This window comes from Vanacampus margaritifer, chromosome 13 (genome assembly GCF_051991255.1).
Source record: "Vanacampus margaritifer isolate UIUO_Vmar chromosome 13, RoL_Vmar_1.0, whole genome shotgun sequence".
Classification (NCBI taxonomy): domain Eukaryota; kingdom Metazoa; phylum Chordata; class Actinopteri; order Syngnathiformes; family Syngnathidae; genus Vanacampus; species Vanacampus margaritifer.
Genome location: NC_135444.1, coordinates 16895947 through 17177431, shown reverse-complemented (window position 1 = coordinate 17177431; position 281485 = coordinate 16895947). Strand labels below are relative to the sequence as shown.

At 40.1% G+C, this 281485-nt stretch overlaps 24 protein-coding genes and 2 non-coding genes across 51 annotated transcripts; 14 read left to right on the top strand and 12 right to left on the bottom strand.

The window, feature by feature from the left end:
- The first annotated feature begins 677 nt into the window (after positions 1–677).
- LOC144062878 (uncharacterized) lies at positions 678–4102 on the top strand. Of its 2 annotated transcripts, XM_077584661.1 has the most exons (6): positions 678–810; positions 1012–1052; positions 1128–1202; positions 1272–1464; positions 2087–2331; positions 3897–4102. In XM_077584661.1, the coding sequence occupies exons 1-6, from the start codon at positions 744–746 to the stop codon at positions 3918–3920; spliced, it is 645 nt and encodes a 214-aa protein (XP_077440787.1). In that variant the 5' UTR covers positions 678–743; the 3' UTR covers positions 3921–4102. The 2 variants fall into 2 exon arrangements, with proteins under 2 accessions (XP_077440787.1, XP_077440786.1); XM_077584660.1 differs by lacking the exon at positions 3897–4102 and having other exon boundaries at positions 2087–3489.
- Positions 4103–4735: 633 nt separating this feature from the next.
- faslg (Fas ligand (TNF superfamily, member 6)) lies at positions 4736–8040 on the top strand. Its single transcript, XM_077584658.1, has 4 exons — positions 4736–5279; positions 6330–6384; positions 6461–6532; positions 6866–8040. Exons 1-4 carry the CDS (start codon positions 5028–5030, stop codon positions 7294–7296), a joined length of 810 nt encoding a protein of 269 aa, XP_077440784.1. The 5' UTR covers positions 4736–5027; the 3' UTR covers positions 7297–8040.
- A 1062-nt stretch (positions 8041–9102) lies between these two features.
- On the bottom strand, positions 9103–9174 carry trnae-uuc (transfer RNA glutamic acid (anticodon UUC)). The gene has a single exon. It is a non-coding gene; the product is annotated as a tRNA-Glu (tRNA).
- A 685-nt stretch (positions 9175–9859) lies between these two features.
- Positions 9860–12515, bottom strand: LOC144062880 (uncharacterized). Its single transcript, XM_077584663.1, has 3 exons — positions 12197–12515; positions 10615–10669; positions 9860–10531 (listed from the first exon to the last, which is right to left on the bottom strand). The coding sequence occupies exons 1-3, from the start codon at positions 12419–12421 to the stop codon at positions 10230–10232; spliced, it is 582 nt and encodes a 193-aa protein (XP_077440789.1). The 5' UTR covers positions 12422–12515; the 3' UTR covers positions 9860–10229.
- Positions 12516–19202: 6687 nt separating this feature from the next.
- LOC144062879 (uncharacterized) lies at positions 19203–21912 on the bottom strand. The gene is made up of 3 exons (XM_077584662.1): positions 21728–21912; positions 20561–20606; positions 19203–19988 (listed from the first exon to the last, which is right to left on the bottom strand). Exons 1-3 carry the CDS (start codon positions 21893–21895, stop codon positions 19618–19620), a joined length of 585 nt encoding a protein of 194 aa, XP_077440788.1. The 5' UTR covers positions 21896–21912; the 3' UTR covers positions 19203–19617.
- A 720-nt stretch (positions 21913–22632) lies between these two features.
- Positions 22633–27714, bottom strand: fam20b (FAM20B glycosaminoglycan xylosylkinase). Of its 4 annotated transcripts, none has more exons than XR_013296495.1 (9): positions 27470–27714; positions 26161–26374; positions 25839–26086; positions 25611–25697; positions 25266–25547; positions 23561–23752; positions 23417–23476; positions 22943–23332; positions 22633–22741 (listed from the first exon to the last, which is right to left on the bottom strand). XR_013296495.1 is itself a non-coding variant. In XM_077585059.1 (8 exons), the coding sequence occupies exons 2-8, from the start codon at positions 26287–26289 to the stop codon at positions 23101–23103; spliced, it is 1230 nt and encodes a 409-aa protein (XP_077441185.1). In that variant the 5' UTR covers positions 26290–26456; positions 27470–27714; the 3' UTR covers positions 22633–23100. The 4 variants fall into 4 exon arrangements, 2 of the variants coding, with proteins under 2 accessions (XP_077441185.1, XP_077441184.1); XR_013296496.1 differs by having other exon boundaries at positions 22633–22735; XM_077585059.1 differs by having other exon boundaries at positions 22633–23332; positions 26161–26456.
- Positions 27715–28631: 917 nt separating this feature from the next.
- On the bottom strand, positions 28632–83324 carry ralgps2 (Ral GEF with PH domain and SH3 binding motif 2). Of its 3 annotated transcripts, none has more exons than XM_077584720.1 (21): positions 83132–83324; positions 69687–69789; positions 68838–68970; positions 68156–68263; positions 66974–67024; positions 60084–60167; positions 56722–56811; positions 56532–56624; positions 56110–56236; positions 38269–38406; positions 36959–37049; positions 36813–36880; positions 36596–36734; positions 36374–36525; positions 36178–36232; positions 35661–35738; positions 34177–34282; positions 33650–33742; positions 32156–32261; positions 31945–32036; positions 28632–31691 (listed from the first exon to the last, which is right to left on the bottom strand). In XM_077584720.1, exons 3-21 carry the CDS (start codon positions 68892–68894, stop codon positions 31662–31664), a joined length of 1758 nt encoding a protein of 585 aa, XP_077440846.1. In that variant the 5' UTR covers positions 68895–68970; positions 69687–69789; positions 83132–83324; the 3' UTR covers positions 28632–31661. The 3 variants fall into 3 exon arrangements, with proteins under 3 accessions (XP_077440846.1, XP_077440847.1, XP_077440848.1); XM_077584721.1 differs by having other exon boundaries at positions 68838–68965; XM_077584722.1 differs by lacking the exon at positions 35661–35738.
- Positions 40273–54915, top strand: angptl1a (angiopoietin-like 1a). Its single transcript, XM_077584132.1, has 6 exons — positions 40273–40472; positions 48622–48866; positions 48958–49578; positions 51981–52174; positions 53044–53314; positions 53966–54915. Exons 2-6 carry the CDS (start codon positions 48686–48688, stop codon positions 54151–54153), a joined length of 1455 nt encoding a protein of 484 aa, XP_077440258.1. The 5' UTR covers positions 40273–40472; positions 48622–48685; the 3' UTR covers positions 54154–54915.
- A 1252-nt stretch (positions 83325–84576) lies between the features above and the next one.
- coa7 (cytochrome c oxidase assembly factor 7) lies at positions 84577–86870 on the bottom strand. The gene is made up of 2 exons (XM_077584727.1): positions 85898–86870; positions 84577–85162 (listed from the first exon to the last, which is right to left on the bottom strand). The coding sequence occupies exons 1-2, from the start codon at positions 86139–86141 to the stop codon at positions 84717–84719; spliced, it is 690 nt and encodes a 229-aa protein (XP_077440853.1). The 5' UTR covers positions 86142–86870; the 3' UTR covers positions 84577–84716.
- zyg11 (zyg-11 family member, cell cycle regulator) lies at positions 86813–96944 on the top strand. Of its 2 annotated transcripts, none has more exons than XM_077584718.1 (18): positions 86813–87027; positions 87282–87447; positions 87700–87911; positions 88771–89088; positions 89170–89283; positions 89492–89608; positions 90005–90145; positions 90205–90381; positions 91509–91573; positions 91648–91747; positions 91815–91865; positions 91942–92103; positions 92304–92351; positions 92574–92771; positions 92862–92914; positions 94228–94325; positions 94432–94624; positions 94725–96944. In XM_077584718.1, exons 1-17 carry the CDS (start codon positions 86962–86964, stop codon positions 94611–94613), a joined length of 2268 nt encoding a protein of 755 aa, XP_077440844.1. In that variant the 5' UTR covers positions 86813–86961; the 3' UTR covers positions 94614–94624; positions 94725–96944. The 2 variants fall into 2 exon arrangements, with proteins under 2 accessions (XP_077440844.1, XP_077440845.1); XM_077584719.1 differs by having other exon boundaries at positions 86895–87200.
- echdc2 (enoyl CoA hydratase domain containing 2) lies at positions 96934–101906 on the bottom strand. 2 transcript variants are annotated; one of them, XM_077584725.1, is made up of 11 exons: positions 101619–101889; positions 100704–100771; positions 100535–100622; positions 100039–100125; positions 99873–99965; positions 99088–99144; positions 98946–99008; positions 98702–98826; positions 97352–97402; positions 97230–97277; positions 96934–97137 (listed from the first exon to the last, which is right to left on the bottom strand). In XM_077584725.1, exons 1-11 carry the CDS (start codon positions 101791–101793, stop codon positions 97060–97062), a joined length of 933 nt encoding a protein of 310 aa, XP_077440851.1. In that variant the 5' UTR covers positions 101794–101889; the 3' UTR covers positions 96934–97059. The 2 variants fall into 2 exon arrangements, with proteins under 2 accessions (XP_077440851.1, XP_077440852.1); XM_077584726.1 differs by lacking the exons at positions 96934–97137; positions 97230–97277; positions 97352–97402 and adding an exon at positions 98015–98579 and having other exon boundaries at positions 101619–101906.
- Positions 101907–109746: 7840 nt separating this feature from the next.
- Positions 109747–122083, top strand: lrrc52 (leucine rich repeat containing 52). The gene is made up of 3 exons (XM_077584724.1): positions 109747–110255; positions 110424–110962; positions 116947–122083. Exons 1-3 carry the CDS (start codon positions 110146–110148, stop codon positions 117246–117248), a joined length of 951 nt encoding a protein of 316 aa, XP_077440850.1. The 5' UTR covers positions 109747–110145; the 3' UTR covers positions 117249–122083.
- An 8700-nt stretch (positions 122084–130783) lies between these two features.
- Positions 130784–133075, bottom strand: mmachc (metabolism of cobalamin associated C). 2 transcript variants are annotated; one of them, XM_077583502.1, is made up of 5 exons: positions 132950–133075; positions 132655–132852; positions 131997–132149; positions 131620–131796; positions 130784–131544 (listed from the first exon to the last, which is right to left on the bottom strand). In XM_077583502.1, exons 1-5 carry the CDS (start codon positions 133037–133039, stop codon positions 131362–131364), a joined length of 801 nt encoding a protein of 266 aa, XP_077439628.1. In that variant the 5' UTR covers positions 133040–133075; the 3' UTR covers positions 130784–131361. The 2 variants fall into 2 exon arrangements, with proteins under 2 accessions (XP_077439628.1, XP_077439629.1); XM_077583503.1 differs by having other exon boundaries at positions 131620–131793.
- On the top strand, positions 132640–141211 carry LOC144062804 (uncharacterized). Its single transcript, XM_077584522.1, has 13 exons — positions 132640–132882; positions 133756–133833; positions 134080–134122; positions 134221–134375; positions 134669–134750; positions 134829–134934; positions 135000–135073; positions 135190–135266; positions 136021–136115; positions 136193–136260; positions 136498–136635; positions 137121–137261; positions 141064–141211. Exons 1-12 carry the CDS (start codon positions 132640–132642, stop codon positions 137258–137260), a joined length of 1299 nt encoding a protein of 432 aa, XP_077440648.1. The 3' UTR covers position 137261; positions 141064–141211.
- Positions 138631–150430, bottom strand: LOC144062287 (uncharacterized). Its single transcript, XM_077583501.1, has 5 exons — positions 150110–150430; positions 144981–145145; positions 143635–144126; positions 141054–141211; positions 138631–139861 (listed from the first exon to the last, which is right to left on the bottom strand). Exons 1-5 carry the CDS (start codon positions 150180–150182, stop codon positions 139817–139819), a joined length of 933 nt encoding a protein of 310 aa, XP_077439627.1. The 5' UTR covers positions 150183–150430; the 3' UTR covers positions 138631–139816.
- Positions 141201–175725, top strand: LOC144062286 (importin-13-like). 3 transcript variants are annotated; one of them, XM_077583500.1, is made up of 23 exons: positions 141201–141268; positions 151649–151763; positions 156420–156545; positions 156612–156968; positions 157726–157979; positions 160149–160289; positions 161121–161262; positions 161367–161533; positions 161607–161727; positions 162515–162662; positions 162905–163086; positions 163171–163197; positions 163746–163880; positions 165115–165267; positions 166707–166787; positions 166878–167015; positions 167414–167510; positions 170278–170330; positions 171893–171959; positions 172796–172854; positions 172922–173011; positions 173467–173648; positions 173764–175725. In XM_077583500.1, the coding sequence occupies exons 2-23, from the start codon at positions 151692–151694 to the stop codon at positions 173858–173860; spliced, it is 2889 nt and encodes a 962-aa protein (XP_077439626.1). In that variant the 5' UTR covers positions 141201–141268; positions 151649–151691; the 3' UTR covers positions 173861–175725. The 3 variants fall into 3 exon arrangements, 2 of the variants coding, with proteins under 2 accessions (XP_077439626.1, XP_077439624.1); XM_077583498.1 differs by lacking the exon at positions 141201–141268 and adding an exon at positions 151155–151320; XR_013296374.1 differs by lacking the exons at positions 141201–141268; positions 170278–170330; positions 173467–173648; positions 173764–175725 and adding an exon at positions 151131–151320 and having other exon boundaries at positions 172922–173010.
- An 869-nt stretch (positions 175726–176594) lies between these two features.
- pfas (phosphoribosylformylglycinamidine synthase) lies at positions 176595–189179 on the top strand. 2 transcript variants are annotated; one of them, XM_077585143.1, is made up of 26 exons: positions 176595–176866; positions 177551–177670; positions 177911–178046; positions 178417–178522; positions 178899–179097; positions 180310–180556; positions 180631–180755; positions 181637–181765; positions 181847–181984; positions 182057–182185; positions 182279–182352; positions 182431–182587; positions 182649–182710; positions 182924–183085; positions 183254–183490; positions 183846–184076; positions 184163–184343; positions 184411–184494; positions 184557–184712; positions 185722–185844; positions 186221–186366; positions 186440–186647; positions 187839–187927; positions 188067–188331; positions 188513–188653; positions 188728–189179. In XM_077585143.1, the coding sequence occupies exons 2-26, from the start codon at positions 177553–177555 to the stop codon at positions 189030–189032; spliced, it is 3948 nt and encodes a 1315-aa protein (XP_077441269.1). In that variant the 5' UTR covers positions 176595–176866; positions 177551–177552; the 3' UTR covers positions 189033–189179. The 2 variants fall into 2 exon arrangements, with proteins under 2 accessions (XP_077441269.1, XP_077441268.1); XM_077585142.1 differs by having other exon boundaries at positions 176598–176866; positions 187836–187927.
- Positions 189180–189867: 688 nt separating this feature from the next.
- Positions 189868–193912, bottom strand: LOC144063021 (E3 ubiquitin-protein ligase RNF170). Its single transcript, XM_077584916.1, has 6 exons — positions 193652–193912; positions 193169–193256; positions 192797–192893; positions 191435–191508; positions 190827–190937; positions 189868–190164 (listed from the first exon to the last, which is right to left on the bottom strand). Exons 1-6 carry the CDS (start codon positions 193768–193770, stop codon positions 189868–189870), a joined length of 786 nt encoding a protein of 261 aa, XP_077441042.1. The 5' UTR covers positions 193771–193912.
- Positions 190003–208393, top strand: hook1 (hook microtubule-tethering protein 1). 3 transcript variants are annotated; one of them, XM_077584908.1, is made up of 22 exons: positions 190003–190152; positions 197040–197125; positions 198059–198131; positions 198445–198495; positions 198725–198857; positions 199146–199213; positions 199300–199362; positions 200323–200406; positions 201312–201475; positions 201555–201695; positions 202868–203069; positions 203271–203381; positions 203457–203544; positions 205093–205159; positions 205238–205378; positions 205529–205616; positions 205697–205728; positions 206902–206984; positions 207053–207153; positions 207234–207335; positions 207517–207585; positions 207660–208393. In XM_077584908.1, the coding sequence occupies exons 4-22, from the start codon at positions 198472–198474 to the stop codon at positions 207816–207818; spliced, it is 1920 nt and encodes a 639-aa protein (XP_077441034.1). In that variant the 5' UTR covers positions 190003–190152; positions 197040–197125; positions 198059–198131; positions 198445–198471; the 3' UTR covers positions 207819–208393. The 3 variants fall into 3 exon arrangements, with proteins under 3 accessions (XP_077441034.1, XP_077441033.1, XP_077441035.1); XM_077584907.1 differs by lacking the exon at positions 190003–190152 and adding an exon at positions 195694–195875; XM_077584909.1 differs by lacking the exons at positions 190003–190152; positions 197040–197125; positions 198059–198131 and adding an exon at positions 200615–200664.
- Positions 208394–209490: 1097 nt separating this feature from the next.
- LOC144063016 (choline transporter-like protein 5) lies at positions 209491–229017 on the bottom strand. 2 transcript variants are annotated; one of them, XM_077584904.1, is made up of 22 exons: positions 228886–229017; positions 224938–224986; positions 222654–222727; positions 222098–222176; positions 221934–222015; positions 221683–221793; positions 220498–220537; positions 220282–220402; positions 220072–220155; positions 217990–218102; positions 217786–217917; positions 217609–217708; positions 216634–216726; positions 215886–215976; positions 215540–215802; positions 213864–213958; positions 213656–213759; positions 213510–213583; positions 212638–212708; positions 212449–212522; positions 211367–211451; positions 209491–210873 (listed from the first exon to the last, which is right to left on the bottom strand). In XM_077584904.1, the coding sequence occupies exons 1-22, from the start codon at positions 228920–228922 to the stop codon at positions 210680–210682; spliced, it is 2166 nt and encodes a 721-aa protein (XP_077441030.1). In that variant the 5' UTR covers positions 228923–229017; the 3' UTR covers positions 209491–210679. The 2 variants fall into 2 exon arrangements, with proteins under 2 accessions (XP_077441030.1, XP_077441031.1); XM_077584905.1 differs by having other exon boundaries at positions 210725–210873; positions 212449–212493.
- Positions 220901–233084, top strand: LOC144063019 (alpha-N-acetylgalactosaminide alpha-2,6-sialyltransferase 5-like). Of its 3 annotated transcripts, none has more exons than XM_077584914.1 (7): positions 220901–221117; positions 222119–222232; positions 223794–225487; positions 230373–230576; positions 230650–231059; positions 231972–232079; positions 232457–233084. In XM_077584914.1, exons 3-7 carry the CDS (start codon positions 225485–225487, stop codon positions 232659–232661), a joined length of 930 nt encoding a protein of 309 aa, XP_077441040.1. In that variant the 5' UTR covers positions 220901–221117; positions 222119–222232; positions 223794–225484; the 3' UTR covers positions 232662–233084. The 3 variants fall into 3 exon arrangements, with proteins under 3 accessions (XP_077441040.1, XP_077441041.1, XP_077441039.1); XM_077584915.1 differs by having other exon boundaries at positions 220922–220947; XM_077584913.1 differs by lacking the exons at positions 220901–221117; positions 222119–222232; positions 223794–225487 and adding an exon at positions 229314–230224 and having other exon boundaries at positions 232457–233082.
- A 2596-nt stretch (positions 233085–235680) lies between these two features.
- Positions 235681–241132, top strand: ptgfr (prostaglandin F receptor (FP)). Of its 3 annotated transcripts, XM_077584911.1 has the most exons (5): positions 235681–235686; positions 237785–237883; positions 238757–239565; positions 240420–240485; positions 240590–241132. In XM_077584911.1, exons 2-5 carry the CDS (start codon positions 237844–237846, stop codon positions 240920–240922), a joined length of 1248 nt encoding a protein of 415 aa, XP_077441037.1. In that variant the 5' UTR covers positions 235681–235686; positions 237785–237843; the 3' UTR covers positions 240923–241132. The 3 variants fall into 3 exon arrangements, with proteins under 3 accessions (XP_077441037.1, XP_077441036.1, XP_077441038.1); XM_077584910.1 differs by lacking the exon at positions 235681–235686 and having other exon boundaries at positions 235695–237883; XM_077584912.1 differs by lacking the exon at positions 235681–235686 and having other exon boundaries at positions 235695–237883; positions 240420–240918.
- Positions 241133–241406: 274 nt separating this feature from the next.
- Positions 241407–243564, top strand: btf3l4 (basic transcription factor 3-like 4). Its single transcript, XM_077584074.1, has 6 exons — positions 241407–241552; positions 241770–241831; positions 241951–242064; positions 242163–242364; positions 242865–242930; positions 243257–243564. Exons 2-6 carry the CDS (start codon positions 241778–241780, stop codon positions 243301–243303), a joined length of 483 nt encoding a protein of 160 aa, XP_077440200.1. The 5' UTR covers positions 241407–241552; positions 241770–241777; the 3' UTR covers positions 243304–243564.
- Positions 243565–244978: 1414 nt separating this feature from the next.
- Positions 244979–256395, top strand: zfyve9b (zinc finger, FYVE domain containing 9b). The gene is made up of 16 exons (XM_077584234.1): positions 244979–245123; positions 247206–247786; positions 247875–247974; positions 248071–248273; positions 249538–249649; positions 249940–250062; positions 250156–250311; positions 251088–251312; positions 251387–251469; positions 252238–252342; positions 252410–252560; positions 253477–253557; positions 253725–253887; positions 254266–254371; positions 254448–254627; positions 255866–256395. Exons 1-16 carry the CDS (start codon positions 245060–245062, stop codon positions 256025–256027), a joined length of 2595 nt encoding a protein of 864 aa, XP_077440360.1. The 5' UTR covers positions 244979–245059; the 3' UTR covers positions 256028–256395.
- trnap-cgg (transfer RNA proline (anticodon CGG)) lies at positions 250486–250557 on the top strand. The gene has a single exon. It is a non-coding gene; the product is annotated as a tRNA-Pro (tRNA).
- A 941-nt stretch (positions 256396–257336) lies between the features above and the next one.
- Positions 257337–277603, bottom strand: elovl1b (ELOVL fatty acid elongase 1b). Of its 7 annotated transcripts, XM_077584284.1 has the most exons (10): positions 267116–267272; positions 266871–266978; positions 264377–264488; positions 261700–261793; positions 261254–261444; positions 261095–261175; positions 260248–260304; positions 260056–260161; positions 258935–259071; positions 257337–258118 (listed from the first exon to the last, which is right to left on the bottom strand). In XM_077584284.1, the coding sequence occupies exons 4-10, from the start codon at positions 261767–261769 to the stop codon at positions 257783–257785; spliced, it is 978 nt and encodes a 325-aa protein (XP_077440410.1). In that variant the 5' UTR covers positions 261770–261793; positions 264377–264488; positions 266871–266978; positions 267116–267272; the 3' UTR covers positions 257337–257782. The 7 variants fall into 7 exon arrangements, with proteins under 7 accessions (XP_077440410.1, XP_077440407.1, XP_077440406.1 ...); XM_077584281.1 differs by lacking the exons at positions 264377–264488; positions 267116–267272 and adding an exon at positions 277450–277602; XM_077584280.1 differs by lacking the exon at positions 264377–264488 and having other exon boundaries at positions 267116–267271.
- Positions 277604–281485: the final 3882 nt, after the last annotated feature.

Below are 281485 nucleotides of genomic sequence, written 5' to 3'. Positions count from 1 at the left end.
GCCCACATTTCAACGTTTTTTTTCTTATCTGGCTGCCTAATTATTATCCTGATCCGATTGCTGAAACGTGGGACTAGATGACATCATTCCGGAAAACGGTGTCCTTGCCTTACCATATATGGTGAGGGGTCGCTCGGAAGATGGACGTCACGACAAAGAGGGCGTGTTTTACGAGAAGTGACTCCTCTCGAGTAATCTCCTCTGGATACGGTAAATCCCGAGACGTATGTCAAAGGAGTAGATTCATAACAAAACATGTAAATTTAAGGAACGCAACCCCCCACCAAGTCTCAAAAGACACAATCATCTTTTTTCCAACGAACAGATATTGTATTTTCTCACGTCGTGCGTATTTGTTTTGATTGTATGGCATTCATTGTCGCATTGAATTGTATGCAATAATTTAACAAAAACAATTAATGTTGACGTTAAAATGTCTCAGTTACCAAAACTTTGTCAGAAGTAGACAAGTTACTAATCGACAACATGGCACTTTTGCCAAATAATTATGCACAGATTAATCTTTTAAAATTATATTAAATGTAGTTGTATTATTACATGTGTCAGATGTATTAATGATACATTTTACGCACGTAAAATATCAGAAAATTGACACTTCGTGACTAGTACGGCAGTTCTCGCGATAGTACAGCGAGAGGACGGCGTCACATGACGTCCACATCACGTGCCATTGTTTACTTCCGCATTGCGTCCTCATTGATTTCACACGTCTGTTATCGAAAATGGCTCGAAACGAAGAGAAACAACAAGGACGATTAAACAGACTTTGGCTACAGAAAGAGAGAGAAGGTAACACAGTTAGTAACTTAACAAAATATAGAGAGCCTGTAATTTACTTGACATTTGGCGGCCCGCTAGCTTCACCTGTTTGGTGCGCTACGTTCGATCGGCCAACTTCAATGAGAAAAATGACCCACAATCACCTTTTGGCTTAATATCTTGTTGGCTCTATAACAAATTTGGACTTAAATCCCGCCATTTTCATTACAGAGGGTCGACTAAAAGATGTGCAGGAGCGCAGACCCAAGCTGGTAATGAACCGTTGTTTTGAGAGTTTGACTTAATAATGTTGATGCTAATTTTTTCCCCAAAATGTCCCTCCCTAGTGTACACTTAACTCGGCATCGTCCATAAAAAAGTGGATCCCCAGCATCAAAAAAGACATGGAGTATTATTTGCAGGTACAGTAATTACTTGTTGATATTTTCAATGTAAGAATATCTGCCATTTTGTTTGTTTCCCCCTCTAAGCAATCCCAACTTGCACATTACCCTGAGAGGAAGATAGCAGAGTTCCAGCTGAAGATGGAGGCCTTGGAACGGGAGTACAATTCTTTTTTGACCAAGATACGAGTGCTTGACCCCACCTGCAAGCACAAACCTTGGACTCCGAGGGCTTATTGTAAAAGGAGAGGAGACATGCAAGAGTCTACGATGAGCATTGGTCAGTGCACACATTCAAAACAATGTTGTTAGTTCAGTGAACCCACACAATTTGCAGGGTGCAGGATCAAGCCCTGACTTTTGCAACGCTTTTTAGACTTGCCTTCATTAATTTGAACCCAACTATATCCCCCAAAACACTTACCTTACATTATTCTTAAAAAGTGAGCCCTGTGATTAGTAAAACAAATAGCAAAAAGACTAATTGAGCCCCTTTATTATTGTTTATAGATGTGTCTTTAAATATCGTCTCTTTAAAAGACTTTTGGCGCCATCTTGTGGCAGTAGTAGCCATAAAGACAGTTCTTTTTCACTGGGATTTGTGCTAAATTGGTCCGTACCTTGAAACGTTTTAGAACATGTTTAGATTACATAAATCAACATTTTAGTCACTGCTAGCCTTTTTTTTTTTAAAGCAGAGTTATATATTGGCAGCCATTTTAGAGCATTTTGATGGATATTTCAAGACCCACAGAATATTGTGTTCTTTGACAACGTAAGCAACAAAACAATCAAAAAAGCGACTATAGTTTCAGGGTGTGTTAATTCCTTTTAGATTGCAGCAGGGTTGGGTCCCCATTTTGGATTACTGTCGTTGAGCTTCTTTTTGTTCCTTTCCGCAGTGAAGAAGTCAAAAGCCTCAAGTGCAGGGTTCAGCCACCCGGAGAGCATTTTGCCCATTTCCATTCCGACGACAGACGTGGCCTCCAAAGACCAAGATCAGCCCCTCGCTTTCGATCATACGCGCCTGGCGATGGTCACCGCGGCGTTCAGAGGAGCGTCCGATCACCAGAGTGTCTCTCAAACGCAGAACCTAGCGAGGATGCTTCAGCGTTCCTTGCCCAACCTTGGTAACATGGCGCCACAGGTGAGTTCTGTCGTCGGACAAAAAGAAGCCGCGGAAGCGTCGGATCAAAGGACAGCTGGGAAATCCTCCCCGGGTCATGTGCTTGGTCTGGAATGTTACTCTTCTTCTGGGGAGGAGTCAGACACATGATTTTACAGCCAATTACCTAAGCAGAGATGTTTGCTTTTTCCTTTTCTTCCTTTTTTTTTTTGATAGGTGGAAGAACACAAAAAACACTTTATTATTACCCATCTTTGGACTGATTAACAGCTTGTAAATTTTGGACATTTGTATGCGTTTGTTGAGACTGCATTTCAAATCTTACTGTAATTGCGTATAGTGGACTCCCCCACGTATTCATGGTTCGGCATTCATATGCCTATTTAGATATCAAGAGAGATACTTTTAATGTCCTGTTGTAAAGTAAAAAAAAAAAAAACTAAGCGTCTAAGTGGTGTACTAAAGGCCTTTATTCAGTTATCTTTATTTGACTTTACTTGAAATGTATACATTTCACAAGATCTTGGTGAGGGTCTGCACACTATTATGTCCCATTTGCATAATTTTCCATACACTGTTTTTTTGATCAGCGTGGGGGGGAAAAAACATGTCAGAAGCTTTTCCGCGTCAGAGTTTTCTTGCGAACGTGACCACAAGCGTCTGTAATTTGCAATGATTCATTGGCTCCCATCTACTCATGAAGCCACACAGCACTTCTCAGCGCTCGCAGGGGTTCGAATGGCTAACCATAGCCTCTCACCTGAGCGAGTAGCGAGCCACGCATGTAGGGATGTACAATGCAAAGACTGTGTGAGAAAACTGCAGGGAGTCCCAGGAAACAAGTTGACAAGGGGGCTCGAAGACCACAATGTGCAGAGGAAGTCTAGAGTTTTCTTGAAAGTAGGGCTTTGTCAGCATTCTCACGGTCCTTGCATGCCGCTTGAATGCTTGTCAACTTTTCAGCGTGCCACCTTTTTTGTAATACGATGCAATGATTTTGTTATGATTTGCACACAAGTTAAAGTACAAATAATTGAATAATTGTTTCATGTTATAAAGAAACGTCACATTAAAAAAAATAAAAAGTAAAAAAATAATAATAATTACGTGTTTTTTATAAAAAACATTTTTGGACAAAAAGTACCGTATTTATATTTACTTTTTAATAGGAATGCACGATAGTAATTATAATTAACAACCTATATATATATATATATATATATATATATATATATATATTATTATTATTATTATTATTTTGTATTTTTTCATGATTATTAATTTCTTTGAAATGTATGGAACTGGCTGGCCTGCGGGCTTCTCGTGGTCCTTGGCTGGTGCACTTCATTCCATCCTAAAACATGTTGTTAGTCAGTGGTTGAATTGCACTGTATTTGTTTAAAGAGTGGACTTTTTTTTCCCTTAGCTAATATTCTTTATATTTGTACCTGGTACGCCTCTGTACTATACCAAAAAAAAAAAAAAGGATTGAAAACATGAAAAATGTAAAATATATATATATTTTTAAAAGGTGACTCTAGTATTTCCGTATGTCCCACACCAAGTCTTCCATTTTTGTCTCACAGGCTGCCTCTCTACAAAAGACATGAAACCCTTTCATGTGGGTGCAGCATTTGATTTTGCAAGTCATCAACTTGCCATCAATCAGCTGTTATACCAACAAGCTGCAATGTGAACCTTTGAAAAAATATTCAAAATAATAGCTGTCAATTAAAAAATAATTTGTTTTTCCTATATTTTGTACATTTTTCACCTGTCACTTTTCCCCCCTCATTTTGTGTAAAAATATGTTAAAATTTTGTGTGTATATATATATATATATATATATATATTGTTGCAAAGCCTCACATTTTATGATTTGCCTTTTTTATGTTACTTTTTGTATAAGTCAATATTTTTCAAATTATTATAAATTTTGTCAAATTGGCCATTTACTTTTTCACATTTTGTGGAATTGTTTCACATTATGGTAAATTGTTTCATATTTTGCAATTCATTTGACTTAAAAAAAAATGGGTATTTAGAAATACTGTGTTATATAAAAGCAAATTATTTGACATTTAGGGAAAAATATTTTGAATAATTATTCAGATTTGATCAATTATTTAGATGCACATTTTGGATTTTTTGGGGGGGTAAAAATTGTATTGATTTTTGAGTTTAAAAACCAAAATCGCATTTTTACTTGGGGTATTTTTTCCCGCTTCCTTCGGTTTTGCTTTTTAATCTGAAAAATCCAGGCGCCAATTTGGTGAACTGTCAGGCTTCCATTCCATTTTATAATATTGTTTCATATTTCACAATTTTATTGACATTTCATTTAGGAAAAAAACAACACGTTGTGTACTTTTGGTCGCATTTTGTAGTTCATATCACAGAAAAAATTGTAAAAATGTCAACTTTTTAATTTTTTTTTAATTTTTTTTTTACATTTTTGGCATTTTGTACTCCCCCCGCATTTAGAAAATATTTTTTAACTTTTATCATTGCTTTTCACCCCACTTCTTGACCACAAACCTGGATAAAAAGTCTTTAGAAGTAGGCCGGTGACTCATGCCTTGAGGTTCAAAACGCGAGGTGATAAAGCAGTGATGACATGCTTATAACTTACAAGGGGGAGGACTTTGTGGGTGGTGGTGTTGCTTGTAAGACGACATATATTTACTATACATAAGTCTTGCGTTCGCAGCAGCATCATGAGCTGTGACCAGAGTTATCCCTTCCAACAAGTGTTCTTCGTGGATGGAGTTGACCAGCGGCAGCACCCGGCACTGCAACCCAACTGGCCCCAAAGGGGTCGTAGGGTGGGCGGAAGTGGCGGCTGCACCGGTTTCATCCCCACGCTCACCACCGTGGTCCTGGTCCTGTTCCTGCTGGTGTTTACGGCACTCGGCTTTGGCGGCTACCTGATGTACAACATGCAGACGGAGCTGAGGGACGTAAGGAAGGTAAGGAGCATTTTAGTATTTTCTCCACAACTTGAAGTGCAAAATTCACAGCAGGTTTCATTCTCAATACCACAAATGTTATGTGAGGAAACGAGTAATTTTGTCCCTGGTCGTATTGACATTTTTCTCTGTGGAAGCTATGCTCAGCTATTTGTTGAAAAAGTAACTCGTTCACAGTTTAGGTGCTCTCTGAAATGCACGAGATAGTGCCAAATCCCTGGCTAATAGGAGGAAAGCAATTGGTGTCAAGGAAGTACAGCTGTTCAATTTGTTCCGTGACCACGCTTGTATCTTGTAAATACTTGTATAGCAAATTATCTGAATGTTTTTTTTTTGTTAAAAAAAAGAAGAAAAAGAACACTCTTTGTGATTCTTTTTTCACATTTCATGTTTTTTGTACATTTTACAAATTTATTTAAAAAAATTAACTTGGCAGTTTTAACACTTTTTTAAAAAACATTTTCCCCATTGTAAAAAAAAAAAAAAAAAATGTTTGAAATTTTGTATTTTTTGTTTCAATTTCTTACTGTTAACTCGTGACCACAACGGCACTTCACATTCTGTAATTTATTCAGAATTTTGTTCAATTTGTCATGTTCTGTACTTTTTTTTTGGTTCGTCTTTTTTAGCCATTTTGACTTTTTCACATTGCAATTCCATTTTTTAAATTTTTGGGTGGGCTCTGTACATCTGCACCGAAATGTCCCCCAGAGGCCTGAGACCCCTCGACCCACCTACATGTGCAAGTATTCTAGTCACTGTTGCACATCTCTTACAGGAACATAATTTGGGGCTGTTTTTCCCCCTCCCCCTTTCTTATGTTTCTCCTTTTTTATCAGAGAAATCGGGGCACCGTTTTGGTGACCCGTCAGGCTTTCTCACCCTTCATTGATCCACTCACTTTTAAATGAAACAAATATATTTTGCTTTCCTGTGACCTTAAAGCTGTGATGTTGAACGTGTGGTCAGTTCGCCAGACAGACAGGATGTTCTGTCCCTTTAATTCAAAGAAAATGACTTTGTGGTATTCATCACGTTTATTTCTCTCAGATGGCACGTGAGCTCAAGCAAGGGCAGGTGTTGAGCAGAACTGAGAAGCAAATCGGTAAGTAGTGATGTCAAAGCATTCACCGCAATGTTCCCACATCTGTGAAGTGATGATGCAATGTGGCGCTTTCAAGGGTTGGAGGAAGTTGGAAGGAAAAGAGAGGACAAAAGTGAGAGGGAAGAAAAGACTGCAGCACATGTCATAGGTAAACATTTTATTCCGATTTCAGAATATAGTATTTGAAAAAAACATTTTGTAATTTAAAGAAAAAAATTCAGAAGTGTAAAAAAAATGTTTTTATTTAATTTTATTTTTTTCACATTTTTTTTAATAAATGATTTTACATTTTACAAAAATTTTATTTCCGATAATTCAAATTTTGTACAATTCTTTCACATTTTGTAAAAAAGTGGTGCAAATGTGTTTTCCATTAATGAATGACATATATATTTATTCATATTATTTTATATACTGTAAGTATATAGATAGATAGATGTGTATCAAACATGATAGTCATATCAGGCTAATTTTGTCACAGGACGAATTGAAAAGCACATTGTCGTCCACAAAACGCTACGCTGGGAGCCACGCGTCGGTGCGGCGTTCACTGGCGGCGGCGTGACCTACCAGGTGGAGGACGGGGCCTTGCGCGTCAACCGGAGCGGACTCTACCACATCTACTCGCGGGTGGAGCTCATCTTCAAGCAATGCTCACCCACGTCCTCCTTCATCCACACGGTGTTCGTGAGGTCGCCGTCGGCCCCGGACACGGCCCTGATGGAGGCCCACCGGGCCGGGTTCTGCTCTTGGCGGAGCGAGCTGAAGGAGCGTCACGCCTGGACCGCCGATAGTTACCTGGCGTCGGCCCTGAGGCTCCACCGGAACGACAGGGTCCTGGTCAATGTGTCGCACCCCCAATATCTCAGTCACTCCAATCACGGCAACTTCTTCGGTCTCTACAAGATCTGATTGGGTCGCTTCAAGGACACGATATGAGTGATGTCATCATGTGTCACAGTGGAGAAAGATCCCCCCCATTGATGCCAAAGAGACCATTAACACTAATGTGATCTGAGTAGCATTATATTTATTAAACGCGTTTAGCCCTTGAACACAACTTTTTCCAGACTGTGTACTATTTTTCATGTCTTAAAGCAAGGGGGGTGGGTGGGGGGGAGCATTTTTCCTCCCAGGCTTCATTCCAGTTTTGACATAAATTATTGTTAAAAATATTTAAGTGATATGCTACAGCATGCCACCGTATAATAAAGTACAATATTTCCACTTTTTAGAAAATCTTCTTTGAAACTTTTGAAAAACTTTTTTGGAATGATGACACAAATGTTTATTAATCCACATTGTTGTTTTTCATTTAGTTTGCATTGCAGGCTAAAGCGAGGCGAAGAAGACGAAGGCACTTCCTTCCTGTGCTAATATCGTCATGAGGGTCTTGAGCGTGCGGTGGAAGCAAGTTAAGCCACAGCAGCAGCGTTCTTTGCACTCTGCCCGCAAAACTCTGCAGTCCCTTTTAACATCAGAATCAGTCAAGCAACTCATCTGTTGCCATTGTAAAACCTTATTATGAAAAAAAAGGTTCGCTTTTTCCTATGTTTAATTTTTGTTTTAAATATTTTTTCCTAACCATTTCAAAAAGTGGTTTTACATGTTGTACAATACTCTCACACATAAATAAAGCCCTCTATAAAAATTTAACAGAGTAAAACTATCTACTCTTTTAGATGCATGACATACATTAATGAAGAGGGAACAACTATAAAAAGCTTCACTTTTTTAAACACGTAAGTAATTTTTGCAGATTTATTTTTCACATTTTGTAAACAAACCTTTATAATCCATAATTCTCACAACTCAAATACTTTTAAAATAAATTACGTTTTTTTTTAATTGAATTCCCCCTACAATTTTTAAAAATAAATAATCATATTGATTATAACAATAATAATAAACGTTGAAAATGTATATTTTCTAAATTGATTTCACATGAGAAATTGTTTCTCATTTTATATTTTTTTCCATACTTTGTAGATTATTTTTTTAACTGATTTTGAAACAAAATCAAAATACCTAACTGTCACACAAATGCGAAGATAAATGAAGCAGTGTAATAACAAAAGTGAAACTTCTACTCAGACGTGATTGTAATGTACAGGAAGTAGTTTTCAGAGCAATACCGCCACCTCGTGGCGTGTCTTTAGAACTGCAAAAACGTTTCACATTTTATAAAATTGTATCCATTTTCCCTTTTGTTTTTTAAATTGGATTTACATTTTTACTTTTTCGCATTTTGCAAACAAATAGCATTTTAACCCCCGCACCCCCTCACACAATTTATATTGTTTTCACAGTTTGTATTTGAGATCTTGTAAAAAGCGTTTTTGTCACACATGTTCCTTTTTTTAATTTTGTAAAAGAAAAGATTATTCAGATTAATTATATTGTTTGAAAAAATATATATTTTAATTTAATTTCTTTCTTTTCTTTTTTCAAGCTCGGGACCCTATTGAGGATGAGCAGTTCAGAAAATTGATGAATGGAAAAACAATGACAAACCCAATAGATGGAGTTTTATTTGAATTTCTTCCTTCACTTTAAAAATATTTTATGTGCTTTATACATTAAAAGTGGTCAACATATCCATAATGACCACACGTGTTTCTGTCAACCACTCAGCCTTGTGCTGTTGAATTGATTACGTAGCTGTATTGAGAAAACAGATTAGCGACAGATCAGTTCACTTTCCTGTTCCAAAACGGCTTCCCATACCGGGAGTCGAACCCGGGCCGCCTGGGTGAAAACCAGGAATCCTAACCGCTAGACCATATGGGACTGGCAATGCTACACCTTTTGCAACATTTACCAAAGATATAATTAATAAATATAGTCACGTTTTTGATACGTTACAAAAACCCGCTTGTCCAATAGAGGGCGCCAATGGGGTACCGCAACGTACACGTCACCACACTTAATTAATATTCACGAGTCTAGCGAGGGGTTCAAACTCCGCGGGCCAGTCATGCTAGACGCATGTAAAGTAATTATGTCCGAGTATAATATCTGCCACTGTCTACGGCAAATTTATTATTGTTATATTTTACCAGCTCACATGACGACAAACGGTGTAGAAAACAGGAGTTTAAAAGTGGACTTCAACACATTAAAAATGGCGACCGTACTAAGCCACTTGTTAGCTGCCTTTACATCAGGTTATTCTTCGTTTGTCAACAAACGGTGAGTTGGAGCTCGTCATTCGTCATCTCAGCACTTTGTGGGTCGCAAACATGCTAGAATGATAAAGGAATTAAAATTTTAAAAAATAAGTAAGGTGGTGGTGGTGGGGGGTAACACGAATCTGTAGGGCTCAATTAGTTACTACTAGACTATAATCCCTTGGGTGATGTCAAAATGGACGCTAATGTCAATTAATTGTCATTTTACGTTATTGCACACGCAATACACAGTATTACACTAGTATTTGTACTTTTACTGGGAACATGTCAACACTAGCCACACGTTATCACTTGTGAAAAGTGCCATTTATTTATTAATTTTTTTCAACATAAATGCATTACATTACATACATTTACAGTTTTGAATTGTATGGAGTAGATTTATTATAGGCTGTACTAATACTGTAAATGTCAATGATGATTCCATGGTTTCCTATGAGAAGTGTCTAGTGAAGTAAAAACTTATCAAACAAATTATCATTGTTCGGACCAAAAATAGATTAAAAGAGCTTTTTGTTGAACATTGACAAGCAGTACAGTAGGAGGAAATGAGTTGCTGGCAACGTGAAAAATAAAAGTGAAACCACTTGAGAAAGTTGTCAGTGTTAAAAAAAAGAAAGAATTAAAAAGGACTAATCGATTTTTAATTTTCTGTCAAATTTCATAGATATGGAAGCAGCTGTCAACGTGCTGGCCGCTGAAGTGGACGCTCACCATGCTGTGGTCCACCATCTTCATCTTCTCGAAAAAAAAGACTTCAGACGCTCTGGGTTTGGTTTGAATGTCCATCTCGCTCCGGTTTAACGTCTGCTTGAGGACCACCACCTCCGCTTCATCCTCCTTCGCGTGCCCACGCCTGCTGGCGCTGTCCGGTGAGAACGCCAGCCAGCCGTAGATCAAGTAAGTGGCCGCTCTGTCCACGGTGAATATATGATGTCTTCCTTGTCCATCACTCTCTAGGGAGATTTTTTTTTAAAAAAAATGGCGTGTCAGCGCTCGCCACTCTGCGGAATGCTCAAAATGGAAGCAGAAGGCTTACTTTGAATCGAACGTGTTACGTTTACTTTGACTCTGCTGATTTCAGCTTCGGCATCCTGCAGACAGACATTGGCAAGATAATGCTATTTAATGTTCTTCCTATTAACTAGATGATAATTGTCATAATAGCTCCCTTGTGAACTTTCTCAATAATTAGTCAGCACAATGACAGTTTGACGTGTGAGTGATGTGTGCTGGCATATCTAAACTCTTTTAATGCCAATCGTAGGAGGGAGGACGAGAGAGAGAGACATAATGACATACACAGAAACTAACAAATTAATTATTCATCTTTTTTTTTTTGTAATGAACATGGGTTGGTTTCAACAAAATCGGCAAAAACACAGAAAACAAGCTTTTTTTTGTAAACAAAATAAAATATGCCCAACACTGACTTTTATGCTAATAATTTTTGCTTTAGTGACACATTTACCCACTGGAACAGCCATTTTCTTCTTTAAAATAACAACCAATGGAAATGTGCTTTTGATGGTAAAGTAATGAATTAACAAATAATCAGAACTGTAACAATTTTAAGTTTGACAAACTTTACACTATTTGCACACTGTTTAGCTAGCAGCAGTAGGACTGTAGTAGTATTTAATGTGTGCGTGCGTGCGTGTGTGTGTGTGTCCAATTAAGTATATTACGTATTCACTTCTGCTTCTAAATTTAAATAAATATCCATCTTTTCTCTCTTTTCCGACACTTATTGTATTGGATTTAACGTGACAAACACTTTGATCAACAATAAACTGCTTGAAGAAGAAAAAGAATATAAAAATCAGTCAATCCAATTTAGACAAATCAAATTAAAAAAAATACTTTTTTAAGTATCTCCAAGATGTATTTTTTTCTAAATAATTCTGCATGGATCGTAATTATCAAATTACATTTCTTATTTGTTACAAATTTAAGAGAATTAAAGTAATTTTGCTTTTGAATCAAAAACAATTTGAATAAAGGTTTCAATTTTAAAATTGTACACTTATGGATATATAATTTTCCCAATGAAACATACACGTTAACCAAAGATGACCAACAATACCGCCATCTGCTGGCCATATGCCACATTTACTGTGTGTGTGTTTTTTGTTTTTACTTTCCCAGTTTAATCATCAAACATGACCTTTCCTGTTATATAATATAATGTTTTTTTTCTTTAATATTATTAATCAGTGAATCTAAAAAAAATAATAATTGAGGGATTAATTGATTATGGAAATAACCACTTTTGACCAGATCTTAAATTGAAAAACATGCATCTAATCCATATGATTTTATTTTATTTAAAAAAAAAAAAAATCTGAATTGGTTTCGGTTAATCTCATTCATAGATGATCGGAATTACAGCATGAAACCCTGATTGGAACACCGTTCCATACTACCTACATTACGTTACCTGCTACCTTACCTACCTATTTTTTAAACGTATTCTTAACTAGTCAACCTTCCTTACAACCTACTCACCTAACTCTTTTACCTACATACTCTTACCAACCTACCTTTCCATCCATCCATCCATAGGCTAGTTTGCCAATATACAGTAACTGGTCACAACATTAGTGCGTCAGTGCACTCACCTGGTTGCGCACGTTGAAGCTCAACAGAAGCACGGCGGCCGTTACTACAGCCCCGAGCAGCAGCGCTCCAATCAGGGCAGCCGCGCGTCTGATGCGCGCCCGCAGCTTAAACGCGCCGGGATGGCCGCCGGCCGCCTCGCCCAGTTTGGGCTCGTTCATGGGCTGCTGTTCTTCCACCTGTTGCTTCTCCATTTGCACTTGTGTTGACACTCGTGCAGGTCGCATGCGCTTATAAAGGGTGTGACAGCCAGTCAGACGGTCGCCCACACCAAAATAACAACACGGTACACCCCATGCTTCTCCAGTCTGAGAAACTCGCTACTGTTGGGCAATAAAAAGTAAGAGGGAAACCTGTCCACCCACGCCAAAGTGCACCATAAAAATATTCTCGCACCAGCACATGCATTGGCTACGAGGCTTTCATGACTTAATTTGTGGTTTGATGATGCAAAGCTCGTTTCAAACTGCTTTCATTTATCCAATTATCCAGCCTCTGCCTTTTTGCACCTGCCTTTTTCATCATACAACATACCTGGGAAATGACCTGCATTCATTCACCTGTCAGTGACAATTGCTTTTTACATAAATAGGGTGTAGAGTACACAGTGTAATTGGAACAGCAAGGCCAATTCCTTTGTTTTTGGGTGGTTTGAATATGAGACAAAAAGTTCCAGTTGTTTCTTCTTATTTACATCAAACAACTCAGGACCGAGCACCTTTTATTTGAAGCCAGCCACAATAACTTTTTAATAATGGGCAGCACAGTGGTTGACTGGTTAGCACGTCCGCCTCCCAGTGCAGAGGACGTGAGATCGAGTCCGGGCTTCGGCTTTCCTGGGTGGAGTTTGCATGCTCTCCCCGTGCTTGCGTGGGTTTTCACCGGGTACTCCCGTTTCCTCCCACGTTCCAAAAACATGCATGGCAGGTTGATTGGACACTCCAAATTGTCTAATGGTGTGATTGTGAGTATGATTGTTTGTCTCTGTGTCCCCTGCAATTGACTGGCAACCCGTAGCCAGCTGGGATAGGCTCCAGCACCCCTGCGACCCTTGTGAGGAAAATGGATGGATGGAACTTTTTAATATCTGGCGGCATAACCCTAACTTGACTTCACCAAATTGTTGTATTCTTTATTTGAAATGTTTTTCCAAGCCTTTACTGCAGCCTCTCTCAGTTCTTGATGGTAGTAGCAGCAGAATGAATTCTTCTTTGCCTGGCAATTTACAGAACAATGCATCCAAACTAATTAGGAAACGCTTCATCTTGCAACACGAAAACACAAAACACACTGGCAACACAAAAAGGACTTCAGGGGGGAAAAGTGCAGCTTTTTCAATCACCGGACCTTAACCCAAGAGCATGCATTTTACTTCTTGAAGATGCGACTTACGGGAGAACCCCCAGAAACAAACATTTTTGGTGAAATTAGAATCAACTTCTCACGCTGCCCTCTGTGAGTTGCTTCTCTTCCCAAGATGATGGACTTTATTGAATAGCGACATCGTCATACCTGTTTGACTGGTTTGCAGCTGACAGGTGGCGGATGTGAATCACTGGTGCTGAGTACTGAGCCCTGTGTCACACCATTCCTCATTTTCCTCTACTCACATTGCTTAATGCTTATATGTATTTTGAAGAGGCTATGACGACGCTCGCCATCTTCTTCGGTCCGGATCGTATATTTAAAAAAAAAATATATATATATATATATATATAGATAAATAGATAATTCAAAGCTCCCAGTCTGGATTTTGAAAATGTCATCATTATTATTCATATTTATGAATAGGAAGTTGAGTTTTCTTGCTGCAGCCTAAACATGGATACTACCAATTAGTACAGAATGACGTTGCGTAACAAATATAATAACTAATTGACACCCTTTCATAAAGCACCACGAGACGTTCCTGCAGTATCACTCAAACGCAGCTTGACTGAAACAAAAACAAGCGCACATCACGTTCTCGGCAAACTTTCCCTCCCAGATCTGCGTTTCAGTAAAACGTGTTTGCTGAAGACGATATCGCTGCGCGTTCTCAGGGGAAACTTCTTACCGGCTCAAGCTTTCATGTCCCTCTTTTTTTTTATGACTTGTCCCGCCCACGCACACTTTACGCTTATTCCAGACATTGCATCACCGGCCACAGCTACTAAACTTCCTTTCAAGACACGGTCAAGAAGACGCGTCATGGATTTTCCTCACTTTTTGCAGTCGGGCACTCCGTTGTCAGCTCTTCAATGTGCGTTGATAACAGCAATGCACCCGGCTACTGTCTGTCAACTTGGAAGATCTTCTCTAAGGTTAAACAGTGTAGAGAAAAAGTCACATTGCAGTGATAGTTGTTGCAATCTGCAGCATGCACGACTAGACTAGATTGAGGCAGTTGACGGCGAACGTGACATTTTTTTTCTTCGCATGGGCACCTCCAAAAATGATTCAGTCGATTGCGTAAATGACAAATTAAGCTTTGCATGTGTGGATGAGGGGCTGGAGGGGATTCATTTTAACAACGTTAAGTGCTTTTGATTGCATTTTATTGTATGTGAAGTACTTTTGTAAATAAAGTTTGAGACCCACATGTATCAACTGAGCGTGTTTTTGAATAAAAAGAAACACTTAGCATGCTAGCTATGTGGCAACCTTTGAGCTGGCCTTGTCGGCACTTAATTATTTTATGACGTAAATGTGGGCGTGTGTTTGTGGTGGAGTTGCACATTACTCTCCCGTTTTTTCCCATACAATCTACTTAAAAAAAAAACATCATAAACTCGGTCATAGTTCTTTCAAAGATAATGTAAACAGATCTGCAGGACCAACTGGAAAACGGATGACAAGTTTGCACATACTGATAGGATGTGTCTATCTATCCATCTATTTATCTTTGTCTACGTATCTGTTCACACTTGTAGCTTATATAATTTAGCCAAGCCAGCTAACTAGTTTCTGTCTATTCAGCTGTCTATCTATTGATTTGTTTGTCTGCTAAGTTCACTAGTTAGCTATTTTAGCCTTGTTTACGCTAGGTTCACTAGTTAGCTATTTTAGCCTTGTTTACGCTAGGTTCACTAGTTAGCTATTTTAGCCTTGTTTACACTAGGGGAGGGGGGTTCAAGGTTTCAAGATAGTATAAGAATGCTGTGAGTCCGCTGAAATAACACACTTGCGAGAGGACTGCAGCCATTTGTCTGTAAACTTGCTTGTGTCCAGAATATTCTGTAAAAATAAATCCTTCGAAGGACCTGTTCACCGATCTCCAGTCTGTATTCAAAAAATCAACAATCTCTCTACCCGAACAACAACGAACACGCGGAAGACAAAGATAAGTCTTCTAACACAATTTTAGCCTTGTTTACGCTAGGTTCACTAGTTAGCTATTTTAGCCTTGTTTAAGCTAGGTTCGCTAGTTAGCTATTTTAGCCCTGTTTACGCTAGGTTCACTAGTTAGCTATTTTAGCCTTGTTTACACTAGGGGCGGGGGTAGTCACTATTTTTTCACACGTAAAAAAATTTTTTTTTTTAAAGATTTGTGCTGCTTTCAACACCCCCTTTTTCTTGTATCACTCAGTTCCTTAGACCCCAATATTAGATTTGGTATCTTTTGTTGAATTACAGGTATAATTCTTAATAAATAAATAAAAATACAGGTTTCCTCCTGTAAACATTATTAAACATATAATTTATACATGTATTTAAGGAAAGTTGTAACATGTTCAAATTTCTCTTGTTTATGTTTAACAAATTTAAAACATCATAAATCATGCTGTTTCTACTAATCACTGTCTCAAATGTTCTCCAATTTCGATACTGAAAATATATGGAAACGTATGCCGAGAAACGTTTCTTGGGAGGAGCAATATGGCGGCATCGCGGCTTCAAAACTTCGTGGCCTATCAGCTAACCAGTAATATATTCAAATCAGTGGTTGGTCTTCTTTTTCACTGATTCTTCTTCTACGCTTTCCATTAACTCCCTGTGGCTACGCTACAGCGCCACTCCAGACTTGGCCTATACATTACAGCCGTTAAACGTCCTCTGTGTCTTCTTTTGGACACACGCATGTCTTGACACAATTTTGTGTGTGGGGGATTTTTTTGCTTCCGTGTGAACAGGGCCTTTGCTATTTTTTGAGACTTGCTCACTAAAGATTCAAGACTTATTAATTATATAATTAAGTAATTATACTAAATATTGTCATCTCGCTATCTGTCTGTCTATCTGCTTATTGTTCCCGCATCATTGTAGTGCAAACTAACACTAGAGAAATTGTTTTGATATAATAATGTTTCCTGAAGAACCTGCTTATCTCATTTACTCGTAAAAGCTAGGCCTTTTTGTTGTCCTTTGCGAGTTGCGGTATCGTCGCATTTGAAACTATTCTTTCCCTTCGGTGCGTGGTGCGGTTCGTCCAATCGTTTCGACCTGCATTTCAAAAAGGATTTCCTGTATACCGATACTTGGACAGGAGGAGTTGCAGTGGAATTTTTGCAGCTAATGTGTAGGCTGTGGCACCACACAGATTCCCATCTCAGATTCCCATCGAAAAGCAGGCCGTGTGTTATTATTGGCCTGGTGCCCAAAATGATTGGTAACAGTGACAAACATGTAATAACATCCCCGCTAAGGTCAGAACAGTATCAAAAGTTTACAGAAAAATATCTCTACTGTTTGTTTATTACCAGTACAGGTATGTATGTACTATGTAGTGTATACAGTATGTGTATATTTGTGGAGAGGTCAAGAATGGGCCGTGTGAAAAGCCATCATAGAGCAGGAATTTGCTTGGCCAGATAAAGTAGTTTGTTCAGAAACAACTTCATGTTTTGAGTTAGCTCAAAGGCTAAGTGGTTTGGCATCCAGGCCAAATACATTTTTTTGTGCAAACCTGGCTAAAAACATACAAGCTAACAATTATGCATTACTGTAATCATGTTTTTAGGTAGCACAAAGGCTAAATCATTGAAAGACAGGAATGGAAATGGGCCAAGGGAGACATTACAGACATTACAGTGCAGGCAGCACTCAAAAGTATTTTTCATCCAAATTTGGAGATATACAAGCTAATAATTTGATAAACAAATTCAACAATTGATACAAGTTAGCGCAAAGTGTATAATGTTTTATTTTCACTAGACCTTGTGGAGAGATTTGGTTTGAGATTTGGTTTGCGCTCATCATCTTAAACCCGTTTAGCAAGAGACAAAGTAATTGCGATATAAATACTGTAATCATGTTACATGAGCCGAGGAAAAAGCCATCAGGACAAACTAATCATTTGACATTGTTATGATATTAGGTAGCGCAAAGGTTAAATCGCGGAGATGTTAGGCATGGACCAACTAGAAAAACTGAGCTTGGGCAGCTAAAAAAATACGCTCCGTGGTCCAAACCTGTTGAGAAACATACAAACTAAGCATCTGATACAATATGGTCATGTTATAGTATAAGCTAGCTCAACAGCTAAGATGCCATTTTCACAAGACATTGTCCTTAGGTTTGAGCGTAGGAAAAAGCCGCTACATGTCAGTGCAGGCCTGCGCTTTGGCAGCTAAAGTATTTTCCATCCAAACCTGTTAAGACGCAGACAAGCTAATAATTAACATATTATTGTCATCGTGTGGCTAGCAGAAAGGCTAAAGCATTTTATTTTCTTAAGACTTCCTGGAGAGATTGTGTTAATGAAAATGCCGCTGCAGTGCAGGTCTGCGCTTTGACAGCTAAATATTTTCCATCCAAACCTGCTAAGACGCAGACAAGCTAATAATTAACATATTATTGTCATTGTGTGGCTAGCAGAAAGGCTAGAGCATTTTATTTTCTTAAGACTTCCTGGAGAGATTGTGTTAATGAAAATGCCATTGCAGTGCAGGTCAGCGCTTGGGAAGCTAAAACAGTTTTTGTGCAAGCCTGTTCACATCTACAGACAGTCAAGATGGTAATCGTGTCAGGTGCAAGCGAGTGTGACGTTAGTGTGGGTGACACAACCATGAGCACTTTCACTATTGCTTCTAATCTAGTATAATGTTTAATGTATAACTTCAGCAGGAAATGAAACCAGAGCGTGAGTCTCGGAAGCGAGACAATTATGCAATACTGTACGTGCTACGTCACTAGACGACAAAGATAGAAACGCTAATTAGCGTGCTTTCTTTGGCGTGTTATGCTAACACATAGCGATAAATGAGCATAGATCGTATGCATATTAGCTAAACGGCTAACACAGGTAGATGAATGTTATCCATACCATAGAATGGCAAGCTGAAATAGAGCGCAGAGATGAATAGATCATGAACAGACAAGAAAAGATCGATATGCTAACTGACTAGCTGCTAACACAGATGTTCCCGCTTCCTCGAGCTTTGCCTTGACTGACCTCCTCCAAGTGTTTGTTGGCCGTGCTGGCTTTCTTTTACCCCGGGGGTTCATGGATGAGACCTGCCTGGTCATGTTTGAGGCAAGTTCCTTGTTGCAAATGTGTTTTCGTTTGGTAAATTTCCACAGCTCGCTTGTGCAAGTTGGTATGTTTAAAAAGCTCTGGATTCCATTGGCTGTTGTTTTGGTGGTGGGTTTCTGTTGTGCTCTTAAAGACTGACTTGATGTTTGAGATAAAGCAGCAGAGATTGTTCGTGGTGGATGTGTTTTGAATAACATACTGTATATGCTTAGTTTTAGAAAAGCTGTCATTGTAGAATATTACTTGAGTAAAGTTTTTTTAAAAACCTTACATTTATGTTGATTAATTTTGACAAAATGTTTTAAATCTATGTTATACTTAGGTGGCACAGTGGCCAAAGGTCAGCACAACCTACACCCCCCCCCCCCCTACACACACACACACACACACACACACACACACACACACACACACACACACGCACACACACACACACACACAAAACATGCTTCTTAAAGGGGAACTAAACACAAGATGTTTAAATGATCACATCCTAGTTATTTGAGGGTGTGCACACTTGTGCAACCACATTTCAGTTGAGTATTTTTACATTTTCTGTCTAAAAGATTATTATTATTATTTTTAACAATTAAGTTATACAGGTTATAGGACACATTAAAAGTTTTTAAATGATTCATCTTGTTTTTATTAATATCACAAAAGGTGAACAGGGGTGTGTAGACTTTCTATATCCACTGTACATTTTATTTAGGAAATGTAGTGGAGTAAAAGAGAAAGCTGCCAGAAATAAATAACGACTCAAAGTATGCAAAAAATTCTACTTAAGTACGGTGACAATATTTTTTTTTCCTCCGTTACATTACAAGACTCGCTGCTGTTTTGGTTAGCAACAGGGTTCCCGCTCGTTTATTTGAGGGAGGCATTTATTTTTAGTGGATGATTTTTAGTAGCCGGCCACTATTTGAGGAAATAGGGAGGAGCAAAAGTCTATTGGTTTGTCCATAGTCTTCAGAACTCGCAGCGTCCCCCCAGCAGGTAGCTGAGGCCCACCGTCACATTTTTGATCTTAAAGCGTCCCGTGACGCGCAGATTCAGCTCAGCCTTCTCTCCGGTCCGCAGGTAGGCGACGGCGTGGAGCGCCTCGCAGGCATCGCGCCGGCCCGCCAGGCGGGAGGCCCACAGTGGGGCCCGCCTGCCCGCCGCATGCAACCTCAACGTGCCGGCGGCGTTCTTCTCCAGGCTTCGGTAGCACACGTCGGCGTAGAGGACGTAGGGCCCGGTGCAGCGCACCGCGATTTTGCTGTGCCGTTCGTCCGCCAGGTGCATCAGGTGGCTGCTGCGGACGTGGTCGAAGCGTAGCGTGGCGTTACCTGAAATGTCTGCCACAGTGTCACAGTGAGAGCCTCAACTAAGTAACAATTAGAAGTGACATTTTGGGGACAACATGAAAAAAAGGAAAGTAGTAATTTTTGTGTGGTACTTTCCAGGTTATTGTGAAATATGGGGTTGGTAATTAGCGTCAATGCATTTTAGAATAGGTCAGTTATGTGTAGCGTTTTTTGTGTGCGTGTGTGTGTGTGTGTGTGTGTGTGTGTGGGGGGGGTTATAGTGACAGAAGTTGAGAAGAGAAAAGCAGAAGAGAAGAAGAAGTTGAGTCACTTTTATTAGGACAGACGCTAATTTTTTTTAATTTTTTTTATTTGAATACACTTATTAAGAACAATACCAACATTGCTAGTACTGTAAATGTAATTTGTCTCTTTTTAACCCCTGGGCGTTATTTGACCATTTTTTGGCTTTTTGTTGGTTCTGACCAAGCCATTTCGAAATAAAATAACGCCCAGGGGTTAAATGACTTCCAATAGGTGAAAAATGATAGCAAATTGTAAATGATAGTCCAATATAGCTCTACAATCCTAAACGTAGTGACAAATAGCATCTGGTGACTCACCTGAGATCACGTCAAACTGGATGTGCACGTCATCTCGTGAGGCGGCCTGCGGAGAGAAAAAAAAAGGAAGGAAGTTTTATTTTGGGACGTAACGTAATAGAGTTTAGTCGGGTTCATACAACCCGGTCAAATAACGGTCAAATAAAGACATACCCAACTGAATTTCCATTTTCAATTCATTTCACTGATGAACATTTGAATTACTGGCATTTGTTCTCATTCAAGTTCATTCGTTGCTCCTAAGACAAAACTTTTTTTTTTTAAACAAAATGTCTTCATTGTAATGTGTCTCAAATGAAGTTAAATGATTTGCAGCATAATTTCTGAAGATGCAAAGTTTGAAAATTTTCCTTTTCATTCAAGCTGTCTTTACCACTGTTGGGAGCCTCATTGTTGTTGCAGCCATTTTACATTCTTAAAATTATTATTATTATTATTATTTTTTTTTTTACGAAGATGTCTTTACCGCTAAGTGTATTTCAGTGTTCCACCACGATTTGCTCTGTCAGTCACTTAAAAAACAAAACAAAACAAAAAAGTTTTAATTTTGGCTGTACGGGAGATAATTACTAATGTAAAACCAAGGCAGCATTTAAATAAAAATCTAATAATACGAACACGACCCATATGTATGTTCCATTGCACCCGTGGCCATCACCGTCCCGCCCACATGTTCAATGAAAAAAAGCGCTTTTGTGGAAACATCTGCGTGTGTTTGTCATTCGAAAGGTCACGCCACCACCAAAACAAAAAAAAAAAAAAATGTCCGAAGGTCCTAGTGAGCTGATTCAAAACCAAAGAGATGGCGGGACACGCCCCCACACATTTTGAGTCATCCAGGTCAGTTGTGCATTCTGACTTCTACTGTACTGCTGATGGCTGCCAAATACAGTGAAAATCTCTGGTGATAATTTGGCTGTAAATCCAGACCCCCAATCACACCCACCTCCCTTTAAAAAAAAAAAAAAGGTACCAACATAACATTTTCTAACACATTTGAACAAGTTGTTTGGACATTTTATAGCCACTTGATAAGTCAGTACATTTCCGTCTACATTTGTTTACAGTACCGGCGAAATCACCTTTTTTGGTTGACGCCCACTTCTGCTTACATTTGCACTTATAATAAAATAATACATTTCTGAAGTGATGGTTTGTGTGACTCACCAGTTGCCGCAGGTCCCAGTAAGCGTAGAGTGTGAGTGCCAGGCAGGCGGCCACGAGAACGCTTTGCGCCGCTAACAGCACTTTCGTCAGCTGCTTGCCGCGCGCCCCCACCTGCTTGTCGGGAGACCCTCGTTCAGCGCGCATCCTTCTCCACTTCCTCGTCTGCATCCGAGTTTAGAAATGAGTTGAGGTGGCTTTTATGGCCGCCAGTAGGGGATGACAGGAAATATATGTGGTGTGTGTGTGTGTGTGTGTAGGATCCCTCCTCCACTTCCACAGAGAGCAGATTGGCCCTTTTATTTTAATACTCTTGTTAACATAAAAGTGGAAGAAAAATGTTTAGTGGAAATATGGCTACATATTTTAGTCATTGATTACAGTAATTTCACAATTCATAAAATTGATGGGAAAATAAAAATAACAAAACACACACATATACTATACATATAGCGCAGTGTATACACTTATAAATATGAAAGTGCATTCTATGAAAATGGATTTTGGAGTACAAACGAGTGTTCTATATGAACAGCGCTGGTTTTTAAAAAAACAACACGACTAAAATGCTAGATTTATAGTCAACTAAAAATAGACTAAATAAAAACGGGATGAGGTCGACTATGAAAAAGTGTGATTGAAACTAGACTAAAACTGAGACTACATTTTAAAATGGCGGATAAAATGAACACTAGAGTGGACGCCATTATTTGAGGCAATGTGTTTTTCCATGAATAATTATGCTTGAATTCATGTTTGTTGGTATTTTGGAAAAGTGATCAGGTACAAAAAAACAAAAAACCTTCAAAAATCTACTTGGAAGTCTATTATTGTATTTTGTTGTTATGAAAGCACAGGAATAAGTAAACATAATAATAATAAAGAAACAAAAAAGTAAAGACACCAAGTGAAATGAAGGTTTTTGTTTAATATTGAAGATGAAGCTCCTCCCCTTCCTCCCCTGTTCAAGTCTGCATGTCAGTAGCTGAACGGCACAGTATGGCGACTTTCCTTTCACTCTCACACAAACGCATTCACACACACACACACACACACACACACACACACACACACACACACACACACACACACACACACACACACACACACACACACACACACACAATTATGCAATATTATTATAATTAACACATGAAGTGTGTCTATGGTACTTCATTTAAATACAGTATTTACATTTGGCTTTTTTTTTTTTATTACCCCTGACAGCAATCAAGATGGCGGCTGGTTGGCGCGCTTCCGCCATCCTCGAACCTTCTCCTTAAGAAGTCCATTATGTCCACGGGGAGGAAAAAATCCCTGCAAAAAGTCTGCTTATCTTCTTCTTCTTCTTCTTCTTTTTTTTTTTTTTTTTTAAATCACGGGTGCGGCAGGTTCATGCGGTCCTCCACCAGGGTGTTGTCGGGGCCGTGGGCGTCGATGCACTGCTTGACGGTGGCCGTCACGCCGGCCAGGCGTCGGTCCAGGGCGGCCAGGTGCGGTTCGGCCAGGACGGGTCGGATGGGGTCGAACGCCAGCGCCTGCCGCATGGCCGCGCTCAGGGCGCCGCCCCGGAGCAGGTTGAGCCGGTTCCAGGTGGACACGCGGATCCTGAACAAAGACGTGGAGGTAGACTTTTTTTCTTTTTGCTTTTGCTCGACAAATATGAAAAAAACGTGAAAGGTGCGCACTCACATGCAGCACTGGTAGAGCGGCGCCAGGATGCTGCGCTCGTCCAGGGCGGCGTTCCCAAAGCTGAAACGATACAGTTGAGGGAGGGGTTATGAGTCTCGTGCTAATCATCCGGAGCTAACGGCGACGCTTCCCACAGAACGGAACCTCTTGGCGTTGTCCAGCAGTATGAGCATGCTGGCGCCGCCGTCGTCCTGGAAACTCTCGTAGTGATGGCGGTCGGCGTTCCCGATCAGATAATCGAAGACGGCCGTGTCGATGACGTCCAGCAGGCGCGGGCCCGCGTCGTACGGCGCCATCTTCTTCACCGCCGAGCAGTAGCTCTCATCGTACTCCCACCTTAGGACAGCAACAAATACGTGACAGTTTTTAGGACAATGGAACAGTGTTTAAATTTTTTTTTTTAACTTTCATCCCCTTTTCATTGTTCCCTCGTATTCCGCTGGGGTAAAAATACCCGCAATAAATGAAATCTGCGAAGTAGTTAGCTTTATGTTTTACATTTATTCTAAATGTTTAAAACCCCTCACCACAGTTTATACACTTTTCTCATTGAGGCATTTACATTTTCTCACATTTCTCTCTTGTTTAAACAATGTTCAAACCTTCATACATTTTTATTAAATAGGTACATAACTGTAAAAAAAAACAAAAAAAACAAGGAATGTGAGGGAACACTGTAGATATTTCATAATGTGAAAATACTTTGGCAGTTTCTTTATATTTTTCTTGCAAAAAATGTGTATTTACAGTAACTATATTTGTATTTTATTTTTTATTAGTATAATTTTTTTTAAATTTAATTTCATTGTAATTATGTTTTATTCTTATTAAAATTTGGTTGATTTAAAGAAAAGAAAAAGACCAAACATTTTATTTGGATGTTTTTTTTTTAAATGTAATAGTAATAACATTTTTTTTTGTTACATTTCAATTTTAATATTACAAATATATTATTATATGTATATTTTTAAATCTCAGAAGACAGCTTATATTTAGTATATTTAATATAATCACTTCCTAATTTTAATATTATAAAAGTTTGGTTTTCTTAACAATGCACTACAGTATTGATGTACTTTATTATTTTTCATATAATAAAACATTATATATATATATATACAAACTGAGTCTATTTGGTCCCACTCTAAATAAAGTAAAATTTAAACTTGGAAGAGAGTAAAAAAAAAGTCACTCAAGGGTTGAGGAACAAACCCACTTCAGGTTGGGTGACTGCCAATCTACTCCCTGAGCCACGCAGCTCCTGCTGTGTGTTAGTATATCGCTCGCATCAGCTGGTATCTTCGCAAAATTTTTTTTTTGCTCTCCTCTTGGATATAAGCAAACAGTAGGCGTGGCATAAGATCAAGTGGCAGTCTCCCAAGCTGAAGGTCTTGAGTTCGTTCCTCAACCCTTGAATGACTTTTTTTTTCTTTAACTCTCTTCCAAGTGTAATTTTTACTCAACTCAGACCCCTGAGTGACTCTTCTTCTTTTTTTCTTTAACTCTCTTCCAAATGTAAATTTGACTCTTTTTAGAGTGGGACCAAATAGACTCTGTTAAGAGTAAAATTTACTGTACAGAATTTACTGTGTAGTTTTTAATATAGATTTTTATTTAATATTACAAAGTATAATTTATTTCATTTGTATTGACCCCCCCCCCCCCCAATTGAATTATTACATGTAAAAGGCACAATGATTGTTGACAGTATTCTATTGATGTTAATTTGCAATTTACTTTGTCTTTCTTCCTCAATTGGCCAAGAGTGAGATGGCAGGATTCTAGAAATCGCCTTCCCACAAATTGTCCTTTTTGTTTGATTTTGTTCTCCCTCGCGCCGAAGCCCCACCTGGCGAGCTTGCCCTCCCGGTACGTCCGTCCCCAGGGATGCCGGTGCTTCTGCAGCGGCCACACGTCGGGCAGCCACAGCGTCACGGATCCCTCCATGACGTCACCCTGGCCGCACGCCGGCTCGCTCTCCCGGCAGTAGTAGCACTTGCCGTAGAAGCACGTGTTGTTCCCCTGCGTCAGGAAGGTGCTGAGCAGCTGCTCGCTGGCCACCGGCTTGATCTCCGTGCGCAGGTTCACGTGCCTTCCCACCACTAGGGGCGCTCTCCGAAAGCCCAGGATCCTGCAGCGGAGCGACGTGACGTGACCACGCTAGTTGCCGCGACAATGAGTTGGCGTGACGCACCTGTCCAGGTGAAAAGCGGCCACCTCGGCGTTGTGTCGGTCGTAACCGGCGTACGGCTCCCCTTCGACCACGTGGTCGCGACTGTACCTGCCAGACGACAACGTCACAGCTGTGTGAGCAACTAGCGTACACACACACGATGCCCTACATGAGGTGCACCTGCGCTCAAAAACATAAACCGCTGGTTATAAAAAGCCAAGAAAAAACTGCTCGGGTGTTGGCGCTGACCTCTTAGGTTTGAAGACCACCTTCTGCCCCCCGTCCAGTACCAGCAGGGCCTTGAGCTGGGTGCCCTTGTAGCCCACGTCGGCGCGCTCGATGCGGCCTTGGCTGAGTGCGCCGAGTACGGCGGCCAGCTCGGGCGCCTCCTCGGGGTACACCTCTCGGGGGCCCACCCACTGGCTGGCGATCTCCCACGGGGACTGCAGGGTGTGGGCCAGGCGGGCGCCCCGCGCCAACGACAGGCCGGCCTCCATCTAATAAACAAACGCCACATCGTGAACGGGCTGCAAGATGACGGGTTGACCGAGCGAGCGGGTGAGTGACCGACCTTTCGGAAGGCCTTGAGGTCCCGCCTGCTGGCCGCCGATCCCTCGCCGCCATCCAGCAGGAAGATCTTGGCCAGGCCCAGGAGGAGGAGCACGGCGCACAGCACAACCACGCGCTGCTTCAGCTTCATCACCGCACCCGCCGCCTCGCCTCGCCTCGTTCACAGCCTCACCCTTGCCGCCCCGCCCCCCCGCCGCCGGCAAAATGGCCGCCGCCTACGGGGACAGAGGGGAAAATTCAGGACGCCATCGATTTTCCTCGCCGCCCCGGGACATCCGCTCGAACAGACGCCATGCCCTAATTAAAACAAGCACACCACTGACAGCTGAGCACGTCGGCTGTACCGTTTGAATAGTGATCAAGGAAAGGAATGAAGGTTTGAAAAAAAAAAGTTTTAATGAGCGTAAGGTCTAACGATGATCCCAAAAATTATAAATTCAATCGTTTTCCTAAAACACTGAATTGAATGAACATGGACCTCAAGCTCGGTATAAAGGATATCAAACACATTCTCAAACGGCTTTAACTAGTGGCATTACGACATTTTACTAGTTAACATCTGGTGATTCCCTAGTAGTAATAGTACCATACATCAACTAGTGCACATGCACTACTAGTATGTCTAATTCTCATACAGTACTAGTGGGCAATAAAATATTGCCACAAGCATGACAGTCGTTCTATAAAGCAGTTATCCTTGCACTTGTACACTGTTTGTCCTCACTAGTAAGATGACGTCTAGTGAACTGTTTTGTCTCACTAGTACCATATTGGTGTCTTATTAGTTATCCTACTAAAGTGCAAAAATGCTGCACAGTAGCGGAAAATCTACTTGGCAAAAAGTTGTACTAGTTTAAATCTTGTACTTCCCAAGTCGTACTAGTAGTAACATTTTAGTAAGCCAAAGTTGTCCTACTAGTGTACATAAATATCATACAGTAGTGAAAAACATACTAGTGAGAGTACGGACAAAAGATTACTGTACTACTACTGTGTAGTAATGAACGCTCAGACGGCTTTCCATACATTTGAACGTATTAAGGTGAGTGAGTGATGAAGCCACGCATGCAAAAGCTCACATACGACACACAATCGTTCTTTGATTACTCCAATGCTGTTTCTATGCATGTGAATGGGCTCATACTTTTCATAGCCAAGTGCTAAATAGTTGCCTGTATGTTTAGCAGCTGTCCCGTTCGTAGCCTACTATGCCGTTTAAACCAATCTGTGTTATTATGTATGGATGCACCTGGCCGTGGAAGCTAAAGCTAAGCTAGTTAGCGAGCTAACGTCTTCGTTCGTGTTCTCACCTCGCGGCCATACGCGGTCCACCTTTTTAAGGAGGGCGAAATGAACAATTAAAGAGGCGAATTGAGATATTCTCCTTCCCGGAGATGATGTCTCGGTCAGTCAATCCCTCGCGGTAGCCCTTTTCGGTGGTTCCGGTTTGCTTCTTCAGCTCCAGTCCGTTCGGCGACGCTCGGTGCAGTCCACTTGTGAAACATTTGCTGCTGCTGCTGTTGTTGCTCACCTTACTGCCTCCAGGGGGAGCTGTCTGACAAGAGTATTGGGAATTCCACACGGTGCGTTTAAAAGTATCGGATTTTTTAGTTAATCTAGTGCTGTACATATATTTTGTAAATATTAAAAACACATGTAAAAGTGTTTACCAATGCTAATTGTGGTTTGTAGTGATGTAATCCTGTTCTGCAGCATACTGACTTGACAAGTACAGTATTTAAAAAAATACTTGAACATTAATAGTAATAATAATTTTTTTTTGTGTGTGTTTGTAGTTTCCAGTGGTATAAAACTGCCATTTCAGACAGCATTTTAAAAAAAATTATTTTTGAAATATACTAAGATATTTTTTTCCAAAACTAAATAAACAAAAAAATATAGGGATTAATTAGTTCTTGTAGATTGCAGCTGTGTCAAATCTGCAATGCAGTATACTTACAATTTGTAATCCAAGAATCTATCTTTTAAGTGTACTTTTTGTTCTAAAATATATATTTTAAAGCGTATCAATCTAATATTTTTGTTATTGTAGTTTGCAGTGGTGGACTGCATCATACTGACATTCTATTCTAACGTTAAAAAACCTACAAAATTAATTGCTTTCCATTTTTTTAAAGGTTTAGAAAATACTTATTTAATAAAAAAAAGTCTAAAATATAAATAACTATAAGCATTATTTAAGTCGTAGTTTTCAGTGGTGTAAATCTGCTGCATCATATCACGAGGTGGTTATTATTTTTAAATATAGAATTATAAAATATTTCACCTTCAATAGCCAAAGCATAAAGTACAAAACTCACAATCTGGATTATTGTGATTGTATCTTGCACTCGTCAAAACAGTCTAACGTATTCAGGAAAAAAAAAAAAGTTAAATGTTTTATTCTGAAAAATATGCCACTAGGCAAAACATGAACAGTATAACATTGAGACAAAGAGTTGCAGGTGGATGTGTGGAGTAAAAATAGGGCAGAGTGTTTATTGGTTCTCAATGTTCACACCGGCGAGCGCATCACTCAACAGTGAGGTCACAGCGCTCCGCTCACGCACCCGCTCACGCACTCGCACATGCACACAAAACACAAACAAACACAGATGGGAGCATGTACACATCAGCGTTGCCACCTTTTTTTTTTGTCAAGTTGTGGACGGCAAACTCTCGCTCAGAAGGCAGGATTCATTCACAGCATGGAAACACATTGACCACATCATGGATTGAAACATCAATCCATGGCGTGCGAGTGTGTGGAGGCGGAAAGGGGGCAGGGGGTCCACTTGAAACGAAAAGAGCGTGAAGGGAATTTTCAAGCAAACTTAATGACTCAAAAGTGACGGGAGCGGCTAGGGGGATTTAACATTTAAGTGCCCCCCACCCACGTGAACAGTCATTTGTTACTTATGATTGGCAAGTGGACTAAATGAAAGACGTGTGACCATACACTGTGCATAAATGGTAAACAAAACTCACAATAACCGCTTTTTGGAATTTGAAAAGTCCTATGGTTAAAAAAAAAACAACAAAAAATCCCCCTGCCCTCCATGTATACAAATAAAACAACTTCTGCATCCTTTCTGAACCTTCAACATTAGTCAGTCCCAAAGCACCACTTCAATGCATTTGAAACGTTTTTTTTTTTTCATGTCTATTTATCCAATCTATGGACATTTTACAGTTTCCAAACCTTCACAAGCAGTGATTGGAACCCCAAACCTTTTGAATGAGGCGCATCTATTAACCACTTTGTAATTTCAAATGCATTGTGATGTCGCAAAGGCAAAAAAAAAACAAAACAAAAGGATCCCTGCGTCTATGATTGAAGTGGTGTCCTAATGTCCCTCAATTCCATTCACAGCCTTTTTCTTTTGTTGTCCCAAATAATCAGAGGCCATTTTTTTGCGCTCGGCCTTCAAGTCACAACGCAGATGATTGTTTTACAGCTGCTATAGTGGCTCAAGTTAGGACCTTTAAAAATATATATTTAGATATATATCTATATATATATGTATACATGTACGTACAGGCGTGCAGGAAACTGCAGAGCCTGGCTTTGGTTTCCTCATTCATTCCTCCACAGGATGGTCCGACGGTCTGACTCGTGCGAGCGCGTCTGCTGATTTTGTTTGGGTCTGATCAATTCAGCCGGCGGGTTTGTTGGGTTCGCTTGTTGGGCTCTGTGAAGTGCATTCGTGGGAGCTCACCGTGTGTAGATAGATGATGTAAACGCGCGCATGTAAACAGCCGTCTTCGAGAGCACTCGACACCCGAACGCGCCCTTCCTTGGCGCTCAACATTGGCAATGGTGGCGGATGCAAAATGCTAAAATTGTGATGAGGTGGGGGGGCACGACCTTAAAAGGCGCCTAAAACACAGAGGAAAAGAACATGCGGAATTAGATCGGTGCCGTCAGAGTTGCAATTGAATTTAGAGGTTTCTGACTTTGTTTTGTTTTTTTAACCATTAAAATATTCGCCTTTTTCTTTTTTTTTGATGTAGAAAAAAAATCCCCAAAAATTCAGTGTAAAAAATACTGTCTAAATTCAGCGAATATTTTTACTGAGTTTTTGACATTTTGGAGATTTAAAAAAAAAAAAAATCATCACAGAGAATTCAGTGCAAAATTTTTTTTTAATAAAAAAAAAGTCCTTTCCTCAGTTTTTTTTTTTTTTTTTTACATGTTGAATTTTTACTCGTTGAATCAGAATTTATATTTACAAGATAGATATCAATCCAAAATTAAACATTGGAAAACATTCAATATAGATATACAAAATCATTTTACAATCTTTTAATTTTTTTTTTTTTAGTACAGATTTCTTTTTTACACTGAATTTTTGAGACGGTTAAAGTTTTTCAGATGTAATTTTTTTTTTTTAGATATTTCATTTTTTTAAATATTTTGATGGTATTTTTTTTTTTTAAGTGTTAGAACCTCATGGAATTTCTTAAATCATTGTAGATATATTTTTTACACTAAAAACATCTAAATTAGTTCATCGAGTGTATTTTTTTTTTTTTAGATGTTAAATGATTTAACTTTTTAATATATAATTTTTTTTTGCCCTTGTCAAATATTTTAAATCGGGTATTTCAATTGTAATTCAGATGGCACAGATTTACTTCCATAAGAACAACAACAAATGTAACAGTTTCAATGTAACAGACACACAATGTGCAATCAATCTACTGCGTGGTAATACTGTGTCAACTGCACCGACTCTCCCAAAAAAGGATAAACATAACACTACATACGTTTTTTTTTTTCTTTGCAAAAAAAAAAAAATTCTGCACAGCTCCATGTAGCTTTAAAGTCCACATCACAGACGATCTACTTCACAGTCTGCTAGTTGTTCTGTTGCCAACCCAAAACTGTTAAAAAGAAGGAAACATCCAAGCGGAGTGTTGTAGCTTAGATTCTGGGAATATCGTACCTGGGTGGGATGACAGATGTGCCTCCCCGCAAACACATTTTATGTACAAAACACTTGACAAAAACATAGGAAGATGGGGGGGCTTGTAATAATAATAATTAAAAAAAATCAGGAAGCGACCAATTAGTGGAGCCCTTATATTTGATCCGACTTTCTCCCAAACTGTGAGCCAGGGCCCCGAAATGTTTTGAATGGCCCCAAAATGAGTCCTCTCAAAGTCTCCTCGTCCACTCAACACGGCGAGAAAGAGAACAAAAGAAAACAATACGACAAACGGAAACAAATCAAACTAAAAAAAGGAGAGGATGAGCTCCGTCTGATTGGTGAGCACGAGTCCAATCAGCCAATCAGACACGAGAGCAGTGGTGCGCTTCCTTGTTCAGTAGTTGGAGACCGTTAAGTCCATATACACGCAACACCCACAAATAGGGTTCTCTATTAAGGCAGTGGTGGCAGGTGAGGCCAGCAGGGGGCAGCAATGAGTTCATTGGGCAGTGAAAGCTCCAAGTGGTGCGCCAAAAAAGCTCCACCGCCTCCTCGTCGATCGGGCCGCTCACTCGAATGACATCAGATTGGCCGGCACCTGCACGAGTAGAAATTTAGGTAAACTCAGATGAATAGTCAAATATTAGGAGATGGGGGGTTATTTCCTGCATTATCAAATGCTGCATTTTTAATTTTATTTATTATTTATTTATGCATTACATTTAAAAAAAAAAAATATATATATATATATATATATATATATATATTTTTTTTTATATTGCCAATTGTCTTTTCAATGTCAACACAGAACTAAGCTGAAGTGTGAATTTAACGTAGCATGTAAATGGGACCTGTTGCCTGTTGCTCTGGCACGCAGCACTCAGATGTTTGAACCACAACAAGGCGTTCATCCTGTTGCCCGCTTGGTACTTGTAGGTGTTACCTGGCCAACACAGACACAAATCATCCCATTAAAAAAAAAGAAAAAAAAAGAAAAAGACACTTAATTATTCTAATAGGATTTGAATTAAAATCTTTGTTGTGAATGCATGTGCGAGTCACCATGCTCCGAGTCGGTCAGCATGAAGACATCCGGATGCTCGGGATCGTCCGCCATCATGGCCATCAAACCCACCACGCACACGCTTTTGCTGGACTTTGACTTGAACTGGCAGGACGAGACCAGGAAACATTGTTCACGTATGTTCATGTGTGTGTCCTCCACGTGGTTCTCATTAGCCCGTGAGTGACGCGCAGGATGGGAGTGATGTCATTGTTCTCATTAGTCAATGAGTGCTACCATCTGCCCGCACACGCACACACAGCACGGCTCCTGCACAGTTTCACTTCACACCGCCGTTCAACTTGACTTCTTTGCGTGTTCTTTGGCTTTTTGTCTGAAAGCGCACTTACATGCATTTTCACTATCGGACCAAATTGGAGCAGTTTCCCTTCCTTCATTTGCATGTACAGCACAATTCATGTACCAAATTCCTCATGATCGTTCCACAGTCTATTAGCACCCTCTATTGGAGGAATGTTGATACTGCAGTCAAATAAGCCAGTCGGTTTTAGTGGCTGGGAATTCTATGGGCGTATCTCGCCAATTTGAAATTACCAATTTGATGAAATTGGTAGAGAATAGAGATAGACCGATATTTATTTTTTTTTCAGGGCCGATACCGATTATTAGTAGTCAATGAGGCCGATAACTGATATAAATTTTTTGTTAAAAGGGGGGGGGGGGGGTGGGATATTGGCGTCAAATACAAATGCCAATCTTGACTTTGTTGTAATGCCTTAAAGCATTAATGCTTATTGAACAATTTTTTTTAGACTTTTCAAAATGCAGATTAAAAAAAAAAATCTTAAGACAATATACTTCATTATAAATTAAAACAAAACATTTTTTTCAGGGAGCTCCCAAGGTTATCAGTACATCTTGGACACTTAAAGAAATAAATACCATAGCTCTGTTTTTTCCTAAGATCCGGAAATCTTAAACTTTTACGTTTCTTTGCTTTAATGTCAAACAAAAACAAAAGGTTCAGAAGGTTCACAGGGTCCGAAGTATCTCTTATAAAGTTAACTGAAAATGTAAATAAGTTCCCTGAGATTAAAATGGTTTTATCTTTAATTTTTTTGGCCGTCAGATTTTGAAAAAAGACCGATAACGCTATTCGTCAAAATGCCCAATAATAGCGCCTATCGGCTATCCCTAGAAATCGGGCCCCGATTATCAGTATGTGCGTACTCATCCTTAAGTGTCAGTCTTCGCCGCAATCAGGCAGTCTAAAAACAAAACAACCCCCCCATCTGCCGCATACCAAGAGGAATGTTCCTCCTTGACATCATTGTGTACCAGGAGAGTAAATAATGGCTATCAGATGTCTCAGCAAATGGATGATGATGTGTTGTGTGCGTGTAGACGTTCTTGCGCTGCGTGTTAAACATTTAATAGGTATCACCTGCGCCGGCAAACAAGCGCCGGCAAACCAGCAGTCTCTCATCATCGGACATGAACACGCTGTTCAAGTGTGTGCATGCGTGTCTTACATGTTTCCTCTCTGTCGCCTTCAGGGACTTGACAGGATAGTAGTAAAGGTGGGTACTGCAAAGAGCCACCCAGTATTTGGTCCAGGACGCCACCTGCAGGCACAAAGCAATTATGTTGATGGTTCTATCACCATTTGCATTTGATGAAAATCTGCCATACAAAGAGATTAAAAAAAAAAGAGAAAAAAAAAAAAAAAAAAAGAAATACTACTTGAAATAGTTGAGGACCTTTTCTTCTAATTACGCCGCATCTCTTTCAGTGGACCCTCATTTATGTTTGTGTACTTTTCAAGTGGACACCAAGGAATGCGAGGGAGAAAAAGACGTCACGCTAATTAATATTTCTGATGTGCGTTGGCCGGATTAACAATGGAGACTTTGTTGCTCCACCTCATTAATCAAGCACGCTACCGGGAGCCAGATTGTAAACATCCCAGGGAGCGGCAGATTTGTTATGATAATCTCAAAGTGTTTTACGTCCTACAAGAAAAACAATGACCTGGAAGTCAAGATCATGAAATTCGCACCGTTGGTTTCTTGCCCTCCTTGAGTACGGTTTTCCGCCTCAGCACCCCCTGCACCGTCACGGCTCCGGGATACAGGTGGACCGCCAGCTCCTCGGACTCCGCCGAGCTACAAAACATAAAAAAAGGAGGCGTCACTCCAGACGCGTATGACAAAACTTGGCGCGAAATAACACGAGCGTGACCGCGTTGCGCGGCGGCTGCAAGTGGAGATGAGCTAAGTAGCGAGGAGACGCAATCTGCAAAGCCACCTTCAAACTCCGCTTGGAGGTTTTGTCGGCAGAGGATGTTTGCAAGGTAATGTGCAGATTGTGACTGGAGATGGAAACCTTTTCAAAAAAAATAATAAAAATGATCAGAGTGTACTTAAAGTACAAGCGAACTTCAGGTTGCAAAGCGCCATACTTACTCTTTTTTTCATTGCAGGTTCTATATTGATGTTATAAAATGTATTTGTGTAAAAAGGCTCTTGCTCCAATCTGATGAGAATAAAGTCGATGAGTTGAATTTTTTGAAATAGGTTTGATGAAAAGACTTAATCTTGTGAAAATGTTTTCAATATGTGTAAATTTAAGAGAAATTAAGTCATAATGTTATCGGAATAAAGCTCTATATTTGGGGGAGGGGGGGGGGACTATATGAAGTGGTACGTAGACTTTAAATTATGCTGTGATCAAACCCGTGGCTCAATTCATTTTCCCCATTGGAATAGAAACGCAATTATGTCAATATTATTATTAGCTATTCTTTTTCTTACTCATTTTTTGTACTGTTAATAACTGTCAACCCATTCTCTGAACCACTTGTCTACTTCGGTCTAAATTTTGTGCTTTATAACGTGTAATTCCAATATCAACCACTAGATGGCAGCACACACATTTAGTTTTGAGACGGTGTAAATTTGTAAGAATGAAACAATACTGTATTTCGGCACAGCCTAGATTTAGTTATGAATACAAAAAAGAAAAAGAAAAAGAAAAACAATTAAGATATTTTGTTGAATATAAGATATGGTTACAAAGTAGTGTTTATTTTAATTCAACGATATTGTGTTTTTGTCCTAAAAATGATTGAATGTGACTTTCTAAAAATAAAAAAAAATACAGGTGCATCCTTGGTTTACAACATTAAAGACATACCGTACTCTGATTTTCACATTAGCAATGGTACACAATTAACTAATTTACTGCATGTATGTGTTAGTGTTTGCGTGTGTGAAACACATGCAAGAAAGAAAGCAAAAGTCAATTACACACAAAGAATCACTTCCTCCCCTTCACCTGATTTGTGCCGTCACCCCAATCCACCAAAAGAAGAGCCCAGCATAAAAGACAAAACACACAAAACACAGACACGCACGCACATACTGGAAGCTAGCCCACAGCGGCCGGCCGGCCCCCTGGCAGGGGCTGAAAGGGGGCATCAAGTGAGGACAAAAGCGGGGTTTGAGTTGAGGTGGGGTTGGTATTCTGCTCGGGTGTGTATACCTGCTGGGCCTCAGGACTCCTCGGTAGGGGATGCGGGCCACGCGGGTCACTGGGCCCAGAGAGTGATAGAACCGAGTCCTGTTCAGAATAGGATAAGATAGGATAGGGTAGGCGGCACGGAACACACTTCTTTTTTTTTTTTTTATTATTATTATTTTTTAATGTTTTTGTGTTTTCCCTTCATAGCACTTTAAAGGGATTTACATTGAGGTGGAATTAAAGGGCTTTCTCTTTTGGATGGTGATTTTCAGTTCATCTGAGAGTCGCAGAACAACAATTTTGGGCTGACAAGATTTCAAGACATTCCTAAGTCTTAAAATCTCAGGATGTCTTGAGTTTTTAAATCTCAGGAGCGTTGCGGGGGATGAGGCGCAGCGGCCTTGGAAAAAAAGCAGGATGCATTGTGTAAACGTGTTATCACGTCAAGGATGAAGAATTTCATATTCAGCATCTTGATCATGACTACGATGGACCAAAACGGCGCCGACAGGGATGAGGACCATCACACGGTTCTCACCTCTCGAAAGCCGGCCACGACACTTCCTCGCTGAGTTCTGAGCCTTCGCTGCTTCCTGCGTAAAAAAATGTAAAAAATTTAATGCAGCACAAAAACTTGTTTTGGATAATGTTAGTCAAGTGTTAAAAAATATATATATATATATATAAATATGAGTTTTTATTTTACGGTCATATTGTCCATTTGTAGTGCTCACCAATGGAAATCCCGCTTGACAGCGTGGAGCTCTCAGCTTGTCCCCGGGTGGGACTGTTGCTCTCCATCACGCTGTCGTCCAGCAGGTGGCGCGAGCCGGCGTTGGGGAAGGTGGCACTCTTGAACTCCACTGTATTCATCTTGTGGATGAAACTACGAGGACGCAGCGAAATATCAGTACCGGCTGACAAAACCGATACGCAAAATGTGTGAAAAGACTGACTTGTAGCCCAGACTGTGACACTTGCGGTGCCCGTACGGCAGCAGGTTCCTTGGTGAGGGGGGCGTGGCCGGGACTTTGGCGCCGTCGGCCGCCATTGAACACTTGCGGCCGCACAGAGGAGACGCAGACGCCTCTTGACCTGCGGGATGGAACGGCCATAAGTTGAAAGTCTAGAATGTTAACGTGAGAATTCCCGCATTAACAAATTCAAGCTTACCAGCAAGATCCTCTTTGGAGGCGTTGGCACGCGGCGTGCTGGTTCCAGGCTCGATCCTCTGCGACAACCTGAACCAAAAGCACGTTGAGAAAATAAGCTTTGCTGGTAGTTTGAATCTGCGTGCTGCCGACTGAGCGGCCACTTACTTGTAGTTGTCGTCCTCTACAAACTTCTGCAGCTCCTCGATGTACCTGACTGAGTTGAGATACTTTTGTATGTGAGGCAAGAGTGGGATATCTGAAAGATACATGGAGAGAGTCTGTGTGAGAAATCGGTGGGTTAAGGAGTGACGTTTGGATCTATGCTGGGGGCACTTTCACACGAAAATCGCATCCAAGGCAACAAGGGCGGTACCAGCGACTTTAATGTGAATTCACAATCTTGTCGCAATGATGCAGAATTATTGATCGATTTCCCCAATCGCATTTTGTGCCAGTGCAGAATATAATTATCATGGGAAAAAAGGCATCAATAGCAGAATACTGTTCCAAAATGTAGGGCTGGGTAAAAAAAACAAAAACAAATTCATAAAACCATAAATCAATTATTTAACTATCTCCTTTTTTTTCCCCTATAAATTCTTAAGAAAATAGAATTTTAAGGACCAATTTTATTTTGTATCTTACAGTTTTCTTGAAATTTACTGTATTTTCTTACATTTATGAAAGGCCCGACTTATTGCACTTTAAGGCAATTCAGAATCTTTTAAGTTTATATTTACAATTATTAAATTAGAATTATGAAAATATTTGCATCTCATCCTTGCTGACGTCATATGCTTGTGTAACACTTTAGTGATTATAACATGTTACTTTCATTAATACACTTAAACATTTGACCAGTTACTGCCTGCGCAAAATTTACTTTGGAATGCAATATTTGTGGATTTTTTTTTATCATGTCCTTGACATTTAAGAATAACTGATTTTCCATAATTAATTGATTGAATTGAAACGGAAAAAAAATAACCAAACTCGATTCAATATGTCAGAGGGTGGATAACTGCTGGGTCAACTTTGTCCGCCACATTATAATGTCAGGGTTGTTGATACAAAAAGCAGGGAAAAACGGCAAAAACTTGCAAAACACCCTTTACACGGGCAATCTGCTACCTTTGGTTAGGGTCTACTACTACCTCCAAAAAGCAGAAAATTGCATCGTGGGAGGGCTAAAACTATTTGAAAAATGTTTTTCATGTGATCTCAATAAATCGCCAATTTTCTGCTTTTGCTAGCAGGTCTGGAATGTATGAACTAGGCAGTATCCTGCCTCTGAAACTATAATTGATAGGTGGAAAAGTCTCAGGTCAACTACGTCACCCCCATACGGTGCTAAAGTTGTTTACAGTAGTAGTGACAGTAGTCACAAAACTGTCAGAATTATCAGTGCCGTTTATACAGAACAGTTTTGTATGATAGCGCATTATTTCCACAACTGTGTTCAATTTTTAGCTCACCGTAAGTACAGGATCTCTGCAGGTCCGATATGATTCTGAGAATGTTATTCATCAGGTTGGAGCGCTGCTCGTTCTCCAGGATGCTGCCCGTGGACGGGTAGGCAGAGTCCACGTAGGTCAGGTCGGACAGGTACATCCCTGAGAGAGAGAGAGAGAGACAGGAAGGGAGTCGGGTTAAGCTTCATCGCATCGGGTTTGAACGCCTCGCTGCGGAGCCAAATGGGGACGAGAGCCATCTGTTGGCGGTGTAACAAAAACACATATTTTCCTGGGAGCTCAGCCCGTTACAAAGCAAAGACAAATACACAAACAAGACTGGGAGCACTAACGGGGTTCGCATGCCAGGTTCGAGGGGTGCGTGCGGACAGTCGACAAGTAACACTGAGCAAACTCTCTGTGGAGTTGAAAATATTCCTTCAACTTATCATTGCCCCCATTTTGCCTTGGACAATTTGTCCGCATAACAAGACACAATCATGTGTATCCAGTCAATTTTCCATAATATCTCCTCTTTAACAACGAAATTGAGAGCAGATGGAAGGCAACTCTTCGCATATCTGACATGTCAGCTTGCACCTTGGGCTTGCTTCATTCTAGCAGACCCACATTGTTTGGATCCTATAAGAAAAGCGACAGTTGGTGTAAAATGAGGTGAAAGAGTAAAAACATGGACGGAGGTGCGATCTCACAGGCTCAACCAAGCACGTCGAGAATATCAACAGTATTTTCAACCTGAATGCAAGTGACAAAACATGCATAAAGTATGAATGAGGTCATGGAATATCTTCGTCTGAATCTCTGAGACAGAAAGAAAACGTTGCCGTCTGCGGTTTTGTTCCAAGCAGATGATGGTGACGATAAGAGGAGAGTAGGCAGGGTAAGACAACACACCCCGGAGCAAGGATCGGTCCAATAAAACCACCAATCAGCCTGTGGTATTGCCAGCAGCAGTTTGTAATAATGAGCATCTACCCGTCACAGGAGGAAAAAATGGGCAATCAGGAGGCTGGAAGACGCGAGGCAAGACGCGTCTGAAAGAGCAGCAATCAGGTCAATTAGGGTAAACGCATAACGGTAATTAGGCCAAATTTGGTGGGTGGACTCTGGGGGGAGGGGGGGGGTGTTCTCAGTCCTGCTCCTTGCGTCTCCTCTGATCTCATGATCCACAAATGACGGCGAAAAAGATTTTTTTGTTTTGGTTTATTTGGCCTGAAATAGCTCTTTTGACAGGATAGGTTACTGACTCCTGTACTAGTAGAAGTTTTGGAAGTGACTGAAATGCCCTAAAAAAACGACGCTGACCTCACACAAGGATTTGAGATTGGAAATATTGAAACAGGTTTAGCATTCAGAATTGTCGACCATTTTCTGAGCATATCAAGGAGGAAGAAACATAATTTGCGCATCCAATATTTCAGATTCATTTTATTACCTTTTGTCTTCTTCTTTTTTTTTTTTTTAATTATTATTATTATTTAAATATTTTATCTAAAAAAAATAAAAATGTAAAAAAATAAAAATAAATTCTACTTCCGGTATTTTATATATATATATTTTTTAAGAGAGACACAGGGAGTTACAGGAGAGAGACTCAGGTTCCAGACCACTGTACTAGTATAGAGAATATTTCTCCTATTCCTAGTTAGTTTGTTTAAGTTCATGAATGCACCGCGATAAACCTACTGTATTCTGTTGCATGCTAAAATGCTAGCTGTAGTTCAAGAGCAATTGCGCCCCCTGCTGCTTTGGAATGAGCCTGAGAGATTTATGACTTTTTTTGGGAGTGAGTTAAAAAATGTTATTCCTTTTTCTCCAATCAGTGGCATCAGAAGTAGGCCGGGCCACTCCAAAGAAAACAGAGGGGTAAAAAAGACGGAGGGTGGGGGGACAATCTGAAACTCCCACACTCCTCCTCCTCCTCCCCTTCCCTCCCTTCCTTAAATCACCCCCATCCTTTTGTGGAAAAACTGGAGGCATCCGTTGTCAAGAGTTCAGTCTGTGCGAGAGGCCGGCTCATGAACCTTGGCCCGGGCGCACATCGTTGGGAAGCGGGCCTCAGCACGTCTATTTTGCCAGCAACAGGGCAAAAGAGAAGAAGAGAGATGAATCCTGGACGCTGCTGCTCGGTGAAATCACAACACAGCGCACACGGCAAACCCTAACTGCAGGACGTGCAACTTCATTGCTCTAAAAAAAAAAAAAAGGTACGAGTACGTTCTCTTTGAACGCATGAGTGTGAGTGTGTGTGTGTGTGTGTGTGTGTGTGCAGGCTGCAGATATTTGCCTAGAAGCTTGAGACAGAACTATTTAGCAGGTCTAATGTTTGTCCGGTAAACGGTGACCGGCGCAGGAACACACGTGACTCTAGCATGACATCTGTGTGAATGCAGACGGGGATTCACTCAACTCAAGAATCATGAAGTGGCATTTAATTTGTGACTTGCCTAGCAGCAACAAGGAGAGAGAGCACAAGAGGAAGGAAGCAGCATTCCTGCCTAAACACTTGAGGAAGGTTGACCCGATCAGATGGGGGAGATTGTAAGATCCGGTTTGTTTTTTTCTTAAAGTCACAGAACCACCTGAGGCAGGCTGGTTCAACTCCAGGTGGAATCAATGACGTTACAGCAATATACACAGTGTACCCTTGGCATTCAATGAGGTTGGGGGATCAAGCCCCGAGGCCGATTATGGATTATTGGTGGAAAACATTCCACGCGACAGCACATCTGTGATTGTTGTCAACTACCAGGACAGGCTTTTGGAATATGCGTAAAACGGTAATAAGGAGAAAAGACCTTGCGTTCCGAAAGTAGAGAGTAAATCATAATATTTATCCATAGCTCCAATAAGTCTGGAAAATGAGAGGGTAAGGCAAGACGCAGATATAAAAAGAGGGAGCAGATGCTTGACCAACATCCAGGACATTCCAGCTCTCACCTGAGACTGCGGGTCACTTTGCTACGCTAACCACAAAGCTCTTGACTCTCGGGTCGTTTCTAAGACATTCGGCAAGTGTGCGACTGGCTCTCAAGCACAGGTTAGCAAGTTCGGACGCAGATTGATAGCACTCTCAGACAGAGCCGGCTGAATGATTTCAACGTTCCGACCTCAGGCCACGTGCGAGAACCTTCTCACGGATGCAGATATCCAAGATCTCTAACAGATGTCTCGGTTGATCAACTAACAGACAAAGCAATAAAGCCTCGTTTCCGCCAAGCGGCAAACGTACATTTAATTCTTGTGAACCAACCAGTCCAGGATGTACCTCGTCTCTTGCTCAAAGTCAGCTGGGAAGAAAGTCCACAATGAGGACAAGTGCTAGAGAAAATGGACATATTTTCTGTTGTGAATTTTTTTGTGACATGTATAGCAACTGGATTAATGGATGAATTTGATCTATGCAACAGATCAACACGAGAAGGTTTACCAATCCAAACTGTACACTTTGGTGGAAACCATCTAAATCTAATATATATTGGATATCTGCCCAATTGGAGTGCATGTGAATGGGCACTTGGACCTACAGTGTAAATCCAGTCTTGTTAATAATAGCTGCTTGCTGGTAATGAGAAGCCTGGACACAGTTGACAGGACAGGTCATCGCAGGATTAGGAGGAGGAATCTAACAAAGTATGTGAGGGGTAGTTATGGAAACTTTGAATTCAACACTAACATTATCATTCATTCTGGGACGAATGTGCAGTGGGGAGAAACAATACCAGATGTGAATCCTTACAATTAAGGGCTTTAATTCACTCCTGGTTCTCCACTCAACCCCGGATCCCCGGGCGGCTCGAGCCTCACCTTCCCAGCGTCACTCGCTAGATTACGTCTAGAGGGGTGGGGGGTGGGGGGGGAACCCACCAGAAGGGGCTCCTACAGAGGGAATTTCCACTATTTAACGGGATTTGATACAATGCCCGTGTGTGTTCAAGGCGAGCACACAGGAGGTTGTGTGCGTCCTGCAGTGATGGGAGCAGGGGTGTCGGGAGATTGGGGGGGGGGGGGTGTCCTTATCTTGACCCAGTGTGACAGACCGTCAACTACTCTGAACTCTAGAAGTTGAACAGAGGCAACGGAACTCCTTTTGTCTCCTTTCAAACTTTTAAAAATAATACATCTGTAATTGCAATACCCTGACACGCTGAAAACAAAGTATTTTTTTTGTCAGAATCTGACACTGGCCAATGCCTGTTGCTTAAATGAACTTGTATGGAGGCAAATGGATGACAGAACCGCCCCACAAAGAGCAATTGATTGAAGCAGCAGATGGATGTTGGGGGGGCGAGAAAGGAGTTAGCTGGAGGAAGGGTGGGGCTGCACCCTAATCCAGCGTAAAGACCTCTGACCTGACCATCAACCAACATGTTTAGGGTTTCACTACAAGAAGAAGGAAAACAGATGGGGGTGCCGGGGGGCCTCTTTTGGGGGCGACTACCCAAGGTGAGATAGATAGAACTCAGTAGCCAACTAGTGAGACGTCTCCTCCAAAATGAGCTACTTAATCTGGGAAAACATCTCCATTCTACCTCCCCTCCGCCATCTTTCACCTTTTAATCCCAAGGGAAGACCCCGACAACTGCTGGCTTGAGTCCCGTTTTGTGAAGAAAAACCTTCACAGCTCCTTTTTTTTTTTAAACATGTCCCACATGTGGCGTTTAACAGTGAGACGTAAAACACTGCCGCTCATAAGGCAACACAAAAGCATTTTCCATCCCACGCTGGTGACGACGGCTAATTTCTTGGAAGGTATTTTTCATTTTAGTGGGCTGCATATTTGGGTCTGAAAAGGTCAGCCGGCATGCTGTGCTCACCCTCACATCCTGGATTTTGTCTGCTTACCGACACTTTCTCTCTCCCACTCCTCCAACACTATTTGGAAGTTAGAGCTGTAACATCTGTGTCAGCAAGTTGAGGGATGGAGGGAGTCCGTTTGTGCATCACACAAACAGTGGCTGGTGACATGATGTCATAATCAAAGGCTTGGACGACAGCTCAACAATGAGTCCGTGTGTAAAGGGGTGACTTTTTTCTTTTCTTTTTTTATCTAAAAAATTGCTCATTTGTTGTTGATTTCCGGGACCTTTAGGACAAATGGGAGAGTCAAAATTCCAGATGGGGGATCCTTTTTTTTTTGCTGGGAAAAAAAACAGTAAATGGGCTATAAAAAATATACATTTTTCCCAGGTTACAGCTTTGGTAAATCAATGCAGACAGTAAGGATTGGTGCATGGAACAATCCACATCATTTGATGAGTGGAAAATGCATCAGGACTTGAAAAATGAACTCTTGTTGGTCATAAAACATATAATGAATGAGTTTGAAACAAGTATGGATGTACCCTATATCATAAGGAATCAAACTCGAGGCCTGGGCGGCCAGATTGGGCTCACTACTACATTTTTTGTGGTCCAAAACTAAACAAGACTATAGAAAATCAAGTGTCTACTTCAAGTTCATTGGTTGAAAAGATGTGCAGTAGTTCCATAATTTAATATTTCACAATTTCATGACTTCCAATTTAAAATTCTATATGGTTTTAACAATATACGTGCTAAAAAATTTCAGAGGCAATTATGTACACTCAATATTATGATGAAGTGATTATATATTGACATGACTAGCCATAACTATTGTGTGGCCCACGATTTAACAACCGTGCAGACACAATAATACTTTTCTCCCGCATGGTCCCATCCGAGAAGTCGTCAAAATGCATAGAACTGCATATCCTAAGACCCGAATGAAGCCTCTAACCAAATGTAATAGAAGGCTATCTGCCCTTGTAATTGACCGAAACAGACATCGGATGTACAATGTTATCATCATTATTCATGACATCATCAAAATATGTTGAACAATTGTGTACACACACACACCAATATAATTGTAAACCAAATAGGAGATTTTCCCTCTGGTAAAAACGCAAGCGGTTTCATTTCTTCCCCCCACTCTTCCAAACATACGTAAACCATTATTTCCAACGTTATAAGCCCAAAAAATTCTCCTCAGCTGTGCGGCAACCGGCAACACATGGAAGAATTTACATTTGTACCAATATACGTATATGCGGGCAGGAAAACAACTTCAACCATCGGGTAGTACAATAAGCTGCTACCGAACGCTTTAATTATTAAAGGATGGATGCGGGGGAAAAAAAAAAAAAACTCAGCTCCTGTATATATGCTGTCAGAGACAAAGAGTTTCTTTCATTGTGGACAAGTAGGGTGAAAAACCTTTAAATGAGTCCATAAATCTCAGGAACTAGCAGGACTCGTACAGCGCACACCTTCGCCAAGGCCAATATAACGCCATTTTTCACTCTGTCAAATTGATTAAATGAGTCCCCCCCCCCCCCTTGGTACTTAAGCAAACTGGCAGTTTTTAGTTTTTTTTTCACCCCACCCCCACAAAAACGGTCTTGGAAAAAAGGTCTAAAGATTATTAAAAGAATCAATTTTAAAAAGTCATTTATAGACGACACCTGGTAATCATAGCGTTGTGTTAAACAATGGGTGGGGAATTCTATTTTTGATAATAATAATAAATCCTGATAATAATCATTTTAAACCTCATTGACAAATGACCTGGAGGACCTGGTCTTAATGTTTTATTTAAAAATTAATAAGCAAAAGTTAGCCCACCCATGTTCAACTGAAAATGATTGAAAATCCCCGTAGGTCGAAAGAGCGTGTGATCAAAGTACAAAGCAAGTAGGTGACATTACAAAATACAGTTGTTCCTTTCATGGCAATGCCAAAAACAGCAAGGTAGCTGAATTAAGCCACAGTGCAGAAATAGCGAGCCGGGAGGAGAGGCCTGTTAATAACTGTTAGAAGGTTGAGGACCCGGCTGTGCACTTAGAAAGACTTATGGCGCTGGTCCTGTAGCCAAAATATATTGTAAAGCGGGCGGGGTTGGAGTCTTGCGGCGGCTCTTTTGTTGCATGCTGATTTTTGCTGCTTTCACAGCTCTGTTATTGAACAAGCGCATCTGTCGAGAGTGACGAACAAGACAGGAGATGGAATTAATCCTGTTGCCATTTGGGGAGAGAAATCAGTATCAAGTTTCCCTTTTGTGTGCCAAATCGCTTTCAGTCAAAGTGATTTAGCTAAAACCGCAAAGAGGAAGAGTGGGAAGAGGGCAGAAAGTGTGATTACATGAGAGGAGACTGACTGCAAAACGAGTGCAAATATGAACAGGGTAAAAAGGAAAAATATATATTTTCTTTTTAATCAATGAGCCAATCCAGGTACCCTGGCTCTCCCAACAGTCCAAAAACATGTGTCATTGTCTTATAATGTGCTTATAACCTACAAGTGTTTTTCCATGTAAATAATGACTGTAATTATGACGTTTCTACTGTGTTATTATATTTATAGACTAAGGCACATTCTCACTTATACACAAATTCTATTTACGTCATTGCTGTAGGAAATTGATGGAGAATCTTCACCACATGCATGAAAAAGTGCACTTGCGGGTGCATGTTTTTCAAAATAAATAAAAAATCATGTAAACCATTTATTTATTTTATTTTATTTTTTTAAAGAGTAGGCCTAAAGCTGAAATTGAAGCTTTACTAAAAATGTTTTGGGATCATAATTGGCAATTATCATCATTTTGGGGGCTGTCAATTACTCCGATTTTTTCTTTCTTTGTGGCAGGGCTCTGTCCGTATCCCCTGCAAGTAGTGTTGGTTTACTGTATTGCTGCTGCCTAAGTCATTACTGGCTGTCGTCTAGCCTTTTGGGAAGATTTGTAACACATCCGGATAGTCACTCACACGCAACTGATCGCCATAATCCGGTTCCTTCTGAACATAGATCCAAGGGAGAGGGGGGGGGGAAGAGTTGTCAGAATCCCTCAAGAACCACAATGACGTCTTAAGGGGAGACACAGAAGGGTTTCGTGGTCTTTGCCATGAGTCAGGACAGACTGTCAGGAGTGATGCAGCCGGATTAGAAGAAGGCAAGAGCAAGGCCAGGGAGCTAAGTGGACTGGCGTCATCGTTGCTGTGCCAGTCGTTGATGGGAAACAGAACCAGAATTAACACTAGATGAGGATAAAGAGTAATTTGTTGAAAGATATATGGCCTTCTGAGTTCTGACTCCATCTTAACATGGATTTACATTGCAACGTTCAAGTGGCACACTTCAAATTTTTTTCCTCTCAAGTGGCATAATTGAATACACATCATCATATAGAAATGGGCATGAATGTAAATCCAGCGGTCACTCAGCTACACTAAATCATAGTGTGTGATTGTCGCTACAACCCCCCCCATCCCATCGCTTTTATAAAAGCATGAGAACGGGACAGCATGTTCACACACACACTGCCAATTCAGGTCTCAGCTCTTGCACCTTCCCTGTGAGCATTTGCTGCTTACTTGAAGGTCTCTCACTTGCTTTGAGCTGTGCGAGAGTCATGTTAGGTCACAGCAGTTTCCTCAATTTTAACTGTTTAACTACAAAAATGTTGACACAGCAATGTAGTGGTGGATGTGCAGAATTGTATAGGAAATTAATGTTTATGCTGTGATTACCCAGCAGTGTATGTGGTTGTCTTTAGAAAAACTAGACATTAATTAGCCAGAGTGTAGTTGAGAATGAATGGGAATGAAAAGGCCAAATGAACTAAGATGATGTAGTCAAAAAAACATGGTGGACAATTGGGTTAGATTTAAAGAATGTGGGGCTTGAACCCCTTTTTAAGAGCCTCTGGGTACACGATTACACACCAGAGTAAAACAGAAATCATGTTTGACATTTTATGGATGAAATTGCAATGACGAGGCAATTTGAAAAGCTTAAAATGCTGCTGGCAAATTTATTATTGATCCCGAAGAAGTGGTGCTACACTTTCATGTTTAAAAAGGTGAACGTCATAATACGCACTCCCACCTGTTTAAAATGGACACAAATGAGAAGTTTGTTTTAAATACAGAGCCGTGGAGGAAAGAGTTGTGATGATTGCCAAGGTTCCAGGAATAAAAGATTGCACAAACATTCCTGCTGTCAAAGATGTAATTAGTTTTGCATTCCACTATAATAGTGATTTCTAACCAATTAATCACTCCTAAAATTGTTAACTGTGTCAGCTACATATAGTGACCGGCACAACAATTAAATTATCTTCCACTAGTGGGAAGAAGGTACCATTAACCTGTGTATCAACCACTTGCCAAGCTGCAATTTTCCGTGATATTACCAACCATGGCAGACATTTTTATTTTGTGGTGCGCTGTGAGATTTCTCGAATGTAAAATACGTGCCTTGGCTCAAAAAAAAAACTCACTGTACAACACATGAAGTTTGCTAAGAAAGCAAAGTGTGAGAATAGGTAGCAAAGATAAAGCTCAGTCATCAGTCACCGCACATTGGTTCTTAACCTCCATGCCCTCAGATAAACAGGGTGTCTAAGTGCGGGAACCAACGGACAGAAAACAGACCTCCAGTTGGCAGGCCATCCAAATGTGTTCTTTCAGGTCTTTTCATGCAAACAAAAACAGAATGCTACTGACACACTTCTTTTAACAGCCACTCACTGAAAAGCGTCAAACGCCTTCACTTTAATAGCTTAAGGTCGTCACCAACTCTGGTGTGCACGCGATACCACGGCGGTTTCACTTTGTCGGTCAGAGGCTAATTCGAGAGCCAATGTTGCAGTGGTTCTCAAATACTTTTTGGATCCAACTATCGCAAATACAACTATGCCTTACAAAGGAGGCATTTGTCTAAGGACCCTCTTGACAATCCTAGCACCAATCAAACATGACTAACACAAGAAAAAAGAATAAAGTTTTAATTTATATTGTAATATTTAATATGAATGAGGGGGAAAATATATTTTAAGTGAATTTCAAATATACAACTTGATTCTCCTAATATTGGGCTTTTTATTATGGAAAAGACACCTTAAGTCCAAAAAAAAAAGAAGCTAAATATAACTGAAAAAAATTATGCCTTTTGTTATAAAAAAGGACTTTATTCCTGCAATTATACGCCTCCATCCATTCATTTTTTTAACTGCTTAACCTTACTAGGGTCGTGGGTGAGCAGGAGCTTATTCCAGCTGACTTTTGCCTTTTGTCCGAAAATAAAAATGCCGATCCACACTTGGATGTCATATTTAGATTATGTTACAATTAAATCAGAGCTTATCATTGGGTCAAAGCTGAGGTAGGGAAGAATAACAGGTTTATCGTTCATGTTTTATTGGTCACCAGTCCCTGCATGAAGTTGCTGTATGTGCATTTTATTGCAAATTTTTTTGCTGACCCCCTAGTTACGGCTCACGGACCCGAACTGGAAGAAACTATAGACTTTAAAGGTCTGGTCTTCATGCAGGTGGGCCAAGGGGCCTTGGAGGAGGGGAGCACAAGTAGCTGTCCATCAACCCACCAAAAGAGCAATGCCGGGGCTGATGTGGAGCCTGTGCGCCCTCCTCTGCCTCTCCCTGTGGGAGGGAAGTTCCTGCAGGAACTCCAGGGAAACCCGGAGGACGTCTCTTCACAGAAGTAAAAGAGCTCCTGCAGATCCCGATGCCAAAAAGTGTTCCTACACCTTCCTAGTGCCTGAGCAGAAAATTACAGGTTTGAACCCTTGACGTTTCTGCCTGTTCCTTAAAGATGCCTGTGAATATTGACTTCTCACTGCCTGCCTGCATACGTCATGTGTTATCAGGTCCAATCTGTGCCAGCTCCACAGGCCCCGAGCCAGACAAGGACAGAGTGACCCGCATGGACCTCGCGGACGTGCGGGAGGTGCTGAGCAAACAGCGGCGTGAGATCGACACACTGCAGCTGGTGGTGGACGTGGACGGCAACCTGGTGAACGAGATGAAGCTGCTGAGGAAAGAGAGCAGGAACATGAACTCAAGGGTGACCCAGCTTTACATGCAGCTGTTGCATGAGATCATCAGGAAGCGGGACAACTCCCTGGAGCTGGCCCAGCTGGAGAACCGTGTCCTCAACGTGACCTCCGAAATGATGCGGCTGAACTCCAGGTACAGGGAGCTGGAGGCCCGCTTCGCCAACATGGCCGCGGTGGTCAACAACCAGTCCGTGCTCATCTCGGCCCTGGAAGAGCAATGCCTGAGGCCGGCGGGGCGCAGTGATCTGCCGGCGGTGCCGCCGCTGGTTCAGGTGGTGCCGCAGACGATACCAGTAAACAACCGCTTCACCAACGAAATACAACGGGACCACAACAACAGGGCGTTTTCGCGAGGATCACGCACAAACTCGCCCACTCCGAGCCCCTTTGGAATTGACCCTCCACCGCCGCAGGGAACACTCACTTCTGACGGTGGGTACTAGTCAAACACGCCGGTCTTCAGTTTACAGTGGTCCAGAGTCCCGACATCCAAAATAAAAAAAGAAAAAAAGTTAATTTGGCATGTAATGAAAGGTTTTAGAATGGCCAAGTCAGTTTCCAGATTGAAACCTTATAGTGCATGCATTTTACTTGCTGAAGGAGATACTTGAAGGGAGTAAGTCCAGCAAAACCATATGAAGACGTTATGATAAATTGGCCACTACCAGCCACTGGCGCTTTTGACAGCGATCTAAAGAACAACAACATGACGTCACCGACGGGAAGTTGACCTGTCCAAGGATACTTCCGTTAACTCCCCTGGGCAACATCATTCTGCTCAATATGCATTTGGCAAAGAAAGCGCAGTTCAGAACAATCAGACAGAGACGGAGAGTACTGACATACTAACTGATTGGCAATTTAGCCTATAGTTGTTCTATCGATCATGACTCTCCCTCGTTTTGCTTGAATAACTGTTGACAGGCTACCATCTAGAATATTCTTTTAGCGTGCAGACAAAAATATATTTGATGCATCCTTGGCATGTCATTGAGACAGTGAAATCATCCAGTCCTCTATTGGCCGCCCTTCAGTGAGCATATGTACCCAATTACTCTAGATTTTGGGTCCAACAAGGAGAAGGAACTAGATCTAGCCAGACAAATCCTTACTAGAGTTTGAACATGCAGGTTACAAGAGCGTGTTGTGTATAATAAAAACACAAGGAGTGCACAAAACCAAAGCATCCAAATTCTATAATATTTGCCCCTTGTAACCCCCCTGTACTTAACTTGTCTCATCCATACTGTAGGTTTAAATTTTTAACAGCTTTTAACAGCAGCGCTGACAGATTCCTTGTTTTATGTGCATATGGTTGAACAAACAAACAAGGGGGTTTTGGTGAAGATTATTCACAAAGAATAGTTTATGACTAAAATAATCCTTTCATTTCATTGTCATTACAGTGTACAGTGGTTGAAACAAATATCCTCAGCATACTGAACTGACAGTTAGGATGGGAATGAAAAAGGTATTATTTCACCGCCACCCCCCCCAAGATTCAACATTGACCACTAATAGAGTAAGGTCTACGTATGCTCACCATTACTATAAATACACATTAGCAGACCACAGTTTGGACTACTTAAGCCCTTTTTGAAACCGCTGTGGCTTTGTGGGTTGATTTTGTTTGAAATCTCAACATTTCAGTGCTTGTGTTTGCACAACGTGACATGACATTGACAGAAATGAAGAATAGGGGAATGGATAGGAGACCCATCAGTAGAAAAATAGAAGCTTGTGTAAGGAAGGTATAAATACCGAGGGCCTGATGTCGGGTTGTGGAGTGATCCCACACTCAGCTGAGAAAACCATCTTCCATAGGCCTTTAGGCCCCTCACGCAACACCGACGTTCATGCTGGTTTATTAACACTCACACAAGGGTAAACGGAGGAAACGCTGTGGGATGATTCAGCTGTTTCTGCTTTAGGGCCATGCGCTTGTGAATATTCATTCACACAACAATCAAAAGCGTGTTTGGATGGCTTTAGACGGCAGGATGTTTGGAGGGTTGCGGCTGAAAGGAGATGTTTTGCAACCCTTCCAGACATGGACACTTTATTTCCCATTATTTTTGTATTTTTTTTTAATTGTAAATATTATATTTTATTATTTTTAGAATAATTGTAGCCCCTTCAGACCGTGACGGTCTGAGACCCGCATTTTTTCTGCTGGGCAAAATTCCTTTCTTTCTTTTGTTGTTGTTGTTGCTGATTTTGACTGTTTATCCACATAAGAACAACATTGAAATATTTTATTGGTGTTATCTCATGTTTTTAGTTGCTATAGTGGACGCCAGGATGATGTGGCTGTAATGTGTTGTAAACTTACCAAGCTTATATGCAACATTTTTAACATGAACTTCTGCAAATTAACTGCTTGGCTAGTTAAGATCCAATCATGAACCAGGAGTGTTGACATCATCAAAATTATGCGTTTTATTGGTTTAGACGTGCGGATATGTCATGTGCACTGGAACGATCTACGGGTCAAAAGGGGTTAACAATAGGTAATTTTAACTGTTAACTGAGTACTTTTTATTACATTACAATAAGCTTCAATGTTATATTTTCTTATCTTTAAATATTAGATTATATATAATTTATTGCATTTATTTCTACATTATTTTGCCCTTCACTTTAGATTTATGTGCATTCTATTTATGTTTTGATTATTTTGTATTTAATTTTTGTTTAGTCTTATTCTGTATTTTATTAGGTTTGTCTTGGTTTTAATTTGTTTTGCGTATTTTACTTTTTAGTTAGTTTTGCAGGTTCATTAATATTTGGGGAATTTTATTTCAATAAGATTTATCTTTTTTGTTAAACTTCAGGTCCATTCAAGGATTGTTTCCAGGTGCGCAATGCTGGTCACACCACCAGTGGGATGTACCTGCTGAAGACTGACGGCAGTGAGCGGCTAATACAAGTTTGGTGCGAACACGGCCTCGACAACGGCGGCTGGACCGTGTTGCAGAGGAGGCGAGACGGCTCGGTTAATTTCTTTCGCAACTGGGAGAACTACAAGGTATGAAATACAAACTAATTGCACACAACTTTGAAAATGCACATTTTCAAATGTAAACAGGTACGATTTGTTAAGTTATGTTGCTTAAGCGTATGTCAAATCACGTCTTTCCCGAATTTTAGTCACAAATCAGGCCCGATTCGACTCATGTGAATCAAATCCCTTGTCTCTAATATATTTGTCAAACTCGTAACAAAAACATCAAATGCAAGCTGGATTTTGTATTTGGGGTTCATTTAGAGCTGTGACTAACTGGCGACCAGTTCAGTGTGTAACCCACCTCTCGCCTAAAGTCAGCTAGGGTTGGCGCCAGCTGACCCGTGACCCCAATGAGGCCATGCGCTTCAGAAAATTGATGGTTGGAGGGTTCGTTTCGGGGCCACTAAATGAAGGCGTTCCGTGACTGTAAACGGTTTAGTTGCATATTTTCAAACAAAGTGCAGTCGTGGCCAGGGACCGTAACGCAAATATACAGAATTAGCAAAGTGCTGGTAGGTTGAGATGGAAATGCAGCATGTGTTTATCCTTCCCATGCGTCAGCCTTTTGCTTCACGACATCATTGTGATACACAACCAATTCCGCCGTTGGGCAACACAAGCAAAGCATCTTTTGCAGCTGTGAATTTGCTTAAGATGAGCCACGGTGACATTGTGACAAATCAGCTACAGCTTTAATGCAAATTATCCTCTCCATAAGCAAGGCACCCATTTCTGTTTTACTTGATTACAGACCTCAGCCACGTTTGAGAAGTCTTTGATGAGATTGCATTGCATTAGTAGCATCATTTTTTCTCTTCACTTTTACAAAAATTATTATCAAAAATTAATCACCCAGCTCTCCCTATTATGAAAATCCCTTTCCCTCGCAGAGAGGTTTTGGCAACATTGACGGCGAACACTGGCTCGGGCTGGAGAACATCTACAACCTGGGCAAGCAGGGCGACTACAAACTGATGGTGGAGTTGGAGGACTGGAACGGCAAGAAGGTGTATGCCGAGTACAGCAGCTTCCGCCTGGAGCCGGAGAGCGAGGGCTACCGTCTGAGGCTGGGCGCCTACCAGGGCAACGCCGGGGACTCTTTCACCAGCCACAATGGCAAACAGTTCACCACGCTGGACCGAGACAAGGATGCCTTCTCAGGTACATGACTGTCAGATGTGGCAAAAATACTCGCACACTGTACTTTAGTAGAAGTACAGATACTTGTGTAAAAATAGAGCTTTAAAAGTACAAGTGTAGCGAAAACCATATCTTTGCTATCGCTGTGAACTAATTAACAAAACTATGCAAAATGAGCTGTTTATTTTCTCTGAAAAAATAGCATTACATATGTTGACCACCAGCTGGTGGTTTTAGGCTGGCAAAAGACAAGTCATTCGCAACAAATCAATCTTAGAGCAAACAACATCAAACAATTTTCTTCCTGTAAGGCTAAGGATGGGGAATATTTTGAATCTACTGCATCATCATCATTAATGGGCCATGATTCACGTCCCCAACCATTTCAATCAACACTTCAAACCACTGCCTTTTTTATGTTGTATCGTCATCCGCAACAGTTGAAAAAAAAGCAGCATAGCAATTATACACAAGGACTAGAAAGAACAGTTGTTTCAAACATAGGGAGTAAAAGTGAAAAATAGAAAAAATAAATATTAAATATAGATAGATACTTGCACTGTATTGTGATTTTTCAAGTTTCTTTGCTATCAATAATGAAGTATTTGTTGTTGTCAGTGATCTATCAGCTTCACTTGCTCTTGATTGCTACTATTGTGTTTCCTCCTTAAGGCAACTGCGCCCACTTCCACAAGGGCGGCTGGTGGTACAACGCATGTGGCCAGACCAACCTGAATGGCGTGTGGTACAGCGGCGGAGTTTACCGCAGCAAGTTTCAAGATGGCACCTTCTGGGCCGAATACGGAGGGGGGTTCTACTCGCTCAAGTCTGTGCGCCTGATGATCCGACCCATTGACTAGATCCTCGCCAGTGGCTCACTAAATCGCCTGCCTTATTTCACACAAAAAAGATTCCTGTACACACACACACTGTACAGGTACAAGGAGAAAGACTGCCATTAAAGAAGAGGAGGCGGAATAAACGACGGCATATGTTTTTGCACGGAATGATGGACTCCAAGCAACTCTAATGCCGAAAATAATACAAACAGTCCTGAACCTCAAGTCAAGAAAATAATTCTGAATTGTTTCACTTGAGTCATACAGTCTGAATTGAGCCAAAGGCTCCTGGGACAATCAGTATTACTCCCAAGTGTCCCAGCTGACTCCTGGTGGAAAAAGGGAATTGTCTTTTTTCCCCCTTTTTGTTTTTTAATACTTAATATTCTTCAGGAGCAACTTACATTGAATGTAATTATGTTCATATGGAGGGCTAAAGAATAAACTTGGATATTACTTTTTGATAATCACAATAATTGTTTAGGAATTCCTGGCACTGAAATGCACAGGCGTGTAAATACCTTAGACCTTTGCTTGTGATAGTTTAACTTAAGGTGTGTTTCTACTCAGGCCACAATGTTCACAATGCCACTTTTGCAACTGGCTGTTTTCTCCCCCTATTATATCAGCGCGTATTTATGGTCAGCTCAGCCTTCTCCGTTGATATTCTGCCCTGTTATGTCATGTGTTAGCCAATTTTCAAACTGCCTGTGATGACTAGGGTTGCAGCAGAAAATAGATGCCAGCAAATTCTCATTGTAATTAAAGCAAACATTTATCCTCTCCCTCCATTTTCATTCCTTTTAAGTTTGTAGCAAGTGAAAATATTTATGCATACTGCCACGAAAGCCTTATTGTAAAAACCACTGCAGCCCTGTTTCGGAAATGCAAAATTAAGACGTTGCATACGATGCCAGAGTTAAAGGGTATACTTGTATGAAGGAAAGGAAAACAGTGACACAGTGCCAGGTGTCATTCATTCTGTCCAATTAAAATTATTTTGTAAAACTTTTGTGTGTCCTCTTCTGCTCAGCTTCAGCAACGGGCGTGCAAAATGAAAGAATGGTGCACAAGGCACACTAAGTGAATGACTGATTATTACTCCATGTACAGCACTTTGTATGCAGCCATGAGCCAACAAGAACAGATAGCAAAAATAAATAAACAAATGATCGCTGTGGTAAATTTACTTAAAACCCAAAGAGCAACGCAATTACTGCTAATACAGACAAGGAGTGGCTAAACAACAAATTAGGGAAGCCTTTTCAAGAAGGTGTGTTATATCACGGCGTCTCTGTGGTCTCTTTGTGTACCCATGATTGACTTGTGTGAACAGGAATGAGTTAATCAGAACAGAACAGAGTGGTACTGTGAAAAGCACAGACAAGGAGGCGGTCTGTGTCTACCGGGCCTAATGACAGGTCGGCTTTGGAGTCACTCACTCGTCGCTTTAGTACAAATGTGTCTCTGTAGAAAAGCTAGGTGAGCTTTCTTCAGCCTTGTGATCGGCAGAGCTCAGCTTCACACACAGAAACGATGACTGAATTTCAGTAGCTATGATATTGAACTAGATAATCTGCCAAACAAACAGCAAAGCCGAAAACACACACGGATTTTCCTCGCTTGAAACCGTGCATGATTTCATCTTGGCGTCTGAGCAAGGAAAGAGTGTAAATATTACAGGAAGGACAAGTTATTCCTCAATTTGTTGCTGATTTATACATTTGTTCTCGCTGAAAGGAAAACTGGTGTCTTAAAACATCCGCTAGCCAAATGAATGTTGAACAGAGGGAAGAGAAAACCGATGTTACGATTTTGTATTGCCAACACGTCACTCCTGCTTTCGTGTGTTTTTTTAGTCACCCCTCTGAACGGGAAATTCCTTGTACATGCAGCACACAGACCCCATTTGAGGCCTCGGTGATGTTCATGGGCTGATGGTGGTTAATATAAGGAGGATGTGTGTGTGCGCGTTACCTAGGTATGGTATACAGGACACCATGCTCTGGCTGCTTATGTAGTCCCGCAGACGCTTGTAATTGTCCTCTTTGGACATCAGGAAGTCCAGCCGGTCAAAGGTGGCCTTGTCCTTGCGACTCAGTAACTGGAAGGATATAGCGATGTGATTGTTATGCCATGGAAAGACAATCTGCAATATGTAAGATTTTTAATGTTTTCCAACTTAACTGCATAGAGTTTTTAACTATTAGTTCTTGTCAGGATAATATATTTCAACGTAATCTTTTGATATGTTAATTTTGCCACAACTAGTCATCCATCTTGTTTTGTTACACGTGTTACGTTTCATTAGCGTTTTGTTTGTGTGTTCTTTAAGAAACTCCCCAATTGCCAACTAAATAAACTAGGCTCGGCTTCAAAGTGGGGACAAACATACTCACCGCCCACGTTTTGGTGAGCCTAAAGATGGGAGCGCTCTGCAGGCCCGACACCACCGCCATGACGGCGTGGAGGTTGTTCATTTCGCACAATTTCTACAATAAAGACACGAGACATTAGCAATGTGTTTTCAATGCAAACAACCGCCAGGGGTTAAGGTCGTGTTATGCAGAGGTGGGGTGGCGTGTGTACCTTGGCGGTGCGAATGTATAGACTCAGCACCTCGGCTCTGATCTTCAGCGTCTGCGCGTGGAGGATCTCCCGAACCACCCAGAAACTGGTCTGGATTTTTAAAAACACACACACACACACACACACACAGGTAGAGATGTTAAGAAATACAAGTAGAGGTGAGCAAAAGCAGCCTCCATATATAAAACCCAGACAGAAAAGTCTTCAAAGTACTTATTTAGAGTTGTTACTTTAAAATACCCCCCCCTCCCCCGAGTAAGTTGATGCAATTTAATGATGGGGAACTTTCGCCACTGATGACATAATCAGCACAGACTCAAACACTTTCATGCAGAAAACAGCCACATCTCCCATGAATCCCCCATGACACGGCGGCAGGGTTTGTGTTTGGTAATGTAGCCATGCATCTACAAGGCTTTTTTCCCCTTACTCTGGACTCCACACTTTGAAATGAGAGGCAGCCTGCGAAGCTTCTATCGTCTCAAAGCTCATACTCTTAGCCTGGTTGTCATGGTAACGAATGCCAGCCTCGCCAATTTATTGGACGCAATGAGGGCTGGCTCACGAGCATGCATGAAGATGGAATATTGTGACAAAAGCATGTCACAGAGGTGTTAAGACACCTGGGAACAGTTTGATTTGTAAAAATAAAAAGGCAGAAGAAAAATCCAAAGGGTTGACATGATTTATAAACATAAATCCAAGTAGGGATGAGCATGAGACTGTGGAGTGGTTCCGCATACAAACAAGTCATTGATTTAATCAAGCTGAAATGGAAAGAAGACTGAGAAAGACAAGGTAATTGGTCAGGGGGTGTGGGTGGAAGGGGTCAGTGTTGGCCTCAACGTCACTGCGCTCAGGGGGTTTACGAGGGAACCATGTGCACCATGTGTTCTTAATAACACTCAGAACATCTGGACTTCTGTCCAAATGCAGACAAAATGTCATCTCATTTAAATTCTGTACTGTTACTCATTCTTCTCTCCTTCCACAGTGTAACTGGATAGACTCACGCAGCATAGCAACACAGGTGTGTTGAGCAGAGTCCCGGTGCGCTGTGTGGGACGTGCACACATTCGGACCCCACAGCTGGTTTTGCCTACTCTTTCCTGGAAAGAGTACCGTGGGTTGTTTTTCTTTCGAGGTAGAAGCAAGGAGCTGTGGAGTGATAAGTTTATCCACCTACTCCTGTCACATTCTCTTTCCGCTCCCAACTTTCATCTATGCAGGTATTGTAGCAGCAAAAAATCTGCATATACACTTTTTCCATTAAGTAATGTTACATACACACACTGTGGTTGTTAGGGTTTTCATCCCACATTCCAAAAGAATGCTTGAAAATTGTGGCTGTTCACCCAGTTTAGCTGTTGGATCATGGTCGGAGAGACAGTGTGGACATTAACTGCTTAAAGTAGCTCATTGCCACAATTTGGCAAAATTCAGGAGGGTTCACTTCGCATTTTGGGAACTAGTCAACTTGCCAAAGACTGACATACATACTTGTGTAAAAACTTGGTGGGTGGGCAGACAGTTGAAAGACCAACACATTTGTATACAAAGGGCCCTAGATTTACGATGGTCCGGACATGGGACAGAACTCCGTTGTAAACCTTCCTTAGTCTTGTAATTTCACACTTGGTGAAAATTATGGTGGGCGGGCACTTCAGAGAGCCAACTATTTGTACGCAAGCCATTAAAAAGCCAATTCTATGTATGTCCCCAATAAGGGTGCTTCCACACATACTGATGTTTGCAATGCTAACTCAGTCCGGTTCTGCTTCATAGATACCAAGACTTTTATTGGCCAAGAAAGTAAGGAGTAAATGACAAACTGTCAACATACAGCACACTTTTATATTTGTGTTTCTGTGTAGAATGCAAAGATGGATCAATTAGACATATCTGTGCAAAAAGGGAGCAGTTAATTGCCACATTCACAGCATGTGGAGTCAGTCTACCAAACTGAACTGAACCGCACATTCAAGTGGGTTGGGTACTGCCAAATAAATCAAGGCCAGCGGATTTGGACACACAATGAACACATTTAATGGTCTGAAGGTGACTAAAGATTAATATTTGTAATAACCTGGAACCAACGATGGAATACAGAAAATGTGATTATATCTGGTGGGGATTTGACAGTCTGCTATCTCTGCATGTTCATTAATCTGTGGAACGCTGGCATTTACATCTGGTATTACAGGATGTAAGTCATTACTACATCAGCGTTTGTGACAAAACTCATAAAGTCAGATCACTGTGCATTCGTCAACACGGGCTGTGGATTATTATCTGTGCCTCTTGTTTAATTGCCTGGCTGGGCTCCACTCCTGGCGTATGCCGGTGCCAACAAAGCTACGAGTGAAGGACGAGGATTATTGCTGCTCGGCAGGAGTCCGGCAGCCCAATCCCATTATCCAACCAGCTAATTTTCCTTGGCTAGCGTTTGAGCGGCCGACATCTTGAATCGCCGTTTGGGAACTGCCGCGCAAAGAATGGTTTCTTCAGCAACACATTCTTGCGTTATGGTCTCATCCGTTTACACTTGGTAGGCGCTGAAGGAGGGTTTAAAGGAGCCCAATGAACGAGATTAAAAAGGCGACCCTTTGTTCCAATGCTCACAACTTTCTGAAAAAACAACATTCCAGATAACTATTTATGCCAGGGATGGGCAAAGGATAGTCAGCAGGCAACATTCGGCACAGTCGGTTCTTCAAACTGGCTCACCGAATATTTACATTCACATAAATTGTGCAGTATGTGATTAGCCTAATAGCATAATTGCATAAGACATTTTTTACCTTAATGTCACAATAGCAATACACCAATGTGAGTGTCTATAATGTTAGCCATTGTGGAGATAGTAAACCACAAAAGGTTGAACCTGTAACAGTTTTCCCCCTAAAAACTCCTCAGTGGTAGAGTGGTTGTTTCCCAACCCTGAGGTTGTCAGTTCGATCCCAGGCAATTGGGACCGCGTCATATTATTCTTGATTCTTCAAGATACTGAGCCCCGAGTTGCTTCTGATGCTTTGTCATCAGTAGGTGAATGAGTAGTCAAAATGTATAGCGCTTTGAGGGCCTTGTAAGGTGGAAAAGCGCTTAATAAAAGTACCGCCATTTACCATTTACATATATTATTAATTAACCATTTTACACATTTTACATAGACCATTTAGACTGATTTATGAGTGGAATGGAGATGGCGTGGACAAATTATTATGCAAAGTTCATAAGCCAAGAAAAAAAAAGAATGATTTGCTAAGTGAATGAACACAAAAGGAGGACAAGGGTTGAAGAATGAGGCGTAATCTTTGAATTGCGGATGACTTTCCAATGCGATTATGACTCAGCATGCTCACCTGGTTGAACCTGCGAGTGAAGGCCACAACATTGGGAGCCGAGCTGTGCTTCTCCTTCTTGTTCCAACCGCAGCTTGACAGCTCCTGAGAACAGACAATCAGGAGAATTGACATCTGGAGTCGGAGCACAGCTAGCATTTTTACTTTTTGTAACAAATGTCTGCTCGCAGGTCACTGAGAGGGAGCAAGCAGATAAATGGTTGTAAAATAAAAATATATTGAGTAGAGTGCATGATTCCACTGAGGGACAACAATCTCAACGTCATGTCTTGTACACTTACATAGCAAAATGTCACACAAAAGCTACGCAAACATTTAGTGGAAAACAAGATTTCCTTAGATGTCCGTGTATGAACGATAGAGACTGTAATACACAATCAATCCTAAAAAGAAGTAGCAGCTGTGAAGGGAGTGATAGTGACAATAGGTTGACCATTTCATTAGGAATGAGTCAACTTTTGAGAAGTTTGTACTCTGCCACCAAGGCCATGAGTTAAAGACCACTACAGAGGCAAAATCTTCCATCAGACTAAAAGCATAACATGACCAGGACTGCACACAATAACCCCGTGTGAACGCCTTTATTGCAACAGATCTGGACAGAGGTAGGCCCCATTTGAACCTCTGCATTTGTAATATCCGATGTCAAATGGTAAAAGCAGACAACGGTGAGCTGAGACCTGGGTCCAAAACAGTGGTAGGGTCCAGACAAGGATGTGGAGACCTTTGCAGGATGATCATCACTGGCCTACATGGAGCTCGGATGTGGCTGCGGCGTAAAACAGGAGCACGGCTCATTGAGGTGAGTCAACTGTTTATTTAATAAATTGTGCTTCCCCTCTGTAGACCACGTCAATCATCATTCTCTCTAATATCCACGCCATTGCACGTCTATTTCGGAACAACGGCGCTCTATGGTTTTGACAGCTCTTGACCACCGATCTGGTAGCACAGGCAGGTGGTCGAAAACCCTTTAACACCAAAAGGCCTCAGCAAATTATGCTGATCTTTCAATCCGGGGCCACCTGGACTTAATTTCAGTGAACCGTACAATATAAATATGATGTTTAAATGTGGACGTTCCACAGTGGTGTCTGCTTGATTTGTGAGAGCTGCAGTAAAAAGGCTAAACCGGCAAGCCACAAACAGTGGAAGATACCTAAACGCTGCCCATGGTAACACAGCTGGGCACATAAAAGTCAAAATTTTGGTTATTAAAGAGCAAAATGACACCTAGAAAAGATGACGTCAACTTGTTTTAGTGGCAAATGATCGATTAACGACTACAGACACACTTCAGTCCAGTAGGACTTAAATGCACGTCAGGAGAAGTATCGTATAAACAGCCAGTCGGCGCGGAATAAGATAACCAGCTGCAGCAGAACCGCAGATGCGGATGACCTCATGAGTGATACCGCAGCGGTTACTTTTCCCATTGTCTACATTGTAAATGAAACCTGCAGCGTCGGGTACCCTGGGAGATCTGAGAATGTGCAGCGTGCCAAGACAAGAGCGGAGGTATGATGGAAAAATTGATTAAACAAGTTGCGCATGCGGCAAGAGACCAGAGATGTGAGGGGGGATTCGCTCGAACAGGAAGGAAAACAGGGATTGTTGATTATGTGAACATCAGCTTGCGGCGAGACCAAGCAGAACCTTTGACTGATTGTGAGACGTTGCCAAGTTTAGTGGCGCAGGTCAACAGGCGTACTTGTTCCCTCTTGTTTTGATAAAAAACAACAACAAGGGTAAGAGAGAATTACGATAGGGATAAGGGCAGCCATATAACGCACCGCTGCCTCCAAAGTGTAGACTCTGGCTAGGATCGGCTCTATGTTCCAGCCAACATTACTACCTTTTCCTGTGCACACCATCAAGGGCGATGACTTTACCAGGCGCTCTTTTGCTACAGGCCACTGGACTGATCGTTTGTCAGGAGCAGTAAAATTATACCGAGCGTGTTATCACGTCAAGTATGCGGCGCGACCTTTGCCACAGTCTGTCTCGATCCGTGATTCCCAACTAGTGTGCCGTGAAAGCTCATTAGGCTCTTGATACCACCAGGGTTTCTTTTACACTGCCTGTAAAAGTTTGTTATTCTAAAGAAGTCACTGGCCTGTATGAATGGCAATGACATGGAATTTGTTTTAATTTACTGATGTGAATTTATTGAATGTTTAAAATACATAATTAACTTGTATTAAGGATTGTGTTTTAAGAGAAGTTTCTTCTTTACAATGCAACTTTATTTTGACATTATCTGTAAAGAAGCTATTTCATATTTCTTCTGTGGAAGTGAATACATGCTACTGCTGGGAAAATATTATTTTAAAAAAAATGCACAGGTGCAAAAATAGGCAAACGCAAATCTTCATACGACCGTAAGGATAAGCAGTATAGAGGACAGATAGATTTTGTGGAGGAAATCAAAAATTTTATTTTAGGGACTTATTGCCAGCCCTTGGTTACCTCCAAACTATGCATGGTTTGCTAGTCACAATTGCACTTACAGTATGTGTTTTGTTTGTGGAACAGTCTCAGCAATTCAGTGAAAAACTCCCTGACTTTTTTGCCTTTCCATATCGCCATAAAATATGCCACAAGATGCTACCAAAGTCATTGGTGCTAGTTATTAGTGAAAATAGGATACTGCATTTATTTTAAGGGTAACGGAGTCTGAAATGATCTGTGACTTTACTGCGTACTATGAATGCAATCATGGAGAAAAAAAAACATTGGATGGCCGTTTTACCACTATTCATGGCAGGACTTTTCACCCACGAGTAGCGAGTGTATGGCATCTGTAAAGATGAGGTTTACAGTTGAGATTAAAAACAAAAGTTCTGATGTATGCAAAGTGGAGGCATACTCGCCACTACTGTACATGAGGAAATACAGTATTTTTCTCTTCTCCAACCCCGTACACCACCTCTCTATTTGTGGTGTAATTGGAGACTTCAAAAGACCGATGCCCCCTCAGCAGGGGATGTTTACTCCTCTGTATCCTAACTATTATTGAATAGCCAGTGGCTACCAATGGCTTAAAAAGTCCTAGCACTTATTGTGATACATATTCCAACTGTCAGCAATGAAGCCACACTTGGATACCGTACGACATCTAAACCTTTATACTGTAAATGACACAAGACTCAGTTTGTGTCTCACGTACAGCACTGGTAGCCATTAAGACTACATGAGGCCATGTCTAGAAACACAACCTTCCGTCAACCAGCCTGACACAGCCACGGATTTCCACAGTGTGAATGTGTGAGAAATACACACATGCTGACACACACCGGGGACATAAAATGCAATCCGATAGCCATGTTGAAAAACTGATACTTGGCAGACAGTGGGGACACCACATAACTCACTTGGCTGATGTCGTCATGAGTGACTTCGAGGCAAACGTTCTCTGTCACTTAATATTTCATCGACTCCCAGCTTGATATGATTAAGTTTCAAACATGTGAAAGGCAAAGACATTGTAAAGACTGTCTGCAGTCAAGTCTCCTGGTATAGAAGAATGACGAATAGTTCCCAAAGAGCTTTTTAAGACAAGCCAGTCAACCATTTCAATTCCAAGTGGCAGTGAATTTAAAGGCAACATATTACAGTATGCGCCCTGCAATTGGCTGGCAAACACTTCGGTGTGTACCCTGCCTCTCGCCCAAAGTCAGCTGGGATAGGCTTCGGCACACCAAGCGACCCGAATGAGAGTAAGTGGTACAAAGAATGGATGGAGGATGGATAGTATGGGAAAATGACGGTTTAACGGCTTGTATACAAATAGTTGAGTTTCTGGAGTCGTAAACCTTCAGTGTGGGTATCCTGGGAGAACTCAGAATGCGCCGTATGATGCCAGGACAAGAGCGGTGGCATGAAGGAAAAATTGATGGGTGGGTAGTTACATGTGGGTGTTCCAAAGTCTGCTAAAAATCATCTGAACACAAGCCTGAAATTATTACAGTCTGTTTTAGGGGGATTTTTTCTTTCTGCAGGCATCACAACCTCCGGCTGAGATTTGAACTCCAAACCTCGGAAGTCTGAGAGCAACATCAGAAGATCTGCCAAAATTGGCAATCACTCATCCTGTCAAAATGATGAGTCTGGTAGGACCAATATTTATTTATAGACTATAGAAAACCTGGTCCCCCCAAAATAACTTCCAAATTAGAGTAAAACAGCATAATTTAACTATTTCTCAATCTCAACATACCTCCTCGACTCTTTCCTTTCATCTGCCACTTGGGTAACCTCCTTCTGCAGAAGTTTCAGTTCAAAATATCCTCCAACAAGCTTGTACAGGATGAAATTCAGACAGGTTCTCCACGTCAACATCGTTCACTTGCCTACAAACACGGCTTAATACCTCAAATGGAACTTTATTTATGAGAAGAGTGTGCGCAGTAGAATAAGTCACGTTCTTTACTAACCAATCATTTTTTGTGAATTTGTTCTTGAGGATTTTAGAAGCGTTTGAAGCACTCATTCCATGAATATTCCACAAAGATGGAGGCCACTTATGTTGCTACTCAACCACTGGGTGTCAATGTGCTTACCACTCGACCACCATGCCTTTCAGTGAACAAAATTGATTTAAAACAATAAGGTCAAACGAAGGTTAGCTTTCATTACAGACTCTTTTTTTTTTTTTTTTTTTTTTTTAATAAACTCAAGCACTTCAAATTAATCTTGTGGAGGATGGACTAGAGCTGTTGTGTTGACGTTCATGCAAGAGCATCATATAAAAACGTCTTATCTGATATCATGTGAAGAGCAAATACAGACGGGTGGGAGCACTGCAAAGCGTGAAATTTAATTTACAACATCCAAACAAAGAGAGCCTCTCATCTCGTCTTGGACGAGATTCTTTCCCGTGTTCCCATTTTGCAACCTTAATCCAAAAGAAAACGACACTGCACAACGATAAGATACCTTTTAAATCCGTTCTAATTGCACATTTGCAAGCTAGTCCGTGTAAATGGGAACATTTTGGAATTCAACCAACATTTTTGGGGGGAAAATACACCTCAAAAGTCAACCAAAAAAAAAATCTTGTGAGAAACTTAAGACAAGCTGGTCATGTGAGGACGACCGAGCAGGGTCATGATAATCAAAGAACAGGAAATGGGAGTTGTTGCGCATCTTAATTTTTTTTCACAGTGCTTAAAATGTTCCCACATTTTGTTGGAACAGCTTTATCCCTAAATTGATTGTTTTATTTGTTCCCCTCATAATTAATAATAAATTATAAATAATTCCCTATTTTTACACACCCATCCTCTATACAACACCCCGTAATGGTGTTTTTTTCCCTTTTCTCTCAATATATTTATTTTGAATAAAATTAGAAAAAAATACAAGAATAAGAGCTATTAATACTTCACATATATCAATATAATTTCATTTCATTGAAGGCCACTTTACATTAATAAAAGAACAATTATAAAAAATAAATCTAAAATAGAGCAAGTAAGGATCAAGTCAAGAACCAAAATACAAAAAAAAAAGAAGAAAAGATTATGCTCATAAAATACACTTTCTTATAATACTGCTGATACCGGTGTTGTCTCTTTATTACAAGAGTAAGTAGTTTTACTTTATGTTAGGTTTATTATATAATGGCAAACTTTTCTTCTCAGTTTGTATGACAGTTTATAATGTTAAAATGGAATAGAACACATTAATTCACTTACATTATGCGTTATGTGGCAAAGCTCTCCGGTACAAAACTTAGAAAGTGCCAAGTTAAAAGAGTATTACACAACCAGTTATTTAATACTTTCTTACTCGGCCAGGAAACACAATTGAGATGGCAGACAGGCGCGCGCGCACACACACACACACCTGCTTTTTGCATTATATGACCACGAGGAGGACAAGGAAGTGGAAAATAAGATTTTCAATCAAGTGTACTCTTCTCCCTCTTCCTCCTTTGAGCTACATGCAAGCTTCGTCTCTGTAACAGCCCGGCACTCACTTCCAGATTCTGCCAATAAGCGAGGGCTTGTAAACCACACCCGGTGGGTCGATTTAAAGGAGACATATTATGGCACTTTTTTCACAATTTGAAGCAGTTTCAAGTTGTCTGGATCAAAGGTCTCCAAGATCCTTCAAAAGGGTCAAATTACACACACTTTAACAAGCACTTGCAAAATTCTGGTTCAAATCACTTAGGGTAGTGGTTCTGCAAGTTTTTGTTACCATGGCGACCAGTGGCAGAACTAAGGTGTTCGGTTGAAGCGAGCGGGACCGAGCGGAAGCCGTTGGAGAATTTATTCGATATCCATCTTAAGACGCATGTACAGGTATTATGGCAAGCCCTTTTGACATTTAACCGCCCTAGTGAATAAATCACACAACAGCATTCTATCCACATTTGTCATTTCAAATATCTGCAACACCGTTTTGAAAAGGACAAATAATGGTAGTTTTGTTATTCTTGTGCATGGGATCTTTCATTATAGATATCTACTAAATTACATGCAGACATCAGCTATGTGAATTACAGAGTTGTCCAGTTTGAGATATGTACAATTTGATACTGAAGTCTTAAATTCAGTTCAAGATATCTTTAAATAACCTTAATTCAAGACAATCGACACGTCCCTTTTCAGATATCCTAATTTACATTTTGATTAGGCAAACAAACGTTCCTTCTCTCACGATTGTGTTACTAATATCTATCGTTAATGAAAACTGTGACTATTCAAAATGTAATAGAAAGATGTTGTTGCTATCTACAATGCTAATAATCCCAGATAGACCAAATTAACTTTTAGCCATCATGAGCATTTATTCACAGCACACAAGTGGGTTACTGAATAAAAGCTCAATCCATTTTTATTATGATAGCTGTCTTATTATGTATTCATAACTTGTCTCACCTCGGGCTGGATGGCTTGGAATACAGGCGCGTCCATGAGTGTAATCTGGCCCTGGAGGAGATAATTTAAACAAATGTTAGAACATTTCACAATTATAACGATTGCTTTTCAGACCATAAAGATCAGAAGGAGAAACCAGAGTGCCCTCCTCTGGTCGGAAAAAAAAAAGCACGCTCTCACATTGCAGCACTCTTTTAGCAAGGTCAATCTGGCTAAAGCTGGATTTTACACTGCAGGTACAATTACCCAATTAAATGCATTTCATTTGATTTCCATGTACATTTCTAGTGACACATATCACATATGACCGTGCTTACACTAAGGGAAAATGAAACAATATATGAAAAGACACCTGAAGTGCACATAAATAAATCCACTAACGTCAACACTTGCAACTGGAAAAAAACACAGGTATATTAAAAATATTAAAACTTGCATAAAGTTTTGTTAGCCTAGCCCTAGGCAGTCTCTTCCCCCACCGATTTTAATCAGCGTAACCTCTACATTATTTTGCCTTTTTTATTGAACGCCAGTATGCCACACCTCCTAATGTAGCATATATAAAATATACACACATCATAATGAATGGTCTATGCCAGTGGTTCTCAGTTTTATACCAAGTATCACCACGAACAAATTATTAAGACAGAAAAACAGATATAAAAGATTATATGAAAATGCATAGTACTTCAAAATAACGGATCTGTACCTAAATACTTAACTGGCACTGGAATTTTTATTTATTTATTTTTAGTTAAAGCCACTGTACCTATGCCATTTAGTTCAGTGATTCAATGTGTACCACCAGAGGGAGCCAATGCACAAAATTTGGAAAAACACTGGGCTATGTTTTTACTGTACTCAGACTTAAAAAGGTTGTGTTGCAGTGTTTATTTGCATTGTTTGTGCAAAGGTGGGTGTGTATATGTTAGACACATTACACTGCATTCGCATTGGTAGATAGATATCCCATGTTTGGACGTGGCACGTTTCTATATATCCCGATTGTGTCACTTGAACCATGCAGTGTAAATCCAGCCTTCCTTTTTTTTTTTTTTTTTTTTTTAGTTCTCAATACAACATCAGTCATGATTTCACCTTAGCTCAGCACATCAGGGATGTGCTTGCGCTTCAAAAACACATACAGGTTAGACGGGCAACGACAGCCAGAAACACACTTACAGCATATTCTTCCGGTGTGACCTTCAGCACGTCAAAGACAACTGCATCAAAGCTCTTCTTCAGCTCGGAGGAACCCTTGTCACTGAGCGACTCTGAGCTGCTGCTCCTCTGGAACACACACATGCACATAGTTTCATCATAATGGCAGAATTATGGAGAAAGAGGGAATTGGGCGGTGGAAATGGGAGGCATGAAAGGCTTCATTGTGCAAAATGGTAGAAGAATTTTCAGTAAATATATATATCAATCTAAAATTAACTAATAACCAAGCCTCTGGTCTAATTAATTATAAGGGGTAATGTTTTATTAGAGCCCAACAACCACTACTTAATGTACTAGATGACTGTTGTCTTAGTTACTTTAAATTGCATTTCCTGGGCTCTTGAATACATGAAAATTCATTGTGGTTGTGTTTTTTTTCTTTTCTTCATTCAGTGATATAATAATAATAATAATAATAACAATTATGATAATTTCTTGTCATGCTAATTGTGATATGACTAGTCCATAGTTTTTATTATTTTTATTTATTTTTATTTTTTTAGCTCTACTAGTCTACTTGCCACATAAATGTGTTTCTCCCCATATTGTTGAAAGTTGAGAACTGTCTGAAAATGTTATGTCAAACGCCAAATGATTGGTAGGGAAGGTGCCAGGGGGTGTTGGTGATACGCGGCCTCACCTCTGAGACGGTGGCAGCAGTCGTGGCGAGGCTTGATTGGCCATTGGGGAAGTCCATCTTTCCCACAGCATGCAGCTCTAGCGCAGGAGGCCGTCGTTCATCATGCTCCGCTGCAGCAAAAGCCCGCCCTGCCCTGACAAAAAAATAAATAAAATTTTTAAAAAATCACAACACACACACACAGTAATGAATACCATAAAGCAGACAGTGTAGAGCAGCACCACCACCTGGTGGCTACCCTCATTTCCACATCAACAAATCTGAATTCAACCATTGTTTAGTTGACTGACATTGTGGAGAGAGTTGACAAACTGAGATTAGGATTTAAGGAGATCAGTGCACACCATATGGACACTTTCACAGCCGTTTAACTTGAGCAGGTAAGGACAGAACGAGAGGAGCTTAAGGGAGAAGATCTGCACTAAACAGCTTACAGTACAACCGACGTGTCCCAATATGACACCCTTGAAATATATGTTGCAAAATTCGTTGATTTTATCAAATTGGGAAACAAGTTTACACACCTTGGTAGAATTTGTGAACTATTGGAACATTTAAAAATAGCACTGTGAAGACTGAACATCTTACCATCATATTTTGTGTAATGATTGTGCTATTCTGGAATGCCTTATAGTTTGATTTGAAAATAAATGTGCTTTGCCTGATCACTCATGTTTTCCTTGTAAATTTGCCATGGTAGGTTGTTTACCCGCATGAGGAGAATACATCGGGGCTGACAGCTGGTTTAAATGCAAACATAATTTTACGCTGGCTGATCAGTCGACGTGCAACGGCTGCTTACAAACCCCGCGGGCAAACTGACACGCAAAGAGCAATTCCTCGGCTCACCGGTTGAGTGTCAGATGAGCATGGTTCCCGCGGTGAGCCCAGCCTCTCGCTGCGTGTCACTGTCTTCACTTGTCAAGTCGTGTCCCGCAGACGCACGTTGAAACTTGAAAAGAAAGAGAAAGAATAAGTCACTGTTTCTGTGTAAATGTTGCCATGTGATTTATTCAATTTAACAGTTTCTATACACTATGGGATATTGAGCTTTTAGTAAAATTCACTCCTATCAGTAAACAGTGCGGATTCCTAACCCAAAGCGAACTACTGTAGAATTTACTGGCCAGTGGCCACTAGGTGTCTCAGCAATCAAAGAAATCCAACACGTTGGCCTGACATGCACCAGGAGTGAGTTGGTGGGGGTTAAAAGGGGAAGCAGCTGCAGACAAATGCTGCATGCTGGCAGGCCTTTGGACATCAGTTGGGGGTTTAGATTCCCTCATCGCCTTCAGGTTGTTATCAAAGAGGGAGATGAGGGATGGAGGGGGATACAGAGCTCATGAGCAAGACAAACATGGGATTAAGATTTCTAATATTAAACCGCCGCTGACATTCTATAAAATGGTAATACCATAGGAAATGGACTTGTCAATAGATTGTATACAAATGCATGAGTCCCTGCGGTGTCTGACCCACCCATCGTGTATCAATTAAACGTAAATGTTGTCAGTCGCACGGTTCTGAAAATATTTTCCTGAAACACAAAGCAAAACATCAATCAATTTAACTGTATATAAATAAATAAATAAAAAATAATAACACCAAACTAGTTTGGTGATGTGCCCATGCTCCGCATACACACAGTGTAGTGAACAAAGTACTGCATCCATGAGCTAAATTGTTTTTAGTGTCTTTATGGGCACTCAATGTCCGTCCACTCTCTGGGCTCTGCCCCTACAAATAGTCACAGCGCAAGGGCTCGGGCCCTAGTCAACACGGTTACAGAAGCCGGTCTTGCCATTAGGCCAGCTGTATATGGGTGGGGTATCAACTATCAAGTCTCATAGAACTAATTACCGCGAGACAAGAAATAGGGTGTGTAAATATCTTGAGGTATTTTAACAAATTGATAGAGTACCACCACAGTAGTAACACAGGGGAACTGTTGTGAATTAGAATGCTAGGATGAGGGTATCATTGTCAGATACAGATTGGCCAACATCTAATGAAGCTTGTTTGTTGCTCGTCACCAACCATCCCGGACCACTTTGCGTCCGACACATCAGCTCCCACACTAAGCAGACGCCGCCTCCTCCTCCTTCTGAGTCAATCTCAACTTCCAGAGAATATTAAACTATTGGTGACAAACGGTGGAAGGCGTGCCAAGGCTTGTCGAGGAGCTTTTGAGCCAGACTGCTAAATGACAGTCACACACTTGCAGACTGGCTGGAAGTTGTCACACACAGAGCGGGCCTACTCGCGCACGTGATTACTCATTCCATGACCAAGCCTTTGCATTCCTATTGCCCGAAAAATGCACATCTTTTGTCAACAGCTATACGTCTCATTTCCGAAGCAAGGTTGAATTCTTGATTTGATCATCCCAATTTATAATCCGGTTACATTGGATGAATAACACGGGCTACGTTCACACTGCAGGTTGTTAATGGATAAGTTTTGTTGTAAAACATGTGTACTGTTTATACTGTATGTTTATGACCACAAGATTATAACCACTTGCAGTCAACTGAAAACCAATACAAGATTCTGTATCATCGATTGTGCCTTAACAAAATTAACAAAGTAAATGTATGAAAAAAACTAGGTGTAACCGGTAGCTAATGATTACTCTAGCGTTGTTTTATGGTATTATTATTCTAAGGTAGCTATAAAAGTATGTCAATAAACCCCAGATGGATTTCACACAGCCCTTAATCCCATTTACTCCTATGCATATTTTATGTGTCCCAAGTCCAAGCACACAAACATGAGATTAAGGCATTGTGAAAGGTCACAGAGTGCGAGAGGGAATGGGCTTGGTCGTCACTGTAGGCGTCATTCACATCTCCAGGCCCCTGCGAGCGTCACCTATCAATTTGCCTGCGACTGCATGGCGGTGTATCCGTAAAATGTCACTCACGCTGGCCATTTTGTCGCAGTGTTAAATGGAACGCGCCGTAGGAAACTACACTCTTCCTACTGATGCATATCAATCAACTGTAAACTTGGCCCCAACCTGAAATTCAAAACCCAAACCTCATAACTATGAGGCAGATTTACTAACATGTCTAGATAGGTCTCCATCTTATCCGCACCCTGAGGATCGATGCTATAGAAGATAAATGGACATACAGACGTTACAACTAAGAACCAGTCAAAGCTTCAGAAAAGGATAAGAAAAGCCTTCTAATGTTGCAACACACATCCTTCATTGGGTGTGTGTGTGTAAAGTAAACCTGCTACGCAATACGCATGCATGCACTCATTGTTCAGTCTCGCCGCAGCGGGACGTGATGCGTCCGAGAAGCGCGTAGCCGATGATGCGTCAAAGTCGGGCGGGTAAAAAAGTGGGTCAGTGTGTTGCGGAGAGCATGTGACAGTCCGTTAAAAGCTTTGCCCTCCTCTTCTTTTGCTTCCCGAGCACGGTGCCGCCTGTGACGTCGCTGATTACTACCTCCAGCGGGGTTTCTTTGTTTAACAACAGAGCCTCTTTATCAGCCGTGCTTCATTAACGGCAGTCCTCCTGAAAAGAGCGCTATTGATCTAAGTCGGCAGGCCGGGTCACCAACATTTATGAAACGGAGCTACTTCTTGAGTATGGATTAATGCAAAGGGATACCATTTGGATGCAGAATTTTGAAAAAAAAAACACATTTGTTTAAATAAACGTTATATGACATGATATGAGACACTGATCGTGCTTACGATTTCTCGCAATAATTAAACAGATGAATGTCGCATGCAACACTATTTCTAAAAACCTCTGCCATCAATTCACACCTATGGGCAATTTTGTCAATAATAGAGGCAGGCCGAAAGGACACATTTGCTAACATTTTAATTCAACATTTTACTTCTAGAGTGGGTCCTCCGTTTATGACGGAGTTCCATTCCTATGGCGGTTTTGTAATTTGAATTTGTCGTCAACGTGCCATAGCTTATCACCAACCGAGGCTGACTTAGTAGTAAAGTCAGAATTACCACAAATATGTTTGCCAAAAATAGAAAAGCATTACGCTAACTGAGAGTGCCGTATTCTTGCGCAGGCCGGAAAAGTAGTTTATCCAGCATGTTGGTCAAATTCTGCTGGTTCTAAATCCGTATTCTGGCAGCCGCTTGCACCGTGGGGTGTGATTATGCTTTTTTTAGACGTGAGTCTCCCCCTCTTCCTCCTCCTGCCTCCGTTTCTTACAGATCTCTGCGTTTGATAATTAGAACCTTAGCAAAACGGTTGAGGCCTGCCTCGGTCATTGGAGGACGTGCCAAGAGTAAATGCTCGAGGGGCTAGATTAAAGAATGAACCGGAGCAGGCTTTGCCTGGCCCTTGTTCAATGGTGATGCGAAATTTTGTGGCAAAAATAAAACAAGTCGAGTACGTCCTAAAGTTCAAGCAGGTCGATACAACTCATTACTTGAGTTAACCAAGTCATAAAATCTCGTTCAGTCACAACATATCCCATTTAAATTGGCGACTCGACTCTCCTCCGAGCGCTGCTTCACCGTAAATAACACATGCCGACACTGTGCCAATCTTGTAAGAGGTGGCATGTGGTCGGGCGGTGCTGTGTGATTTGTTGCCTGGGCAGGCGGGCAGCGTGCCCAAGTTCAAGTCCACTTGCGCCCGATGAGAGCAACGCTGACAGATGAATGGGGGAAAGGGGGAAAGGACGAGGCGGGAGGAGGGGAAGGAAACAGTGGAAGTGCACGGACTGTTAACAAGGAAAGGGCAGCGGAACAATGCGGGGCTGCAAATCGGTCAGAGGAAACAAGATAGCATCTCAATGTCTTCCTCGATGAGTCTCCAAGGATTGGCTAATGTCAACACTGCTGCACTAGTACAAATAAAGAGCTTTGTTTACAAAAGATAATTTGAATGGCACTCAGTAGAGACCTCCGCCAAGGCAGAACAAGCCTAAATGTGGCCGCTCGGCTTGTCAAACAAAGCGGAATGCCCTGTTGCACAGTGGCTACTAATAATTGCCACACACTGCAGGCCCCCCCCCCACAGTCCAAACTGGTCCCAAACGTACATGGACTTAGGGCTTTCTCAAAAATGCATTTTCAGAAATGGGCAGCTCAAAAAACATTTATTTTGTTGTTTAATTTCACACTTGATGTGTGGGCAGTTAATTCAAAGAACCAAGTATTTATATACAATCAATAAAAAAGTCAATTTTACAAACTGTCCTCTTTAAGAACAGTTTGATGCAGTACAGTTCTACAGCACACCAAACTACAATCGTATCTAACAAGACTATTGTGATGCAGCTCTTGTATTGGACCTAATTAGAGGTTCAGTGACTTTATAAAGTGCATACAGCTGGTTGCTTAAAAAGGAACAAAAATCTGTGGACGTTTCTCATATCGAGGAAGCCGACTGGAGGTGTTTATTCTTGCACCATCCCAGTTATTGGAACCCGAGACGGACGCTCGGCTTTTCCCAGGACGAGGTCCTGGGTGGGCCCTCGGGGCTCTTGTGTAAGACACAGATTTAAAAGCGGCACGGCGTGTTTCAACCTGACAGACCTTATAATTATGTTCAGGGTTCAACAAACAAACAAAGGCATCAGATAGGACAAAGCCTTCTTTTCAGAGCCTTGCTATTGCTAATTAAAGCCAAAGATGGACACTTGACAAACACCCAAAACAAACACCTATCGATGGTGTCGGGTGGAATCCTAATAGTTCCCATTGTTTTTTTTGCTTTTGTCTATAAACATCCTTTGAACTCCGGTTTCGTATAAATTTTAGTCATTCAGGGCACAGATATTCTCCAATATTTAACAGTCAAACCTGCAGGGTGTCTTGCAGTGAGGAGCTGGCCTCATTTAAGGCGGCCTACTCAGCTCAATTCCTTCAATAAATAATGCACAAGTCAAAAACTGCCTGTTTGGTTGCAATGCTACTGCAGGGTTCATACCGTCAGTCTCAATCTTGAGCATTTCAACAAGAACAGCTTGGAATATGTGTAATGCGGTTTGATGTATAACTCAATCAATTGCAATAATAGCATATTGCAGTATTGGTACGGCTTGGGGACTAAGAACCCAACTGTATTGTAGAAAGGTCCGTGGAAAAGAACTTGTGCTGTGGACACTTTTGAAATGAATTTCTTCCCTGAAGGTTATTTTGATCTCAGATCACTTTGAAGCTGCTTAATAGAGCAATACAGAGATCACAAGCCTCCTGAATCTGCACGGCCACACGCGTGCACAGTACAACATGCATGACTTCCTCTAACATGGCATCGCCCCGTCTCTAGGCTCCAATAAAACACACTATTACAACTTGCAACACAAAGGGCTGCCACACCACTGCTGGGAGTGCGCAGCCTTGTCACGAGCAAGAGACCAACCAGGGTCTTTTAATATTTAAAAATAAATACAAATCTCAAATAAAATACAATAAAAAATAAAATAGTAAGGTTTCTTGAATATAAAAAAAATTATATCAGTTAAGATGGGGAAAATCAGTTTCTGTTTACCCCCATTATTTTGCACAGACTAATCGGGAAATATATACTATATAGTATCAACTGTATTATCCTTATAACCTCCAACTTCGAGTCCATATTTAACACAAAACTCATGGCACTTTGACCTACAAGTTTTTATTTGACTTCCTGCAGCTGGTTGAACTCCAGACTGCACCACTTGCAGGACATTTGACTTCACAGAGATGTGGCAATGATCTAAAAAGGAAGTAAAACTACAATCTAGGTCTTACCGAGACGCACAGTCGCGAGCGAAAAAGAGGAAGACAAGACGATGAGAAGAAGATCATTCTCCTAATGTGGACGTGTTTGTGAGTGTTCCTGAGCGTCTGAGGGGAGATCCTTTCTTGTCCCATCAGATAGCAGCTAAGAAAGGTTGATTTCGTTGTGCGTCTGTCGTGTGCGAGTGCGTGTTTGTCTGTGAGGTGTACGTCTGTGTGTGTGTTCGTGCATGTCTGCGCGCGTGGACGAAATGGAAGAGGCGCAACAGCTGAGACTTGCGGGGAAGCAGCTGTATCGCTTGTACTTCTTCGAGCCCCCCAAAATGAGCCCCTTGCCAACCCCTCCTTTCCCACCGAGCAGCTCAGCAAGGGGCAACACACACTCAAATACACACACACAAAAACACAATCCTACACACAGACACACACACAGGAGACACCGTTGTTCTGCACAAGACACACTGTTCTGGCCACGCACACACGCGCACTAAAATAGGATAGACATTGCGCCTCATTCACTAATTGTGGCCGTGCACCAAACATGCGCACAAATCTGTTCACCGTATAAAACAATTACACATAGCTTCCAGACTATTATCTTTCTTCCTGTAAACTTAACTCATTTGCTCCCAAAACATTAAAACATTCTATTTTAAATATTGCCATAATCCCAAAAACCCATTTATGTTTTTTTTAATGTTTTTTTTTTAATGCTAGAGCATACAGAAGTCTTTGATGCAGCCTCTGACCTGAAGAGGACGCTTAACAATGGTCATTATAACAAAAAACAGCCAGCAGGTAGCAGTATAAGTAGAGTATAAGAGATCAACCAGAGCCATGTTGCAACAAGCTCTTTTGCCCAGTGTTTTCAACAGGTTTGTGACTAATGATTAAACTTAGCTATATTCTAACGTTAATTGCTGTAAAACGGTTGGAAACAGATACAAATATACTTATTTTTCCTGATGAAAGAAGAGACTCTAATCTTTCTTTTGGTATGTTCCATGTTTTTATAGCAATAGAACACAATATTCTGTGGGCCTTGCAAAATCAGTCAAAATCCAGTAAAATAGCCGGGAGCGAAGGAAGGGGCTTGCTTCAGTAAATATGGCTGGGGGTGAATGAGTTCATTACGGTGACAGTGTTTGTGGTGCAATGTCTTGCCAAGTTGCCACCAACAAAAGCGCTTGATCACATCCTGAAAACGAACACTCAGCGATTTCTACACACCCTGCAGATGTTTAGTTTGTCTGGGGTTCCTCATTAACAACCTTGCTTGGCTGAGCTCACATGGCCAAGTAAGTGTCAAAAATATTATTTTTTAAAAATGTGCACTGATGTGTCAAATTCAAATAAAAGGCAGGGACGTATTGAAGTAGCACTACTGGTGAGATAAAGAAGTTTGTCTGTCACCGGGCCGCGTTTTAGCTGCTGTATAAACAAAACAAAAAGACAACCGTGGTGTTTTCTGTTTAACGCCAACTTATAAGCAGGTGGCAGCTGTGTTTGTCAATTAACTGAGGTCACAGTGCCAGACTAAAGAGGAAAGGGTGAAAAGACAACCGTTAGGCATTTGAAATCGGAACGGGCCCCTTGGATCTGCAGCGCCGATCCCGCCTTAAGCGTATTGTAAGCATGCAAGTACAAGCGTCCGCTCACATGTAAAAGCACAAACGTTTGCCAAAACTAGTAAAACGGTTTGTTTTAGTCACACACAGCTAAATGGAGTCTTTGGATGACATGGAGATTTATCTAATGTAAATGATCTGGAAAAGCACAATTGGAAGAAGACAAGGATGGAGTGCGGGATAAAAGCTTGGCTGGGTGAAGCGTCGTCGTCGTCTTGACAGTTTACTTAAGCCAAACGGGAATAAAAGAGGCCCCAGACATTGCTTTAAAATGATGTTTGTCTCCATCGGATCTATCCTCTTTAGTGGAAGCCAAGTCGCAAGTTTCCATTCCCATTCCTGCGCTCTCGCTTTAGCTCGCCAAGCTGGGACACTCGGGATTTCAGATAGTTGAAGCTGCGCGTTACGAGCGCCTGATACCGCATACAGCGTGCGCAGGAAGTTGGCGGGAGCGGCGCTTGTCGGGACGGGGGGTGGGGCTTCACTTATGAACGTGAGCTTGAGATTTGACTTCCCAGACTAGGGAGGGAAACGTATGTCGACAATATTCAAGCTTTCGTGTGACTTGTCCGCAAAAGGAGCTCATCCAGTGGTTAGGGGCAGATCTGGCCCTGACCTAACATCTGGAAAACTGTATGGATTTGTTGCTTTTTAGTGTGTGTGTAAAAGGTTCACTAATGGAGTACAAGCACTTGTTAAATGTAGTGTATTTCTCTTGCTACCTCTAAAAACGGCCACACACGTTACACTCAATACAGGAGTAACAATCAACATTTGAAACCGTTCGGCTACGACATCCCCCCACCCACCAACACTTTACCAGTAATCAATTTCATCTCCAGCCCAAACACAATCCACACTGACATGCGGAGCACCTATAAAACTTCCGCCTCTCTCATTCCAGATACGCCGCATGGCCTGTCAGCTCAAAAGGTGTCAAGTGGAATGGAACGCTCACAGCTGACATTCCGCGTGCCGTAAAAGGCTTACAGGGCCCCGAGCCCTCAACTCACCTTTCACCTGATGACCAGGACACCAAGAACCTGACCAACCAAATGGAAGGATGATTTGCCTTAGCTTTGAGATTTTTAGATAGTGTAACGTACCCGACCTGTAATGTCAGTTTTCTGTATGGAACAGGACTACAAACATTTGGAACAGGACACCGTTTGTGTTTTTACAGCAGAATTATTCACAGTTTAAACTGTTAGACTTGTCCGCACAAACTACAAAAAGACATATGTTGCAAAAAAAAAAAGAACATATTTAAGACTTGGTATTTGATTGAACATTTTTTATTTAATTGTAACTCAGTTCATTTGAGAATTTTTCATTCAATGGAGAAGTCGGTGCCAACAGTTTCAGGTTTCATTTTAAAATGACACTACATGTGTTCCTGTTTACATATAAGAAAATATTCACACTTTGTTAGTAACAGTGTCCCGAAAGCCTAGACAACATTTAATTTTCAACATTTCAATCAATGGGAATCTTATCAAGTGAGTAACATCTTCAAAATGACTTTAAAGTTGTTAAATTCGCTGCAAAGGTGGAACTTGATGCAATTCCTAAATTTTCACATAATTGCACGTGTGTCAAAATATAGCACATTACAAAACTGTGAATGTTTGCAAATCTTTCATTCATCGGAGTATATACGCTGCTAGAAATTTGCAGCTTGTGTTATTTAAATCGTATTAAATGTGTTCCTGTTTACACAGAGCACTTTCACGTTCTGCATTTTGTTCCCTTACTGCAACCAGTGTGAACTGAACTGAGAACCAAAAAATAAATATTTTTGCTGTACCCTCCCTTGCACCCCTTCAACCCATTCTAAATCACCTGCGAAATTATTCTGCTTCGTGTCGCCAAGTTACTTTACAAACATGGCCTGGGAAAAAAATGAGTGGGAGAGGGAAAAGGAACAAGACAAGTGTGCTGCGCCTCATGTGCAACCTACTCAACTAATAAAAAATGGCTTCAGCAGGCACCGCGTGAAAAATGCACTGACACAGCTCGTCTTTTAATGCTAGCAAAAAGATAGATGGTGAAACTCGGTGCCAGCCTCTGAGACTCGCCTCAAGAGAAAGCTAGAGCGTGCATGCATTACATCGGACCTCCTTCTCACACATACGCAAAATAAAAACAAATCTAAGCATCTACGACACCCGCTTCGAGCGACGGCCAGCAACACCTCACGTCAGCAAGGCACGCCGACTTAATAGAAATAATGACACGGATACGCCGTGTGACTTTGCACCTCCGTTTATGCAGAACCAACGTGCCAGATGAATGTTGAACGTTACCCTGGCAACAGGGCAGACACATTTTAAGTCGGGATGGGGCGGGGGCGCCAGGGAGGTCATAATATGGATATGGAACCAAAAAAGCCTTTAGGATGGGACATGGATGGCGTCCTGGGGGATGCTCAGGGCAATCTCTGAGAGAAGATTTCTGGTCAACATTTTTAATCCAGCAATAACATTTTCTGGTACACTTTGGGGGAAAATCTGGTACACTCTGAGGACATTATTTTTTCATCGAAAAGAATTTTCAGGCCCATTTTAGGAATATTCTGATACATTTTTAGGACTATTCCAATCCAATAAGAGGAACATTCTTGTCCACTTTTTGATACCTTTTTATGTTGTTCAGTGTATTGAATGACAATTAAGCAAGAGTTTGTTTAAGACTTAGAGTTTAACGACATTCTAGTCCACCTTGAGGAAATTATTCTGCTTCGTTTCCAAGTCATTGTGGTCCACTCGGGACAAAAGTCAACAAGAATGTTCTCTAGGTGAACCAGAATGTCACATTTGGGGCCACTGGTCCACTTTGGTGATGTTCTGGTCCACAACGGGGAACATTCTAGTCTACTGATGAATGTAATAGTCTGATGAGGGCATTCTGGTTCATTGAGGACATTATGGTCCAATCTGAGGGACATTCTTGTGCACCTTGAAGTCATTTGTCACTATTGTTAGGTAATTCTGGTCCATTTAGTGGACAAAAGTAAACCAGGATGTTCTCAAAGTGGACCTGTTTGTCCAAAGCCGGCCCTAAAAAATTTAGCAGAATGTCACATTTTCTTCACTACTGAGGACATTCTGGCACACTTTGGAAATACTCCACAATGTTCTTGTAGGATACCATAGATGAGCCGCCATGGGGAGTACTGATAAAGTTGAGAAAGCGCAAGGGTTGAAATTTTTGTGTTTGATCCTTTCTCTTATATACACATGGCTCTGGTTCCGAGTTTCATTTCACACTCACACAAACTCCCACAGATGTAATCTCCTACTAATCACATTTGCAGGCCTTGGGCTGAGCAGTTACACGACAGCGCTCAACAGATGGACCTACGCGCGGCGGGCAATGGCGAGGAGGATTAGTGGCATCCAGAAGGTGCGGTAGGGTTTGTAAAGTCGCAGCGAGATTGTCTTGTTTTGGTTAACACGAGCAGGTGTAATGACAAGATGGCATGGAATCAAGGGGGATGAACCTTTGGGCTTGTAGACTGCTTCAATACAGTACAGTATGTATTTGTGTGGTCGGGTGCCTCATTTTGCAAACTAGAACACTCAAAACTGCACCAGAGGAAACTTGCAGTGTTCCATTTTGGAACAGTCCCACTGTATTACTGCATCTAACCACATAATCAAACAATGCCTTTTGGAAGCTGTCGTGACGGAGCATTGTGCCATGAATAAATACGCTATTCCTGTGTGCAGGAGGAGGAGGTGGTGGAGGAGGAGCAAGGAGGCTAAAGCCGAATAAGATTGATTTCAACCTTTCAGCATTACCGCGACACGCAGCAGCAACAAGCATTCCGGTCACGAGTCTGAACTCTTGACCACTGTGTCATATGTTAAGTGTGGCAGAGCGTCCTGCACTCTGGAATCTTGAGCAGGTTAGGGAAAATGTTTTTGTTTGTTTTTTACAGTGGAAAAGGTTTATATATTCAGCCTAAAATTACATATACAGTAGAGGTGTGAATTCCATATTACCTGGCGATTCGATTTTTATCACAATTTATAGGTCACGATTCGATTCGATACCGATTAATCCCGATGCGAATCTATAAATTGATTATTGGGATTTTTTAACTCAAATTTAGAAAATACTCATCAGTAAAGATTTGTAGGAAAATGTATTTATTTATCTGAAAATGAGCCACTGCATTTAACAGGTTGCAGTCTGTTTCATGTTTGAACAGCGCAGAAATAAAATATCAAGGTTTAATGTTCCATTAATATAACATTCTTCCGTGCTTAATGTGTGAATCCTAACCCTAAATAAGACGTTTTGTTGAATATTCGCATAAAAAAATAGTTTAAAAATCGATTCGGCCTCATATAGAATCGATTCAAGAATTCCGCGCTGTAATATCGCGATATATTGCCGAATCGATTTTTTCCTAACACCCCTAATATACAGTATACGACAGCAAACAGTTAGCATATCACATTATTCATACATGCAAGTTGTCTTGCAGCAAATGAATACGCCATTAAAAGACAATAACTCTTGATGCTTTCATTATTGATTGACAGCAATACGCATTACATTAATGTGTGTTGAGACTTCAAAAGCGCTCGCACTCAAAACAGCTTGCAAGTCAAGAATGGCCGCTTCATTCAAGACACTCAGTCATGTGAAAATAGTGAATCTTTGCCAGTTTGCAGTATATTTTTTCCCAAAAATCCAATCATCTGTAAGCCGTTTATTTTTGAACATTAACACTGTAAGATACTTAAGTGTTTTGGGGATCATAGGTTCAACCTTTAAAAGATAGGCAACTCTAAACAATTTCTTGGTCTCTAACCTGTGTTTTAGTGAGGGTTCACTTCACTGTAATGCACTGTACTGTATTGGCATTACGCCAGAAAAAACATCATACACCAGTCAGTGACTCCCAATCAATGTGCAGGAAATGGTCCAATTTTACTGGTCAGAAAATTAATACTAATTGACAAATAAACTATAGTTGTGCCTCTATCTATGCCAGTGACATATTGAGACTGGTACATAATTGACCTGTTTATCCACTTTTTGTTGTTTGTACATTTTTGTTTGGTGGTGTGCCATGAGATTTTACTCATGCAAATACGTGCTCTAGTTTAATAAATGTTGGGGAAACACTGCCATACTAATGATAAAAAACAACACATGACTAGCATGCTACCTCATTTTAAAGACCTTCACAAGTGGCCAGTCGTATCTAGATCGTTGATTTAAAAAAAACACACACAAAAAAACGCTTGAGGGACAAGACATGAGGATGGATGCACACGCAGCATCGTTAGTGGCAGAATCTTCGCCACACCCAAAGCACTCCCCCGAGGGTTAACCGTGCATGGGGGTTCCACCTCCACAACCACCACCCGCCGGAACAAACTGCTGTCGCCCCCGGGCTAACGACACCAAGTGGTCGTCTTGAAAGTCCACAAATTGACCCCATTGCTTCCAAACAAACGCAGTTAACCAAAATGTAACTAAAGTGGCGCCATAAGGAGAGCAAGCGAGGGCTTTTTGACCGAGATTAGCATGTGGCTAACTGGACGAGGGGGAGCGCACGATATATTGTCCGCATTATCGCAACCACACTTCCGCGGTCGTACCTCACGCTGTGTGTTTGTGTTTTAATGTGTGGCCTCCATGTACTGTCTTCACGTGGGTTGACATTAAAAAATACTGTCGCTGATTTGCTCCACGCAGATATCAAAGCACATTTTTACTTAAACAAAAACACATCACTTATCCACAAATCAACGTCATTACACGCTTCATGCACACGGATTTCGCTTTGATGAAAGGACGACGCCGCATATTAAAACAAACATACCCTCCAAAAAAATAAAGCAGCGCATAACATTGCTGTGTTAGCGTAGCGAAGCCAACTCGGCGTTGGGAAGTGAAATAGCAAAAGAATAACAAAAAAACACTCACCGGAGCACCGAATGTCTTTGTTATTCTATGCGTGTGATATTCCAGCGGGTTCATGAGACAGTTTTAAGGGGGTTGGTAGTAGGCAATGGCCGAGAGAAGAGCGGACGGGTGGGCAGTGCGCCCTCAACAGCTGTGTTCTGTTTTGAATGAGGACCAAGGGGATGAGCGGCAATGGGGCGGTACTTGTGTTGGTTCCTCTTCTTCTTCTTTGGTATCTATGGAGGGGGAATTATTCTTCTTCGGATGTGACGTCACATGTCCACATGTTACATTCTAGCTAACAAACGATGTCGAATGAAATAGTTAAAATGTTCAAAATCCACAATAGTTCACATTGATAAGAAGTGTTATTGATAACAAACTCATTTAAGTGAAAGCGATTGTGTCACTTATTGTACGGTTAAGTTGAACAAGGTCGCCTAATAGGCTTACAAAAGCCTGCCTTTTACTCTAGCTCTCTCTGGTGGTCAAAATGCCACACTGCAGTCATTTAAGACCAATTTCATGGATTAAAATATACTAAATTGTACCAGATACCATTTCTTATATTTCATGTATTTTGATCGTAAATTACAAGAAAAAACAGATTAAAATAGCGCAAAAATAATTGTTGTTGCTTTTATTTTTTTCAAGTCGACTCTTGCACTTTATTTTACAAATATCTTTCCATCTATCCATTCGCTGCGCCACTTATCCTACTGCTAAAATCTTTTTTATACTTAATTTTTAACTTCCTTTTGTAAATGCACATCTTGCATTTATGCTGTTACTTTTTCTTATTATTCTGCAACTTTTGCCCCCTTTTTTTTCATTTTACTTGTGTTTTAAGTTACAATACAACTTCTTTATTAAATTGCTACTTTTGCATGTAATACTGTATTAGCTTTTCTCTTCTAGCATTAAAACCTTTCTTGTAATATTGCAGCATTATATAATACAACTTTTTTTTTTATCATAACATCGCACATTTGTATGTAATTCTACTATTTTATTTTCTTGTAATATTTCAACTTTTTCACATACTACAACTTTTAGATGATTTTTCTTGTAACATTTTTTTTCGTTAGAATTTGTCTCTTTCCTGGAATATTTATATGTAATGTTTAGAATTTATTGAGGCCCTTGTACTCCTTTGTCATTTTTACAGCACTCCTGCTGTGCGAGGAACCCCTTTCTCGCGGGGATACATTCCAGAATATGTGAATATCTGCTACATAGCAAAACCATAAGATTACAAAAAAACATTTTTGATACTCCTTACCTCCCCCACACAAAAAAACACCTTTAAACACATTGTTAAATGTATTGACCTAATTTTTTTTATTGTAGTGCAGTGTCTGTGTTAGATGTGTTTTTAAAAGGAGTCTGGTGCGGCAGGGTGATGTTGGTGAGGCCGCATGAGTGTGTGTCTGCATGGGTGTTATAACTCGAAACAATACTTCTAATTTTGAGATTTTTCTTTCTCTTTATCACAATAATTAGACATCATTGTTGCAATTAAATCATATTTTATACAATGACTTTCACATCACAACTGAGTCTATGAGAACCACACAGACACAAGCACACGGGTTTTTTGTTCTCACTACCCAAGTTTGAGCTGCTGCTCATTTTGCAAAGTGTGCAGTTCCCTGGCCCGTTTCTTCAGTTCTTCCGCCTTCTTGTCATCCTTCTCGGTGCCGTCTCCCAGCTTGTACATGCGGCTGGCGTTGGCGCAGCCCCACAAGTGTCCCAGGTCACAGGCCCGTGTAGCGTACTTCAGCGCCAAGGTCATGTCTGGCTTGACACCTCGGGGGTTTTCCACCATGTACAAGGTGCTGAGGTTGAAGCAGGATGGGGCAAAGCCGCCAGCGCATGCCTTCTCGTAGTAGCAGCGGGCAGCGTCCGGGTCGGGGGCAGCGCCCTCGATGGCCTGCCCATTGTGAGCCAGCAGACCCACGTTGTGGCAGGCGTCGATGGACAACTTCCCACCGGCGTTGCAAGCTCGCATAAAGCACGAGTAGGCGCTTTTCAGGCATTTGCTCACGCCACCTAGTGGGAACATTTGCCATTCTGAATAATGTGAGGTTTTCATTTTATTGCAATTACGATTTTTATTTATCTCAATGTATGATAATAAAGCTACATTATTTATTAAATTAGTAAAATTGGAGAGAATTATTTGTAAATGCTAATGAGAAGAAAATATATATTTTTGATAGTTCTAAAGAAGTAGATGCCAAAAATAAAAAAGACACTTAGGGAAATTACCACAATATCCATCCATCCATTTAAATCTATTTATGAGAATAAGCTTTAGTGGAAATATGACATGAAAAGACTTACAAATGTGAGTAAGAAATTAAGCATAATTTACATGGTTAAATTTATATTTTTCTAATTCCAAGTACAGTACTTGATACATAACTAAATTTACAAGAATATTTTTTTTCTTAAAAAAAAAGTAGACAAATATCAATGAAAAACATTCTATTTTAGACATTTGGATATTGGGAACATGAAAAAAATAATACATTAACAAATGGCAACAATTTCTGAGGATGTTTTTGGGGGGAAAGTAGTAATATTGGAGAACATTTCGTAATTTTAGATGAAAACAAACATATAAATAATGAAAAAAAATCTATTGAAAAAAATGTAGGTACTGTATGGCTGTTTGGCTTCATTTCTTGGAATATTTTCTGAGAATAAAAAGTTTTCTCATAATTTTTTCTTTTAGATAAATCGACAGACAGATAGACAGATAGATAGATAGATAGATAGTACCTTTGCCTGTGACATGGTAATTTCCCAGTTTGTAGCAGCTTCCTGCATGGGTATGTTTGTCACAGTTGTGTTTGAGCACCTGTGCAGTAGCCTCGTAGTTCCGTTTCACTGATTCCATGTATTCTGCTAACCTCTGGCATCCTTCGGGGTCGTTCTCCTTATAGCAATGGTAGCTGTACTCCACACCCAACATATCCAGAAACTGCTTGACTTCTTTCTCATCTTCAAAGTTAATGCCCGCCATTTAGATGTTCAAAATGTAGTTTTGATGTCCAAAGATGTAATGAACTTCTCGCTAAGTTACTCGTTATGACCTTGCTGTGTTATATATGGCCTGATTTTCAACAACGCCAATTTTAAGATATCTTCCGCATCAAGAGATTGTTACCTTACCACTGATTAAATTACAGAACGGTATAACAATAACTGACTTTAAAATCGTAAAAAGAAAGGAGGTAACTCAATGTACCACTTAGCATGTGCTGTAAGCCAACCCATTACAGCGTAACTTCCGTAGACCCGCCTCCTCACTTACTACTTCCTGTAGTGAGTTACTACTTCCTGTAATAAGTGAGTAGGCTTTCGTAGATTTTCCGTTAAATATAACAATACCTCTACTATAGTTATTAAAGATTAATATTTTTCTGTTGAAAAAAACCTTAAGGAAGTCAGTTCTGCAAAATTTAAAATTGTATTTTTTAATTTTTAAAAGAGGCAAATTACAGTTTTCACCTCACAGGCTTCCGTATACCAATCGCAGAGTCCCACCTCGTAGTTATACAGTTAACGAAAAAGAGACAAACATAATATGCTATCAAATATAGTATGTGTTTTGGTTGTGCCAAATAATAATTAAGGGTTTTATTTCGTAACAGTGGCTCACAGGTTTTAGTAGACCCGCCTCCTCGCCTCTAATCTACTTCCGGAGTTGCGACCTTTTGTTTACGGTCTGTCACGTCAAAAATAGCCCTGACTACTTTCCCCCCCACACACACATAAAGGCGTAATACACGCTTACGCTTCACCTAATGACATAATATCCTAACTGTAAGCAAGCCATAAACATGATTTGCAACAAAGTGGACAGTCGTCGGCGCTTTGGTTCGGAGAGCAACCGGAGGCGACAACAAGTGAGCTAGCTAGTTAGCGTAGTTAGCTTCCCCGGTCGTCTTAGCAGTTGGCCCGGTGTTGGGGCAAGAGGACCGGCCAAGCTGGAGCCATTACACAACCTGTGAGGATAACACTTGCTTGTCGCATAGGTTAGAATAGTTCCATAGCAATGGCCTCTGTCTTTCTCAATGCGGTAGGTTTTGCTTTCTCTCTGTCTCGGCTTCACGTTCGACTGGTTTCTGTGCTCGACGAGGTGCTGCTGTGTGTTCCGCAGGACGAGGCATCCCCGGCGAGCCTGACGGACCTGTGTCTCACCTTTGTGAGCCAGAACCTGGAATGCTTGTGCATGAAGCGCGCCGACGGGTCTCTGTGCTTCCGGGAGGCCGTGCTCTTCCCTCAGGAGCTTGCAGACCAGCTGCTGGCCAAAATGGCAACCGAAGGTAAACACACGGACAGAGCAGAGGAGGCAAAATAGCTCATACTCGCTTCCGTTAAAAATATTCTGGGGAAATTACTATAGATGTTGTGATTCATCTCCTTCAGTAAAAGTAAAAAAATACATAGTTTGACCTCCACTTGCCTGTATGCACTCCCTCCAACAGCGTGAGTGCAACGACAGAGATGATGGTTGGTTGTCATCTCTAATCAAACATGGCAATGTAGTACAACACTATTGTACATATCCTTGGCAGGTCTACTGAACGACAGCACGGTGGGCGTGTTCCGGAACTGCGAGTACCTTCGGCTGAGAAGAGCATGCGTCCGCACGGCGCGCATATCAGCCGAGGCATTCCAGCGAGCCCTCTGTCCTCACAGGCTGTTAGAGCTGGACGCTGCTCGAGTCAACGCCGACCTCACAATCCCAGACATTCTGCACGGGCTGGCCACAAATAAATGTTGTCAGGTAAGAAAGTATGCTGGTGGAAAATGCCTGCTATTCAGTTTAACCTCTTTTGTTTTCTATTGGGGCCTTGGAAATGTATGGAATCCCTACAACACGTTTAAGCAATAATGTATGATTGTCCAGTATGTATTCGTATAATTGTACTGTAAGTTTTTACTAAATAATCTTCAAATTGCTTGGCAAGTTCTTACATTTATCTAAGACAATTTGCCTGTATGCTCTCCCTACAACATCAGGAGCGCAACAGACAGACAAATCCATCAAAACTAGCAATCATATGAAACTCTCAGGTAAATATAGTGGCACACATGGTTTCCAATTGCTTGTATGCACTCCCTACATCATGAGCACAACAGCAGATAGGTCATCCTTTTATGTCATCTCCCGTCTAAAACTGCAACAATATGAGACTTAAAACTATCCAATTTGGGTCTAGATATGGTTTTACAGTAGTGTGTACGGGCTTCACTTGTCTGCATATGCACTCCCTACAATATCTTGAGAGCAAATCCGACAGATGAACCTTTTGTCAGACATAGCCATGATGTGAGATAAGTCATATGTATGGCCTCCATTTACTTGTATACATTCCTTCAAACATTGTGAGAGCAAGATGAACAGATGACAATTTGGTCATTTCCTGCCAAATGTAACCATGGTATCAGACTCCGAAATATTGTGGCCTGTATACACTCCCTACAAGTATAAATGGATGAAACCTGTACTTTTATATATCATCCCCAAAAAAATAGCAATGACACAAGATTTCCAAAGGTACAATTTGTGGCTGGACATGGTGGCCTGTATGCACTCCTCACAAGAACAGACATCTGAAACCCACGCGCCTCCCGCAATACAGGAGTCTCTCCAGCGACTGGTGCTGACGGGCCTCACCATGTCCTCCCTGGAGGAGCCGAGCCGCCACGGCTTCGGCGCTCTGCAGGGCCTGCGCTCGCTCTCCCTGGCCAACGTGGACTTCTACGACTCGGGTCTGGCCGACGTGTGCTCCTTGCCGCGGCTGGAGAGCCTGGACCTGTCCAACACGTCTGTCACCAACTTGAATCCGCTGCTGGGCCTGAGGGAGAGGCTGCGCTCGCTCACGCTGCACCAACTGAAGAGGCTGGAGATGAGCACGGCGCAGCTGCTGGGCGTCATCGGCCAGCTAGATTTGTTGCAGGTGAGCGGACCGGGAGGTTCCAGGGCGAGGGCCCGCCAATGTATTTTTTAAAAAATTTTGTATGCACCTGTTTGTTTGCAGCACCTGGATATCAGCGATGACAAACAGTTCACCTCCGACGTCGCTCGTCAGCTGCTCGGACAACCGGGTATACTTCCCGCTCTCGTTTCCCTGGACGTGTCGGGAAGGAAACAGGTAACCAACCCAAAAGTTAATTGTTATTGAAAAGTAAAAAAACAACTTTGTCCAGGGAAAATTATTTAACTACAAATTCATCCGTCCGTTTTCCATTTTTTCCCAAATCTTTGTTAGGCCAAGGCACACGCAGTGCAAACAAGCAATTAGAAAAAACCTTTTACAAAAAACATTTGAACTATGTTGATAATCAGATGTCTTTTTCCAGGTGACAGACGCGGCCGTGAAGGCGTTTGTGGAAGAGAGACCACAAATGACTTTTGTTGGACTTCTGGCCACGGATGCCGGGTTTTCTGAATTCCTCTCTGGAGACGGAAACCTGAAAGTAGGATTTATTTGTATAATTGATTATAGTAAATTAATTAGAAATAATAAAATAAAAATGGCAATTTATAGTCAATAAATCATTTAAATAAAAGAAAAATAGTAAATACAAAAATGGACACATTTTTATGGTATTTTATAATTGCTAATTCATTTTATTTTAAATAAAATAAGTTTGCATTATTTTATATCAAAACAAACCAATGAACAGGAATAAAAATATATTAATCAAATAAAACATTTCACTTTTTACTTAGCTTGTTTTTTTTCTTCTTCTATTACGTCATGTGCAACTTGCCAATCTGTCTGTTTAAAAATATCTATATATTTAGCAGACAAGTTTACCCACCCGTGAAATTGCTAGAACCGACATGAAGATTTGTGTGTGTTTAAACAGGTGACAGGGGAAGCCAACGAAACGCAGATCTGCGAGGCGCTTCGCCGCTACAGCGAGCGAGAGGGTTTCGTGCGAGAGGCGCTCTTCCACCTCTTCAGCCTCACGCACGTCATGGAGAAGCCTCGGCCCGACATTTTAAAGGTGCGGACGCACACGGTGCAGTCAACCTCAGTTTCACTGACTGCAAAATGTCTTTCCAGCTGGTGGTCCTCGGCATGAAGAACCACCAGGCCACGCTCAATGTCCAGCTGGCGGCGAGCGCATGCGTCTTCAACCTGACCAAGCAGGACCTGGCGGCCGGGATGCCGGTCCGCCTGCTCAGTACCGTCACTCAGCTCCTGCTAGAGGCCATGAGGACGTTCCCCAACCACCAGCAGGTAGAGACTCGTTCTACTTGGTGCTGTTGTTTTGCAACCCGGATCAAATGAGCTCAGCTCACTTGGGTATGTGAACAATAGTGCCAAATGTATGAAATAACCCTGGAGAACCCAAGAACCCTTTTCTTCTTTGGAAAATTATGAATTGTACATTAAATGACTGCTATAAGTTCACTGAACACCAAAATATATGTTTTTTTCAATTTTAACCCTTGTTTTTTTAACTACCTCAGAGTTGCTAATTTATCAAAATATATATATATAAAACATACTCCTAGGCATTCTGCAACATCATATGAAATAGATTAACAAAAAAAACAAACACAATTTTACCATCTGATGGTTTGCTGAGAAGATGGTTTTGTTTGGATTGATTTCCAACTCAACAAAACAGCATGTTGCCAGCAGCCATCTTGTCACCACCACTCTGGCTCATGTAAGTGCAATATTCATCCACTAGATGGCCCCATGCAGGGGTCAGAAGTGGCACTCTGGACTTTTGAAGTTAAATTTGTAAAAAAAGAAAAGAAAAAAAAGGTCTTTGTTATTTGAGTAGCAGAATTTATAGGGGCCAAATTTGACCCCGTGGGTTCTCCAGGGTTAAATAAGTTAAAATATCGCTGAACATGTTGGTGCATTAGTATGTATTGCCCCCAGTTGTCTGTTTGCACTCCCTACAAAGACAGACAGACAAACATTATACCCATGAAAATTTTGAAATAGTATAAGACTCAAAACCATCCATGTACCTTATCCCATCACAAATATAAATGAAATGGGACACTGTCCTATTTGATACTAGACCAAATGGGTGCACAAATGAATGGATGAACCATATACATTAAATGTGATAATGACGCGAGTCTTGGCATGGTTGCTTAGTGTGTATACACTCCCTAAAAAGACAAACAAATGAACCTGGTGTGTGTATGGCCTCCACTTGCCTGTATGCTTTCCCTACAACATCAAGAGTGCAAACAACATAGATGAGTCTTGCGTGTCATCTTGCCCCAAAAATAGCAACGACTCAATACATTGAATTTGGGGCTAGACTTGGCACCTCAATACCGTGTATGCACTCCCTACAATGACAGCCACATACACCATGTTCCTCTCTCTTTTTCCAGTTACAAAAGAACTGCCTGCTGTCCCTCTGTAGTGACCGCATTTTACAAGAGGTTCCGTTTAATAGGTAGGAAGTGAATGCTTAACTGGCCAAAACGGCAGCATTTAAAAACAGACATTTTTTTGGTGCTCATTTTCAAGGTTTGAGGCAGCAAAATTGGTAATGCAGTGGCTCTGCAATCACGAGGATCAAAATATGCAGAGGATGGCGGTGGCCATCATTTCCATACTGGCTGCCAAGGTATGTTAGCGTGCACGTATGCATGTGTGTGTGTGTGTGTACATGAACCTCTGAATGTCTTTCCCAGTTGTCCACAGAGCAAACGGCTCAGCTGGGAGCAGAGTTGTTCATAGTGAAGGTAACGATCCAAATTTGACTTCAGAGTGATCACCTTTTTGTGGTTTAAATACTCTCCGCCGTCTGCTTTGCCGCAGCAACTGCTCCACATCGTACGTCAGAAGGCCACGCAGGGCATGGCCGACGCCACCCTTAAATTCACCCTGAGCGCACTGTGGAACCTCACAGACGAGTCGCCGACAACTTGCCGCCATTTTATCGAGAACCAAGGACTCGACCTGTTCATCAAGGTTCTAGAGGTACACGGCCATTTTCAATTGTTAGGGCTGGTTTTGTCTCATGATGTCAGAATGTGACTCTGAATTCAATTCTAACGGAACCAGCAAATGTATTGGGCCATTCGTGGTTCAAACACCTTTTGTGACTTTTGCCATTCAGCTCGTTGTATTAATTAGCTGTAATAATGTATTGACTCACTTGCTTTGCCCTTTCTTCACAGTCCTTCCCTAACGAGTCGTCCATTCAGCAAAAGGTTCTGGGCCTGTTGGTGAGCAATTTGTATTATTGGACACTGAAAAGATAAGCATCATCATGAAAAGTTGCAAAAAGCTAAAGAATTAAACATTGTCCCAGGTGTAGAATGGGTTAAAATATAGATGGAAATTAGCATAAATTAGCATAGCTGTTACGTAGAATTATAAACAACTGCCACTTTAACACGCACAGAGTGATATAGCGCATGTTCACTGTGTACCTTCTTGTGTGCTAGAACAACATAGCGGAGGTAGGCGAGCTGCATTGCGAACTGATGGTCCACACCTTCCTGGACCACATCAGGACTCTGCTGCACAGCTCCGAGGTGGAGGTGAGCTACTTCGCCGCCGGCATCCTGGCGCACCTGACGTCGCGGGGAAAGGACGCCTGGACGCTCAGCCCCGAACTCAGGTCCTCCCTGCTGGAGCAGCTGGTGAGAGCCATTACTGGGAAAGTGTGATTTAAAAAAGAAAAAAAAAAAAAAAAAAGTCAGACTGAGCTTTACATGTTCCTCTTCTGCTAGCACGATGTCATCATGAAGTGGCCTGCACCTGACTGTGAGATGGTGGCCTACAGGTATGAAATTAAGGAAAGCTATTTATTCAATATCATCGACATCCAATTTGAGGACTATGTACTAGGATGTGCTTTGGTCGCACCAAGGTTATTATAGATAACAAAAAATAATGAAATAAGTCAAACTAAAATGTAAGTCATCGACAAAATAGAATAAAAACGCGAGTGTGTTTAGAAGGTGATAACTAAAACTACATTGTATGTTCATAAAACTATAATTAAAGCAAATATGTCCTTCCTAAATTGCATACAGTACGTGATCTTTCGGGGTTTATTTTAAATGGATTTATTTCTGCATAACTCTACGGCCATCCAGGAGAAGGTCATTTGAGAATTGTACTTTATATAATTAGTAATCTTTTACATATATGACTTTTATATCTTTTGGTCCAAAAATAAGGCAAAAAAAAAAAAAGAATTAAAACTAACACTAATAAAAACTCATTAATTGAACTAATTTAAAACTTGCAACACATAAATAACTCTAGGCAAAAGTGTAGATTGTACAAAAAAAAAAAAAATATATGACAATTACAAATAATAAAAATAAATAAAGTACTATGCAATGCAACTGTTTAGTGCAATTAATTTGTGCTAACTGACATAAACAACAAAATGTTTTCAAACTATGTACAATATATTTGAAAAAAAAAGTAATACAAAAATAAATATATAAACACAGAGGTGGGCATTCCGTCAATAACTGACGCCCATTTTGTTGACAATTGACGGGAAACTTCGAAAATTGACGAACTTGACGGAAGGGGGTTCTCATCCGTCAATCTGTCAATAAATTTTGGTGACGGATTGACAATGACAGAACATTGACGGATGCCCACTTCAAATGGCAAAAAACATCGACACGGACGCTGATTTTGCTGAGCAATCGACGAATGACGGATTGATGGTTTATTGCGGGTATTTTTTTGGAAAACGAGGAAACACTGTATAACATATTTTATTTTAGGAAACATGAGGAGGGGGGAAATATTTTTTATCTTTTTTTTTGCCCTGCAATTTGGTGCCCCCTCCACTAGGTGGTGCCCTAGGCGACCACCTAGTTTGCCTATGCCCTGCCCTATATATAGGCCTACTGTATATATTTCTCTCTAGCCAGAAATTTCAGTTCACTGTTAAGGTTTAACTTCTCACGTCGTAGTCGTTCTACTCGAGCACTGAATTGTCTTACAAGTGAGGACAAAGAACATACTAGATGGATATTGAACAAATGCACAAACAGCTTTTTGTAGGACTTACAAAGACATCAAAATGCTATAAAAATACTGCTGACGTACATGCATGTCGTCCTTTAGGTCATTTAATCCCTTCTTTCCCCTGCTGGAGTGTTTCCACACGCCAGGAGTCCAGCTGTGGGCTGCGTGGGCCATGCAACATGTCTGCAGCAAGAACGGTGAGTGAGACAAGTCGTTTCGTTTTTCAGCAAAAAAGACATTTGCAAATAGGCGGGATTTGCAGTTTTATGAATATTTGTGACAGTTGAGTGTGTTTGTACTCAGCCGGGCGCTATTGCAGTATGCTGTTGGAGGAAGGAGGCCTGCTGCAGCTGGAGCGGGTGCACGCCAACCCACAAACACACCCGGACGTCGGGCATCTTACCGAGAGCATATTGGAAAGCCTGGAACGCCACCGGGTGCGCATGGGTCACTCCAGCGCCGTCTGCCCGCCACCACGTCCATAAACTCCACCAGGGTAATAAAAATAAACAATTAAGTCTTAAATCATACAAAATAAAAATACAGTCCCCCTTCAAATTGTATATGCAAGAGAACTAATTATGTTTCTCTTTCAGGTAAGCAAGCCTGCAAGACCCGAGTGAGTGTCTCCAGTGAATGGGCAGAGAGTACGCAGTTGTTTGCACACAAACCTTATTTATATTACATACGAATGTTACTAGCACGCTTCAAAGTCGATGAGATTTCGTTCTTGTTTGACGAGCCGGAGCATGCCGCAATGATACTTTAGGTGCTGTCAAATGACAACATAACGAATATGAAACAGAGGTCAATAATGTCATTTAGGATAAGATAGAGAGGATGGCGATGGAGTGACATCGTAACTTTGGTTGCAGTGTCAAGTCCTAATACTACAGAGAATAATGTGTCATTTTACGAGAAAAACAGTCGACAAAGAAATGTAATCTCAGGATAAAGTTGTCATTTTACAAATAATTTAGCAAATCTCTCTTTTGTTTAAATTACATTTTCTCGCAAAATGTATAACTCATGATGTTATTATATTATATTACATGCCGTCGAAGTACTGCGAAAATAATTGGTAGTTTTACATGAAATGAAGTCTAATATTAGATGGAAGTCTTCATTTCAACAAAAATAAAGTTGTAATATTAGGGGGGGGGGTAGAACTATATACAGTAAAATGTTCATAATTTATCTGTCAAAAAATTAGAGCTGTCAAACGCTTAAATTTGTAAATCAGATTAATCACATTTTAGAGTCATGATTAATCACTTCATTAAAAAGGTGTTTATCAACATTTTTTTGCCCACCAAATTTGAAGTGTGTTAATTCTTGTGATTAACTCTTTGACTGCCAAAAACGTTAAATAACGTTTAGTAAAATCCTATGGAGGAGTGCCAAAGACGTTAAAAGACGTTTGTTTCAAAACAGAGGTGAAACTAACCATTTTCTATTGTTGATTACTGAAAAACGGAATAAGGTAGAAACAAACTTTTTTTTCTGATGAAAGATGAGAGTCCAATCTTTCATTTGGTAGTATGTGTGTTTCCATAGTCCAAACACATAATTTTCTATGGACCTTGAAAGATCAGTCAAACTGCTTAAAATCGGCTGGCACCCACGGCATCCCTTTTCTGAAAACGTCTGGCAGTCAAAGAGTTAATTTGCGTTCATACATGATTAATGCAATATTTTTTTTGTGATGAATCAATGAGTTAATACTTTACCTTTGACAGCAGTACTGGTAACATAACTTTATTTTTGTAACACATTCTCATAACTCAACTACATTTTGTTCTCATAATACGGACTTTAATCTTAATTAGTGCTGTCAAAGTTAAAGCGTTAACTGATTAATTAATCACAAAAAAATTATCGCATTAATCATGAATTAACGCAGATCAATTAATTTTGACTAGATTATCCTTTAGCGTGACAGCGGGTAGCTACGTTTAAAGGTAGCACATTAATAATAATAAAATAATAATAATGAATGTTTGCATATCACATTTAGAACATTTGTTCATGTCAAAATATTGGGGTCATTCTTTTCCTCATTTTAAATTATGCAAGTAATTAACTGATTAGATGAGCGTGTGCAGTGGATCAAAAAATGCGGAAGACGTCCTCATAACATTAAATGTCAAAAGAATTAAAACATAACCGATGCTCTTCAAATTTGGCGGGGAACATTTTTTGTTAAAAAAGCAATTATTAAGCATTATTAAGCGATTAATTGTGATTAATCAAAATTCTAAAATGATCGTGATTAATCTGATTTAAAAAAATAATTGTTTGACAGCTCTAATCTTAATCTTCTTTATTCTTCTGTACTTACTAACTTGATTCCTGCCACATAATGACACTCATGTTAAGACTATTCTTGTGACTTCACGACTATTTTCATAAACATCATGACTTTATTCTAAATATTTTGATTTTATTCTCTTTTACAACTTCATTTTCGCAACATCGTGACTTTATTCCTGTATAGTGATTTTCTTTTATTCACATAGCCACAAAATGCGTCCATTTTTTACGACTTTTTTTTTTCTCGTAACATGATTTTATCCCTGTAAGATGAGTCGACATGTTTGTTAGCTTCAAAGCAGTTAAGGAATGTGTAAATATGCTCGAAAGGAGAAACCGTATTAGCTTGTTAAGAGTTGCATCATATTTTATTGTATGCTGTTATTTTGTTCTTAATTATTTGAGTCATTGTAATAAAAAAAAAAAAGGAGGAGGTGCAAGTATCCACTTTGATATTACTGGTCATGAGTTCTAATGAGGAAATAAAGAAGATACCATTTAAAGTTTTATTTAGCTGACTCGTACCATACTTGACATTTTTTTGACTGATTCCTTATGAGTTAGTGTCATTGATGAAGGAGAAAAAAAAAGTGATTCATTCCAAAAAGTAAAAACAGCTTATTCGCCAATGTATCGCGGAGGTCTCTTCTCTATGAAGGCCGCCATCCCCTCCCGTCTGTCCCGTGTCGGGATGACCTGAAATGGTCGACACACCCGCCATCTTTATTATGTTGGCAAGCTACCGAGAGCCAACGCAAAAGCTGAACACAACCGGAGTCATCGTTTACCCGAGCGTAACACATCCTCTCGATGGCCATCGCTGAGGTGATGTCAACCTTAGAAATAGTCAAATGTCAGTCATGGCATCCAATTGGTGTCAAATGTCGACAATGCTAATCAACTTGTATACCTCCATGCCTCTGTTCATCGCCTCTTTGGCCATACGCACAGCGATGGGAGCCTGGTGGAAAGTTTGGTCATTTGACTCAAGTCAAACAAAACTTTGATTCAATCGTTCTCATCTGAACTTTGCAGGGAAACAATTCAACAATTCATGACAATTATTTCAAATGCAGGCATCCTTAACTTCTGCAGGAAATGCTAACACCTGGATGGAAGTACTTGAGTTGACAAAAAAAAAGTCCTTTAAAAGCTGAAATATAGCCAAATTTAATAGGATTTTGGTAAAATTTGCCTTACGGGTCAAACAGATTGAATTTTAACTTTGAACTTTACAAAAGTCAAACAATTAGAATTTCAAATCAAATTTTTCTGGAAAAATATGCATCAAAAGACCAATCATTTCAATTAAATCCGATCATTAGAATTTTCAAAAATTCATGAAAAATATGGCTCAAAAGTCATAAATTTGAATTTTGAAGCACAATTTTTTGAGGAAATAGAATTCAAAAGTTAAACAATTTGAATTGCAAACCTATTTAAAATAAAATAAATAATAATGAATTAAATAAAAAATTAATATTTTGAAAAAAAATAAAATTCTGGAAAATTATTCCTGATCAAACAAAAATTTGAATTTGACAAATCAAAAGTAATCCTACGTAGCCCTCTTGCAGCATCAACAGGCATCTATCTACAAATCTTTTTGAGGGCTCAATTATTTGAGGCAGGGCACAGTCTCTAGAACCTGGCAATAGCCAGATTGAAATTGTGATTCACTCAAAGGAGTTCTCCACAATGTCAATCTGGGACTTGCTCGGGAAAGGCCGGACATTCGGTACAATTCTTCGAGCTGATTGGACGATGCTGCAATTGTGCACGTTTGTTTTGACCAATCACGGCCACGGATGAAAATGTCGCCTTTATTCTTGTCAAAGGGTGGAAAAATACACAAACATCTTTACCAGCAAAAATTTCACAAAGCGCCTCTCGCTGTTCAACATTCAACAATTAATTCTGCAAGAACAGAATTAATTGCAGCGTCCATTGGTAAATGTTCATTTTGTCTCTATCCCTTCACTGTATTCCAATTGAGAAACATTCTGTAAAAGATTAGTATTTTGTAAACATTTTTAACTTCACACTAGCTTATTGTGCTACGCTTTGTGTGTACGCCATGGTTGGCCCATTTCTCCACTTTGCCGCCACCGTGGCCTTGCTAACTGCAGGCGTCTGAGCTGGAGTAGAAGAAATACAGAACGACAGAAGCCCGCAGAGGAAAATGTGAGGAGGGGGGGGGGGGGGTGTGAAGATAAATTGAAGGAAGATTTAATGGTCTGAGGAGAAGATGGAGGCAGACCTGGGGCAGGATCTCTCTGGCCAGGCCGAGCGCTTCCGTGTACGCCGCCTCTCCTGTCTGGTCCTGCTGCACCGCTCTGTTCACCAGACCCATCTCGGCGGCAGCCTGCCCCCCCACGCACCTCCCTGCATAATAAATCACAATCGCAATGAGGGGAAAAAATTTAGATTTTTTTTTTCTCAAAATCATTCCGCTCAACCCTCTATTGCAAATTTGATCTTTTTTTTGCGGGTTCATATACCACCTGTGAAGACGAGCTCCTTTGCCAGTGCCAGTCCCACGGTGCGAGGCAGCCTCTGACTGCCCCCTGTGCCGAGAAAAAAAAACAACCTCAAAGTCAAGGATTTCTTTGCCCCCGGTAAGGATTTTGGAGCGTGACGTTTTACCGGCCCCCGGGAGCAGCCCCCGTGTCGTCTCAATCAGGCCCATCTGTGCAGAACATGCTAGGGGGAAAACACAAGAGGACGAGTAAAGGTTGAAGATGATGAGCATCATTAAGGCCTAAGCAGTTAGAATGTTGAATGAAAATGTTCTGGATGAATGCGTGTCAAAACTCAAAACAGTACAAATTTTAAACCTACGTCTTTTAAAAAGGTGCTTTGTGGAGTTTAAAATGTTGATGTTAAAACTATTTCAATTTTAAATTGAGAATTTTCAAAAGTCCAAAGATTTGAATTTGAAACTGAAGAAAATCTTGGAAAAATATGCCTTGAAGGTCAAACAATTTTTCACCAAAATGTTCTAGAATAACGTGCTTAAAAACAAAACAAATTCATTTTCTACTAAATTAAAAATGTGCTTCAATGGGCCAAGAATAAATAAATAACAAAAAATAGATAAATAACTGCAAAAACTATTATAGGTTAAAGAATTATTATTATTATTATTATTTTTATTTTTATTTTTTTTAGAAAACGATGTACTTTAAAGGTTTAAAGTTTCTGGGTGAAAATATGCCTCAAAATTTAAATAATGTGAATCCAATTTTTTCCTGGAAAAATACCTCAAATTTGTAATGAAAATTTCCTGCAAATTTAGAGCTCAAAAGTGCAGCATTTAATTAAAATTAAAATTTTGGAAAAATATCCCTTTAAAAGTTTTAACAATTACTATTTTCAATCAGGCCTCATTCAAACAAAATCCCTCGAAAGAATTTGAAAATGCCGCTCACCAGCGGTGCGGAGATCACAGGCCAAAGCAAGCTCCAGTCCACCTCCCACGGCCACACCGTCGATGGCCGCTATGGTGGGCATTGGCAACAAGGCTGACACAGAAGAAGCAAATCAAGTTTTTTTTACATTCAAAATGGGAAAGCTTCAAATTTGTTCCTTTCTTACCAATCTGAGTCATGAGGGATCGCAGTCCGTGAACAAACAGATCGGACTCCTTGTTGTTCATCAAAGCCCTTTCCTTTAGGTCTGCTCCTGCAAGGATCAGCAAAAACGACCTTTAACAATTTGAATTTCATACCACATTTGTGAAAACATATATGCCACATGGTTCAAACAATTTGACTTTCAATTGAGCATTTTCTTTAAAAAAAAAAAAATGCTTTAAAAGTCAAGCAATTTTCATCTAAACCAATTTTTTTCCCAAAATATATACGCCTCATAGTTCAAGTGGTTTGAATTTTTAACCTAATTTCCTGGAGGAAAAAATCTCAAAATGTTAAATAAATCCAAAGCAACATTTTCTAAAAACAAACCAATAATGTAAAAAAATCATAAAATTTAATTGTAAACCATTTTTTTTCTTTTAAGCAAGCCATATGAGTAGTTTTTTTTTTTTTTAAATATATATATATTTTTAGCTTTACTAGAAGTCAGCGCTCACCTGCACAGAAAACTCCAGGAACTAAACTCCTGAAGACAAGCACGTGCACTGTCGAGTCACTGGACACCATAGACACCAGCTCCCTCATCTGCTCACACAATACTTTACTTTACTTGACTCAAGTCGTCATGTGTGTGCGTGTGCATGATGTGCGACCATGTGTGCGCACCTGTGACACAAATGCATGGCCCAAAGCGTTCCGCGCCTTATGTCTGCACATGAGCACCTCCACAATGCCTAAAAGAAGAGAACGAATACAATTTAGTACAAGTATAAAGCGGCATGAAATCGGAATTATTCTAGTACAGAACTTCAAAAAGCGTAGAATAAATTGAGTCAATGATTAGTTGTGAACTTGCTGCATGCTGCAAATGGTTGACGAGGGCCAAAAGTTGGTAACACACAAGGCAGTATTTGCTCCACAATGCTGCAGCCCGAGTGCTGCCGAGATCTTGGAGACGTTAGAAGGTTCTTAATCCTTTGTGAAATAGTAAAGTAACATTGTGAGTAGGCCTCAAAGAAGTTTGTCAAAATAAGCCTCCAACAGGTGTAAAATACTGCAGCCCGAGTACCGACTAGAATTATAAGTGTAATGTTCCCCCAATTTTTTAGACAAGCATGATGAGCATTCCACAACATTTGCATATTGTTTATGTTTACCTCAATAAAGTCTCTGAAAGAACTAAAGCAAAAATAATAATAATAATAATAATAATAATACAACGCCTCTGCTCAATCTGAAATGCTGCTGCTCAAGTGCTGACTAGAATCAGGTGTGATTTACTATACTTTTGGAAGAAGAACAATGATGAGTCACCTACCAAATCCACACAATGTTTACCTCAAAAAAGTTATCAAAGAAATGAAAAAGTCATCAAAGACCAGTCTCCAACCACTCCAAAATGCTGAACTAGAAGAGTTATTTTATGTATTTATTTTTATGAAGCATCCAATCAAATTGTACAAAGCTCATCAAAGTACACCTTTCACAACCACTATTAATAATAATAATAATAAAATAATTTGCATTTGTTATGTTTAGCATGAATATGACGTGTATCAAACTGTGAGACTTGTGTTCCACCTTCGTCCTTCCCGGGGAGTCTCTTGAGTTCCACCTCCGGGGCGCTACTTCCGGCCTCCGTGTGTTGCTGCTTGCCGCCCCGAGTGCCACAGAAGCCGGCTACGGCCGTCAGCACTCGTGCCCCATGGGAACCAGCGAGCGAGGACGACAAGCCGCGGAGCAGTAACGACGACATGCTCGCTTTTGTGGAGGATGACGCACATCCGCAGCGTTGCAGGAAGTTTGCCGTGAGTTTCTTCCTGGTTGACAATGCGGAGGAGGCGCTTTAAGAGTTTACAGCTGGGAATCATCAGCTACCTTTTCCACCGTAGCGATCACGTTTCCCATATAGAAGGCTTATTTTTTTACTTATTCGAGGTGTGTTGTCATTTGTCTGACGTTTCGAGTGGTCTTTGAACGCAGCTGTACGGTTGTTGTTGGCGAGGAATTGTTGGCTCAGACATTTTAAACTTCAAATTTTCTATGTGTCTGTTGCAACAAGTGGTCAGGGCCGCTTTGTTATTTAATATGACAAAATTGGATATATATTCTTAAAATGTATTTTTCTTCCCCTAACTATATGTTCATAATAATCTATCACACAAAATGCTTAAGGTTTTCTTTTGGGGGGCGGGGCGGGGCGGGGCTACACAACGTCTACGTTTTTACACATTATTATAATTTTTTTTTTTATAACAATCGTGAAAAACATGTATGCTTATTTTTCACAAATAAAAACCAGCACAATGTTTCCTTCTTTGGACAATGTCATGTGTCCCATTACTTTTGTCTGCACGCATAAGGTCAAAAAATACTGAATTGGACAATATGGCAACTTTGGACTGACATATTAAAAAAAAAATCGCTTGGTTGTTATTGTAACCACAGAGCACAAACACACATAGACACACACGGTAAGGTTTTCCACCAGGCTGCCACGACTACTTTAACCATGCATTATTGAGCAGGTCTTTGCAGGTTATGCAATTACAGCCAGACGGTGATATGAATGACTGAGCAGACGTGTGTATGTCCAGACATGAGGTGTAATATCAAGACGTAAAAGAATAGGTCTGACGCTCAGGTCTGTCTGCGGCTTCTGTTGCAGTCGAGCGAAACGCTACCCGACGGATTGCCAAGATTCTGGTTCCGGAGGGGCAACAGGTCACCTCCTTTGCCCTTCTCGAGTGTATGTGTACGTAATGAGACGGAAAACTGGAGGTAGGCGATGCCCGCTGCGGGATCGCCAGAGTGTGTGTGAGACAACGTGAGCCTGATGGACAGTGATGACACCGATGCTTTGTGGTCAAGGACACAGACGTAGATATCAGACTTATGACCTCCACGGTGAACAGCGGTCGCTTTTAATAACAACCTGCAGCCTAAACGCTAGAGGATAAAGTTATTTTATGTAGCATGCTTCACTGAGCTTATTGGTCCAAAGGGTTGCTGCCTGAGTACCTACTAGAACTATAAGAAGTGTAAAGATTCATGATCCTTTTTAGAGGACGACAGCCATGTCACCCTCTACTAAATCTACACTTTGTTTACCTCAAGGAGGTCTTTAAATACGGATCTACTGTGTTCCAAAATTGCTGCTGCTCGAGTATTGACTAGAACTAGTAGAAATAGAAATATTGACTGAATCCTTTCTGAAAAACAAACGTCCCAAGTTTCCGACTAACACTAACTCTACACATTGTTTACCTCTAGGCAGTCTCTAAAATGCCGATGCCCGAGTGCTGACTAGAACTAAAAAAAAAAAAAGTGGCAAGATCCTTCAAAGAGAACAAACATCATAAGTCTCTGACTAAACATAATACATTATCTACCTCAAGAAAGTCTCTAAAGACAAAAGTGAAACTTGTCTAATATATTGCTGTCCGAGTAGTGACTAGAAGACGGGACATTGACGAGGGGGAAAATTCCGTCATTTTTGGAAGACAAGGGTAAAACTGGCCCAACACTCTGCTGTCCGAGTACTGATTAGAACAAGGCAAAATAGAAAGATTCACAATGTGTTTCAGAGAACAACCATTACAGGTCTCCACCTAAATCAGAACATTGTTTATCTCAACAGAATTCTCAGTCTCCAACTGATCTGAAATGCTGCTGCCCTGAGTACCGACTAGAACTAAGAGAAGTGAAAACATCCACAATCCTTTTTTAGAGGGGGGAAAAAACAACAAAACGCAACATCTCCAACAAAATTACATATTCTTTACCTCAAGCAAGTTTCTGAAAGCAAGTCTCTAATTGCTCAAAAAAATGCTGCTGCCTAAGTATTGACTAGAACTAGGAAGAATGGAAAATGTCACAATTATTTTTGGAGAACAAACATGAACAGTGCCTCACTAAATTTCAACACTGTCTACCTCAAGCAAGTGTCTAAAGACAAATCTTCAACTGGTCCGAAATGCACTTGCTCGAGAAATAACTAGAACTAGGATGATAGATCAAATTTCCTGACTATCGACCAGTTCTAGGAAATGTGGAAAAAGTCACAATCTTTTACGATTCACAATCCGCACATTGCTTACCCCAAGTCCCACAAGACACGCTGGCCCAAGTACAGACTAGAACTAGCAAAAGAGATAATTTCTCACTTCCGAACATCACTCCTTGTATAAATTTGGAGTGAAAATTCAAATCCAAATCCTTGTCTTTGCCTACTTAAGTGGTCACGAAAACGATCCCGACAGCCATCCAGCATCTGGTCAAAGCGAGGCCTGTTGGTGACAGCCCACATGAGTCATATTAGGGAGTGATCCTGTTCCTGCTCCTCTCTCCTTATTCTTGCTTGTGTCTGCCAGGGAGCGAGACGACGATGCAGCGATGCAGCGATGCACCGCGGGCGCACACATTGTGTTTGACCTTAGCGTCGGACATCTTGTCACGTTTTGAACATTTCCTTTGCTCAGCGGAAGCGAGGCAGGATCGACTGGTAACAGTCAGTTCAAAAATGATGTTTCCAAAAGGGAAGATCTCGATTAGTGTCTTCCCTTTGCTCTTGATTATTTTTCCAAAAACAACAGAAATGATCATTTAGATTGAGTGTAATGCGGATGCTCAGACGGATAACGAGAAATAATTGAGGAAAATATGTCGCCGGGCAATTTATGGGCTTAATGCACGGAGACAGCATTTTCTTCCACCTACACTCGTTGGACAAACATATTGGGACACTTCACAAGTGTCCAAATGGTTTCAAAATGGCTGATGCTCGAGTACCGACCAGAACTAGTAGAAGTGGAAATATTCACAACCCTTTCTGAGTGGAAAAACAACAATAAATCCCTACATTATTTGGCTCAAATCTCTTAAAATAAGTCTGCAACTGGTGCGAAATACTACTGCTCAAGTGTCACCTAGAACCAGGAAAAGAGAAAATATTCACAATCTTTTTTTTTTTAAAATAAAATAAAAACATCATAGTGTACTGTAAAGCCAATGAATGTGTGAATTTAGTCATGTGTGTTGCCCCGTAAAAGATTGTGAATCTTTCCACTTCTTCGAGTTCTCGTCAGTACTAGAGCAGCAGCACGTTGCCCAAAAGTCTCCAAAAATAATTCTTCAACTGGTCCACAATGCTGCTGCATGAGTACTAACTACTTGGCAAAGCATAAAAAGTCATAATCCTTTTTTTTTTAGGAAACAAACTTCACAAGTATCTTACAATAAGTCTTCACTTGGACCAAATTGCTGCTGCTTGAGTATCGACTAGAACTATGAAATGCAGAACGCTTCACAATCCTTTTGGAGTAACAATCGTCATAGATCTCCAATTGAATCTGTTTGGGGCCAAATATTTAAAAGGCAAGTCTCCAACTGGTTCGAGATGCTTCTGCCCGAGTACTGACTAGAAATAAGAAGAAGGGAAAGTGTAAGAAAATGCCAGGTGTCACATTACTTTTTGTCCACACAGATAAGGTCAATTAAGTTAAATCCTGAATTGGATAATGTGGCAACTTTGGATTCAGTAAACAGTCGCACGTACACACACGCGCACACAAAAGCACGTACACACACACACACACACACACGCCAAAAGCTATAAACCTAATCACTGTAACTGAGGGATGATCTTGCCCTTTACTTCAATTACATTACCTGTAGTGTGATGGAGGTGGACGTGTTCCGGAGGGGAATAAAGAAGCCCAATAATCTGAAGGAAAAGTGCACAGAGGCAAGATGGTCTCGTTGAACTATTATAACGAGAGGAAAGAGTTATAGCCAAAGGTACGAGTTATAGCTTCACGCATGAGGACACAGACATTAAAACAAAGACGTGAGAAGTCAGAATGTACGTGCGGCTCTGCACTGGTTGATGATGACAAGAATAATGGCATATGCATTGTCGGGGAATTGTGCTTTTTTTCAGTGGAAATGTTGATATTTAATACAGAATACTTGCTAACACTGGTGAAAAAAGCTTGTAATCACTCCATAAATAAATGAATGGTCCAAAATGCTGCTAATTGAGTATGGACTAAAACAAGGAGAAGTGGAAAGATTCACAATCCTATGAGGAGAAAAAAACATCTCCCACAAAATCAAAAGCAAGTCTAAAAAAAAAAAAGCCTCTCCAATCTCCAACTGCTCCAAACTGCTTCTGCACGAGCGCTGACGAGAACTACAATGATTGAAATGTGTTTGAATATTGTTCACCTCAACCAAGTCCTCTGTAAAATCTCTTCAACTGATCCAAAAATGCTTCTGACTTAGTGCATACTCGAACTAGAAGAAGTTGAAAAGAGTCACAATACTATTTTGATTTTTTTTTTTTTTTGGAAGCCTCTATCTGAATTTGAACACTGTTCACCTCAAGTAAGTCTCTATGAAGACTCTTCAACTGGTCCTTAATGCTTCTGACCGAGTGTTGACTAGAACTAGGGGGGTTGAAAAGTCACAATCTTATTTCTGTCTAAATTTCAACCATGTTTACCTCAAGCGGGTCTCAATAAAGTATCTCCAACAGGTGGAAATGCTGCTGCCTGAGTACAGAATAAATGTTCGGATTCACAATTTTTATTTTATTTATTTATTTATTTTTAATTTATTTTTATTTTTTTTGTTTTGTTTCAGGAGAGCTCAGTATTGTTCATTCGATTTGACATCATCATTGCTCTCCTTTTTTTTTTAAAACAAATAAATTAAAAAAAATAAAATAAAAATGTTGTTGGTTTTTTTTTAAATATATATACATATACACACATATTTATATATATATTTTTTTTGTATGTGGGTGAGCATGTGCATGTGCGTGCGTGCGTGTGTGCGTGTGTGTATTCATCAGTTCACCTAAAGCCCATTAAAAAAAAATCCCATACTAATAATATAATATAATAATAAATTGCCAAATGCAGAAACATCAATGTAAGTTATCATATTTTATTTTTTTAAAGAACAGATGATGGGCCATGTTTGCTCTCCCACTAAATTTGCACAGACCTCAACCAAGTCTATGAAGACACACCTCCATCTGTCCCAAAAGACTGCTGCTCGAGTACTGATTAAAACTAAGACAATTGGAGGGGGAATTATTATTGTTAATGGCAAAAAAAATGTACAGCTGAAAAATCAATTAAAAATATGATAACTGATCATCTGTCTCCACTGGTCATGCTTTCTAAGCTTTTTTTTTTTTTTTTTTTTTTTTGCTTTCAGGGGTCTCACAAAGGTGACTACTCTGTCATTTTAGCTAATGAAGCGACCTAATGCTGATGAATGGCTGCGGCCGTCACATAATTACCAGGGCGGGGAAAATGTACGCCACAAATTTTCATTTTCATGGACTCTTTCACACACAAGTGAGTTTAATGTCACTATAAATACTAATTTTCGCTCTCGGGGTGGGGGGGTGGGGGTGGGTGGGTCACATAAAAATCTGTAGAGGTCCATGCTAAAGCACAAAGAGTTGTTTTTTACTTTGATGGGAAGTGATACTAAACAAAATTGTTTACAATTGGGAAGTGAACCACATGCTGCTTCACCACTATTGTCTGATATCATCACTGCCGTCACACTGATACTACAGTAAAAATTAACTTCCAAACATACATAATTGTTAGTTATTACTTGTAACAGCAAGTACGAAAAACATTATCTATATGTAATTTCCAATGGGGAAAAACTGAACAAAAACAGCTACATGGATAATATTTATTAAATAAGCAATCAACATCCAACTGAGTCCAATTTGTTCTTCTGAGTCCCGCAATTAAAAATGTAAAATTAATGAATAAACCGGCGGCTGGAGTTTGACGTGAATATGCATAATGAAGTCAACACGCCGCTGGGAGGGGGACAGAAGGGGGAAGCATTAGCCAGTGGTGCATACAAGACGAGGTCTGTTCTATCTGTGTTTGTTATTCAGACGGGCGCTGCTACCGCCGCTGCTGAAGCCGCTTTGGGGCCCAGCGATGATTGAGACGAAAAAATTTGAATGAAAATTACACAGTCATGCAAATACAAAATGAAATAGACTCTAGCTACGAATAAGACAATTAAAAGATGTATTCGTTTTCCACACTGGTGATTACATTTTAAAAGGATTGAGCAGCATATACGTATGTACACTAAAAATGATCATACTTTCCCCCAAATGTTGCTTTTGACTAAAAGCAAAAGTGAAAAGATTTATAATAGTTTTTGTAGAAAATCTCCCATCAAATGTATATATAATATTACGAAATTAGCACATTCTATACAACAGGCAAATCTCTGAAAAAAGACTCCAACTGGTCCAAAAAGCTGCTGCTCAAGTCCCGACTAGAACTAGATGTGGAAATATTCACAATATGTTTTGGAAAACAAACAAGTCTCCCACAATATTTTCTTATTCTTTATATCAAGGACATGACATAAATCAAAAGCAAGTCTCAATAAAGCCTATCCAAGTTGTCCAAACTGCTTCTGCCCGAGTGCTGACTAGAAGTACGATGATTGAAATGCGTCACAATTTGACTCTTTGACTGCCAAAAACGTTAAATAACGTTTCGTAAAATCCTATGGAGGAGTGCCAAAGACATTAAAAGACGTTTTTTTCAAAACAGGTGAAACTAACCATTTTCTATTGTTGATTACTCAAAAACGGAATAAGGTAGAAACAAACTTTTTTTTTTCTGATGAAAGATGAGAGTCCAATCTTTCATTTGGTAGTATGTGTGTTTCCATAGTCCAAACACATAATTTTCTATGGACCTTGAAAGATCAGTCAAAATGCTTAAAATCGGCTGGCACCCACGGCATCCCTTTTCTGAAAACGTCTGGCAGTCAAAGAGTTAAGTCTCTATCTAAATTTGAACACTGTTCACCTCCAAGCAAGTATCTCTGAAGTCTTTTCAACTTCTCAAAAATGCTTCAGACTGAGCGCTGACTAAAACTCAGAGAAGTGAAAAGAGTCACAATACTATTTGGAAAGCAAACCTGTAAAGTCTCTATCTAAATTTCAGTCTCAAATAAGTCTCTATGAAGTCTCTTCAACTGGTCCGAAATGCTTCTGCCCGAGTGTTTTCACTCAATTTCCTTACTCTTTATATCAAGCAAATCTTTAAAGACATGTTTCCAACTAGTCTAAAATGCTGACTTTCACATTTTTTTTAGGGAACAAACAGGGTTGGAAACCCACAAAATTTTGGACATCTACCTTAAGTAAGCCTCTAAAATTTAGAGGTTAGACTCTAACTTGTCCAAAATGCTGCCTCCCGAGTACTGACTAGAATCAGGAGTGGAACGATTTCGAATCCTTTTCTAAATGTGATTGTGTCTGAACACAAGTCTCTGACTACTAGTCCAAAATTTTGCTGCCTGAGTCCTGACTAGAAATAGAAGAATAGGATAGAGTCACAATTTGAGGTTCGTCAGTGTGTGAGCATTTGGGCTCGTTCAATAAACGTCTGAAAACACATTGGCGACTGTGGCTCCCCTTGCCCACATGCGAGGGCATTAAAAGCACGTTCAATACTTCATGAGTGTATGTGTGAGACAGAGAGAGAGAGAGACAGAAGAGAGGGAAAGAGTTGTGTTTCATTTGAGGTTAAACGTCTCGTGCATGCATGAACACCTGATTACGTCAGCCCCACAATTATCCCTACACGCACACACACACACACACACACACACACACACACACTGGTGGTCACGTGCACAGGCGCTCAGCAGAAAGGCAGCTCAGCGCTCAGGAGCATCAGTAGTCCACCGAGCCGAGCAGCGGGAAGGACGCGTCGCGCAGCCTCCGTCCTCTACCGGAAAGAAGTGCCGCGCAGGAGGAGGAAAAAGACGGCTCAACTCGGATCAGAGGAGTGTGCGCGGGTCAACCCTTTGGCCCCGGGAACCGACGCCCCCGTCATGCACTCAGCCGGGGACAACTAACTCACCAGCATGAGTCACCACGGGGGTGATTCGGTGACTTGGTGGGGCAAAGTCCGCTAAGCTCGCCCGTCGGAGACTTACTAACTACGAGAGACTGGATCCCGAGAGCTCGGATCCCAGGATGACCAGGGGCGGCGTCCCCGCTCCGTGACGCTCCGGGCTCCCGGCCCCCGTCATGCGTGTCCCCCGCCAGCCCGGCGCCCACTCCCTGCGGCTCCTGTCCCTTTTGGTGTTCGTGATGGGGGCGGCCCCCTCGCCGGCTCTGACGGCCGGATGCCCAGACAGGTGCGTGGAGGGTTGCAAAAAAAAAATGATTCCGGGAAATTTCTGGTGACATTTTGTATTAAACTTGTTTGGTAGAATTTTGTGAAGTTTTCGAATTGAACGCTCGAGAGACTGCATGTCAGTCAAAGTGTTCCGACTTTGAAAATTCCTGGACTTCTTGAATCTTAGGTGCGTGTGCGACGACCAGCTGGTGGTCCAGTGCGCCGGGCGGGAGCTGACCCGTTTCCCGGCCGATCTTCCCCTGGCCACCCGGCAGCTCATCATCTCCAACAACCGCATCGGGGACCTGCCGGCCTTGCAGCTCAACTACCTGTCCGACCTGGTCTACCTAGACTGCAGCAACAACTCCCTCACGGAGATCTCAGAGTCCACCTTCGGGAACCTGCGCAAGCTGGCCTACCTGGACCTGTCCTTCAACGCCCTGCTGCAGATCGATGAGCGGACTTTTGGGCCTCTGCCGTCCCTGGTCATGCTGCGGCTGACGGACAACCCGGCTCTCGGGGAGATCCACGCCGACGCCTTTGCCGAGAACGCGGCACTGCAGGTCCTGGACGTGAGCCGGAACAACCTGACCGCCTTCAACGTCAGCGGTCTGATCGGACTGCCGGCCCTCAGGTCTCTGGGACTCAGCGGGAATCCGTGGAGGTGCGACTGCGACACGGAGGACCTCTGCCTTTGGGTACAGATCGAGAGCTTCAAGTTCCAAGGTGAGGATGGATGAAGGAATTGTTCAAAAGTCTTGAAAGTGCTTAGCGCTTCACTTTGTTGACTTGTATTCTAAATGGACTAAAGATTTATTTCCTTATAATCTAGGAAGTCATAAAAGGGTACTTTCTTTGGTACAGAGTCTATTTGGTAGACTAGTCAGAATTCACAAAGACTGAACTCAAGTGCACGCTCGCACCACTTTTATCGTTTGCCGTACTGAGATACTTGTTTCATTGATTTCAACGCAAAGGGGCGTGGCTTGTGAGTCTTGGTTGTTATACCTCCCGTCACTTAGACACTGCGCCTCTGTTATACCAGGATACTACCTCGCAAGACGGCCATTTTGATTTCAAGCTTTCCGATTCTGCATCAGTACCTTACATGCAGAACCATGTGTTGGTAAAACAGCTTAGATGTCCAGTGTGTAAAAGACGACGACTAGGAATATTTAAACTCTTTCCACTGAGGGCCACGTACAGTAAAAAAAACATACCATGAGAACCCCCGGGTTAGACATAACTCATCAAAGTGGGCCTTAACAGGATCAGTTTCATGCCTAAAGTGTCGGTCTTTGCGCCAAGTTGGCAAATTGACACACAGGACAGCAAACAGGCAAAAATCCATCTAAAATAGCCAGCATGTAAGGGGCTATCTCGAAAAGTATTCCAAACGCACTCCAAGGTCTCCATGTTGCTTGTTGTCACGTCAGCTCATTAAGATGATGCGATTGTGGTGCAGTTTAATCTCAGATAGCGGCACACTTATCGCGCCGTTACCCCAACGTGTGTGTACTACATGAAGACAGCATGACAAGCCCATGGGACAAAGTTGATGGGAAAAGTCCATGTAAATGCTGCTTATGTGTTTGAAGCCAGTAATGCTTAAGGCAGGATTTGTCAAACTTTTTTGCCCTGGGGACACCCTCACAGGGGAGAACATTTTCCAAGGAACCAAATTAAAACTTGTGCACAGTAATCACTTACTATTGACCGCCGAATCCACCTTGAAGAAAGCATACAAAACCAGCAAATAGTTGAGGTGATTTAAGCAACGGCAAATAGGTTCCCCCAAAAAGTGTGAGTACGTCAGTTCAGAAGTAGGCAGGAAAACACGTGCTGATTTTAGAGGAAAACGTTCCTGAGGCTATGATAACAAATTCATACTTTTTAGAGAACAGTTGTATTTTTTCCAATTTTTTTTTTATCATAACAGGGACAAAAATGCATTTTTCCTAATAAAAGTCTAATGTCTAATATTGTAATATTAAAGTCTTAAATTTAACAAGTGAAGACAGTCAAAGGTCACAAGTTAATTAAAAAAAACAACAACCTTATAATCGTAAAATTACACCATTATCAAAAACAAACTACAGCTTCAAAATTCCGATTTCTATAAAAATAAGACCCTTTCCTTAATTAAAAACAACACTTTATTCATGTAGTGACAGCAAATTTATGTGATGACACATCACAATATCAGAGATTTTAACTGGCCCAAAGCTAAGATTAAGCAGTAATTGCTTTGTGTTTCATTGACACCCAGGTTCTCATATGTTGGTATGCACTTATTACATGATTCAACATAATTTATGCAAATTATTTCACTAGACCCCCAAACTACAGCTCATAAACGCCAATTTGACACGCACTAGCTTAAGGCACTAGAAGGCTGGCAACGGTGTCCTTTTGTATCACTTCTTGCACGCTTCAACTCCTCTCCTCACTCACGTGTTTTTAATGATGCTGCTGGTCAAATAATGTGCTCCCTTTGAGGAGCGTTGTATTTTAAGACACTCCACTTAAGTGTGTGTCTAATGGCAGGACAAGGGAATCACTTTCAGGGCCTATTGAGGCAGGATTAAAAAGAACAGGGGAGCACTTTAAAACATAGCATGTACATAAAACCTTAGATTTATATAGCGCTTTTCAAGGTATCCAAGGACGATTAATTAAATAGCCAGTAGAGGGCAGGCAAGAAGTGCGAAAAAGGAGGGTGGTAAACTAACACTGGAGGCTAATGTTGATTGTTAAAGTTCATTTTGAAGCTAAGCTATGGAAATTAACGTTAGAAGCTAATGGCTTCTTAGCTGTAACGTGATTGGCTATGTTGGAAGCGAACGGTTAAACTAATATCGTCTTCTTTAGTTAGTACCAAAATGAGAAATTAATTAGAGTGGAAGTTGACTTTCTGAGACCGATGTTGAAGCTAAAATTGAAAGCTAATGTTATTGTTGAAGCTTATTTTGGAACTTAGCTGAAAGCTAACTTTGTGGCAACGTTAGAAGAAGCTAATGTTGAATCTTATCAACAAACTAAATCAATTAGCATCTGTTCTCATGTTTAAATTACTTCCATTTCCTACTATATAGTTAACATGACAGTTTTTTTAATTGCCATCACCACTAGTAATTTTCTGCGCTTATCACAAGCCATGATCCTTTTAGCAACATGCTACTGGTTGTTAGCAATCGTTCCTATGTCACAACGACTTTAATTTCCTACTCTATGGTTTTTGTAACCCTTTTGCCCTTTGCCATCACAAGCACCCTGTGAGGTTACTGAAGAGTGTCCGATATTTGTGTGAATACTCATTTGAAGGAAAATCTTCCGTGTAGTGTCTCCATTCTATTTATTCCTCCGTGCCTGCAGCGTTGCACTCTCTCTTGCAGTTGCTCTCGCTAATTGTCAGTGAACGGTTGAGTGGCCTGACGCGCTGATTCGGACAAGCGCTTTGCATCCAGACGTGCACAAAGTAAGTCACTATTCCAGATACGTTAATTTCACTTCCAAGAAGAAGTGAAAGTGGACTCATCTGCAATGAACTCAAGAGATGAACTGCGGTGGTGTGACAAAACAAAGCATGTGGGACAAACGGCGGGTCGCGATGAGGCCACCACTCCAATTCATTAAAGACAATCGCATCATTCAATACACGCGCAGCATGCATTATTCAGCACATTGGAAGCATATCCAATTCAGCTGGCCTAGTTGTGCAGCCTAGCCAAAACTCAACATATGGACAAAAGTAATGGGAGATGTGTTTTTTTTCTAATTTTCAGAACGGCTGGAAATCTCCCACGTGAAATACAAATAATTCATTCAACTCTAATGAAAAGTTATGGGGGGAAGTAATGTTTGTTTGTTTTTCTTTTAAATGTATCTCTCATCAAAAATAAATTTATTTTAAAAAAAAGTCATCTTAATGTAAAAAAAAGTTTTTGCTCACATGTAATTGTTATTTCTCCCTCAAAGCACAACCAAACCAAAAAAATTCTACATGATACATATAGAAAATACAGTTATCAAAGCCCTTTTTTAATTTTAAAATATTAATTTGTCGAGTTTTTCAAACTTGGAAAAGGGATCTGCTCCACAGCATAACACGAGGGTTGAAGAGGAGCATCTCACTACATTTGTCCAAGTAGTGAAGAGCGAAACACGGAAGGATGGTTGAGTGAAAAGGGGCTGAAGGGAGAAAAAAAAAAGAAAAAAAATCAAGCGATAAGAGCGTTTTGCTGCGAGCCGACCTTCAGTGTGGCTCTGCACTTATCCTCTGCCAGAGGAAGAGGAGCTGCTTTGGAGAAACTGAAAAAGGAGGACGACGGCGTTCTGACTAACGTTGAAGAACGAGAGCGAAGGCGTGAATGCGGAAAAGGTCAACTATTCTTAGGCGCCGTGATGATTGCGTTTAAGCTCCTTGATAGCATCAGCGCACATTTCAAACGCTCCAGCTTTAGATAATCACTTGATTGCGTTGCGGGGGCAAAAAGCCTCAGAAGTCAAACAAAACTATCGGTTTTCTTACTTTTGTCAGCAGTTCAGCCTTGGTGGAGGTCTGCAGATTATCCATTCAACCATTTTCTTCAGCGCTTGTCCTAATTAGGGTCATGGGTGATCTGGATCCAATCCAAGATGACCTTGGGTGAAAGCAGAGTACATGCGGTACACCTTTGACCAAACAAGGTCTCCAAATTGATTAATCAATTATCAAAATAGTTATTGATTAATTTGATAATTGATTAGTTGTTGATGATCAATTGATAAAATGTTGTGCCGCTAAAGTTAGTCTTCCTTAGCTGTCAGAGGTAAAATTGGAAGCTAACTTCAGAAGCTAACGTTCAAGCTAAAATTGGAAACTGAAGTTAGCGCTAATTGTGTAGCTGACTTTGTAAGGTAACATTGAAGCTAACATTAGATAATGTTGCGGCTAACATTGTTTGGTCAAATTACAGCTAACATTGGAGGTTAACATTAGAGGTAATGTTGAAAGCTAATATCGGAAGCTAACATTAGTAGCTCTAGTTTGTGACTACTTTTGCCACCTCTGATAAACAGAGACATCACGGGCTCCTGTTTCTTTGTCATTTTCTTTTTCACCGTGTTTCCCCCCCACCCCCTTGTTATCACTACTTCCCATCAGTCAGCCAGGCCAGGAAAAGCTGTCTCTGTCAGGGATGTCCTTGACATTTGCGCCACTTGTCAGCACTCTTATCTGCCAGGCACTAAAGTCCACTTTGAAAACGTCCAGCACTACTTATTCGTCTTCCTTTGTCGAGGTTGATGGAGCTGATCAAGTTGGAATTAAAATCTTGCAAATAAAGTGAGGTGGTTAAAAAAAAAAAAAAGTCGGTTGGTATTGATGTGGGCAGTGTTGATAACCTTGAATCAAACTCATTACGTAGTCATTTGCATTTGTCCTTAAACCTGCACAGAATTCCAATAAAGCACTAAAAGTCTTTTAAAGGCTTCGTTTAAGTTTGTTGTTTCACAATGCTATAAGCACCATATGGCGGCGACCTGACAATTGCAGTTGAGAGATCCTGGGTTTGAATCTCATTACATAAACAACTATATTCAGAAATTATTCAGCACAAATCACCTTGTCCAGGAATACTCTACAGGCAAATTGCAACCGCACAGAGTAAGTGTAGCATCGCACAATGTACTTTTCATATAAGAAGGCCATGCATCAGTGTCATAGGACGCAGATGGCGGGTGACAGAGAAGGATGAGGTTTGAGGTGACAGTGTCAGGAGTGTCAGGGAGGAGGAAGCGTTTGGCGAGGGGAAGACAGGAAGAGGAAGCCTGTCGAGACCAAGACCCATCCCGGCATAGATTGTTCCCGACCGTTCTTCCCTCCATAGTTCATCTGCAATGTTTGGACCCTTTGGCCTCCCTGGTGTCTTGAGTGCACTTTAATGGACAGTGTGAGCCATCAGCCAAAGGGAAAGTGGCCAGTCTCCCCTCTGTAGTGGGGGTTTTATATAAAGGGGGGGGGGGGGGGGGGCTATTACTGAGAAATATAGGTAATAAACTTCTGTCATATCCCAATGTATCTTTACAACTAAATAAAATAATTTAAATAATTTGATCATATGCCATACATTAAATTCACTGTTAAGTATTCACTCTGTATTAATTGGAAAACAAATTATGCAAAGAATTAATTGACGGCACTTCATGAAGCACTTTTGCCCCAAAGTGCTGAATCGGAATCAACTGACGATGCAGTCCGTAAAAAACACAAATTAGAAAGTTTTCCAGTGTTCCCCCTCCATCTAATTGTCTTTCCGCTCCTTCGTCCTCTCACGCCATTATTATTCGCAGAGTCAACTAAGCATGAAGGGGGGGATGGAGGGGGGCCGGGTGATGATGAGGATGTCAATTAGTGTGTCGCTAATGAGAGATGAAGTTAGATGAGATGATAAAAAAGGGAAAAAAAACGCTTCCTCGACTGTTCTCTTGTTTCTGATTGCTCCATTGGAGGATGAAAGCGCCCTTGTGACTTTCAATCTTCTATTTTAAGCATAAAACGATACAATGCCCTTAAATATGCAAATTAACTCTCTGCAAAAGCCTTGGAACAGTGAGACAAATTCCTTTATTTTGTTTGTAGACTGAAAACATTTGGGTTTGAGGTCACAAGATGAGATTGCTTGTTTTCTCGTCAGCTCTCTCCGTTCTCTCTCTCTCTCCCTCCCCAGACGAGGGCCAAACGGTGTGCCACAGTCCGGCCGAGCTGGCGGGCCGGCGTCTGGCCGAGGTGGGTTTGCAGCTTCGGGCGGACTGCCACCAGGGCCTGGGCTACTGGGACTACCTCTTCTTCGTGGCCATCGGCTTCGTCATCTTCTCGGCGGGCACGGTGTCGGCGTGGGTGATGGGCGTGCTCATGGTGCTTTATGAGCGCTACAGCAAACGCAAGAGCGAGGAGCTGGACAGCAGCGACGAGGACGCCAGGGGGGGCGGCGGGGGCAAGCAGGGAAACGGGGACGTGAGCAAGGTCTGATGCCGCCGATGACTCTGAGACCAAAGACTCCATCCGTGGATTTTGGCTGTGTTTGGAATCACTTGCTAGCCACTATTTAGTGCTCTATATCACGAGTTTCCCATTTAGTCATGCAGATTGGAATGTGTAGCAAGTATAGGTTATCTTATAATGTATCCCACAATGCATCGGGAAAAGTAGTGAACAACCATTGGTCACTAGAAAAGGAATACAGTGTATTGTAAACCGGCAAGTAATTGACAGCCCTCAAAGTTTTTTTTTTACTACACTATAGTTGCCTCTAAAAGCCACAAGATGGTGACAAAGGACTACTTTCCAAGATGTCACCAGAGAGCGCCGCAGCACTTAAAACAGAGAGGATCATAAAGCATCAACACTTCACATCTAGCGCGTAAGCAATCACAAACCCATATTACATAGTCGACCAAAATCCGAAATTTATTTAATTATTCAACAGAAATGAGGCTACCCAAAAAGTATTAATAACATATTAGCCTGTATAACACGCTAGCACAAACTGATGTGATATCACACATGGGCAAACAAATATGAGCACTAGCACTTTACAATAAAGTCATCAACTCATTTTTGACATTTACTCACAGTAAATGGAATTCAGGCAGATTGTACTGCAAAGTAGACAACATGGGAGAAGAGAGAAGCTGTGCTGCATTCAAGAACCACCAATAAAAGAGGACATCTCAAACACAGACAAAAAAACACAGTCAAGGAATTAAAATGACCAAAACGTGCGATAGCAAGGACGTAATTACAGGGCCTCAGTAGTGTTCCAAAACTATTTTTGTTTGACAGATGGATGAGTAAACAATAGTGTGTAAAAAAATATGTAAAAATCCATATAGTGGACTTCCACATATTCACAATCAGCAGATGTGAATTTGTCCAGTGCAGCACGGCTCAGTCCCAAACATCCCCAAATCACGATAATCAGCTAGTAATTGATGCTTCCCTAAAAAGGGTTACAATTGCCTATAGATGCTACAAGATGGCGGAAAAGCACTACTTTTATATGAGCCAGCAAGTAGTTTTACAGTGAATAATGGATGATGGGTTTAAAAAAATAAATAAATAAAAAGAGGAAATATGCGAGGAAACACTGTATAGTGGATAGGGAGCAAGTGAATGATTCCTAACACAGCCTCTCTAATAGTTGACATATTCCTCAACGCAAGAACAGAATGTGTGAGAGGGTGAGTGTGTGTGCGTGTGTGCGTGTGAAAGCCAAAAGTTAATTGTATGCCTTTACCTTGTGAATAGGTAACATTTTAAAATGTTTATTGAGAGCAATAACCCCCTACACAAACATAATTTGTCAGGAATTTAGTAGGATTTCCCCCCCCCCCAAAAAAAAAAAAAACATTATTCCCCTTTATGTATTCATTTCCATAATATATAAATATTTAATGATATTTGTAATATTATTAAAATGGAATTACCTTACGGATTACTTTACTAAAAACAATGCTTAGATATTTTTGTACAAAATCCTACTAAATTCTTATTAGAACACACAAAGAGGTTTTTTTGTTTTTTTTCACGGGCTGATGCTCTTGGCAACACTTGTGTGATGCCAAGAAGACATTTGAATGACATACACGCACGCACGCACGCACGCACGCACGCACGCACGCACGCACGCACACACGCACACACATATACGTTTCCTACTTCCTAATACATACCCCAATTGATAACATCCCAAAACATATGAAAAGCCATTTGAGCATTTATTCAATATCCACGATATCCAGCAAAATGTTCATCCATGTACTACTACATTCTTTGCCCTCGACTCGCACTAGCAGCCTCCTGGGTGTTACTAGTGGCACCAAAAATGCCCACTAGTAGTTATGCCTCAACGTTACCTGCACACTAGTTGTCCTACTTGTGTGAGAGAATAAAAACAATGAGCTACTAGTACAACTAGTGTCATTAAACATTTTTTTACTAGTTAGTGTTTCACTAGTATTAATAACATGCAGGATTCAACTGGTGTAGTTTTGCCTCACTAGTAACACAGTTCTACTAGTGAGGAGGAGTGAGTGTACTAGTACAGTACATGGACAATTTTACGCACGTGTTGGATATTGAATAAATGCTGAAACATACATACGCATTTGATGCACTAGTAACACTGCTAGGCTCAAGTCTGATATCTAATGTCTTCTTATTTATGCCCAATTAGTACTAGTAGCCTTCTGGGTACTACTAGTAGCACTAAAATGCCCACTGGTAGTTTTGCTTCACTAGTAATGTGGTTGTCCTATATGCCAAAGTAGACCTACTAGTGTGGGAAAAACATTACTAATAACACACAGTTGTTATACTAGCGAGGGCATGAAATAAATGCTTTCCATAAACACACACAAAACGCACCTCGAACCAAAAAACAACAACAACAGATGAATGTAAAACAGAAAAACATGTGCAAGCTACCTTTAATGTTGCGTGTGTGTACAGAAAGGATTGAGTGTGTGTGCGTGTGTTTGACACGTGGCTATCTCCTGGATGGCAACTAGTGCTGGTGGAGGAAGTGGATCAGGCTAACGCACCGAGACCACGTCAGAGTGATCGAGTGCGTCGCCGTGCTCGACAGGAATCTAAGTGACTGGCTCGGCTGACCTCGGCCTATAGGCCTGCTTTCTCTGTGTGTGTGTGTGTGTGTGTGTGTGTGTGTGTGTGTGTGTGTGTGTGTGTGTGTGTGTGTGCGTGTGTGTGTGTGTAAGTGTGTGTGCATTTGCGTGTGGAAGTGGGGCAACACGATCACACCACATCCCATTGAGCCGCCTAGACGACTGATTCACGACAAGTCCCGTTCAAGGAGCGAGCTCATCCTCAAAATCAGCTCTTGGTCTACCATGTCATTACCTCCACCAAGGCCGTTTGGTTGTCAGTGAGTAGGACTAGAAAGGAATGTCCATAAACAATAAGCAGGGAACTTATTGGAGTAAGGGGGATGGGGGCAAAGAAAAAAGTGAATAATTTATGGTTGGGATCCGGTTGGTAATCTTTGGTTAGCATTACAAGCATTTTTCTTTACATAATGCTTGAGAATATGTAATTGTTAGTATTTAGAGTGAAAGTCAAATCAAAAATTGTGTTTACAATAATATATGCTATGCTACCCCACTAGTCTAAACACGGTATTCTGATTAATAATGTTTTTGTGAAATATAAATTAAGCAGCAAAATCAACCCGTTTTTATCCATCTCAGGGGGTGGCTATTTTGCCACTTCCTGTCCACAGGAAATGACATCACAGTGCCTGCGAGCTCAACTTGTGAAGGTCACATGACCAAACCCGGAAAGCAGGTGAGCCATGGTTGTGATGTCATTTTCAGATGACATTAAGTGGCAAAATGGCCGTCCCCTGCGGTTGGATAAAAATGGGTGGAATTTGCTGCTTCAAAGGCAACATTAATCAGTAAATGTATTAATATAACGAATATTTTTTTACTTGACTTCCACGTCCACAAAAAATAACAATGTATGCAGATAACAGGGTTGAAAATATATACACATCAATTCTACCGTTAGCTCTGTTAGAAACACACACTGGACGGCAAGAAAACAGGCATGCTGAATTTTGAACGAGCTATGGTCATTAGTAGTCCAAATGTGTCGCACGTTTTCAGCCACACAAATCTTGCATCTGTCGGACACACGCGCACAAAAACACACACAAGATAAACGTCAAGGGCACAGTTAATGTCAGAGCATCAACATTAACCGAGCACATATTCTTATTTTAACGTGTGTATTCACACAAAAGGGGCTCGTCTATTTGATTTGCTTTAATTAAACTTGATAAGTGCTTTTTTTTTTCCTTTTCAAAGAAATGGTAATTTCTATCCAAATGTTTTTTTTTCTACATGGTTAATTTGTGGAGCATTCTAACATGATCACAAAATCAAATAATTGAATTTTATTTAATTATTTTCTTTCTTGGGGGAAAAAAAGCCAAATAATGTCAAGTCATTTTTATTTATATAGCGCGTAACATTTTTATTTACTGTAAATTAGCATTTTTGTTATTAAAAGTAATTATTAAATGTAAAAAGGAATATAATTAACCTTACTTATTTATACTTTTAAGATTTTGATATAATTTTCCTAAATTCATTTATTTTTAATGCCATTTGATTTTAGCTTGTTTTTTCCAGGGGTGGGCATTTTTCCACGTAAAAAAAACACGATTCAATACAGTTTTCAGTACATGGGGTGTGAAACGATTCAAGGACGGTTCAATTTGAAAGTGGAACAATTCAATTCGGTTTGACTCAGTGGGATTAGGATTCGATTCAATATGCTACATATAAATTTGAATGAACTTGTCAGTATTGTAAATGTGTCCTTTCCTTAAGATATAGCTCTCCACCAAAAGACGATTCGATGCGTATCTTGATCAATTTAAAAGTGGAACAATTTGATTCGGTTCAGTTCGATGTACTCTTAAATCAAAAAGAAGATTTTCCGGTTCAAAAAGTTTTTGGGTATACCCCTATTTTTTCCCTGAAACACATAAACAGCTAATTTGTGGATCTCTTTGGAACTCCCTGAGCATGGGAAAATAATTTGATTTGATTCATAATAATTTAACTTCATTTTCCTTTCAACGCAAAACTTTTACATGGTCAGGTCCCCACAAGGTTCTCAAATGCAACACAACCAAACGGTCCTCACTCCGTGTGTGCGTGTCTGTGTGTGTGTTTGCACACGTGCGCCTGGTATTAACTTAAGAGCGACATACGCCTGCTTGATGTTTCTTTTGTCCTTTCTTTTGAGAGTTTTCTTTAATTTTGTACACCATGTATCATGAGCAATAAAGACTTTATGGATGACCAGTGGAACAATTTTTTTTTTTTTTTAACACTGACACTTGCTACAGCGCCATCTGCTGGATGGAGTCCTCTGTTACTTTGACCCCGCAGTTTTAAGAGTACAGCAATAGCTAGTTATTTTGTGCCCGCTATATGAGACAAGAGGAGATGGTGTGCCAAGCGAGACGGATGTCCCATTTGACGCAGACGTCGACCTCCGTGGATATGTCGGCTTCAGCCTCCATTAAGCCCGGCTGGGCTGCCTCGTTGCCTTTTACAGTACGTGCACTTGCAGTAAACATGCTAGTTCACACTTGGAGAACAAACTGCTCGTGTTGGAGCCCTGGGACGCTGCTGCAGTGTGTGTGAGTGTGTTATTGCATTAGATGGTCTATATGAGCTTCACGCTCAGGAGCTAACATCCCCCTTAGAGAAATAACGGGATCAGACCGAGCGCACGTACACACACAGTGTCAACCCGAGTGGTGCTGTTTGTGCCCCTGGTCCTTTGTGTTCCTCGTAGTTGATGTGAACTGTCTGTCAGTCTGTTTCATGACAGCGAGCTTTCAAAGTGCAGTACCGCTTTCAAGTCAGGGTTTGGGTTTTAAGAAGAGTTTCAAGTCAGGTTTCAGGTTTCAAGTCAGTGTAGGTTTAGGGTATGAAATTAGGCTTTCAAGTTAATTTGATTTAGGTTAGGTTTTAAAGTCAATTTTTTTTAAGGTTCCAAGTTATATTTAGACTTTCAAGTTATGGACTTAAGTCAGTACAAGGGTTTTAAATTAATGTTAAGGTTTCAAAGTAAAGTTTCAAGTGTTAGGATTTCAAACTAGGGCTTGAAGTCATAGTTTGGGTTTCAATGTAGGGTATTAAAACAATGTTGGGGTTTCAAAGTAGGGTTTCAAGTCATATTTACAGTTTTAAAGTAGGGTATTAAATCAGTGCCGGGGTTTCAAAGTAGGGTTTTAAATCAGTGTTGGGGTTTCAAGTCATATTTATGGTTTCAAAGTAGAGTTTTGAGTCAGTGTTGCAGTTTCAAGTTGAGTTTCAAGTCAGGTTTAGAGTTTCAAAGTGGGGTTAAATGTTAGGGGGATTTAAGTCATGGTTAGGGTTTCAATGTAGGGTCTCAAACTCAAGTTAGGGTATGGGGTCTCAGGTCATGTTTAGGTTTTCAAACTAGGGTTTCAAGTCAGTTTTAGGGTTTTAATTCATGTTTTTAAATCAAGATGAGGGTTTCAAATGAGTGTTTTGAAGTAGGGTTCAAATCAGGGATAGAGTTTCAAATGAGGTTTTCATGTCTGGGTCAGGGTTTCAACCCCACCTCACCCGTATTATTATTAACACTTCCCTTTTAATGAGAGGTGAAGCATCGTCACACGAAAGCTCAGAATAGAACGTTTCCCACTTCCTGGAATAGACGTGATCCTCCTCTGAGATTAACAACTCATTACCATCACACCGCCCCTCCAAGGACCACCCTGCCCCCCCCCAACATCTCACATTGTGACACACACCTCCACCATACCTCCCCCTTCTCCTCCAACTATCCCAATTTAAACACTTTAGACGATAATTCCCAACCTCAATCTTCTCTCTTTCCTGAACTGAGCCTCTTGGGGGGGGGCTTCCGTGGTGGTAGCCAGCATGAGGTCTCATTATGTCTTTTAGTCATATCCTCAGTCAAGTGTCACCACAGGAATGCAAATACCCGTAATAAAATTAATTAACTGAATGTACTGAATAAAGTTTGTGCGTCGTGATCATTAGGTGAGTAAGTGAGAAATCAAATCAAAGCGTTCGCATTGTAGGTGTGCCTAGCGTAGTGGCATATAAGCTGAACACATATTTGTGCGAGATCGAAGCGTGCGGCGAGAAGAGAAGCGAGATGAGTTGGCAGGAATCACTATCGGACGTCAACGCGGAGGCTGCAAGCTAAAAAGTCATTTGGCTGAAAACTGCTCGATACAAAAGAGATGAGGAAAGACAGAAAAAAAGAGGGTGGGAAACATCTTTGCTTCCTGCTCTCCTCCACACGGGCTTCCCTCGCTTCACCTATGACGCTTTGCTATACTCTGTGTGATTTGTGTGTAGAATGAGTATACGGCGCCTTGCAAAAGTATTAGCCCCCTTGAACTTTCTGACCTTTTTTCACATTTCAGGCTTCAAACATAAAGATAGAAAATGTGACTTTTTTTTGTGTGAAGAATCAACACCAAATGGGAAACAATTGTGAAGTGGAACAAAATTTAATTTTTGTTTTTACAAATAAAGAACTGAAAAGTGCAAAATGATTCACCCCCTTTTCTCTCAGTGCAGCCAACTGACTTCAGAAGTTCCCTGATGATTTCTGAATGATCCAATGTTGACCTAAATGAATCATGATGCGGATAGAGTCCACCCATGTGTAATTTGGTCTGAATATAAATACATCTGTACAGTATATATCTATGAATGTATATACAACGAATATCAAATGGTGGTTTTATTCCCCCTCCAAAAATATGCAATTTTTTTTCTCAACAATATACATCTAGATTTTTCACTCAATAATAAAGGACTTGTTTCTCTTTTTTCCGAGAAAAATATACAGCGGTTCTCTTGGAAATATAATGCTTGTGTTTTTGTTCTTTAATACATAGGTCTTGAAAGATAGGACATTTTTCTTCACACTATGCAAAATATGTCTTTAGTTTTTTTTACTTGAAAACCTGCAACTCTTCATCTAAAAAAAAAAAAAGACTTTTTCTTGGAAATTTACATTTCTTTCTTTCAAAAAAAATTACTTACATGACTTTAAATCTGGAAAATTAATAGCTACACACACACACAAAAAAAATGTAACCCATCTTCAAAATAAAGATTTACCCGCCCATCCCTAAAAAATACAAATATTCTTTCAAATCTACACTTTTTTGCAAGTTGTTTAAATATTTTCCTTCAGTGTGGTCCAAAACCTCGGCTCACAACTTGTATGCTCTCTTGTGCTCTTGACAACATGATGAATGACTACTGATAAAGATGAAGAATCATCTGTCATCCCTCTCCTCGTGTAAATGGATCCTCTCTATAAAAGTCGTTTATCTAACGTGTCTCTTTGAGGCCGTGTTGATTTTGTAGCTGCTATTCTTTTTTGTCTCCGGCGTGCTGATAACAGAGATAACTGGTGACTGGAGGGTAAAGTGCTAATGGATTTAGCACGGCGGGATGCATTTGCATGCCAGAGTGAGTCGCTTTGTGGACGGATACTTGTGGAAAACTCATGGACGCCCACGTCAATAGGCAGCACTTTTCTATGCAGCACACTCGACTGTTGGGAGTTTTTTCACAGAAGCTTGGAAGTGGACCAAACACTAGAGATGTATGATTGTACTTTTCTTTCTTGAAAATATGTGACTTAATTTTCAAAATGTTATGAGTTTGTTCTTAAAAATGTACAACAAAAGAACTGACAGTTTCGCCCGAAATGCATCACTTTTTTCCAAAAAAATTAAAAAAAATAAAAAAATAATCTTGAAAATTATATATGTACATATATTCGCATAAGCAGACACAACTTTGGATGTTGAAAGTAAAATAAATTTTCTTGAAAATATGTATGTGCATATTCATATTATTAACATTAAACATATATATAACTTTTAAAAAATCTTGAAAATATAAGGCTTTAATATTTAGAACATAGACATTTTTTCTTAAAAATATATAATCTAATTCTATTCTAAACTACCTGTATTGTTAAAAATATGCAACACTTAATCTTGAAAATTAGACATTCTTCTCTCCCCAATTTTTTTTTGCATGAAAACTTTTAGACAATTTTTTTTCCTGAATTATACAACTTCCCCCGAAGCAACGACTTTACCTAAAAATATTATATAATTTGCGTACATAATTTATTACTGCCTCGAAATTATGCATTTTTTCTTTTCAGTTAAATTTTTTCTCCTAATTTAAATTTTTTAATTTTTTATTATTATTTTTTTAATAATTTTAAAATGTTCGACTTTCAAAAAAAAAAAAAACTACTTTTCACAAAACATTTTCCACACACAACCCTCCCCAAAAATATTTAGTTATACTTTATTTTATCAAAAATATTTTTATATGAACATGAAAATAGCCAGCCAACTATTCTAACTACATTTTTTATCTTTTTTTGATTTTGTTTCACAAATACAACCCTGTTCTCCTATGAGATATCTTTTGTAGTTTTACAATTGTGATACAACTACATCAATTTTACCCAATGGATCAACCCTTATCAAAAATAGTATTATCGGCAACATTTTTGTGGGATTCCTCTATTAGGCAGGAAAACAGACGAGAAAAGAGAACAGCCTGGACTCAAGCTGAGCTAAGCTAGATCATATCAAAGTCGTGTGTGATTTAAACTGTTGCTGTGGGAGTACTTTGTGTTATGTCACATTCAAGCGCTTTCCAGCTGCGCTCAGCTCAGCCTCTCCACTGGATTTAGATTGTTTTTTTTCTTTTCCAAAAGGTGTATGCGTGTAGGCGTAATGTTTTGTCAATACTTCAACCTCAGCCATGAGTGAGCATTTCCATGGGTGCGTGCGTGTGTGTAGTTATGCGCGTGCACATACACGCAGTGGCCTGGCCTAAAGTGATCCCTATTTGAAATGCTAATTTGCTTCCCTTCCCGCAGGTGCTTCAAGAGTGTGTTGAAGCTAAATGGCTCATCCGAGCGGGTCATCGTGAGCCTTAATGAATTCACGTGTTCTCACATTACGCTCGGCATGGAAAGCAAACAGCACCTGGGTTTGTTTTCAATATTTCAGGGTATTTAAAAGCGGCATTGTCAGCATCCTGAAAACCCGCCTGTCAACAGCTTTGAAATAGAAACGTAAGGCTATTCAATCGACATCCAGATTTCATTCAGCTGGGATAATCCAACCAGCAGGTGAAAGAGGAGCTGCAGCCTATTCTATCTGATTTTTGGTGAGAGAAGCGGGGTACACCCTGGACTGGTTTCCAACCCATCACAGGGCACATATTGACTTCTGTTTTGGTTAGCAACAGAGTTATTTCAAATTAACTCAGCATTTAACTCTTTACTTTCTGTGAGCTTCAAAGTGAGGTAAGCACACTTACTAGATGGGTCTTTTATTTTCCTCAAAAGGGAGGCATTTAATTTTTCTGGATGGCAAACCAGCAGAAGGAAGAAGACGTTACGAGAAAGTCAACTAGAAAGAAAGTGTAATACATGGAGATGGATTATGCAAATGCCAGCTAAAGTGCATGTCTGGTGGATTGGGGGGTGCACAGGAGGAGGTGTTATCTCCTACAAGTGGCAGATTTTATGAGCATTCATTGGCGGTGATGTAATACTTGAGGCAGGGCTATGAATTCTCCACATGTGCATTTACCCGACAAGGGCCCAAAGCTAATTGTTCAAAAAACAAAAAAAGGGGGGAGTGAAGGAGTCACTGCCCTCTCTCTCTCTCTCGCAGTCAGACCAAATACAAATTAAGTATATCTGGCGGGGTGTTTAGTATAGGAAGCAAAAACTTTGCAAAAATTTGCTTCTTCGTCTATTTCGCCGGGGTTTGCAAACGTCAACTTTTCAGCAACAGCACAAGCAGAGAGCGCATAGTGCAGTGAAATAAAAAATATTTGTCCACTCGATATTTTTTATCATAGCGGGACAGCATACAGGACAGCGTATGTGAATATGTAGATGAAGTGGGATTAAGAGCTGTGAAGTCAGTCCCAAAACCTTTTTACCGTCAGTTCTCCGTGCATAATAATTTCAAACAGTGTATATAAAAACTGTAGTTTGAAAGGAAAAAGCTAAACCGCTGGATTATGCAAGAGCAACCTTAGCTTGTCTGCCCTTTGATGGGATTATTTATTTGTTTGTTGTTTTTTGTAAAACAGAGACGTCAGGGTTGCCAGGTGAATGTTGTTGCGTCGCTGTCCCCCTCGGAGGAATAACAAGCGTAATCCTATTTCCATATCAGCGCCAAACACTCGCAGGCTGCCTTCCCGGCGCAGCGACGTATTCGTCATGCTTCGTGAATGCCGACTTCTTGGCGAGGTCGCCGCCAGCGTCTTGTTGTGAACAATCAGCGTCGCTTGATCTGTCGGCCTCGCTAATGGCGGCCCACCAGAGTTCAATGTTTGCGTGTTAACGCAGGGTTCGCTATCGGGCAAATGCAAGAACTGCAAGATGGCACGAGAGAATGTACTGTAATCAGATGAGGTTGATGTTTGTGAAGAAATTACAACTGTATATATTTTGTATTTAATACAGAGCAGAGTTTCAATTGCAAAATGACTCCTTGTATTTGATTTTAATTGGCTGAAACTGAATGGTGTCTCGTGGGAGGAGTTATGGCCCCTGATTTCTGCCCAAAATCAAGTTTGCGTGCAAACTTGTGACGAGAATACATAATTGCTTGGTGCCCTTGTAGTTTTTTTTTTCCCCAAACAAAACTGCCACTGGTCCTGACTCCTCACCCTCCTCCTTCTCTGCGGACCGCCCCTACCCGCGGCACATTTGTCCGACCACCCGTCACCCTCTTCACCTTCACAGACGTCTTCACAGACCGGCCAGGCTAACGTCGGCGAGATTTGGGTGCCAGAGGCTGGGCTAATTATGCTAATCCAATGAGACTGATAAGAAGAAGGAGAATTTGTTTCCTAGCAGGCAAACAGCAGCGGGTATAAAAGAGAAAATACACTTACTAGACACCTTATTAGGTACACCTGTGTCTAAAAAAAGGGGACTGAAATTCTGATAAGAAAGGAAGGTAAGTTTTTTATTGTGGTTATAGTTTGCGAACTACAATACAGTTTAAAATGTATAAATATATGAAACTTTTGCTGGGATAGAATCCAGAATGCCTGCAACCCTATTGAGGAATGGATAAGCGGTTCAGAGAATGAATGAATGAATTAAAAAACTATACGAAAATGTTGCACATTTGCTACTTTAATCTATAAAACTTTACATTAAATAAGTAGATAAAAAGAAACATATTAACAACTAAAATATGTTTAACCTTTTTTCCCCCCATTTACTTTTTAAACCTCACATTAAAATTAAATTATGTATGAAGAGAACATTTATATTACAAAATAGTTAAATGGAAATAAATGAATGTCCACATAACAACTTAAGTGTACAGCATTGTAAATGAATGTGTGCTAAATCCATGTATTCATCCCCCTCCTCAGTCCTCGTTGCTTTGCTACTCCGCTGGCCTTTGCCCGCGCTCCTTGTGAACCGACCGACTGAGGCCCGTGGGCGGCCGCGGCTGCTTCACTCAACCACAACTCATCAAAGCGCCACTCTGCTGCTCTTTCTATGCCTCTGCTCGCTGCTCTTTTCATCCGCACACACTAATCTGAATCACAGCAGCTGCAGCGCTGCTTTTCGCAACTACATTTCTGTCCAATTTGCACTTTTTGGAGCGTTAAACGCTGGAACTCTCAAACTCTAGCTTTAAACTAACAAAGTCGAACTTTTGTGAACCGAAAACAAAGTACGAGGAACCATATTTGGTAACTGGACTCCTCACTACAAGGTCATTGAACCGTGTGACTGATCCCAGCCAATCAAGCACTAAATACAAAATGAGAACACTCACAAGGAGCTGCTATTGCGAAAAGTCCCCTCACACACTCCTTTCACATTTTCCTGCATGTTTGACTCAATCACGAATAACACAGGCAACATAGCATATGATCTAAAAGTGAAAAAGATGGAGGTGGTAAGACTGAGGCTATGCCGTATCAGTGGGAGTATAATTAACTCCGCTAGAGTGCTGATTTAATACAGATAGTTCTAATGGAGCTGGAAGGATAAGGGGCTCAGGTGAAAGGCTTATTAGAGATAAGGGGTAGAGTAAAATCACAATAAAAGTGCAAACGTGTAGTGAAATAAAGGAGGATGATCATCCAGTAGTACAGAGATTATTTGTGGCTTGTGAAACGACCCACCAAAGAGCACTGTAATACTGACACCTAGCGGCTGAACCATGCATAAACCCTAAAATGACTTTTAAGCAAAATTTGGATTATTCATACTTAATTAAGCTATTTTATAGTAAAGTATTAAAACATTTCACTAATAATTGATTATGGAATTATTTACAATAAATCAATAATTTAACGCAATAAATAAATTAAAAAATATATTGTAACGGATTGTAGGGAGGAAAATGGCTGTAGCTGTTACTGGACTCTTGAAAACGGCAGCTATAAAAAGTCTACACACCCCTGTTCAAATGCCAGGATTTTGTGGTGCAAAGAATTGAAAGCGAGATTAGTCAATCACAGGTGTGCGCTGACTCTCATTACACATGAATTTGAATGTGATTAGTTCATTTTGAACATGGTGTCCACACTTTTGCAAGCACATTATTTGAGTTGTTTAATTTCCAACCCCTCTCGAGGTTAAAGGTTAAAATAATGTTTTAACTTTTTATTCATTTATCTATTTATTTTTTAATCTTGGTCTCATTTTTTGTGTATATAAATGGTAAATGCTTTTTATCCTAAGGCAAAATAAATAAATAAATAAATCCAACGCCAAGCTTTTTTAGGTACATATTTATTTTAGAGATGTCCATTTATTTTCATCCATGGTATGACAATTCTATCCACATGGAGTGAATGTAAACCTCTCCAATGGAATTTCAAGAAAATATGACCCACAAACGCCAATAATTTATAAAGTACTGTCAGCATACAAAAAAAGAAGAAGTCTGATTTCATGTTTAATACGTCCTGTATTAAATAAGAAGTACAAGGAACCCTTTGCTTTGCACTTGCAACCTAATATGGCCTAAGAAGCATGCATGTGGAAGGCAGCTGGAGAAAACCCACTCAAGCAACGGGAGAACATGCAAACTACACGGAGAACGTCGTAGCCCAGATTTAACGCAAACCCTAAACCCAGAACCTCAGTGCTGTAAGGCAAACAAACTAATCATTACACCACCATGCAGCTATTTTGCCATAATATGTTTACTCTCAAAATTTGTACAAATAAAGGCTTTCTTTTCTTGAGTAAAAATAGAACACTATTTAGAGAAATATGGTGTATAGATTTTTTTTTAAAGTTTTAATTCTGTATGGTGTAAAGATTATTTTTTTTAAGTTTTGATTCTGTATTGTGACGCGTTTTGAGCTTGATAGTTCTGACTAGGCTATTTCAAAATAAAATATAACCCACGTGTTAAAGCTGCATATCATGTCATAAAATGACTTGACTTCTATTTTTATCTCTAGAAATGTATCACCTTTCCGCCTCAGCCATGCCCATTCACCTGAGCGTGTTCTCCCGGGCTGTAAGAACTCACGTCGTCCAACTCTGCCAGAAGACCCCAACTCCTGAGCAGAGCATGTCGCTGGGCGGGTGGCGTGGAGAAATAGTCGCACTGTTTTTGGGAGTAAGTCTGCGAAGGAGTGACGATGTTCCTGTAGCTCCAGTCCTACGGCGTAAAACAATGTGATGAGGAGAACATGAAGAGTTCCATGTGAAGAGTTTCATTTAGGCTCCAAGGTACCTGCCACCTTAAGTTGAAATCCTCAAGCAACTGAATTCTGGCCTCCCTTGAAGGAACGCAGTCCGGAGGGTCAGGCTGGATCTGCTCTGGATCCATTTTGACATCTTGGAACACCAGCAGAGATCTGATGGCGAACCAGCCTCCCAGTTTGGGATGCACGCACACACCGAACATCTTCTGTCAGCAAAATTAGAGAAAAAATTAGACCAAGGCTATGCGAACATAAAGTATGGGTGAGTCTTACGCGAACATAAAGGCAATTGAACCATAAATATTGAATAATATGAAAGACTAAGTTGTTAACTTAATAAGATACCTTCACAAAATTATATGAAACAAATGTGTCAATAGTTCTGAGGTAAAAGTTTTAGGATTACTTTGTTAGCCCAGGGTTGGTCGCTGATGTCAGACTGCTGGTAGTAGAAAGCCGCTCCTGAGACATGTGCGGCGGTCTGTGCTAAGAATTTGGGCTTCCTGCTGGGCAGCAGCTCGTAGTCGTACCTCACGTCTACCTTCTGTCCGGGAAAGTTCTGCAGACAACAAAGGAGACACTATAAGCTAAACAAAGTGAGGGAAACGATTTTGGGGAACATATATTCCCTATAGTGAATCTTCACCAATTCATGAACTAGCTACAATATATGTATTATTTGCTGAAAAAAAAAAATCACTTATTTGGACCTATTCACATATTTTGCTCACTTCCTAGGGTTGCAACAATTAATTGAATAATTCTATAAAATCAATTACAAAACAGGTTGAAGCAAAATGTGCCTTGAAGCTTCGAAGCATTTTCCCACACAGGCTAAACATCTTTTTAAGGGGAATGTTGTATGTGGTGTTAAAAAAAATCATTAAAGTGTTTTGGACTCATAGCTTGGGGTAGGGGGCATCTATTATTTACAAATGTTTGCGATTCATGTCGAGTCCTGGGTCCCTAACCACCACAGATAGTGAGGGTTTACTGTATTTCTATGGTAATATTAAGCATTAACTTATCACCATAAATATATCCAGGATATGCATATCACAAACCTGAGAGACAGCAGAGGTGACACAGTGTTTGACACACTGGTCAATGGGGTCAGAGAGCCCCTGAAAGCCTTTCTCCTCCATGAAGGGAAGGAAGGCTTGCTCGAACATGGCAGGAGTGCTGAGGAGCAACACCGCCAAGCTGTCATCAGAGTAGGGCAGGTGCAGCTTGGCGGGCAACACGGAGTTGTACCAACCCACCTGAAAACACGGAGCAAAGAAGATGTCGAGGTGCAGTTTGTTGTTGGTGTCTAATGTAAAGCTAGGAAAGATATTCTGAAAGTGGGAGCGCAAATACCTTCAAGGTATACACTTCAAATCCGAGTTTTACAAGACTCTCCTCTAGCACATTTTTTACAGTGTCCATGTTGACGATAGAGGCCGCCATTTTCTACGTGTCATAATCACTGCGTGGCATTGTGGGATATTGGGTTCTCTTCTCCTGGTGATGACGCTGCGAATACGAAAGACGTTCCACGGAAGATAATCACAGTTCAAAATAAAACACATGAAAAACACAATATATTCAACTCAAGATTCACTAAACGATTTTACTGCGGCTTTTCTCATATTAAAAGGCAAAATCTATACCAACGAAAACTACAATTCCCATATATCCTTGAGTCTTACCGTGACGTTATCACGCACAATTCTAGGCTCCTTGATTTAAAAGTGGCTCGCCGAGCTAGGAGTAATATTTACACTTTTTGTCATTGAATATTTGTTGTTTTAGTCATATATGGGATTATATTTGACCGTCTTGTGCATTTGCATTTAATGCCGTCATGCTGACAAAGTTATTACTGTACTATAGCACTGTCTGCTAACTCAAATAATTATCCGGCATTTTGTTACATTTAACTTTGGGACAAAATATCAATTAATTCGCATTAATCTGCCGTATTTCGTGCTCAGGTTTGTGTTTATCAGTATAAAAATCCTACCTACCCCTGAGTAGGTGTGCTGTTGTAATTGAATCTCCCAGCAAATGTCAAAGCTGTTAACTAGGCTGTTACCTCGGTACAGAAGTGTAAAGTTACTTGTTGTCAGCCTGCCTGTTTAAACACTGATGATTAAAGTTATGCTTTCTTTATTTCCTTGCAGATCAACTGCAAGATGAGCTGGGACCGCCAAGTGAGCTCCATCCTATCTGCAGCTGACGACAGCGTGGCCAACATGAGGGTGAGTACATTCTAAGGTCACATATCTGAATCAATTATGTTTTTTTTCCCTTCATTATGCATTGTTGGTTATTGTAAGACTTTGGGTGCACACATAAAGGTAAGGTGAATGTGTTTTGTCCTGTAAATCAGTGATTCCCAACTCACTGTATGTCAAATTTAATTTAATTGGTCCAATTGTTATTATTATTATTATTATTTTTTACTACAAATATAATAATATTATAATGTTCTATGTGTCTTCAAGGGGAGACTATCCTCACTGGGGAACTCCAGCAAAAGGGAAGATGGTGGGTGGAACTTCCTGTACATGTGTAAAAACCCTGTGTAACAGAGTGCAGTCTTTATTGGCGGTGACCTTTCAAGCTATATGTCTTTTTGTCTTTAGAGTTATTTCCATTCAGGGAGGAGTTTCATGATTCAGATCTTAACAACCATGCTGTTAGCGGTCCATCAAGTGCACAACAGCTTTTTCCTGTCAGTCCCGGTGTGCAGTGGTCAGATGTGGCCTCCATCCAATCTCAGCTTCAGACACAGAACCAGGTGATTGTGTGAGCTGGAATATACTTGCCAGGCACTTCAGCTGCATTGCCTGATGGGATCCAACGTGGTCCAAACAGAATGAATTAAAATTCACCAAAGCCACCAATGTATTTGCTATAGTGAGCCACATAAAATAAAGTAATTTTAAAAAGTATATGACGATGATTTGAATTTAGAGTTTTGAGGCAATATTTCCAGAACCTTTTTGCTTGTGCCAAATGAAACTAACAAAATATTTCAAAGGTGGAAAAAAAATCCACATTTCCTTCCCACTGATGTCTTTTTTTCCCAAGGCGATTGAGTCTCTCACCAAGAAACTTGGTAACATGGAACGAGAGAAACAGTCTCAGGAATTTCACATCCAGATGCTGCAAGGTAACGCAAACTCACGATTGGATATGAGCTTTGTAAAGAGCACAAATAATCAATACATAACAACACTGTGTCTTCCAGCGGAGGTTGACAGGTTGCGTGAAGACCTTAGAATGAGAAGAAGTGAAAAAGAAGACATTCCGGTAGCTGTGAGCGATGCTGGAGCAGTCGCCTTCCCTACGGAGAGGTGCGCTAAAAAGTCTTCACCCCAAGAGTTTGTCAGATATCTTTCATTTTCCCCTCATTTCACAGCTGGAGCTCCAAGGTGTGCCAAGCGGAGCTGGAACACCTTTGCAAAGAGGTAGACCAGCTGAAAATGCGACTAAGTAAGTCACACTCAATCTGCAGGACTGTACAAGTCCTAAGCTGCATTGTTGGCCTTCAAAGCAAATATCCATATCCTTTTTTTAAATGTTTTTTTTTTTTTGTGCTGCGGGACAAGGGAGGCAAGAGGAGGCGATGATGCTCCAGGAGAAAGATGCCAGAGAGAGTCGGCGACAGTGCCAACATTGCAGTGAGGTGCATCCATTTTGTTTGTTCGTCTGGAGTGTTGGTGTACTTTTTACACGTGTTTTTAAATTATGGTTTACAAAGATCAGACTACTTTTTTTTTTTTATGTGAACATAAAACATTCATGATCCTTAAGTAAACACTGCTTAAAGATTGTCATTTTACTATAGATTATTGCTTCTGAATGTAGAACTGTGATTTAGCTGCTTCTCAGTGCAGGGGCAAATCCTCAAAATCGTAAAAGGTCCTTAAATATCAGCCTTATCATCTTTAACAGAAAACTGTGATTCATGCTATATTTAAGGAAATTCAAAAAAAAAAAATTGGGGGCGGTTCAATTATTCACTATTTTTTCGCTATTGGCTGATGGTGCCGTCCTTATTGAAATTATTCCACAAATACTGAAAAATGAAAAAGAGCCTCCAAAATGAAATTTTCTGGATAAATATGCCGTAAAAGTCCAATTAACCTTCAAACCATCATGCGTGACATCACAAATTCGTGTGAGATTTTATCTCAATGAGTATCTAAAGGATCTTTGTATATAAAGTATACACATGGAAATGTGTAATGATAAAGCTAGAACCAGTAATGGAATCTGCTGGCTACACTTAGTGTTAATAAAAGTAAAAGTACCTTCACTTCATATGATTTCACTTGAAAGAATTGTTTTACAACTTGAAAGTCAGCAGAACGAAATTGGAAATATGTAGAGTGAAACATCTTATCTCAGTACCATGTTGTAATTTTTCTTTCAAGCAGATGCTTCAGGAGCTGACGGACCGCTACAAATCTCTCAGCACAGATCTGGCCAAAAGTGCCTTTGACTATGTGCAAAAGGAGGTCCGCCACATCAGGTATACGTGTCTCCTTTTGCACGTCCTGGATGTTTGCTGTCTGATTCACCGGTGTGCAATTTTCGATCTCACAACAGCGCCACTGTGTCAGAACTAGAGGGCGAGGTCATGCGTGTGCGTCAGCGCCCAGCCGCGCTACCAGCAAGTAAGACTTGATTTCCTTTGCTGATCCAAGTTCCCAATATTAAACTAATATCTCACCAGATCTAGTGAATCTATTTGATATGATAAATGATCTATCTCATCAGCATTATTAAATACCCAATAGAGATATTTTTATCCACATTTGGAAGAGGCCTGATTCCATGCAGTGTAAATCCCGCGCAAGATATCCTTTGCATATTTGGCTTTGTGTGTTGACCATGCTTTGTTTTCTACTCAGTTGTCCCAGATGGCTCGTCTAGACTTGGCGGAAGGCTCAAAGTTGAAGAGGCCAAGCAGGACTTGGACTCAGAGGACTTCAGCCCGACATTGAGTCTGGCGGAGATCAGCTCAGATCTCTCACTGCCGGATGATCTGCGTGAGTCAAGCAAATTTCTAGGCGGCATTACAACACTTAAACTATAATGCCATTTCTAGTCTTCCTCAATTTTAGTCAGCTGGGATAAGCGCCAGCTCACCACTTCCCTGGACAGGGTAAGCAGTTATAGAAAATCGATGGATGGAATCTTACTGTTAGTGGATACAATTGCACCGAGCTTGGACCTCCATTAATGCAGAATAATATCCGCCAAGTTAAAAAAAAGCATCAAGTGTAGAGCGGCACAGTGTTGTTCATTATTTACAGAGTTATTGTAATTTTGTGAAACTGTTTACGTATGGGTTTACTGTAACACAAGATCTGAGAGAAGACATCAAATGCTTCTCAGAGTCATTTACAGTAGGCTCATTGTTTGTACACTCACAACACAAGTGCAATAGTGTTTATGGGAAATAAGTATTGTGTGTTTTCCATGGTAATCCCAAGTACAGCAAAGATTGAACTCACCTTTGCTCCTCTGCCAGCTCTTGAGCATCGAAGTCTTCCATCCAGAGTAAAGACTGACTTCTTAGACGAGGAGGAATACGACAACGAAGACTTCCTGGATGACGACGATGACTTGAGCCCAGAGTTGGGATCTGACCTGAGTCTGACGGACCTCTGAGGTCAGTGATTGGAATGCACAAGGAACAGTTTTGGGATGTCAATCGCCAGGGGAATGGTGTTTGTGGTTTCCGGGCTGCTTAACAGAATTCCCCCGCTATATCGTGGTTCATGCATTTCCACTATACCAAGCTATTTTTTTATGGATTTCTACAATATTTACTATAATGCCCTGGCATGTGGGAATGGAGAGCCCCGCTCCAGGCACACGTTTCAGCCATTTATTGAACGCCTGTATAACAGTCGAACAGCGAGTGCGCGTTCTGGCCGTCCCCTCTTCAGAATAGCTTGGCAGGCTAATTCTCTTCATCTCGCCGGCAAGTGTATGCTTAAAACCGGCTTGGATCTTACTGGCAAATGTAACAGTCGGCTGGATCTCGCTAGTAAGTCTGCACATCCTGCTTGCCGTTTGGTTGCTCCTATTCCACATTGGTTGGCTGGCTAGTTCTCTTCATCACGCCAGCAAGTGTATGCTTAACTCATTCAAACCCCAAAACGTATAAATATGTTTTTTTTAATGCTAGAGAATACAGATGGCTTTGATACAGCTTCTGAAATGAAGAGGTTGCTTAAAGCAATGGTAGTAATTTAATAAAACGGCCAGCAGGTGGCAGCAGAGTATACAAGATCAGCCAGGGCCATGTTGCAGCAAGCTGTTTTTGTCAGTGTTTTCACCAGGAATGTGAATATTGATTAAACTTCAGCTTCACTTAAGCTATATTCTGATGCTAATTGCTGCAAAACGGAAACAAATACAAATACAAAAAAAAAAAATCCTGAGACTCCAATTTTTCTTTTGGTAGGTTCCATGTTTTTATAGCAATGGAACAGAATATTCTGCGGACCTTGCAAAATCAGTCAAAATCCAGTAAACCAGCTGGGAGCGAAGGGGCTTGCTTCAGTGAAAATGGCTGGGAGTGAATGAGTTAAGAGCGGCTCGGATCTTACCGGCAAGTGTCACACTGGGCCATATCTCACCGGCGAACATATGCGCTCTGGATAGCGTTTGGCTGTCCCCTTATCTGCACCCCTCAGTGGGTTGTCTCTCGTCATCTTGCCAGGAAGTGTATGCCTAACAGTGGATGATTGTAATAGCAAGTTGGAACTCATCGTCAAGTCTTAAGACTAATGTTAAATAAAAGTGGGCTGTCTCCTGTCAACTTTTGGCAAGTATATGCATCAGCGGGCTGGCTCTTGCCAGAAAGTGTGCACTGCAGCTACTTGCAGAGGTAGAGCCCAGAGTGTGGGAAAAAGCAAGCAAGCACCCTTAAAGAGATTAAAAATATTTTCACATATGGAGGCAGCACTATGTGGCACATGTACACAAATACCTGATTTGTCAGCGCTGACAATAGAGAGAAAACACAGAGATACATTTCAAATACCTTTTAATAGTAATAATAATAATCCATAATCCACATTGACCAGCAAAGCCTCACAATGCAACAATGATGCATTGACACCTCAATAGATAAACACAAGTGCATCATTTAAAAAGGTGGATTTCCACATTAATTCATCTCAAAGGGGAATGCATCTTATTTGACTTTTTATAAATTAATCTACTCACTCAACAACAATAGTATTTACAGTATGAACATTTCATAAAGGCCACTGCTCCAGTCACATGTAGAAATGACATGAATATAAATGTTTAAAAGGCACTCTCAACTGGACTGCAAAAGGGAAAAAAGCATCACTAACAATACTGTATTTAAATACACGCTGACAGAACACTTCATTAGGTACACCCACTCAATCAAATGGGAGCGTCATACCTTTGTGAAGGGTAGAATGTGCCATGAAGCTCTTGTATTGCTTGCACAGATGCACCTAATGTTTTGGCCAACTCGTGTATGCATTAAATAACCCATGAACACACTAATTTAAAAAACACACACTTGAAAACGCACACAAAGCTAAAACGCGCCTGCACAAACAACTTTACTCAGAAACAAACATACAAAATGAAAATAAAGTGCAACCTCATTAAAAGTATAATCAGGCCGTTTGTTATGTTCTCCTCTTCGGCCTTTGAGTCATCCAAAAAGACTTCAATGATAAGATTACTGTATTTTCTCAAAATAGTGGCCTGCGATTTTGTATTTCTTCACTGCAGATGGGTGGATTTGTAAAGGTTAATTAGCGACAGAGTTCAACTGTTTAATGTCCATTTGTGAACTGCGAAAATTAAACTTATACAGTCTTTTATCTAATGAGAGGCTTATTTTTATTTTAGCTAGGCCACTATTGGAGGAAATACAGTAAACGCAGAAATGATAAATGGGTGCATTTTGTGCATACCAAGACCAGAATTGACAAAAATTGACAGTTGCTGCAGAACCTGACATAGGTGGCATCAATATTATGCATCAGAGCCGCCATCAGACCTGGATAAAATTGTAGCTACCCACATACATTAACTGTATCTAGTCACACAAAACCTGGATTCCTCAGGATCAGGAGTCACAAGAAGACAGACCGGGTGGTTGAATCATGGCAAATATTACCCTTGAAGAAAGGAGGCTTTTGGGGAGTCATTGTTTGTGCATCCACATCAGTAGCTGTACATGGACAATGGCGTCTCCTCCATCATGTCATCCTAAAGAAGAGAAACACCAAAGCCAGTTTATATAAAAGGAAACGTCATGGGAAATTGACTTTTTAATGGCCTGGTATAAATAGTTTGGTCTCTGAATCCGTTCAAGTCCAAAGCTCAGGCTGTCCCGTGTTGTCATGGCAACAAAAGTCTCTTGCATTTGCCTAACAGTATGTAGGGGAGGCAGGGTTAATCATCACTCACTTGCATGAGATGTTGACGGCCCCTCAAAGCAAAACGAGCCAATGTGTTTGTAAATTTTACTCTGATTCTAAATAGTTTTTTTCTTTCTTTTTAGTGCTTGCCTAAAATAAAACAATTTTCCGAATCCAACGTTGTTGGGACTTTTATTTTGCAAATAATTGCAAATAATAAAATGCTGGTAAATGGAAATATTTACATTTCTTAGGCTTTCCTTTCAACATAAAAAGGATTTTCCAAATTTTATAGCATTTGTATTTTAATTTTGTATTTTATTTTATTTTGAAATTCAGACACAGGAGATAATTTTGTTTCTAGTGCTAGCTTTTCAAAATAAAAATTTTAAAAATCCACATCCGATAATTTTGGGACTTAAATTTTAAAAATCTTTTCATTTTGAAACATTTATGTTGCTGACGTTTACCTTTCCAAATAAAAGGATTTTCCAAATTCAAAGGTGTTGGGCCTTTTATTTTCAAATTCTTATTTTGTTTGAATGCTGCCACCGGCAATAGTTAGTTTCTAGTGCTTGTCTTTCTAGATAAAATTATTCTTAAAACCCAATGGACTTTGATTTTGAAAATCATTTTATTTTGAATAATTGGCACATGAATATATTTGTTTCTGCAGCTTACCTTTCAAAATAAAATGATTTTCTAAATCCAGTGGCGTTGGGGCTTTTGAATTAAAATGTAGGCACAGGAAATGTTTTGTTTCAAAAATAAAATGTCACAAATTTGATGCTGTTGAGACTTGTTTTGATAATAATTTTACTTTGAAATGTTGACTTGGGAAATTATTTCTGATGTTTGCCTTTCAAAGTAAAATACTTTCCCAAATTTGATGCTGTTGGGACTTAAATTTTTAAAATCCCTTTATTTTATTTACTGGCACCTGGAAATATTAATGTCTCAGGTTTTGGGCTTTCAAAATGAAAACATATTTTCAAATGTGATGGCGTAGGACTCGATTTTTGAAAATCATTCTTCCTCACCATGGGCAAGTCCTGTAGCCTGCGGAACTCTGGCCTGTTGTCTCGTCGTCGCAGTTTGAGGAAGAGGAGCAGGGTGATGACGGCGGCACTGATGATGAAGGCCGACACCAAGCCAGCCAACAGGGGATCCAGCGTCGGGGAGTCGTGGACCATGACGGCTGGAGTGGGACCACAAAGCATGAGGGACGCGTCACAGCTTTTCACCTTATAAAAAGGTACACAAAAGTGTACAATATACTACGGACATAATTAAAGTTAAATTGTGATATTTTTTTAATTAAAATTTGATTTGAATCACATATTACTAATTTTAATTTCTAATGTAGTCATTTTAATTTAAATGATTTATAATAAACCTTTTTCATTTAAATATGCAATATTTTCAAGTACATAGTAGTTATATCCAAACCTAAATACAAAACAAAACAAAAACAACAATGTAGTTCAACTCAAGGTGTCAGTTTGTGGAAAAATCTGGATTGTAAAACAAAATCTTCTCAGTCCATCTGTATTTAAAAAAAAAAAAAAGTATACAAGCACAATTACTGGGGAAAAAATATATATAGCACAAGGAGATGCTTAATTATTTTATAAAACAGTTATATTGAAAAAGTCTTGACCGATCGCTGTCATTCATTTTCTGTTGATTTTTCATTAATTTCATTGATCAGGGGCAGATATAACAAGTTTTTACTTCTTTCGGTCCCCTTTCATTTCTTTAATTTTAAAGAGTGAAATGAATTTGAAATGAATTGAATTGCCATTTTATTTTTAAATGTATTATTTTATTATTTCATATTATTTATACAATGTGCAATTTTTTAAAATGTAGTTCTCATTTCAGTTTCAAATTGATTTAATTTAAGACTAATTGTATTGTGTTTTTAAGAATTGGCTCTTGATGATGTCAACATTTTTCAGTCCTCTGATTGGTTGTTACGTTAAAGCCAACTTTAACTGGTTAAACATGTCTGCAATCTGCAGTAAATGTACACATCAATCCTGGTGAATGCCAGATGTACTTATTATTATTTTTTCTTCTTTTTTTCGTATTCTGAACTGCTCCAATTGATGTATATTGCACAACTGCGTTAGGTTGCCTTTTTGTATTAGTTTCTGTTCTACAATTGACCTGATGGTGGATGTTTTAATAGGTGGATTAGGTCGAAAAAGTCCCCACTAAAGGCCAAGGTACCAAATGCAGGGCCTGCCACTGCTATCTACGCACGTTGCTATGGAGCACTGTTTTGCCAACTCAACGGTTTTCACATCATCAAGTAAAAACAACCACAGAGGAGCGAGCCGTCCCTCTTTCTCTGGCTCATGGAAAAAGGCAAAGCGCCAAGTGCGGACTAATACAACCACACCGCCAGAGAAGCAGAAATCATGTGAGGGTTTTTTTTTTTTTTTTTTGCCGATGTCCTAGAAAATTTTCTGCCAGACAGATGGAAAGATAAAATGAATAGAGCGGCACGCTCCCACAGGGGATAGAGAACGCCGCTGTGGGTGTCTAAATAATTGAGAAGGCAAATAAAGAGCTAAGGAACACGAGTCCCATGACTGTTTCCAAACAGAAGGACAACTGTGGACGGCCTGGTGCCGACAGTACTTGTGTGTAGAAGAAGGAGAAAAGAGCTGGCTTGTGTCTAAGCAAACAAAAGAACAGTGTTGCTTTTGTTCTTCGGCCAGTTTAGCCTCTGTCATCATCCAAACAGTGAAAAGCCTAGGACATATTTAGAAAGCACTCGGTGGCTGTTTTGCATTTGGGGCACGTGGTGTACTGTATAGTGCCTATCCCAGCTGAGAAAAGCTGGGTGGACCCAGGGCACTTTGATGACAATGTTAGTTGACAGCAGGGGGCAGTGCAGCATAACAATAGCCTGATATTTGCCATTTTATTTAGTATTATTATTTATTTACGAAATAAGTCAAATATGATGGCATCCAAACACCCATCCCCACTAGAGATGTCAAAATTATTCGACAAGTAATCGATAATCAAATTAATTGACAACTATTTTAATAATCGTTTGGAACCATTTTTTTTTTTTTTTTTAATTGTCCAGATTCTTTGAACAGTAATTGTTGACTGATTTCTGTAGTCCTTCATGAAAGAAGACTGATTATCTTCTGTGTTTAATCAAAATAAGACATTTGCAAGCAAACATCTGTTTTCACTCTGGAAAACAATGACCAAATATCATAACACCCTCCCTCTTTTTTTTTTTATCACTATACGTAGTATGAAATAAACACCAATCACTGGTTAATAAACAGTAATCTGGGGGGGAAATGATTTTGTAATACACTTTAATGCAAAATTAAAATGAATCTGATTAGTTGGTTACTCGTCAATTGAATATTCAATAGATTAATCGATTCTAAAAATATTCGATAGTAACAGAACTAACCCCCACAAAAAAGGAAAATAAGTCCTCACGCATATACATTTATATTTACAGGCTAATGTAATGACTATTATATATATTTACTTATCATCACTAATCAATTATGGTCGGGCCCTAGTTAATAATACTACACTTGGAAATTAAAGTAGTTGTAAGTACTGTATCCTACTTACTGTCGCCCTTTACGTTGAGCTGTGACGGGGTGTCTGGATGCACTTTGGCCTGCGTGAATGTGAGGCTTGGCGGAGCTTCGCTGGAGGTCCTCTGCGGTGACGTGAGAGTCGATGTCCGAGAAGTGGAGGTCGCTCTGGAGGAGCTGGTTGTTGAGCGACTCGTGGTGGTGGAGGTGGCGGAGATGGTGGTGGACGTCGAAGTGGGAGATTGCAGAGTCGTCGTGGGTGTTTTATGAGACGTGGTGTTAGACAAGGGGGAGGACGTTGGAGGATGCGTTTCCACGGGATCTGTCTGGCCCAAGGGCGCAGCGGAGACAGGAAGTGAGTCCAGAGGCTGGTGTGAAGTAGCGTTGTCGTGGGTTTTGTTTGAAGGGTTGTGAGCAGATGTTGAGTCGGGGGTTCGGGAGGTGAGCGTGGGGGGAACAGAAGGCTTTGGTGTCACGTTGTTGGTCAGGTTGATGGACGTCACTGCGGTTACCCCCATGACGGTGGCTAACAAAGAGAATTGTGTTAGCTCTGCTGGAAAATTAATAGCTTTCGTTTTCGTGGATAATTGACGTGAATTTGTCTAAAATAGCAGCATAACAACACATAGAGAAGGCCGCCACTATCTGCAGAGCAAGGCGGCAAAGAGTCGCGAAAGCAAACTGTCGTCTGATATATCCTTCAAGTGCCTGGGAATGTGTGTGTTTGTGCCTGTGTGTTCCTACCATCGCTACTTTTCTCACGTCATGGCGAAAAGTCTCACATGGCATAGCGGTTGAATCATTTCTCACTCTCCTCACGTTGACATTATTTAACCCCTTTTCTTTCCGCAGACCCGGTAATATTGCACTTTTTTAAAAACATGCAGTCATGTCAATTAAGTACAATGTCAAGAATTAAAGCCTTTTTGCCACTTTTTTTTTTGCCTCAATTCAATGGGAATTGTGTGGCTCCTTCTGGTGTGCATGCCCTGGCCATCAGGGGGCAGTATAATAGACATACGGCTATACACTGTTTGTCCTCAGTAAGACACAGTAACTACTTGCATCTTGAGGTATTACTGCATGTGATTAAATTTTTTTTAATACATTTATAGAAATTGCAAAAACTTTTTCATGTTGACATTATAGGGTGTTGTTCATAGAATTTTGAATGGCAAAATGACTTTTTTCAAGTCTTACTCGACAATTGTCACTATAAATTCCCTCTTTGGCTCTGCATGCCCTACGTTGGTGGCACTTCATCAGCTTATCACCATGTGTCAACCTCCTCGACAGTGCACGATAATAAGCAAATATAGCCCAGCTAATGACTTCCCGTAGTGCGTGTGTGGCGCCCATACACTAAATGTCCATACTTACCGTTCGATTTGCTTGGTTGCGGCGTCGCAATGGCGACTTCCCAATGTGTCGTTGTATTGTTGCCAGTAGAGGAAGTGGAGTTGGAGCTCTTTGGAACAATAATGGGCGAATTGCTGGTGAGATCCAGGTCGCGTTCTGGTGCTGGTTGTGCCGTGTGCTCATTATCTAAATGGGAGGCAAACAGAGCCAAGCTTGATTAATGGTTATTTGATGTCGTGGGCAACCGGTTTGCTAAAACGCAGACCATGCGTAATCCAAAAACATCAGAATTACAAGGTTGTGTTACATGTGTGGACACAAAAGTTGCATAGTCAGTGAAAGTTGTGCAAGACAGCAAGCAAGTATTTAAAGCTCTTATAAAAACAATGCAAGGGGATATTTGTAGCTATATTGACAATTATTTTTGTATATGTTCACAATCACTATCAATACTATTTAGTATATTTATTAATACACACATTATTCCCGAGTATCAATCACTTTTAACATGACATGCATGGCTATAAAAAGTCTACACTCCCCTGTTCAAATAGTGTTTTTGAGATAAATCATTTCAACAAGTCTTCCACCATTAATGTGGCCTGTAACCTACAGAACACAATTGAGTTGTTGATGTGTTTTTTTTTTTAGGGCGGAAGTAGAAATAACAGAGGATGTGCACGTTTGTGCAACCACATCCTCTCACAGAGTGTGTGGCTGTTCAGAAATGATCAATCACATTCAAATACATCTTAAATGAGAGCCGGCACATACTGTACCTGCTGCCATTAAAGGTGCCTACAATCGATCCCAAATAGAATTTTGCTGTTCTAGTATACTTTTCCTAACATTTTATTTGTTTATTTTATTTTATTTTTGTGGCAGATGCGTGAGGATTTTTTGCTCATACTGAAATATAATTTAGACTAATGAAATAATACGTAATAATGAAAGCAAGGTTGTCCCTCGTAACGTTTTTTTTTTTTACGAAACATAAGTAAAATGAGCCAAAATTTGGTTCATTATTGGAAGTCATTTCTTTTTCTTTTTTTTTTACTTGCAACCACTCAAAATGTTCAGTGGCATCAGACCTATCCATACATATATAGTTTTTATGTATTTGTTTGTTTTCATGCCCTCTATGGACAATAAAAGCAATATTGTCCTATGAGCACAACTATAAATATATTAAAAAAAACACATTCAAATTGGAATATTCACACACGCGCACACATACACTCATACGCGTGTGCACGTAACTGTTACTGCGTCCACACACGCTCACAGGCCTGAGCTCTCCAATCGTGTTTTCTTGTTTTGGTATAAGAATGGGGAGATAGGAATTAGATAAGTCAGCTCAATCGCGGGAAATGCACTATAACACATCAGGTGTACGGTGCATCATAAAACATGAAAAATTATGATTTATCATGGGAGTCAATGAGACAAATTTTTGACATTTTTACTCGTGTACTATAAAAATGTGTTTCCCACATAATAATGACAATCATAATTTTGAAATTTTGGATGGTGCCATTTTGAACTTCCACATGTTTTGGACAAAACTCAGTGATTTTTTTAATTTGCTTTATATTTGATATTAATATTAATAAAGAGCAAAAAGCCAAAAATTTGACACTTTCCTTATGAGGGTTGTTTAAAATTCCCTTTCCTTCTTATAGGTTAGATTTGCCCTCTCTTTGCGCAAACATTTTTGAATATTGAATCATAGACATACAGTATTTTACACTACAACATAACTAATCATGTCTTTCTAGGCTTTAATTTGCTTACTGAACGAATGTGGTTTCCCTTTTCCATTGCTCTTGATCAGTTTAACAAGTTTTGTTCTCCTTCTCCTCCCCCTTCTCAACATCCCTTTGAGGCAAACCAGAACGCTCACGTAACGTAATATAATTAGCGCTGGCTATCTCATTAGCACGATGCCTTTCATTACCGCAACAATCACTCATACACACACACACACATAGTTCAGCAGTGCAAGCAGTATAACATTTTCAGCAACATTTACTATGAAATAACGTATTGTTACACATTCACTATTAATACGCGATTGAAAAAAAAAAAAATCTTAATTCTTCATATGATTGCTCAGTCACAGCTACTATCAATATCTGAAGCAGTCAATTGTTGTAGTCTGAAATGTGGACATTTTTAGGCAGACAGATGGCAGCGTGACTTTGCTATTTTCCCCTCGATAGTCTGTAAAGTAATCAGATTAAAATGTGAGGCCATGGATGTTCTGCCTTTTTTGACTGAGAGTCACACTTTCTGTTATGCGTCACATAAATGAATCCATTTGAGATTCTGCTATGCATCACATAAATTAATCAATTTGAGAAATGCGCTTTTGTGTCGAAGCACGGGTTTTATGTGCGGTCATTTGACCTTAATTGGGTTGGTCAAATGGAGTCAAAAATCCATAGTGGTTACTTTGGATTAGTGAAAGCATCTGGGAAACCAAAACTAAAATTGATTATACAAGCGATAATCAATAGATAGTAATATAAAAGTAGCCAGTAGAATTAGGGTTTCACAATTCATTTTAATCAAGATCACTATTTTGGCTGCCATGATTAAATTAACCTCATCGTCATATTTTCATTTCAAATGTAACGTGTTACTACCCACCTCCGATAAACATGCACGTAAATAGACAGAGGTGCGTTCCTATAGTATAGTACTGGCCTTGTGCAGCAACTTGACTGATACTCTGAGACTTTTGAGTTTTTGTATATCTTATGCTCCGTGTATGTGTGCAGAGTGGGGTCATTGAGTACAGAGAACCACTGTTACCCATGTGCTGCAAGTTCGAGTCGGCCTACATGAGACTCGGCATGTCTTAACCCGCTTCTGCAATCCTCAAGGCAGGAAGTTTGTCCTACCATCTTTAGTACCTTATCTTAGATTCAGGAAATGTACAGGCGATGTTTAATTTTAATTGTAACTTTTTTATCCATCATACATGTTTAAACACAAGTTCCATCCGTCCCTTTGCTTTATGGCTTATCCTTATTATGTCACAGTGGAGCTGGAGTCTATCCCAGTTCATTTTGGGGCGAGAGGCAGGGTACACCCTGGACTGGTCAACAGCCGCGTAGCTAGCACAAAAAGCTAACGTTGCCGTCTATAGCTTCACTCAAGTGCTCTTTCTTGTCAAACATTATATCAGATGGAATGGCCACAATTTTCCCTAACAAGTGAGTCAAACTCAAAAGTCCTTTAATCGTCCATTATGTTTTCCCACTGTCAATAGCTTGTTAGCGTTTTGTATTAGCCCCTAACATGGCCTTTTCCCATTGCACATACTGCAGGTGTTCACCGCCAACTGACTGACCTCATACGCTCTCGAGTCTGTCATTTTCTCCACCGCTCCAATATGTCACCCTGTAATGATCGTTAAGATTGTCTCAGGGACCTTTTAGAGTCTGCTCTAAAAAAAAAAAGGGAGGAAATATAATGTGGGACTCGGCTTGACTTTGCAATATACACACTCTCTACAAATGTGTCTGAATGTGAGGGCATCTCTGATTCACGGCCTCCCTTTTGGTCACCCCACAGAGTTTCATTTGTGTTTAGTTCTAGGCTCTGTCTGGTGGTTGAAAGCCACTCAAAAGAAGAAATTTTTTGCTATTTTGGATGTTAAGTGGATATAAAAAGTCCACAAACCTCCGTTGAAATGCCAGGTTTTTGTGTCACGGGGAAGCTAACACAACAACAACTTTAACAGTAAGTGTCATCACAAAACATTCATGTATATTTATTATACCTAATAACACAGGAACATTTTCTCCTATTTGGTCCAAACTAGAATGAATGTGTGAGTGTGCCAAGGTTTATGCCTTTTACCTTGCTACAGTATACCTTGCTATTGTCTTTTCTTTTTTTTACATGGGCAACGTGTACAATACATTAAAGCAGAAACAATCATATAATATCCAGGAACATTTCCTTCTTCCGTTTGGACTAAAATAGCAGAACGTGAGAGACGTGAGAGCGTTAATTAACTGCCATCTCTGCATGCGTTGGAGTCTTGCAATTACTTGATGAAGTGCTTCCCGGCTGGATTTTTGTATTACTACTATATCTCATTATCATCTGCTAATACTCAGCATGACAAAGTCAAGAGGCCACTTCAAAAGTCTGTCAGCGGAAAGTCCACACATGGCCTACAGTAGCCTATGGCAGGCAGGGGCCCAATTAAGTGTGAAGACGTTAGTTAGAGGTGTCATTATGCCTTGCTTTGCATTTCCCTTGTCCATTGACAGCCAATAAATAGGAGCTTTAATCTCTGAATTGAAGAACTGACAGGGGAAAGTGTGAACATACTGCTGTGAGTAATAGGTGTGCCGAAAAAGGAAGAGGATGGGGAAATGTGTGAAGGACAAAAGTGTGAAATTGATGACAGAAAAGTAGAGAGTGAGACAGCTCGGCTCGCCATTCATGAGACAAAGAACTATATTTAGAAACATCACGCCTAAATCTTTTCTCGAGACAAATTTGATCACTAAGCAGATGCTAACGCTAATAGTGGTACCTTGACCCAAGCACGCCCTAATTTAAAAGGTTTTCATTTACAAGCTGTGAGGTGTTTATTTTTTGCTTCATGTTTCAAGCCAAAATTTAAGGGGAATGTGCTAAACCTGTCGGCCAGCATGCCACTGGCCAAATGCATTGGCAAAGAAATATGATTTTAACCCCCCAAAACTCTTGGGGGAAAAAATAGGCCTCTGATAGGTATTAAAACAGAGGTTGGCTCCCCCGGTAAAAAATATTGGGGGGAAATCTGCACACAGGTGAAATCGCGAGTATGCGGGGGTCCATATTGTACCAGTAAACAGAGTTAGAAACTTGGCCATGGAATGAATTAATTTCACAAGTCCTTTAAAAAAAAATCCTTCCTGTCCCCTATCGTCATCGGCATCAAAAGGGTGGGCAGTTTTACTCTTATTTTCGTTGTTGAGCATGACACAGTGGTTAACTTCTCTTTACCCTTGAGTCGCAACTCGGGAAAGTTGACCGAGGTCAAACATACACATGACAGGACTATATACTGTAGCAGAATGTCCCATCCCACCACTGCAATCTGACAATGTTAATAGAAAACAAATAAAAAAGTGGCGCCTTACCATGTTCGGCAGATCCCACATGAAGCAGCAGCAAGACACCAAGGTAAATACACATTCTAAACTCCATCGTCATCTCTGCTTTTTCCTGCAAATTCGGTAATCCACGGTCACTCACTTGTGTACACTAGTGCACTGCAGCTTCTGCTACTGTGTGTTGTGTTCGTGGCGGAAATAAGGGTCTCTCTCTCTCTCTCTTTCTCTCACACTCTCTCTAGCTATCCCTCTCTTTCTCTAGCTCTCGCTCTATCCCTCTCTTTCGTTTACCAGAAACAGTGCCACGTGTTCCCGGTTCAAAAATAGCCCGCTGAGCTCACGCCTGACTATCACTAAAGGTCAGATCAGTCTCAACAGAGCCGAGATAATCCGTTAAAAAGAATTATATAGTGAATGTTATTGTGCGTTTTTTTTCAAGTCACTCAATTTTCATGAATCACTGAGTCACTCGTCTTGTAATGTCAATATTTGACCACCCAGTGACGCCGTTGCTCCGTGGTTAAAATTTGACTTGCATTCGTTGGTTGGATACGTTTGCACGTCCGCCATATTGAATGTGTCAGTTCTGCCCTGACATAAACTAATGCAAGTCATTGGACCCGAATTTACAGGTTTTGCCTTATTCCGTACTACTGTTACTTTAAATTATACAGTACTCCACTCTGCTGCTACTATATAACAAATGTGCTTTACTGCAAAGTTCACTTTACAATTGTTGTCTTGTTTAGTAATGTGTTTATTTATAGCATTATTTAGTATATTCTATTTTTCATTCTTTATTGTCTAAGGAGAAAATAAGATCGGTAACAACTTTTCAACGTTCACTGGCGGAGAGAATTGATACTGAGAGTGTTGTGTTACCACAGAACTTGAACGCAGCCAAAAATGCTTACCCTTACATTAGAATCGCGGCGTGCCCAAACCGTGTTGCGTTCAGGAATGGCATGGCGTCACTGTACTGTCAATATTACCAGTGCCACCGTCGCTGTTTGGGTAAACGCATAGATAGGAGTGAGGTTGATATCTAATGAGAAAATTGTGGATTTAAAAATAAGGAACAATTAGAAGGTCTTGAACAGTGTGCAGTGTCGATAGATGGATACGCCAAGATTTCCCAGAGCACTTGAACGCAGCACAGAGTTCCAAGGCGAAAGCAAAGCAGCGGCGTCAAGCTGCCAGCAAACCCGCGTCGTCGCTCTCCTCCACCGGACGCAAAGGTGTGGAAAACCTCGTTATGATTGGAATAATACCCATGGTGTCAGGCACGGGCTCCCACAAATTAATCGCACGTGTTGGGTTTGCGGTCGGGTTTAGTATCGAGAGGCGCGCATTGCTAAAGTTAGCCTCGCTGCTAACCGTGTTGAATGTTTATTGGTTCGCGTTAGCATCGGTGAGCTCGCTGCTGTCAAGACGGGCGAGCTAACGTTAGCACGCCGGCTAGCATCCACTGTCAGCACCATGGCACTGCCCAATTTAATTGAGAGGCCAGGTCAGCTCACTTGCAATTGTAGATTTATGTATGTTTCTATTTGTGTGTTTTTGAAGGTTAGGGGATATTTGACAGCTACGTGCCCCAGAGGGGGTTGCTATGATGGAGACCCCGGGGAGGGTAGCAAATACTCAGGACGCCTTGGACTTCACTGTAGAGAACGTTGAAAAGGTGAGTTTATTGACTGATCGTCATGTTGCATTGTTCAGGTGTGCACAAACTCCGAATGACCTTTTTGGGATATCGCCTATAGAAAATCTGGTCAAAATTTGAGTAAAACAGTATAACTACATTATTTCTGAACTAATCTCCTCAACTCTTTGATTATTGTCTGCTATTGAGGAACCCTTTCTCTAGTTATAAATATATCCTTCAGTAAGCTCAAACAGGCCAGATTCCCTGGGGTTCTCTCCTCTAAATCAATGTGTCTGAATTACTGTGGCTTTTTAAATAAAGTCACTTGCCCTAAACGTGTGATTTAAATCTTAAAAGGAACATTATTTGTGTGTGCAGTGCAATGTGGACAGTAGGTCATGTCCTTTAGTCATCAGTTGTTCTTTCCTTCACATATTTGTTGTGGAGGGTTTTGGAGCAACTCAAAAAAGTACATGGTGTATTAAGGCAAGATTTGCCTACGGCTAACTAGCTAGCAGAAAGCTAAAATAACAATCTACATCTTTACTCTGTGCTACATCTTGTCGGGCAGCGCTAATATGTATGACAAAAAGTACTTGGACTGTGACAAAATTTGGTGCAATGGGACATCACGTCTACCTCTTATTAAATAATGGATCATTATAATACAGTTAATTCATCTTTACTGAGAGTTGCTCCTCAAACAGCACAAACGGATGCAACATAAAAAAAACATTGTGACATTTTTGCACACTAGACCTAGCTAGCAGGTAGCACAAGAACCTAACAGCGCAGTCTACATTCTGTAGTTACTCTGTGCTCATTTTTGTCAAACACAAACAGATGCAACTAAAAATGAACTTCGCACATTTGACAAAATCGACGTGTTGTGACAACATTTGTCTATGCTAACAATATACTGTATTGGCTAGCACAAGAAGCTAATGTAGTCTTCATCATTAGTGCTCCCTCTTGTCAAACAGCACGACTTTATGTGACTTAACGAAGGTACTTGGCGTATTGTGACAAGATGTGTATGACATTAAGGTCATATTCACATGGAACTAGCATATGGTCAAGACTCAAGAGATATTGCAGTAGGCCAACACCACTGTATATGCCTTTTCTTCTGTGCTCCTTGTCAAATATCACAAACAGATGTGACTAAAGATAGTACTTGACGCATGGTGACAAAGTGTATGTGACATTTCTGTTATTTTTACAAGGGCCAAGCATCTGGCTGTGAATCTGCTACCAAGCTAGTGACGAATGTGAGGCGTCTATGTCTTTAGTCCGTGCAGGTAATCAGTCAGTAAAAGTGCTGAATCTCTTTGGACACAATTACTTTGGCCACCACATACAGTACATAGTGAGTTCTATGATGGTGGCTGAAATAAGGTCTAGTAATAATAATAATAATAATAATGCATCAGATTTATATAGCGCTTTTCTAAACACTCAAAGACGCTTAGCTGCCACTGTGGTGGCAGTAAGCTACTTAGCCACAGCTTCCCTGGGGCAGGCTGCCGGTGTGCGCCTTCGGCCCCTCCGACCACCACCAAACATTCGCACCGTTCATACACCAGTGTGAGTAGCACTGGAGGCAATGTGTGTGAAGTGCCTTGCCCAGGGACACGACGACACATGAGAGCGGGAATTGGTTACTGAACGACCGTCGCTACACCCTGGGCCACGGCCGCCACAGTTAGTTAGCTAGTGATTTACTGAGTTTCACATACCTTTATAAATGTTGAAGCAACTAATGCCTGTACAGTCCACCATTTTGTCCAACATTGATTTAGGGTGTTGAACTGTGTGTAGTGTTGTGTTTCTGCCATAAATCTCCCTGCTGGGTGGCCATAGACGCTACTGAAGGAACGGGTGGGGGAGGATGGAGACAGGAAGGTGTGTGTATGAGAGAGCAGAGTTAATGTGCTGAAATGGAGGAGAGTGGGGGGCTGCGGGGCACAGAGTGGACCAGAGGGGGAGGGGCATACATGGAGGATGGCGATGTCATTAAAGGCAGAATGACGATGCTGCTATTGTAGTCCTTCATTTTAACATCTTTTAGGACCTTTCTTGTCATTTTTCCAATTGAGACAAGAACCAACTACCATTGCATACATAATTAATGTGTCTGTGAGGTTCATTAATAACTTATTCAAGTGATCCATCGTGAAAGTACCTAATGTGGGTGGTGTGAATCATGTGAGCTACATGTCTGTTTCATGCCAAGATTCCACAAAATTGCACTTTATGCAGAACCCCGTAAAAGTGAGACATTATGGCAACTGTAAAGTGTTCTACCGCTATATTGCATTTGATTTAAGCAGTCTTTTATTATGGGTTTGTATTGTACTTTAATTCGGGCTTGCCACAGTTGAAAGCACCAGTACCAAAAGCACAGCCCGCTACTGATTGATGGATATTCACACTCACCGAATGAGTATAGTGTGTCCCATTGTGATGGCGGGTTCGTGTGTGTTGATTTTTGTGTACATGGCACTGGAGATGATGGCTCCTGGCTCCTCGGCGGCCACCCTTTTGTTCGTGCTTCGGTCTAACAGACAAAGTTCCACATTGTCCACACTTGCCAGCTACACACTCCGATGCAGCCTCTTAAAGCGAAAGATGAAGGAATCACGCTTCTTCCATGTTAGCATTAGCATTTTGAGTCCAATCTTTGTTGTGAATGTGAAGCCAGTTGTTCTATTTTTGCTGTCAGCTTGGCTGAAAACATCTGACGTTGTCATCAAGAGTTGAGACTAGAGCAAATGCAGCTTTTGTTTGGAGGTAAAAATACTTTGGTAAAAATGTGTTTCGTTACAAATCTATCTTCTGAGTTATTTACTTAATCTAGATGTACATACCTGAAAATAAAAGATGACATGATAATGTCAGAATCTTTGTCTAACATTGTAATGTGTTTTTTAAAAAATCAGCCAATTATAAAAGCACTAATATCGGTCGGGCCCTACTTTTTGTTTTCTGTTGTCTGTTATTAATATATTCATCTTTCCTCAGCCACAAATTTTCATAGTCAACAATGCAGTCATATAAAAAGGTGTCAAAATGTGGGCCCTCAGTAAAAGCAGGCATTCTTTTTTTCCATCCCTCATTTCTTATCATTGATCCTTTGCGTCTGCCTGTTTGCGTTCAATTGAGTCAGTTGGCACAATTTAGCGTGGCTTTGGCAAACGTGAGAGCAGATGGCGAGGCTGTCACCGAGGGGACATTTTCTCACTCGCGTCACTCCTCCGCCTCTCAACGGCCGGCCTGCTGACAGCCCACTGTACTCACTCAGGTGCAGCCAGGTGGCACAGGCGGCTTCCCGTCGTTTGTAGCTAGGCAGTGGTCAAATTGCGGGGTAGCTCAGAGAATTGACGTCAAAATGTTCTTGGTCTTGCATTGCGATTGTCACTTGACCAAAGCCAGAAAACGGAGGAGCCGTGATAGGAGGGCACTTTGACGTCAATTGAAGTTGACAACAGAGGGCGATTGAATGTTATAATATCCACGCTCTAAAATGGATAAAAAAAAAAAGTTGGATTAATCTGCTTCATTCTTATTCTTAATACAAAAGAAAGAAATCGACAGAACTACGGCTAACTCACAAAATCATCTGTTTGTTACAGTGGTAGAAGATTGCTGGAGCTACGTTATACTGCATTTATCTCCTTTACTCTTCTTTTTTACTCAAAAAAGAAATTATGGCCTCATGACCAAAACGGGAAATAAGCTTCATAAAATGTCTTCTGGCCAGACAAAAAATGAATATTACATTAGAGGCAGAAAGAAAATAATGAGTAGAATTCAATTAAAGTGTACCAGTGGGAAAAAACAAGCTGCCATCATAAAACCTTTATCAAATCCACAGGAAATGTTTGAAGTTGCATTTTAACATTCTTAACAACCACAAGAGTCAATCATTTATTTGTTGCACTTCTAAATTTTCCCAATATTTCACCCTAACAAACTATCTTCACACATGACATTTTTATGAGACATTTGATCCCTTTTTGCCACCAATATTATTGCTCAGTTTCCAAATAGTACAACAAAGAATACTAGTTACCGCTTCGACTACATTCAACAAGATTGAGTATCTAAATATCAAAGCTCTCACGAGCACGATTATTGCATTATCAAACCTGTCAGTGGTTTTAATATTGTGGCTGCTGGATGGTTCTTTTATTGCAAATTTGTGCCTGTTTGCGTTCATAAGCCATTATTCATCTCGACTGTGCTCTCTAACTCGCTTGCTGCTTAGTACCACTCAGTAGCTGTACTTCAGAGTGCCGTTTTTTAGGTCAATGCTTTTGGTAATAGCGTAAAAAGTGCCCTGGGGCTTTTTTGGGAATAATATTAAACAATGTTGCTGGCATATTACACATTTATGTCAAGTGAAACTGGCAAAATAAAAAGGACCTCTGCAGTAAAAATGGCCAAGACCATAAACATTGATAAAAATATCCTCTCATTATTCTGGCATTTTGCAAAAATAAATAATTTTGCTAATTGTAATTGACCTTTAGTTTAGTCTGATTTTATATCAAACGGTGAGAAAAATAAGCACATGTGCCTATGGCGTATTTAAACTGTGAATACTTTTAGGCTTAATTTTATCTGAGTGATTGTATGACATATTGATTTCATTTAGTTTCATTCTCCTCTGTTTGTCTTTGCTGGCAGGCCCTCCACCAGCTGTACTATGATCCTAATATCGACAACAAGAATCTGGCCCAGAAGTGGCTTATGCAGGCCCAAGTGTCTCCTCAGGCCTGGCAGTTCTGCTGGGCTCTGCTCAGCCCAGACAAGGTATAAAACTCTCACACTGTCACATAGTAGTAAAAAATAAACAGCATTCATCATGTCACTCCACAGGTGCCAGAGATCCAGTATTTCGGGGCCAGCGCGCTCCACACCAAGATCTCCCGGTACTGGTCGGACATCCCCAGCGACCAGTACGAGTCGTTGAAAAGCCAGCTGTTCTCGCAGATCGCCTGCTTCTCCTCGGGCGCCAAGATGGTGCTGACGCGGCTGTGCGTGGCGCTGGCATCGCTGGCACTCAACACAATGCCCGAGGCCTGGCCTGGCGCCGTGGCAGAGATGGTGCGGGTGTTCCAGGAGGAGGGTGGAGGGATTGATGGGCGGGCGCGCTGCCTGGCACTGCTGGAGCTTCTCACCGTCCTTCCAGAGGAGTTTCAGACTAGCCGATTGCCGCAGTACAGAAAGGGACAGGTGTGGTTGACTTCCATTCATTCAATTATTTCATTAGGGTTAATAGGGGATCTGGAATCTACACTGTGGACTGGTAGCCAGTCACGGGCCGGGCACAATAAGACAAACAAGCATTCACAACTATCGGCGGTTTGGATTTCTAAACATTTTTGTAGAAATGACCTTTTTCTTTTAACATATTTATTTTAATTTTTTGTAGACAAAATATTCTTTGAATGAATTAACGATTTACATCCAAAAAATATATACATATTTTAAATGTCAAAAATTACCATATAATGTACACAAAATTGCAAAAAGAAAAAAAGAATCGGAAAATTTATTTTAAAAAAGGTAGAAAAGAAACCGTTCAAAAAGTAACCATAAAATGTCCAAAAACAATTGAGAAGAAAAAGAGAGAGACAATTTTTCAAAAAAAAGCAGAAAAGAAAACATTCAAAAAGTAACTATAAAATGTCTAAGAAGAAAACTCCCAAATGTTGGAAATTTGCTAGCAAAAAAACACAAAAATAGCCATAAAATGTCCCAAAAAGGAAGATGATAGATTACAAAAAATCAACAACAACAAAACGAAAGGTAAAAGAAAATGAATCTCAAAGTATTGGATGCTGCATATTTTCTGTTCTGGAGCAGCCCTAATTAGCTCGTGGGCTCTCAGTACATTAGACTAACAATAAAGCACTGTTTTTGACAGGAAAGGTTGCTGACCCCAGGCGTAGATGATGTAACAAATCCAAATTATTTTTCTCCCTTCTAGGTCCGGGGCGCTCTGGGCCAGGAGTGGGGCTCCGTGTGCCCGCTTCTGCAGCAGCTGCTGCGACGGGCAGACAGCCCCGGGGCAGTGAAGGCCCGAGTGCTACGCTGCCTTTCGTCTTGGGTGCTGCTGGACGTGCCGCTCAGCGAGAGTGAAAGCCTGGTACACGATTGCTTTGTCGCCCTTCCTGACCCCGAGCTCTTCGACACCGCCGTGGAGGCGCTGGTCAACGCCATCTCACAGCCTGACTCTCAAAGGTGCGTGCCAGTATATGGTCAAACCTAAGGGAGAAGTCTGATAATGAGTGTCACCTCGATTTGACTACTGCCGCTCGAGTGAACTGGGTGGGGGGGGGGACGGGGGGAATTAGGGTACGGCAATGCCAATGTAAGTACACTATGCATGAATATAAACTGAATCAATATATACAAACATTGTGTTTTAATGGGCATAGAGGATGATGTGGTTCACACAGCCATATATGTACTTTACTGACTGTTCATACCTACTGAACATTTACTCTTTCATCAGAAAGTATCATTATATTGGTGTTTAAACAGCCAAACTCTGGCCGATTATTAATTTGGAAAGGCCTAATATTGGTCGTTATCACCCGGCAGATTAGGTAGGTACTTCCTGTGATATATCTAAGGCATGATTTTCTCAACAATGTTGGTCAAACTCTAAATTTTACAATAGAGATTCCACTGTAACAGCTTCAAAGCTTGTCATGGTAATGATGGGAAAATTTGCCTTGGAGCAATGTGAGCGTTAGAACTCCATTAGCAGCAGACAGGGTGGGTGGGCACTGGCTCGGCATAAAGGAGGGAGGGATGTGATACAGGGGCATGTTGACAGCTAAAAGGGGGGAGGAAAGGCGAGGGAGTGGAGGAAGAGAGCGGCATGTCTTGGTTGGCTGGCGTTGCTATGGTTACACAGCCAGGGCGAGATGTCATCGCGACCGGTCGATTCAGATGTGGCGAGCGCTCGTTACCCCTTCTCTCCGAAAGGCGGAAAGCGAGCGTGGCGATGGAGGTGGGGGAAAAGGATGGTTAGGTGGTTCTTACCTCGGCTTCACAGACTGGGAAGGATCTAGATGCTGACCCGTCACTTTTAATGTGATGGCTAATGTATTAGATCTAGTGGAAAGTATGCCTCAAGCTTTTCTTTTCTTTTCTTTTTTTTTTTTTCATCCTCCAGAAATCTATAGATTGATGTTTAAGCTCCCGTCTAATTCCTCAACCCCCCCACCCCCCTCCTCGGGTTCTCTCTCTCTGTTTAAACTCATCACAATCAACTCATTGGAGGGCACGCGATTGGTCCAGCCGCATCCTGTTGCCAGGCAACCCTTTTCCCCCGTCTCTGAGGTAATTGCAGAGGGGATGGCAACAGGGAATAGTCGGGTGAAGTGTACGAGTGAAGGGGAGCGAGGAGACCATAACAGACCATTCACTTAATGCCTAATGTATCCAAACTGAAATGAATTGAAACGCCATTAATCGGTTCCAGACAAAAATAAATAAATACGCATCATGTCCTTTAAAGGACATGACCCACAACTTCACAACCAGCACTGGTTAAAAATGAATGATCCGTTAAGTGCTACTCGCAGAGTTGCTCATTAAGATTTAAGTGCAGTCAGTCCGTTGGCAAGACACACAAACAGGTAAGATGGATGTCTGTCTTGATCTCAACTTGTGCGGATCTAAATCGAGCAGTGTAAATTCATTTATATATTTATATAAAGAAATATCAACTGTATTCACAAAAATAAAGAAAATATGATAAGAAAAAAGTTAACAAGCAAATTAGGCACACACAGGTCTTTTATTTTTAATTTTTTTTTGCACATACACATTTTTCTGTGACATTTCGACACACATACACACCCCTGATCTTTAAATGTCACACTATCACATGATGCCATTAGGAATAACATTGTCTCATGATGTCATGCAAGCCAATCTGAGAGGGAATCAACTGTGTGTGAATGTGTTTTAATGAAGTGAGGAAGAAGAATATGAAATAGTGGCTTATAGCTGTTTACCTCTCAGGCTTTGATCTCAATCTTGTGTAGGTGTGTGGGCGTGTTTGTGCAGATGAAGAAACAATATAGCCCTTGAAAACAGGGAGGGGCAAATTTTCCCTTTCACAAATCAACATAAAATACAAAAAAGACCATGACAGCAGATCTACATGAAAATGGATAGATATTTCTATCATAACAGAATGCACAAAAAAAGTCTCAAGGAACCATGTTTGAAATTGAACACAAGGTTGGCCATTTTGAGCAAATTCCTGAGCTCTTACTTTGAGTAATTAATTCCACTAGAGATTTCACCAAAGTAAGCCTCGACTGGACGCAGGTATGTATCCTTGTCATTGTTGTTAACTGTATTATTTGTGCTTATGGGTGCGTCATACAGGTATGTGAACACGTTGCTGAAGCTGGTCCCTCCAGTGCTGGCTCTACAGGAGCAGCTCAGGGAGGCCGTCCAGAATGGCGACATGGAGACTTGCCACGGCATCTGCCGCATTGCTGTCACATTGGGAGAGAACCACTCCAGGTTGGTTGGTGTTTGTCTCTTAACTCTTTGACTGCCAGACGTTTTCAGAAAAGGGATGCCGTGGGTGCCAGCCGATTTAAGCATTTTTGACTGATCTTTCAAGGTCCACAGAAAATTATGTGTTTGGACTATGGAAACACGCATACTACCAAATGAAAGATTGGACTCTCATCTTTCATCAGAAAAAAAAAGTTTGTTTCTACCTTATTCCGTTTTTCAGTAATCAACAATAGAAAATGGTTAGTTTCACCTCTGTTTTGAAACAAACGTCTTTTAACGTCTTTGGCACTCCTCCCTAGGATTTTACTAAACGGTATTTAACGTTTTTGGCAGTCAAAGAGTTAATATGTGCAATACACGTTTACTTGAACCCCTCAGAAATTATCTAAAGACAGTTAGCTTTGAATTAGGCTAGTAGAATCACTAAACCAAGTAGCTGATAATGTAAATACTGGAGAACATTAAAAAAATATATTTGAGTTGTGGAACTGCTCTTTGCATCTGTCAAAAATCTGTACTATTAGCAATATAAGAAAAAAAGGATAAACTCTGAAAAAATCAAGTTAAATGACAATTTGTGCAATTAAACTTGCACAATTTGCAATGAAACTGGAATTTTAGTTTTTAAGAAATAAAAATGACTGGCTGATAAGTCAAAACTGCAGTAAGAACGAAGAAGCAGCATTAAAAATAAGAAATCTTACATAATGCAGACTATAAATAAACTGGAAAGGCAATCAAACAAGGCCTGAATGTTAAATCAGGTATTTTTTTGTCAAATAAGACACCAACTGCATCAAACATTTTTCCCCAATTTCTTTTTTTTTTCAGGATTCTGCTGGAGCAGGTGGATCACTGGCAGAGCTTCCTTGCATTAGTCAACATGATTATGTTTTGCACGGGCATTCCCGGCCACTACCCGGTCAATGAGACCACCAGTTCGCTTACGCTCACCTTTTGGTACACTCTACAAGTAAGGGCATTTTCACGTGGACAGTCTGTTGTGTTTGTCAAGATACTTAAAAATGTTTCATGACCCAGACTCAAGACCGGTTTCTTTTTTTTATTGCCTTCCAGGATGAAATCATGTCATTCGAGTCAAACAAGCAGGCAGTGTACCTGCAGGTGTACAGGCCGGTGTATTTCCAGCTAGTGGACGTTCTGCTCCACAAAGCCCAGTTCCCCTCGGACCAAGAGTACGCATCCTGGTCCTCTGATGAGAAAGAGCAGTTCCGCATCTATAGGTCTGTGACTCTGTATGCAAGTGGGAGTTATTTTTTTTCTTGAAAGAGTAAATGTAATGTCTCTCTCTTTCAGGGTGGACATCTCCGACACGCTCATGTACGTCTACGAGATGCTGGGTGCTGAGCTGCTGAGTAATCTCTATGACAAACTAGGACGACTCTTGACGAATACAGATCAGCCCACGTCATGGCAGGTGGGTGGGACGCTGTGTTGCTCAGATGACATTTCTCAAAATGTTTCACAGTAGATTTGGTAATAAAGTGCAGTGTAGCGTCCAAAATCTAACATAAATCATTCCTTGATACATTTTGGCTTGCAGAAGGAGAGATTTTAGGAATTTTGCCCAATTTCAAGAGGTACCGAGGTGTTTTTATGACATGTCTGAGCCAAATTCGTCCTTGGGCAAGGCACTTCATACACATTGCCTCCAGTGCTACTCACACTGGTGTATGGAAGGTGCGAATGTTTGGTGGTGGTCGGAGGGGCCGTAGGTGCACACTGGCAGCCACGCTTCCGTCAGTCTGCCCCAGGGCAGCTCTGGTTACTTAAGTAGCTTAACGCCACCACAGTGTGAATGTGTGAGTGCATGGATAATGTATCCATTCCATTGTAAAGCGTCTTTGAGTGTCTAGAAAAGTGCTATATGAATTTGATGCATTATTATTATTATTATTATTATTATTATTATTATTATTATTATTAATGAAGTGCCGCCTGTCAGAAGCTAAAGCTACTTTGCACATCCCCAAAAACTTTGTGCAGCTCTGCTTACCTTTCATGAAGCCACCACTGGTCAATTTAACTATAGATTTACTTGGTTGCTTAGTTTCACACAGGATAAGTTTGTAGGCATTTCAGAGACGGAACTGTATACAAGCTTTTATGAAGTACATAATGTTTAAAGTAAAAAAGTGAGTAGCTTATTGGCCACTCACTGTCATGGTTGAAATACCCTAACATACTGGATATTTCTCCTCCAGCACACAGAGGCTTTGCTTTACGGTTTCCAGTCCATAGCGGAGACGATAGACGTCAATTACTCTGACGTCATTCCGGGCCTCATAGGCCTCATCCCCAGAATAAGCATCAACAATGTTCAGCTGGCCGACACAGTGATGTTCACTATAGGTGAGATCTTTTCTGTCATGTCCCTCCTAGACAATATTGCTTTTGTTACATAAAGCGTCATTGGCAGGGTGCACACGTCGTGATTTTTAACATCTTTTCCCGATTTTTAAAGTATTTGTCTCCATCAAATGGGTCACTTCCTAATCGGTTGTTGTTCAAATTTATGTCACGATTCCAGTGACCTGAGGCTGGCCCATTTTTGGTATGCGTGTACCCTGCTTTACTGTGAATCCTTCTACCAGGTGCTCTGGCTGAGTGGTTGGCAGACCATCCGGTGATGTTGAGCAGCGTCCTACCCCTGGTCCTGCAAGCTCTGGGCAACCCGGACCTTTCCATTTCGTCCGTTTCCACACTAAAAAAGATCTGCCGTGAGTGCAAAAGTGACCTGCCGCCTTATGCCACCAACATAGTAGCTGTATCTCAGGTATGTTTGTTTTATGCTTAATGGTCAGATTAAGGTTCATTGTGCATGCAGTAACTATTCACTTTTGTTTTTGTTTTTTTAAAGGAGGTTCTAATAAAGCAGATCCACAAGGTCAGTTTACGATGTGGCTCTTTTTAATTTGATTCATTCAATTCAATTAATGTTTCATTGAAGATAAACCATAAATTATGGTAAAGGCACATGTTTTACATTAGACACAAACAAACAAAAAATCCACATAAAGTGAACACATTGGTCATTTTTAAATTTTCTGCCATTATAAATGAGTATGTAAAATAGTATAATGTAAAAAACACTTTTTCCAGGGATCTTCTATTTATAAAAAAAAAAAGTAATTTGGGCATCTCCGCAAGCAACTTTCATATGTTCCATGAATACAAGTGCAACCATGTGAGATATGTGTCTTTTGAATTGTACATGGAAATAGACAATCAATAAAATGGGAATCAAGTAATAAATTGGAATTGGGCGCTGGGACCTGCAGGTCAGCCAGTGTTGCCAAAATACGCTTCAAATCCAACAAATGTTCTTTTCGTCTTTTCAACAAATCCAAATTGCTGGTGTGGTTGTGTGACTGTATTATGGCATTAAAAAAGGGGCTTTTATGTTAACTCTTGGCCTCCTTTGTCTTGCTATAGACGAGTCAGTGCATGTGGCTGATGCAGGCGTTGGGCTTCCTGCTGTCTGCGCTGCCTGTGGAAGACATCTTGAGGAACCTTCACTCCCTAATCACGCCTTACATCCAACAACTGGAGAAGCTGGCGGAGGAGACGGTGTGTGGATCAATTCCAAAATAGATTTATTTATTTTTTAATCCTGTAAATTTGACATGACATGACAAATGTTGTGAAACAATGTACAAATAATAATAATAATAATTTCATTAGTATTTACGTGCTTTGCTATGAAGCTGAAAATTGAGCTCAGATGAATAATTTTCCACTAATCAAGATTTTAACGTAATCCAGCAAAAAGTGACTAGATTTGTTGCTAGCGGCTTTTTTGGTATTTTTATTTTATTTTATTTTATTTTTTTAATCACAAGAGGGGTCAGAAATTTCAGCAAGGTGTCAGCACTGACAATCCCTCTGTTCCAATGCCCTAGCCCCCAGTTGTCAGTAACAAAAGTATACCAGTACTCTGCATTTGCATGAAACTTAGTACCCCACCCGAAACAAGACATTTTTAATATCCGCTTTTAAGTAGTCTGGAGGAGGCTTTTTTCATCTTCTGATTAACGAACACGGAACAGTTGCAGCCATTCGCTGCAGGGTGCCGCCAGACGTAGGCCAATATGAATCTTTTCCTTCATCTTTATTCGCAACCAAACAACACACAGAGTAACACGCTACCTCATCGATCCTCACTGCTTCCCATCCATTATGTACTGTCTTGCATTTGCTTTGTCAGCATGACATCAGACTGGCAAATCAGCTCGAATGCCCGTCGTTGGACAAATAGTGGCTCCTAGTGGGCAGACCTTCAACCTCTCTGAGTCTGATGAGAATTCTGTGTTGAATTTAAAAATAAAGCATTGCCATTTGTAATGTGTCACCATGGAAACGGCGATAACTAAAACTCTTGACTATAAATTATTAACAGAAGGAGGTGGGGCTGTATATGCATCCCTAAAAAAGAAATAAAAGCCTGTAAAACCACTGGTCTTATTGGGTTATACTCATGAACCATGTGCTGCTCATAAGACAGAAAGAATGTTTACTACTTGACTGTTGCTGAGCAAATGTGTGTCCATTAAGATTAATGAAAGTCATGCACAAGAAATAAAATTAAGAAGGTACGTATTAGTCGTAAACCAAAAGCAGGTTTATTAACTCAATGGCAGAGGCGGCGATTAAGGGTAAATCCTGTATTTATGTCACATTACTCTCCAAAGAATGTCCAATTATTTGTAAGAATGTGTATCGTGTTGACTCCGCTGCATATTGAATGATTGCTTATGATGATTTTCTGTCTCTTCTTTTTTTTTTTCTCTCTCTCTCCTTTTAGCCTAATCCGTCCAATAAGTTAGCTATCATCCACATCTTGGGGCTGCTGTCCAACTTGTTCACCACGCTTGACATCAGCAAGCAGGACGACGAATTGGCGGACGGCTCGGCTGTGCCTGTCAAACCGGCCCCTCCCCCACCCGGACCCAACCCGGTCAGTGCTCCCCTTCCACCACTCCCTGCCATCATTACAAGTAATATGATTAGTGGGAAGACTGAGTGTCACATGCTGACACGTGGTGTGATGCACTTCCACGGATGGTGTTGTCACGATACCAAAATTGTGACTTAAGGTAGTGGAGGATAAAATGAAAAATTGACGCATTAAACATTGTTAACCACTAATGACAATTATTAAAAATAAAAATAAAAAGATTATTTTGTAGCTGCTGAGATTTGAAGCCCTTTTTTTTTTTATGGAAAAATGGCTTAACAGAAGATAATTTTATACCACAAAATGTAAGAAAACCAGCACCTTTTTTCCCTCTCAGACTTACAGTATTGCTCATTTGTCTATTTAAATGTACTGTGGTAGTGGGCAGGTTCATATTCCTGTTTATATTTTCATGCCCAGTTATATGTACTGTAGTATATCCTGCATGCAGTTTAAATGCTCAATTAGCACACTCGTCATTTGTTTTTTTGTTTTTAAATAATTGGATCAATCTGTGTTATGTCACTGTCATCGGGCAGAATCCTCTCCAAAATGTTCCGAATATCATCAGTTTAAAGGGGGAAAAAACACATTTGTTGAGCCATTATATTGCCAAAGAGAGCATGCCATTTCCAACAATTTTCATTGGTCAGTAATTTGTAAAATAAATAAATAACAGACTCACCTGATGTTCATACTCACCAATAGCATTGATTCGTGAAAGAAAGAAAAACAAATTAACCAAATATGGACATTGTTTTTCGCCCAATGCTAGCAATATAAAATATTTTACATAGTATAAAGTATTTTTTTTTTTATTTGAATATTTTACAGTTAGCCTTACATTTACTCATTATTTAACACTGTCCTGCATCTTAATTAAATGCAGCTGCATAGTTTGTGGCTGAAATCTACAAACATAAACTCACCTCAACTCCATTTTATTTACTGAACTCTTTAACAACAACCACAACTGAAACAAAGTGCTGTACACAAAGTAATTGAATGTAACGTAGTATAGAAACAATAACAATGTTTCAACAATGAAAACAAATAAGACACAGAAACAAGTGCCACAGGGACCAAACACCCTCTTTTGTGTTTTATTCTCATCCAAGTTTAAATTCTAGACCATCCTAGTTTAATGTCTTTGAGATACAATAAAAGTGTTTTTCAGGAGATGGCATCTTTCTCCTTATGTGGCACAGTGACACTACTAATTAATTGCCTCATGGTTGTCAACAAGTTTGCTTGTCGCAATATTATTTACCCTAATTTGACTTATATTTGAAGGCAAGTCATTTAAATGTCACATCTGCTGACCTGCCACTCAGCAAGATGTTTGATCATACGGCCATCTTCTAGCCTAAGTTTTAATATATATGACAAAAGGTATCGAAGGCACAGACTGCTAATGTTTATTATTTGTGTGCCCACAGGTGGTGGTGGTCCTCCAGCAAGTATTTGCCCTCATACAGAACGTACTCGGCAAGTGGCTGAACGACTCGCAGGTGGTCGAGGTGCGTCACCTCCTTTCTTCTCCCAATTTGGTGACATTATTTTACTCTGCCGGACCAGCGGCTTGAATGGATTTCACGTGTGCTCTTCAGGCGGTTTGCGCCATCTTCGAGAAGTCGGTAAAGACACTGCTGCACAACTTCGCCCCCATGGTCTCGCAGCTCAGCCAAATGCTTGGACAGATGTACAGCACCATTCCCCAAGCCTCGGCCCTCGACCTAACACGACAGGTAGGCACAAATGGTAATGGTACATATGTTCCTATTTTTGGGCAAGGAAGGTCAAGTACTTTGACAATGAAAATTAACACCCTTAAAACGTAACTTCTTTTTTTTTTTTTTTTTTTTAAGAAAGTCCCTTTGTCTGGAACATGTCATCTAAGTCCATCTGTGTTATTTTTATCCATCCCCTTTGACTTGTTTTCTAACACCGTCCTTTGACGTAGAAAAAAGAAAAGCACTTGAGGGAGAACATGGGTTGCCAGGGCAACTCTGCCAAGGTGTCTAGCACATGTGGCCGTTTCTAAAAATAACCAAATGACTGTGACTGCTGATCTTTAAGGATCTTAACACAGGTTCATTGATTATGGAGGTCTGATTGTGTTGCCTTGTTTTTCCATGTGTTTCAGATGGTACACATCTTCGCTAGCCAGACGGAGCATTTCCCACCCATCAAGGCCCTGTTTGAGCTCGTAACTTCTGTAACGCTGTCCATCTTCCAGCAAGGTAGGGCTTGGTAATGCTGTGAAATGCATCCCGGCGGGAGATCTTTGAATGTGTTTGTTGCCTTTCATATCACACAGTCCAAAGTAGCACACAAAACAGCTGAGTGAAACTACATTTTGCCTATTTCATGTAGTTTACTCTACAGAGACCCATTTCTTACTGTGGCAATACTGATGTTGCTACATTTTTTAAGCTAAGTCGACTGGGACATTAAAAAACAGCACTGCTCAAATGTTTACTTGACTATTCTGTGTCAACTTGTTGAAATATTCAGAACACTTCAGACACTTGCTACACTTGCACAGCATAATGAGCCAATGCAAAAGCGGTAATGGAAAATTCTGCCTTCACGAAGATAATGGAACTCTGTTTTTCATCATAGTGTCAGATAGGGGTTCACTTAACCATGCAAAATGAGTTGAATTTGATTCATACAAAGTAAAATGCAGTTATTCCTTCCGCATGTGGCCCTTTTTATTTAAAAAAAAAAAATCTGTAGTTTAACAGTAAAAAGTTTTTTATTCGACAACATTTTTCAAACGTATTTTTATTTTTTATTTGAAACAAAGTTGTGATTTTACACAAATAAAGTTGTATTTTATATTTTTGAAAAGAGAAGTAGTGGTAGATATTAACGCAAACCCCACTTATATCTTGTAAGGACAAAGAGAGCCCCCCCCCTTTTTTTTCGCTCCAGAAAATAGATGTTTTTTTTTTTTTATCATAACGTTACAAGAATAAAGTCATTAAGAAACAAAGATTTATAATATCACGTTAGCAAATGGGAAAATATGAACACTCACTCTAGAAAATGGATGGATGGCTGAATAAATACATTCAAATTAAATAACTGCTAAATTAACACAACAAATATTATAAGGACTATTGCTAATGTTTGCAAATGCTTAAGAATGTGAAGTCCTGACTAAGTTTGCAATCGCTGACGGTCAAATCAAATATTGCTTACAACTGAGCATTTTTTTATCTTTGAAAATGCAGAATTTGCGATACAAATGAACTCACTAGAGTGTGAAGGTGTACCTAATGCTGTGTCCATCGACTACTATTTCATTGTAGCCTGGGGATTTTTGTGAATTGGCACTCAGACCAAACATTGAACACAAAAAAAAAGACATTGACGTCGGCCTCTCCCGCTTCCCTTTATGTTGCATCCCCCCCAGGCCCCTCTGTCTCCTGCCTCCCTGCTTTTGATTGCTTCCGTAATGGCTGCCTCACTCCCTGACTCTTAAACTCTTTCCTTTCCGAGCAGGTGCCTTTCTTCAGTAAGGCGCGATATTTTACTGTATGTTCACGACACAGAGAGTGCTCGCTTATTCGTATGGCTGGCATGTACCAGCAGCATATGGCACTACTAGAGCTGTGTGGTAACCCTCTGAATAAGCCCTGTGTTCCCTCTGCTAGTGAGTAAGTGTGTTTGTGTGTGTGTGTGTGTATGTATGAATGTAGGGCTGCAGGGTGGTTTGGGTTGTTGAGCCTGAAGCGTGTTTGGAGTGTGGGATCAGCTAAAGCTGGGCGCTCACTACAGACGTTGGTGCTTGCAACATCAATAGTGACCCATCAGTGTCTGGCCATTGGATGTCTAAGTTCACTGAAACTGTATCTTCAAATGTCCATCATTGATTTGTTTTTGTATATTTGCAATTGGTACTATCGTTTGAAAAGAAATGTCTAGTGGTCTGTGTCCAGCATTGTAAGGGAGGTGGTGCTATCTGAACCTTTTCCGACCTATAATTTCACACTGAGGGTTCATCTTTGGAGCAAAGGGGGATCTGGTGAGCCGGCTTTCAACGGACCCTTCACGCCAAAGCCTTCCCATGAAACACTAGCCGAGATATGTGTCTGCCTGTGTCTTTTATCCAGAACCCAGTGATAAAGGATTTTTACACATAATGTGAAAGTACCACTGCAGAATATTGTCCGGTCGAATTTGTCGATGCCCTTTATCTGTCAAAAAAAAACAGTATGATGTTTTTTTTCTTTTTTTTTCTAAGGCAGTCATTTGGCTTAAGATACTATCCATGAAGCCGTAAAAATGCTTGCTAGCACTGGTGCTAAGATGACTACATTTAGATAAAAAGAGGCGGAAAATACAGGCAGTGTGAAAGGGGCTATAAATACTATCTCGGGCAGACTTAAAGGCCCTCCAAAAATTTGAGGTCAACTTTACACTCCTAATCAATTTCTTGGCCATTTATACAGAATAATGCCATGCAAAAAAAAAAGAAGAAGAAGAAAAAGCAATATTTCATTATTCAGCTACATTTTCATGAAAACACTGATTACGATGAGGACATCTCCTGGCTTGTGTTTCAGGGTGAGGAGGTAAGCAAATTGGCGGGTCGGTCCCCTTTCCTCCAAAGCGTCACAGTAACAGAGGTGCCTCCTGGGTTCCCACTCCAAAGCCACTTTTCGTTCTTAGGTTTCTTCTGTTTCTCTCTTGGTTACTTCTTTCTTTGTTGTCGAAAAACAGACCCATGTCTTTGTCTCCTGCCTATTCTTTTCTTTCTCTCTCCCTCCAAGAGTCCGCCAACGCTTCACACGCCCCCCCCCCCCACCCACCCACAAACACCCCCACTTCCCTCCCAACCTCCCCTCTTTGTTCCTTACTCACATGTGAATTATTTCAATGAACTACTTTTGAGTTCTCTTTTGAGTTCCACATGACTGTTGAATCTGTTCCGTTGCTGTTTGTATATTATTCTTATTCTCTTTTGATTTCTTAAGTTTCATCTTTATTATATTTTAGGACCCAGGGATCATCCTGATATTGTTGATTCATTTATGCAACTCCAAGCTCAGGTGTGTTTTTGGTTACTTATTTCACTCACTTTGGGTTTCTCTCTTCCTCTTTTTCTCTCTGTCCTCTTCCTCTCCTCCTCTCGTCCTGGTTAACGGACCTTAAAAAGTCATGTCGTGTATGGTGAGGCTTTGGAATGACTTTTCTCCTCAAACGCTCAGCATTCTGACAGTCACCTTGCCACATAAACACATGAATTATGGCCATCATATCGGTAGAGGGGAAAAAAGTTGTGGTGCCTCGATGCCTTGGCTCGAGTTTAATTTGTTCAGGGACTTATCTCGTCGATTTTGAGGGAGAGAAATGTCAAAACGTTGAAAGTCGTACAAGTTTAGGTACTTCACACTCGTATAGAGTATGTACTGTATATGAATGGTATAAACAAAGTAGAGGTGCAATGATTAATCCACAACTAATTAATTATCAAATTAATTGATAATTACTTTGATAATTAATCGTTTGGAGACTTTGCTTTCTTTAAAATTATTGAAATTTTATCCTCTCTACAGTAAATATTCTCAGATTTCTGTAGTCCTCTATAAAAGCAGATTTATTATTTCTGATTATTCTTCAAATAAAATGTATGCAAATATCTTTGGGAAACATTGGTCTACGTGTTTGTCTATTTTCTGTCATGTTACGACCCAAACCAGTAACTGAACCTTGATGCAGTTCATGCAGTATTTTTATTTATTTATTTCTCTCGTAGGGCTTTACAGACAGTTCGGTGAACGTCATAAACCGGTACATGTTTTGAGATGTGAGATGAAAATGCAAACTCCATACAGAAAAGCAGTAGGCTAAATTGACGAAGCACTAGCACATTTCAAGAATTCAAATAAAATCATTTAGTTGTAGAAGGTGCGTCAAAATTCGCCATGGTGGTCGCCAAGGTGACTGCTTAGTCTCTGAACGCCCTCCTCCTCTCAAGTCATTCCAGCCCACAGCCAATCAGAGCCCCAAAATAATTAATATTCAACTCTAATATTAATTAATCACTTCAGACAAATTGGCTGAAGGATTTTCTGTTTTATTCAAATAATTATTTTTTGTTGTTGTCTTCATTATTCCTCTCCCTTTTGTTTTCTATCTTTGGATAGATGTGACCTCCATCTTTCTCCTCCTTTCCTCTCCCTCTCTCCTCTCCTCCATCCTGAATGAGTTGTTTATGACATGAGTTGTATTTCTCTTTATCTGCACATGTTGATTACCTGCACACTTTTGTTGCATATTCAACCAAAAACACACACATTAAAAACAAAATGTAGCATTTTCAAGTATCCGCCCAAAACCACCATTGACTTAAGTTTTGAGTCTTTTGACTTAAGTTTCCAGGTATTATTTCAAACTTTTGGTTGCAATTTGTTTCTTATACCTGCGGAGTTGTGCATCAGAGCATCTCTCTGACTTTTGGGATATTCAAGAAAGCACTGTGGCCTGGTAGGCAGATCTGTTCTCAGTCCCATGTTGCTGTCGGATCTGACTACCAGGCAAGTAGGATAGGAAGTACTTTGTCGCTGTATGTTCTCAACAAACCCACATAACGCTTTTGTTTGCCTCATAGGCCCTCAAACGGAAGCCCGATTTGTACTTATCTGAGAGTCTCGACGTAAAAGCCGTGTATCACTGTGGTAAGTTTGTGATTTTAAGAAGCTTATGGTTTATTGATAAAGGCTACTTTTGTCATTATCTTATGGAGGGAGGCTTCAGAGAAAAGTGGGCGTGCGTTTAGTCCGCGGGGGTGGGGCCGCACGCAATGACGTCAAACCGTGCCAACGGCTCGTTTTCTCAGGTTGGGAGGGGCTAGTGCTTGGAGAGCAGAATAACCTAGAATTTCTCATACAGGGACGAATGGAGGAAAACACAACTTTGGTCATGTTTTTGGTGAGGAATTAGCATTTTAACATGGCTAAAAGCTCCAAAAAGATTTTTCATGTTGCAGTCCCTTTAAGACAACATAATAAGTCAGGGAATGCACACATTTGTAAATTTACGAATGAATTGAAACAAGATCATCATTTAAAATATTATGTTTTTTTAATCTCAGAAAATTCAAACTTTGGTGTTGTCAGATTATGATTTATTGAATTGTTTTATTTGATCTCAAATATCACTTTTAGTTTTTTGAAAAATGGCTGAACTATTTAATGGATGCCAGAAAGGTTGACTACACAGCAATGTTTTTGGTATCTTAATGTGTGACTCAATAGTCTAAAACTGGCCAGTGTGGAAGGATGCCGAAAGATAGGATAGGAAGATGATATCGAGCCGGGAGAAAGGTCACAGTGACACAACAGCCTAGCTCAAGTCAACTATCTATGTGACAAGGAGGCCTAATCTAATGCATACAAGCCAAACTGGGATTTTTATTGACACAAAAACCTGCTTTGTAAATTGAAACTGTTGCTCCCAGTAATTATAAAATATGGACACCATTATGACTCTACTATTTCTTTCCCACGTGCAGGGCTTCTATCGCTTAAGTTTCCAGAGGCTCCGACCGTCAAGTCGACTTGTCTCTTCTTGGTGAGTGCGCACATTGTGAAATGATGATCGTGGAAACGTGTTGCTGATGGTCTTGTGTCCGTTTCAGACTGAGCTGTTGCCACGCTGTTCTGACGTGCCCCCCGTGGCCAGGTTGCTACAGGAGGACGGCAAGATGCTAATCCAGGCACTTTTGGAGGTGCGGAATTCTCCCAATGTTCCACATTATGGGGGCACTTTTTTGCTCAAGGGCCACATTAGGTTTTTAAAATGTACAGATAGGCCAGATCATTCATAGACGAGACTAGATGTTAAATTGGTTTTGTAAAAATACTTTATTGTAATACTGTATAATGATTTATATTGTATTTTTATTGTATTATAAATTAAACACTGGATTTGACTTCCCCTTAAAATGTGCACAAAATTTAAATATAATTGCATTAATTACAATTTAACTTTTCAGCCTCAACTAATAGTTATGTACCAATGAAAAATTTGTAGTTGAGAATGATAATTTGTACTGTATTGTACAGCGGACCCCTACTATTCTCACGGGATAGGAACTGAGTCCAGCCGCAAATTACTTTAGGATAATAACAGGTACCTGAAATAGTGAGGGATTACTGTATTTTTATTTTCTCCCCCTTCCAGGGTATCGGTGGCGGGGCTTCTCGGAACCTGATGGACCAATTTGCGGAGGTGCTGTTCAGCCTGAACAAGCACTGCTTCTCGCTGCTCACTGTGTGGCTAAAGGTAGCGCTGCAGCCGCCGAGCTTCCCGTCGTCGCGAGTCACGTCGGCGCAGAAGGACCACTTCTCCCAGCAAATACTCAGGTAGCTCCACACTTGCTGTTTCAAATTAGGGTATGAAAGTATGGTTTCACGCTTGGCCAACCAGAGCAGTTCCAATGTAAGCATGAATTTTTAATTTTTTTTTTCCCCCTCCTAGAGAGCGCGTGAACAAGCGGCGGGTGAAGGAAATCGTCAAGGAGTTCACGCTGCTTTGTCGAGGTCTGCATGGCACAGAGTACGCCGCTGAGTACTGAGCACCAACGGCAGGGAAAATCCCAACACAGACGGCGAGGAACCTTTGGTGGCGGGACAAGACGTTGGAACCACATTTAACGGACAAAAACACACCTGTGGCTTTTAGGGAGGCTTTTTTTTGGTCCTCTTTCAGCTTTTCAGCATGCTGCCCCGTGTCCCCTCCAAGTTTCTTTCACTGCAAGAGCCCTCAAAATGGACAAGAAAGTCCATTTTTATTTGGGGTTGGGGGGGTCGCCCTTCCCCTGATCTTTCTGTAGTTACCTGGTGATTATGATTATCCATGTGAAATGAAAATGGTATCGTAACGTAGCTACTAGACGTTCTCATTCAGGATGACTTATACATAAATATACGTATATTATATATATATATATTGAGAGAGGAAGCCGTGCTGCTGCTACAGTGGAGATATTGGTGTAAATGTCATATCTGGACCACCCTGTGATACTTGCTCTTGCCAAATGATCAAGACGTGTGAGTATGTTACACACGCCTACCTTGAACGCGTTTGAAACTAAAGGACAAGAAGGGAACTCTGGGAAAAGCAAGGCGGGCCAGGGGAGGGGAAACTGCAATCCGAGGGCCCAAGAGAGCCGAATGTATCAACATTCGTTATTTCTTCATTTAATACGGCTCTCGGAGGACAACAGGGTGTCCCAAAGTCTGGACGCTGGCCAAAAAAATGCAAATTTTCGAGGAATTATGTTTTTACAAGACTGCACGGCGGACAACTGGTTGTCCCATCTGCTTCACTGCTCAGAGGTTCTGGGTTTGAATCTGGGCTCAAGCCTTCCTTGTGTAGTTTGCATGTCTTCCGACTTTCTCCCACATCTTAAAAACATGCAGGTCACGTTCATTTAAGACTAAATTATCAATAGGCCAGAATTGCTTTTTTTTTTTTTTTTTTTTCAAACAATATGTGGCCTGCGGTTTGCTGGCGACCAGTTCAGGGTTGAACCCGCTTCTCTCGCCAAAAAGCAGTTTAGATCAATTGAAGACTTAATTGTCCATAGCTGTGAATGTTTGTTTGTCTGCCTGTATTTGTTACTTGCTTTTGGGACACAACTTCTTTCGCCAAAAGTCCACTGAGACAGTCTTCAGCCAACCTTAACCCTAATCAGGAAAAGTGGTATAAAAAATACTGAATGGATGGACATTTTTGGCATTTATCCAATTGAAAAATGAACATTTCCAACATTTGTGATGCAATGCATTCATGGCACATTCAAGCTGTTAATGGCCCATGTGTCCAGACTTAAGGGCCGCCGTGTACAATGGTTTCCCCACCCCTGCACCGGTCATCAAAATAATCAAAATTGTGCATATTATTAGTCATTTCTGCAGCATATTTTGAGTGTGCGTGTTCATAGTTGCATTTTTAGCCACTCGTCCAGCGCACTTATATTGGACCTAAAAGTACACAAGCATAACCTCCTCATCTTTCACGCCAAAAAAAAAGGACATTTCTTGAAGCCTCACATCTCACCAGACAGTCATGGACCAGACTCCCTGAAATCGGGAGCGGTCACCTCAAAGGAGGATCCAATGGGATTAGAGGGCGAGAATAGCAACGAAAGGGACCATCAGCAGCATTCAAATGTATCTACTCCCATCCACACTCTAATCCTGCTGTCTTATCCGAGGTGCCTGCAGACATGTAGCATGTGTTTGTGTTTTGTGGGGGGAGGGCAGGGAGGCTTTTGGGACTATTGACCTCAGGAGTTTGGATTTGAACAGTGACAGTCTGGATGCTCATACATGTGAGGGAAAGGAGTTGGTGGAGAATGAGAGGGAGGTGGTGTTTGAAATGTACATTGTTTTTTGTACCTTGGCTTTAATTTATTAAATATACTGTAAGACTGCAGCTTGTCCCTGACTTAGTTTTCTAAATGTACAATAATAAAAAAATACTAGCTTTAGAAATATTGTACACAGTACACAAATATTGGAAAAAGTTCAAAATGGTGCACAAACGTGTGTTTTTTTTAAGGCAAATATTGGGGGGGGGGGTGAATAAAGTTCAGAAATTGAAAAAAATATTACAAGAAAATACTGGTAAAGAATACAAAACGTTAAGTATACTCACAAGTATTAGGGAAAATAAATTGTACAAATAGAAAAGAGATGGAAATTTAATATTAAAACTAAATTATGAAAAATTTAAACCAGAACAGTTTTGACAAAAATATCTTTAAAAAATTACACAAAAATACAAAATGATTGCATGACAAGTACTCATTGGTTAAAAAATTAATAAATAAATAAAAATTAACATACATGAGAAATCAAAATGATAAAAAAATTAGATTAGCCTACTACAAAAGAACAGTAACTGATCAATTTCCAGATATATAAAGTGTAAAAACATTAATAAATATATATATATATATATATATATATATATATATATATATAATTTTATCAAACAAATAGAGAATAAACATTTGATGAGAAATAAAAAAGAAAAAATACAAAATTAATAATAGCATTGATACTTGTTTTAAATTTTAAATGGCAAAAATATAATACTTATAAATGTAAATTGTAAAAAAAAAATATATATATATAATTATATATTATTAAATGTTACACAACAGTAAACTTTTTTATTATTACAATAAAATATTAGAACGTAATCCAAGATTTTGGAAAGAGAAAAAAACAGTACAACAATAATCAACCTTCAATTGAATTATTGGAGGCGAGATGAGGCCACTCAATCTCTCTCACTCTGTTGTGGCCCGTGATGCGTTCAAGTGTCACAAGGCAAAATTACCTCCCTCCTTCCCTCCTTCCCTCCTTGAGATAAACACTGCGCCTGCGCATTGCACCTCCGCGTCTCCCAGTGAAGTCCACGCGTATGTCACTCATTTCATCCGTTCTGTCAGCCACCGCCGCCGACGCCACACCACCGTCCACCGTCAACTCACCCCGTTCTCCCCTCTGCCGACTACGCGTCCCCTGTTTCGGGGACGAGAAGAAGAATAGCACACTAACACTTTGACGTAAGTTAGACAACTTTTGGGGGAGGACTAAGCTAGTAGCTAGTTTAGCTTCTATCGTTACTAATGGCGCTAAATTAAAACCAAAAAAGTAGGATACTGTACTGGCATTCGTTCTAGTTTATGATCCCAGTGGTAGTCACCAGCAACAGTAGAATATGTATCAATGTTGTACTGTGTAGAGAAAATGATGTGAAATCGTGTGTCTGTATGTGCAACTTTTGCCATCACGTGTGTGAGAGAGAGAGTTTGCGTGCGCGTGAGTTTGGTTGTGTATGGTGGAGAGAGAGAGAGACGTGTGTCATGCATGAAAACCACACTTGCACTATTGGAAAATGGACACTGCATTTGTCCTCAATGTGTATAATGTGGGGAACCCTGTGCAATCCCCGATTCATAATAGTAAGTCATGTGATTGATTGTAAATGTCCAATTTAAGAGTCCCAGTGCAGTATCTACTTGGACTGTGTCATGCTTGATGGAAGCTGATGAGATTATCATTTTTGACCCAGTCTACGTTGAGCTGATGTATTTACATCATAAAGAAAGCAGATAGCATTTTTTACAAAATTGTACATAAGTATTAGACATTTTACATAACACAATGATACAATTAAAGAATAGTGCTTCCCTAAACAGACTGGTTTCAACTTTTAAAAAGTTTTTCAACATTTTCATTTGTGTCAGCCATGGCAGTGGTGAGGTTTTACGGTGGTGAGGTGAAGGGGCGGAGCCTCCAGCAGGCAGCCAAACTCTACCCCCGGCTGTGCATCGCCACAGAGCTTTGCTACAATGTGGAGCTGACAGGTAAGTGCTAAATAATTGTCAAATACCTGACATAACAGTAGACATATAAAGTCTACACACCCCTGTTCAAAGGCCAAGTTGTTTTTTTTTTAATAAAAAATAAAACACTTTGGAATTATATATCTTGGTCTCATTTTTATATCACAAAAACGTATCATTTGCACATGACTGTGTAGACTTTTTATAGACTATAATTAATAATAATTAATTAATTAATAGACAATAATGTGTATTTGGCAGGAAGCGACAGTCTGAGTGCAGAACACAAGGAGATCCTCGTCTGGCTGTTCCAACCTCCGCTGCAGGCAGAAATGCTCTGTGAGATGCCCAAACTAAAAGAGGAGGATGGGGCTACTCTGGTGGAAATCGGACCCAGGTACTCAAACCTAATGTCTCAAAAGTTGGACTCGATAATGAAAAAAAATATTAGATATAATTGTTAGAAAAAATACAAGCTACTAGACAAAATAAAGCTTACATGAAAAATACACAATAATTAAAACTAATGCAAATACTGTAATGTAAAAACAAGATTTTAGAAAATAGTACAGAAAATAAATGTGAAGATACAGATAAAACTACACATTCAACAAAATCTAAAAATATGAGACAAAAATATAGATAGTAAATAACTAAATCAAAATATTAGCCAAAAATAAAAATGTACTTTGCATTTTATTTTATTTTTTTACGTTTCAAAATGATTGCGATCATGTATTTGCTATATTGTTAATTGTACTCTTCAGGCTGAACTTCTCCACTGCGTGGTCCACCAACGCCGTATCCATCTGCCAGAGCGCCGGCCTCACCAAAGTCACACGTGTAGAATTGTCACGGAGATTCCTTATCAAGGTGAGCCTTCAATGAATAACAACATTATATTATATATTAATCAAAATTATTATGGCGAGTCTTGCACGATGGGCTTTCTGTTGTACAGTTACATGAAAATTACACAAGTATAAATAAAATCATGTTTGTATACTGTATGCGCTATTATTATGTTCAGCCGCCATATAACGGTTTATCGTTTGCTGCCCCGTTATATCGCAGATTTTCAATCGATTTTATTTTTTTAGGGCTTTTTCCAGTTAACTTATTTATCAGAATGCCCTTGCATTTGGGAAAGGAGAGCCACAGACCACCAATGCACGTTTTCAGCCCTTAATATATTTTAACAGCGCAATGAATGCTAACATGTTGCTTTCTTTGTCTTCTCCTCCTCAAGTCGAAGGACAACAGCGACACGGCTGAAGTCCAGAAGGACGTGAAGAATCTGATAATCCTCCTGCATGACAGCATGACAGAGTGTGTTTATGAGCACCCCATCGCCACCTTCGCCGTGGATGCGCAAGCACAGTCAGTGTTTGAGGTGGACGTCCTGGGCCATGGCCGAGCAGCTCTAGAAAAGGCCAATGACCAGCTGGGTGAAATGTCCTTTGATTTCTTTATATAGTAGTTTCTTCTCTTTTTAGCATACACATCAACTTTTGGTCTCAGTCTGTTGGTGGAGGTAATAGTGTCACATGAAGCACACGCTAATGTTATTACTGGTCACACCACTGCCATGCTTCTCATTATCTTGCTCGTGCTTGTGTGTGACACCACATGGGAGCAACCATGAATATGACAATTTGCATGACACTCACTGGATGCTCAAAAACATTAAGAACATGCACTAATATTAGGAAAAAAATACTGGACAAAAATATTTGAAAATAGTGTAAAAAAAAATATTAGACACATTATGCAAAGATATATGAAGATGAACCATACACAAATATTGGAAAAATATGAGACCAAAAAATTGGATGAAAAACACATGAATAAGACAAACAAAATCCACAAATATTGGAGGAAAAAAAAACAACTAAATATCAGTGGAAAAAATGCAAGAATCTTAGACAAATAAAAATTTATTTGACAAATACAATCATGTTAGACAAACAATATACATAAAAATACATTATATGACCAAAATTAAGAAATATTAGTGTGAAAATTACACATTTGGTACAATAAAAAAATATAAAATTCTGGGAAAAATAGTAAAAACATGTTTTTTTAAATTATGATTGAATACTGTACTACAAAGTACAAAAAATATTATATTAGAAAATAAAAACAATTATACAAAACCTTAGAAAATATATTGACATTTTAAAAAAATCGAAAATATTTTAAAGCTTTACAAAATTAGACAAAGCTTTAAAAAAAAATACCACATTATTAGATTGTTGTTTTTTGTAGAAAAGCACATACAGTGTCAGAAAAAATAGTAGAAAATACAAAAAAAACAATTTAAAAATATAGTGAGACTTGACAAATATGGCAAAATATTAAAACATTAAAGCAATTTGTTAAAAATTGATATTCATGCCAATTTTCTTTCTTAATGCTTCCATGCTTATAATGTCCCTGCCTGGGATGTGTGTGTGTGAAATAAATATACCTAGTCAAATGATGTGAATTTATTTAAAATATTTCTTGAGCACATTGAAATTACAAACCATAGAGGGAGAAAAAACACTCACCCAGAACACAAGTTTTTTTTTTTTTTATGTTATAACATCCAAAATAAACAAATATGGATTCAAAGAAAAACATAAGTGAGGGTCTTGTGCCTATGTGTCACGCAGGTCTGGCCTTTGACGCCTGGGATCTCGACATGTACACTGCGATGTTCCAGAAGATCCAGAGGAACCCGACCAGCGTGGAGTGTTTCGACCTGGCCCAGTCCAACAGTGAGCACAGCCGTCACTGGTTCTTCCGGGGCCGCATATTCATCGACGGGCAGGAGCAGAAGGAGACGCTTTTCCGCCTCATCATGGACACGCAGACGCACAGCAATGGCAACAATGTCATCAAATTCTGCGACAACAGCAGGTAGGACACAAGCGAACGAACAAGACGCTGAGTGTTTGTGAGCTGCGTTAGTGTGTGTATGTGTGTGTGTTTAGCGGTATCAAAGGCATGGAGCTTGAGGGCATCTACCCCAAAGACACTTCCCAACCTAGTCCCTATGAAACGCGCCGGTCACTGCGACATGTCATCTTCACTGCCGAGACGCACAACTTCCCAACAGGTCAGATCATTTAAGGTAGTGTTTGCAAATGTTTTTTGAACCAGGGCTCATATTTCACACGAGAAAAAAAAAACTCATGGCGAAAACAAAAAGTATATAGAGTGAAACCCAGCTTTCCATGGGAGTTGCATTCAAGACCCACCTGCAAATGGTGAAAATCTGCTTTCTAGAAAGACCGTATAAAAAAATTGTTTTACCTCTCCCACACACATTAAACACATTTAAACCTTTTTAAACACACACTTTTAAATTTTTCTTTCTTACCAGCTGATCTCACTCTCTCACACAATTTTACAAATAAGATGACAAGTGTGCTTTCTTCAAGCTGTTTTTGTCAGTTTTGGTTGAAATGTACAAAAACTGACTTATACAACAACATAGGATTAAATGTTGTTTAAACACCAAACTGCTTAAAGAAACAATATAAATTTTGACTAATCAAACTCTACTAGCTTTATTACTACAATTACACATCAGAAGAAAAGAAAACAAGTTATGATTATTTAGAAAAAATACAACAAAATATTAGAAAATAATACAAATACAAAAATACATCATTCCAAAATTAAAAGTTTTAGAAGAAAATACAAAATTAGACACGATTATGAAAATACCAAAAATAATACAGGAAAGATTTTAATATTAGATATGAAAAATTTAAAAAAAATCTTTAAATCATAGGGGGGGGGGGATTACACATTAGAGGAAAAATATTACACCATTATATTCAAAAACGAAAAAAAATATAGAAAAAAAACTTTTGATGGAAAAATATACCTAAAATTTAAAAAATGCAAATCTCAGAGAAATGTCATCAGCATAACATTTCCCTTTATAAATACATTTAAATCCATAAGTTTCTCTTGTGATTAAATGCACAGGCGTCGCCCCATTCAGTGGTGCCACCACGGGCACCGGGGGCCGCATCCGAGACGTCCAGAGTGCTGGGCGGGGAGGCCACGTCATCGCTGGCACTGCCGGATACTGCTTTGGCAACCTCCACATACCAGGTCCAAGATTTACCTGCTTTCAGAGCCACTGGAATTTGTTCCCTGACCGCGCAATTTAACGTCTCCCGTCGTGCTCTGCAGGTTACGTGCTTCCCTGGGAGCAAGACGGAGACGGGTGGGAGTACCCCACCAGCTTCGCCCCACCGTTACAGGTGGCCATCGAGGCGAGCGATGGCGCTTCGGATTACGGCAACAAGTTTGGAGAGCCGGTTCTGTCAGGTAGGTAGACGAAACATAAGCACACACAAATGTGAAGCAAAAAAAAAAATGGCCTGATATTTTATTTGCTAGGATTCGCCCGTTCCTTTGGCATGCGACTGCCCAATGGGGAGCGGAGAGAGTGGATTAAGCCCATCATGTTCAGCGGAGGGCTCGGTTCCATTGAGGATGCACATGTAAAGAAAGAGCAGCCTGAGAAAGGTCAAGTTAGTTTTTACATATATAATAAGTTAGTTTTTACATATATAATATATTTATTAATTTGATGTTCTCTCTGCTGCATTCATCAATCAGGAATGGAAGTGGTGAAGATCGGCGGCCCGGTGTATCGAATCGGCGTGGGAGGAGGAGCGGCTTCCTCTGTTCAAGTACGGCCACTAAAACCTCTGATGTGTGATGATCAATTGCTTGAAATGAACACTTACATTTTTTGGGGCATCCGGCAGGTGCAAGGCGACAACTCCAGCGACAGAGACCTGGGCGCCGTGCAGCGAGGAGACGCCGAGATGGAGCAGAAGATGAATCGAGCTCTGAGGGCCTGCCTGGAACGACACGGCGGGAATCCCATCTGCAGCATCCATGACCAGGGAGCGGGAGGGAACGGTAGGACGGATTGTACCCATGGTGATTTAATGGTACAATTCACAATTTTTTTAATTTCCAGGAAACGTTCTAAAGGAACTGAGCGAGCCTGCTGGTGCTGTTATCTACTGCAGCCGATTTAAGGTGAGGTTTAGTGGGAAAAAAATCATGCAAAACCTCAGAGGTACTCTAAGAAGCAGCAAGAAGCAACTACACAACAATCAGAAAAAAAATTCTGGAATTAGAACAGATTGATTTTGGTTGTATTCATTTTAATGGGAAACATTGTTTCGGTAAAAAAAATATTTCGGTTCTATGAAAAAATTAATATACTAAACGGTTTGTTTGTCATTTCAGAAAGGCGATCCAACACTGAGCGTGCTGGAGTTGTGGGGGGCCGAGTATCAGGAGAGCAACGCCCTGCTACTGCGCCCGTCAGACCGCTCCTTCCTGGAGAGGGTATGCCAGCGGGAGAAATGCCCTGTGGACTTTGTGGGGAACATCTCCGGCGACGGCAAGGTGTGCTTGAAGGAGACATTTTATGCCTTTTTTTTTTTTATTATTATTTTAATGTTTAACAATATAAAACTGCCCCCTGATGTCTTAACATATCTGTGACATTTGTTGTCAAAATACCCAAGAATCAATTAATATAGTATTAAAAACACACCTTATGCCCTCCCTCAGATTGTGCTTGTGGACGACGAGGGCACAGATGGCGAGCCAGTCGGCAACGCGCGTCATCCCGTGGACTTGCAGCTTGAATGGGTGCTCGGCAAAATGCCCCAGAAGGAATTCAAGATGGAGCGCTTGAGCCCCGTGCTTCGGCCGTTGCTTCTTCCCACCGGGCTGATCGTAAGAGACGCCCTGGAGAGAGTTTTACGCTTGCCGGCTGTCGCCTCCAAACGCTACCTAACCAATAAGGTTTGTTCTTGTTACTTCTCCTCAGATTGAAATAAGACGTCAACCAAAAAACAAATAAGTGATCGAAAATTGCACCATTATTTGATGATTATTATAGAAAAGCTGATTGATTTGAGTCATTGCTTGACTTTAGTATCAACTTTGTAACAATAGAGGGTGCTAATAGAATGAAAGGGCAAAAATCTTATCACCTATTCTTGTGCTCAAATTTGTCAAATCGTAGTTTTTCCCAGCCCTAATCTAATATGATTAAAAATAATTGCAAGTAATACTACTCAAGATAACCCAGCAAAAATATGAACCATCACCCTCAAAATACAAAAATCAATCAATTGATCCCCCTTTGTGACTTCAGGTAGACAGGTCCGTGACGGGATTGATCGCCCAGCAACAGTGCGTGGGCCCCCTTCACACGCCGCTGGCGGACGTGGCCGTGGTGGCCCTGTCGCCGTTGGGCCTGCAGGGGGCAGCGACGGCCATCGGCGAGCAGCCCGTCAAAGCGCTGGTCAACGCGGCGGCGGGCGCTCGCATGGCGGTTGGCGAAGCGCTCACCAACCTGATGTTTGCCAGAGTCACCGCGCTAAAGGTGAGCAAACGCACCAGCATGACAAAATAATAAACATACCACTATAGTTTCTGTCTTCTGGAGAGAAAAAAATGCTTGGGTTTTAGGATGTGAAGTGCAGCGGGAACTGGATGTGGGCCGCCAAGCTGCCCGGCGAGGGGGCGCTCCTTTGGGACTCGTGCCGAGCCATGTGTAAGGTGATGGGGGAGCTGGGAGTGGCCATCGACGGCGGCAAGGACTCGCTGAGCATGGCCGCGCGTGTGGGGAAGGAGACCGTCAAAGCTCCAGGTATGCTCTCAAATGTTCCGGACCAAATAAGACAATACTGTACGTGCTAACATTGCTTGTGTTTCAGGAGCTCTGGTTATCTCGGCCTATGCCGTGTGTCCGGACATCAGTGCCACCGTCACGCCTGATCTTGAGAATCCAGATGGCAAAGGTAACACACACACACAATACCAAATATGTGTTCTAGCCTTGACCCTGGACTCGTGTGTGCAGGTGTGCTGCTGTGGGTTCCTCTCAGTCCGGGGCAGCACCGTCTGGGCGGTTCGGCTCTGGCTCAGTGTTACGCTCAACTGGGAGATTGTTCTCCCGACATGGAGCAGCCACATCTCCTGGCTGCCTGCTTCAACACCACTCAGACGCTCATAAGTGGTTAGTTTGCAATTCGAAAAATCATCATTTTGTCGCGACATTTTCTTTCAACGTAAAGTTTACATATAAGATTTGAAGACAATTTGATTAACAATGACTTTTTTTTCTCTTTTTTTTCTGGAGAGCTCAGTATTGTTCATTCGGTAATTTTACCGATTTGACATGTCATCATCATTGCTCTTTTTTAAATTATTTTTTTTATTTTGTATGTCTGTACATGCGTGTGAGTGTGTGTGTGTGTGTGTGTGTGTGTGTGTATTCATTAGTTCACCTAAAACCTATTTAAAAATCCCATACCGTTCACCTAAACCGAACACTTCCAGCCAGAGTCGTGAGGCCGTCAGGAGACCCAAGGAAGGACCAAAGAAAAGAAAAGAAATTTGATTAACAATGTAATTGAATGTATAATGTTTTTTAAATGAAAATATCAATAATATTGGTAGAATTTGAGGGATTAAATCATTAAAAGCAATGAATTATTTTAAGGTGTTTCGTTTTTTTTATTGTGAATCAATTAATATAATAAAAATAAAATGTAAAATATAATAGATGTAGTCATAATTTCAAAAATAGTGCCAAGATAAGTAAAAGAAAAGAAAATCTACATCTTAAAAGCCTGTAAAAAATTTAATAAAACAAAAGGAATTTATTATTTCAAGCGGTGTCTTTAAGTCAGTAAATATTAGAATCAATCAATGTAATTAAATGTGTAGTAAAAACATTGGTAATAATGGAAAATTTAGAGGTTTTAAGACAGGTCTAATTGCATGTTTCCATAAATGTCAGTATCATTTGATAGTTACAAAATACAAATAAATAAATACATTAAAATAGTGAAATAACAAAAAACACATTTAGAGGATTTGATGTATCAATTTTAATATAAAAAGATAATTAAAATGTATAATGTTAGGGGAGAAATTGTGTTTTCAATTTAAAATTGAATGAATAATAAAATCTAAATTTGGCCAAGATTGCTATTGACTCGCTGCAATGTGCGCTCCCTCAGATCGTCTGCTGAGCGCAGGACACGACATCAGCGACGGAGGCCTCATTTCCTGCTTACTGGAGATGGCGTTTGCCGGAAACCGCGGCGTGGATGTGGATGTGCCGTCTCTGGAAGCCCCGGGAGGTAAGTTGGATGGATGATGGCCACTTCATTAGCTTCTCTGAAATTTTTGTAAAGGCACAATTTTGCATCGACTCTTTTATTATTTGTCCATAGGTCATATTTTGGGACTCAACAGTGATATTTGATTTTTTAAATAAAAAAATGGTAAAATGATGAATGAACATGAAAAATGTAAATTAGTAATCCCATTTAAAAAAATATAATGCATGTAATTATTGAAACATTCACATTTTGCAGGACACTTGATAGTATGAATGCTTGGTGGGCCGGAATAAAGAACAAAGCAAGCCATATGTGGTCCCCTGGCCATACTTTGCCCACCCCTGCATTAAGTTCTGCAAGTGTACCTAATGAAGTTTCTCGATCCTCTTTCCAGTCATGGAGTTGCTCTTCAGTGAAGAGCTTGGTCTGCTTCTGGAAGTGTTGGAGCCCGATGAAGAAAACGTATGCCGCAGATTCCTTGACGCCGGCGTTGCCTGTCATCGCATCGGCCAAACTAGCGGCTTCGGCCCCGAGGCCATGGTGAGACTTCCTCCTACTTCCTCCTGATGTTTGCCGTCTTCACTTCATGTCTATCACACTCCACCATCACCAGGTGACGGTGCGCGTGGACGGACAAGAAGTGCTGAGGGAACGCTTGCCCGTCCTCCGAGCATTGTGGGAGGAGACCAGCTTCCGGCTGGAGCGCCTGCAGGCCGACGGGCTGTGCGTTCAACAGGAAGAGGAGGGGCTCGCCAGGAGGACGCAGCCTAGCTTTAAAGTCACTTTTGACCCATCTGAGATGCCGCTTTGCAAGCAGCCAGGTAAGACTGACCTGCATCCAATATGGGATTCATTTCAGACTCAAAATTGTACATTGGTGTGAATGTGTTTTTTTTTCTTTTTTGTCTATATGCCCTGGAATTAACTGGCGACCAGTCCTGGATGGACCCCACTTATCTCCCCAAATGTCAGCTAGGATTGGCAACATGTATCAAACATGACAGCATTTTGTAAAATATCAAGTAATATTATATTTCTGTGCCCTCTCCATTACATGCCTGCCATGCATCATTAAAAGGCTGAGTAGTTTTATTTTGGGGTATATGCCACAGAGGAGGCGAGACTTCCGGGTTTACACACCTCAGCTTTTTTTCCGTTTCCTGTTTGCGACGTGTGGGCCGCGTCCCAGTTCTTTGCGCCCCTCGGTTTGCGAGTGTGTAGTGTGTCTGTCTCAGTTGTCCGAAGCATTTCAGAGAGTTGAGACGCCCTGCGCGCTCCAGCCGATGGGCGGGAAGCGCGCGATTGGGGGGTGAAGGGGTGGGGGTGCGAGTGTTGGAACGCGGCCATCAGTGGCTGGAAACGAAGCTGATGTGTGAAATCGGAAGTCCGTGGCATCCACCCCATTATTAAGTGGTTAACTCATTTTTTTTTTACACATGTATAACAGTTAAAAATATTTTTATTTAATTACATTATAAGGGTTTTGAGATGGGAGGGGAAAACGGCAAAATTACTGCAACAAATATTGGATATTTGGCCAAACAAGATCTATCATGTAATATCTTAACATTATTTCATGTTCCACAAGATCTAATTGGGATAAGGGGTGTAACGAGCAATTATGTTAATAATCGCTTATTTTGTTGACTAAATAATTTTAAAAAGTTTTAATTTCGCTGCCTATATTAAAAAACTGGAAATTATTTCAAATTGACAGTGCAGAAAAGATAGATAGATAGATAGATTGATTCTTTTAGGGGTTTGGTCCGTAACATGTCAGAAAATCGTCAAAAATTGATCATTGGTTTGCAAAGTAAAAGCAGTTTTATTTTTGATTCACAAAGATATTAAGTCTGCATTCATGGAGCACTCAAGAATATTTACTCTTGAGAGGCTGAAATTCCAAAGATTTTGACCATTTTAAAACTAAACAAGGTCTCTAAGTATAATAATTATTGCTTAATTTGATAATTGATTAGTTGTCTATTTCTGCATGTGTTTTGTTGTAGCAGCAGTGCAGCCTCGTGTGGCCGTGGTCAGGGAGGAGGGAAGCAACGGGGATCGAGAGATGTCGACCTCGCTCCATATGGCGGGATTTGAGGTTTTCGCTCTTCTTAACGCAGTCCAACTTTAGTTTACAACAAGATTCTCAAACAAATATAGCTTCGGCTCACAAATTATCCTTCATTTGGCAAACAGTCAAAGCATCATTTTTTTCCTCTCTTTCCTCTGGTTTACAGGTTTGGGACGTGAACATGCAAGACTTGTGCTCCGCCGCCATCACACTGGAGCCGTTTAAGACCATCGTGTTCGTGGGAGGCTTCAGCTACGCCGACGTGCTGGGCTCGGCCAAAGGTTGGGCCGCCACTGTGGCCTACAACGCCGCCGCCAAAGCCCAGTTTGAGCGCTTCCGACAGAGGGCCGACACGCTGAGCCTGGGCGTGTGCAACGGCTGTCAGCTGCTCGCTCTGCTGGGCTGGGTGGGAGAGAGCCAAGATGGCGCAGGTGATGTACACTGGCGTGCGTCACACTTAAAATATCGTCTGATCGGTTATCAAAATTATGTTGGGGCTAAATATGGCATCAACTTAAAAAAAAAAATCCATATTGGGGTCTACACGTGACCATTGTAAAATATTCAATTTGCCTTTTCAATATTTTATTTTAGTTTGTTTCTGTCCTCCAGCATCCGACGTGGTTCTGACCCACAACAAGTCTGGCAGATTTGAGTCTCGCTTTGTCACTGTGGGGATCCAGGCGTCACCGTCAGTGTGGCTGACTGGCATGGAGGGCTCGGCTCTGGGCGTGTGGGTGGCTCACGGAGAAGGTACTTTGCCGACCGAGCGCTTGATCCGTTGATCCACCCTAGAACTCAATTTCACAAATTTTTTCCCCCCATAGGTTTGATGCAGTTCCGTAACGCCCAGGTTCTGGATGACATCACCTTGGGCAGTCTGGCCCCGATCCGTTACCTGGATGATGACGGACGGCCCAGCGAAGAATATCCCCTGAATCCTAACGGCTCGCCGCGGGGCGTGGCGAGCCTGATTTCCCGGGATGGCAGGCACCTGGCCATGATGCCCCACCCGGAGCGATGCACGCTGGGCTGGCAGTGGCCGTGGGCGCCCCGCAGCTTCAGGCCGCAGCTGCAGACATCACCCTGGCTGCGCATGTTTCGTAACGCCGCCGCCTGGTGCAGCCAATAACGCTGAAAGCACCTTTTGTTTTTGTTTTCTCACAATGTTACTACTGTACTTTTTTCTGCTTTTTTAGGATTTTTTTGCCTTTAAAAAAACTAGATTTTGATTTAGTTGTCTAAATGAAACAAACACATTAAAGAACTTACACTATTATCTAACATTTTATTATCACTTGGTTGGTGGGAAAGGAGTGCCATATGGAGGACGTGTGAAAGATCAAAATGGAAAACTTACCAAATTAATTTTCATAGACCTGATTATACTGAAATCACTTAGTCACTTAACTAGAACCTGTCTGACAAAAACAAGTCGGCTAAATGATCTCAAAATTATAAAAAAAAATGTTATGATATGGTAAAAAGAAAAAAAAACACACATTGAAAATGTATTTTATTTAAAAAAAAAATAGCTTAAGAAATGCAAAATCAAACTATTATTGGTCAAATAAAGTTAATAATAATAATTTAATAATAATAAAAAAATATATATAATATTTTTTAAAAAGTTATGAATTTAAATGAATTAAAACATTTAACCCCTGGGCGTTATTTTATTTTGAAATGGCTTGGTCAGAACCAACAAATAGCCAAAAAATGGTCAAATAACGCCCAGGGGTTAAATAAGTTTTTTTTTTTATGTGGGAAAAAAAAGAAATGGAAACTGTGGAACATAAACCTTGCAAATAAATCATTTGAACATTTTGATTAAAGCGAAAACAATAAATATTTTTATTTTACACATTGAAACAATGTACAGCATATTTACAGGGATGTTCAGTCCCGAATAGTAAAATTCTGATTATTTATTGTACATAAAGATTTGGAAATGATTGAATGTTCTTCTAGCTGGCGCCGGCAGAGGGCACTCTCCCCGGCGCCAGCTGCTGATTGACGTTAAGGACGCACAGGAGGAGCAGGACCACCACCGCCAGGTCGTCCAGCAGCCCCAAGAGGCCACAGAGGGACGGAGCCGCTTTTGGGTAATCCGACAGGGACGACGGGGAGGCTGCGGAGACTGCGGCGCCCGCGCAACACAGCGCCACCCGCAAGAAGAAGAGCCACAACAGACCCCCCGGGGTGCCCGAGCTGCGGACCGCCAGCTGCATGAGGACAGGCGCATCCAACAGGTAGTCCCGCAACTGGAAATAGTAGAAAAAGTAGAAATTCCTTTTAAAAATAAAAATGTGTGCTTATAGCCAAAGCTTCTATAGAATATTAGTTCTAAAAAATCATTAAGTGAAAATAAAATTATAATTATAAACAAATAATTAAAATCCAAATTTGTCCCCAAAAAATATTACAAAAGAAATGTATTTTAACAAAGATAAAAAAAATAGAAATTGCAAATTTAACACAAAAAAAGCTAAATTGATATAATGAACATTTTAATAATAGAAGTAAAACTTAGAACTACTAAAAAAAAAATCAAAATGGGCACACAAGTAGGAACATTACTATATAAAAAAAATAACAATATCGAAGTATTAATAGAAATCTTAAATAATAAAAACTATTAGAATAAAAAGAGTAAAAGTAAAAAATGTGTAAAAATCAAATAAAATTAAAATAAATAAGTAAAATTTAAAAACAAGACCATTCAAATTTAAAAAAAAAAAAATTTTTAAGCAAAATACAAAATAAATGATCCTAATAAAATTATTAAAATCATGTAAAACTTGAAACAAATACTAAAACAAAAAAAGTTAGATATAAAATAAAAATTTAAAAAAGTACAATTTATTTTCTTTCTTCATTTTAAGGTTTTGTTTTTTTGGGAGGTGGCGTTTAAGGCTGTACTGACCGTCCTGGGTTCTCCAGAATAGCGTTTGTTGTAGTCGCTTATTTGGCCCAGAACGTCCTTGGACTGCTGGTCCGGTAGGCTTTCGTTAAACAACTGACACATGGCGCTCACCTGAGTAGAAACTTGCACTTTGAACTTTCTCACTCCATTCAAACAAACACACATACTTATAATGTACGTGAACCCCCACATATTTGTGAATTGGAGTTCTCCCCTATTATTTAAGCAATAACATTTTTACTTTGGCACCATCTGGTGGAATCTCGCTCGTGATCAATTTAATTCATTGCTTGTTTTTTCACCTGCATTTGAATAAATACCAAAAGAAGAGGTTTATTACTAAATAACGTTTGTTTGCCCATGTGGGCTGTTATGTCACTTTGTGCTAGCATGTTTTTTAGGCCAATACTATTTATGAGCCTAATGTGAAGGTGAATAATTTAACTAGTGAATACCGTTGTTCATGTAACATGGGTTCATGATTGTGTACATGTTCGAAGCATGGTGTTGATACTTTATCATCCTCCTTTTGTGGTTTTCCATCATTTTGTGGCATACTACAAATAGTGGGGGTTCACTATATGTAAACACGCAGTGTAGTTTAGTACCTTTTGTCTGCAGAGTGGACAGTTGACCGCATCTAACCATTTCCCGTGCCTCCAATAGGCGATCAAACATGGAGCTGCAAAACCAAGGAAAAAATTTTAATGTAAAAATTTTTAAAAGCAAAATAGACATATTCATTTTTTATTATAATATATAATTTAATACTAAAAGTAAAATGCAATTTAAAATAAGAATAAAAAAGGAAAATCTATTTTACAAACAAAATATTAAAGTAAAAAAAATCCTAAAAATACTATATTTAAATACTACTAATAAAATAATCATAAAAATGTCATGAAATGTGCCAATTACAAAATGTTGATGAATATTTTTGCCCATCAGTTCAGTTGAGTCAGCTAACACAAGAGTTAGTCATTAAACGGTGAACAGATGGCCCGCCGACCACACACGTCACACTGATGAATTAAACACACAAGCGAGTGACACAACAGACCACCATTTTGCATGGACAAACAGCCGCTGGATCGCATTCAGCCATCATCTCGCCTTCTTCAACAATTTGAAGTAGAAATGTCCCCAACCTCTGACAGCTGACAGGCAATTTCGGAAGCTAAATTGGAATTAATTTCCCATCCATCCCTCCCTTCACACTGTGAAGTGCATTACTATTTGTAGTTTTATTATCCTCAATAGGTGAATATTGATACGCACAGTCACATCTAAGCAATGTGAAATAAATAATCAAAACTACAGGTGTCAAAATTAGCGTGTTAATTTTGAGGTAATTTAAAGGTCCTTTAACGGCACTAATGTTTTTAATGCATGATTACTGCCCACCCGTTACTTGGAAAGCTACGTCCATGTAAAAATTTAGCAGTAATAAATACAATAAATTAATAAATAATGTATATATGTATTTGTGGAGACTGCGGTCAAGTTGTATTTTACAATTTTAAAAATATGCAGAATTTCACAAGTTACTTCATGTTAAAGATTAGATAGCTCTTAATATGAAAACAAAAATGCAGAGCTGTCAACGTCTTACAAATGCACTTATGCCATCTAGTGGCAGAAAAATGACCAACACAAGTCAATATCGCACTCGTTTTTTTACAGTACAGTACATCTTTTTAATTTAACTCAATTTTATGAATTCCTATGAAATTACTGTATCAATAACTAAAAGATGCATTCATTTCTATTAGTTAAGCATTTTTTCCATTTTATGAAAACCTAGAAAAAATATTTTTACTGTACATTTATCTGATTTTAAAATTTGCAATTAATCGTGAGTTAACTATTGAAGTCTAGCGCTTAATTACGATTAAAAAAAATAATAATCGCCAGACACCCTTAATCAAAACCGATCTGCATGTGTGGGGAAGAACCCTGCACGCTCGTACCGCAGAATAAATGTCCACAGTTCGTCTGCACGGGGAAGCTGGCCACCTGCAGGCACACTGGACAATGTCGCTCTCGCTGGCTTGGAGATGGAAACAACTGCAACAACAAAAGGACATGAAGCAGGAAGTAGATGGTGAAATAAAACACAAATATTGCCCTGTTAATGCGATAATAAAAGGGAGCGGCAGTAGTGCTTTAATTAATCTCTAAATAAATTATTACTAATGCACTCCCCGCTTATATTAAACCAAACATTTCAAAAATACATTGCAATTCCATAATGGGAGTAAAAAAAGTGCAGAATCCGAAGAAAGCTAAACAAACAAGCTAACAGGCAGTCAAAAATAATGAAGAAATGGTGAAATTCTTGCCATGCTGCTGGTGGTGGGCGGCGGCTGGCCTTGGGGAAAGCCCATGTGACCCTGGCCCGTTGGACCTTGAGAAGGAAGACGCCGCCACCTGTAATGTGACAAAATGTAAAAAGTAAACACACATCCTCTCAAATTTAATGGCTGTGATAAGACACCGTTTGTGTGTGTGTAAATAGTCGCCGAATTAGGAAGTTTTATTGACTTCCTGTGGTGGAAGGAAAACTTTAGAGTCACATGGTGCGAAGATGGACAAACAAGGGCTATAAACATGAATTATGTAGCCGTTTTCTTTTCAAAATTGCAGCCTTTTTCTACTATATTGCAATGCCTATTTGAATTTGAGTAATTGTTTAGCCCTTCACTGTATAAATTTTAATTTTGAAACATTTTCTATTTCATTTTTTTAAGCTACTCATATCACAATGTCATCCCATTGAAACTCAAAATTGTTGCCGGAAGTTATGCAAAAATGTCTATCCTGACCTGATCTTAGCGATGTGACGAGCGTTCATCGTGAAGCTGAAGCAGGCTGGCGATGAGGAAATGAAATGCGGCCCGCCAGCGTGGTAGTGCGGCCTAAATGACATCTGCCTGTTAATCATCAACCGCGTTCTCCTCACCAGCTTTGCGTGGTACGAGCAGTAACCCCTTGAACTCGGCTCAACGCCGCTGGCCAGATGAGCAAATTAACGCAGAAAAACATTCCCGCAAGCCATAAATGCGCATTCCAACACACCACTGCCGGGTGAAGCCAGACCAGAGCACGCCCACTTCAAAGTAGGCTGACTTGGACAATTATTTACCAAACACACCATTCTACCTCCACCAAAATCAACACACATGAGGGACATGAGAAATTTCCAGTTCCATTTGCTGAGGGCGCTTCAGGCCAATCAAACTCATGAGCTATTGTTCCAACTAAAAAAAAATTCCACTGGCCAAGTAGCTTTTTGTAGAGCAACTTGAGCTTGGATTGTGTATAAAATATCAAGCCAATTAGACGTTTGAGCTTAGTTACAACCTGTCATTGAAACCTAATAAATGTAAAGTTTTAACTTCACATCAGTCTCTTCATCTGGTGAACCTCCATGACTCAAATGGCTTTTTGTAGAGCTCACCAAACTGGATGTGTGTGAGGAATTTCAAATCCTGTGGGAATTGCCCTAGCAAATATTGACGAGGTTCTGGCCTCACCTTCCACTGAAGTACTACATATTCAGCAGGCCATCTAAAAATAGCACACTGTCACTCAGGGATGGAGGGGGGAGGAGGGTGGGGTGCGGGTCAGGGTCTTGGAAGAGATAAAAATTCAGGCCGTCACACAGTAACAGAGGCTGCTGCATCAAAGTCCACTAAACATTGCTGGATGTGTGTTTTGCTTTTTTTGGGGGGGGGGGGGGGGGCAGGTGAAGAGAGGCAAATGTCATGATGACCACAGGACAGGAAATAGAACTTTATGTGATGCAGGAAAACATTACTCATATCATAACTCATTAAATATGCAAATGCATGTTCATTTCACAGATACTAACATATATAGAATGTCAAAGCCTACCAAATATGCAAAATAGGTTTCAAGTCAATCAGACTTGTTTTGTGAGGCATCTAACCTTATCAAATATCTTTTAAGATTGATAACTGAGTCTCCAACTCTACATGCATTCTGTACTTCAAGGTCTTTTGGAGGGGACAGAGGAGTGACAAATTTCAAGTCAATCAGGCAAGATGCTTGACTGGTCAAATGTAACTTTGGAGCTTGGTAAAAATTCTTCCACTTAGTGAAATTTGATGATCAATGATTCTTCTTTTTTTTTGGGGTACGATTTGTGTGAGAAATTGCTAGTTAATCAAAGCTGTTTGGTGAGGCACTTACACAAAATTCCATGATCCAAGACGGTTTTTTGTAAAGCCCATTGAGTTGCACTTGTGTGAAAAATTTTACTTTTCTAACACTCCGGTGTCTTCATTATGGTATGATGAAAAATATCTAGTTTAATTACAATTGTTTGGTGAGATTCGAGCCTATCAAATGTGACTTCACAAACTAAAAACTGAGCTGAACTGACGTGAGAATTAAAGTCAAATGGTGAGTAGCGAGTAGTGAGTGGTTAATTTATCTTTATGCTTTTATGAGAGACCCTATGTAAAAGAGATTATCAGAAAGTGCACATACACCACAGAATACTGCAGAAGAAGAAGGACACACCGCTGTATAATTTATATCTATATTAATAAATTGATGAATTATAAGTAACTCAAGCAACTTTTATGCATTATTCATATTTATTGTTACTGCTGTACCTATTTTTTCTTTTAATTGTTGTGGCTCTTTAAACAGCGTTATTTAATTTATTTTTTTAATTAAAAAAACTCGTCTCGTCCCGCGATTGGCTTAAACAGCCGTCAATCTTCAAGTGTCTAAACGCTGATTGGATACGCCGCCAGCACCGAGTAAGAGCCGATATTCAATTCACCTTCGCTTTTACGCCGTTTGTGGCGGGGCGAACATTACTTCCACCATGTCTACGTAATTGGCGTAAAGCTTTAACACCTCGACAGCAGGTGAGGTCAAATGCAAAAAAAAAAAAAAAAAGGCGAGAAAGGAGCGGACGGACAGGTAGAGAAGAAGTATTTGATGTATTTATCTGCCTAGTTGGGACAAATGGACGAGAGCAAAACTGTTTTGGCCGAAAGCCTCATAATATGGGTGAGTTTTAATGTTTGTTTTCGCAGGGCACTGACGCTGTGACACACGGAAACCAGTCGATGCCAGCAGGAGGCACCTGTTTAGAGGTGGTCGGGCTTTTCAATAAAAATACGGAACCAAAGTAGATAAGCGTCAGATATTATCTAACAATACAACGTCTCATCAAATGTTTTAATTCAGTGCATTTAGCTGCAGCTGGTGTGCGTATCGGCTTGTATTATCGTACCGGGAAGTCGCGTGCCACAGCTAATGTAAATAAAGGTTGCCAGTTTGGAGCCCCCGTGACGACATCCCCCCCTTTAGAACACTAATCCGTTTAACCAGACAGAGCAGCAATGGCATTTATGTTATCAAGTCCTTATTTTACAGGTTTGATAGGCACTATACCAAATGTAACTTTGAAGTAAAAGACTGACATTTCAAGGCTCAAGTTTTTGGGGGGAGAAGTCATTGAGCAAAATCGGTGTGAGAAATTTCAAGTCAATCAGATGTCTGTTCACTCTGCCTGTCAAATGTATTTGAGCTTGTAACTAAAATTCTATGGCTCAGGTTTCCTTTTTGTAGTGGTGCGCGAGCTGGATTTTGTATAACTCGAAATTCAAATTTTAAGAAGGGTGTATTCTAAGGTCCAAGAGGCTTTTATTTTGTAGAGCCCACTGAGCTGTACTTGTGTGAGGAATTTTAAGTTCACTCAGACTTCCTAGGTAAGCCACTTGGCCTATTGATCTCCATGTGGTTGCATTTAGAACACTAATCTGTTTAACCGGCAGACGAGAGACGACATCCATTTAATTAAGTCTTCATCATTGACGGTTTCTCTAAAGCAACAGCAGTTCGAGGTAGGCCAATTTACAGTATGGACAGACAGTTCCAAACATCCGGGCATTTCTGATATTTCTACAAAGCAACGCACCTTACACAGTGAAAACACTAACAAACATCATATTGTAGTATCATATAATAGTCAAATGACATTTCATCACATTTTGAAATTAAAATAATCCTCCCAAAATCAAATTACAACGAAAGTCCAATGCTTTTTAGAGAGCCTTTCACAGTGTGAGACCGCCATTTTGACTGTAATTGTGACAGAAGTTTAAAAATATAATTTGAGGTGTAAGTTGAAGAAACATTTTGCATGTTTTTTTTTTTTTCTTCCACCAGCTACAGACCTTCAACACCTCTGCACCGTGCACAACAGTAGAGGACCTGACCACTGGTGCCGCCATATCACAGGCTCTGCAGCAAATGTGAGGAGATCCACATGCTCACACACACACTCAGAAAATGGTGGTTAACTGTAAATGTTAAAAGTTTCTCCCATGATGCATTATGCCGGTACAGAAAAAGTATTTACCTTTCCAGATTCTTTTTGTTTTTTGTATTTTCTGAGACAAATTAATGAGTTGTGTCCAGTATAAGTACACTACAGCATGGTGCTTGATTTATATTTTACAGTGTTGTCTTGAGATAGGAGTGACTGGACTTTTGTGTGGTTGAACATATGAGCTGTTATATGAATTTTTTGCTAAGACTTGCACGCCAACTAAATTCGAGTGCTTTATTGTGGCAGTGAACTCAACGTAACACACTTCACAACAACCAGCATTTCGGCAAGTAGTCAATAGGCTTTCAAAAAGAGGCTTCAAGATGTCAAACTAAACATAAAATTGTACAATTAGGAAGCTGCTTATCTAGCAACACATTTAGACAGGCAATATAACAATGCTCACATACATATATTTTTTATCATGTACAAAATACAACTAATATTACTGCAGGTTACTGAGGATCTTTGAGCGTCTGCACACGTACGTATCCATACGTTTGTATTATACTGCCCTCAGGTGGCCAAGGCATGCGCACCAGAAGGAGCAGCACAATATTCATTGAAGTACTCAGCATTCTTTACAATAATTAACTTTGGTATAACGTTACAGCCTCACACTGTACTGCACGTCATACTTCCTTGACACCAATTATTATTTAGACAGGGCTTTGGCGGCATCTTGTGACATTCTGAATAGGCAGGTTTGTCAATTGTGGATCGATATAAGTGGCGTCTTATAGATACATTTGTTATTCCTGTCCAAAAAAAAGCCAAAGACAAAAGTAAAATCCACTGGAATGAATGATGTAATTATTTAACTATGCAGCGGTGTGTGTGTGTGTGTGTCTGGCAGAGACCCGTCGTGGTTCACTGATGGATGGCTCGCTCGCATCAAAACAGACGTGGATGACAACTGGAGGTTGAAGGTAGAGAGCAGATCTTAATCCTCTTTGTTTTCTTCTTTATCTTCCTATTTTTTGTTGTTTCTTCTTCTTCTCCTAACTTCTATCTTATGCTCAACCTCCGTCCAGGAACTAGAAATGATAAGAATAAAATAATTCCATAAATTTTATGCCATTTTAAAGGAGCATTGTTTTAAAGGAGCTTTTTTTTTTCCAGTGCAAATTTCATCTGGTCTCAAAGTTTTATGTTAAATGTGTTCAAGAGCTGAGGTTCGACTCTATTTGCACTGCTTAATAGTCTTAAGTCTGAGTGTGTGTGTGTGCGTGTCCTCCACAGCTGAACAACCTGAAGAAGATCCTGCAGATGGTGTTAGAGTACTACAACGAGGTAGGCCGAAACGTCACTCAGCGCCTCCTCATGTCGTTCACTGTTTTTATGCGTCCAATGAGGCGCATCGTTGTGTTGTTAGCAAGACGCCCAAGAAAAAAAAAACTGCATTGTGACTAAAAAAGCTCGGATCATGTCCGGTATGCGCTCATATGATCACATCTCCAGGCTAGCAAGGTGGAACGTCCACCATTTTGTGCTTGGTGCAACTAACTGCGTTTGGTACTAGGTCCTGGTCCAAGGGCTGTCTGACTTCCCCCTGCCAGACGTGGCCCTGCTTGCCGAACACTCGGACTACGCGGAGCTTGGCCGGCTGCTGCAGCTCGTCCTGGGCTGTGCCGTCAGATGCGAGCGCAAGCAAGGTGCGCTTTTTATTATCCCCCAATAATTGATTTTATTGATTAATTTGAGTTGCTTTGTGAGGAAGATTTTTTTTATATATATATATATATATATTTTTTTTTTTTTTTTTTTTTTGCGGCTTCTGTAGTTCAAAGTGCATCCCTGCGGATGTACACTAATAACATGGCTGTAAATGGATTCAAATGAGATTTTTTAAATATTTTATTTTAAGGCCATATCATCCATTTCTACACACACACACACAAGCAAAACATCACCATATTGAGTGTGTATCTCCCTATTGCCAGAATACATTCAGATCATCATGACACTGGAGGAGTCCGTGCAGCACGTCGTCATGGCAGCCATACAGGAGGTCCGTGCTGAGGAATGGTGCCTTTGTGTAAATCACTGGAAAGCCTGCTGACTTCCGTTTTTATTTTAAATTTTTATTATTAACAGCTCCTACACAGAGAATCGATGGTCCCTTTAGGAGCCGAGCTGTCTTCGGACCTGGAACAGCAGGTCAGTGCTATTGGTATAGGGTCCAAACAATGGAATGGCCTTTTTGGGGGCATCAACATACCTATTTATTTATTTTTTTATTCCAGTGAAAATCCACTTTAGGCCTTAAAAACAACAACAACAACAAATAGTTTGAATGATTGACATAAAATTGGGTGGACATGTTTATCATAATAGTACGCATGAAAACCTCTTCAAAACACACGGCCAAAGTTTAACAGTCGACCATTTTTGTTTGAAGCAGACATTTTGTGCGCAATCCAGGGCTCATACGGTGACCGAACCCGACTAAGAGATTTGGTCAAATTAGAAAGAAAAAGCCTCAACATACCTAAAAACTCACTAATTCTAGCAAAAGTGTGTACATCACCTCAAAACAAAAATGAAACCTATGGAAAGGTTGGGGGCACGAAAAAGTCTCAAGTATCATTTCAGGCCTGAAATAGCTTATTTTTGTTAGTTTTTTTTGTCTGCTAAGACGCCATTCATCAGCATCATATTGTATTAAAACCCATCAAGCTTTCTACTACTAGAGCCGGTGAGCGCTCTACGCTGATCTACCCAGACTTTTAAGCGAATACGTCATTTTGTTTTGTTTTGGCAAATTCTTGGTCTCTTAGCGTATGAAATGCATCAGAATATGCACGGAGAGGGTGACGTAGGCCTCGTAGCACGTCTTTGAATTTTATTCAAACATTCGCGGCTGACGCAGATTCGCGGGAGTTACGAAATAAATGACAATTTCGACGGCTTTGTAAGGGAATAGAAGACGAATAATTACTACTCGCTTCCCCGAGGTTATTACAAATGCTCTCCAGTGTTGAAAGTAAATATATATGGAGTTATATACCCGCAGATGCGACACGTGTTGTTTGTTGATTTAAAAATAAAAATAAAAAATCAAAAACACAAAATGAGCAAACAGTTTTCAATTTAACATGTGTGTGTGTGTGTGTCCAGCTCAGAAAAGCTTTGGAGGAACTGTCGGATCTCTCGTCAGAGAAGGAAGCACTTGCGCAACGCTGCCAGGAGCTGGACCAGCAGGTGACTACCCTTCTTCTAAACACACACACATACAGTGAAAACACACACACACACTTTTCTGCGGGTCAGTGTAAACAAAAAGTCGCCATTGTCTGGAGCTGCTGTGGCAGAAGGACTGCGAGCTTATACAGTCTGCCCGGCGCTCTGAGTTCACACACACACACACACACACTGCTCGGCAGGCACTGACCCATCACGTCTTCAACAGATTCAGTTGTCCCCTTTGCGACCCCGCCCGGCCCCAACTTCGGCCGCCAGGTAAGTCCCACGCGAGCGAAACTAAACCCCTGCGCTGCTTGGATGTTGATGCTAACAGGTGGCTCCATCAGGACGCTTCATGGCCAGGCTGTGCCAATTTAATAATTGCACACTTACAGGATGATGTAATTTAGTATTTGATAGGACAGTGAACCCCTGCTTATTCGCGGTTTGCTCTTCATGCTTTATTATTTTTCATTTTTATTATTTATTTATTTACCGGTATTTTGCCCTCAATATTGTGATTGCGATTTTTTTTCTTCTCCCAAGGTCCTCTTCCAATTTAATTTTCAACAAATGGATTTCTCAATTAACTAATTATTATTAAACACTTTGACTTGCAATCTTTTAAGTGTTCACTACAAGAAATGTGGCATAAACAAATCTATAGCTTTAGCACAGTTCAGCATGTTAAAGTGATGAATCGCATTTATCATGGAGGAACTAAGTTTGGCCTGGGTTTTTGATTTTTTTGACGAGCGGTGGTTTACTGTGCTACCCAAAGAAATGCAGGCTGACTAACTGTGTGTTTGTGCATGAATTAACTTGCACTTTTCTTTTCTTTTTTTATTAACTGCCGCTGGACCGTGAAGACTCTCTTTCTCCAAGGCTCCCGTGTGTCTCTAATCTCTGAACTTCTTGCGCAGGTGGCAATTCTCCAAGAGGAACGCAACAGCCTGCTGGCCGAGATCGACGTTCTGACTGACCGGGCCAATCAGCTGGACACGTTCGACGACCCCAACACACCGTCAGGCAGGAAGCACAGCCAGTTACAGCAGCAACTGGAAGTGCTGCAGGAGGAGAACTTCAGGTGAGGGCCCTACTTGGGCAAAACCGCCAGGAGGAGGAGCCTAAAAATTCTTATAAGAGACTTGGTGTGGTTTTTCCAGGCTGGAGGCCGCCAAGGACGACTACAGGATCCACTGCGAGGAGCTGGAGAAGCAGCTGGTGGAAGTCCAGCACCGCAACGATGAGCTCACCAGCCTGGCGGAGGAATCTCGATCGCTCAGAGACGAGCTGGACGTGCTCAGGTTTGTTTGTTGGGGTCGAAATATAAGCTTTGTCAAAGCTTTGGATTTCTTCAATTTCAATTCTAATGCCTATTTTGTATTTTTTTTAGACTGTCTGCTAGGGCTACTAAATAAGTGTTATTGATTTATTGAATTACATAAATGAATCAATTGTGTTGATTAATTGAAATTTATTACTCAGGATGATTTTTTTCCCCGGATTCCATAGTTCAAAATGCATTCCCAACAACATGGCTGCCAACAAAGAGTAGCTTGTTAAACAATAATATTTTTGTTTTAAAAAGCTTTCTGGAGCCAACTTGGCAACTTTTCCTTTATTTAAAGTAAATGTTACCGAGTAAATGATATTAAGTATGTCATAAATTAGGTCCACATATTTTGACAAAAAGGAACAAGACAAAGCTCTTATTTTCTTTAAAGAAAAAGTCCACCCACATTTTTTTGTCTTACAATCTGTTGTAAGCACCCCCACTAACCTAAACACTGCATTATAATTAACATTGCTTTTGTGGAATATAAATTAAGCAGCAAAATCCACTCGTATTTATCCAACACAGGGGGTGGCTATTTTGTCACCAGCCGGGTTTGGTCATGTGACGTTCGCAAGCTGAGCCACGATTGGTTGTTCCCTGAGGGTTGAACAATTGTGATGTCATTTTCAGTTGACTGCAAGCGGCAAAATGGCCGCCAGCTGAGATAGATAAAAATAAGCTAAATTTGTTTTGTCATCGCAGGCAAACCACTGCTGCCTTTTTTATTTTATTTTTTTCAGATTCCTGGTATGTGTATGTGTGATTTTTATCAACTTGATGTAAATAGGGTAAATCCAGCCAAAGGACAAAACAGTAACTTGATACATAAATATACATGCTCCATAGTACAGCAAAAACAATGATTGCATTTTTACATTTAGGGCTGGCACAATTGTCGATGACATTAAAGGGGGCATATTATTGTAATTGAAACTTTTTGCTTGGGCACGTATGTGCTAACCAAGACTGACATATAAGGGGCAGCATGGTGCTTCAGGGAATCCAGATGAAATTTTGATCATTAAGCTCTTTGTTGACTTTGATCGTAAATGAAGGAAAAATGTCTCAAATTTGTCCTGGTTTATTAGTATGCATGCACTCCGTTTAGGTGATAAATCGATGTCTCATTTTGTCTTTTAGGAACTGTTCGGACCGGGTGGTGATGCTGGAGGCTTCGGTGGAGACGTACAAGCGAAAGCTGGAGAACCTGGGGGACCTGAAGCGGCAGATGAAGCTTCTGGAGGAGAACAATACCATCTACATGCAGAACACCGTCAGCCTGGAGGAGGAACTGCGCAAGGCCAACGCCGCCCGGGCGCAGCTGGAGACGTACAAGCGGCAGGTAGAGCTGCCTGGGCCGGTTCTGCGATTAGAAGTTTAGAGGTGCTGACGATTTTGGTGTTGGGGGCTTTACATTTAGCATTTCATACTCATCAAAAATCATTAGGCCATTTATTTTTTAAGGGAAAAGATGATTTGGTTTGGAAAAAAACAATGAATGGACGCCTGCTAGGATACATTCTGGGCATGTGCTCCCCGTCAGGTCCAAGAGCTGCACAGGAAGTTGTCGGATGAAACGAGGCGAGCGGACAACCAGGCTTTTGAGATGAAGAAGCTGGAGGAGAAACACGAGTTGGTTACCAAGGAGAAGGAGGTGCGAGTCGTGGGAAATAGTAGAGGATGATGAGAAACGAGACGTGGTGTTTGTAACGTTTCTGTCCGCCGGTAGCGCGTCATCGTGGAGAGAGACTCGCTGAAGGAGCTTAACGAGGAGCTTCGGTGCACGCAAGTGCAACAGCACCAGCTCTCGCAAGCAGGTGCAGTGCATCCACCAAGTAGCAAGAGTGTTTTACAATTTTTACACATTTTGTTATGTTACAGCCCATATTTTTTTCCTTTAAAATTAACACACAGCACTACAAAATAATAATACATTTATTTATTTAATTTTTTGTTGCAAAATTATTAAAAATAGATAAATGAATGTGGGAATCTAGAAAGTATTCACTCCACTTTTTTGTGACAGCTTAAAAAAAAATAATTCTTGAAAATTCTACAAAAAAAACACACCAAAATCACAATGTGATTCCCCCCCCAAAAAAAAATACAATAAAATAAATACAGTAAATAAATACAAACTAAAATTAAATACAAAGGTACCTCAATTTAACAAATAACCCAAGTTTTTTTCAAATTAATAATAAAAACAACAATGAGAAAAAGAAAAGCACTATAGTGCGTCTGTAAAATATTCAGTGTATCACTTTTTTTTTTTTTCAGTGTTGCAGCTCATATTTTTTCCCCTCAAAATTTTAAAACTTAATATGGGAAAAAGTGAATCATCGTACAGTGCACCTGTAAAATGTTCATAGCGTGTCACTTTTTTGTCAGATTAGATGTTAGGATCTTTTTTTTTTTCTTCCCACACACGACAAAAATAAAGTTTTTGGGGTTTTTTTGCACAATTATTAACAACAAACTGAATGCTGGAAAAGGGAAGAGCTGTTCATTTTAAATATACAGCCCAAATATTTTTTTCCTCTCTTCAAAATTCTACCCAAAACATCCCAAAATTTTGTTTTTCATCAGGATTGCAAAAAATGCAAAACTAAATGTGAAGTAAAACTAAATTCAGTGGTACCTCAACTTATCGAGTGACCCAACTTTTATCACACGTTTTTGAGGTACAAGTTGTTGCTGAGCTGATTTATTCATTTGAAGTACAAGTGCTAGATTTTGGCAGCAAACTTCTCAACAAGCAGCAATTTGGCAGCTGTTTTTTGTTACTCCCAATTCAAGTTGACTCTAAAACTAAACATCAAGCAAAACCACCTAATGTTTTATTAAACATAATGTTTTTCCTTATTATAACATGTTGTAAAAAAAAATGAACAAATTAAATTTCACATTTATTTATTTTTTATTTTATTTATTTTTTTTCTTCTTCTTTTCCAGGAGAGCTCAGTATTGTTCATTCGATTTGACATCATCATTGCTCTCCTTTTTTTTAAAAAATTAATTAAAAAAAATTAATGTTTTTTTTTAAATTTATATACATATACACACATATATATATATTTTTTATTTTTTATTTTTTATTTTTTTTATTTTTTTTTGTATGTGGGTGAGTATGTGGGTGAGTATGTGTGTGTGTGCGTGCGTGCGTGCGTGCGAGCGTGTGTGTATTCATCAGTTCACCTAAAGCCCATTAAAAAAAATCCCATACTAATAATATAATATAATAATAAATTGCCAAATGCATATCAATTATAAAATTTTAAATATTATAAAATGCATCACATTTATTTTTACTGTGATGCTGCATCTCCCAAGTTCTAAATTGCACCAACTGTCTCATTGTGCAGGGATGCTTCCTTCCAGGAGCCCCAGCCACGATAACCTGGCAGCGGAATTGATCCCCGTCGAGCACAGGTTAGAACGCCCCCCCCCGCCGACAGAATTAATGGCCGTGCGACCGCTGATTTGACTTTGGGCTGGCGTCTGCTGTAGAGAGAAGTTCATCAGGCTTCAGCACGAGAACAAAATGCTGAGAGTGCGGCAGGAGGAGTTTGAGAGGGAGAAGATCGCCTCTTTGCAGGCTCAGCTGGAGGACGCTCACAAGAGTCACAGCCAACTGGACACGGAGAACAGGTTACTTGGCTGACTCCGCTCTCTTTAACCTGACTGACAATTGGACCAAATTTGAGCCAATTTCCCTCCGCAAAATGACTTTTAGAACACCCCACAACGCAGGATAAGCACTCAGCATTCATGCATCCTTTCTTTTTACTCAATGTGCAGATTGAGTCGCCAGCGGGTCGGCGAGCTGCAGCAGCAGGTCGAGGACCTCCAGAAGGCACTGCAGAGTCAGGCTGTGAAGCCCGATGACGTGAGTGTAGCGACAGGCCCCGGCCCATCAGAATTGGGATTGAATTGATTTGAACTATTACTTCCTTTTTCCCCACCTAGTCAAACCTGAAGCGGAAACTGGACGCCCACATGTAAGTCGTCAATCATCAGGATGGAAGTTGATGTGGATTTGATTAAATTATTTTTATTTTTTTTGCTTTATTTATTCAAAATAAGTAACTTGATGTGTATGGGGAAAAGTGTAGTACTGAGAATAATTACTGAGAAAATACAGCCTTATTCTAAAATTGATTAAATATTTTTTTCCCTCAAAAATGTTATACACAACACCCTATATTGAAAAAGTGAAAAGTATATATATATATATATATATATTTTTTTTTAATACATTTTATTTAAATTTATGAAGAAAGAATAAAATATTTGTGAATACACTGGCCCCATGCTATTCATAGTGAATATGAACCAGGCAGGCATACAAATAGTGAAAATCCACAAAAAAAATGATGGCCATTCAATGGTATTTATTGAGGATTTTTTTTAACCTTACAAATTCTTTAATAATATACCACCAATAAAGTTTTTTCCACAAAAAAAATGGAGGATGGCTAAATATGAATAAAAATAACAATAAATATGTTTTAAATTCCACAATTTTTGGGGGGAATAATGTACCACCAATGAATGTTATCCACGAAAAACATAGGTTGGCTAATATATATATATATATATATATATATATATATATAAAAAATTATTTTATTTATTTATTATTTTTTATACATATTTTTATTTTATTTTTTTATTCTCTAAATAGGTGAGGTGCACTGTATTTAAATTTCTTAGTGTGTGTTTTTGGTAAATTTGCAGAAATTTTAAAAAAGAACAACCTTTTTTTCATGTTTTCATTATTGGGTGAATTTTGAGGGGCGCAATGAATTTTGTCCATATTGCAATATCTTTTCCATTTCAATCATTTGTTTCATTAATTTGTAAAAGAGCAGAAAGAAGACCAGTTTTATTGTCTGCACCGTTTCTCCCCAGAGTTCAGTTGCAAGGTGAAGTAATTAAAACAACATTAACAACAAAAACAAAATCAAATTGTGAGTCACATCTGTACTCGGTTTACAATTTGATTACTGACATGATTTAGTCATTCTTTTAAATCAAATTTTTGAATTGGATTCTTTGATTTCTTTATTAGGATTGTTCCATAAGCGGATTCCTTTCACTGAAACACAACGCTCCATCAGTCTGGTCCTGAATCTTTTTGATACTAAGAGCCCACATGCTTGATTCCTCAGGGTCCAGCTGAATGAGGCCCAAGATGAAATCATGAAGAAAAAAGAGCTGCTGGAAGACCTCCAGCCCGACAACACTCAGAACTGTGAGTGTCACAGTCGGTGTCACGCCGCCACGCGGCTCCGCTAATGTGAGTCCATTTGCTCCGCTTAGCGTTAAAGGTGGACGAGCTGATGGCGGCGCTGAAAAAGAAAGATGACGACATGAGGGCCATGGAGGAAAGGTACAAAATGTACCTGGAGAAAGCTCGCAATGTGAGTCGCTTGCTCTTTTGCTGTCCTTGGGCGTGCTGAACATGGTGAGAGTTTTTGATCCTTGGCATCCTGGCCTCCAGGTGATCCGAGCTCTGGACCCTAAACTGAACCCGGCCACTGTTGAGATCCAGGCTCTGAGGAACCAGCTGGCTGAGAAAGACAAGCAGATGCTCAATCTGGAGGTAATTAGGTTGGATTGTAATTTCCCCAAATCCTTACTGTGCTCCCCTTACAGGATTTTAGTCTGGCGTTATCGTCCTTTATTTTTTCTTTATTTCTCATATTTGCTGTTTGATTAAACCAGATAGACATTACAGAACGAGCATAAAAAGGGTGAACTAAAATTCCAATGTCGCCCGGCAGCGTCAGTGCGAGCAGGCCCGACTGCGCGAGTACGAGGAGAAGCTGATCGTCTCCGCCTGGTACAACAAGGTAAGGTCAAAGCTGTGATTGCCAAGCCCGTCGTCCACGCCCTCGTTACGCAGGAACGCGCTGTCTCCCCTCAGAGTCTGAACTTTCAGAAGCTGGCCATCGAGTCGCGTCTGGGCGGCCGCGGCGGCGCCCCGCTGTCCCCCGGTCAGTCCTTCTTGTCCCAACAGCGGCAAGTGTCCAACGCGCCTCGCCGGGCGCTGTCCATCAGCGTGCCCGGCTCCGCCTCCAAGTAGAGCCGCTTGGAAGTCACGTGCCTCCCCTTTAGCGAAGGGGGCCAAATTCCTTAAGTGACCTTAAACTCTGACCCTACAACATCAGGAATATTTCCCACGCTGATGGAACCTTTAGCTCGCATTATGTACGTGAATGTCAAACTTGTGACGCAAGGGAGGTTTTGGTAGATTTGGTGCAGGCCACCGACCGTTCACATGCGCCAGTAAGTTGCTAAAATATCAGTTATAGATGTCTATGTAATGGTGCTCAACAAAATAAAAGCTCATCATGTGAAGTCAAATGACTAATGCACAATCAAGAAATCCAGCATGCATCATGTTCTTAGCCATGGAGTTGCACTGATAATATTGTACGTGATTTGAACACCAGCTATTTAAAATCTTAATTGTAGGCTTTGTTGAAGTGCTTTAATCTGACACCCAAGCAGGCTCATTGCCAGGAAGTGTTCATATGCAGATATACTAAGACTATTGTATATTAAGATCAAGTAGCACAGTGCACTTATCTGTTTGTGATGCTGGTGCGGTCAACGATATGTTTGAAGGAAATAAAATTGTGATTCAATTCTGGCAAATTTGTTTTTCTGAATTATGTGAAATAAAATTAAAAATAGAGTGGCATAAGTAGCCACATAATAAAATATGCAATAAATATGCAACACACTGAGAAGAAAAAAAAAATCTAAATTATTTGTTGATGCACAAAAAAGCTGTTTAATATTTAAAACGTTTTCCAGGAAATTTGAGTTTTAAATTGTAATATCACCATGTACCACTTACCAGGCATTGCTTAGCTGATCTTCCATCTTTACAACACCCTAATCTTATTTGATCTCAGTGCAGTATTTCATTGATCATTGATCAATACATACTGTTAAAACAAGATGGAGACTTCAATCGGATTACATGGTGCTGTAACTGCAAGTTTCAAATCTGATCGAATGGCCATGACTTGGGGTCCCTCAAGGGTCAATCCTTTGACCCCTTTTTGTTCAGTCTATATACGGTACATATGTTGGGTCAAACGCTTCAGAATGCTCCTTTTGTAATGTTCTTGTTGCGAATGCATCTCAAGTGTTTTGTTCCTGAATTGCCCGTGAGGGGTGCCGTGCCGATCCTCAACCTCCAAATCCAGCACAGAAGCAGCGGCAAGCGTGTTATAGTAACCACCTCACGATCCATTTCAACCATTCAATTTTATTTGAAAAAGGACTCACATTGTCATTGGATTTCATCGGATTAAAAAAGTCCTCTATGCAAAAGAAGACGGAATAACCATCAAACAGATGTGTCGATTATACTTAGTATTAAAACAGCACTACATCTGAATCACCCAATAATAATAATAATTTAAAAAAAAGTACCAAAAATGGCTTTGACATCCTTTCTACAAACTGTATCGCAAAAAGTTTGCGGTGTTAGCTCTAAAACCACAACAACAATTTAATCTTTCTTTCCCCCACAACGAGGCACATAAAAACTCCATCAACCCTCCCCCTTGAGTCTTGACCTCCCACCAGGTCTGGTTTACAGTACAGTACACATGAGCATCATGAAGATGATGCAATGATGTCACAACTTGGTAAATAATACACACCATTTTTTTTGTTTGGATCAGCATGTCTGTGTGTTCGTAAACCCCACCCCCCCCCCCATAAAAAAAAGAGGCAATCAATTTTGTATTTTTGCAATATGAACTTTGCTACAAAAAAAATCTCCTCCTCCCAAGGTTTGAGGATTTTTTAAAAAGAGTTATTGGAGAAGGAGGAAAAAAAATATCTTTTTTTTTTTTTATTAAAAAAAAATAATTTTCAGTGTACTCCTGCTCTTTGCAGCGGATAGGGACGGGGCCAATTAACAAATACCAAAAATCCACATTTAATTAACGGCCATATATTGATTTTTTTTTCTTTCTCGTTTATATCTACCAAATAATTTTGGGATAAATGGCCAAATAATAATTTTCTATGGAAAACTAACAGAACACAATTATAAATACTTTTTTTTCTGCACAAATGTATTCATAAGTTTTATTTTCACAATAGAAAAATATTTGTTTTTTTTGGGGTGGGGGGTCACACATCCCACAGGAATCTGAAACTTGCATTATTGCCGTCAGTTGTAAACCTCACATAACCAAATACGGTCAAATTTGTCATTTTTCCACCAATCAATATTATTGGTCTGTCCCCACATTGTCTCTTATTTTTACATATTTATTAACCAATTCCAAGTTTAATAAATAGCTTGAGAACAAATCAATTAACTCTCTTGAATGTTTGATATTTGAGAAGTGGGAGCCGTACGGCATTTTGTCCCCTCAAGATTGAAAATCTGGATGCTTTTTTTTTTTTTTAAATATAGAGTAAAAATAGGTTACATACATTTGTATCATTTTATTTCTTTGTGAAATTGTGTAATACCAAAATGTTTCAATGTGATTTTATTAAAAAATATATATCATTAAAACATCTCTGGTTAGATGACCAATGAAACCAATACAAAAAAAATTATTGGATGTAGACGTCGACATATGACACCCCGATATTTTAACATGGCTGCGTTGCAAAAGTGAAAGTGCATACAAAACATATTACACCAGAAGACCAAAATACGCCGCCACTTATCATATGGTAGTTGCCTTATACCGCCAGGAGCCCCGCGTCGGTCCTTCATTTTGTGTTTGCAATCGGTAAGGCAGAGAATGCAGGAAAAGGGAAACAAAACAAAAAAAAAAGGACGACCATTCCAAAGTGAGGAGCTCAACGCAGATGTCCTTTTCTTCATGCCCTTGAAGACGCATTAAAAAGATTCGTAACGTCCTGGTGAGCAGTCGAGTGTCGTTCATCAGTTTGTTTTTACTAACAGCAACAAGTTGCTCTCCGGGAAGATCTACGACTACTACGACTACCACTACTACGACTACCACCACCACTACTACTACTACTTCTGCTAAAAGTTGGGAGCTCGTTGCTTTTGCCCAAGATGTTGCACAGATCTGGAGACATGTAGTAAGGCCTGGCGGCGGAACCGTCGTTCCTCTCCAGGTCTTCGCCTGATGAGCGCCATGATTTGGTAGAAGAGAAAGTTTGAAAGGAGGAATCGTTAACATTTCAAATGAAACGTTATGTGATGTTAAGTCTGCGCTTAATCCTATAAAGTCAAACGTATCATATTAAATACAAGACATTTTGAGCACTATTTCATGAGTATTATATTTTTCCCCATTAAAACACATGCATTACATAGATAATCCATTAGAGGGCAGTATCACCCCAATTGACAAAGGAGAGACACCTATACTTATTAAAGGTGGGAAATGTTCGTTTTGATTTTTGGAAATACTAATATGTTAGATTTGTCTGTTTATTATTATATGATCAAATGTGACACAAATCAAAAGTTATATGTGGGAGTTGATTTGTTTGTTCGTTCAAAAGGACCAATAAATACCGTATTTACAAAGAATCTGAATTTTCTCTCATATATTTCATGGTTCGGGCTTTATAGGGTTACAGGTCTGTGTCTTGGGAAATAAGGCTACTTACAAAAGCACAGGAACAATGTGTCCACGCACATGGCGTAAACGTTAAAAAAGCCATGAGCAACCAAGTAGGATCCCAATACCACCAACTGGAAGAATAGGGAACCAAAAAAAGGATTAGGGCCAAAAAAAAGGTGATAATCATCCATTCGTTCTATTGCTTAACCTCACTTAATGTATATGTAATATTAACATTTTGAATTATTAGGAAACACAGAAAAACAAAATTTGTTTTTTTTTAACTCATTCAAACCCCAAAACATATAAATATAAATAACGTTTTTTAATACTTCACTCCCAAAAACGTATTTAAACGTGTGTGTTTTTAAAAAAATAAATAAATTTTAATGCTCGAGCATACAGAAGGCTTTGATGCAGCTTCTGACCTAAAGAAGTCGCTTAAAGCATGGGTAGTTATTACAAACCAGCAGGTGGCAGCAGAGTAGAAGAGATCAGCCAGGGCCATGTTGCAACAAGCTCTTTTTGCCATTTTTTTTAACAGGTTTGTAAATAATTGTGAATTATTATTATTAATGCTAATTGTTGCTAAACAGAAACAGATACAAATATATTTTTTCCTGATGAAAGAAGAGACTACTCTCTTTTTTTTGGTAGGTTCCATGTTTTTATAGCAATAGAACAGAATATTCTGTGGACCTTGCAAAATCAGTCAAAATCCAGGGAAACAGCTGGGAGCGAAGGGGGTTGCTTCAGTGAAAATGGCTGGGAGTGAATGATTTAAGGAGGTCCCATTTACCCTAACAAAAGAAATGCATTATTTTTGTTTATTTTTCCCCCAAAATAGCCGATTTTCTTTTGTCACTAACATGTGTTTTGAATTTTTTTTCCTGTATTTTATTTAACCCAAACCAACCAAACCAAACCCCCCCCCCAAAAAAATTACTACAAAATGTAATTGAAAACAATATAGCAATTATTAAGAAAAAATGATAAATGCAATTTACACAAACGATAAAAGGCCTACATTACTCAAAAGCTGTTTTAAAATACATTTTTAGGTAAAAATAAACATTTACAAATGTACAAAACAAGATTTTCTGTAAGGCATTCATAAAAATTCCTTACCACCAGAGGGACCCAGTAGTAGTTTACGAATAGCCCATCCACTTCCTGGGTGAAGAAGAAAAATGTGATCACACCTGGCGCACATGAAACCAAAGAGGAAAACAAGTTCAATGGAATGCTCAATTTACAGGAAAACTGGAAGTGCAAGTACACAAGACCGAATCAAAAGGGCTCACTTGGCGGACTCACCGACAATTCCTGCAATGAGAAGCTTTCCCAGAAATAGCAAGAAGTCTGTTACTTTGTCAAGGACGGCCACCCTGCAAGCAGGCAGAGACACAAAAACAATTGTTTTCATGTACATATTGTACGTTATAAAAGACAAATCCGACATTTGAAATAAGGACAAAAACGTGCATATTGTTGAATAAATACATATTTTTGCTGGACACAAATCTTACATTCAGATACAGAAATAGATTTGCCACAGTTTGGGTTATCAAATGGCCTGCCGGAAACCATCAAGCTTGCAAACTAACCAAGTGTTAGTTGAAGAGGAATAAAAGAATTTTGTCCTCTTTGTGTGTTCCAAAAATGAAGATAGATTTAATGTAAGAAAAATACACCTTTGCAAAAATGATTTTTAATCAATCAGAGATCTCTGGACAGATAAACGCCTCTATCATCACTTAAACATCGTGAGATTCAGAGCGTCAAATGTGTCTCTTCCGCGTGCACAACGGTTTCTTATAGTTAAAAAGACCTCCTCTCTTTCATTTGTAGACAAAACATACTCTCTGGTACTTTTCCGTGAGCGATGGCGAAAACAGAGTCAGATGTGGGTGTTCAAAACAGATTCTGTTCTCAAGGACCAAATGTGTTTTCGCACAAAGCGCTGAGAAGGAACTTTTTTTATGACCCAGTTTAGGTCAGATTATACCGAAATCAACACCATCTGCTCTGCACAGGACACAAAACATTTCGACAAGGTTAATATAAAGAATTAAAATGTTAATAATGTGTAACAATGGTTAATAAAATAAAATGAAGTATTAAAAATGTTACAATATCTATCATAGTCAAAATGAGTGAAATTCTACGGCAATAAAGAAAAAGCTTACCGAATAACGTTCCTCATCAGAAGGAAGAAAGCATCCCTGGAGGAGGTGCAGAAGCTCTTTCCATATATTGCTATCTGTTGGGAAGACGAGTCTCGTTAGTTGCAAGCAACCCGCAAAGCTGGAGAAAAAAAAAAAGTCTCACTCACCATGATGTACGCGTTTTTGTTGAGGAACTTGATGAACCGTTCCAGGCACCAGAAACAATATTTGAGGCAGGACATCATGAAGCGAGCACATGCATTTTGTTGACCTAAGAAAAATACGAGCCACGCATTCCATTTTGGAGTCGATGAAGTCACGGGGAAAGTTGGAATCCCCCCCCCCCCCCCCCCCCCCGAGTACTCTTAAGCTTACCCTTCAGTTTTCGCTCCAGGTACGCGAGGCAGACGCGCATCATTTGCACCGCAGAGAGGATGAGCGCACCAAAGGCCAGCGAGCCGACGTGGAAACTGCAGCAAGAAGCAGCAAAGCAAATCTTTTAAGCTGTTTAATGCCACTCCCAGCTCTTCACAGTAACTGGCTGCTTGCAGAGTTGAGTAAACTGCTGCCTTTTTCAAGTCAATTGCCTCAAATGAATTGTTTTCCTCGGCATGTAACGGAGGAGAGAGAACAAGGCGAGATGTAGCAAACCTTTTTGTTCTCAATAATATATGCATTGTCTTAAATAAAAGTGCCAGCACGTACTAGTTAGCCAAGGGACAACTTGAGTAGCCCACAGGCCTGTTCTCACCTGTGATGACACTGTGACTTACCAAGAACTTAAAAATAATTAAAACAGACAAAAATGATCAACATATATTTATTTAAACTTAACATTATACACGTCTGTACTATACTCGAAAAACAGTTGGATCACAAATTGAACCGACCCACTTACTAACAACTTTGGGTTGTTTTGCGCAAAAAAGAGGGCTGTTTTGCATCAACAGAAAGTTGGGTCAAAATGTCCAAAGTTCACAGGTCATCCAATTCTTGATCCAAATTGAGTTATTAATGTCCCAGCAGTTTTAAGAGTGTATCACTCTGAAAACATTTGGGTCAAAAAAGGGACCCACCCAACTTTTTGGGTTAATTTTGGGTTATTCAATTAACCCAAAAAGTTGGGCCAAATGATAACCCACAAAGCAACCTCATGGTTGCTTTGTGGGTTATTAATTTAATTTGACCTAACATTTTGGGTTAAATAGCTCAAAAAGTTAGTTGGGATCATTTTTGACCCAATTTAATTGGGTTATTCAACTAACGATAGAAACTGGATCAAATGAATTACCCGCAAAAATAAAATAAAATATTGTTCCTTTGCTGGTCATTAATTTAATGTGACCAAATTTTGTGGGCTTTTGGGTAAAAAAGTTGGGTCAAATGATAACTACCCCCCCCCCCCCCCCTCAAAAAAGGGTTGCTTTTGAATGTGACCCAGCTTGTAATTAACTAACGGTTATTTTGTGGGTTATTCGTCTGACCCAACTTTTTGGGTTAAATAACTAAAAAAAAAAAAACACCCAATTTGGGTTATTTTTGACTGTTTTTCGAGTGAACAGTGGCTGTTCTTTATAAAGGACTTCATATATTTTACTCTTCTCTTGTGTTACCTCAAAGGTCATATTGGGCTGATTTTTGGGGAAATATATATAAAACAAATATAGACCCATTGATTAAATTACAACAAAAAAACAATTAGAATGATGAATAAGGTTTGCTACACAGAATCAATTGTTTATAGGATGTGGTATTTAAAAATGTATGGCTGTCTTGTATTTGAAAGCATTGAAAATACTTTTTCATGCAGTAAACAGTAGCCTACCTGTTTGCATTCAGAATTTCTTTAACGAGATGGAATCAAAAATGGAGGATACGTTCTACACAAAAGACATGAAGTGATTTAATGAAGAGTGAACATTTGCCAGGGATGACTTCATTTAAAAATGAGCGTGTCTAAGTATCACTGAACCAAAAACCTAATGAAGCTTAATCAAGTGCATGCTAGCCACTGTTGCTGCGCGCGCTTGTCTGTCCTTTCAGCCACCTACCTTATGGCTCTATTGAAAGACGTACAGAGCGGGCGGGCAGGGATGTCGCTGGGCTTATTCAGGGCCCAGTAGTAGGAGGCAAAGGCTCCCGCCAGGGTGCACTGGCCGAGCGCCAGTATAAAGTTGACCAGCCACAGGAGCGCAAACAAATTGAACGCTTGGAGGAGCAAGCCATAGCTGCGGTAGGAGTCGTCGTCCCGATAGGATTTGAAGAGGCAGCGGGACTTTGAACATCCGGCCGGCAGTGTTTTCGGGTCAAACGTCTGCGAGATTAAAACCACTGGTGTGTCATGTCAAACGTTCAGATAAACATTCCAAGAGTAGCAAAGGAAAATGTAAGGTTAACCTTTGGATGGCACTCCTCTTCACTTAACTGGCATTTTGAACCTTCTTCATGTATAATCGTGTAGGTGGCGACGCCGGACGTCGCTAAGCAGCTGAAGTTAAAACAAATGAAGGCACACTTAGTGGTACTTTCAAAGTTGAACAACATTAAAAGATGTTCTTCATTAGGAACATAATTATAAATGGGAAGCTATTTATATGTACAATAAATATAAGGGCAAGCCTATCTATCTAATTTGTCTAGAGAATTAATTACCAGGAAAAGCACACTAGTATCTAAAATATTTGATAGGACACTAGCTAAAGCTTAGCTCAGTTTAGCTTAGCATACAACAGAACTAGCCGTGCATTAGCACTGATGAAAAATTGTAGCTCCCTCCATTGAAACCATAAATATACAACAAACCATGATCCCAAAACACATTAATGTCATTTCGAACTGACACATGAATAGCTTGTGTTTATGTCGTGACGTATCACTTCGATATACAGTACGTCTTTAAAACCAATTTTGATGGGGCTTTGGCGCCATCTTGTGGAATATTGTGAGTACTTCAGCTCAGAGCGGCCACCTCTGTTACTAACAGACCATTTTGAGTGGACGACGGACTATTTTATACCCATCCAAATCCAAAATTCGTCATATCTGTGTCTGTTAAATTGTTTTCCCACTGTATAAGTACATTTCATCCCCCATTTGATCATTTATACTCCACCACCAACCAGACCACAAGAGTTTACAAGGATACCTTGCTACGGCAGCGCCATAAGCGATGACGAGGCTCAACAGCAAGAAGGTGAAGACGGGGTAGATAAGAGCAGTCATGACGTATTTCATGGCCCTAAATAAAATGAATAGGTACTGTTACTTTGAAGAAATTCAATTTATACATATTTTTCGCTCAGCAAGTTAAGTATGACAAAAATATGAAGAACAATTTACATACAATCTTTGGTTTGATGGAGAATGAGCATAGGGCTGTGCAATTAATTGAAATTCAATTACAATTTCAATTATTACACTCCACAATTACAAAATCGGCATAAACGTAAACAAAAATAAGATTATTAATCCTAATTTTGAGTTGTTTAAATGTATATATTTGCACATTTTTATGATTTTAAAATGACTAATTTAATAAATATTGTTTGGTCCAAAAAGGAACTCACATAATTACAGTGTTTCAAAGAAATGTATTTGTCTTAATATTTTTTATGTTTAAATATTTTTTTGTTTTGTACCCAAAAAAACAAATGATTGTGCTAATCATGATTTAAATTATTACTAAATTAATTGTAATTAATATTTTCTTCATAATCGAGCAGCCCTAAATGGGCAGGCAAATCAGTGTGAAAGTTAGAAAGATATTTTTGGATAAAAAATATGACTTTTTTTTTTTTTTTGCAGAATATTATTACACATAACAATATATCCAACACTAGTACTTTTTTAACTACTTTTGTAAAAAAAATAATAATAATCAAAAAGTACCTTGAATTGTTCGTGTCTCTACATTATTAGATTAATTGCACTCTAATAAAAAACAGTATGTTTTGAGTTATGATGTAATTTTCTGTCATATTTGTAAATGTTACTCTACATAGTGAATATTACGCTGTAGCTTGAAAAAACAAGAAAAAGTGAATCGAATTGAAATCACATTTCAGTGTTCTGCCTTCTACCAGCGGTGGCAGCAGCTGCGGGGTCAAAGTGAAGTACCTACTTGCTTGCTTCCACCAGCAGCGCAATGGCGATCTGCAACCGCTTCCTCAGGAAAAACAGGATAAGCAGAATGATGCCCTCGATCACAGCTAGCAAAATCACTTTGAAACAAGACCACACGTTGATTTGATTTTGTCATTTGTTTATCCTACAAACTGCATGAATCGTACAAACGTACTGAAAATGAGCCATGTCTGGGTGAGCTCCAGGTAGACGCCAAAGTCCGTCTGCAAGCCGATATCATAGATGGTCCTGCCGGAGCCGATCTTCCCGCTACGTATATGGTACTGCAAATAGCAGTGGGTAATACCTGAAATGCAACCACGTCAATAGAATCAAACGCACCTGTGAAACACATCGGGTAAACACGCGTGAAACTCACCGTAAGCGATGGCAATGACGACGGCCCAGATGATGATCCACAGCAGCAGGCCGGCAATGTAGCGCAGCAGCAGGAGGAAGATTAGGCTGACCACCATCGAGATTGCCATACCTCTGCAAAGTGCAACCACGCCATTGAACAGAAAGTCAAATCAATCCATCAAGATATGATTTATTTAGCAATGTTGAATGTAGCAACGGCGCATTAAGGCCACGTATAAATATATATATATTTTTAGAGGGGGTGGGGGGGTTGCGTGGTTTAATATTCAGAGAAAAAAACCTTATAAAGTCGATTTGCGACTTTATGTACAGTAGTGGCAAATTTGCGAGAAAGAACTTGTGAATTTGCAACTTTATAAAGTGTCAATTTTGCAACTTTATAGCGTCAAATTTGCAAGTTCATCAAGTGTCAAACTTGCCACTTTATGAAGTCCATTTGCGATTTTATAAAGTGGCCAATTTTCAAGAAAAAACTTGTAAATTTGCAATTTTGTTAAGTGTCAATTTTGCGACTTTATAGCCTCAAATTTGCGTGTTTATAAAGTGACAAATTTGACATTTTATAAAGTCGATTTACGACTTTATATAGTGGCAAATTTGTGCAAAACCCCCCGTAAATTTGCAACTTTATAAAATGTCGATTTTGCGACTTTATAACGTCAAATTTGCGAGTTGCAAATTTGACGTTATAAAGTCGCAAAATCGACATTTCACAATCACATCGACGGGGGGTTTCGCACAAATTTGCCACTTTATAAAGTGGCAAATTTACGGGGGGTTTCGCACAAATTTGACATTTTATAAAGTCGATTTACGACTTTATAAAGTGGCAAATTTGTGCGAAACCCCCCGTAAATTTGCAACTTTATAAAATGTCGATTTTGCGACTTTATAACGTCAAATTTGCGAGTTGCAAATTTGACGTTATAAGGTCGCAAAATCGACATTTCACAATCACATCGACGGGGGGTTTCGCACAAATTTGCCACTTTATAAAGTCGCAAATTTACGGGGGGTTTCGCACAAATTTGACATTTTATAAAGTCGATTTACGACTTTATAAAGTGGCAAATTTGTGCGAAACCCCCCGTAAATTTGCAACTTTATAAAATGTCGATTTTGCGACTTTATAACGTCAAATTTGCGAGTTGCAAATTTGACGTTATAAGGTCGCAAAATCGACATTTCACAATCACATCGACGGGGGGTTTCGCACAAATTTGCCACTTTATAAAGTCGTAAATTTGCGTGTTTATAAAGTGACAAATTTGACATTTTATAAAGTCGATTTATGACTTTATAAAGTGGCAAATTTGTGCGAAACCCCCCGTAAATTTGCAACTTTATAAAATGTCGATTTTGCGACTTTATAACGTCAAATTTGCGAGTTGCAAATTTGACGTTATAAAGTCGCAAAATCGACATTTCACAATCACATCGACGGGGGGGTTCGCACAAATTTGCCACTTTATAAAGTCGTAAATTTGCGTGTTTATAAAGTGACAAATTTGACATTTTATAAAGTCGATTTACGACTTTATAAAGTGGCAAATTTGTGCGAAACCCCCCGTAAATTTGCAACTTTATAAAATGTCGATTTTGCGACTTTATAACGTCAAATTTGCGAGTTCATAAAGTTGGCACTTTATAAGTGTCAAATTTGCGAGAAAAAACTCGTAAATTTGCCACTTTATAAAGTGACAAATTTGCGATTTTAGAAAGTTGCAAATGAACCACTTTATAAACTCGCAAATCGACTTTAGAAAGTGATAAATTTGTGAGAAAAACTTGTAAATCTGCAATTTTATAAAGTGTCAATTTTGCGACTTTATAGCATCAAATTTGCGAGTTTATAAAGTGGTAAATTTGCCACTTTTTAAAGTCGATTTGCGATTTTAGAAAGTGGCAAATTTGCGAGAAAAATTCATGAATTTGCAATTTTATAAAGTGTAAATTTTGCTACTTTATAGTGTTAAATTTGCAAGTTTATAAAGTGGCAAGTTTGTGTATATACTGTATATATATATAATATACATATATACATGTGGCCCTAATACGGCATCGTAGCAAGTAAACTCACATCAGGATCCATTCCCAGGAATTTGCTAAATCTTCAAAGACCTTCTCACTCACATCTTTAGCGTGCAGAAAATCGGTCAGTTTGCTGTTATGTGGGAGGTAGAGCAAAAAGGGCATTAGAAGGACAGTATTTATTCATTTTATGCATATTGCGTCCATGTGGGTGCCACTCATCTACGAAGGTTAAGATTTGCAGGTAAACAGCTCTTACCTGGCAGCTTTTTTCAAATCCGTGACGTAAACAGAATCGTGGCCAACACCCAACTTAGTACTATTGCCTATAGATGTAGTACCCATTTTCGTCTGCAAACTGGGGAAGCACCGCTTAAGAACTGGGGGGGGGGGGGGGGGGGCGAAAAAATAGAAACATGTTTCAAGCGGTATGGTGAAGAAATGACTAACGACGTGTGCTTGTGCTTGGACTTACAAGGTGAGCTTGGATAGATCATGGATGGGCATTCTTCAGTCTGGTAAAGAAGACAAACTGCTGTCAACAAGACTACAGTAAACCCTCACCGAGTAGAAACAGAAATGAAAGACACTAGTCAGGTTTCCAACCAATTGTTTCAATTTTTTTTATGTTAACATATTTCTACTAAGCAGAGAATAGAATAGTACAGTACAAATTCCAGTAATAAAGAAAATGGTATGCATCTGCCCCTGTTTAGAAATTGTTAAGCGAATTTACTAAAAATGCGCAAAACGGACATGTAGCCCGTTTCCATATGTTCTTCTTTTGCAAATATTGAGAGGGGACTCCGCCGCTGTAGGTGGCGCTATACACCATCAAGGTGTGCACCACTAGTAATTTAAAAGAAGGAGAAGAAGAAGACCAGGAAGCGTCTGCGCCGTGCGACGACGTCATGAGTTTTCTTTTGTAATTATTGATCAACCGTAGCGTTCCTTTGCTGTTTTCCATCTAAAGTTGCATTAATATTAGCGTCTTTAATTAATTCCCAAAAGATTTCTGTTTCACTTAGACATTTATTTATTTATTTAGTCATTTATTCATTTTGAATTTTGGCAGTTTGGGTCCTCCATAGAGTAGTAAGTAGAAGCACCTGTGTCTAAAGTCAAACTGTTTCGGGGTTTGTTCTCTCTGGACCTGGATTCCCCAAACCTGGAAGTGTTTTTTGACCACATTTTCTATCTATATCGTTTATTAGCCCACAAAATAAAACATTCTCCAAAATGGCCATTTATTCCAACATGGAAAAAAAAAACTCAATTTCTCCAGAACCCATCATCTGATTATCATATTAATATTGCGGAGAGTGAATTTATGCAGCTAGTCAACTAGCAACAAACACCTACCTTTATAGGACAGCTTATATTGTCTTTCTTGGACGTTTGGAAACTTAACTACACGCAAAAAATATTTTTCGCATCAGTCAGTTGTATGTACAGACTAATCCATCAGTCTTGAGCAATCTGATTTTCTTCTTTTTGTTGCTATGCACATTATTGCATCATCTAATGTTTACTGTACCTAATAATAATGTGGCTGATGTGTGTGTGTGTGTGTGTGTATATAACCCGAGATGCTTTGCTTTTTCGTTTACATGGTGATCTGCAGACAGATGGGGCTAAAAAAAAAAAAGAAGTCTCATACCTGCGTATCTTTTAATTGTGTTTTGCAGAATGCCTTATATTTATCCCATTCGCTCGACTTCCGGGCCTCCTTTAGTGTCAGAAATTTGTCAGGGCACTCGGATACACAGATCTGGGGGAGGCAACACAACACATCGTCTTAATGAGAAGGCCCGTCAATCTTGCATAACCGAGCGTGGAGGAAAAGTTGGAGGCACATAAAGCATGCAGTGGATGGAGATTGTGTGTGTGTTTTTGGGGGGAGGGGGGTACCTGGGTTGTAGCGCACTGAAAGTTATTCAACGATAGGTCAACACATTTGAGAATGTTGAAGTAGAACAATTTGGTTTTGCCTCTGCGGGTCAGCAAAGAGAGAGATTTGATATCAGATTGTGATGATGATGATGATGACAAACTAAGGGAAGGTGAAGACTGACTTATTTTGCATTTGCCCGCAGACTTCTCCGTTGCTGTCGGTCGGATGGATGAATCTCCCGAGATTGCTGTTAGACCAGGCTGAAAGCACGAAGGACTGACTGTCAGAAGCAAACTGGACACTCCACCCAGCACAGGTAGAGGAAGTCAAGTTCAGGGCTAAATAACTCGAAGCCAAACTCGAGGGATTGCTTTTGTATATTTCATGGATCCTTTTGCGAATGCATCACCTTGAGACGAGGATGTAAGTGAGGGCACAATGCGGTGAGCCGTACGATAATGCTGTGTTGTTTATTAAAAGAATAAGCCATCCTCTGGGGAAGCCAAGTTTATCAACACCCCCGCACTTCCCACAAGCGCACATCTTGTTGAATAAGCCACCCTGATATGAAACACGCTCGCGAGGCTGCGGGAAACTTCATCTCATGCTGTGGCCACTTACACTCCTGTCGTTGGTGTTCCAACTACTGATGAACTCTTTATTTATTTTTTTTGTCTTAGTGAATCCACATAAAATGCATTTTGTGTGATTACAAAATGTGTGATATAATCACTCACCCACAAAGCCCAGTATGACGTAGGCAAAGATGACGATAGCAAAAATAAGACCGCAGATCACATCTGTGCGACTCCTGCAAAGAAAAAGAAAAAAAAACTGTGGGGAAAGTATCAGAAACCTGCGATTGGCTGGCAACCCCACTTTTTTTTTTTTTTTTGCAGACTTGGTCTATGCTGTGGGTGTGACCAAGCAGTCCATTCCCGCAACAAGGAACCGCTAGGTCGTGACAGCTAGCTAGCTAGTTAGCAGACTAAACAGCCTTGTTTACGTTCACTAATGGTGGATACTGCTGGCCCAAAATGTGGCCCAAAATGGCCGCCGCATCCCACAAAGCAATGTAGAGTAGCTTCCAAAGCGTGCCGACAATCACACACGCGACACGTTTATTCTAATTTATGTTGACATTCCTAAAATGTTTTTTTCTTGCATACCCTCAATGAACTGAGTTTTATTTTGTTTATTTTATTTTATTATTTGAACTATTTCTATTAGTTTTCCACTTTTTCCTTTTTGTTAATAAGAGTATGAAAAACTTATAAAAAATATATATTATACATTTAGAACAGAAATTTGTGATTAATCGTGAGTTAATTATTGAATTCATGTGATTAATTACAATGAAAAAAAATATTCACCTGACGCGATTTAAAAAGAAAAAAGATTTAAAAAAATTTGGGGCGTCCGGCGATTAAAATTTTAATTGTAATTAATCGCATGACTTCACTAGTTAACTCATGATTAATCATGAATTGTATATCTGTTCTAAATGTACAATAAAAAATGTAGGTTTTCACATTCTTGTTTTCAAAAGTGGGAAAAAAATGTTTAACTAATAGAAATAGTTCAAATGAATTTTTGACGTCTATAGCCGTCAATGGCGGTGAATGAGTTAATAATGTTCATTATATTAAGTTTGGTAGCTCTGTGAGCTCATTTTGTTCAGAGGTACAAACTGGACGGTGCATGCATTTCAAAAGTGACATTTCTCACGAGCAATGCGATTTTCGATTTCAATACCGTATGAAAATATGCGTGAAAATAAGACGTGTGTGCTGTACAGTATCTTCTCTGAAGGCTCTCATTAGGAGAAAGACTCTCAGCCAAAGAAACATCAAAGTATGTGTGGTGCCTTTACCCAGATGGAGCAGAGACTTGCGCTGCAGACGAGGGAGTAAAGAAGACAGCAGGACTGAAAGCCAAAACACCCTCATAGAAGCCTGCAGACATCCAACTGAACCCAGATAAGATCCCGCATTACCTCTGAAAATGACTAAATCATCAAAAGAATCCACAAAAAGCCCGCGGAGACCCTCAGGGAGGTTTGCTAGTGCTTCAATACAAAAATCTCTTCTGCATTGTGCCACTGGAATCCCTCAACACCCATGAGCCAATTTATTAGGAACACCTGCACTAGATAATCAAATCCAAAACAAGAACCGTATCAAAAATGGTTGCCTTGACAAAGTGTGGCCATCAGACAAACTCCCACCACCAGTTTGACTTATGGTCATTGATTTGTGTGGTGAAACAGAGAGCGCGGACAGCAATTCACCTCCGTTTGTGTTAACCTAGCATGACAAAACGATCAATCTGTCACCTCCCAGGCAGAAAGCTTACACAATAGTCAGAATCAATACACGCACGTCACTAGTTTTAGGCAGATGTTGTTGGAAATAAACGCTGCATGTCGGTTTTTACACTGACCCAAAAGAAGTTGGTCAAAAAATTAGGTTACTAGGGGTGTGCCAAAAAATCGATTCTCGTAAGAATCGCGCTTCTCTATTAGTCCGATTCAGAATCGATTTTAAATGTCCCAAAATCGATTTTATTCATTTATATCTTGCCTTTGTCTGTGTGTGCCTTTATTTGGAGCGCTGTTCATGTTGTACCTGGTTTGGCCACTGAGGGGCAGTGTGGTTCCACACGGTCTAATACACTGTTAAGTTGTAGCCACATTAGAGTAGAAGGAAAAAGTCACGATCAAGTTATTCCAATAAAAGTTAGTTTTTTTTTTTTGCATGAAGCCGTTCTTTTGAGTGATAAAAGTGTTAATTAGCGTTAGCATTAGCGAGTCAGACTGGAGTAGATCATTACAATTCCTTGCACATCTATAGATTGAAGCAAATATCATTGTCAATCAAATTATTTTGAATAAAAAAAATCGTTCTTAATCGAAAATCGATTCTGAATCGAATTGCACACCCAAAAATCAGAATCAAATCCAATTGCGAGACATTGAAAGATTCCCACCCCTAATAGTTAGTGTAGAAGAATAATGAATACCTGTTATTAATTGGCCCTTTGAACTTTCGGTCATACTTGCGTGGCTCACCTTTAAAGACAAGAAAAACAGAGGTTAGATTCATCAGCAAAGTTAAATACTGTATTATGTAGGGTGATGATATTAACTCATTTGCTCCCAAAAACATATAAATATGTTCTTTTTTAAATACTACCATGGTCCCAAAAACATATTTATACGTTTTTTATGCTAGCGCATACAGAAGGCTTTGATGCAGCCTCTGAAGTGAAGAGAAAGCTTAAAGCAATGTTAGTTGTTACAAAAACGACCAGCAGGTAGCAGCAGAGTATAAGAGATCAACCAGGGCCATGTTGCAAAAAGTTTTTTTCCCCACTGTTTTAAATAGATTTGTGAATAATCTGTGCATCGGGATTCATTTGCTCCCAAAAATGTATAAATACGTTCTATTTTAAATGTTTTAAGTGTCCCAAAGACATATTTACACGTTTTTATGTTGTTGTTGTTTTTGTGCTAGAGCATACAGAAGGCTTTGATGCAGCAGCTCAACTGCAGAGCACGGTTGAGGAAATGGTACTTATTCCAAAACCGGCCAGCAGGTGGCAGCAGAGTATAAGAGATCAACCAAGGCCATGTTGAAAAAAGCTCATTTACCCACAGTTCTATACAGATTCGTGACTAATGATGAAACTTAGCTACATTCTAATGCTAATTGCTGCAAACAGATACAAATATACTTATTTTTCCTAATGAAAAAAGAGACTCTAATCTTTCTCTTGGTTGGTTCTATGTTTTTATAGCAATAGAACACAATATTCTGTGGGCCTTGCAAAATCAGTCGAAATCCAGAAAAACAGCTGGGAGTGAAGGGGGTTGCTTCAGTGAAAATGGCTGTGAGTGAATAAGTTAATATATTACGCCATTAAGAGGCTTATTTGGATAAGCTGAGCTGTGATTGGTGGTTACTCGAGACTTAAGCAACTATGACAGCAAGTGGCAAAATGGCCGCCTTCTGATACTGATAAAAACGGCTAGATTTAGCTGCTTGTCTAATATTCCACAAATAATATTAATCAGCACGTCATGTTTAGACTAGTGAGGTCACATATAACATATTATTGTCAATACATTTTTGGGGGGGTTGACTTCCCCTTTTATGCTCACTAAGTGTCAACGATCGCGCTGTTGTGAACGACTGTTAGCTATTCTGTGCGCAGCGCACCATTATCAACACGTATTTAGAAACAGTAGTCAGAAGTCTCACGCGCACAAAATAGTCACACCAGTCGCCCACAGTTCTTGTTGGACTCCATCTCGGAAGCAATCACTGCAGCTAAGAGGCACCAGATGGCTCATTTTTTCTCTCTCCTCACATTAAGGCTGTTTCAAGATAATAACCACCCCCCCCCCCCCCCCCCCGCACTTTTTGTTGCTCTCAATTGCCCTTTTCCGTATCCTTGCTCACACGCTCTCCCTCCAGAGAAAAGCACAATCTTTTAAGGCGTCAGCAATCGAGATCTGTGCTTTTAAATTTACTAAGAGGGATCTTTTCAAATATTAGCAAGCTTTGGAGGATGGAGTGGTCAGCAATCTGGGCTTTTGTTCAAGTCTACAGGATAATCTCTTAACTGTAATTTTTTTTAAAATGGGGGGGGGGGCAGTACTTTTTTTAAATGGGGGGGGGGGGGGCAAAACCCTTTAAAAAACAAAACAACGCCGGGGATGTGCGGTGGGATGTAACCCCCAGGAGGGGCGTTAGCGTCTGAGCGTGTCAGCCGTTGACAGCTAGCCTGCTGCTCTGTGCTGCTGGGTTGAAGTGTTGTTGCGGCCCATGTGACCTTGGCTACTTCTACGGGAAGCCTCACTTTTGTCCACCAGTAAGAGGTATCTGATTTTACCGTCCTCTTGAGCGGCTGTCGGCTCGCTGCGAGAATGCAGGATTTAGGGAAGCTTGCCCATGCGGGAAATTTCTTAATTAACTTGGCACCAGACTTGTATTTTTTTTTAGTGACTCGAACCAAGTAAGCTCGTTGCGTCAGATACTCTGTCCCTGAATGATTATGATATTATCTTAATTTCAGTAATTGCACGCCACAAGAATCTTAAATCAAGGATTAACAAGGGAGCTGCATTGGCATTTATTACTATAGAGGAACAAGCATCGTAGAGTATTTTCAAATGGGGGATAATTTAAAAAAAAAAAAGGGAATGAAAGGGCCATTACTTTTTCTACCACTTGCTCACACAAAAGGCTCCATTAGCTTGATGCATTGAACACCGCTCATTAATTGACTAGTACAGAAGGTGAAACATTATGAATGTATTATACTCTGTGCATGATATACAGTTTTGTATTGTGAAATACAAACACACTGTTTGGGAGGGAAAAAAAGCAGAAGGCATTATTTTAACATCTTTTATATAATTGCTCAGGTTCGTTTTAAACTGTTCTTTTTTTGTAAGTGCAGAACGTCCTATATGGGATTTTAGAATAACAAACATTTGACATTCAAACTACGACTGACGGGTTGCCGTCACGAGTCGCCAGGGACGCCCTGGGTCAACTGCAGAGGGGCACGGCGGGCTCTCGGCACCAGGACGCATGACAACGCGCTGCCACGGCCGAGCTGTAATTGTCATGCACAGCTTGGGTGCGAGACCGGTGGAACAATGTACTTAACCATATGTGCATCTATATCAGGATGACATTCTGATCTGTATTTTTTTCATAGCTGACAAATGGCATGTCAACAAAATGTAAACTCAGATTTGTAGTACTATTATTATTTAACACTGATTCAAAAACACTTCAGCACAAACAAGAATTGAGGTGAAGAAAAACTTCACCGTGACAGGATGAACTCTTGGACGAGACTAAGAGACTCAGTCTAGGGTGGCAATCTGTCTCGAACCGTTCGGCAGAATCAAAGAAACTGTCAATGGTGGTAAAAGTAGTCTGGCGGCTGTTGTAATAACAACTAGGAACTGCTGACAATTGACATTATATGAAGACCAAAAATATTAGCTGTACTATAAACCCATATACTGAACCTTACAAATATGTCCTTAAGAGGCTGTGACCAATAGTTGTTAAATCCCCTGAGTTTAAATAACGCTTAATATAATGTTATTGCAGGGAGATGCCACAACATACCATAACAAACCATTGATGCATGCCAAATAATATTCAGCATTCATTATTATTTCTGTTCTAAAAGGGCTGGACGATACTTCCTTAAAATAGAACCCAAATTTTTTTTGTGAAAAAAAAAAATAATGACAAAATTGAAGGTTGGTAACTTGAATATAGTTTATGCTTGACCGTGATACATTTCAATTAAATTAGCCTCCATTTCTCTTTCTGTTATTCCCATAGCAAACTTCTATGAATATTTCCAAAATTCCAAATCTTAACTTCCTACAGAAAATGTCTGCAAAATTAATTCACAATCCTAATACACGATACTAATACATTTTAAGATCCCAGTTGCAAATTATAACCATTAATGACATCATTAAAACAAACCATTTCGTTTTATTTAAATATATATATATAACTCACGCATTGAGTCCTTTGTTATTGCCCTTTTGTGAAGAAACTCAGAATAACACAGTTCTCTGATGAAGCAACTCACTGATACCTTCTACAAAAGCCCCAAAGAGCGAGATATCACTGTCATCACATTTATGTATCAATCATCAGCAGCGACGAGGGGTGACGACAAAAATTACGAATGCATTTAAATACACACGACTTACGTAAAAGAACGAGAGCGGGCACATTTGCGTTCATAAAATTCAACCGAAAGTGCTGGATCGAAAGCACTGATTAACAAAAAAAAATGAAATTGTCGTTATTTGTCTCAACATTCCTTCACTGGACACCTCCGAACCATCGTGGGGTACCGGTGAGCGCTGTCATGGCGACAAAAGACGGACAATCATGTAGTCAACAACAACAAAACACTCACCATAGTACACGGAGGGAACGTCCGTCTTCCGAGCCATGGCACTCTTTAAACGGGACCGATGCCGCACCTTCTTCGCCTTGGACCCGGGGACCGCATATGACAAGTCGAGGTGTGCAGTTTGGGGGGGACGGTGGGTGGGGGGCTAGAGGGCAACAAAACACGGCCACCTGGCTCGGAGGTCTCGTCAGGTCCGGAGGATGCTCGCTTCGGCCACGCAGCTCAGCTTCAGCGGTGTTTACAGCTCCACTTCATTAATTATTCTTAAAGGCTCCACCGCTGTCTTTTCTTTGTTCGGTCCTAGTTTCCTCGCCGTTATTTTTATATTAGAATCAGTGACAGTTGGCACTATAATAGAATAATTCACAAAGTCTGATTGGTAGCGGTTTAAAACAAATACTGCCGCTTTTGTTTTTGCTTGGCAGCGGAAATTAAGCGAAACACTGACACCTGCTGGGATTTACGTGGTACTGCTTTTTAAACAAAGGAGCGCATAAATCTGTGTGTCATTTCGTTGTTTCCGTCTTAATTGACAATCGAAAATAAGTAACAAAGTAAAAGAGTCGTGTTTAATTATGCAGCACATTTAAATACAGGTCATGCCATTGTGAACCAAAATGCTATACACAGACGTGGTCCGAGCTTGAATTGGCACCCTAAGGAAAAAGACAAGCTATAGACGAGGCACGGGGCGCTGTAAAGTCGAAACGACGTAGGTCGCGTGCGACGTAGCTCGAGGACTTACTATACTATACTATACTCTTGCATGCTGGCGGTGAATGAATTCTTCTCTTCAGGCCCACAATGGCACAAAAATGCTCTTTTTTTTTTTTTTTAAATCTACTATGCTGTGCCCACTTGCGTGTCCTAAAATACCAAAACAAGGTCTACCCCGCCTCTGCGTAGATTTTGACTGCGTCTTGTGTTAGATTTCCACTGGACACGAAAAAGCGAGCCCGTGTTCAGCTAATTCTTTAACTCCTGATTAAATGGAGATGAGAGCATCTTTATTTCAGTGTTTAAACTATACTTTTTGCGGAAAAAAATTTTCATGTAAAATTGATGCCTTGGCTCAATGCAAGTTTTGAAACACTGCCTTACATTACTTGCCACACGAGAGATGCGGAGGTGTTTAGGATCCTGGGGACTAGAGTAGAGGATGCGTACGCTTGTATGAGGAAAGGGAGGAGCGGGGGAAGCATCACCGGAGTGTCGCTTCTTTTCAAGCCCGCCGCTGAGGTCCCACTCATGCGTGCCGAGCAGTACCGACGCTACGTGCGAGCTCTGGCCAAGAAAGGATGAAGGCTCCAGACGAGGGGAGAGGAAAATGAGGATACGCTTGGTAATTATAAATGAGATGGGAAATACGTGGGCAGAGCCTTTTTTGCTTTGGTAGGGGGGCGGGTGCTGTTGCTTGCCTTGTGTTTCACTAATCTCTGTCATAGTCTTGATTGCGATGCGTTTGTCTCTCCGTGTTACGTCCGCTGCAGTGCCAAGGGGTTAGTAGCATCATTGTCGTCACCATGGTTACCGGTTTGATGGTGGTGTACAACAGGAGATCCGGTGGTGGCAGGTCATCCTCAGCATCTTCATCCTCCCGACACAAAGAAGGTCCTGCGTCTGCCATGAGAAAGAGACCAAAGATGGCTTTGGTATCAACACTAGGGGGCTACACAGGTGTCTCGGACCGCAAGGTAAATCACTAAGCAGAGTGTACTTGAACAAGGGTGTGTAGACTTTTTATATGCAATTCAATTTGGCTCGTAGACTCTAAGGATGCACTGCAGGACGTGCGCCCTCGTCACCAGCTCGGGCCAGCTCGTCGGCGGCGCGAGGGGCCAAGAAATCGACCGGTCCGAGTGCGTCATCCGTATGAACGACGCCCCCAGCGTGGGCTACGAGCGGGACGTGGGCCGGCGCACCAGTCTACGCGTGGTGGCGCATTCCAGCCTGCAGCGGGTGCTCCGCAGGCAACGGGAGCTGCTCAACGCCAGCCAGGGCGCGGTGTTCGTCTTCTGGGGGCCGAGCAGCTGCATGAAACGGGACGGCAGGGGCCACGTGTACAACCATCTGAAGATGTTGAACCAGCAGCTGCCCAGCCTCAAAGTTTATATCATTTCTCGACTTAAAATGATGGCCTTTGACGAACTTTTCAAAAATGAAACCGGCATTGACAGGTAAACGCTTCATTCGTGGGAAAATGTCAAAGTTAAATTTACGCTGGGAGATCAGTTCAATTGGAATATCCCGGAAATCTTAATTTATTTCAGGGTCTCATTTTTTCATCATTTTGATGATTATAGCTTACAAAGCTAACGATGACCAAAAATTTCTCTCAAATTTTTAGCATAGAAACTAGGTCGACATTGTGTATAATCGCTAGCTGTGATCCATTTTCAAACAATAACTTTTACAACATTCCTTGGAAATCACAATGTCCCATCACTGGTGAGCTATTTCTTGAACAGGCCTGCAGGTTACCTATATGGTTGTTGGTCCACGCCATCTTATATATCAGGTACACAAGCTCACTTTTGACAGGGTCTCTGTCGAGTACAAATTTATTTTTACAATGTTTATTACTGTGTTATTACATAATATTAACCATAAATCATACATATTGTGTCTGTAGTTGTGTGGAACTACACCGCATCATGATAAGAGGTGTTTCTAATATTTTGGTTACCAACATGAGGGAAAATGTAGTGCAAACTACAACCATAATAATACAGTCAAAGTGGTCCATTCCTACCTATCTGACCGTGTTGTTATAATGGACTGTGTTTGAACCTCAGCGCCAATTGACGTGAGATCATTGTAGTTCGTTTTAATTTGCTAATTATGCAGTCAAGATTCATTAGATTCCAGATTTAATCCTGAATAGGCAATTCAAAGACACTTTACATGCAGCAGTATGTGCTGCTGTATGGGTTAGCAACAGAGTTAAAATGGGTTATGTTTGAACCGCGGCATCTATTCAAGTGAGATCATTGCAGTTTGTCTTATTTGGATGATTAGGGTGCAGTGTTAACTATTTGAGGATATAGTGATTGATGTTTCAGAAATATAAACATGTCTTATATGTCCAGGAAAAGTTCAAACTCCTGGCTGAGTACTGGCTGGTTCACGATGGCCATGGCCCTGGAGCTATGCGACCGGATCAACGTGTATGGGATGGTGCCACCTGACCACTGCAGGTGCATTTTCATTTACATTTAACATGTATTTTGATGATGATGATTGTCTATTGGATATACCTCTGCCACTTCCTGTCTGAGCAACTCAGACAAATAGTGCATGAAGAGGAGCAGATGGTTTGTTCTGTCACAGCCCCACTCGTTTTTTTTTTTTTTTTTTTATGACACTCCTCGCACCTCGTTCATTTTTAATAACTGGCTGGCGCCGGCGACAGCAAGTTTGCTAACCCTCTGTGACAAATTCAAGAGACAACCATAACTGTAGAATACTAATTTGTTTTAAGTAACATAACAAGTACAAGCTGAGTTTACCAATGAGCTAATTAAACTAGCAGGCAAAGTAAATAAATATGTCCTGACTCTCACATATCCCGTAGAACCCCCTCCAATCCGTCAGTGCCATATCACTACTACGAGCCGTCCGGCCCGGCCGAGTGCGCCATGTACCTGACCCATGAAAGAAGCCGGCGAGGGAGTCACCACCGCTTCATCACAGAGAAGATGGCCTTCGCCAACTGGGCTCGGAACCTCGACATCCATTTTTACCAGCCAGACTGGAAGCCCATAGCGGCCGAGAAGTGAAGGGGAACGTCTGCGGACCAACTTGACAGGCTGAGTCTGGAAATAGTTCAACAAATACATTTAAGTGAATGATTCGACACACAAACTGTCGTGACTAACATTTGGTTGGCGTATATGACATTTTTAAACATAATTAACTCATTCACTCCCAGTCATTTTCACTGAAGCAACCCCCTTCGCTTCCGGCTGTTTTACTTTTTGACTGATTTTGAAAGGTCCACAGAATATTGTGTTCTATTGCTATAAAAACACCTACCAAAAGAAAGATTAGAGTCTCTTCTTTCATCAGGAAAAATAAGTGTATTTGTATCTGTTTCCGTTTTGCAGTAATTAGCATTAGAATATAGCTAAGTTTCATCATTATTCACAAATATATTTAAAACAGTGGGGGGAAAACTTTCTTCAACATGGCCCTGATTGATCTCTTATACTCTGCTGCCACCTGCTGGCCGTTTTTGTAATAACTACCATTGCGTCAACCATTCTCTTTAGTTCAGAGGCTGCATCAAAGCCTTATGTATGCTCTAGTATTAAAACAACAACAACAACGTATAAATACGTCTTTGGGAGCAAATGAGTTCAAGACACTACTGAGAAGATGTATTTTCTCTTTCTGGGTGTGTGTCATCTGCCAAACTGCTGTTTGTTGTGAACTGAGTCGAATTCACTGCCACATACACATACGGCGCTTGGATTTTAAGTCTGCGGCCGAATGACGGCTCATATCTTGAAAAAAAAAATATTCAAATTGAGTCACTTGAGTCTCAAGGCACCGCTGTAGATCAACACAGCTGCCTCAGTGTTGCTTCTGGAACTGACATAGTTGTCAGATGGGGGATTACCACGCACGTCCGCATCTCCAGAGGACTGCTACAAAATCCCGTGTGTTACTTATGTGTTTGACCACAGTAGCCGGCGCCCAGTGCGGAATCTTAACGATCTCAGGTGCGCTGAACCAAGACGATGCGTGCGGCGCCGGGGCGCTATGCTAAGTTGACTTATGTGCCCCGCATACAGATGACTGGGCCCGTCAGGTGGAACTAGACAGCTTGACTTGTTTTCTTAAAAGGCTTCACCAGTCAAGCGAGCTGTAAATGAGCCTCAGCGGCCTCTGACAAGGATGCTCCGGAGCGACGTCATTATTTCCGCTGACCTTGAATGTAACTGAAGAGGTCAACACTACCGAGGCGTTCCTGTTAAGTACGTATTGTGTATACAGTGGGTATCCTTGTGTATTCATTTAAAATTGTGAGACAACCTCGCAGGCATATAACAGTGGGTATACAAAGTCTACACACCCCTGTTCAAATGACAGATTTTTGTGATGTTATAAAATGAGGCCAAGATAAATATTTTCAAAACTTTCCCATGATTTAAAATGAAGTAAAAAATAAACTGAGATAATGTGGTTGCACACCCTGTTATAACTGATGATACGATTTAAAGTGACTGATTAACCCCAACTAAAGCTCAAATGTTCTAGTAGGCTTTTTTCAGGACATCTGTGTAGCCAAATCTTGCCGCACAAGCCGTGGTCCACAGAGAGCTTTCACAGAATCATAGACAACATAAAAAATACAATTCATTTGTATTAAACTTGCATTATCAATACAAATACTCATGAAAATATTATGACTAGTTTCATATTTGTTCAGCTTCTGGGGGGGACCAAGTGATTAAAATAACAGGATTGTATAAGTTTCTGCTGACACCTGCTGGCAGTAAATATCACAACATCTAGAAATATTCCTTATAAAGTTATAGTTTTTCTTAGTTCACCATTAATTTTGTATTTATGTATATTACACAAATTACTAACAGGCACTACTGTTTCCTTGCATGCAGAAATCATGGCAATTGTTGTCATAATTATACACTTTACACAATAGACACCTGCACAATCTAATAAGACCCAATAATATGTTTCTGCAATATTGTTGTTTTTTTATTAAATATTTAACACAGTTGTGATTAACAGCATAAATATTTTTTTATGAATACATTAGCCTTTTTAATCATGACACAATGGAGCTTCAAAATAAAAATAAAAATGGGGAGAGTATAATACAGACACTGATATACATGGAGGCAGCCACATCCCAGTAAGCTGAGGTAATTGTTCTTCTTTGCAGAGGATAAATAATGCATATCATCTGTGGGTATTATGTTTTATTTGACGGTTTTATTATCTGTCTGCATGTGTTCATCCAACATTTGTGTTTAAATAGCCGGTGAACTATTAGCTAGGGCTTTAGTCCCCTCTTGTGACAGCTTTAGGGTATTTCAGAAAGAGCATAAAATAACACAAAAAGGCAAATTACTTAGCAAATAGCTCAGAATATGAATATATTTGTGAATAGTGAACCACTAATAATAATAATTTCAAAAAACACCGCTGCAAAGTACAACGACAATGAAGAACATATGAAGGCCTTTTTCCTCATTAATAGTCTGTAAAATGGCTGGCTGGGGACCGTTTAGGGCCACTTGGGCCTGCGTGATGGCGAGAAAATGACGACAACGAGTACGAACAGAGGAAGAGTACGTTTGATACCTGTGACTTCTGGTGTTGGAGTGCTTTTTGTCATTAGGTGCGGGACAGTACCGTGAAGCCAAAATTATGGCTTATTTTCTATTACGACGACAGTCGAACACACACCAGCCATCCCGGGTCCGGGCTAGCCTATTAAGGCATCCAACAAAAAAGATGTGATTTTTGGTCTTGTGCATGTGGATCATATGGCTCACGTTTTCGTCTGTGACAGCACACTTGCAGAGCGTGATGTCAAACTTGGGAGAGGATTTGGGAAGTGATTTGGGGTTGTCAGGCATCTCAAGATACATATAACTGTGATGAATGACCCAGTCTCACTTAATTGGCTGGAAAACGACTATTTACTGTCTATATATATATATATATATATATATCATTCCCTATGATCCAGGGATTAGCATTTTAGCTAGCATACGGAACCAGGAAGTAGCCTGTGCTAACTAACAACAACAAAAACATCCTACAACAATTGTGAGTATGACCTCTTATTGTTAGTTTATTTAGTTGTTAGAGGAATGTATTATGACATTTGAATCACCATGGGAGCATTCACTCCTCCTCCCCAGAATAAAGAATGATATGCTCCTCCTGTCCCTTGCAACCAGGAAATAGCCTGCTAGCTAATTACTGTACAAGCTAGTCGTCCCACAAACTGACAATGTAACATTTCTAGAAAGTTTTTTTTTTTCCACTTTGGCAAACAATTCAAAATGTAGAATTGCTTAATGGAGTGAGTCCAATTTTAAATTGCAAATGAGTCACTTTTCAGTTTAATATATACTTCCGCCAAATGTTGAGGATTTAAAAAAAAAGAAGAAAGAAAATCTGTTAACCATCATTTTAGTTGTCAAACCTGTTCTTTTATTTGTGTCTCATTTCTGACACCTTCTTTACCTCAAAATTGGCCCTTGATGGAAAAATAAAGTGCTTCCAAACAGAATAACGTCGGCTTAAAATCACCACTTTAGCAAACAATGCATGATGGTGGGGAGACTGCAAACCATTTGAGGTTCTATTTATATTGACAATTAAGATCAAATCCATTCATCAGCACAGTGGTTAGCAAGACAGGAGCTGTCCCGTCTTCCCGCAACCCCAAAACAACTACGATGCCAAAACACTTTGATATAATTTTTAATTCATCTTACGTTACCCCTCTCAATAAAGGGCTTAAAAATGAATTGATTTTTAAAAATATGCACAGGAAAAGTGTAAAAAAAATCTCCTTGACTTCAACTAACAACCCTGCCCCTCGTTAACACGCAATGCTTGTCTCTCACATTCTTCCTTGACATCAATTACTACTTTCCTAGTGCCTTGACAGCATTTTGTGGTATCTTAGGACGTTTGGGGAAAAAAGCATATTAATGAGTTTTTCAGCAAATAGCCGAATTGAATATTTGGTGTATTATTGTACTAAAGTTGCCCTCTATCATATTTCTTTATACTAACCTGAGAATGCGTCATAGATTTCAAACATAACAGGAAATGTCGCAGTACATGTTTGGGCATGAATGACCACAATTGACCCTTAACAAACTTGTGGTAAAGAAAAAGAAAAAATAAGCTACATAAGGTCGACTCGTAATTGGTATGCGGTCATAGAATCACTACGCATCTTTGTGTCCACTTAGTAGAACATCCCACCCTGCTTTTCTCTGGTAGAAAATATAATCCAATGTGAATATTTTTTCGGGCAACAGCCGGGGAGAGAAACACTGGCATCTGTCTATGAGTAATCAGTCACCAAATTCATTTTGCTCGTTTCAGCCAGTTCTGCATTGAAGGAATAGGTGAACAAATGTTCAGTGTGATTGTTAGGCAGAAATCATTTTTTTTAAACCTCAGTCGTCAAAGTCTTCATTTCCTAGGAGAGGATAATTCCCACAAGATGTGTTCGTCCTTCCTTGCTTGCGCCACCGTTCGATGTGTTTTTATCCATCATCCAGTTCCTTGACATTGTTTCCGGACCATCTGGTTTCCTGCACACGCGGGATATTGTCTCTTCAATTTTTCATAAGGTCATCTACTGCTCGACCCTCCCTCCACGTTCAGCGTTGCAATCTCATGTTGAGAGAGCTGCAGATTCAGGCCAATTAGTGGAGCCCAGGTTTGAAAACAAACATGGCGAAGCAGCATTTAACTGTTTTGCTGCACGCAAATGGGATCAATTGGCATCGGAGGTGAAGTCGGCCGCAAGTATAAATGCTTTTGAACACAGATTAAAAAGTATTATATAATATAATGAGATGAAATATGTTCTAATATTAGTGAATGAACTTAAATTTACAAAATTGTAACATGTTCAAATTGGAACTCAATCAAGTATATCTAGATTTGCTTGACCAGTTTGTGATTCATTGGATTTATCACTGTATTGTGGACCTTTATAAGGCCCACAGTGGAAAGAACCTTTCGGGTGACCACACACACACAAATGCATTTACAAAGGTGTGAACTTGTGTGTGAGTAATGCTCCATTATATTGGTTGGAAGATCTGTCGCAGTAGGAGGACGCGCATGTCTGATGGACAGCACTGAGTTTTTTTTTTGTTTTTTTTTTTTGCAGCAGCTGGAGTCAGAAGACCGGAGATTGCACTTCTCTGCCTCATACGAGACATCGACTGGATGTTGAAGCTGACTGCTGAGAAGCTTCATGAAGGCTCAGGTAAGAAATCTTTTCCATGCTTTTTGTTTGTTGTTTTTCTAGAATGTTAAGTTGGATTTTTTTTTAAAGTAAATCTACTCTGTAGACTCTTGACATTGAAAGGCACTTTATTGCTGTTTTAAGTCCATGAACATGACAAGATTCTGAGTTTCAGAACGGAACCACTTCCTTTTTATGGTTGCCACTGACTTGACTAATATCCCATTTCTTTGCATTCCATTCTAGTTGTTTTATTTTTATTTTTATTTTTATTTATTTTTTATTTTTATTTTTATTTTTATTTTTATTTTTATTTTTATTTTTATTTTTATTTTTATTTTTATTTTTATTTTTATTTTTATTTTTATTTTTATTTTTATTTTTATTTTTATTTTTATTTTTATTTTTATTTTTATTTTTAGATCCATGAAATTCATGTTTGTTGTTCCAGTCAAAGAGCTGCCAAATGCCAATTTGGTCACTTGTGTCATTTTTCTTGCATTACGGGAATGCGCTGGCCAATTAACCTTTTGCGAGTCCAAAAGGTCGAAGTAGTTTTGAGCCCCTGAAAATGGAAGTAGTCAAATTACTGTAATCACTAAATGGTCATTGTAACCATTTGGGAAACCTATTAAATTAAAGTTGAACGTACACTTCCGTCATAGTTCGCATTTGATTTAAAATCCATTGTGGTGGTGCGCTGCTCAAATTAATGCACGTTTTTGTATAGTATTTATGGTTCATTTGGGACATTATAGCGATGGTCATGGGCACCCCTAGCTCGTTTTGGGGGCTAGGAAGCACCCCCACTCTTACCCCCCACGTCTAAAAGATGGTTGGTTTGTTCCAATCTCTCGCAGATGTTTTAATAAAAAATGATGTGCCGTCTTCCAGATTTCATGCCCACTATGTCGACCAGTGAGAGTGCTGATCTGACTAGCTGGAAAGAGGCCACGCCCACAAACATCACCTGCGTCAAGAAGAATCTATCAGTAACCACCTCGGTCATCTCCATGACCGTCGGCATCCTGTCCAACAGCCTGGCCTTCTTCATTCTGCTCAAATCCTCCAAACGAAGGCCGCTGAAATCCAGGGCGCCCTTCTCGGTGTTCGCCGCCAGCCTGGTGGTCACGGACCTGCTGGGCCACCTGGTCAACGGCTCCGTTGTGCTTTACGTCTACAGCTTGCGCAAGGATTGGGAGATGTTCGATCCCCACGGCAGGGTGTGCAACCTCTTCGGCGCGACCTTGGTCTTCTTCGGTCTGAGCCCGCTGTTTCTGGGGAGCGCCATGGCCATAGAGCGCTGCATCGGGGTCACCAAGCCCTTTTATCACTCTACCGGGTTAGCCTTCCGCCACATGAATAAGCTGCTGTCTGTCATCTGGTTGCTGGCCGCCCTGGTGGCCGCGCTGCCGGTGGTGCTGATGAAGTCCTACAAGGTGCAGAGGTCCAGGAGCTGGTGCTTTTACAATTTGGACCGGCCCGGCGACCGGCTGGATGTGTTCCTGCCTTCGCTCTTTGCTCTGCTGGGCTTGCTGGCTCTGCTGTGCTCCATCGTTTGCAACGCCGTGACCAGCTGCTCCCTGCTGTTGTCCACAATGCACCGCAAGCATCACAGCGGAGGAACGGCTTACCACGTTGAGATGATCTGCCAGCTGATGGCCATCATGCTGGTTTCGTGTGTTTGCTGGGGGCCTTTATTGGTAAGCAGAATGTTCCTGGGTCAAATATGACCCACTCCATGTTTAGCCATCATAAATAAAATAAATGAACACACCATAAAGCCACTACAGACTAATTTCATGATTTTATTTGGGTGTGTAAATACCTGAAAATATTAATTAAATATAATAGAAATGAATGTATAAAATCTTTGTATCTTTCTACCCCCATTTTAGCCCCTTGTGTCACTAATGTTTTACAGTATTTCATACATTTAATGTAAATGCATTTAATATTTAAATAAAAATAACATACCAAAAATAATTACAAATATCCTATTTTGTGTACATTAAAAATACTTTTTCTCTGGGTTGTAATTTATTTATTTATTTAATGGGTCAATTTGACCCGCAGTATAACGGGAAGATAAATTGAGCCGTTCAGACCTATTTATTTATTGTTCCAGGTGCAAAAAAAGTTCAAATGTGTTTTTTTAATAAGAAAAATAATCCTCTATAAATACTGTACATTAAAAATATATATAATTCTGGAGTGCGCAACTTGGCCACTAGGTGGCAGAATAATACGGTCATGCAGTTTCACTCAACTACCGCGAGTCAGTAACTTGCAGTAATATTAGTCATTTTTTCCCAGAGGATAAAGAAAATATAGCTGGGAGTAATGTTATACTGTCTGTCTACATTTGTTCTTGCACGTTTTTGTTCAAATATTTGTTGATTAACAACAACAAATGGGAACATGGCGTTTCCCATTACCTATCATTTGAGCAGAACTAAATCATACCACACTACTATTTACCCACTATTATTTCATATACAATTAATCCTATAGTATTATTTGATTTATTATGCATTTTATGTATGACTTTGTACAGACCCGCATCATCCTTCTCACCTCCAAAGACGATTATGATCCAGCATCCGACAAACTGCTTTTTCTGGTGCGTATAGCCACGTGGAACCAGATCCTGGACCCGTGGGTCTACATCCTGCTGAGGAAGGCCGTGCTGAAGAAATTCTACCTCATGTTACAACGCTGCTGCAGGTCCAAGTCCCGGGAACCAGTGCACTGGCAGCACAGCTTCTTGCAAAGCTCCAGTCACTCCAAGTTGGGCCCACCCGCATGCCTCCTCGACGGTTTACTCGTACAAAACACTCACATCAGTCTGTCCGACGACGCCAAGACCGAAGTGTTTCACGTGACGCTATCCATGTGGAAGAAAGGCTGAAAAAAAAGTGGGAATATATAGTGAACATTGGTGGAATATTGTCAAGGCGATACCAGTTAGCATGTGATGTAAATGGAGTAACTTGTGCTAACTCATGTATGTTACAGTTTGTATTTGGTGTAATTCCTCATGGCTTCACTATTAAATAAGTGGTTGTTATTTTGAAAACACATTTCAGACAAGGGCTTATTGATGGATCAGTAGTTTGAAAGCACATCACATGTAATATTATATTAAATGTCATCTCTTAATGTACCGGTATTAAGGCAGCTGTTATTGCCAATATCAAGTCATTTGTACAATGTGAAAAGTGTTCGTACCTACACAGCGGATGGGACTCAATAAAAAATGATAAAATGTGTGAGGGGTGTATTTGAAAGATGGCACAGTTGACACTCGTAAAAATTACATATGAGATCATTTTTAAGTGTGGATGAAAATGACTGGTAAATGATTACTACAATAATAGCATCTATGAAATTACATGAGTGATGCCAAACAGTGGTTTACATTGACATACTCAAACTTTATTTATAAAGCACTTTAAATAAAACAAACGTAGCGTAAATAAAGTAGAATTATAGTGAAATAAGTTGACGTACTACCTCAATCATCCAGAAGATGGCGGCGCCGTTTACAAACGCCTCTATTTAGTCGCAACGAGGAAGAGGAGAACTCCACATCCATTTGTGACTAATAAAAACGTCTTCTTAAATCTACATCTTTTAAACAAAAAATTAAAAATAAAAACCCGCATGCCTCCGTGGAAACTTGACCAGGTTTGAGTATTAAACATTGCAATGTTGGAGTACGTGCTGTGTCGCGTCGGAGACGTTTAGTGTATGTTTTGTTTTGTTCTTGTCGCGCTGCACTAAAGTGGAGCTAATAATAGCTTGCTTCATGTCGTGTGTGTGTTACTCAATACTAATTTTAACAATTGGACATTCATTTGCATAACTTGTCGTTTGGCTTCAGCTGCGTGTTGTGTTACCGCAGGTAACAAGATGAATCAGGAAAAATTGGCCAAACTTCAGGCCCAAGTGCGGATAGGAGGAAAGGTAAGTGCGAACCCGGAAGTGAGTCACAATGTACTGTTTTTCGCCCTTTATTACTTTTCTAATTAATCCAAGTATATGTAGGCAAATTCAGACAAAATTCAAAAATGGTGTGGTTTTAGGGTTCAGCACGCAGGAAGAAGAAGGTAGTTCACAGAACCGCCACAGCAGATGACAAAAAGGTTCAGAGTTCCCTAAAGAAATTAGCTGTCAACAATATAGCAGGGATTGAGGAGGTAAAAAGGACCGACTGCACAATATGCAAGTGTTTTCCTCAAAAAGTTTGTGGGGGAAAAAACAGGTATAAACTGTCTTTGTGGCTTCATCCTCTCAGGTCAACATGATCAAGGACGACGGGACGGTGATCCACTTCAACAACCCTAAAGTACAGGCCTCGCTGTCGGCCAACACGTTTGCCGTCACGGGCCACGCTGAGACCAAGCAGCTCACCGAGATGCTGCCGGGCATCCTCAGCCAGCTGGGGGCCGACAGCCTGAGCAGCCTACGAAAGCTGGCTGAGCAGTTCCCTCGCCAAGGTGGGTCCGCGTGTGTATCAGATGATGGGAAGTAGGCGAGGACATCGCAATGTATAGAAAGCAAATTTCAAATCGCAAAGGCTGCAATTTTGAAAACTAAACAAAAAATAAGCTTGTGCTTCATTTGGATTGGTTGGTAAGTTTTATTTATGTATACTTTATTATTATTTAAGTTAAGAACTCTCATTGAAGTGGATTTTATTAATTCATGGTCCATTTCCTTAATTTTAGCAGAAACCTAACCTATAAAACCAAAATATTTATGTATAGTATCTCTGATATTGTTTATTATAATACAGATTAATTTACTTTATTGGTTGTGTTTGTTGAAGAGGAAGAGGACCTTGAAAAAAATAATAATCGCAATATTGAGGGTAAAACAATAAATCAATTACAATTACATTATTTTTCAAAATTGTTTAGCCCATGTGGGAAATAACCAAGTACAAATACTTCGGATTTTTTCACTGAAGCATGAATGTGTTGTTTTCTTATTTCAGCACTTGACAGCAAATCTCTAAAAGTAGAAGATATCGAGGAAGAGGAGGAGGATGATGATGTTCCAGGTATTTTTTTGTGTGTTTTTTGTAGGGATAAAAGCCTGATACACGCATGCCGATTTAAGCATCTAAAACAATTTTAAATTGTGAGTGATCCCACACATTATGAAGGGGAAAAATATGACCCACGTGTTTTTACTACTCTTGTTGTGTGCGGGTGCGCAAACATTATTTTGCAAATTGATCACACCCCATGATACGGAATAATCATCAATAATCAATGCTCAAATTTGGTCCGATTATCAGGATGTTTGTACCCCATACAAGTCGATGTACACGTTGACTATCGTGTATGAAAATGATTTTGGATGATTTGATTTGTTGCCGTGCAGATTTGGTGGAGAACTTTGACGAAGCGTCCAAGAATGAAGCCAACTGACGACTGCGCCAAAACCAGAAACACTCTGCAATGTTCTCACTTCCACTAATTCAGACATATCAGAATGGAGACACACACACACACACATGCACACATGCAACAGAGACTTTTTTTTTCCCCTCAGATGTCCAAGCCAGCTGACTGGCTTTTAAAAAAAAATATATAAGCTTCTGATGTCAACAATTTGTCAGTCGTTTTAAATGTCTTAATTTGTTTGATTGTTTATTTGTTTATGAAACAAAATAAAATAGATTAACATTTTTGGAGCGTGCTGTCGTCATCTTTCACAATCGGGAGTGTCAAAAAAATGAAAGTGTCAAAAAATAAATTAACAACAGCACGGCCACAACATTAGGTACACCGACCCACATGATCTAATGAAAGAGTTGTGTTGTGTTTTGCATTACAAATTGTTGGGGAGTCCCAAAACTGACTCAAAGTAATTTTTACTTTATAACGCGAGTAATTACCAAATACAACTACGACAATACAGTATTAGAATGTGTTTTTAAATTTTGCCACCCACCAAGTGTCCAATCAGGTTTTAAAAAGTCAGTCTGCATGTATTCGTCCGCTTTGCTGTTGCTTTTTTTTTTCTGTTTGTCTCATCTTTGTTTTTGTTTTTTTCCAGTCCCTGTTCAAGATGGCCGTCATTAGTAGTAGTAGTAATAGTAACAACTCATACACATAAATAGATAACTGAGGTAAATTAAGTTATATTGTTAGCCAAAACAGCAGCACGGAAAATTAAACTATCCATGCAACTTATTTGTGCTGCCACATCTACCTTGCTTCTTATAAAAGTCCAATAACAGTAACATAATTACCGCTAAATGTTATGGGAATTAAAAAAAACTATTTTTTTTGTTAAAAGTTGTTACATTACAATAACAAATTTACTTCTTTACATCAAAATTTACCAAGAGAAGAGCATTGTATTATAATAAAGTCTCCAAAATAGAACTTTATTTTTGTAATATGCCTTTATGCTCTTAAAAAAAATAAAACTATTCTCAAATTGTAAGTGCTTTTAATAATTTCAGAGCTAATAAAGATATAAGTAATTAGTTTATCACATACATGCAGTGGATATAAAAAGTCTACACACCCCTGTTCAAATGCCATGTTTTTGTGATGTAAAAAAAAAAAAAAAAGCTAAATTATTTCCAAACTTTCTTCACCTTTAATGTGATTTATACAACTCAATTTATTATTTTTTGTTTAATAGGGGAAGTAAAAAAAACAAACATAATAGGAATAATGTTTGAATAAGTCTGCATAAAGTCGAAATTTTGAACAATTACTTTTGTCTGTTCCATCTGAAGAAAAACAGCCCCCTTAGCACACAATTTATTCCAAATTATTTTGCAGACCGCCAAACTCCGACTCGTGGACTTCTGGAATCCGGGAACCCCATTTTGAGAACCCTGCTCTATCTAGCTGATTAAGCAAAAAAAACAAAAAAAACAGTCAGTTATGATACAAACTCCAATTATGAATTTGGTGACCTGAGTGCAAACCAAGTGACGTCACGACAACTCCTTTGACGCAATCATGGGTCATTCATGCACACGCCTCTTGAGTTTCCACCTCTTGAAGAGCTGCAGAGAAACACAAGGGGGAGGGAGGGGGTCGCTCACATGAGGGTAGAGAGGCAAAGCGTCCCCCCCCCCCACCCTCTCCTTCCCTACATCCTTTCCCCAACCCATCACCATCATTTCTGATGCTGCTGCGTGTGTGATGTAAGTGCAAGATCATGTTGAAGTTGTTCTCCGCGCGGGACGACGACAACGAAAGCCTCCTGGGGGGCATCGCGGAAGGTGAAGTACATATTTTTTCCCCCCCTTGCTTGTTACTCTCCATCCATGCTGCCTTCGCATGTGCGTCACAATGACGATGAATGATGATGTTTGAGCGTGAAAAGCGCTGATGCAGCATTTATCCACCACCTTCTTTCTCTCTCTCTCTCTCTCTCTCTCTCTCTCTCTCTGTCTCCCTGTTGTTGAGCCTCACAAAAATTAATGAATGCATCAAAAATGAGAAATAAGCAATAAATGGAGTGTCCCGTTGGCCAACACCGGACGAGTGTCGCATTGGCGAGCTCGGCGCGTTTCCAATCGGATTGAACTCAATGCGTCACACAACCTGGAGCATGCGTCACACTTTTAGCACCGTATTGATGTGTTTTCACCCAGAATAGCCTGGGAACGTGGTGTTAATACATGTTGGTGGAATTTGTGCTGCAAAAACACGTGCAATTGTCATGTGGTCATATTTTCCCCTCCCCTTTATTGCCATGTGCGCTAGTGATGTAGTCTGTTGTTATCTTGTATGCAATTTGACGTTATGAGGAGTCACGAAAGAAGGAAAATGCAGGGAAGTTGTCCTCGCTTTACGACGGCGGTGGATCCGTTAAACGGCGTAGACGAGACAAGCGAGTACGTATACCCGAACGCGCCGTAGGGTTTTACTAATCTACACTGTCACGTAAACGATGCATCGGGTCTATTTTGGTGTCTAGGGACCACTCATAGTTGGTAATTACCCCCAAAACGCCCTCATAATCCTGGAGGAGCTCATTAATCCAATTTTTAATCTTGAATTTATTAAACCTAGAGTTGTAATTTTATTCACAAACTTTCAAATATATTGTAATTTCAGCCTCACATTTACAGACCTAATTTTAATCTTGACGATGTATATGGGTGACCAAATATTAATGTCGATCTTGAATTTAAATTTCGTTGGTATTCAGGCATAACATTAATAATAATCTTAATACCAATCTCAGTTTTACTGTGCATCTCAACACTTTTCTTAATCTGTCATAATCTCGATTTAAATTTTTATTTTAAATTTAAACATGTTCCAAGGCAATCCCAGGCCTTCAGTAGTAGTGCCAATTACAATCTCAATACTAAACTAAACACCTGTTCTAATTTTAATCTTAATATCGGTTCTAATGGCAATTAAAAAAAAAAATCTTAAACAAAAATTTAAAGCTACTGAACGTAGAATGTTCCATTTCGAATTGCTACTGCCACCTGCTGACAAAAAAATGAAACTGCACATACCCTTCTTCACATACACACCACACACATTACGTCACATCCGCAGACAAGGCGTGGGAAATTCTAACCCAATCCAGTCTGAAAACTATTGGCCAGAGGCCTGCAGGAGTACCCATTGTGAACAGCTAAAGTGTTAATCTACAAATTAGAAGGCATTTTACTCATAAATGGTCAAATAAAAAGCTTATTGTAAAGTTATCTTTGGGAAAAAGTTCCATGTCCGAATCGAATCGCCAGGTACTAGGCAATTCACATCCCTAATGTAAAGGTATAGCAAAAGTACTGCACAGATACTAAAATCTAGATGTAATTCAAGTTCAAGTAAAACAATACAGTCCAAAATGCACTTAAGCACAAAAGTAAAGAGTAAAAGTGTTTTTTTTTGTTTGTTTGTTTTTTTACCCAAGATTTCAAATGATTTATTCTGTAACCTCAGTGTGCACCAGCTTTGTCACACCTGTACAAAAATGTCATTTGAAAATACTAAAATTTTTGTCATCAAATTTCAAGGTGAAAAGAAAAACATTTCTTTTTATTTTAAATTTTTCAAAAATTAAAAAAAATATTTCAAAAATGACCAGCAGGGGGAGACAAAACGGGAAGCCTGACGGGTTTCCTTTCAGCAGCCCGAGTTTCTTAGAGATAGTGTGAGAAACTCAGTCATCCAGGAGGGGCTCAGAATTGAGATGCTGCTCCCCCACATCGAGAGAAGACAAGATTAGGATACCTCCTGGACGCCACTCTTCTTGTTTGTTGAATTTCTTCTGTGTGTTTAACAAAAAATGACATCTGCAATGCTATCAAGCTAACAACATGCTCTTCTTGAAACAGATGAAGGAGACAACCCAACCTTCGGTGACACCAAGCTTCCCTGGCTAAGCAGACCTTATCTCCTGGTGCTCAAAGATGCCGGAGATATGTCCAAATCAGGGCAGATCAGACCAGAAGTCCCTTCTTCCAAGTCCTCCTCGGATGAAGCGGTCACGCCGTGCGAAGAAAAACCCGCCGAGACGCTCCACGTGGAGGAAGGCGGCTGCACGGTGACCACATGGGGCGAAGGCCAGGGGGAGGAGCCTCTGGTTCTGAGTCTGGCCGAGGAGGAGAGGAAGCTCAAGACCTCCAAGGAGGACTCTGTGATCGAGGAGAAGGAAATGGAGGAATCCGAAGACCTCCAGAGTAGTTTCAAAGATGCTGCGTCCAACGGAGGAGAAGAAGGAAAAGCCTCCGCATCCACCCCGGTCGTCCCCGACAACGAGTCCGGGCCGGTCGGCATCCTGACCAAAGACCGAGCCAACGCCTTGGGGGAGGTCGCTCCGGTCTGGATCCCGGACGCCGAGGCCCTCGTGTGCATGAAGTGCGACGTCAGGTTCACGTTTACCAAACGGAGGCACCACTGCCGCGCTTGTGGCAAGGTGAGGCTCGTGCGGCGTCCCGGCTGGCGTCTGGTGCACTTTTGAAGTCATTCAATATATGTGTGCATGCGCACGTGTGTGTCGTCAGGTGTTTTGTGCACTTTGCTCCGGCCTGAAGTTCAGACTTACACATCTGGACGGCAAGGAGGGGCGGGTTTGTGTTTCCTGTCATTCAAGCCTCATTAAAAGTGAGACACTTATGTTTTATTTATTTTCTCAGCCGATGATCTGTGTTTGTTTTGTGGAAAACGCCGCAACAACAACAACTGCCATTTTGCTCCCAGGCACGTCACCGAGGGGGAAAAGGAGGGTGTGGTTCGCGGACAAGCTCCTCATCGACAAGCAGTCCGAGTCGGCCCCCGCCACGCCGGTCAGAGGGCACGCGTTCTCGCCGTCTGTGAGCAGAGCGGCGCGATGCGGGATGGCCAAAGGTCCGGCAGGGTCGCCGCAGCTCAGGAGAGCTTCCAGGCCACACGGGGGCGCTAATGTAGGATCACACAAAAGAAAACGCTACAGTTGTCTGAGTAGTAATCACATCTATCTTTAGTGCAATCTCTTGCTTTCAATGTTGTATCGTAATATGATATTTAAATTACAGTGCTATGGTTATCAATCGCCATTTATTTGTAAATTTTAATCTTCATTGTAATCTTGAAATTTAATTTCAAAGTGTATTGTGATGTTAGACTCGATCTCATCCCTGAATTTCAAACTCAGCCCTAATTTTATCTTCAAGATGGACCTCATCTAAATCCACATTTTCAATTAATACAAAATCTCAATCACCTGCTAAAATCGAATCCCATTTCCTGTTGTAAAGGGTCTCAATCCTAATCTTTATGTTGATTTCAATCCCAGGGCTAGTATTAATCTTGGTTTGAATCCCATTGGACCAAATTCAATTAGTCGTCTCCACTTTATTTAGAATTTTAATCTTGAGCTCCATTTCAGGCCTAATCTCAACCTCTATTTTATTTAAAATTTTATTCTCAAACCCAGCACTAACATTAATCTTCGTATTAATCAGATTTTAACCCCAATGGTAATATTTATCTTAAATCCACTGAATTTAAATCATAATCTCAATCTTGGACCAAATTCCAATCATTATCTCTAATCTTCTAATACCAGTTGTAATCTTAACACAACCTAATTCCTAATTAGAGCCCCTATTGTAGTTCATTTTCAATTTTGTTCTCAACCCTATTCTCAATTTAACTCTTGTGTCACCCACAATTTTAATGGGGGAACCCCCCCCCCCATTTTTTTTTTTTTAATGATAATGTGTTCTCTGCAGCCCCACTAGTCTAAATATGGTATTCTGGTTAATATTGTGTTAGTGGACTATGAGTTAAGCGGCCATTTTGCCACTTGCTCTAATCACAGCTCTTCTGTTTTCTGAAGCTGATCTGTGATTGGTTGTTACCTGAGATCTGAGCGACTGTGATGTCATTTTCACTCGACAGCAAGTGACAAAATGGCCGCCGCCTGAGATGGATGAAAACGGCTGGATTTTGCCGCATAACTCATATTCCACAAATGTAATATTAATCAGAATGTAATGTTTAGACTTGTGAGGTCACATATAACATATTCTGGTCACAATGTTTAAATGTTGACTTCCCTTTTAACTATGATCTGAATGTCAGAAGTAATTCTAACCTTATTCTCAAATGTAATTTTGATTTCAGTTTTATTTTTAACCCTCACCATCCCAATCACAGACATAATCTTAATTTCACCTCCCCCAGGAGGCGTGTGCTCCTCGAAACTGGGGAATGTCCACTCTAGTGAACGGCTCGTCTAACCTCATCCCGCTGGAAGGCCTGCCGCCCATCCTCACCTCCACAGGAGTCAAAGGAGGTTTGTGTGTAATATATCATAAAACGTTTTAGGAGGGGACATCAATTACTGATGTTTTTTTCATTATTCAAGGCAGAGCTCAGTTGCTGTCCTGGCGGTGGTTGACTTCAGTATTGTCCTAAAACTTAAAGTTACCCGACCTTGCGGCTCGAGACAATTTCACACTGATTTATTTTCCAGCAGCATGAATTTATTTGGCGGTCCCGCAGATAACAAGGCCAATGTCGGAGTAATTACATCTCGGGGTGCCCTTCGCCTCTTCAAAGCACTTTAATCTGCTCCCTCCTCAGATTACACCGTTGAGGAGCGGCCCTCCGAGACGTTGCTCATCCAAGAGCTGGAGAGCGGCCGCTCCAACCCTCTGGTGTTTGTCCTCAATGCCAACCTGCTCGCCATGGTCAAAATGGTCAACTGTAAGTTGTTGCCCCCCCCCCCCCCCCCCCCCCACACACACAGTTTGTGACCCTCAATGTACCCGTTTGATCTTACTACACGCTTGTGGACAGATGTTAACAGGAAGTGTTGGTGCGTGACCACCAAGGGGATGCACGCCGTGGGACAGGTGGAGGTGGTGGTGCTCCTGCAGTGCCTGCCCGAGGAGAAGAGCTTCCCCAGGGACATCTTCAGCCATTTTGTCCAGCTGTACAGGGACAGCCTCTCGGGTGAGGACATTTCATTAGGTACACCTCCTCTATCTAATGACTATGAGTCGAACATGGTCTGTTGTTGCTTGTTTGTTTAGGCATAGGATTCTCATTTGGGGTTCTAATCCTGGACCAGCTTTGTTCGGGCACTTGTCACATGGGCCACCAAAAAGGTCATGTGCAGCTTCTTGTGGCTCGTTGGTCTAGGGGTATGATTCTCGCATCGGGTGCGAGAGGTCCTGGGTTCAATTCCCAGACGAGCCCGTTTTTTTAAAACGATCATAACATTGAAGCCACTTTGTCGCACGGGGACATATGTGACAAGTAACAGGGTTTTTGCTTAAGGCCTATGTGACAAGTAAGTGGGTCGTAGTCCAATCATGTTTAGGTTGTCACATGGTGGCACAAGGAGGAGGGTTTTGCTGCATGGGCTCGTTGCTCTCGGAGTATTCCTCTCACTTTAAAAGGAATCTGATCAATAATCCCTTCTTTGATTTTTTTGTTCCACCCCCTCTTTGTTTACTTATTTAAAAGGTACTTGGACAGTAGTTGAAATTTCTGTATCTTGTCGCATCTGTCACAGGATGCGAGTCAATGACGAGCTATCCCAAACTTCTTACAGACTGAGCCAAACAATTTCAGTTGAATTGTTCAGATGTGTCACAGGAAATATTGTCTGTTTTCCAGAGCTACGTGAAGCAGCATGTGGCTCTTCATCTGATATCCTCTGTCCCAGGCTAGTATGACCTTGAATACTGCATTCTGCGTCTAACTGTTGACTTTCGCACCCACAGGGAAGGTGATCAAACATCTGTCTCTGTCGCTATTCGGCGGCCGCTACCTGGGCAGCGACGAGCACGCGGGCCTCTTGTTTGTCCGTCCCACCCGTCAGTCCCTTCAGGGTCTGCCCCTGCCCAGCCAGCCGTACCTCTTCGGCCTGCTGCTCCACCGGGCCGAGGTGGTCTGGGCCAAGACCTTCCCCCTGCGTCTCATGCTGCGCCTGGGGGCAGAGTACCGATGTGAGTTCCTCCGGTCAATGCCTCCGTGGGGGCCCGAATTTTCACTTTGACTTTTTTTTCCTCTTTTTTTGCAGTTTACCCTTGTCCTCTGTACAGCGTACGCTTTAGGAAGCCTTTGTTTGGGGACATCGGCCACACAGTCATGAGGCTTTTAGTGGTGAGTCACAGTTGTGTGCTGTTCAGAAGCTTTCAATTGGATTATTATTATTATTATTTATTTTATTTTATTATTATTATTATTATTTTAATTATTATTATTATTATTATTTTAATTTTTAATTTTTAATTTTTAATTTTTAATTTTTAATTTTTAATTTTTAATTTTTAATTTTTAATTTTTAATTTATTTTATTTTAATTTATACTATATTTTATGTCATACTATTTGATACCTTTTTGGTGTATCTCAGAAAAATAAAATACAGTGGTACATTGAGAGTTTAGTTTTATTTGTTATTATTAGGGTTACCACCGGGGTACCCTAACCGTGACCATAATCCTAAAGGTATCTTTCCACATGGAAGTGAACGGTTATTCTGTCCCATCCCCCATAAAAAAAAGTAGCACATTCAATAAAGAAAATAGTTCCAATTAAATAGAACATAAATAATTAAGCAATTTGTTATGATATGTCATGTTATGTAGCGGGTCAAATTGACTCATAGACAACTAAAAATATTCATCAAATCGTGTGTAATGAAGTTAATATTTAAATTCCAAGTCAGACTCTGTATGGCGGGTCAAATTGACCCAGGAAATCAATTGCTGTTTCTAACAAACTAACATAAAGGGTAAAAAGGTTTGAAACTACCGCATCGATAGCATTCATTAGCTCGTCTATGGTGTTTGCCATTATGTGTTAGCATTATAGTGAACTTGAAGGCAAAGTTATTGTGAAATTATGCCGCATTTTCCATCCTGTGCAGGACTTTAGGAATTTCCGTTATAGTCTCCCAATGGTGCCGGACCTCACGGTGGACCTGGAGGCTCAGAAGACCTGCATAAAGATACCAACTGCCGGCTACAACGAGGTGAGACCAAAGATTAGCACAATTTGAAAGCCTTTTCGTTGATGGCTCTTGTTTTCTGTCACATCAGCTGATGAAGGCCATGAACAAGTGCAACGAGCACGTCTTAGCCATGGGGGCATGCTTCAACGAGGAGGCCGACTCGCACCTCATCTGCGTGCAAAGGGACGACGGCCAGTACCAGACGCAAGCCATCAGCATCCACAACCAGCCACGGAAAGGTAACCGAGCATATTTTCAACGCTAGAGGATTTTTCGGGGGTCATTGTTGAAGAAAAAAATTACAAAATTCAAATGTTTAAGATAAGGCCAGTTATCCTTTATTTATAACATTGGCCTCCAAACAAGAACATCTGAGGTGGGAGCATTTGGAATGTTTTTACTTGGTCCAATTCAATTGAAAACAAATTCTAAAGGTAGGCTTCAGATCACCTGTGACCTTAATGAAGACAAAAAAAAATGCATGAATTGATAAATAAAACCTGCGATTGGCTGGCAACCAGTTCAGGGTGTACCCCGCCTACTGCCCGAAGCCAGCTGGGATAGGCTCCAGCACCCCCGCGACCCTAGTGAGGAAAAGCGGTCGAGAAAATGGATGGATGGATGGATGGATGATAAATAAAACTGGTCTTTTTGAATTATTACAAATGTGTAAATGTTTGAGGTCCAACCTCACAAAAATGTCATGTAACTTGTAACTTTAGCCACTAGAGGGTGCTGTAGCACTCCAATAAATTGTGTTGATTTTTTCCCCCTCCCACATATAACATAATTGTATGCATTGCCACCAGTAATGATAAAGCAAACAAGCTGATAAAGTACAATTTACCCTAATAAGTCAAAATTAAATGTAATTCATTCCAGTTATTATTTTAATGCATTTAATTCTTCTTCTTTTTTTTACTGTGTTTAGATTAGTGGTGCAGGAAATAACTTACTATGATTATTATTATTATCATGATGATGATGATGATGATGATTATTATTATTATTATTAGTAGTAGTAGTAGTAGAAGTATAATTGATATTTTATAATTTGGTTTCGCTTTAATGCCACATATAGTCTACACGTGATTGTTTTATTTACAAAATATTTCAAACTAATGTTTTTTTCTCTCTTTTTTCCCACTTCTCCAGTGACTGGATCATGTTTTTTCATATTCAGCAGCGCACTGAAAGCAACTGCAGGCTACTTTGCCAAGTCCAGCATCGTAGAAGGTAACATCATCCACGACAAAGTGGACTTTACTCACTCATTACATTCATCCCCAATCTTCATCTTTGTTCATATACTGTAAATGTGTGTGTGTATACTTGAACAGCCTGCTTGGCACTGTCTGTCAATGTTGACAAATTGTGTGTACGTGTGTTGGTGTGTGTGCCAGATGGGCTCATGGTGCAAATTACCCCGGAGACGATGGCGGAGCTGCGTAGGTCGTTGCGGGAAATGAAGGACTACGCCGTCACCTGCGGCCGCGTGGACCGAGCGGACAGCCAGGAGCTCGTTTGTGTGCAGTGGGTGGAGGCCAAGTGCGCCCTCAATAAAGGGTGGGGCACCTCAACCTGCTTGGAGTTTAGCGCTCTTCATCCCAATCTGAATTCATGCGCAGCCAATACTTTATGATGTTATTCATGTTTCAGTTGACAGTTTATACTACTCTCGATAAATCATTAATGGACTTGCAAATGGGGGTAGCGCGGTGAGCTAGCGTTTAGCACTTCTGCCTCACAATTCTGAGGTTCTGGGTTCCAGTTTCAGCCCGGGCTGAAATAATCATCATAATAATAATAATAAAATATCTATTTATATAATATATACAAATGGCAAATGGTAAATTTATTAATTATTAATGTATTAATAAATACATTCATTATTAATTAATTTATATAATATATATTAAAAACAATAATATATGTTTTCTTCAGGATTATAAGCCCCATTGATGGTCAATCCATGGAGTCCATCAGCAGTACAAAGATGTTCCAGAAATCCGAATACAAAGAAAACGGGAAGATTATCCACTGGACAGAAGTACGTTTGACTCACTATTCAACCATTTATGTTATTTTGACTTGCAAATGTTTTTCACTGGCTGTTGTGTGCGCAGGTGTTCTACCTGCAGAGGGCCGAACCCCCTAAAGGAATCGCGGCCAACATCCCGGAACACAACCGGCTGACGGAGAGGATAGCCAGGGCCTTTTGCTTGGCGCTGTGTCCGTACCTGAAACTCCTCAAGGAGGACGGCATGGCCAAGTTGGGGCTGCGTGTGACCTTTGACCCCCAGCAGGTGGGTGTGCCACTTCATTAGGGACACCTGCGCATTCCTATAAGAGAGACAAAACAGTCTGAGTTGACAAAGATAATATTAATGTTGACTTTTGATTGACACCGTCAGAGAGGTATTCGTTTAACAATGTTATTGTCGTTCACGGTCTCGTACTGACAGCATATTAGAATGACATCTCAGTATGATGGGAAAAATAGATAAAGGATAATTTCATTCAACGATGGCGTCAACAAAATGTTCAATAAAGTGTATAAGAGGAATATTTGTAAAGTTCATATGTATTTACAGTTTTATATGATTATTTTTTTAATCTTTGTTTAGATTTGAAGTTTTCCACTTGTTTTTATTTGACAATTTTTGTGAAAGGACTATTCTTATTTTTATTCAGACTGTTATGATTAATAATTATATTTCAAATTTCAATTTTATTTGAGCAAAAAGTGATTATTTGAATTATCCATGAACCTGGACAATATATAAAGATTGGATGGATTAATTATAATTGTTATTATAAAGAATTAATCCATACAAATTTATAAATTTTTCTCCAAGCTCTTATTTTTGTTTGAATTGTATTCATATTTCAGATAATCTCAGATTGGATTTAAATTGACATTTTAAGTGTTTATAATTGTTGCTATAAACATTTATTTTCTCTACAAATTTTCAGAAAGTAATTAGTAAATTAAAATTTTCTAACCAAAATTATTGTCTTTATTATCATTATTTATATTATACTAGTACATGTTATTTCAGACCGCACAATTTTAAAAGTAATTATTAATTTTATTTTTTTAATTGGTGGTAATTTCAATTTAGAAAACTCAATGTATTTATTTGCTGCATTTTAATGTATTTTTTTATTACAATAATTATTATAAATATTGAATTGAATTAATATTAATGTATTTGCTCCTACTTCATGTTTAAAATAACATGATTTTAATTGATGTAAACATAAATTGTGGTAAAGGTCAACCCATAATTTCCCCCCACATTATGTTGTATGTGCCCCACTAGTCTAAACAACCAATCATAGATCAGCTTCAGAAAGCTGGTACGCCGTGATTGGTCGTTACCTGAGCCCGAGCTGAGCAACTGTGACGTCATGGATTTTGCTGCGTAACTAATCAGCGTGCCATTAGATTAGTGGGAGAGCACAGAACACATTCTGAAGAATGTTTTGGGTTCATTTCGACGTTAAATATTGTCCTTTGTGTCTTTGCTCACAATTTCAGGTGGGCTTCGTAGCAGGCAGCAACGGGCACCCCCTCCCTCCTCAGTACCTGAACGCCTTGGACAGCACGCTCATCCCCGTCATCCACAGCAGGGGGCGCAAGAGAGGCGACGAGCCCATCGTGATGGAGCTCATCTTTTACATCCTGGAGTTCATTACATAGAAGCGCCACAAACCCAACAATATTCGCATCTTTCTCTCGAAACTCATCGAGGAAAATCCACTCACGGGGACTAAGGTTTCACTCGTGGTGGTTTTCTGAGCTTACCCAGCAGCAACGTGTCAGTGGGTGTCAATCAATCAAGCAATCAATCAAATAACCAAACAAGAAATCAAATAGACAAAGCATTAGTAGCAACCTTCACAGCTCGTGTGGGGAAAAATACCTTTAACGTGGGGACTGAATTTTGCCCCCGCTTGTTGAAAAAAAAAATGACTTAGTGAGTAGTGGATGCACACGGAATGAATGCCTGACGGATGCCTTTGATCGGAATGTTCTTGAATTGCCTGGAATTAAACTTTGCAACAAAATTGACTCGTCTCTGGAGTGTTTGCAGGGTGCAGAGAAGCTCAGTAAACGTTGGCCATCTTGGGCCTCAGGGTGAAATTTCACAATAAAATGCATTATGACTTTTACTTTACTTTTGAATGCACATGTAACCGTTCAGTGTTTAAGAACTTTTTCAATAACTTGTTGTTCTAAGAGGATGACGGCCAAAATTCAAAACAAGTCTAAGTTTATTCAATTGTGTACTAGTAACTACATTGTGTTATACTGACAGTTTGGTCCTATTTTTAGATGTGGGAACATTTTATCAAAATCAAGAAATGGTTTAATTTTTTTTTACTAAAATTCAAATTGAATTTAAAATGACATGTATATTTATTCAACTTTTTAAAAAATTATTATAGTGGATATAAAAAGTCTACACACCCTTATTATAGCAGGTTTTTGTGATATAGATACCAAGATTGAATCAGAAGTTATTCTGAATTTAAATTGAAAAACTACATAAATTAAATCACATTAATCAATTATATAAAGTGTATATATATATATATATATATATAATAATGAATAATTTTGAAGTAAATTAAATGTGAATTAAAAACTACCCAAGTACAAAACAGTCAACTTTATTACTTGACCTCATTTTTTTCATATTTTCTCAATAGTTGAAGGCAAAACGACAAGCGTCCCTTTCTATTTGTCAACGAACCAGCTGAACCGAGGGGGTGTTCCGTCTTCTCTGCTGCTTCAACAAAGCAGAATGCGTGGCTTGTGTAACTCCCACGAGCGAGCGTCACATTCTTCGCATACACCATGCGAGAGGCGCAAGACAAGCGCATGCTTTTCTTCCTTGTTGCAACGCAGCACAATATCACACTCTGGCGTGATGATGACATGATGGCTACACACACTCGTCTCACACACACACAAAATTTCACCCAAAAACAGACAAATAAAAGAGCACGATTTATAGCATGGTTTATTGGCATTTTATTTTTTAAATACAGTGTTTAGAAAGTAGAAAGCCTTACCAATACAATTAGTCATTTTGTTGTAAAACTATTTACAGATAAAAGTATTTTCAAGTCATTTATCAAGTCATCTGTCCACAAAGGGGTGATATGTCTTAACAAGTCAAAGGCAACCAGTGTGATAACTAAACTTGCATGTCAGTGAACTTCTCTTCATACATTGTGCTTTCCCGAAAAAACTCAGAGAGAGACAACCGAACCAACAACATATGGAATCCCCCTTTGTGGAAGTCATGGACCGCGTTTACTCTGCTCCCTCCCATGTTTCACATACAAAACTAAAAAATTAGGACAAGAAACGCAGCCAAAATCATCTTTGGAACCCGTGCGACGGCTTCGCGAGGTCATACTTTCTGGGAGTTTCCTTCTCGGCGCCCTAGGCCTTCTTCATCTTGCCCATGGGAGCGCTGCCGTTTTCGTGGTGAGCCGAGCCGTTGCTCGTGCCGTTGGCCGTGCCGTGTTTGACGCCGTTCTCGTGGCGCTTGCCGTTGGCGTGCACGGCGGGGGCGGAGGAGGCGTTTGCGTGGGCGCCGTTGCCCTGCTTGGGTAGCCGCTTGCCCTTGACGTACGCCTGCACCCAGAAGTTGGAGAAAAGCACGAAGAAGAAGGTGCCGTACATCCACACCAGATGGATGATGATGGGGAACTGGAAGTCGCAACTGTCCATGAAGTAATACTGAGTCGCGTGGAGGGATACCAGGACGAACTGGGTCTGTCGGCGAAAGAGAGCAAGACGAATGAATGAGGAGCGAAAGTGAAACGGTGATAAACATGAAGACGGGAAAAAAAGAAGATGGAAAAGAAAAAGATAAAGAAAAATTGCATGAGAAAAAGAACAATGAGAATGAAAAACAGCAATGTATAGAAAAAAGGTAAAGGACAAAAATGGAAAATGAAAAGAAAAAACAAAAATTGGGGAAAAAGTGAAAGAGGAAAAAAGATGAACAAAAAAAAATGTCAAAAGTAAAAAAATAGGAAAGTAGAAAACAGAAGAAATAAGAAAAAAGACTGAGAAAAAGTAAAAGCAGAAAAAATGTGAAAAAGAAAAAGGTTAAGCACAACAAAGAAAAACAAAAAGGCAAATTGTAACAAAGGAAAAAAGTAAAATCTAAAAAGAGGAAAATGACAAAAAGGTAACAGAATGGGAGAAAGTAAACGGACAGAGAAAAAATCTAAGAAAAAAAAGGTTAAAAAATAAACACTATGAAAAAAAGAAAACAGAAGGAAAAAGTACATAAAATAAAAACGACTATAAAAAAGCAAAAGGAAAAAATTACAAAAAGGAAGGAAAAATTTATGTAAAATTAGAAAAGGAAAAAAGGAAAAACAGAACAAAAAAGAAAAACAAAGACACCATATCAATCCGATGCATTAGTACCATAAAAAGAAAATAAAGAAAAAAGGTAAAAAATAAATAAATAAATAAAGGAAATGTAAACATTTAGAAGAAAATAGAAAACAAAAGGACAAAAAGAAAAAGAAAAAAGAAAGACCCAAGACAAAGCAGAAGAAGAGCTTGAAGACGTACGAGCTGAATGGCTGTCATGTATTTCTTCCACCACAAGAACTTCTGGAAGCGAGGTCCGGCCGCAGCGAGGAAGTAGTAGAAGTACATGATGACGTGGACGCAAGAATTCACCATCGCGTGGAAGGATCCCATCCCACCTGAAGTCGTAAACACACATCACATAAGGCCACCTTCCCAAACGTCATGGGGCCGATCACCTGCCCACGCAAAACTGCCACAAAAGGAGACTATTATACTTTCTTGGACTGTTATTCAACTCTGGTGAGCAAAAAAAGTAAAAAAATAAAAAATAAAAAAAGAATTGGAAAGCGCTCTACTTCATATCATGGGATATAAAGAAACATCTTTGGGCATCAACACGAGGAGGGCAGTGAAGTGAGGCTACATTCAAATCGATTTTATTAAAATTATTTGATACTGTCTTGCCTTTGTTTGCGTGCGCCTTTATTTGGAGCGCTGTTCATGTTGTACCCAGTTTGGCCACTGAGGGGCAGTGTGGTTCCACGCGGTATAATACGCTGTTAAGTTGTAGCCACATTAGAGAGTAGAGGGGAAAAAGTCACGATCAAGTTATTCCAATAAGTTTTGTGTTTTTTTTTCAGCGCGGAGACGTTCTTTTGAGCGATAAAAGTGCCGCGAGGAGCGCGCTAATTAGCATTAGCGAGTCAGGCTGGAGTAGATCTTTGCAATTCCTTGCGCATCTATAGATTGAAGCAGAAATCATTGTCAATCAAATAAATCCTTTTGAATCGAATCGCAGACCCAAAAATCGGAATCAAATCATTCAAAGATTCCCACCCCTACTTTTGAATGTGAAAGGAACATAACTGATAGCTTCTAGTTCCCAATATGAAGCCATTATTTCAAATAAAGATGCGCACCGCTGGATGTAAACATGCTTGCCAGAACATACACAAGGTCTACGGACTAAATCAAAGTGAAAGAGTTTTGTTTTTTTCCTGAACAAAATGGTGAACGGACATACCAGGTTTCCATCAGACTATAAACAGTTATCACTGGCCAGAGTCTGTGAAGACAAAGGCTCTTTGACAAGATAGCAAAAGACTGGTATGCAGGTACGGCGGCGGTCACGTGCGCCATCCAAGTTCATGTGTACTCACCGGGAGCGTAGCCAACTCCCCACCACCAGGTCCAGGGCATGAAAGAGTGGTGGAAGATGTGGAGGAAGGTGATCTGGCCGCTCTTTTTTCTCAACACGAAGAAGATCTATCATTAAAAAAAAAAAAATACAAATAAATAAGCTTTTCGACACAAATTGTAAACCATGTTTACAAATCAAATGTGTGACTTACAGTGTCCATGAGCTCAATGATTTTGGAGAACCAAAACAGCCAGGCCACCTCGACCATCTGAAGGAAAAAAAGAAAAAAAGACACTTCCATTAAAGTCTACTCAGCTCCATTCATGCCCCATGTGACTTTTGCACAATCGTTGATATGATCTGTTGTGGCAACATTTTCTATATTACCAAAATAAACACCAAGACGTAAAATGGCAGCTGCTGTCTCACTAATACTAAACAGTGAACAGCCAACAATAACCTTCAGTAATCAGGTTTCCATCCAATAGTTTTGAATTTTTAAGAACATTTACCGAAAATGCGCAAAATGGAAATGTGACTTATGACATCTGTTCTTCTTCTGCAAATATTTGAGAGGGGACTCCGCCGCTGTAGGGGGCGGTATACATCATAGAGATGTGATCCACCAGTAATTTAAAAGAAGAAGAAGAAGACCAGGAAGTAACTGCGCCGTGTGATGACGTGGTTTCTTTTGTAATTCTTGATCAACCGTAAGGTTTACTTTGCTGTTTTCCATCTAAAATTGCATTAATATTCGTTTCTTTAATTAATTCTTGTTTCGTCGTCCCCCAAACATACCTTACTTTATCGTCCGACATTGCTTTGGGACTACAAACGTACGTGTGACGTAATATCCAGTCCATAGACAAAATTTGCCTTTTTTTTTGGGGGGGGGGGACCTTTTTCGGATTTCTTTAGTTTCCATTCAGTTTTATTTTCTCAATTCTTGAAAATTCAAATAAAAATGGGTGGATGGAAACCCAACTATTGACAAACAAAAAACTTTTGAACTTTTGAACGATCTACGGGCTGATTTAGGGAAAACCCCCCAAACTTACTCTAAGTGCTTGAGGGCTGTTGGACACGTCGATTGCGTCGCATCGCCAAGTATACGTCGTGGCCCATCCAGACATCAAGAACTAAAAACGACAAAAAAAACGCATGTTGAAATGACAAATCACAGCTTGAAAAAGGTTGAGGAAGAAAAGCGGACTCACCTCATAGACGATGTAAATCGATAGCGCAACGAGCGCAAAGTTATAGACGATCATGGCCTCCTTCAGCTGGAAGGGCTTCCGATTGGCCATGATGCGAGGGCCCAGGTACAGTACAAAGAACAGGTAGCACAGCAAAATGGCAGTCATGGGAATAGGGCTCTGCATCAGGAAATGATTCTTCAGTCGAGGATCTGGAGGACATTGGACATTTCATTGGTTACCTTCTTAAAATATTAATGGTGGGAATCGATATTGAATGCTTTAAATTCCTGTTTTAGTGCCAACGTTATAAAAAGCAGACGGTTGATAGTCTTCTTCAGACAACAAGTTGAGTGGATCAAGAGCACCTCTACTGGTTGCAACCAAGTAGTGCACTTCATTTTGACTCATTTGACTACAAATCATAATCTTCATGTGAACGGTTACTTAAAGTGAAAAAGACTGACCAATTCCTGCGGCGAGGTAGTCATAGATATCCATGGCATGAGAGCCAAACTCCTTCATCTCCTGCAGCATGTTTGCCGTTTCGTGGCCAGTTATCTAAAAAAAAAAAAAAAAAAAAAGTGAGGGGAAAAAAGACATTGTAACTCAAAGTCAAATACAGCAAATCGTACCACAAACCCAAACTTGAACCGTATTGTTTGGCTTTTTTCGGTTCCACATTGGGCTTATTTGTTGCACTCGTTCCTTCCGTTCCTTTTGCAGAACCTTGCGACATGACATGTTAAGCCGTCTGCACGAGTTCACGCCTCATAAAAAAAAACTAAACGTGGTTAATCATTACCCAACACTGCGATTTCCACACACATTAGGAAATTAAACAGTAAGCTCACTGAAGTGACAACAATTTCCAGAATCTTAAACGTGTTACTAGTACAAAAGGGAACAATCACCACGTCAAAGCAAGGAGGCTGGTTTCGGGACAAATCCTTATCAGCTAAACCAAAAATACAATTTGACCCAAGCCAAGTATTTCCACATACCAAACAACCCCAATGAAAATGCCAGGATGCCCGACTCTGCTCATGCGACATGGCCTGACATCTGATGAGGAGGGGCCGCGGGAGAAGTGGGAGGGGCTTTCCTCACCCTGAGGCCAGGCAGCACTCCTGACTACATCCTCACCTCTCAATTCCTTTTTTTTTTTTTTCAATTCCAATGTACAAATATTGAGGGGAAAATGTCCTCAGCAAGCTTACACTTAACTGCAGCATTACTCGCACACTTTGAGACTTTGACTACAACTATGGCGAGCAAACACAGGAATGTTGCTAGTATTAGAAACCCTGAAGGCTACAGGACAAACGGGGCATGTTCTCCTTTGAAAGCGGAGCCAGAGAGCACCATTGTTTGATATACAATCAACAATGGCCGACCCGCACAAGAGCAGCCCTCCTTGAGCCAATATCATTACAAGCTGATATGCTGTCGCGAAGGAACGCAAACAAAGGAGGGGTTAAGTATTTACCCGAGATCGGTTTTGAGATTTGGAATTTACAAGCCCACAAGCAATGCATCCCATACAAAGAACTTCCCCGGCGCGTTAGGCATCATAATGTTAGGAGAACAAGACGGTACGGTGGTGCCTTGAGATACGAGCGGCTAAGTGGCTTCAACAACATGCAGTGCGATTTTCGCAGAACGTGAACAATTCTTCAAAAAAAAGCCACTTTAAGCTGTTTATTGTCACTATCAGTTGAAGTTTGCTGTCAAACTAAATATAAAAGAGAATTACACTTTTTGTATCTAAAACAAACACACATCTTAACGTTTCAGTCTGCTAGCTTAATGCTAACTCTGAATAGATAAATAGCATCTATGATGTGGCGCTACAACCTTTATGCAAGGGAGTGAATATTTTTGAAGGAAGTTAACTGACAAACTAAATATTAAGCAAACAGAATTACACTTTGTGTATCCGATAAAAAAAAAAACCAACACATATCTTAAGCTATCAGTCAGCTAGCTTAATGCTAAATAGCATCTCGGTTGCGGCGCTATAACATTTTAAGCAAGGGAGTGAACACTAAAGTTAATTGACAAACAAAATGTAAAACTAAGAATTACACATTATGTAATTAAAAGAAACACACAGCCTTTCGAAATGTCGTTAATTTAACGCTAACAAACAATGCAAAACAGTAGGGCTGCACATAACGGTTATTTTGTCAATAGCTTAATCTGACAATTATTCAATGAATCAGATTTAAAATGTTTTAATTTCCATGCCTTTATTCAAAAACATATATACATTTTTTAAATTGCTTTAGTTACTTGACAAATTACAAATGAGTTACTGGTTTGGTCCGCAACATGTCAGAAAAGAGGCAAAAATGTTGATCATTGTTCTCCAAAGTAAAACCAAATGTTTCATTTGGATTCAACACAAAGATAATCAGTCTGATTTCATGGAGGATTACAGAAATCAGATCATTCCTATTGGCAAGCTGAAAATTAGACCCTCCAAAAAAAGAAAAAACAAGGAGTAAAAATCCAAATGCTTAATCAATTATCAAAAATAATTAATTTATTTTCATTTCAGCGGGGAACAAGAACGCTTATCAAAAGGCACCACAGTTTGATTTTTTCCCTCACAACCAAAAGCAAAAATTGACAACATGACAGCTGGTAATTAGGAAGACAACTGTACTTTGTCAAAATTAAAACAAGAGTTACCAATGTTCCACATCCAAACAAAACAAAAATATGTTCCAAAAAAAAATGACTTGGATTCAAAATAGTTGAAATCTCAAAAGGCAGAAAGGGACATTCAATTTGCCTCACAATTAGCATTTAAAGGAATTGGTTTACACAATCATCCCTGAAAAGAAATTATACATTATTTACTTTTTGTGCTTTTGCCAAATCAGTGTTTCTCAAACTTGAGCAGCAAAACGACCATCTAACCAATATAAAGAGAAAACACTTTTGGACCAACTACTTAAAAAAAAAAATCTTCAAAACATTCGAGCCTGCCTGTACACAGTGAACCCACACACTAAGAAACACTAAGACGCTGACTCGTCAAAAGTCATTTCGATGGCGGTTTCGTGCGAGCGTTATCGCAGATGGTGGCGTGTGGCATGACAACATCAGATAAATGACATTTCACAAAACTCTTACACAAAACGCTGCGGCTGATTTTGAGCAACGGCGAGGTATTTGGGGCGGGCGCCTCGCATTTCAGCAAGTGCACCCTCATGTCTGTGCTGAGTGCAAACTTCAAGGTCTTGTTCTGAGGAAAAATGCTCAACAGTTAAGTCGACCAGGTGACCAATCACCATCTGGTCGGGGGAAACACACCTATACGTTGAAATGTGGAGAAAACACATACTCTATAGTAGTTTAGCAGAAAAGGAGGTGAAGCTCCTCCCTTAACTGGACTTTTTTTTTTTCTTTTTAGCAGCTATATGAGATTTGCTTCGCACTGCACTTATTACTTTAGCATTGTTACATGGCTGAAATGATCTCACGTCCATTTGAGTTCAAAAATCAGCTGTAAAAATCTCCCAACCATGACAACCATAAGGAAATGGAGAAACGACATGCGTGTCACCTGAGACCCAGATAAAGAGCAAAGTTGAAGGAAATTGAAATTCAAACCTCCGTGTATGCACCTGGATGAAAACCACACAACTTGCCATTGACAAATGACAACCGATTCAATCGTTCTTTCATCCACTTTGTCCTCACCTCCTTAAATTATGGTTTTTCACACACTGAATTATAAAAGGTAGCGGCACTTGCACATAAAAATTACAATTCATCTCAACAGACCCAAATGTTCCCACAATGACACAAACTTACAAAATATGTTTAATTGCCGTATGAAAACTTGCAGCCAGTGTGTGCGTGTACGCCTCTCCAAACGTTCACTCACGAACTTTCCCCGCCATCCTCTGTTGCACAGAACCCACATCCGAATTGTTCAGCAAATCACATTCAGATACCTTCAAGGCCCCACAGCGAGTTGGAACTTGTAAAACTCAAACATGTAAAAAACACAACCTATATTTTTGGGGGCTAAATCATTCTGACATTTATGGCAACGTTAGCGTAACAAAGCAAGCAAGTTTTTACTTACAGCTTTAATTGGAGGACAATGCAAGTGACAATTCGTGCCGTAAACTTGTATTTCAAAATATTTTTGCTAAATTGCCTAATTTAAAATGTTATCGAAGTTTGTTGCCTTGAAATTTTGAGTTCACCCAAATGCTTTTAAAATGCTGAAGGAATTCCATCTTACATGGATCGTTGCAAGAGTGAGTAATATCTGACTGTCTGTGAGACTGTGAAGGCGTCTGATCTGTGATTGGATGATTGAGTAAGGGGGAGGAGCCAGGGAAGGAGTAAAAGGATTCCTAGCATGTCCGCGGGATGAAGTCTTAGCTAGTTGTTGGCCACATTAACTGTACATTTTCACAGTGAAGAGGTTACTGATCATCCAGCACTTTGTCTTTGTTTTCTACGCAGTAGGTGTAATTATTATTATTTTTTTATATAAAAGGTGACTTGCAAATTTGCTGATAGCCGACATAAGGATTTGGGCTGTTTTTCAGCTAGCATTAGCGGATACCTTTTCGAACAGGCATTCAAAGTGCTTGTGTTTTTGTTACATTTGAGGATGGATATTTTGCCAGTGTGTGACCAGTCTGATTTTTAGCCACTAGTTCACAAAAAGGACCCCCCACCCCCCTAAAAAACAAAAAAACTATATCAGGTGCTTAAATATGAATAATCCAGTTAAATTTGACAACATTATTTTCCTTCACTATAGACAAAATGAGCTATTTTCTTTATTATAGTCTGATCTATAATTTGGAGGATGTGTGATGCCGCTCAATTTGCCATCCTTGACGTTGTGCTGTTCTTCGAAAGCAAACCGAGTGAATCTGCTGCTTTAAGCCAAGTAGTGCACGCCCCACTACCGCAATTGCATTAAGAAACGATTAGTCGGCAAATCAAGTGCACACAATCCAACAAATTCTTAACGATCAATTAATTGATAAGAACACCCAGCTGTACTGACAATTGGTGACGCAATAAAAAGAAACCCATTTTGGGCAGCAACTCCAACTTTAAGAAACGCAGAAACTTCCCTAACAGTGCAAGATGAGTCTATAAAAAGTATGTCGTTTTTTCCAACCCGCATGACACTGTCACCCATGATCTCCGTTGCATTTTCATTCAGTGCCCCAACCAGAAAAACTACACAACAACATTATAGTCGCGTTACAGATTATTATTATTATTATTCTTTACCGTGGTTAGTTTTAACGGAGCCTTGACAACAAAGTGGCTGGTTTACATCTAGTGAAGGAGACAAAGTGGAGTGCTTCCTGCTCTGAGTCAATGAATCACAGGATGGAAAAAAAAAGGTGGGAAGAGTTAATGATGAACAAACAAGGACACGGGATTTAATAGTAAAAAATAAATAAAAAAAGAAACACCCAAAGTACAAAGTGAAGCATCCGTTTGTTAGAGAAAAGTCCGAATAAAACTGAACCTCCAGCACCAGGAGTACCCACTTGGGAAAACCGAATAAAAAGTAAATAAGAGCGCCGCTCAAGCACGAGGGCGCACAAAAAGTGAGTTCAACCTCAAGTGAATGACTTACCCTGCTGAAAAAAGTGGAATTTCCAGCTTCGGAAAACTAACGCCAGCGTTGAGAGAATCCTCTTCGGGAGTCTCTTCTCTTGGAGAGAAGAGTGGTGGCGAGTAGAAACTGCAGTGCGATGAGGGAGAGAATGAGAGAGAGAGAGAGAGAGTGTGTGTGTAACAGAGGGAGGGAAGGAAAAAAAAATCAACCGACAAACGCGACTGGTACTGCCGTCCTACGAATCTCCACCCTCCCTGACTCACCCCGGTTGGATGAATAATCGACACAGAAACGCAAGAGGGAGGGAGAGAGGCTGAGAAGGAGGCGAGCGAGCGAGATGTGTGGAGTTTACGGCGCCGGCCACGCTATTTAAACACACATCATGCAAAATGAAACTGCTTAGTCTCAAACCACCGCCTGACTTTCAGTGCAACACCCCCCCCCCCCCCCCCCGAACCCATCTCCTCCCACCACTCAACGACTCTCCTGGCCACACCCCACACACGCACATATTCACATGGAAACCTGGCTCTCAAGTTGCCCTGCTTGCCCTCCAGGGGGGTGGGAAGATAATATTATTCAGATGACGCGCGTGAGGAATCAGTGGCAGCCGCTATCATGAAGGACGGCCATTGTTCTATTTGATTGCAGCTTTTGCTCTATGTATTAGGGCGGAACTATTAAATTGAATTCAAAATCGACGTCAAAGTGTTAGTAGAAAGTTGTTTGCAAATAGCAAAGGCTGCAATTTGGGAAAAAAAGGGGAGGGGGGGTGCTTAATTTCGGTGGGTCGGAAAGGCTTTATTTTAGATTAACATTTTTTTTGGGGGGGGGGGGGGGGCAAAGAGGCAGATTTATGCAATTTGACATTGCCGCGATCATAATGAACGCATGCATTTAATAGTTAAACACGGAGGAGCCCTAAAAAAAATGGTTCAACTGGAAGGTCACAAAAGAGTGAAAATATTCAGGTTAATTCCTAAAATTTTGTAAATATTTCAAGCCAGACACTTTCCATTTATAGGAATATTTTATGTATACAAATATAGAGGTGCAGTGAGATTCTAAACTCATTTGTACAATAAGAAAAAAAAAGCCACTTCCAGTGAAGGTTTACTGTTTAAAAGAAAGTGTTTTTAAAACAACCACATAGCTTTGTCTTAGTTAAGTCTGTGTAGCAACACATGGAAAGAGACAATATCACAAAACTCATTGGCATAGATTCTTTATCCCCAGCAATAAACGACTGAAGTAGTGCTGATTTGTATGACTTTACTGCCCCCAATGGCCAAGGCATGCAAACCAGAATATATATATATAAAAATTTGGAACGGATTAATGGCATTTCCATTCATTTCAATATGGAAAGATGATTTGCAATAAATCATGAATTTTTAGCATGACTGCAGAACAAATTAAACTTTTATTTCATGCAATTTGATTTTGTCATTGGTGGATCTTAAAAATGGCATTTATGGCGTTGAATAACAAAAGCAGGAATGTTCAATCATGCTGTAATGTATTTCCTACGATTGTATATGAATTAGAATTTTCTGGGTATTTTAAACGTCGCCTAACAAATTATGCATATTTAACAAAACACTGATCACGTGACAAATGGAGATGGAGGTCGCATGGAATAATCTAGCATAGCGTCTTAATGCATGTTTTCTGTTTTCTATCAGAAAGACTGAACAATTACATGACAATTAAAACCAGCACAAATCTAATACATGAATAAGTTCATTGGGTGAGTCCTTTCTTCCTGTTTGCTTTTACATTACGCATTTCCCTCATTGCTGGACTTCGCAACATTGCCAACACACACACAAGACACATTTGCTTTGCCAGAAAAATCAACAACATAGCTGGGCGCTGCCACCAACCAACCATGATGTTTACTCGCGGGCTGGCGAGCTTGATGACAGCAGGTGTTCAACTACGCGGCTGGATATGACAATAATGCCGCAAATTCTTTTGCTTAGCACCGCTTTACTCGTCATCGGGTGAGCGACTTCTCAAATCTGACTTCCGCCGCCACACCCTTGTGTTGTCAGAGCTCAAATATTAAACGGTAGTAGTCATGTCATCTAATAGCAATAGTAGCTTCACCTATCCTTCCTTCCTTCCCTCGGTCTCTCCTTTGGTCTCTTGAGGTCTCCCTAATTTGTTGGAATTTGGATGTTTCTGGGGTTGGCGAAAGACTCTGGTTGGTGATGTCTGGTCGGTGCTGGATTTCACTTTCCTTTTTTTTCTCTTTGATCCTTCTTCGGGTCTCCTGACAACCTCACGACTCTAGGTGGATTCTAAAGTATTCGGTTTAGGTGAACGGTATGGGATTTTTAATAGGTTTTAGGTGAACTAATGAGTACACACTCACGCACACACAAAATATATATTTTTTTAAAAGAGAGCAATGATGATGACATGTCGAATCGGTAAAATTACCGAATGAACAATACTGAGCTCTCAAGAAAAAAAAAAAAGGAAAAAAAATATAATAGCAATAGTAGCATCCTCCATTTGTGACTGCTCTGTAGAAGAAATTAAATGGGGAACAATGCAGACGGAAACAGAGGAATTTCATTCACAAGAACGTCAAGTGTCACTTAGGCGGATCATTTTGCAGGTGTGGGAAAAAAAAAACTCGACTTGGCTAACTAATGCTTGATACAGTAACAACTTTAAAATAATAAAAACGGAGCTTTCATATAAACAGCTGGACTTGACTAAAACAAAGTGCAGCGGCGCTCTAGAGCACAGACCGACCGACTGGGCTGGTTTGACTTGTCAACTCAAGCAAGCCCCATAGGCGTGCGGGTTTACAGGTGGGTAGGTGGCTGGTGGTTGAGTGGCAGCGGCCCACATTTGAGAAATGATTGTCATCTTGCCCCGTGAGGCCAACGCCTCGTCAATCGGGCGACCTTAAAAACGAAAGCGGAAATGCCGATAATGGTTGTTTAGTTTAAAGGTAGTTATGAAAGAGCAGGACTTTGAGTAGTCACTGCCCAAAAAAAATCAAAGTGTATTAAAACACCTTTGCGCCGGCCTAATTTATATTAGTGTTTCCCGCGCTTGTCAATTTTTAGGCGGATTGTTCATGTCTACAGGTACTCCACTACTTATTAACATCTACCAGAAAGAATCCGATCATTTCTCTTAGAATTTTTGCATTTTCGTGTAAACATGTCCATTTTTTCCTTCACCGTAATGAAGCAATGCACTTTAGCAAACAAAAATTTTAGCTTATCGATTAGCATTTAGCATTGGCTTCTTGTGCTCTTTGTCAGCGTTGCTACTCCTCGTTACCTTTAGCGATAACAATGCTTATAAGAAGTCTTATTTGCCGCCACAGGGGAGATGATTAGTGAGTTTGGAGAGGATCTGCACCACGGCAGGATGTTTAGCCGTGCCAGATGGCAAACACAGCTGGTAGCTCGTGCCTCTCTGGATAGGCCAAGACTTTTGAAGCTGCGAGGCCGCCATATTGCTACTCCCAAGACACGTTTCTCGGCATTCGATAACATAAACAAGAGGACTTCAGGCATTTTACAACTTGCCTTAAATACATGTATAAATTATATGCTTAATGATGTTTACGTTAACTTGTATATACAGTATATTTTTTAATTAAAAAATCTAATATTGGGGTCTAAGGAAATGAGTGATAAGAGAAAAAGGGGGTGTTTAAAGCAGCACATACCGTCCACTTGTTGAAAAATACTAACCACCACGTCGACCAACAACCAGGCCCCCCCCCACCCCCGCACCCCTATACTAAGCCTACAATCTGTCTATATACGCACAGTTTATACAGTAGTCTGCTCACGAGATGGGGGGAGTAAGATGGCCGCCCTGTGGCTTCAACGGCTTGCATGGGCGTGTATGTGCTATCGGCTATCCAGTAATGTATACAGATCATTGAATGAAACTGACATCACCGATACTCAAGGGCCGAGGTAATGAAATTGACCAACCACGGCTCAGCTTCAGAAAACAGGTGAGCCATGATTGGTCGTTACCTAAGCGACGGTGACGTCATTTTTAGTGGATAGCAAGTAGCAAAATGCCCGCCCCGTGAGATGAAGAAAAACGGGGTGGCTTTTGCTACATTCCACAAACGCAGTGGGGCTACATAGAACATATTATTGTAAAGGAATTTTTTGGGGTTTTATTCCCTCCCCCGCCCCCCAGTAACCGATTGGTTAGTGTAACCTGCCACAAGTAGCACGCCGCTCTAGATTGGTGAGCTTGTCGGGAAAGGAGTTAGACGACCATGACGTGTGAGAAAGTCGATACAACAGAGAACAGACTCTGGGTCAGTCAGGAATGCTGCAAAAAAAAAAACAAACAACAACTAAGCTTTGGCAATCACATGATCGCGTTGGCTAGAATGGCGATTCCGATCAAAAACGATAAAATCCGTCACAATGACCTCATTTGGTCCGCTGCCGCCACCACCCAGATAAGCCACGACACACAGAAGGCAGTCAAATTCCAGAGGCAAGATGCATCGCAGATACACTTTTTGCGTCCCCATCTCCAGCGATAGTAACCTATCTATGACCTAATGTACAAATCACATCATTGGGCGTGGAGTTTAAAAGACTTTTGAAATGCTGCCACACAAATAATTATCATCGTAATCAAGTGTGCGCCAAATACAATAAGGCAGAGAGTGCAAACATTCAGCGCCATTTTCCATGCTAGTGCGACGAGTTCAATATTGCTGCCAGGTTCGGACTTGCTGCACAGATCACAGTTGTTTGTACCGTGTGAAATACTTGTAGTGTGCTGAACAAGGATTACAACCAGGTGGAAAAAGGACCACACTAAGAAAAAAAGACTTTATTAAAACAAATTCAAGTGCATACCAAAGCAACAGGTGGTTCAGAGCACCTAACCCTGAGGCTAGACTTGGGAACAGGCTCATTTGCATAAAAGTCTACATTTTAAAAAAAGAGTGAGGATTTATGGACGAGTTACTCACGACAAAAGTTGTACAGTTACAGAAATTAACAGGAATACAATGAGATCCGTTTACAGGAGTCCAATCCAATATTCTGAGTTTTAACTGACTGTCAATGGGGTATTCATTTAAAAATATTTCCATAAATAAACGGTGGAGAGTTGAGGAAAACTAAATATTAGACAACTCATAATGCAGACAAACTCGACACCAACGCCAAACTATAACAAGCCTGAGCGTTACCTTTGAACTTAAAGTCAGATGTCACAAAATTAGCTGTTGGACTGGATCTATAAACTGGATCAATAAAGTTGTGACTGGTTGTTTCATGGGACACGATTAAGTAATAGAAATCCATCGAAAATATGAAGAAGAAAAAAATAGCACACTTAAATGTAAAAATGTATCATCACTTTTTTTGGAAAGAAAGAAATTCTCATGTCATGTCATAAATTGCAGAATATATGATTACATCATTAGCATCGTTGAATTCTCACTTTAAAAAAATTTGCAATGTTATCGATGTAAAGGATGACAAACATAACGTTTGATGTGGTGAATGCGCACTAGAAGAAATTAACCAACTTCAAAAATTCAATAAATCAAGCCGGTGGGAGGACGAAACGCATCAAGGTGCAACCTGAGGCTACTGGGGATGGAGCCAAAGTCGAAACGAGCTGTAACAAGCTGGTGTCATTCGACGCCGTTCGCAACTCAATGTCATCAAAACTTTTTCTGCCGCTTTGACGCTACGAGAAAAGTTTAATTTATAATAACTTATTTAACATGATGTAACAGTTCACTGCTGTACAATTACCAAACAGACATAATAAATATGCTTCAAAATACAGAGGTTGAAAGTTTGGAAAAAGCCATGTTTGCTGCAGTTAAACTTTTTTTTTTTTTTTAAAGGCTCAGTGTTAAAAAGCTCTACCAATTTTTTTTTTTATGTGGCCATATTTGTATTTTAAAATGGACTTCAGTAGATGAGGTTTCCAAAAAAGTTATACTTGCGTACAAAATATTTTATTTTCATAGTTTAAAATGTATAAGTCATTGAATAATAAACCGATTATTTAGTCAAATAAATGCATACATAACTTGATTTTTTACAAATATCTGTTATTAATTATTATTTATTGAGAAATGTATTTTTTAGGCTGATTTTAGGGGAGAAATGCTAACTGAATTAAAGAATGGGACGCGTAACACTTGTAGTTTATTTTTCTAAATATTGTATAATATTTAAAAAATATATATTGTATAATATAACATTTTTTGTTAATATTGTCTTTGTTCTATAGATTGAAATACAGTATATATATGTATATATATATATAAATAAATATATATAAATAAATAAATATATATAAATATAAATAAATATATATATATAAATATAAATAAATATATATATATATAAAAATAAATAAATAAATAAATATATATATATATATATATATAAATAAATAAATAAATATATATATATATATATATATATATATATATATATATTAAAAAACTAAACAATAAAAATCATCCCCCTGAAAAAAAAAGAAAAATCAACATAACCTCAGCTGCAAACCATACAAGGAAAGTCAAAGCTAATAAGTGAATACAAGTCTTAGGCGTATTCAACAAAATTAAATATATATAATTGCATAACCAGGACGTCGACCACTCAGTACTGAAGTAGTAGTTTACTGTTATACCGCCACCCCCCACCCCCCCTATCATCTTACTGGAATGTCGCATGACTAGCCTGAGGTCTGCCATGTTCATGTTCCTTTGTTTCATGTGTTTGGGTGATGGCGGGTGTAAGGAGCTGCTGCAGTGGGCGGGCGGTTGCGAGATCATCCCCACCATCCCCCTTGTTCAGGCAAGAGCGACCTTTCACCTTTACCTATCTGATTCTCCCAATGCCGCACCTTGCCTCCCTCTTCCCACAGGTTTCTCCCTCTCCCAACACCTATGACTCACATTTTTGGAACTTTCCACAGACAGCAAAAATGCACCGTTATGAATCAGCTCATGCCCGATGGCGGAGAAACCACCTTAGAGCGGGTGCGAGACAATTTGCATATGCCGTTGCCCAGTTGTTTGGAACCGAACTAAAATCCGGATAACGTGGCGGCGCGGTTACTGATTGAAACACATTTGGATGATCTCACAACACGTCTATACTGTATTGGAGGACAAAGTTGAACTGCCACTTTAGCACCATCTGGATGTGAATCAAAGTCAATTGTTAGCAATTAGTGCAAATTGCTAACGACGCATCCTCATACTTGAAGTTGTTGCATGATTATGTTGATCATTTTCCAGAGATCATTTGTTTGGAAGAAGTAACTTTATTCATGTTCTCTGGCTGTTTTCTTGCTAAAAGAGAATATTTTTGTTAATTTATTGATGCTTAACATTTCAAATGTATTCAAATGCATTAAGAGTTATGCTAAAAAGCACCCTTTCTCCTAATTTTGATTAATGTCATTTATTTTTATTTATATATATATATATATATATATATATATATATATATATATATATATATATATATATATATATATATATAAGCAATTCATTAATCTGTAAATCTATTTAACATTAAACAATATCGGATTTATTACACTGAGTGGCTTGAGTATCATACTGCAGTTAGAATGGTCTTTTTTTTTTTTTAAGATTCATTTTATTTAAAAAAGAAAAAAGAAAAAAAGAATGGTCATTTTTTTTAATCATTTATTTTCTGCGTATCTTTGAAAGCTGCGACAACGTAGCACTGAGGAATCAGATCAACCAATGAGCGACCATCAGTGGTTACGCCGGGCACATAAAATGAGTTGCTACACTTGGAATCAAAGCTTGGTTGCTACTAAAATTCTTTTAGAACCTGATTTTGGAAATAGCGACAACTACTGTAATTGACATAAGTGTATTAACTTTTCCAGCACCAAAAAGGTGGCGGTATGTTCCCCAAACTTTGAAAACAATGTCTCAAAGGTGCATTATCATATCTGTGCATACCACACCCGTGACAATTGTAATCCTTAATGTAAAACAATGTACTTTTTTTTTCTAAGAACATGAAATTAAAAAACTAACCTGGTAGACTAGTTGGATTACGCAAGGCTTTTGTTATGCCTGGAAGCGACAACATTCGTCATGTCTCCGGTGCGTACATGTTTGCATATTATGCAAGTGAACTTTGATCTAATTATCTACTAAACAATGAATTATTTTTTTTTATTTTTAAATCTCATGATAATTTGCACCGCAGAAATTGCTTACTTACTTTTGAGATGAGCCGGCTAAAAAACGAAAACTAACAAAACAATTCAAAGCCATTCTTGTGGTTATGCTTTCCAAGAAAAAAAGAGCTTCAGGTATCCAAGGCCATTGTGAGTTGCTGGCTGCATAAACTACTTTATTTCTTACCCGTGCAATGTTTACACAGTAACAGGTGGTACAACGCAAGTAGATACAGCCATAGACTGACATAAAACTACAACTACAGTATATTTTTTGTTGGTATTGAGGAGTTTGGTATAGCAAAACAAGTCTAGTCTCATCTTGTTTGTAAACTACTATTTGTTCTATCATCTGTTTAATAAACAGGTGACAAACTTGAGCGCTAGGAGCCAGATCTGGCCTGCCACATCATTATTTGCGGCTGACTAAAGCAAATAAAGTGTCATGTTTGTTGCTAAATGGAGTTGGCAGAATATATGTACTTAATTTTTTTTTCACAATTTACAGCCATTACAAGGATTTTGTGCCAAACCCGAAAAGAGTGTTTATATTTTGTTGTCACTATTTTCAAATTCAATTTATTGTTTAAAAAAAAACAAAACAGTAACAATAAAACACAATGGCAATTGTCTACATAATAGGAGAAGGTGATTATACATTTTGATAATTGGGAGTGCGACATCCCTAATCTGTTGTCTGTCAACGACTGTTTAATCATTAAATAGTTCCCACCCATAATATAATTCTCAAGTTGGCTCCAGCTAAATGGAGATTTAAATGACAACAAGCTCATTACTTTTAACTAAAGAGGTTACCAATTTCCACCGTAGTCAACAATTTGCAAAGGACTCAAGCAGCCAGAGTAAACGCGCGCTTCCACTGGTCGGACTTCCTGTCACAGGAAACTAAATGAAAGCTGCATTGACAGAGTTCTATGAAAGTCTCAGTTTCAACCACTATAAGAATGACTGCATATGGAAGTCTCTACCAGCAATTTGGAAGCATCAATCAGCCTAACAGTTAAGATTCTGCATAACTGTTGACGGTCCAAATATAAAAGCTTTAAAAGCTGAGTTGTCTGCAAACAGATTCAGGACTTTTTTTCCCAGTTTTTTTTTTTTGTGCAAATTGCATCCTTGCTGATGTGCACCACTTGCATTAACAAAATGGCTTCGACCTCGTTTACAAAAGCACTGCAAGTGCTGCCAAATTAGTGACTTTTCAGATCCGTCGACAACTATTAAAAAATACACTGAACCACACACTTCTAAACATTTCCACACACACACAGGTGCCTATTTATACATTTCAGAAGCGGTTATAATTGTTGGAAAGTTTTGACTTGGCATCATGCATGCTCACAAGTTGTAAACATTATGTATGCCAAGGTTGTCTTGCCTCACCTTTAGAACGCTACATGAGAAAAGTGTGCGAGAGCGCTGGAGGAAGGTGGGGTATTAGATCTTTGACTCGGTGAATCCTTAATGACAATCTTGGTCACAATTATTCTGAAATAAACATTCGGTCTCATTTCTAGCGCCAACACACCAGGTTGTGCTGCAGCACTACCTTAAAGGAACGTTTAATTTACTTGATTGATGATAGTTATCTTCTATATAGTCTAAAATGGCAATGGGTCTAAAACGACAATATGAGTGTTTTTTTTGGTTTTTTTTAAGTTAGAGGCAGTTGTGTGATGCTTCTTGTGAAATATTGCATTTTATTTGTTTGATGTAAGATGTTAGGTGTTTACACATGTACCATCAGTATATATGTTGCATTGCCCTTTAATATTTTAAAAACACAACCTAAATATGAATATGAGTTTAAACCATAACTCGCCGCACAGTCCTCTGTTGTGCATTTTGGCCTGCTACTTGTTTATTTGGGGGGAAAACCTAAAAAAACAGTGTATACTTAAGAGTCCAACACTGTGACAGTTTGCTGTGTAAACTACATGCTTAACATAATCAAACGCCATGGGCAGGCAACACGCTTTGCAGAACTTGAATATACCAAAAAACCTGCACACACATGCACCATCGACATGCATGCAACTTGTATCAACAAAGTGGTGCTAAAACGCAGAGGGCGTGTGTCAATACGGTCGTTGTGAGCAGCTCCAGGTGCAAAAATTTATGACGACGACCGATGGTGCAAAAACAAAAAAGCAGAACCGATATCACACATTGCAGCCATAAAAACACGAGGCTTATGCACAGCAATAAATCTATAAAACACACCCAAAAAAAGTGTCAATGTTAAACTGGGTGCGGCGCTGCTTAAAACTGGCGGGGCGGAGTTGTACAGTAATTGCACTCAACTTGTTAAGTGGACATTTAGGAAGTCTTTTCATGGCATGTTAGTTTACTCACTCACTTTTTCGGAGGGGGGCAGAGGGTTAGATAAAGCCAGCGGAGGCGGTCGAAGCGAGACGGCTAAAGTGGCCCGACGCGTGTGTCAAGTTGCCTCAACTTGTTCATTTCCGCATCATCTTCGCAGCCGAAGAGAGCAAAATGCCTTCGATGGCGCTCGTCGTTCAAAATGGGTGGAGTCAAACTACCGGCTTCTCTTTTTAGTCGCCTCATTTGTACGTCATCAATGCTTACCGCCAAACAAATGTCACCAAAAGTTGGAATGCTGAAATGATGAGGAATTATGACATCTAATCTAATTACTGTATCTATCTAATACGCTGTTTGTCCTCATAAATAAAACGATTTAGTGTTAGTAGACAAAAGAATGAAAAAAAAACAGGATGATTCATCAGCAAATACATATTGTTATTAAATAATTGACAGAAAAAAAGACTCCCAAATCCTGACGGATATCCAGTTGTGTCAGTGATATGGACCAATATCTGGTGGTGTGTGTCAGGGCCCCCAACTATCCACCAGCAGCAAGCGAGTGGCCCTATAAAAATATCAAGTCTGCATCACAGTTCTAAATTTGTAGGATTTATTTATTTATATATTAGGTTAATTGAAAAGAAGACAGAAAATGTTCCAATTAAGATGTGAATGTAAGTGAGAATGCTTGTCTATATTTGTCATGCGACTAGATTGGGTCGACTAACAATCTAATCTAACCATAAATGTTTTAATTCACTGCTGTGTGTATACAAATGCCCCATAAAATGAATAAAAGTAAGAATGTGTCAATACCATTAGAATAAGATTAGAAATAAAAGCCACCTATCATTGGGGAAGCTCTTTAATTGGTCGCATAAGAACTTGAATGTGACTAAAGACATACTGTAGCATCGTAGCTGCATCATTGCCTATTTGTGTACTACTGCACCCACAGTCTCAAGCCAATACTAGCAACGTTTTGTTATAGTTCAAGGACCAAGTAATATAATGACAAGGGATTATTTTTTTCTGTTCCAAGTCATCGGCCCTAAAAGCGAGGACAACTGAGGGAGAATCTTCTGAATGTATGATTGGTAAGTGCAAGAATTTTTTTTTAATCGTGCCCTCATTTTGGTTTTATTTTTCATTTCATATCATAAATTTGACATTAATTTTCTGCCCTTATTCATCTTCTAACATCTTAAAATTCTGTGAGTTTTGACAGAAAAAAATAATGAACTGACGTCTTCCAAACTGAGTTTGATTGTACAGAGCAATTAACAGGGTTTTATTAGTTAGACACAAAATAACAGGTAAAGTCAACATTTCATTTATATGCCCAATCAGATTACTCTGATTGGACTCTTTGAGTCTCAAATATTTGAACAGTTGTATTTACAGTATATACTGTGATACATTATCCAGTGTTATAGTAACTCAAAAATCTTGTTTCATGTATATTAGTTTGCCTTGGTGCGCCTGGAAGCTACATTTTTTTCAGATTTTCCATTTGAATATCATTTTTCCCCCTTTGCCTATAGAAAAGTGAATGACAATGACTCTACATGTGAACACAATGTCCTCTGGATGTCGCTGCTGTTGCCATACAAGGCAACAAAAGAGACACAATGAACTCAACAGGGTCATCGCCTAGTGGCCCTTGCAGGTTTCAAAAGAATCCCAGAACCTGATCTGAAACCAGGATAAAGGTCTGCTTGTGCTTGTCTGTCAAACGTCAGCTCAACCGGATGTTTTAACAGAGGTGCACTGTATAAACCATGCTTTCGCACCACATGCTTGTCATATTTAACACAGTTTAGGTCAAAGTGGCAGCTGCTGGGGACTTTGTTCATGACACCCCTTGCATGGAAGCGACAAGTGCATTCATTTTGAAGTTTATTAAGTTCGGGGTGTTTTAAATGTGAGTGCGAATGCTTGTCTGTATGTGCTCTGTGACAAACTGGCGACCAGTCCGGCCCAATGTCAGCTAGGATAGAAAATGGATGGAGTGGAATGAAGTAAATGAATTTTAATATTGAATTGAACAGATATTTTCTTTGAACGCTTTATGTCATAAGTGTTAATTCTGAGCATGGATGGAAAGTCCTTAACATGTCTTTACCATGATTACCTTTGTAGTTCTTTATAGTGTGTCAGCGTGACAGCTGAGGCCCAACTGGTTCCGCCGACTTCCTCATTTTTGACTGTTGACACAAACATCTGGCATGAAGTCTGACAGCGGCAGGCATATGTCACGCTGCATCCACATTGCGGTGACAGCTCTTCAAATTAGCACATAGTTTTTCAATAAGCCCTTTTGAAGCCGAGTCATTACTGAAGTAAACAAGGTGAAGGTGATGCAATGGCCACATTCCCAGAGTGAACATTCCTTTAGAAGAGGCTATATGAGGATATTAATTATGCAACTGTATCCCCATCTTCCACCTTAATAGTTTTAACTATATTGCAATCAGTTCCTTCACTTTATTTTCATTGTATTCCCTGGGCCAGAGTGAATTGATATGTAGGTAAAAACATATATGTGAAATCATATATACATATGTAAAATCAGTTTTCCATCTTAAAATGAATTGAAATAACATTAATCCATTCCAGCCAACTAAAATAAATAAATAATGTGATTTTTTTTTAACAAGAAAAAATAGCACACTATAATATACTTTTAATGATAACATTAAACCTTTAAATAAATAAAAAATCAATAGACATTGTGCTTCCTCTTCTGTTGTGCACATCTTGGCCACGTGAGGGCAGTATATTACAGACATGGAGTCATAAAAAAATAAAGCTTTATTAAGCTGCAGTTATAAAACATTACAGATACAGTCAATGTGATCAAATTGCTGCCCTTATTCAGTTACAGATTGCTGTAGTTTAGTTTCCACCCCGAAGCACACTTTGATACAGAGGGTGTTATTATCTTTATGTTATAGTTATATTTATTGGCATTTGTATCTTATGAATGTACACATCAGCAGTATGTGATTATCTTGAATATAGACTTTATCTTTGACAGCACCCAAAAAAGAAGAAATAAAGATGGTAACACTGTACAACTTGTACAACTGTATACTCCTGCATCCCACTGTATGTTTAATATGTTTTGTAATTACTAACAATTCACACAATCATGTGTAGAAAAAAAAGACGGGGGTTGGGTGTTGTACATTCTGCCAGGGAGCAGCTGGACAATATGGACATCTATATTTGGATTCGCTAAATGGTAACGTTTTGTTGTCTCAACACCATAAAGTTGTTCAATATACAAATGTCTCTACCAAAGCAAAGTTCGCAAAAGACAGCGCTAACAAACGTAGATTTACGTGACAATTTGATTAAACATAACTTGCAACTTGGGACGACCCCAAGTGGCCAATTTAAGTTACTACAACTTCAATTGGCTGTTGGGTTGGTAAATAAATCTGCTAACACGAGCGCCAGAAGTATTCACATTCTGCTATCCGTATCTAAGTACTGGTAAAGAAACTTGCGTGAGAAGAAAATATAAGTGTTGATTTAACTCCTGAACCTAAAACGCACATATTCTGAAAAGTAAAAAGTAAAAGTCTTTGATAACAGCACAATAATAGAGAATAATAAAAAAAATATTTTTTATGTCAACATTGACTCACCTTTTTGGATGGGGAATATTTTGCTTAGGGTTCATCGCTATTATGTTTTTCTTAATGTCGGGGCATAAAACCTCAACCTGGTAACAAAGTGCAATGGTGCCAATTAGTTTTTTTTGTTGTTGTTGTTTTTTTTTACTTTGACAAATGTTTGTATTTAGAAAGCTGTATTATTCTGTTGGTGGCCAAGTCACCCATGCACCAAAAGGAGTCGCACCGGATTAATCATGATGCATTACTCATATCTCAAGGCATCACTGTATTTTTGCTTCATTACCACCCGTCTATAAATAGTCGAAAACATTTACTAACTAAGAAGCTGAACCTCAGAATATACAAATGTCATTTCATTTCTTGAAGAAAATTGCACGGTTCCGTTTGTATGCCGCAAACAATTTGAGAAACTTGTGAATG

Coding starts and splice junctions, on each gene's coding strand:
- btf3l4 (XM_077584074.1), top strand. CDS start 241,778: ATGAATCAGGAAAAATTGGCCAAACTTCAGGCCCAAGTGCGGATAGGA. Junction 242,365..242,864: donor TGAGCAGTTCCCTCGCCAAG/GTGGGTCCGCGT, acceptor TTCTTATTTCAG/CACTTGACAGCAAATCTCTA. Junction 242,931..243,256: donor GGAGGATGATGATGTTCCAG/GTATTTTTTTGT, acceptor GTTGCCGTGCAG/ATTTGGTGGAGAACTTTGAC.
- angptl1a (XM_077584132.1), top strand. CDS start 48,686: ATGCCGGGGCTGATGTGGAGCCTGTGCGCCCTCCTCTGCCTCTCCCTG. Junction 48,867..48,957: donor GCCTGAGCAGAAAATTACAG/GTTTGAACCCTT, acceptor ATGTGTTATCAG/GTCCAATCTGTGCCAGCTCC. Junction 53,315..53,965: donor AGACAAGGATGCCTTCTCAG/GTACATGACTGT, acceptor TTCCTCCTTAAG/GCAACTGCGCCCACTTCCAC.
- lrrc52 (XM_077584724.1), top strand. CDS start 110,146: ATGCGTGTCCCCCGCCAGCCCGGCGCCCACTCCCTGCGGCTCCTGTCC. Junction 110,256..110,423: donor ACGGCCGGATGCCCAGACAG/GTGCGTGGAGGG, acceptor CTTGAATCTTAG/GTGCGTGTGCGACGACCAGC. Junction 110,963..116,946: donor CGAGAGCTTCAAGTTCCAAG/GTGAGGATGGAT, acceptor CTCCCTCCCCAG/ACGAGGGCCAAACGGTGTGC.
- faslg (XM_077584658.1), top strand. CDS start 5,028: ATGAGCTGTGACCAGAGTTATCCCTTCCAACAAGTGTTCTTCGTGGAT. Junction 6,385..6,460: donor CAGAACTGAGAAGCAAATCG/GTAAGTAGTGAT, acceptor GGCGCTTTCAAG/GGTTGGAGGAAGTTGGAAGG. Junction 6,533..6,865: donor GACTGCAGCACATGTCATAG/GTAAACATTTTA, acceptor ATTTTGTCACAG/GACGAATTGAAAAGCACATT.
- zyg11 (XM_077584718.1), top strand. CDS start 86,962: ATGATTTGCAACAAAGTGGACAGTCGTCGGCGCTTTGGTTCGGAGAGC. Junction 89,089..89,169: donor GCCAGCTAGATTTGTTGCAG/GTGAGCGGACCG, acceptor GTTTGTTTGCAG/CACCTGGATATCAGCGATGA. Junction 91,866..91,941: donor CAGAGTTGTTCATAGTGAAG/GTAACGATCCAA, acceptor GCTTTGCCGCAG/CAACTGCTCCACATCGTACG.
- echdc2 (XM_077584725.1), bottom strand. CDS start 101,793: ATGTCGTCGTTACTGCTCCGCGGCTTGTCGTCCTCGCTCGCTGGTTCC. Junction 100,126..100,534: donor TCCTGGAGTTTTCTGTGCAG/GTGAGCGCTGAC, acceptor TGATCCTTGCAG/GAGCAGACCTAAAGGAAAGG. Junction 97,278..97,351: donor CGATGAACAGAGGCATGGAG/GTATACAAGTTG, acceptor ACTATTTCTAAG/GTTGACATCACCTCAGCGAT.
- LOC144063021 (XM_077584916.1), bottom strand. CDS start 193,770: ATGATTAACAGGCAGATGTCATTTAGGCCGCACTACCACGCTGGCGGG. Junction 193,257..193,651: donor CGTCACATCGCTAAGATCAG/GTCAGGATAGAC, acceptor GTCACATTACAG/GTGGCGGCGTCTTCCTTCTC. Junction 190,938..191,434: donor GTCCACTCTGCAGACAAAAG/GTACTAAACTAC, acceptor GTTTCTACTCAG/GTGAGCGCCATGTGTCAGTT.
- zfyve9b (XM_077584234.1), top strand. CDS start 245,060: ATGTTGAAGTTGTTCTCCGCGCGGGACGACGACAACGAAAGCCTCCTG. Junction 248,274..249,537: donor GGCCACACGGGGGCGCTAAT/GTAGGATCACAC, acceptor CACCTCCCCCAG/GAGGCGTGTGCTCCTCGAAA. Junction 252,561..253,476: donor CCACAACCAGCCACGGAAAG/GTAACCGAGCAT, acceptor CCACTTCTCCAG/TGACTGGATCATGTTTTTTC.
- LOC144062880 (XM_077584663.1), bottom strand. CDS start 12,421: ATGCGACCTGCACGAGTGTCAACACAAGTGCAAATGGAGAAGCAACAG. Junction 10,670..12,196: donor GCTTCAACGTGCGCAACCAG/GTGAGTGCACTG, acceptor GTCTGTCTGCAG/GATGCCGAAGCTGAAATCAG. Junction 10,532..10,614: donor CGTAACACGTTCGATTCAAA/GTAAGCCTTCTG, acceptor AAATCTCCCTAG/AGAGTGATGGACAAGGAAGA.
- LOC144062804 (XM_077584522.1), top strand. CDS start 132,640: ATGCATATCACAAACCTGAGAGACAGCAGAGGTGACACAGTGTTTGAC. Junction 133,834..134,079: donor ACAGCGTGGCCAACATGAGG/GTGAGTACATTC, acceptor TGTGTCTTCAAG/GGGAGACTATCCTCACTGGG. Junction 134,123..134,220: donor CTCCAGCAAAAGGGAAGATG/GTGGGTGGAACT, acceptor TTTTGTCTTTAG/AGTTATTTCCATTCAGGGAG.
- LOC144062879 (XM_077584662.1), bottom strand. CDS start 21,895: ATGCAGACGAGGAAGTGGAGAAGGATGCGCGCTGAACGAGGGTCTCCC. Junction 20,607..21,727: donor ACTGGGACCTGCGGCAACTG/GTGAGTCACACA, acceptor TTCTCTCCGCAG/GCCGCCTCACGAGATGACGT. Junction 19,989..20,560: donor CCAGTTTGACGTGATCTCAG/GTGAGTCACCAG, acceptor ACACTGTGGCAG/ACATTTCAGGTAACGCCACG.
- LOC144062287 (XM_077583501.1), bottom strand. CDS start 150,182: ATGACGATGGAGTTTAGAATGTGTATTTACCTTGGTGTCTTGCTGCTG. Junction 141,212..143,634: donor GCTCAACGTAAAGGGCGACA/GTAAGTAGGATA, acceptor GTCCCACTCCAG/CCGTCATGGTCCACGACTCC. Junction 139,862..141,053: donor GGCTACAGGACTTGCCCATG/GTGAGGAAGAAT, acceptor TCTCTTCTTTAG/GATGACATGATGGAGGAGAC.
- elovl1b (XM_077584285.1), bottom strand. CDS start 261,769: ATGCTGCAGGAGATGAAGGAGTTTGGCTCTCATGCCATGGATATCTAT. Junction 261,176..261,253: donor CGATTTACATCGTCTATGAG/GTGAGTCCGCTT, acceptor TGTCGTTTTTAG/TTCTTGATGTCTGGATGGGC. Junction 260,162..260,247: donor TCATTGAGCTCATGGACACT/GTAAGTCACACA, acceptor TTTTAATGATAG/ATCTTCTTCGTGTTGAGAAA.
- fam20b (XM_077585059.1), bottom strand. CDS start 26,289: ATGAAGCTGAAGCAGCGCGTGGTTGTGCTGTGCGCCGTGCTCCTCCTC. Junction 25,698..25,838: donor GTGGTCTTCAAACCTAAGAG/GTCAGCGCCAAC, acceptor GTCGTCTGGCAG/GTACAGTCGCGACCACGTGG. Junction 23,333..23,416: donor CCGCTCTACCAGTGCTGCAT/GTGAGTGCGCAC, acceptor GTCTTTGTTCAG/GATCCGCGTGTCCACCTGGA.
- coa7 (XM_077584727.1), bottom strand. CDS start 86,141: ATGGCGGGCATTAACTTTGAAGATGAGAAAGAAGTCAAGCAGTTTCTG. Junction 85,163..85,897: donor TTACCATGTCACAGGCAAAG/GTACTATCTATC, acceptor TGTTCCCACTAG/GTGGCGTGAGCAAATGCCTG.
- LOC144063016 (XM_077584904.1), bottom strand. CDS start 228,922: ATGGCTCGGAAGACGGACGTTCCCTCCGTGTACTATG. Junction 220,403..220,497: donor GATCTATCCAAGCTCACCTT/GTAAGTCCAAGC, acceptor CCCCCCCCCCAG/TTCTTAAGCGGTGCTTCCCC. Junction 211,452..212,448: donor ACTACTGGGTCCCTCTGGTG/GTAAGGAATTTT, acceptor CTATTCTTCCAG/TTGGTGGTATTGGGATCCTA.
- ptgfr (XM_077584911.1), top strand. CDS start 237,844: ATGTTGAAGCTGACTGCTGAGAAGCTTCATGAAGGCTCAG. Junction 237,884..238,756: donor GAAGCTTCATGAAGGCTCAG/GTAAGAAATCTT, acceptor GCCGTCTTCCAG/ATTTCATGCCCACTATGTCG. Junction 240,486..240,589: donor CCGACAAACTGCTTTTTCTG/GTGCGTATAGCC, acceptor ACGCTGCTGCAG/GTCCAAGTCCCGGGAACCAG.
- pfas (XM_077585142.1), top strand. CDS start 177,553: ATGGCAGTGGTGAGGTTTTACGGTGGTGAGGTGAAGGGGCGGAGCCTC. Junction 182,711..182,923: donor TCTACTGCAGCCGATTTAAG/GTGAGGTTTAGT, acceptor TTGTCATTTCAG/AAAGGCGATCCAACACTGAG. Junction 184,495..184,556: donor TGAGAATCCAGATGGCAAAG/GTAACACACACA, acceptor TCGTGTGTGCAG/GTGTGCTGCTGTGGGTTCCT.
- LOC144062286 (XM_077583500.1), top strand. CDS start 151,692: ATGATGGAGACCCCGGGGAGGGTAGCAAATACTCAGGACGCCTTGGAC. Junction 163,087..163,170: donor ACATAGTAGCTGTATCTCAG/GTATGTTTGTTT, acceptor GTTTTTTTAAAG/GAGGTTCTAATAAAGCAGAT. Junction 170,331..171,892: donor TTATGCAACTCCAAGCTCAG/GTGTGTTTTTGG, acceptor TTTGCCTCATAG/GCCCTCAAACGGAAGCCCGA.
- ralgps2 (XM_077584720.1), bottom strand. CDS start 68,894: ATGGACTTCCCCAATGGCCAATCAAGCCTCGCCACGACTGCTGCCACC. Junction 34,283..35,660: donor GGAGTCCTGAGGCCCAGCAG/GTATACACACCC, acceptor TATGTTTTGTAG/CTCGGCGGAGTCCGAGGAGC. Junction 31,692..31,944: donor GCCAGAGCAACAGGCAACAG/GTCCCATTTACA, acceptor CTACTCGTGCAG/GTGCCGGCCAATCTGATGTC.
- hook1 (XM_077584907.1), top strand. CDS start 195,831: ATGGACGAGAGCAAAACTGTTTTGGCCGAAAGCCTCATAATATGG. Junction 195,876..197,039: donor CCGAAAGCCTCATAATATGG/GTGAGTTTTAAT, acceptor TTCTTCCACCAG/CTACAGACCTTCAACACCTC. Junction 203,545..205,092: donor GCACCAGCTCTCGCAAGCAG/GTGCAGTGCATC, acceptor CTCATTGTGCAG/GGATGCTTCCTTCCAGGAGC.
- LOC144063019 (XM_077584913.1), top strand. Junction 230,577..230,649: donor CAGGTGTCTCGGACCGCAAG/GTAAATCACTAA, acceptor TTTGGCTCGTAG/ACTCTAAGGATGCACTGCAG. Junction 232,080..232,456: donor GTGCCACCTGACCACTGCAG/GTGCATTTTCAT, acceptor CATATCCCGTAG/AACCCCCTCCAATCCGTCAG.
- mmachc (XM_077583502.1), bottom strand. CDS start 133,039: ATGGCGGCCTCTATCGTCAACATGGACACTGTAAAAAATGTGCTAGAG. Junction 131,797..131,996: donor ACCAACCCTGGGCTAACAAA/GTAATCCTAAAA, acceptor TTTTGCTGACAG/AAGATGTTCGGTGTGTGCGT. Junction 131,545..131,619: donor ATTTCAACTTAAGGTGGCAG/GTACCTTGGAGC, acceptor TTTACGCCGTAG/GACTGGAGCTACAGGAACAT.
- LOC144062878 (XM_077584660.1), top strand. CDS start 744: ATGGCTCGAAACGAAGAGAAACAACAAGGACGATTAAACAGACTTTGG. Junction 811..1,011: donor GCTACAGAAAGAGAGAGAAG/GTAACACAGTTA, acceptor TTTTCATTACAG/AGGGTCGACTAAAAGATGTG. Junction 1,203..1,271: donor ACATGGAGTATTATTTGCAG/GTACAGTAATTA, acceptor TCCCCCTCTAAG/CAATCCCAACTTGCACATTA.